We start from the raw sequence: 288,358 nt of genomic DNA, 5'->3' as shown, positions 1-288,358 counted from the left end.
AACATGATGGACACTTCACAGGTGCAAGTTAAATTGCACACTAGTGGTGCGCATAGGGCACTGTTCTCACTCGTATGCGCATGGTATCCAGCCAGCAACCTATTATCACGCCCTTACTATTAGGTTAGGCGGGTTACCCGAACACTACTCACTGCAGCACACAAGGGACAGAGACTCCACTATGCACGGCCGTATTAAGAGGCCCGGCTGCACCCCGTGTTAAAAAAAGGTGCAAAAAATATATTTCAAATATATATGAGGTATTAGTTAGTAAATTGGCCAATGTACATAAGCCCACAATCCTCATCATGGATCCTCATGCTTGTGGGTCCCTACACTAATAAATATCAAAAAAATAGCAACAGAAAGAGGAGATAAAAACTCCTCCAAAAATTTAATATACTCACAGCAAAAAAGAGGGCAACCAGTCCAGTTAGCCCAGGCCAACACATCTAATGCACCAACAGGACGCAGACAAACCTCTCAACATGATGGACACTTCACAGGTGCAAGGTAACCTCTTAATACGGCCGTGCATAGTGGAGTCTCTGTCCCTTGTGTGCTGCAGTAAGTAGTGTCCGGGTAACCCGCCTAACCTAATAGTAAGGGCGTGATAATAGGTTGCTGGCTGGATACCATGCGCATACGAGTGAGAACAGTGCCCTATGCGCGCCACTAGTGTGCAATTTACCTTGCACCTGTGAAGTGTCCATCATGTTGAGAGGTTTGTCTGCATCCTGTTGGTGCATTAGATGTGTTGGCCTGGACTAACTGGACTGGTTGCCCTCTTTTTTGCTGTGAGTATATTAAATTTTTGGAGGAGTTTTTATCTCCTCTTTCTGTTGCTATTTTTTGATATTTATTAGTGTAGGGACCCACAAGCATGAGGATCCGTGATGAGGATTGTGGGCTTATGTACATTGGCCAATTTACTAACTAATACCTCATATATATTTGAAATATATTTTTTGCACCTTTTTTTAACACGGGGTGCAGCCGGGCCTCTTAATATGGCCGAGCATAGTGGAGTCTCTGTCCCTTGTGTGCTGCAGTGAGTAGTGTCCGGGTAACCCGCCTAACCTAATAGTAAGGGCGTGATAATAGGTTGCTGGCTGGATACCATGCGCATACGAGTGAGAACAGTGTCCTATGCGCGCCACTAGTGTGCAATTTACCTTGCACCTGTGAAGTATCCATCATGTTGAGAGGTTTGTCTGCATCCTGTTGGTGCATTAGATGTGTTGGCCTGGGCTAACTGGACTGGTTGCCCTCTTTTTGCTGTGAGTCGCAGGAAATGGCCTTTTATTTGTCCACATCTGAGGGACAGAGATCTGGCTGCTGTGTGTAGACGGTGTTGAGTAGGGTGTCTCTGGAAAATGCAGGTTTGTGAGGAAAGTGCAGTCGGAGACATGATGTTGCCTTCATCCAACGTTGGTGCTATCGATGTCTGAGAGAGCTGTACACACGCACTTGTTTCCCCTTCCAAACCAACTGACGACCTACCAAGCAAACTGCCTGTTGCGGTTACAGTGGTGGAAGTTGTGCGTGGAAAACCAGATGTGACAGCTGTCCCCACAGTCCTAGAAGATGAAGAGCACGTGGATGCACTGGAAGGGGCAGGCCGTGAATGGTTCGCTCCGCTAGGCCGCATTGCAGCACGGTGAGCTTCCAACTGGGACCTATGATATTTATTCATGTGACGATTCATGGAAGAAGTTGTCAAACTGCTGAGGTTTTGATGTCTACTAACAGAATCTCGACAAATTTTACACATCACATAATTTGGGCGATCTTTTTCTATGTCAAAAAAGGACCAGGCTAGGCAAGGCTTAGAGGGCATGCGACCTGCTGAGCCCCCCGACTAGTGCTCAGAGGCAGAATGGTGGCTGATGATGCAGTTGTAGACGTGCTACCAGTGCTCCGACTCTGTCCAGGAAGGTGCAAGGTAACTTCGTAGTCGGTTGCATCCTCCTCCACCGCCTCTGTTGACCTCCTTGAGTGCCTGACTGTGGGTTGACAGTAGGTGGGATCTAGAACTTCCTCATCAATTGTTGTGTTTGCACTCCCCTCACCCTCAGACCGAGCCTCTTCTTGCCCTGACCGAATATTTAAGTTGTCATCACAATCTGGTATCTGCATCTCATCGATATTAGTATGTTCCTCATTGTCTATAACCAAAGGTGTTACAGTTTGTGACAAAGGGTCAACATTATGCTCAGAAACTTGGTCCTCACGGCCTGAATCAGAGTCACAAAGGTTCTGGGCATCACTGCAGACCATTTCCTGGTTTGTACTCACTGTAGCTTGGGAGCAGACCTCTGATTCCCAGGCTATAGTGTGACTGAACAGCTCTGCAGACTCAGCCATCTCAGTTCCACCATACTGTGCAGGGCGGATGGAGACTTCAGAGCTGGGAGAAAGCAAGTTTGATTGGGATGACAACTCAGAGGACTGGTGTTTTTTGGATGCGGTAGTTGAGGTGGCTGAGAGGGCACTTGTTGGACCACTTGAGATCCATTCAAGCATTTTCCTTTTTTTGGCCATCATCTACCTTTGTTCCTGTTGTTCGTGTCCGTAAAAAAGGGAGCACATCGGATTGTCCACGGTAAGTAGTAGACATCTTACTTTTGCTGGTAGATGGTCTATCTTCAGCAGATGTTAATGGAGCTTTGCCACCTTCCCCACGGACAAACCCGTTTTTTCCTTTTCCAACACGCCTCTTCCCCTTTCCACCAGCATCTGTCATTTTGCCACTCATGTTGATTGCAACAAGATTGTGCACTTAAAATGTGGTAGTAAAGATTGAGAGGTGGTGTAGATTGCAGAGGTGGTCTAGCTTTATTAACAGCAGAATAATAAAGAATAATTATCCCTGACAATGCAACTACGGCCCTTAAACTGGCAGCATAAATTGCTAGTATAATGGCTTAGTAACAATGAGTTTTAGTGTGCAATGCAGGCAGACGTGCTGCAAATATCTTTGCACTAGTGAAACTATACAGAAGTCCAATAGCCACGTTTAGGATGCCACTAAGTTCACTCAGTGTTTGCTAGTATAATGGCTTAGTAACAATGAGTTTGAGTGTGCAATGCAGGCAGAGGTGCTGCAAATATCTTTGCACTTGTGGGACGATACAGAAGTCCAACAGCCACGTTTAGGATGCCACTAAGTTCACTCAGTGTTTGCTAGTATAATGGCTTAATAACAATGAGTTTTAGTGTGCAATGCAGGCAGACGTGCTGCAAATATCTTTGCACTACTGGGGCAATACAGCAGTCCAACAGCCACGTTTAGGATGCCACTAAGTTCACTCAGTGTTTGCTAGTATAATGGCTTAGTAACAATGAGTTTGAGTTTGCAATGCAGGCAGAGGTGCTGCAAATATCTTTGCACTTGTGGGACGATACAGAAGTCCAACAGCCACGTTTAGGATGCCACTAAGTTCACTCAGTGTTTGCTAGTTTAATGGCTTAGTAACAATGAGTTTGAGTGTGCAATGCAGGCAGAGGTGCTGCAAATATCTTTGCACTTGTGGGACGATACAGAAGTCCAACAGCCACGTTTAGGATGCCACTTAGTTCACTCAGTGTTTGCTAGTATAATGGCTTAGTAACAATGAGTTTGAGTGTGCAATGCAGGCAGAGGTGCTGCAAATATCTTTGCACTTGTGGGACGATACAGAAGTCCAACAGCCACGTTTAGGATGCCACTAAGTTCACTCAGTGTTTGCTAGTATAATGGCTTAGTAACAATGAGTTTGAGTGTGCAATGCAGGCAGAGGTGCTGCAAATATCTTTGCACTTGTGGGACGATACAGAAGTCCAACAGCCACGTTTAGGATGCCACTTAGTTCACTCAGTGTTTGCTAGTATAATGGCTTAGTAACAATGCGTTTGAGTGTGCAATGCAGGCAGAGGTGCTGCAAATATCTTTGCACTTGTGGGACGATACAGAAGTCCAACAGCAACGTTTAGGATTAGAGATGAGCGAACCGGTCGCGGTTCGGCACGAGGTTGGTTCACCGAACGGAGCTCCCGTTCGAGTTCGGTTCGTCGAACGTTCGACGAACCGAACTCGAACTGCATAGGAAACAATGGCAGGCAATCACAAACACATAAAAACACCTAGAAAACACCCTCAAAGGTGTCCAAAAGGTGATAAACAACTCACAACACAACACAAACACATGGGAAAGTGACAAGGACATATACTCATGCGAAAACAAAATAGCTGGACAAGGAAAAAGAGGAGGAGACACAGATATATGAGTATATGCAAGGAAACATCGATGCCATTACTGTGCAACTTGAGCCCTGCTCATTTTAGGCTTCCAATCTGGATAAATTGCCTGAGCTCGCCACGTATGCCTTGGGGATCTTGTCGTGTCCTGCAGCCAGCGTTCTCTCGGAACCTGTCTTCAGTGCTGCTGGGGGTCTGCTGGCAGATAAGCACACGTGTCTGTCCACTGACAATGTGGACATGGCTCTCAGAGGACTTTTCTTCCCCTGGGTCAGCCAGGGGAGGCGAAAGGCATGCGTATTTTTGAGAGAGCTTCATGCAAAGCATATTTTTCTTTTTCAAAAGGGGGGTCAACTGATACCAGTCAAGTGGGGTGTGTGTGGCCCAATTAGTGGCAACGAGGGAGACTGTGGTTGAAGTCCCCTCGCTGTGTTTCTAAAAGAACCAAGATTAACAAGTCATGGCTCTCAGAGGACTTTTCTTCCCCTGGGTCAGCCAGGGGACGGGAAAGGCACGCGTATTTTTGAGAGTGCTTCATGCAAAGCATCTTTTTCTTTTTCAAAAGGGGGGGTCAACTGATACCAGTCAAGTGGGGTGTGTGTGGCCCAATTAGTGGCAACGAGGGAGACTGTGGTTGGAGTCCCCTCGCTGAGTTTCTAAAAGAACCAAGATGAACAAGTCATGGCTCTCAGAAGACTTTTCTTCCCCTGGGTCAGCCAAGGGACGGGAAAGGCACGCGTATTTTTGAGAGTGCTTCATGCAAAGCATCTTTTTCTTTTTCAAAAGGGGGGTCAACTGATGCCAGTCAAGTGGGGTGTGTGTGGCCCAATTAGTGGCAACGAGGGAGACTGTGGTTGGAGTCCCCTCGCTGTGTGTTACATGATTTTCGAAGGGCATGACATGCCTAAGAGGTTGAGTTTCATCATCTGCAACTTGTTGGCAACAGAAAGGCTGCCTTTACACCCTTTTGAGATCGAGGATTTTCGAGACCTTATGCCCATTGCAGTGCCCCAAGAGCCGATGGCCAGTCGTCACTCCTTCTCCAAGAAAGGCGTGCCTGCGCTACCACAGCAGTTCGCACACAACCTCACCGATTCCTTGAGAAGCTCTGTGTGTGACAGGGTGCATTTCACCACAGATACTTGGACCAGTAAGCATGGACAGGAGAGTTACATGTTGCTGACTGGGCACTGGGTAACTATGGTGAGAGATGGAGAAGGGTATGCTGTACAAGTCTTGCTGTCCACACGACTTGTGTGTCAATCCTTCATCTGTGTGTACAAGCTCCTCCACTGCTTCTGCCTCCTCAACCTCATGTGGGTCCTCCACCTCGGCCCAAACCCTGTGTGGTCAGGCCACCCACGTTGTAACTGCGCCAAAGGAATCCCACAAACCTCCTTACTATGCTGGCAGCAGGGCTCAAGGCCATCAGGCGGTCAAATGTTTACTTTGAAATGTAGGGGAAATGTGAGACACCGCTGAGGAAATGTGGACGGTTAGCTCTGGAGAGTGAGACCGAGTTTCATCAATGATTGTCTCCACTCAACCAGCAGTCAGGGGAGGTCGGGTGCGACAATGATGCAAACCAGTCTTCGACCCTTCTTCAGGGCAATGTGACACATGTGCCTTGTATGGCTCACGTGTTGAACCTGGTTGTCCAGCAATTTTTAAAACACTATCCCAGCCTACATGGCCTTCTGCAGAGGGCACGGTGTAAAGCGTGCCTGGATCGACACACTCAGATGGGCTGTAAAGGATAGGCTAGAGGCAAGCCACTCACCAAGCTGGACACCCAGAACCCTGAAACCCTTTAACCCCTATACAGTGATTTTGAATTACACAGGGCCTAAGTTGATCAATACCTGTGGTAGGCTGCAGTTCCAGAGAATAGTAGTCATGCAGGGTCAAAAACATTAATTCAGGAAGAGGAACAGAATGGGATGGCCAGGGCTTAATCAGAAAACAAGCAGAGGTGAAATGCGGATCGGCCAACGAGGTACATAAACAGCAAGCAGGAAACGTAGTCAGGTAACAAGCACACAAACTCATAAAACTGAACTGGGGGTAACAGTAACAAGAGGTTCATAGCTTTGTCTGGCAGTGGTCTGCAGACAGGAGGGGCCTAAAAAAGGGTGTGGTGTCTTCCCATTGGTTGTAGCTGAATGATGGTACTTCATCTGTGAGATACCCACCACCTACATTCAGCCTGTGGTTCTGTATCTGTCAAGGTAACGCAACCCAGTGGGTGACCATAACCTGCGTCCACCTGCGCCGCAGGCATCGAATCCTTTCCCATCATCAGCACTATGCACGAAAGGAACACGTTGTCACCTGGCGACCGGAGTACAAATTGATTGAGTGGACTACGTTGGTGACTTAACAGCCGTGTGCGGCAATGATGCAAACCTGTCTGCGGCCCTTCGTCAGGGCAATGTGACACACGTGCCTTGTATGTCTCACGTGTTGAATCTGATTCTCCAGCAATTTTTAAAATACCATCCCGGCCTACATGGCCTTGTGCAGCGGGCACGCTGCTATGTGCTCACTTTCATCCTTCGCACCCAGCAGCTCAACAACTTTCATCGCTCCTGAAGTCTTAGGGTCTGGCGGTTAAACGCCGGAAATGCGATGTTCCAACATGCAGGAATTGGAATCTGCACATGTTGCAGCATCTGTGGCAGCACCGCAGAGCCCTGCTGAAATACGGTATGATGTATACCCTGGGCTAACTTGATCCAGAGGTGGTGCAGATCACACTGCTGGAGTGGTGTCAGATCAAGGACCTATGCACCATTCTACACAATTTACAAATGTCGATGAAGATGTTTAGAACTAGCGATGCCATTCTCAGCGTGACAATTCTGGTCATCTACAAGATGGAGCACACTGTAAGCATTATTCGGAGTCAGGTGTTGGTCCAAGAGGAAGGGGAGGAAGTACAGGAGGAGTCATATGCAGAAGGGATAATAAGATGTACAAGGTCCATACGTTGAGCGGCACCTAGGCGGCAGTCATGGTGGGGGATGGGGATTAACAAGGGCGCATAGTATCAGCAAAAATTGTTGAGGAAGATGCAGGAGCCCATGAAGAAATGGAGGACGAACTTGCGATGGGCATGGAAGACTCAGCAGATGAGTGAGAGCTTGCTCACATTTCGGTTGTGCGAGGTTGGGGGGAGAGGGCAGAGGAAGGAGGCACGATTCTCACCTCTCTGCCACCAACAAACCAAGGACTTGGTCCTCCTGGATGCACAAGACATATCAGCGCCTTCTTGCTGCACTACGTACAACATGACCCTCGGATTGTATGAATTCAAAGTAATCCTGACTACTGGGTTGCCACACTGTTAGATCCCCGGTACAAGACAAAATTTGGCGAAATAATTCCAGCCATAGAAAGGGACGCACGTATACAGGAGTATCTGCAGAAGGTGGTACGGATTCTTAGATCTGCTTTTCCAGTAAACACCAGTGCTGCACAGAGTGAATCTCAACGCTTTGCCATGGATAGGAGAAAATGGTCTTTTTCTTGTCCACATCTGAGGGACCGAGGGCTGGCTGCTGGGCTGAGATGGCATTGAGTACGGTGTCCCTGCAGAGTTGCACTTTTGGTCATATACCAAATGAGTTGAAAAAGGACAGATGCTGGTGGAAAGGGGAACAGGTGTGTTGGAAAGGGGAAAAAAGTTTTTGTCCGTGGGTTTGGTGGTTAAGCAAAAGTAACATTTGATGAAGAAACACCTGTTACGGTGGGACTGGCAGATTTGGATAAGGTGGTATATACTATGTTACCGGTATAAAATGAAAATTAATAAGAAAAGAAAGAGAAAGGTATATATCCCCATCAGCAGTCAATGTCCACCGTGCTCCCAGATGGAAAAGGAGAGGTTGGCAAGTGGAAGGTTAGGTGGAGGATACAGAGCTGTGTGGCTATGAAACTAATAATAGCCTGAACCGAATTAGACGCCACTCGGATTTGGAGGCTGGGAGCCCTGTTACCGTCACAGGGTCCACACGCCAACCCAGCCCAGGAACTCCATGTTAACACCACAGGGGCCATTGAGTACGCTGACCGTGTGCACTGGGGCCACACCTGTGGACAGCAGGCGCATCAGCAGCAGCAGGCCTGTTAATGCCACTGGGCAGCACAAGCAGGACTTGTAGGACAGGAGCTGGTCTTAACCGTTCTGCATTACCAACTGTGGTGGCGGCCTGCATCGACGCCCTATCCCTGCCTACCTCTGGCCTAAAGCCGCAATGGGTTCAACACATGGAGGTGTGCTCTTTTGGAGCATAATAGAAGACTGCGCACCTCCTTGTTGGCTCCAGCCCGTTTTATAACCTGGGTCCGCCCTAAACCAGGGTGGACCACAATGCACCTCCTGGAGACAAAAGCAGAGTGACACGTCATGAGTGGCATAACTAGCGTCCTATTTGGAACCGCAACTTCAATAATGACCTCATGGCTGCCACGACACAAACACCTCACCAGTCATCGTCTGACCATCAATAATGAGGTGACAAGTCATAGGGGCGGGCCTCTGCAAGCTATTTGGGAGTGGCCTGGCCACATCGTCAGGACACCTGATGCCCTGTGGTGTATATGGGCCCCCACATCAGGGGCAGGGCCAAAGAGTTCATTACCGGACCTAGTCTCTGATGCAGTAAGTGCCTGAGCATGGTCAGTTGCATGAAATAGAGTCTCTGAAAAAAGACTATCAGCTTTAGCATGGTGTCTTGGCACAAAACAGGACTTAAACCCGGCACGGAATGCAAGTACCTGTGCAAAGAGGCTTTTCACACTAAGTGTGGGAGCATGCGCTGTATCCCGAAATGAAGACTTAGCGTCAGGAATGGCACAGTCAGGCTGAGCATACTCACTAGGCGAAACACTGTAGTTAGGCTGCAGCTGGGGTAAATCGGCACACGCATGCGCACTAGCTGCCTCTCCACACTTACACGTGGAGGAGAAATTGCTCTTCGGGTGTGGACTTGGAGATGCTGTCTATGAACAGAAGGAAAAGCTAAAGGAAGCCTCACTTTCTATCCCTCCGAATTATCAAATGCAGCAATGAATTCCCTGAGTTTGCTATAACATTAGCGTAGCAAAATGTGCATGAGGGTGTCCTGCAGAGGTGCTGCAAATAGCTTGGCACCAGTGGGGCACTAATGGAGTACAACAGCCAGTTCTATGATGCCACTAAATGGCAGTATTTTTTGCTATCATTATAGCTTATTAAAAACAGAGCAGGAGGGTGTCCTGCACAGGTGCTGCACATAGATTTGCACCAGTGGGGCACTAATGGAGTACAACAGCCACTTCTTGTATGCCACTAAGTTTGCTCGATTTTTGGTATTATAATGTCTTAGTAAGTAACAATGAGTTTGAGTGTGCAATGCAGGCAGACGTGCTGCAAACATCTGTGCACTAGTGGGACTATACAGAAGTCCAATAGCCACGTTTAGGATGCCACTAGGTTCACTCAGTGTTTGCTAGTATAATGGCTTAGTAACAATGAGTTGGAGTGTGCAAAGTGCAGGAGGGTACAGTGGCAGGGTTGTGGGTCTGGGTAGAGGAAAGGAAGCCTGCCTTTCTATCCCTCCTAATGGGGAAATGCAGCCAGGAAATCCCTGACCTTAGCTACACAGACGCTGTCATCTTGTGTAGCTGTTAAACTCTGTTTTCAGGACCTGTCACCTATGGCTCTGACCCTGCCGGTATGAGCCCTTAAAAGGACTGATAGAAAGTGCTATCCCTATTCTGTACAGCTGTATCGGCGATAGGAACTGCGCCAGTGATGTCTGACACCAAGGACGCAGAAGAGAAAATGGCGTCCTGGAGGAAAATGTCCGGTTTTATAATGCAGGGACATGTGACATGGACATCCTATCACACATGCCGTTGCTTCTCTGGCTAAAAGTCCACTTAGCTGTGTGTGTGTCTGGGATTGGCTGACATGCTGGCCCTCCCCACTACACGCGTTCACTTAGGGAAGGAAGACAAGGAAAAAAAAAAAAAATGGCGATCGCCATTATCCATACAGCAGTGATCTGAATGCGCTGTTCCCGCACACTATACACTGAAATGTCATAATAGTGTGAGTCACAGAGTGACTTACACTATTACAGCGGAAAGCCAGCTAGGAATTAGCTGGGTTTTTTGCGGCTATAACCGTTCTTGAACGTATCTAGAACTATCGAGCTTTTGCAAAAAAGCTCGAGTTCTAGTTCGATCTAGAACAGCCCCCAAAATCACTCGAGCCGCGAACTGGAGAACCGCGAACCGCGAACCGCGCTCAACTCTATTTAGGATGCCACTAAGTTCACTCAGTGTTTGCTAGTATAATGGCTTAGTAACAATGAGTTTGAGTGTGCAAAGGGCAGGAGGGTACAGTGGCAGGGTTGTGGGTCTCTGGGTAGAGGAAAGGAAGCCTGCCTTTCTATCCCTCCTAATGGGGAAATGCAGCGAGGAAATCCCTGACCTTAGCTACACAGACGCTGTCATCTTGTGTAGCTGTTAAACTCTGTTTTAAACTCTGTCACCTATGGCTCTGACCCTGCCGGTATGAGCCCTTAAAAGGACTGATAGAAAGTGCTATCCCTAAGCTGTCCAGCGCTGTGTATGGAGCGTATACAGCAGTATCGGCGATAGGAGCTGCGCCAGTGATGTCTGACACCAAGGACGCAGAAGGCAGATAATGGCGTGCTGGAGTAAAATGTCCGTTTTTATAATGCAGGGACATGTGACATGGACATCCTATCACACATGCCATTGCTTCTCTGGCTAAAAGTCCACTTAGCTGTGTGTGTGTCTGGGATTGGCTGACATGCTGGCCCGCCCCACTACACGCGCGCGCTTAGGGAAGGAAGACAAGGAAAAAAAAAAAAATGGCGATCGCCATTATCCAAATAGGAGTGATCTGAAGGCGCTGTTCCCGCACACTATACACTGAAATGTCATAATAGTGTGAGTCACAGAGTGACTTACACTATTACAGCGGAAAGCCAGCTAGGAATTAGCTGGTCTTTTTGCTGCTAGAACCGTTCTCGAACATATCTAGAACTATCGAGCTTTAGCAAAAAAGCTCGAGTTCTAGTTCGATCTAGAACAGCCCCAAAATCACTCGAGCCGCGAACTGGAGAACCTCGAACCGCGCTCAACTCTAGTTACTACGGCAAGGTAATCTCTTTATACCAAAAACCTAATTTACAAAAGGGGAGTGAACAATGCCTGGTTATAGGGCAAAGTGCTCAATCAGAAAAAGATGGCACTACAAATATATAAAAAAAACTGACCTGCACATCCAACAGGTGTGAACAGGTGCTAGCTGAAAACACATTACAACACATAACTTTCTGATTGAGCACACTACAAGGCTGTGTTCTCTCCCTTTTATAGCTGAAATCAAGCTTCCCAGACATGGAGGTTTTAACCCACATAGTGGCACTCCAGTTAGCTTTTTAGTCTAGCTGCCCAGACATGGAGGTTTTTAACCTAGACAGTGGCATTTCAAGTTAGATTCCAGATATACAGAGATTACCTTGCCGTGTTGACCGGGCTCACATGCATTGGTCAATACATAAGCTAAATATCTCTTTTTTTAAAATATTCCTATAGCAGTAATGCAATACCAGAGTTCCCTTATTCATTATTAGCATTTTAGTGTTCAGCTGTGTATTTTTTGTAGTTATAATGTGTCAGCTAGCACCTGTTCACACCTGTTGTATGTGTGGGTCAGTCTTTTTATATATTTAAGGTTTTCCACAAAGCAGGTGATGATAATGAGGGATTCAAATATATAGGATTCTTGTCTAATAGGTCACCACTTCACATCAATAAAAATCTCCTTTCTCACGTTGTTTAATTCTATTTTTTGAGCGCCAAAGTATACACATTTTCTACTTGGATTTTATTTTAATTCTAGAAAACCATCATTTTTGGCCAGTTGAGGCAGGTTCAACTTTATATCTCAGCCATAGGTTGACAGACACTTCCGGGTTAGGAAATACTGGCCCATTATGACAAGGTGCTCATATGCTCCTTAAGAACACTCCCAGGAGGTCTGTGTGGTGTGCACTGACCCAGGGAAGTGGCGGCAGGGACTGGGGAAGGAGCAGCCACTGCTTAGTAGCCTGGAAGATGAAAGTGCATCTTTACCAAGAAAATGGAACAGGACAGAGCACTGTTAAGAGTGTTACAATATTCAAGGTTTCCTTTTGTTCTAATATTTTCTTATCTCATATTCAATGTTCTGAAAGTCTGAAAACTTTGAATTATAGTTAGGAAACTGCTAAAGGAATTCTAAATTAAAGTTATCATTGTATTTTTTAAAAAGGGGGGTACGGTGCTGGATTACATTTGGTTGTAAATGGTATAAGAAATCTGTGCACAGAAAAATAAACAGATTTTGCTCACATCAAGAATGCATTTCCTTTCTCAGAGTGCTCATTATTAGAGTTGAGCGATGTTCGATTCAAACGGTTCGCCAATTTTAAATTCGAGTAATTTTGGTCGGTGTTCGAGTCATTCAACGAATTCGAATTCGAACAATTTGCTTCAAGTTTGGCAGTTCGAGTTACGTTCGATAACCGTTCGATCACAAAAAAGCGTAGCTATTTACTAGCTGGCTTTTCACTGTAATACTGTGAGTCACTGTGAATCATGATATTATCAAAATTCAACATATAGTGTGCGGGGGGGGGGGGGGGGCAGGGTTTAGATCAGTGCTGCTGCTGAGTGCTGAAGCAATGGCCATTTTTTTTTTCCCCCTTACTGCACGTACAGTGTGGCGCATCGGGCTGTCAGCCAGTCACAGACAAAACACACAGTAAAGTGGATTTTTGGAAAACAAGCAAGGGCATGTGTCATTGGCTGTGCATGTCACATGTCTTTACCCTATAAGACCCAGCCATTTTCCCCGTCGCCGCCATTATCTCTCTGCTGCGGGTGGGTGACAGTCACCGCTCCCGCTCCCGCTGCTGCTGTGTGCGCTATAGACATACAGTGCAATCTACACAGTGCTTTAGGGATTAGGGACTTCTTGTAATTTCAGCCCTTTTCAGGGCTACATTACAGCCGTTCATAGCCATTTTTGCTAGGCAGCTCTGTGCCAGCGCTGGGCAGGGGTTTGTATCACAGCGTCTGGCTAAATCAGCTCGAGCAATTCCTTGGGGCATTGTTTCATTGGCAGGGATAGAAAGTGAGGCTTTCTCTGCTGACAAGCTAGCTACAGCACCTGTGCATTCTACACACCTCTCCATTTTTGCTTTGCAATTTTAATTGCAAAAAGTGCTGCCACTTTTAGGGGCATACTAAAATTGTTTTGGATACTAACTTAGGGTTCCTCTGCTGTCAAGCAAGGTACACCAACTGTGCATTCTACACACCTGTCAATTTTTGCTACACAATTTTAATTGCAAAAAGTGCTGCCACTTTTAGGGGCATACTAAAATTGTCTGGGATACTAACTTAGGGTTCCTTTGCCGTCAAGCAAGGTACACCAACTGTGCATTCTACACACCTGTCCATTTTTGCTACGACATTTTAAGTGTCCAATTTGGTCACAAACAAAATGAGTGGCAAAAGGACAGATGCTGGTGGAAAGGGGAACAGGCGTGTTGGAAAGGGAAAAAAAGTTTGTCCGTGGGGTAGGTGGTAAAGCTACAGTATTGTCTGATGAACAAAGGCCATCTTCCAGCAAAAGTAAGATGTGTAATACTTTCTATGGACAATCTGATATGATCCCTTTTCTACGGAACCGAACAACTCTAACAAAGTTAGATGATGCACAAAAAAAGCACATGTTTGAATGGATCTCAAGTGCTCCATCAAGTGACATCTAATCCACCTCAACTTCAACATCCAAAAAACTCCAGTCCTCTGAGTTGTCACCCTAATCTCACTTGCTTTCTACCAGCTATCAAGTCTCCACCCACCCTGCAGAGTATGGGGTAACAGAGATGGCTGAGTCTGCAGAGCTGTTTAGTCACACTATAGCCTGGGAATCAGAGGTCTTCTCCAAAGCTACAGTGAGTCCAGACCAGGAAATGATCTGCAGTGATGCCTAGAAGCTTTGTGAGTCAGATTCAGGCCCTTTGAAGAAGTTTATGAGCCCAATGTAGACCCTCATTCCCAAACTGTAACTCCTCTTGGTGGAAACAATGAGGAACATACTGATGACGATGAAACTCAGATACCTGACTGGATTGACAACTTATCTGTTCTGTCAGGGCTGGAAGAGGTTAGGTCTGAGGACGAGGGGAGTGCAGCAAACATACAGGTTGATGATGAGGTTGTAGATCTCACTTACTGTCAACCCACAGTCAGGTACCCAAGGAGGTCAGTAGAGACAGTGGAGGATGCCACTGACGACGAGGTTAGCTTGCGCCTTCCTGGACAGAACTAGAGTACTGGAAGCACATCATAAACTGCATCCTCAGCCACAACTCTGCCTCTGAGCACAAGTCGTGGTGGCTCTGCAGGTCGCATGGGCTCTAAGCCTTGCCTAGCCTTGTCCTTTTTTGACATCGCAAAGGATCTCCCAACTCATGTCATCTGTAAGATTTGTCTCCAATCTAAAAGTAGAGGCAAAAACTTTCTAGTTTGACTACTTCGTCCGTGAACCGTCACATGGATAACAAGCATAAGTCCCAGTGGGAAGCTCACTGTGCTACAATACGGCCTAGCAGAGTGGGCCAACCCCCGTCTGCTCCTTCAAGTGCATTTGCGCGCTCTTCATCCTCTATGACTGTGGGGACAGCTGTCACACATGCTTTGCGACGCAGACCTTCCACCTCTAAAACTGCAACAGGCAGTGTGATTGGCAGGTTGTCAGTTGTTTTGGAAGGGAAAACAGCTGCTGGTGTAGAGCTCTCTCAGACATTGAGAGCACCACCTTTGGATGAAGGCAACATTATGTCGCCGCCTGCACTTTCCTCACAGACGATCAGTTTTCCAAGGACACCTCACTCAACGCCATCTCAGCACAGCAGCCAGCCCTCAGTTCCTCAGATGTGAACAAATAAAAGGCCATTTCCTCCTAGCCATGACAAAGCTAAGAGGTTGACTTTCATCCTCTGCAAGCTGTTTTCTGCAGAAATGCTGCCTTTCCGCCTGGTGGACAGATTATTTTCAAGACCTTATGTCCATCGCAGTGCCCCAGTACCAGATGTCCAGTCACCACTACTTCTCCAAGAAAAGTGTGCCTGCGCTACACCAGCATGTCGCACACAACATCACCGCTTCCTTGAGAAACTCTGTATGTGACAGGGTGCATTTCACCACAGATACTTGGACCAGCAAGCATGGACAGGGGCATTACATGTCGCTGACTGGGTACTGGGTAACTATGCTGATAGATGGAGAAGGGTCTGCTGTACAAGTCTTGCCGTCCCCACGAGTTGTGCGTCAATCCTCTGTATGTAGAAGTTCCTCCACTGCTTTTGCCTCCTCAACCTCGTCTGGGTCCTACACCTCCGCCCAATGCTTGTCTGGTTAGGCCACCCGCGTTGGAACTGCGCACAAGGAATCCCAAACACCTCCTTATATTGTTGGCAGCAGAGCTCAATGGCTTTAGGCGGGCTTTACTTAGAAATGTCTGGGAAATAAGAGTCACACAGCTGAGGAGTTGTGGTCAGCTCTGGAGACCAAGTTTCGTAAATGGTTGTCTCCACTCAACCTGCAGCCAGGGAAGGCCGTGTGCAACAATGCTGCAAACATGGGTGCGGCCTTTCGCCGGGTCAAGGTGACACACGTGCCTTGTATGGCTGACGTGTTGAACCTTGTTTCCAGCAATTTTTAACCCCCTATCCCGGCCTAGATGGGCTTCTGCACAGGTCACGGTCACTATCTGCTCACTTCCGCCGTTCAAACGGCGCAGCTAACCGACCTGCATCACTACAGAAGTCTTTCGGCCTGCCGGTTCGCCGCCTGAAATGCGATTTGGTGACATGCAGGAATTCGACTCTCCACATGTTGCAGCAACTGTGCCAGCTCCGCAGAGCCCTTGTGCAATACGTTATGATGTACAGCCTGGGCCAATGAGATGCAGAGGTGGGGAAGATCACGCTGATGGAGTGGTCTCAGATCAAGGACCTATGCACCCTTCTGCACAGTTTCGAGATGGTGAAGAATATGTTTAGCGCTGACAATGCCATTATCTACATGACAATTCCTTTTATTTACATGCTGGAGCACACTCTAAACAGTATTCGGAGTCAGGTAGTTGGACAAGAGGAAGGGGAGGAAGTACAGGAGGATTTATATGCGGAAGGGATACCGAGATCTATAAGGTCCAGCATCACCAGCAGTTCAGCATCACCAAGGCGGCAGGTATGTAACGGAGGGGAGAGGGATTAATAAGGGCACATGGTAGAAGCCAAACTGTTGAGGAAGGTGCAGGAGCCCAGGAAGAAATGGAGATTGAACTGGCGATGGGCATGGAAGACTCAGCAGATGAGGGAGACCGTGGTCAAATTTTGATTGTTCGAGGTTGGGGAGAGATGTCACAGAAAGGAAGAACGGTTATCACCTCGCCGACACAAACACAGCAAGGACTTGGTCCGTATGGATGCGCAAGACACATGAGCGCCTTCTTGCTGCACTACCTATAACATGACCCTCGGATTGTCCGAATTAGAAGTAATTCTGACTACTGGGTTGCCACACTCTTAGATCCCCGGTACAAGTCAAAATTTGCCGAAATAATTCCAGCCATTGAAAGGGACGCACGTAAACAGGAGTATCTGCAGAAGTTGTTATGCAATATTAGCTCGGCTATTCCATTAAACACCAGTGGGGCACAGAGTGAATCTCACAGTTGTAACTTGACAACCATGGGACTGTCGAGTCATCATGAGTCAAACCGTACCAGCAACACCGTATGTTTTGGTATCAAAAATTTTATGGAATTGTTTCATGATTTTTTTAGACCATCCATTGCAAGGCCACCAGAGACAAGAAGTCTGACACATAGTCAACGGCTGGAGAGGATGATACAGGAGTATCTCCAAGTGAATATAGATGCCATGACTCTGCAACTGGAGCTTTGCTCATTTTGGGCATCCAATCTGGAAAAATGGCCTGACCTCGCCACTTACGCCTTGGAGATCTTGTTGTGTCCCGCAGCCAGCGTTCTCTCGGAATGTGTCTTCAGTGCTGCTGAGTGTGTGCTGACAGATGAGCGCACGCGTCTGTCCAGTGACAATGTGGACAGACTAATGTTCATCAAGATGAAAAAGTCATGGATCCGCAAGGACTTTTCTACTCCTGTGTCATCCTGGGGAGAGTATAGGCTGGCGTATTTTTGAATGTGCTTGATGCAAATCAACATGCCAAGTTTGAAACTGGGGGACAAGTGATGCCACTTAAGTGGTGTCTGTGGCCCAATTTTTGGAAAAAAGGGAGGCTTTGCTTGGAGTCCCCTTGCTGTTTTTTTTTTAAAATGTTCCAAGAGGAACAAGTCATGGTTCAGCAAGGACTTTGCTACCCCTGTGTCATCATGGGGACAGTAGAGCCTGGCGTATTTTTTAATGTGCTTGATGCAAATCAACATGTCAAGTTTGTAACAGGGGGACAAGTGATGCCACTGAAGTGGTGTCTGTGGCCCAATTTTTGGAAAAAGGGAGATTGCTTGTAGTCCCCTTGATGTGTTTTATATGATTTTAGAAGGGCATGTCATGCCTATATCTGTGTCTCCTCATCCTTTTACTCATCCATCTCTTTTGTTTTCACATGACTATATGTACTTGTCACTTTTACATGTGTTTGTGGTGACTTGTGAGTTGTTTGTCACCTTTTGGACACCTTAGAAGGTGTTTTCCATGTGTTTGTATGTGTTTGTGTTTGCCTGCCATTGTTTTCAATAGGGTTCGAAGGTGTTCGTCGAACATTAGACGAACACACCTGCCGTTCGACGAACCAAACCGTACTCAAACATTGGGGAGGTGGCTCAACACTACTCATTATCTCAAAGACCTATTTCAATTTCTACCTTACTGGTCATCCCTTAAGTAGTTTTTACTGGTTCCATTTGTAAATTTATACAACATTTGGAATGCTATTTATTTTATTGTCATTGGTGTTAATGCTCTTCTGCTCTGACCCAAAGGTCAGATAAAAGGCTTTCCCACAGCTCAATGAAAAATAAAAAATTGAAAAGCGCCAGAATTGTGGAGTTTTTTTTTGTCCCTTTACATGATAAATTGAATGGTGTCGTTCAACGCTACACGTCCTCTTGTTAAGGACAATTCAGGATAAAGCCAAAAGAAAATGATAAAGTCAATAGAAAATTGAATAACTATGACTCTTGGAAGAAGAGTAAAGAAAATGTGAAAGCAGAAATGACAATTGCAATTAAAGTGTTAATTTTCCTGTTTATCAATGGGCCAATATATTGGCGAAAAAATCCTGGCATATTTCTGCCGGCACATTGATTTCTGTTGAAATTGTAAAGTAAATTTAATACCAAGAGAATAATATCATTTTAGTAAAGTCTTTAAATCTCAAGACGCCTTTCCATTCCGTGTAATCCCAGTTGGTTGAGACCTTTTTGTTTTTGCATCTTTTTCTCGTGAATAAAAAAGTCTGCATTGTGCTTAAATCTCAGTGGAGATATGACCGCCGTAGATATAAAGCTCCGGTCTTGTCCCTGGATTTACTGCTAAATAAGTCTCTGTGGTTCAGTCCTGTGACACAATGAAAGCAATGACAGTGTAAAGATTCTGTCTATCATTCTAAGTTACAATTTTTGGGAAATGTTCCGAATGCTGGCTTTGTTTGTGAACTTCTACATTTCTGAGACCCAAGATCCTGCAGCTCAATGTCATCTTGAAATGAAGAATTATACTTTTGAGTACAAATATTCTCAGGACGGAGATTTCATCCTAGGAGGGATCTTCACTGTACATTCCTGGGTGTCACGATGGACCGTGAAAGGAAGCAATGTCAACAACCAGATGTGTTCAGGGTGAGTGCACAGGATAGTATTGTTTTCCTGGAACAGCCAGGATGCGGCCTTATTAATATAGTAAGACTGCAGTTATATGTTGTGTGCAGCTGTATTAGACCACCCATAGAGGCTCTTTGATGGTGCACATAGAGAAATACATGAGCTGCAAGTCATCTGCTGGAGTACAAAGTTTCCTTTTGGCCTCCGCAAGGCTAATATATGTTAGTGATGAGAGATCATTTTTTGGACTGCTCAATACTCAATAGAATATCTGGGTGTTTGAGATGCACAATTCTCCGGCCGGCAAACTCTTTCTCTTATGTATCCTGAAGCCAATATCTGGAGGGTAGCATCAGAGAGCGAGTGAGAGCTCTCATCCCTGCCCATGCTGTTAGGGTCTTCTGGAACAATGCTTGCTTTTCTCCTTGACTTCCATTATGCTCATTATCCGAATAAAGTCCATCCAAGCATCTGACCTGCTCGATTCCAGTACTGAGCATCCGAGCATTTTAGTACTCACTCATCACTAGTCAGTATACTTTTTCACTTTCTTCACTGTAAAAAAAGACAACTGACTTTTATTTAGTAGAGAATGCTGATAAACGTGTTTTCATAACTCGGTGAATACTCTTAAAGATACTTTATTACAGAACTGTTTTCATTGCCTTTTCTGTTGCTTTCTATGCTGAAGAAAAACAATGGAAAAGATTTATACTTTTGTTAAAGGGTTTGTCCCATCTTCTGTCTTTTGTTGTAGAAATGAAAGGGAAAGAAAAAAAGGAGCCCTGATATTTAAAATGTCTGAGAAATACAAGTTACGGCCCTAAAAGGACCTTACTCACCAGATATGATTGTGTAACCCTGAAAAATCAACTTGCTAGTAGCCGGCTGGCAGCTCAGTGGAGAAGCTGGGACATGCACTCCTGTTTGGCCAGACAGCTTGCAAGTATGCCGGAAGAAGGGAGGGAGAAAAGGAGCATTGCTGATTAAAACAATTCCAGGCACACTGTGAGGCCCTGTGCGGACTATACTCACCAAATAGGGTTGTGCACCCCCGCAGAACTCCAGTGTAAAACCTGAGGTTTAGTCCTCAAGGCTCCCCTGTAGTAGCTTCCAGAGGACTGTTTCCTATTACTGCACTTCATGTACTGGTGAACAAACCCGTCACACCTGATTCTTTGTGCAGGTAAAAATGAGCTCACAATGGTGACTGCTGCACCTACCACAAACTAGTCATAGACAAGGACTGAACTTTGAAAATGATAAAAGAAAAAATGAGGTACTGTCGGGCGCTGAAAGCAGAGAGTGTAGAGTAAAAATGCTATCATTTATTTTTTCACACAATGCGTTTCTGAGGCTGCTGCCTTCTTCATCAGGTGCTCCAGGTGCATCAGATGCTCCTGATGAAGGAGGCAGCATTCTCAGAAATGGGTTGTCTGAAAAAAATGATCCCATTTTTACTCTAGACTCTCTGCTTTCAGTGCCGAACATTACCACATTTTTTTTATTTCATCGTTTTCAATCTTCTGTCTTCTGGAGTTTCCTGTTGTCCACCACTCCGGCTTTCTGATTGTTAGGTTGTTAACATTTTAAATCACTAGAGTTTTGAGAATGGAGAGGATTTTTAATTTGAGGTTAATTATAAATTTGCTTATTTTTACAAGAAATTAGCAATTTTACCTTTGTATAAAAGTTAAACAACCCATTTATTAGAATTTGAGTTTACTTAAAACATTTTTGTGACCCATCCCAAAAATCAACTGTTTATGTATTCCTTCATCATTTTTCCTTTTCTTTCTATCATATATGTAATGAATGGCTAGATGTAATGATTGCAGTGCCTGGTGATATTAGTTCTAGAAAAGTAAATGAACATTATAAAAACTATTGTCAGTATTTTTCTAGTTATTACCAGGCTTAAAGGTAATACAATTGTTTTCTGTGCCTTTTTTTATATTATAAAGGCGATTTTACCATAATTTCTCTCTTCCTAAGCCAACTTCCTTTGCCTTACTCTATCTGCATCAAAAGCAGACAATGAATGGTCAGAAGTAGGTTCATCTGTTGAAGCTTTTTCTCCACCCTAAATTTGTTAGTTTATCTTGGTGGTTGAGTCCATTTCAGTAATAGTCCTAGCAAAGGAAAAATGTATTTTTCCAGACTAATGAACTGCTGAGCGTGTCATATGTGCTCCACTGACATGTTTTTGTGGCTGATTCCATTATTTTTGCTAGATGTTTATATACCAAGATGACAACTTAAATCCATATGTATTATTTGAGGCAAAACTTAAAGATCTTGAGGCCTAATGTAAGTATCACAATCCCATTCATGAAACTATTCAATGGACTTATTTGGGCAGAGAAAATCTCTGAAACAAAGCAGGAGGTCAAAATCACTTCCAATCCCAAGTAGAATTCTTTTAGCGAGTCAAAAACACATGAAGTATGACAATGCCAAAGTAGGGTAAATTCAAAGAGTATTTAATTAATTAACCAGTATAGGGGGCCATGGCAATGACAACTATTACATGGGGTATATATGACACAAGGGCCTTAGGGATACTCGGAACCAGGCCGGACTAGTCCGGGGATGTCAGCGGTGGCGGGGGTCTGGCTCCGTGACCCTGGCGGTGTCTTTTAATTATGAAGGGGAGATAATGTTGGGAGTTGTAGTTAATGTTTAGTAAAATTTGCGACGCCACCTGTGGTATTTTGTGGCTATGAGGCCACGGCTGCGCTTCAGGTTCCCCGGGACAGTTGGTGATGGCGCAGCTGAGGTGATTTCTTGCTCCCCACAGGTGGAGTGGGACCCCGGGGCATAGTATCAAAGTCTATTTTGGGAGTCTGGTGGACCTCAGGATGCGGGGTCGGGATACGGAGAATAATAACAGACCAACACAGCAGTTTCTTTACCTTCTTCCTTTTACTCGGCAACACCCGGTGAAGTCCTGGGAGACCGGTACAGATGGTGGTAGCGATCTGGTTTGCCTGGAAGCACTTGGGGGTATCTCCCTGGCCAGGTGAGTATTGAGGCCTTCTCCCTACGCTTTCTTCTCTTTTACAGGACCCCGCTGCGTTGGTTTGATGGTGGCCCTCTCTGCTGGGACTTCTCGTACTTCCCGTTCCCATATGGTAGGCTGCACAGGCCTTCACTGCTGCCACTCTGCTGGAGACAACATCGGGCCTCTAAAGTGCGGCTGTACCTTCAGGTTGTTTTGGGGCTAGGAGACCTGCAGTCCTCCTGCCCTTCGGATTCAGTTACCGGTACTCAAGCACCCTGGCAACCATGGACTCCGATGTCCGATTTTTAGCGTTTTCTTCTGAGGCGAGACGGTTCAGCTCCGCTCTCCCCAGAATATTCCTCCTGTGCCTCTCTGCAGACCATGCTTTTCTGGGCTGAGCTATCTTAGCCCCAGACCCCAGCTCGCATGTCCACACTACTCCAGTTCCTCTCTCCTCAGCCGTCTGCTTTAAACTCCTAACCAGACTGGACCCCTGTCAACTGTCAACTGTCAATTTTCTCTCTGACTGGAAAACTCACTCAGACCAGACCTATATATAAATATAAACAGTATATATACAGTCATAGCCAAAATTGTTGGAACCCTTAAAAGTGTTACAGAAAATGAAATGTTTCTCCCTGAACATTATTACATTATTACAATTACACATGTGTATGTCCTTTGTGTTGTGAATGTTAGTTATGTCTTGGCTGCTGGGAGGCTCCCTCTGGTGGCCAGGAAGGGTTTGGACAGAGACCAGGTGTGTTATGCAGTGGGTGTTTCCTTTCCTAACTCTCTGCTTATTTAAGTCCTGGTCTGATTGCAGGCTGTTGCCGGATGTCAGTTGTTCTTTGTGTCTCTAGCCTGCTTAATCCTGCTCTACACCACATCCACTCCAGATAAGTTCTTGCTCTTTATTTATTGTCTGGTTCTTTTGCTTATCTGGGTTTGTCATTTGTTGTGGTTGGTTTCAGTTTATTTCCTTCCAGGGATTTTCCTCCTCAGTGGATTGTTGAGGAACTCCCTGCAGTTCTGTGTGGAGTATAGCTCCTTTGGGTCCATGTGTTTATGGCTTGTTGAATTTGTTATAATTCTTGTTTTCTGTTCATTGGTATGACAAGGGCACCTGGTATAGGACGGAGTTCAGATCGAGCGATCTGAGGGCCTTTTTGTACTATCAGGAAGTTGGTATTTTGCAGGGTTTTTCTCTGGCTACCATCAGTCCCTTTCCTGTCCTTTCCTATTTTAGTCAGCGGGGGCCTCACCTTTTGCTAATCCTGTCATCTACCTGTGTATTGTGTTTTTCCTACATCACCGCAGTCTTTGAATGTGGGGGACTTGCTATTCTTGTCTATTTTCTGAGGCAGAGAGTTATTCATCTTTCCTACCTTTAGGATAGTTAGTTCTCCGGCTGGGTTCGCGGTGCACAGGATGTTAGTTCACCCCTCGGCTACTTCTAGTTGTGTTGGTTAGTAAGGGGATGGCGGCCAGATTAGTTGCCAATGCTCTTGTCACCTTTTTGCCAATGATTTGTGGTGGTCTTCCATGGTTCCGGATCATAACAGTACATCCGGCCATAGAAATTTAAAGGGTACTCTTAAAAAGGGAAAAAAAAAGGAAAAAAAAAAAAAAAAGCTGCTGAGAACATTTTTTTTTTTTTTTGGTGTTTTTCCTCTTCTTCTTTAGGTTCTGTGGAAGATTTCTTTTGTCTAGCATGGATGAATTGGGTGAGCGTGTTGCTCATCTTGATGCTAAGGTTCGTCGTATAGAGTCTTATCTTGCACAGACTCCCCTTGCAGAGCCTAAAATTCCCGTTCCTGAATTTTTTTCGGGAGATAGGTCGAGATTTTTGAGCTTCAAAAATAATTGTAAATTATTTTTTGACCTGCGCCCTAAGTCCTCAGGGAATCTCGTACAGGAGGTTAAGATTGTCATCTCCTTGCTGCATGGTGACCCTCAGGACTGGGCCTTCTCTTTAGCGTCTGTTGATCCGATTCTCAATGATGTGGACTCCTTTTTTCAGGCCTTGGGATTATTATATGATGAACCCAATATTGTGGACCAAGCAGAAAAGGTCTTGTTGTCCTTAACTCAGGGTTTGGATTCTGCAGAAACGTTTTGTCAGAAATTTCGAAAGTGGGCGGTCCTTACCAAATGGAATGATGATGTGCTTGTGTCTCTTTTTCGCAAGGGTATTGCGGATGCTGTGAAGGATGTAATGGTAGGATTTCCCGTCCCTTCTGGTCTTGATGCCTCTATGACCTTGGCCATTCAGATTGATAGGCATTTACGTGAGCGCAGGAAGATACCTGCTGGTTTTGTGCCTGTGGAACAGCCTTTGGAGCCTATGGAGTGTGATAGGGTCCTTTCTAATGCTAGTCGACAGGGGTTCAGATGGAAAAATAGACTGTGCTTCTATTGTGGAGACGCTTCTCATAAAATCTCTATCTGCCCTAAACGTGAAAGGAGATTGGCTACTTCTGTTACTGTGGGTTCTTTGCAACCAAAGTTTCTTTTGTCTGTCACATTGATTTGCTCATTGTCTTCCTTTTCTGCATTTGCTTTTGTGGACTCAGGGGCAGCGCTCAATTTGATGGATTTTGGGTTTGCTAGGGATTGTGGTTTTCCCATGGTTCCTTTGAAAACTCCTATTCCTTTAAGGGGCATTGATGCTACCCCTTTGGTAGAACATAAACCCCAATTTTGGACCCAGGTGCCTATGAGAGTTGCACCAGCGCATCAGGAAACTTGTACACTTTTAGTATTGCATAATCTACAGGATACCTTGGTACTGGGATTTCCGTGGTTGCAGACCCATAATCCAGTTCTTGACTGGAGATCCTTGTCGGTAGCTAGTTGGGTTTGTCAAGGTTTGCATCAGGACCTTTCTGTGTCGTCCACGTCTGCTCAGGCAGTTGATGTTCCGGCTTTCTTGTCTGATTTCCGTGATGTATTTAATGACCAGGAATATGATTCTCTGCCCCCACACCGGGACTGTGACTGTGCCATTGAGTTGGTGCCCGGTTGTAAATTCCCCAAGGGGCGGATTTTCAACTTGTCTGTGCACGAACATGATGCCATGTGGTCATACATCAGAGAATCATTGGAGAAGGGGCACATTCGGCCGTCATCTTCTCCTTTGGGTGCCGGCTTCTTCTTTGTTGCTAAGAAAGATGGTTTATTGAGGCCTTGTATTGATTACCGTCTTCTTAATAAAATTACGGTTAAATATCAGTACCCTTTGCCTCTGATGTCTGATCTGTTCTCTAGAGTGCAGAGTGCCAAATGGTTTACGAAACTGGATCTCAAGGGTGCGTATAATCTCATCCGTATTAAGGAGGGTGATGAATGGAAGATGGCTTTTAATACTCCTGAGGGGCATTTTGAGTACCTAGTGATGCCTTTTGGGCTCACTAATGCACCCTCCGTATTCCAGGCCTTCATGAATGACATTTTTCGGGACCTTATTGGTAAATTTTTGATTGTGTATTTGGATGACATCTTGATTTTTTCTGATGATTGGGACTCTCATGTGGGGCAAGTATGGGATGTTTTTCAGATACTTAAGGATAATTCACTGTACGTTAAGGGGTCAAAGTGCCGCTTTGGGGTGCAAAGTATTTGCTTTTTGGGCTTCATCCTGTCTCCCTCCGCTATTGAAATGGACCCAGTTAAGGTTCAGGCTATTTGCGACTGGGTGCAACCGACTTCTCTAAAATCCCTGCAGCGGTTTTTGGGGTTTGCTAATTTTTACCGTAAATTTATAGCCAATTTTTCTGCCATTGTCAAACCTCTGACAGATTTGACAAAGAAGGGAGCTGATGCTGAGCATTGGACCCCTGAGGCTATTGTGGCCTTCCAGGAGCTTAAAAAGCGATTCACTTCTGCCCCAGTTCTGCAGCAACCTGATGTGTCTCGCCCATTTCAAGTTGAGATCGATGCCTCAGAGATCGGAGCAGGTGCTGTTCTGTCTCAATGAGACGCTACTTTGGGTAAACTTAAGCCCTGTGCCTTTTTCTCTCGGAAGTTTGCTCCTTCTGAATGGAATTATGATGTGGGGAACCGGGAATTATTGGCTATGAAGTGGGCATTTGAAGAGTGGAGGCATTGGTTGGAGGGGGCTAGGCATCAAGTTGTGGTGCTTACGGACCACAAGAATCTCATCTATCTGGAATCGGCCAAGAAGTTGAATCCTCGGCAGGCCAGGTGGGCTTTGTTTTTTACCCGGTTTAATTTTGTGGTCTCTTTTTTGCCGGGCACCAAGAATGTTAAGGCCGATGCCCTTTCCAGGAGTTTCTGCGCTGACTCTTTGGAGGTTGTCGAACCGTCTACTATCTTGAATGATGGTGTAGTTTTCTCGGCTATTTCGCCTGATCTGCGGTTGGCACTGGCGGAATTTCAGGGGGATAAACCTGAGAGATGTCCTACAGGGAAACTGTTTTTCCCAGACCAATGGAGAGACCGAGTTGTCTCTGAGGTTCATTGCTCTGTTTTGGCGAGTCATCCTGGCATTTTTGGTACTTGGGATCTTGTGAGACTCTCTTTTTGGTGGCCTTCCCTGTCCCGAGATGTCAGTTTGTGCAGTCGTGTGGAGTTTGTTCTAGGTCCAAGCCCTGTTGTTCACGTTCTAGTGGGCTATTATTGCCTTTGCCTGTACCTAAGAAACCTTGGACGCACATCTCTATGGATTTTATTTCAGAGCTTCCCGTCTCTCAGAAAATGACTGTGATTTGGGTGATCTGTGACAGATTCTCCAAGATGGTCCACTTGGTTCCCCTATCTAAGTTGCCGTCTTCATCAGAGTTGGTGCCTTTGTTTTTGCAACATGTTGTCTGTTTGCATGGTATTCCCGAAAACATTGTTTCTGACAGAGGGGTGCAGTTTGTATGCAGGTTTTGGAGGATTTTTTGCTCCAAATTGGGTGTTCAGCTGTCTTTCTCCTCGGCGCTTCATCCTCAGACCAACGGTCAGACTGAAAGGGCTAATCAGACCCTGGAGACCTATTTACGGTGTTTTGTTTCTGCGGATCAGGATGACTGGGTTTCGTTTTTGCCTTTGGCTGAATTTGTCCTTAACAATAGAGCTAGCTCCACCACGTTGGTGTCCCCCTTTTTCTGCAATTTTGGGTATCACCCCAGGTTCCTCTCAGGGCAGCTTGAGGCGTCTGACTGTCGGGGGGTGGATTCGGTGGTCAACAGAATGCAGCAGATTTGGGGGCAGGTAGTGGATAAATTGTTTCAGTCCCAAGAAACTGCCCAAACGTTTGCCAACCGGCGTCGGACTGTTGGTCCCCGGTTTAAAGTAGGGGACATGGTGTGGTTGTCCTCTAAAAATATTCCTATGAGAGTTCCATCTCCTAAATTTAAGCTCAGATTTATTGGACCTTATAAGATTTTGGAGATTATTAATCTTGTATCTTTCCGTTTGACTCTGCCTGCGTCATTTAAGATTCACAATGTCTTCCAGAAGTCCTTGTTGAAGAAACATGTGGAGCCGGCAGTTCCTGCAGCAACGCCTCCTGACCCTGTTTTGGTACAAGGGGATCTGGAGTATGAGGTTGAAAAAATTCTGGATTCCCGTCGCAGTAGGCGTCAGCTTCAGTACCTTGTGAAATGGAAGGGTTATGGGCAGGAGGATAACTCTTGGGTTGTGGCTTCTGACATTCATGCGGACAGGTTGGTTCGCGCCTTCCATCATGCTCATCCCGAGCGACCCGGTGGCGTGGGTGAGGGTTCGGTGATCCCTCCTCAAGGGGGGGTACTGTTGTGAATGGTAGTTATGTCTTGGCTGCTGGGAGGCTCCCTCTGGTGGCCAGGAAGGGTTTGGACAGAGACCAGGTGTGTTGTGCAGTGGGTGTTTCCTTTCCTAACTCTCTGCTTATTTAAATCCTGGTCTGATTGCAGGCTGTTGCCGGATGTCAGTTGTTCTTTGTGTCTCTAGCCTGCTTAATCCTGCTCTACACCACATCCACTCCAGATAAGTTCTTGCTCTTTATTTATTGTCTGGTTCTTTTGCTTATCTGGGTTTGTCATTTGTTGTGGTTGGTTTCAGTTTATTTCCTTCCAGGGATTTCCCCCCTCAGTGGATTGTTGAGGAACTCCCTGCAGTTCTGTGTGGGGTATAGCTCCTTTGGGTCCATGTGTTTATGGCTTGTTTTATTTGTTATAATTCTTGTTTTCTGTTCATTGGTATGACAAGAGCACCTGGTATAGGACGGAGTTCAGATTGAGCTATCTGAGGGCCTTTTTGTACTATCAGGAAGTTGGCATTTTGCAGGGTTTTTCTCTGGCTACCATCAGTCCCTTTCCTGTCCTTTCCTATTTTAGTCAGCGGGGGCCTCACCTTTTGCTAATCCTGTCATCTACCTGTGTATTGTGTTTTTCCTACATCACCGCAGTCTTTGAATGTGGGGGGCTTGCTATTCTTGTCTATTTTCTGAGGCAGAGAGTTATTCATCTTTCCTACCTTTAGGGTAGTTAGTTCTCCGGCTGGGTTCGCGGTGCACAGGATGTTAGTTCACCCCTCGGCTACTTCTAGTTGTGTTGGTTAGTAAGGGGATGGCGGCCAGATTAGTTACCAATGCTCTTGTCACCTTTTTGCCAATGATTTGTGGTGGTCTTCTATGGTTCCGGATCATAACACCTTTGTGTGTATTGGGGAAAAAAAGCAAATTGGATATGTTTCTACAGAAAAAAACAAAAAACAAAAATAGGCCATGCAAAATTAAGGTCTCTTTTGCAAAATTGTGGGTAAACACCTTTGTTTCAAACATATGATGCTCATTCAAACTCACCAAGGCAAATAACAGTTGTGGGTAATATGAAGATCACACCTGAAACCAGATAAAAATGGGAGAAGTTGACTCAATCTTGCATTGTATGTCTGTATGTGCCAAACTAAGCACAGAGAACAGACAGAGGAGAAGAGAGCTATCTGAGAACTTGAGAGCCAAAATTTTGAAAAATATCAACAATCTCAAGGTTATAAGTCCTTCTTCAGACAGCTTGAAGATCCTTTGTCCACATTGCACAAAATAATCAAGAAATTTTCAACTCATGACACAGTAACTAATCTGCCTGGACGTGGACGGCAGAGAAAAATGGATGATCAGTACAAATCAGGATAGTCAGGATGGCGCATAAGCCCCAATCAAGTTCTAAAATTCCAGCTGTCTTGCAACAGTGTCAATGCAAAGTATCCGTCCACATGTGAATGGAATTGAATGCTATGGCAGGACACCCAGAAAGACCCCACTACTGACACAAAGACAAAGAAAAGCTACACTTAAGTTTGCCAAAATGTACATGAGTAATCAAAATCCTTCTGGGAAAGAATCTTGTAGGCCAATTAGACCAAGATACAGCTTTTTGGTAAAGACATCATTCTACTGTTTACTGAAAAGAGAATAAGACCTACAAAGAAAGAAAAATTACCTATAGTAAAATAGAGGATCTGTGTGTAAAACATCATGAAATCTAAAGATTTCTGAAGGATTTTGGTCAGCAATGTAATGCCCAGTATCAGAAAGCTGGAATTGTGTTCCAGGTCATCGGTCTTCCAGCAGGACATTGACTCCAAACATAAAGGCTACTTTACACACTGCGATATCGGTCCCGATATCGCTAGTGTGGGCACCCGCCCCCATCTGTTGCGCGACACGGGCAAACCGGACCGGCGAACCGCCTCCTTTCTAAAGGGGCGGTCCGTGCGGCGTCACAGCGATGTCACTGAAGCGTCACTGAACCGCCGCCCAATAGTAGCGGAGGGGCGGAGATGAGCGGGACGTAACATCCTGCCCACCTCCTTCCTTCTGCATAGCAGCCGGGAGGCAGGTAAGGGGAGCTTCCTCGTTCCTGCGGCGTCACACGGAGCGATGTGTGCTGCCGCAGGAACGAGGAACAACTTTGTTACTGCTGCAGTAACGATTTTTAAAAATGGACCCCCATGTAGCCGATTAGCGATTTTGCACGTTTTTGCAATGATGCAAAATCGCTTATCGATGTCACACGCAATGGCATCGCTAATGCGGCCGGATGTGCGTCACGAATTCCGTGACCCCAACGACTCCGCATTAGCGATGTCGCAGCGTGTAAAGCCCCCTTAAGTTAAAGAATCCCCTAGACATGGATTGAAGCAAAGCACTGGAGAGTTCTGAAGTGGCAGCAATTAGTCCGGATATAAATCAAATTGACACTTGTGGAGAGATTTTAAAATTGCTGTTAGGAGAAGAGAAGATGCCTTCAAATATGAGAGACCTGGAGCAGTTTGCAAATGAAGTATCCAAATTTCAGGTGAGAAGAGTGTGAAGGTTGTTGATGGTTATAGGAAGTGATTGAATACAGTTACTTATTCCAAATTTTGTGCAACCAAATATTAAGTTGAGTGTGCAAACAATTTTGTCCGGACCATTTTTTTCGTAAACTTAAGTCCAATTTCCTTTTTCTTTAAATTTTTTTGGGTTTTTCCATAACACATAAAAGAACAAAATGTGTATAACAGAACACGTAGTTGCTATCATTTTCTGGAAGTAATGCTTCATTTTTTGGAACAATTTCAAGGGTGCTAATTCTTTCGGCCATGTTTGATAGTCATCCTATATCTTTGCTACATATTCTGCTCAATTAATTAAGTCCAACTTGGACTTTCCCTAGTTTGGTATTGCTATTATACATGTGTTTAGTAGAGTTGAGCGATGTTCAAGGTTCGAGGTTTGCCAATTTCATGTTCGAGTGATTTTGGGGGGTGCTCGAACTCGAACTTGAGCTTTTTGCTAAAAGCTCGACATTTCGAGTTAGGTTCGAGAACGGTTTGATCACCATAAACGTGGCTTTTCAGAGTAAGGCTATGCTCACATGTTGCTATCTGCATGCGTCCTGCGTCCCCGGCACAATCCCTCTCTCTTTCCTACTCACCGATCACGGGCGCCTTGCTCCACGTCTGTCACAAATCTGCGGTGTCTTTTCCTCTTTAGAAAATGGCTAACGCTTCATTAGTCAATTAGTTATTCCGTGCTTTCCCCGCCCACCGGTGTCCATGATTGGTTGCAGTCAGACACGTCCCCTAGCTGAGTGACAGCTGTCTCACTGCAACCAATCACAGCCGCCAGCGGGTGGGTCTATGTCGTGCAGTAAAATAAATAAATAATAAAAAAAAAATGCGGTTCCCCCCATATTTGATACCAGCCAGGATAAAGCCACATGGCTGGAGGCTTGTATTGTCAGGATGGAGAGCGTCACGGTACGGGGAGCCACAACCTTAACAATATCACCCAGCAGCTGGCCCGGAACTGCCGCATGCATTAGATGTGACAGTCCCGGGGCACTCTACCCAGCTTATCTTGAATTGCCCTGGTGCGGTGGCAATCGGGGTAATAATAAGTTTATTCATGACAGGCGTCTCCCCGAGATACCGTCCATGATTAAACTGAAAGTGAAAGTAAATAAACACACACAGCGAAAAATTCTTTATTTGGAATAAAAGACAAAAAACCACCCTGTTTCACCCCTTTATTATTCCCTAAATACCCCTCCAGGTCCGACGTAATCCCCAAAACACTGTCAGCTCTGCTCCCTGAAGATGCAGCAGCAGCACCGTCGATCACCATTGCACTGTATCAGCTCCACGTAGCAATGAAGTGAATTGCACAGTCAGCAGAGACTTCAGACTTCAGACTTCTATTATCAATAGAGTAAGCAGCTTAGTGGATAGAGCGCTCGCCTCGGAAGCATTAGGTCGTGAGTTCTAATCCTGGTAAAGAATTTAATTTTTTTTTTTAATTTTAATTTATAATTATTAGATATTTATAATTATAATTTAATTATGCACTGAGGGGAGGAGCCAGACATCAGCTGTGAGCCGCGGGACACACCTCTAAAATCAGAGCAGTTCATGGAATGAGGCTGCATTGTTCTCTTCACTCTCTCTTCTCTCCTCTCTCTCTCTCTCTCCTCTTTCCCTCTCTCCTCTCTCTCTCTCTTCTCTTTCTCTCTTCTTTCTCTCTCTCTCCTCTCTCTCTTATCTCTCTCCTCTCTCTCTCTCTCTGCCTCTCTCTCTCCTCTCTCTCTTCTCTCTTTTTCTCAGTCTCTTTTTTTCTCTTTTTACCTCTATCTCTCTTCTCTCTCTCTCCTCTCTCTCTTCTCTCTCTTCTCTCTCTTCTCTCTCTCCTCTCTCTCTCTTCTCTCTTCTCTCTCCTCCCTCTCTCTTCTCTCTCTCTCCTCTCTCGCTCTTCTCTCTTCTTCTCTCCTCTTCTCTCTCTTCTCTCTCCTCCCTCTCCTCTCTCTCTTCTCTCCTCTCTCTCTTTTCTCTCTCTCTTTCTCTCTCTTTTCTCTCTCTCTCTTTTTCTCTCTTTCTCTCTCTCCTGCTCCTTCCTCTCTCTCTCCTCTCTCTTTTTTATCTGTCTAATATTGGCATGACACCATGAAATTTGGGTTTAGAGCCAGTTGATAGTATACAGCTAGCCCCAATCCCATTATTACCCAGTGAGCCACCCATCACCAGGGCAGCTGGAAGAGTTGGATACAGAGCCAGAAGATGACGCTTCTATGTAAGCGGCATTTTCTGGGGAGGCTGCTGACTGCAATTCACACAGGGGTGCCCAGAAAGCTTGGGCACCCTGAGCTGTGGATTCCAATCCCCAGCTGCCTAGTTGTACCTGGCTGAACAGAAAAATTGGGCGAAGCCCACGTCGTTTTTTTTTAATTATTTCATGAAATTCATGAAATAATTAAAAAAAGGGTTTCCCTATATTTTTGGTTCCCAGCTGGGTGCAAATAGGCAGCTGGGGGTAGGGGGCAGCCCGTAGCTGCATGCTGCACCTGGCTAGCATACAAAAACATGGCGAAGCCCACATAATTTTTGGGGAGCAAAAAACTCCTGCATACGGTCCTGGAAGGAGTATGCTGAGCCTTGTAGTTCTGCAGCTGCTGTCTGTCTGTATTGAGGAGAGCAGACAGCAGCTGCCGAATGACAAGGCTCAGCATGCTCCATTCACTAGTGTACACAGGAGAGCAGACAGCAGCTGCAGAACTACAAGGCTCAGCATACTCCATTCAGGACTGTATGCAGGAGTTTTTTGCCCACCCAAAAAATGACGTGGGCTTCGCCATATTTTTGTATGCTAGCCAGGTACAACAGGCAGGTACGGCTGCCCCCAACCCCCAGCTGCCTATTTGTTCCCGGCTGTGAACAAAAAAAAATAGGGAAGCCCTTTTTTTAATTATTTCATAAATTTCATGAAATAATTAAAAAAAAAATCGACATGAGCTTCGCCAAATTTTTGTGTCCAGCCAGGTACAACTAGGCGGCTGGGGATTGAAATCCGCAGCACAGGTTGACCTAAGCTTTCTGGGCCCCTCTGCTGCGAATTGCAGTCCGCAGCCACCCCAGAAAATGGCACTTTCATAGAAGCGTCTTCATCTGGCGCTGTATCCAACAGCTGCCCTGGTGACGGGTGGCTTGCTGGGTAATAATAAATTAATACTAGCTTTGTTTTACTAGCTAGTATTTAGCCGAAGATTCCTAATGTCAGGCAAGTTTGACCCGGCCATTAAGAATCTGCAATAAAGGGTTAAAAAAAAAGACATCACACTGAGAAAAAATACTTTAATAGAAATATATACACAGACACACTTAGAGACTCCATGTTTATTATTCCCTCTTATCCCTCCACGATCCATAGTCTTCTGTCTTCTTTCTCCTTCAACCCATTCAGCTCTGCTACATTAGCAGCATTGCATGGGAGGAAGACGCTGCTGCTTCCCATGCAGTCTTTTCACTCCGTGAGTGAGCTGAGAATGCTGGCTGTAAGTGGTGACATCACCGCTGAAAGGCGCATTGCTATAGCAACGGTGATCTCCGTTATTGACCGGCTGTGGCAGCCGGTGAATAACGGAATGGGGAAGCAGAACGGGGAGCCGACCATGTGCCAGAGCATATCGCCGGTACACGGGGATGCACAAACGAGCATGCGTGCTGGAGATATGTACTGACAGGACCTAGCAATGACGTCTAGCCATATGACCAGTCTGTAGCCAATGAGATAATAGACACGTCATATGGATATTTTGACGTCACAATAGGACCTAGGCTGGTGCTGGTTACCGGGAGGACGCAGCAATTATCGGAAGGAAAAGCGGCGGGAGACAGAGTGCAGGACGAGTCGCGGGGACCTGTAAGTGTTAAGTCAATGTTTATTAACTGTATGTGTACAATTATAATGTGTTTTTATGTGTTTGTGATTGCCTCCCATTGTTTTCTATGGGGTTCGAGAGGTTCGTTGAACGGCTTGCCGAACCGAACTCGAACGCGGTCTCCGTTCGACGAACCGAACTCTAGCCTCTAGAGGCTCGCTCATCTCTAGTGTTTAGTGTCGCTACTGGGACCTGTTCCTAGGGATAGCCACAAGTGAGTGGTTGTAGGGGACCATAATTGTAGGATGCCAACTACCACGGTTAGGCAAATGAATGTTAGGACTTTATATGCTCAACTTACTATATATACAACGCCTTGAGAAAGTATTTGGCCCCCTTGAATTTTTCAACCTTTTCCCACATTTCAGGCTTCAAACATAAAGATAAAAATTTGAATGTTATGGTGAAGTATCAACAACAAGTGGGACACAATTGTAAAGTTGAGCAAAATGTATTGCTTATTTTAAACTTATAAAAAATAATTATCTGAAAAGTAGGGCGTGCAACAGCAGTTTTCAGCTCTTTCCACAGATTCTCGATTGGATTCAGGTCTGGACTGTGAATTGGCCATTCTAACACCTGGATATGTTTATTTGTGAACCATTCAATTGTAGATTTTGCTTTATGTTTGAGATTGTCTTGTTAGAAGACAAATCTCTGTCGCAGACTCAGGTCTTTTGCAGACTCCAACAGATTTTCTTCAAAAATGGTCCTGTATTTGGCTCCATTCATCTTCCCATAAATTTTAATAATCTTCCCTGTCCCTGCTGAAGAAAAGCAGGCCCAAACCATGATGCTGCAACCACCATGTTTTACAGTGGGGATGGTGTGTTCCAGGTGATAAGCTGTGTTGCTTTTACGCCAAACATATTGTTTGGCATTGTGCCCAAATAGTTTGATTTTGGTTTCATCTGACCAGAGCACCTTCTTCCACATGTTTGATGTGTCTCACTGGTGGCTTGTGTCAAACTTTAAACAACACTTTTTATGTATATCTTTGAGAAATAGCTTTCTTCTTGCCACTCTTCTTGTTGTCCTATGGACAGACTCTCCCACCTCAGTTGTAAATCTCTGCAGTTCATCCAGAATGATCATGGGTCTCTTGGCTGCATCTTTGATCAGCCTTTTCCTTGTTTGAGATGATATTTTTAAGGGACGGCCGGGTCTTGTTAAATTTGCAGTGGTATGATACTCCTTCCATTTCAATATGATCGCTTGCACAGTGCTTCTTGGGATGTTTAAAGTTGTGGAAATCTTTTTGTAACATAATCTGGCTTTAAACGTCTCCACAACAGTATTATGGACCTTCCTGTTGTGTGACTTGGTCTTTGTGATGCTATCTGTGCTTTAAACAGAACACTGAGACTATCACAGAGCAGGAGCATTTATACAGAGACTTGGTTACACACAGGGGGATTAAATTTATTATCATCAGTCATTTAGGACAACATTGGATCACTCAGAGATCCTCAATGAACTTTTGGAGTGAGTTTGCTGCACTGAAAGTAAAGGGGATGAATAATACTGCACGCCCCAATTTTTTTTTATTTATTTTTTATAAAAGTTTAAATTAAGTAATAAATTTCGTTCAACTTCACAATTGTTTCCCAATTCTTGCTGATTCTTCACCATAACATTAAACTTTTTATCTTTGTGTTTGAAGCCTGAAATGTGGGAAAAGGTTGAAAAATTCAAGGGGTTGAATACTTTCGCAAGGCACTGTGTATATATATATATATATATATATATATATATATATATATATATATATATATATATAAAAGTTTGGGCACCCCTATTAATGTTAACCTTTTTTCTTTATAACAATTTGGGTTTTTGCAACAGCTATTTCAGTTTCATATATCTAATAACTGATGGACTCAGTAATATTTCTGGATTGAAATGAGGTTTATTGTACTAACAGAAAATGTGCAATCTGCATTTAAACAAAATTTGACCGGTGCAAAAGTATGGGCACCTCAACATAAAAGTGACATTAATATTTTGTAGATCCTCCTTTTGCAAAAATAACAGCCTCTAGTCGCTTCCTGTAGCTTTTAATGAGTTCCTGGCTCCTGGATGAAGGTATATTTGACCGGCGTCTGTTAGCAGCTCCTCCTCTGGGTACGGACGGTCCCGTGATCATGGATGCGGTGATTCACCAGCCTCTGGTGTTAGCTTCAGATGGATAGCACGATCCTGATTCTGGCAGCAGCAGCCTCGTGAGCTCCCAAAGGGAGATGTAGATGCAGGGAATAAAGGAAAAAATCACTTTATGGCTGCGCGGCTCAAAGAAGGTAGTGATGAGGTTATTGGAATATATATTCCAATAACCTCATCACTACCTTCTCTGAGCAGCGCAGCCGTACCGTGATTTTTTCCTTTATTCCCTGGATCCTGGATGAAGGTATATTTTACCATTCCTGTTTACAAAACAATTCCAGTTCAGGTAAGTTTGATGGTCGCCGAGCATGGACAGCCGCTTCAAATCATCCTAAAGATGTTCAATAATATTCAGGTCTGGGGACTGGGATGGCCATTCCAGAACATTGTAATTGTTCCTCTGCATGAATGCCTGAGTAGATTTGGAGCGGTGTTTTGGATCATTGTCTTGCTGAAATATCCATCCCCTGCGTAACTTCAACTTCGTCACTGATTCTTGCACATTATTGTCAAGAATCTGCTGATACTGAGTTGAATCCATGCGACCCTCAACTTTAACAAGATTCCCGGTGCCGGCATTGGCCCCACAGCCCCAAAGCATGATGGAACCTCCACCAAATTTTACTGTGGGTAGTAAGTGCTTTTCTTGCAATGCCGTGTTTTTTTGCCTCCATGCATAACGCCTTTTTGTATGACCAAACAACTCAATCTTTGTTTCATCAGTCCACAGGACCTTCTTCCAAAATGTAACTGGCTTGTCCAAATGTGCTTTTGCATACCTCAGGCGACTCTGTTTGTGGTGTGCTTGCAGAAACGGCTTATTTTGCATCACTCTCCCATACAGCTTCTCCTTGTGCAACGTGCGCTGTATTTTTGACCGATGCACATTGACACCATCTGCAGCAAGATGATGCTGCAGGTCTTTAGAGGTGGTCTTTGGATTGTACTTGACTGTTGTCACCATTCTTCTTCTCTGCCTTTCTGATATTTTTCTTGGCCTGTCACTTCTGGGCTTAACAAGAACTGTACCTGTGTTCTTCCTTTTCCTTACTATGTTCCTCACAATGGAAACTGACAGTTTAAATCTCTGAGACAACATTTTGTATCCTTCCTCTGAACAACTATGTTGAATAATCTTTGTTTTCAGATCATTTGAGAGTTGTTTTGAGGAGCCCATGATGCCACTCTTCATAGGAGATTCAAATAGGAGAACAACTTGCAAGTGGCCACCTTAACACTAGAACTGCTGGACTCGTGACACCTATATAGAAATACATAGTGCAAAGTAGTCAAAATGACTACCTCAGTAGTTCTAGTGTTAAATACCTTTTCTCATGATTGGATACACCTGCCTATGAAGTTCAAAGCTCAATGAGGTTAAAAAACCAATTTAGTGCTTTAGTAAGTCAGTAAAAAGTAGTTAGGAGTGTTCAAATCAAGGAGTTGATAAGGGTACCCATACGTTTGCACCGGTCAAATTTTGTTTAAATGTGGATTGCACATTTTCTGTTAGTACAATAAACCTCATTTCAATCCAGAAATATTACTCAGTCCATCAGTTATTAGATATATGAAACTGAAATAGCAAAAACCCAAATTGTTATAAAGAAAAAAGGTTAACATTAATAGGGGTGCCCAAACTTTTTCATATGACTGTATATATATGTACTGATCAAAAAAATAAAGGGAACACTTAAACAACAAAATGGTATGTTAGTGTTCCCTTTATTTTATTTGAGCAGTAAAAAAAAAAAAATTACCTTCTTATCCCCTTTGGGTGGTTATTTGTCTTTCCTCATTCCCGGGTCCTGGGAGTTAGAGAGTTCTGCGCAGGATCTTAGTTGTTCCCAGAACTGCACTTTTCTGGACAGATAGCCCAGATGTTGCTCCTGGAATCTGCTCCAAGTGCTTCTATCACCACAGGAGTCACTGTTACCTTCATCTTCCACATCTTCTCCAGTTGTTCTTTAAGGCCCTGGTATTTCTCCAGCTTCTTATATTCTTTCTTTCTGATGTTACTGTCATTAGGCACTGCTACATCTATTATTATTGCTGTCTTCTGATCCTTGTCTACTATCACCATATCTGGTTGGTTAGCTACCACTTGCTTATCTGTCTGGATTTTGAAGTAACACAGGATTTTTGCCCTTTCATGCTCCACCACTTTTTCTAGAGTCTCCCACCTGGATGTAGGGGGACTTAGCCCATACAGATATTCCTTTATACAATTCCTGCTACTTGATTGTGGCGTTTGGTGTATGTTGTTCCTGCTTGCATTTTGCATCCTGCCACTATATGTTGGATTGTTTCCGTGGTTTCTTTACATAGTCTACACCTTGGGTCTTGTCTTGTGTGGTAGATTCCTGCTTCTATGGATCTGGTACTTCGCGCCTGCTCTTGTGCTGCTATGATTACTGCCTCTGTGCTGTCCTGGAGTCCAGCTTTCTCCAGCCATTGGTAGGGTTTCTTCATGTCAGCCACCTCCATTATCTCTCTATGGTACATCCCATGCAGCGGCTTGTCTTATTATGGCACTTCATGTTCTTGTTCTTCCTTCCTGTACTGTTGATGTTTCTGTCTTAGACTGTCTCTTAGCTACTCATCTTTTGGTGCAATTTTTCTGATTTATTCCTGGATACTTCTTGTTTCATCCATGATGGCTGCTTGGACACCTTTCAAGCCTCGACCACCCTCCTTCGTGTTGGTATACAATCTTTGGGTGTTAGACTTGGGGTGGAGACCACCATGCATTGTAAGGAGCTTCCGGGCCTTTACATCTGTAGCTTTAATTTCTTCTTTTGGCCAGAACACTATGCCAGCAGGGTATCTGATAACTGGTAGAGTGTATGTATTGATGGCGTGGATCTTATTATTCCCATTGAGCTGGCTCTTTAGGACCTGTCTTACCCTTTGACGGTATTTGGATGTTGCTGCTTTCCTTGCCTCCTCATCATGGTTACCGTATCCCTATGGGATGCCAAGGTACTTGTAGCAGGTTTGTACATCTGCTATGTGCCCTGCCGGTATGCATCAGTCTTTACTACCTTGCCTCTCTTTATGAGCAGCTGGCCACAGTTCTCAAGTCCGAAGGACATCCCGATGTCTTCGCTGTATATCCTGGTCAGGTGGATCAGTGAACTGATGTCTCGTTCATTTTTTGCATACAGATTGATGTCATCCATGTAGAGCAGGTGGCTGATGATGCTTCCACTCTTGAACTTGTATCCATAGCCAGAATCTGTCATTATCTGACTGAGGGGGTTCAAGCTTATGCAGAACAGCAATGAGGATAGTGCATCACCTTGGTATATGCCACATTTGATGAACACTTGTGCTAATTGCCTTGAGATGACTTCAAGTGTTGTCCTCCATAGCCCCATTGAGTTGCTGAGGAATATTTTTAATATCCTGTTGACACTGTAGAGAGCCAAGCATTCACAGATCCATGTGTGTGGCATTGAGTCATAGGCTTTCTTATAGTCAATCCAGGCTGTGCTGAGATTTGTCTCTCTGGATCTTGAGTCTTGAGCGACTGCTCTATCCACTAGCAGCTGGTGCTTAGAGCCTCTGGTGTTGTTCCTAATGCCTTTCTGAGCTGGATTCATGTACCGATTCATATGGTTCTGTAGCTTGGTAGCTATGATACCTGACAGGATTTTCCATGTCGTTGTAAGGCCCTGTGCGCACTTGCCAGTTTTTGCCGCGGATTTCCTGCAGATTTGCTGCATGTTTCGCTGCGGAAAATGTTCATAACATCTCTGCAGTGATTCACCAGCAAACCTATGGGAAAAAAAATGCTTTGCGCACTATGTGGATTTTGACAGCTGCATGTTTTGCTGCGGGATTCCCGCAGCAAAAACAATTGCATGTCAATTCTTTTCCGCACGTCGCTGCGGGATTTCACTCCATTGACTGCAATGTAATCGTGAAATCCCACAGGGAATAACGCAGGCAGCAAATTCTGTGCACTTCATTGCTTTTTCCTGCGTTATTCCCTCCGGTATTTCGCGGTTTACCTGCGGTAATGTACATTGCTGCCTGCGGTTTGCAGGGAAGTGATGTCATTATGACAGGAAGAGGAAGCGGAGCAGAGAGTAAACACACACAGATCACGTACACAGACAGACATCACAGACATGGAACACAGACATATAGAATACACATAGAAAGCAAACGTAAATATAGAAAAAAAACCACGCGGGCTCCGCTGTATTTTTACCTTCCAGCCGAGGTAAGCACACAGCGACGGCCCAGTATTCTCAGGCTGGGGAGGGCGAGGGGCAGGGTTAATGTCCCCCGCCTCCCTCCCCCTCCCGCAGCTGAGCATAGAGTGCCTACAAGTAGTATTCAACCCCCTGCAGATTTAGCTGGTTTGAAAAGATGCAAATAAGTTAGAGCCTGCAAACTTCAAACACGAGCAGGATTTATTAACAGATGCATAAATCTTACAAACCAACAAGTTATGTTGCTCAGTTAAATTTTAATAAATTTTCAACATAAAAGTGTGGGTCAATTATTATTCAGCCCCTAGGTTTAATATTTTGTTTAATAACCCTTGTTTGCAATTATAGCTACTAATCGTCTTTCATAAGACCTGATCAGGCCGGCACAGGTCTCTGGAGTTATCTTGGCCCACTCCTCCATGCAGATCTTCTCAAAGTTATCTAGGTTCTTTGGGTGTCTCATGTGGACTTTAATCTTGAGCTCCTTCCACAAGTTTTCAATTGGGTTAAGGTCAGGAGACTGACTAGGCCACTGCAACACCTTGATTTCCCTCTTGAACCAGGCCTTGGTTTTCTTGGCTGTGTGCTTTGGGTCGTTGTCTTGTTGGAAGATGAAATGACGACCCATCTTAAGATCCTTGATGGAGGAGCGGAGGTTCTTGGCCAAAATATCCAGGTAGGCCATGCTATCCATCTTCCCATGGATGCGGACCAGATGGCCAGGCCCCTTGGCTGATAAACAGCCCCACAGCATGATGCTGCCACCACCATGCTTGACTGTAGGGATGGTATTCTTGGGGTCGTATGCAGTGCCATCCAGTCTCCAAACGTCACGTGTATGGTTGGCACCAAAGATCTCGATCTTGGTCCCATCAGACCAGAGAACCTTGAACCAGTCTGTCTCAGAGTCCTCCAAGTGATCATGAGCAAACTGTAGACGAGCCTTGACATGACGCTTTGAAAGTAAAGGTACCTTACGGGCTCGTCTGGAACGGAGACCATTGCGGTGGAGTACGTTACTTATGGTATTGACTGAAACCAATGTCCCCACTGCCATGAGATCTTCCCGGAGCTCCTTCCTTGTTGTCCTTGGGTTAGCCTTGACTCTTCGGACAAGCCTGGCCTCGGCACGGGTGGAAACTTTCAAAGGCTGTCCAGGCCGTGGAAGGCTAACAGTAGTTCCATGAGCCTTCCACTTCCGGATGATGCTCCCAACAGTGGAGACAGGTAGGCCCAACTCCTTGGAAAGGGTTTTGTACCCCTTGCCAGCCTTGTGACCCTCCACGATCTTGTCTCTGATGGCCTTGGAATGCTCCTTTGTCTTTCCCATGTTGACCAAGTATGAGTGCTGTTCACAAGTTTGGGGAGGGTCTTAATTAGTCAGAAAAAGGCTGGAAAAAGAGATAATTAATCCAAACATGTGAAGCTCATTGTTCTTTGTGCCTGAAATACTTCTTAATACTTTAGGGAAACCAAACAGAATTCTTGTGGTTTGAAGGGTTGAATAATAAATGACCCTCTGAATAAACTTTTCACAATTTAAAAAAAAAATAAAAAAAGAAATAACATTCTTTTTTGCTGCAGTGCATTTCACACTTCCAGGCTGATCTATAGTCCAAATGTCACAATGCCAAGTTAATTCCAAATGTGTAAACCTGCTAAATCTGCAGGGGGTTGAATAATACTTGTAGGCACTGTATCAGCCGCAGCTGCCCCGGGACTGTCGCATCCATTATGCGGCAGTACCAGAGTGTCCCCAGCTCTTCTAGATGCCGTGATGCAGTGGCGATCCAGGTAATAAGGAGTTAATGTCGGCGGATCGCGGCCATTAAGTTCAGGCTTGTTCATGGCACCGTCTATGAGACAGCTGACATGATCAACCCGTAAGTAAAGTGAAAAAACACACACACCGAAAAATCCTTTATTTTAAATAAAACACAAATAAGCCTCGTTCACCTGTTTATTAACCCCCCCGAAATAAAGCTCCGACGTAATCCACATCCTGCGATGCTTGCATCCAGCCGCGACTGACACTGCTGAATGCAGACAGAAGAGGTAACTGTACGGCATTTCCCACGGCCGGTAGTGTGAACTCACTACCAACCGTGAGAAATGCAGCGATCTATCTATCTATCCCTCTCTCTATTCTTCTATCTGTCTATTTATTTATCTATCTACTATCTATCTCAGAAGGATTTTTTTTTTTCAATGTGCTTTGTTGCATTGAATGCAATAAAACACATGTACCAACCCGCACGCGGCAAAACCGCCGCAATACCGCAAACAATACCGCGGTAAAACCGCAGCAACCCGCGGCAAACCGCATGCGATTTTCGGGTGCGGTTTTCTGCGTTTTTTACCACGGGTGCGGTAATCTTTCAATGCCTGCAGAATTTTCTTGAGAAAATTCCATTTCCCAGTGCGCACTGGGCCTAAGGCAGGTTAATGGGCGGTAAATGGATAGAATTGTTCCTTTAGGAGGGTTCTTCATGATCAGCACTGTTCTTCCTTGTGTTAGCCAAGCTGGGTGGTGGCCTGCTTCTAGCAGCTGGTTCCTGTGTTTTGCCAGCCGTTCCTGTACTGCTGTTAATTTCTTCAGCCAGTAGGTGTGGATCATGTCTGGGTCAGGTGCTGTCCAGCTCTTCATGTTCTTGACGCGCTCTTGGATGTCTCCTTCTGTGATGGTCACTGGTTCTTGTTCTGGGTGGTTATTTTGTTATTGCACATATTAGTAATGAGCAAATACTAAAATTCTAAATAAAGGCTATACTTAAGGACTGAGCATAAGGCAGTCAATGCTGAACTTGAACATTTTTCGAGACGACTCTAACAGGAACACTGGGGGCGGGAAGATTGGTGAAATGGATGAAAACAGCATGGGAAAGACGCCTGAACTCCGAGGTTGCTGTGAAGTAATTAAATACATATTCAATTAACTTAAAAAAAATTTCAGTTGAGCCCCAACCATTTCAGAGATATATGTATAGGTCTACACTGTGTGATAGTTGTCCTATGTCTTAGCTCTCCATATTGATTAATTAATGAAATCCTGTTTTGATTTTCCATACTGTACCATTGTTATTATACATGTCTTTTTCATTTAATAAATCAAGTCCTCTGTGGATAGGAGGAGATTTTGACCTCCTGCCTTGTTTGTTTTAACATGGAATAATTTAAAATGTAATAATAAAGATTTAGATATTTTAATAGAAGGGTTTCATTTTGCTACTATTAAACCCATGTTCAGTATATCACACAAGTGAGTACACCCCTCCTATTTTTGTAAATATTTTAATATATTAAATGGAACAACACTGAAGATATGAACCCTTGATATAATGTAAGAAAGTCAGTGTACAGCTTGGATAACAATGTAAATATGGTGTGACCTCTAAGTAACTCAACACACAGCCATAAATGTGTGAACTTCTGGCAACAAAATTGAGTATACCCCTAAGTGAAAATAGCCAAATTGTGTCAAAAGTAGCAAAATTTGCTACTGAAACAAAAATCATCAAAGGCATTAAAATAAATTTCAAAAATGTTCAGAAATACATTAATGCCAAAAGGGAAATAAACGATGGTATCGGCCCTTAACATATAATAACAAGTTAATTATAGACGACAAAGCAAAGACTGAGATATTAAACAGTCACTTCTCATCAGTATTTTGTGTGTCCACCTATTTTTTCAAGCACCGCCTTAAACTCTCTTATGTATGGAGTGTACAACGGCTTCTCAGGGACCACTGGATCCTCTTCCATCCTCCATCACAACATCACAGAGCTGGTGGATGTTAGAGATCTTGTGATCCTCGACCTACTATTTGAGAAAGCCCCACAGATGCTCAATAAGGATTAGCTCTGGATAAATGGTTGGCTAGTCCAAAAACTTTTATGCTAAGATTTTTTTAGACAGGTAGTGACGTTTTGGAGGTGTGCTAAGCTTTTTTAAGGCCGCTTTACACGCTGCGACATCGCTCAAGCGATCTCGTTGGGGTCACGGAATTTGTGATGCACATCCGGTCGCTTTACCGATGTCTTTGCGTGTGACACCTATAATCGATTTTGAATTGTCGCAAAAATTGTCAAAATCAATCATCGGTGACATGCCCCCCTATTCTCGAATATCGCTGCTGCTCGGTGTACGAAGTAGTTCGTCGCTCCTGTGGCAGCACACATCACTATGTGTGACACAGCAGAGAGAGGAACCTCACCTTACCAGCGGCTGCCCGCAATGAGGAACGAAGAAGGTGGGCGGGATGTTACATCCTGCTCATCTCCGCCCCTCTGCTTCTATTGAGCTGCGGTTCGGTGACACTGCTGTGACGTCGCTTTGACGCTGAACGAACCGCCCCCTTAGAAAGGAGGCGGTTCACCGGTCACAGTGACGTTGCTAGGCAAGTAAGTAGTGTTACGGGTCAGTGCGATGTTCTGCGCCACAGGCAGCAATTTGCCCATGTCGCAGAACTGATGGGGGCGGGTACGCACGCTAGCTATATCAGTCACGATATCGCAGCATGTAAAGCGGCCTTTAGACTGTTGGAATACTACACTGAGGCACAGTTTCTGAAGGAGGGGATCATGCTTAAACTAGGATCTGGGGGGAGGGAGGGTAGTGGAGCAAATAAGGGGATAGATGTAGCAGATATAAAGAGTGAGACAGTAGGGTTCAAAAAAGGTTTAGGGACCTGAGGTATGCAAGACAAGTAGGGAGATGAGGAGTAAAGAATGTATTAATACTCTTGAATGTTTCCTGGCAAATGCAAAAAGACTTGCAAACAAAATGAATGACTCTTATGTCAACCATGGACTATGATGTGGTGGGCATTATGGAAACCTGAATGGTTGAGAACCATGACTGGCTAACAAATGTAGAGGGTTACATTCAGAAAGGACAGTAAAGACAAAAAAGGTGGAGGAGTGTGTTTATTTGTTAAATCTGACTTAAAACCTGTACTTAATGACATCGTAGGGGGAGTTGTGACAATGTAGAGTCAGTGTGGGTAAATGTATATGAGGAGGGGTATAACGCAAAGCTCCTAATTGAAGTTTGCTATCAGCCTCCTAAAATACCTGAACAGGTAGAGGGTGAAATGTTGCAACTACAGTAATTGAAAAGGCAGCAAATAATAATAATCATGTCCTTATTATGGGGATTTAAATTATCCAGACAATCAGTGGGACATAGTATCTTCTTTTTGCGCTTAAAGCTGTAAATTCTTATCTACAATTCAAGACAATTACCTCTCTCAGACAGTAGATGAACCAACCAGGGAAAGATAATTTGCTAGAGCTGGTCTTGTCAAATAGAATGATACTATTTCAGATCTACAGATCCGGGAGCACTTAGGCACCAGCGATCATATTATTGTAAGCTTCAAAGTAATATTCAATAGAATATTTGAAAGGAAAAATGCTTAAACCTGAAATTTTTGGAACGTTGATTTAAAAAAAATAAGGAAAAATCTTAATTTTGTAAATTGGGGCAATGTCATGGTAAATGGGGATACCAAACATAGATAAGGTTAGTTTAAGGATATACTACTAAACGCTCTGGTAATAAAATATCTAGGAATAAAAAGAAACCACTATGAATAAATACAAAGTATAATAAAATAAAAATTTGTCAAGGCTGAGAATATAGAAATAGCATTTCAGGAAATGAAAAAAAATCAGAGTAGCAAAATTAGCTACTGAAACAAAAATCATCAAAGGCATTAAAATAAATTTCAAAAATGTTCAGAAATACATTAATGCCAAAAGGAAAATAAACTATGGTATCGGCCCTTAAAATATAATAACAAGTTAATTATAGATGACAAAGAAAAGACTGAGATATTAAACAGTAACTTCATATCAGTGTTCACCAAGGAACTGTCTGTTCCAGGGATCATTCAACAAGTCAAAAATCAAAGTTCTCCACCTGATACAATTAATTTAACACATCCTTGTGGATGGGATTAATAGTAAAGTGTTAGTCTTTGCTGATGACACCAAACTATTTAGGATATTAAAAACTGACCTTGATAGTACAATATTACAAAACGATTTGGATAAGATGTCGAAATGGGCAAACACTTGGCAAATTATATTTAATGTTGATAAATGTAAAGTAATAAACCTAGGACAGAGTAATCCCATAGCTATATATGCATTAAATAGAAGTAAACTTGGGACTACAGAGCATGAGAAGGACTTGGGTATTCTGGGTACGAGTAAACTGAGCAGCAACATTCAATGTCAGGCAGCAGCTGCAAAAGCAAACAAGATTTTATGGTATAAAAAATAGAGATTAGATTTCATGATTCCAACATATTGCTACCCCTCTATAAATCACTTGTGAGGCCACATCTGGAATATAAGATCCAGTTATGAGCTTCATGTTTTAAAAATGACATTCAGAAGTTAGAGTCAGTTCAAAGGTGGGTAACTAGACTACTACAAGGAATGGAGGCTGCCCATATGATGAGAGGTTGAAAAAGTTTAATTTGTTTAGCTTAGAAAAAAGGTGTCTCAGAGGAGATCTCATTTATATGTATAAATACATTTGTAGTCAATACAAAGGACTGGCATATGACTGTTTCCTTACAGAGACTATAGAAGGACAAGATTCGCTGTGAGTTGAAGAAAGGCAATTCCGGAAGTTAAAGAGGAAAGGCTTCTTTACAGTTAGAGCAGTCAGACTGTGGATGCCCTATCGCAAGAGGTAATAATGGCAGACACTGTAACAGCTTTTAAAAAAGAGCTGTATAATTTGCTCAGTACACAACATTTTCTGTTATAAATGACAAAATGTATAATTGGTGGCTGAAGGTTGAACTAGATGGATCAGGTCATTTTTTCGACCAATGTAACTAAGCTCTGGTTCAGTATGTCACAGTACCTGTTGACATTCATAGTTCCTTCAATGAACTGTAGCTCCCCTAAGCTGTCAGCACTCATGTAGCCCAAAACCATGACACGCTCACCACCATGCTTGACTGTAGGTAGGACACACTTTTCTTTGTAGTTGTCATCTGGTTGCCGCAACATAAATTTGACACCATCTGAATCAAATAGATTTTTCTTAGTTTTATCAGACTTCCAGGTTGCAGAAATCCATGCTCTTAGTCTGCTTGTCTTCAACAAATCTTTTGGGGGCTTTCTTAAGCATCACCTGTAGAAGACGCTTTCTTTTGTGACAACAGCCATGCATAGCAATCTAATGCAGTGTGTGATGTATTGTCTAAGCAATGACAGGCTGACCCATCACCAGTTTAACCTCTTAAGCAATGCTGGTGGCATCCATATATCTATTTTAAAAAGACAACCTCTGGATACAACGCTGAGCATGTGCAATCAACTTCTTTGTTTAACCATGGTGACGCCTGTTTTTTTTTAACCTGTCTTGTTAAACCGTTGTATGGTCCTTGCTACCATGCTGCAGCGCAGTTTTAAGGTGGGACAATCTTCTTATATCCCTTGCCTTCTATAAGTAGAGCAATAATTCTTTTTTTCAGATCCTCATAGAATTCTTTACCATGAGATGCCATATTGAACTTCCGGTGACCAGTATGAGAGAGTGTGTGAACGATGCAAACTTTACCACAGCTTCTCCCCATTCACACCTGAGACCTTGTAACTAGGGTTGAGCGAGTAGTGAAATACTAGGACTCGCTGTACTCATAATGAGTAGGTTCTAATAGGTTCTAAGAAGTGAGTCCAATGCAAGTGAATGGGTGGGAAATGCGAGTAATTGTCTGCTGGACCCTACAAAGCAGGCTGGTGACTGAGTAAAAGGCTGAAATGGATGCATGATTGTTTAACAGCCGGGCGGGAAAAAGTGCTAGCACAGCTTGCCGTGCTCTGTCAGTGGTGACTCTCTCATGACAGCGGTTATCCCATGGGCAGTGGATCTGGGGCACACAGCACTGTGTACAGGGCTGTGCTCCCTGCTCCCTGCTCTTCCTGGTGGTGTATGCGAGAGCTGTACATAGATCCACTGACTGCACGGACTAGGAGGCTGTAGAAACATTCAAAGAGTTAGGAGTATCCAGCAGCTACGTCCATAGGGATTCATAAAAGCACAAAAGTTCTCAGCTCACCCACCGGACAATACAGCAATCCTCCAGCAGCCAGGATGACAGGAACGGGCCATCCAGAACAGACCACGGAAACAAAGAGTCCAGCGCTCAGAGAATCACAGGAGACCGCTGTCTCCCTATGAAGTATATGTGAGACAACATGCTGTACCCATAACATATATGAATTCTAACTGGAATTCTTACCTGGCAGTCTCCTGTGATTCTCGGAGCTCTGGACTCTTTGTTTCCATAAGGATTCATAGGAGAATTTCCGTTTCTTTAAAAATCCTTATTTATTAGGGTCACATTAAAAAGTTCATTGTTAAAATCAACCAGCGTTGTGTGATGTAACGCATTTCGGACCAGTCAGGTCCTTTTTTACTGTAGTGAATAAGGACCTGACTGCACAAGCACAGGGCAGCGAGCAGTGCAGCACCAGAGAGCGAGGACCCGGGCGGGGAGCGTGCATTAGCTGATTGTTTAAAAAAGCTGGCGACTTTTTACCGTCCGGCTTTTAAACAATCATGCATCCATTTCCGCCTTTTACTCAGCCCCCACAGCGCTTTTTAGGGTCTAGCAGACAATTACTCACATTTAACATTGACTTATATTGGACTCACTACTCCTAACGAGTAATTACAAGGATACTCGCGGAGTAACAAGTAGCGCGAATACCGTACTTTTTGGCGAGTACCGAGTAGTAACGAGTATACTCGCTCATCTCTACTTGTAACTAATGAGACACATGATACCGGGGAGGTAAAATGGCTAATTGGGAACATTTTTTTCCCATTTTGACTTAGGGGTGTACTCACTTTTGTTGCCAGCAGCTTAGATATTATTGGCCTTGTTTTGAGTTACTTAGAGGACACAAAATTTACGTTGTTGCACAAGCTGCACACTGACACTGTACATTGTATCACTGGGTCAGATCTTCTGTGATGTCGCATGAAAATCTATAAAAAAAATCTATTTCCAAACATTTGAGGGGAGTACTCACTTTTGTGATATACTATAGTTACAACCATTATTCTAATCACTAAATTGAACACATAATGAAAAGAACTATGCTTATATCAAATCTAATGTCTTAGTTAAAATGTCTTAATATCTTACTGTTATTGATAATGATAGAAGACAGACAAAAATCCTTTACATTTTTACTAGGGCTCATGGCAGAAAATATGTACATCTGTTAACTTTTCTCTATGCTATTGAAGAAATAAATAATCGTTCTGATATCCTGCCGAATATGACTTTGGGATATCACATGTATGACTCTTGTGGAAACACGAATAAAGTTATTAAAGATTTTCTGCAGATATTATCTGGGCACTCAGTAACAGCACCAAACTATTCATGTATGGAGAATGATGGAGTCGTTGGGTTCATTGGAGATTTACGGTCAGTTGCGACTCCTGCAATGGTCTATCTTTTAGGCTTATATGGCTATCCACAGGTAAATTAAGATTATGCAAATGTTCCTATTATATTTGATTCATGATATAATGATTATGTAATTGAAGGTGAATTATTTTTCACCTGGCAGATGACATTAATACATTGAACTGCTTCAGGGAACATCAAAAAATGATTTGAGTTTACTGAAATTCATGGTTTCACATGAATTCAAGAACTTGCTATGAAATATAGTGTTTTTTCATACCTTGCAAACTTGAGGTCAGTACATCAGAACTCAGCTGTTCCCAGTGGAGCACAGTTTGTATGGTAGAGTTATTTTCCATCTCTATGGTCTGAGCAAGTCTCTCACTCGTGTAGAGGTCTTTGGGGTCTTCAATGTCCTGCAGAGTTTAAGCTCATATAATCAACATGGTTCTCTTTTACTTTCCGAAGTGGCTTGTAAGCTCTTATGGTAAGTAAGTGGGGTCCACTCTCTCCTGTAGAGTGTAAGCTTTTATGGTCAGTAAGTTCCCCCCTCTCTCTCTCTCTCTCTCCTGTAGAGTGCAAGCTGTTATGGCCAGCAAGGCCAGATCTCTCTCTCTCCTGTAGAGTGTAAGCTGGGTTCAGTCTCTCTCCTCTAGATTATAGTGATAAGATTAGAAAAAGAAGCGCTGATAGGGTATTACCAGATTAACAGGGGTGATATATAAAAATATACACTCACCCAATGTGGTTGTCAAAATGCTGTGGAGAGAAAAGCGCACATAGGGTCTTATCTGGCAAACAATGCAGGCTTAGAAAATGAAAACAGGTGCTCACCTATGGAAGTTGTGACAGGCACAACTCCTATGTATGCAGAAAATGGTCAAGCAGCAGCCCCGATGATGCAACAGGGAATCATGAATGGATAAGAAAGTCGGGTTTAACACTGCGCTAAAACCATGAAGCCAAACGATGTGATGAATTCTTTGCTAATTTGCTTTCCAATGTGGTTGTGAAAGTCACAACCACTGCCAAGCATGAGATAATGGCATCTGCCGCAGCCCCACGTGGATGAGTATTCAATCAGGAGAAGAGAAGGGGTCAACGCCGCTCATCAGCCAAATGAAGATGGCTACATTAACCTATAGGTTGATATTATGGTCCTGAGGAAGAGGTTTCAACCTCGAAAAGCGTAGACCTATGAAATAAAAAAAGATATTAATTTATCAACAACTCTACATCTTCATTTGGCTGATGTGCGCCGTTTACCCCTTCTCTTCTCCTGTTTGAATACTCTAGATTATAAGCATTTATAGTCAGCAAGGTCCTCTCTATCTTTGTCCTGTAGAATGTAAACTCTTATGGTTAATGAAGTCCTCTCTCTTTCTCTCTTTTTCTTCTGTGGTATGTAAGTTCATATGGTCAGTGGGGAACTCTCCTTGTCCTGTAGAGTGTAATCTTTTATAGTCAGCAGGGTCCTCTCTGTACTGTAGAGTGTAATCTCTTAGAGTCATCAGGATCATCTCTCTCTTCTCTCTCTTCTCTCTCTTCTCTCTCTTCTCTCTCTTCTCTCTCTGTCTCTCTGTCTCTCTGTCTGTCTCTCTCTGTCTCTCTTCTCTCTCTCTTCTCACTCTCTCTGTCTCTCCCTCCCTTTCTCTCTCCCTCTCTCTCTCCCTCTTTCTCTCTGTCCCTCCCTCTCTCCCTCACAAAAAAAGTAAAGTCAAATATTTCGGATGTACAATGGGTGAAATAAAGTATCAACACATTACCAATTTTCTAAGTAAATATATATCTAAAGGGGCTATTGACATGAGTTTCCCACCAGATGTTGGTACCAATCAATCCAATCCACAGGCAAAAAAAATAAATAAACCATAAATCTCAAGCGATGTCCATAAATTTAGTAATGTATAGTAATGAGAAATTACACAGAGAAAAATTATTGAACAAATGAAGAAAGAGAGGTGTAAAAAGCCAAAGAAAGTCATGACCAGAGCCGAAATCTACGAAACATATACAGCTGCACACTGAAATGCTAATAATGAATAAATGAATTCTGGCATTGTATTACTGCTATTGGAATATTTGAAAAAAAATGATGTTTAGCTTATATATTGGCCAATACATGTGAGCCTGATAACCAACGGCAAGGTAATCTCTGTATATCGGGAACCTAACCTGAAATGCCACTTTCAGGGTAAAAAAAACCCCTCCGTGTCTGATCATAATGCCTCTAGCTGGGTTAAAACCTCCATGTCTGGGCAGCCTGGTTATAGCGAGGAGTGCTCAATCAGAAAGAGATGTACAACATATATACAAAAATACTGACTCACACATGCAATAGGTGTGAACAGATGCTAGCTGAAAAAAAACATTGTAACTACGAAACATATAGAGCTGCACACTGAAATGCTAACAATGAATAAATGAATTCTGGCATTGCATTACTGCTATAGGAATATTACATAAGCTAAACATCTCTTTTTTCAAATATTCCTATAGCAGTAATGCAATGCCAGAATTAATTTATTCATTGTTAGCATTTCAGTGTGCAGCTGCGTATGTTTCGTAGTTAAAATTAGAGATGAGCGAATCGGTCGCGGTTCGGCTCGAGGTCGGTTCGCCGAACGGAGGTCTCGTTCGAGTTCGGTTCGTCGAACGTTCGACGAACCGAACTCGAACCAATAGGCTATAATGGGAGGCAATCACAAACACATAAAAATGCATGATAAATGTACACAAACAGTTAATAAACATTGCCATAACACTTACCGGTCCCCGCAATCCCTCCTGCACTCTGTCTCCTGCAGCTATTCCATCCGATGATCGCTGAATCCTCCTGGTGACCTGCACTGCCAGCAGAGATGCAGGAACTATCGTGACGTCAAAATAGCCATGTGACCAATCACGTGGCTATTATCTCATTGGCTACAGACTGGTCACATGACTATGACGCGTCATGTAGGACCTGCGAGTGCATCTCTCCGGTACACGGTGCACATATGTGTATCGCCGTGTACCGGCGACATGCTCTAGCACACGGTCGACTCCCCATTCCGTTAGGGACCAGCTGACACAGCCAGTCATTAACGGAGATCACCGTTGCCATAGCAACGCAGTTAGCGGTGACGTCACCGCTAACCGCGGCTCCGAGAGCACCGTTGCTATGGTAACGCGTCTGTCAGCGTTACTGCTGTTACCGCTGACAGCCAGCAGCACTGATCTCTCACGGAGTGAAGGCTGCACGCTGCTTCCCTATTGTAGTGAGGATTGTAGTGAGGATGAGGTGCCCCAGCCCCAAGTGATGAAGAGCTGGGGCACCTCATCCTCACTACAATCCTCACTACAATCCTGAAGTGCAGTTTCTTCAAATTCATTTAAAGGCACTTGGAACGCTGAAATTGCTGCTTATAATTTAAGCCTCTATTAAAAACCTTTTTGCTTATGGATTGAAAAAAACTCTCCAGGTATCTGAAAAATCATATTGCAGTGATAGTTTCAATTGGCATTAAATATCATATGCCTTGAAGCATCACTTAATATACTATACTAGATTTAATAATTGCTCTACTACCGGCTGGGGTACTGCAACCAGACACCTGGTAGATGTTTGCTGCACTATCAATTACTTATTCTTTATTTTTACTTTTATTTTTATTTCTACCATATGTGGTTTATTCTTCTTTCTTTTTCCTTGTTCTATTGTGTGAATTGTTTTGAATATATTTGTGTCTAAAACAAGGATAGCAATAAAAAGTATAAAATATTAATAAAAAAACCTCTTATCAGCGCTGGTTTATTGGGGATTTATTGGGCTGACAGGGGGTAATAAAGATTGGAGTCTCTAATGTGTCTGTGTATTTATTTCTATTAAAGTATTTTTTCTCTGTGTGGTGTCTTTTTTTTTAACCCTTTATTGGAGATTCTTAATGGCCGGGTCAAACGTGCCTGACATTAAAAATCTCTGGCTTAATACTGGCTAGTAAAACAAAGCCAGTATTAACTCATGATTGCCCAACAAGCCACCCGGCTCCAGGGCTGTTGGAAGAGTTGGATACAGCACCAGATGATGGCGCTTCTATGAGAGCGCCATTTTCTGGGATGGCTGCGGACTGAAATTCGCAGCAGAGGCACCCAGAAACCTCGGGCTAACCTGTGCTGCGGATTCCAATCCCCAGCTGCCTTGTTGTACCTGGCTGGACACAAAAATGGGGCAAAGCCCACGTCATTTGTTTTTTAATTATTTCATGAAATAAGTGAAATATTTAAAAAAAACGGGCTTCCCTATATTTTTGGTTCCCAGCCGGGTACAAATAGGCAACTGGGGGTTGGAGGCAGCCCGTGGCTGCCTGCTGTACCTGGCTAGCATACAAAAATATGGCGAAGCCCACGTCATTTTTTTGGTGGGCAAAAAACTTCTGCATACAGTCCTGGATGGAGTATGCTGAGCCTTGTAGTTCTGCAGCTGCTGTCTGCTCTTCTCCATACAGACAGACAGCAGCTGCAGAACTACAAGGCTCAGCATACTCCATCCAGGACTGTATGCAGAAGTTTTTTGCCCCTTGAAAAAATTATGTGGGCTTTGCCATATTTGTGTATGCTAGCCAGGTACAGCAGGCAGGTACGGCTGCCCCCAACCCCCAGTTGCCTATTTGTACCCGGCTGGGAACCAAAAATAAAGGGAAGCCCTTTTTTTATTATTTCATGAATTTCATGAAATAATTAGAAAACAAATGACGTAGGCTTCGCCCCATTTTTGTGTCCAGCCAGGTACAACTAGGCAGCTGGGGATTGGAATCCTCAGCACAGGTTGGCCTGAGCTTTCTGGGCCCCACTGCTGCGAATTGCAGTCTGCAGCCGCCTCAGAAAATGGCACTTTCATAGAAGCGCCATCTTCTGGCACTGTATCCAACTCAATTCTCAGCGCAGATAAAGCAGACAGCTATGGGTTGCCACCCACATCTGCCTGCCGTTACCTTGGTTGGCAATCAAAATACAGGGAAGCCCATTAATTTTTTCTATTTAAAAAATAGTTAAAAAAAAAAGGCCGTTGGGTCCCCCCATTTTTGATAGCCAGCTAGGGTAAAGCAGACGGCTGTAGCCTGAAAACCACAGCTGGCAGCTTTACCGTGGTTGGGGATCCAATGTGGAGGTCCCCCCAGGCTCTTTTTTTATAATTATTTTATAAATAATCAATACACAAAAAAAGTAGGGTCTCCCCCCAAATTGGATCACCAGCCAAGGTAAAGCGGACAGCTGTGGTCTGGTATTCTCAGGGTGGGAAGGTCCATAGTTATTGGGCCTTCACAGCCTAAAAATAGCAGGCCGCAGGCACCCCAGACGTGGCGCATCCACTAGATGCGCCAATCCTGGCGCTTCACCCCAGCTCATCCCGTGCCCTGGTGCAGTGGCAAACGGGGTAATAAACCGGGTTGATACTAGCTGTAAAGTCACCTGAGATCAAGCCCAGCAGTTCGTGATGTCATGGCGTCTATTAGATACCCAACATCATAAACTGTCAGTACTAACAAAAAAAAATCGACAAAAGAAATTTATTTGAAAAAACAGTCCCCAAAACATTTCCTCTTTCACCAATTTAATGTAAGAAAAAAAATAAAGGGGTTCCACGACGACTCTGGACCGTCTAGAATATGGGGGGGGGAGACACTCAGGGAACGTATCCCCCATTTTCTAGGAGTGCGGACCCTTCATGTGAGGAGTGTGGGTGCAATGAATCTGCATTCACTCTCCCCGGGTCCACAGCAGCAGAGTCCATGTCGTAATGGTTGCTACCAAAGCTGCAATGCCCTGCTCATGAGGTAAGGGCATGCCTAATCAGGAGAACTATTGTAGAGGAAGCTCTGCTCACTGGTATATAGGTGCTCAGAGGTAATAATAGATAAAATTAGTGAGTAACCTCAGCACTCTAAATCTCCCAGACTAAGTCAGTAAGTCACAATGGATAGTAATGCAAAATCACTCTTTATTGGTCCGTAATAAGAAAAAAAAATTTTTCATAAGCATATATGTTTTTGTCCAAAACAAGCTACAAATGACGTTTCGGCCTGAGCCTTCGTCAGATTGGACTTATCTGCATGTAATCATGAAAAATGACAATAATCAGTATCACATAAGAGTGAGAGAACAATAACATAAACTCGAACAATGTAGAGGTACAATTGGGATGCAGCAAAAAAATTGCAACACAGCAAGAAATGAAACACATGATACAAATGTCATAATACAGTACAAGGACAATATAGTAATGACAAATATGGGGTCAGAGTAGACTTAGACAGCTCTGGTACGAAAGAGATGTCAATCATAAAGTAACATGTGCAGTAGGTGTAGAGCTACACTATGCATGGCAGAGCTAATGGGTAGACCGACCATAGAAAAAGAACGGTGAAAAAGTGGAGAAAAAGTGGAGAAAAAGTGGAGAAAAAGTGGAGAAAAAATGGAGAAAAAGTGGAGAAAAAGTGGAGAAAAAGTGGAGAAAAAATGGAGAAAAAGTGGAGAAAAAGTGGAGAAAAAGTGGAGAAAAAATGGAGAAAAAGTGGAGAAAAAATGGAGAAAAAGTGGAGAAAAAGTGGAGAAAAAATGGAGAGAAAGTGGAGAAAAAGTGGAGAAAAAGTGGAGAAAAAGTGGAGAAAAAATGGAGAAAAAGTGGAGAAAAAACGGTGAAAAAGTGGAGAAAAAGTGGAGAAAAATGGAGAAAAAGTGGAGAAAAAATGGAGAAAAAGTGGAGAAAAAAAGTGGAGAAAAAGTGGAGAAAAAGTGGAGAAAAAATGGAGAAAAAGTGGAGAAAAAGTGGAGAAAAATGGAGAAAAAGTGGAGAAAAAGTGGAGAAAAAATGGAGAAAAAGTGGAGAAAAAGTGGAGAAAAAGTGGAGAAAAAGTGGAGAAAAAATGGAGAAAAAGTGGAAAAAAAGTGGAGAAAAAATGGAGAAAAAATGGAGAAAAAGTGGAGAAAAAATGGAGAAAAAGTGGAGAACAAGTGGAGAAAAAGTGGAGAAAAAGTGGAGAAAAAAAGGAGAAAAAGTGGAGAAAAAGTGGAGAAACAGTGGAGAAAAAATGGAGAAAAAGTAGAGAAAAAGTGGAGAAAAAGTGGAGAAAAAATGGAGAAAAAGTGGAGAAAAAATGGAGCAAAAGTGGAGAAAAAATGGAGAAAAAGTGGAGAAAAAGTGGAGAAAAAGTGGAGAAAAGGTGGAGAAGTGGAGAAGAAGTGGAGAAGAAGTGTTTGTTCATGCCAGATGGGAGATAAATTATTTTTTACCGGCGCTGTCATTTACTGTAATGTGATCATCGGTGTACGGTGTATACCTGTGATCACGTGAGCGGGGACCGGAAAAACCGTCCTGAATCATGATCTCCAGGGTCTCAGCTAGCCCTGAAACCCCGGAGATTTTCTGACGCCGGGGGGCGTTATTCACTTATTTCTGCCTGCTGTTTATAAACGGCAGATCAGAATAAGGCTACATTAACACGATCGATCCATTTTTGCGGTCTGCAAAAAACAGTCCGTTTTTTTTCACAGGTGCATCCGTGTGGCATCCGTTTCCGTTCCGTAGACGATCCGTATGTCATCTGTTTGTCATCCGTGTGCCTTCCGTTTTTTTTGTGTACTGCAAAAAAACTGAAGGAGGGAAAATACATAAATTTACCCAGGATCCATAGCTTCATCCTACATGAGGCGGTCACATGTCCACTCCAGTGCCATTTTCTACGGCTTTTCACAACGTAGAGCGCTCTGGTGATTTTTCTGTGCTTGTACACTTCATATCAGTCTTTTCTGTCATTATAATGGCAGAAAGACACATAATGTCCCACTCTCCTGCATTTTGTAATTTTGCACCCTTTGGTGCCTTTAATGTGGCACTAAGGGGTGCTAGGCTTTGTATTTAGCCAAAAAAATGAAAAAAAAAATGACGTAGGGTTTCCCTAGTTTTGTAGCCAGCTAGGGTAAAGCAGACGGCTGCAGCCTGCAGACCACAGCTGGCAACCTCACCTTGGCTGGTAATCCAAAACTGAGGGCACCCCACGCTGTTATTTTAAATTAAATAAATAATTTAAAAAAAAAAACACGTAGGGGGTCCCCCCAAAATTGGATCACCAGCCAAGGTAAAGCAGACAGCTGGGGTCTGATATTCTCAGACTAGGGAGGTCCATGGTTATTGGACTCTCCCCAGCCTAAAAATAGCAGGCCGCAGCCGCCCCAGACGTGGCGCATCCATTAGATGCGCCAATCCTGGTGCTTCGCCCCAGCTCATCCCGCGCCCTGGTGCGGTGGCAAACGGGGTAATATATGGGGTTAATACCAGATGTGTAATGTCACCTGGCATCAAGCTCTGGGGTTGGTGAGGTCAGGCGTCTATCAGATACCCGACATCACCAACCCAGTCAGTAATAAAAAAAAATACACGACAAACACATTTTTATATGAAAAAACACTCCCCAATACATTCCCTCTTTAACCAATTTATTAGAAAAAAAACCAAATCCAAGTCTGGTGTAATCCAAGGGGTTGCCATGACGATCCACACTGTCCCAGTCAATGAAGAGCAGGATGTTCCCCATTGGCTGGGAGAGCAGTGCAGTGACCTGAGCTAACATCAATGGGTCAGCCCAGGTCACTGCAGGGGATGACAAGTGCTGCTGTCAGCGAGGTACATTACCTGCGCTGATCTCCAGCACACTGACAGCACCTGTCACTGAGTTCAATGACCGCCGCCTTCACAGCCAAGTATCGCGAGAGGCCCGTGACGTCACCGCTAGTCAGTCTCGGGTCGGAAGCGAGAGAAGGTGATGTGACAAGCGGCAGCCATGGAGGACAGTGACAGCGCTGAGGTCGGGATGGCGGGACTTCATCACCGCAGGTAAGCCGAGCGGGGCCATGTGTGCAGAGTGTGTGTGTGTGTACGTGTGTACATGCCGCGGGCAGGAGGGGGCGGAGCGAGCTGAGCCGGGAAGTGTGGGCTTCCTGCACGTAACTAGGATAAACATCGGGTTACTAACCAATGCGCTTTGGTTGGATACCCGATGTTTATCTTGGTTACCAGCTTCTGGCAGGCTGCCAGCGATGGCTCCTGCACATTGTAGCTGTAAAAAGCCCTGCGTTTTGCTGCTAGAACCGTTCTCGAACGTATCTAGAACTATCGAGCTTTTGCAAAAAGCTCGAGTTCTAGTTCGATCTAGAACAGCCCCCAAAATCACTCGAACCTCGAACTGGAGAACCTCGAACCGCGAACCGCGCTCAACTCTAGTTAAAATGCTTTTTTGCAGCTAGCACCTGTTCACACCTATTGGATGTGTGGGTCAGTATTTTTGTATATTTGTAATGCATCTCTTTCTGATTGAGAACGCCACCCTATAACCAGGCTGTGTTCCCTCCGTTTATAGCTGGAATCTAGCTGCCCAGACATGGAGGTTTTAAGCCAGATAGAGGCAATGTACCCAGACATGGAGGGTTTCAGGTTGAGTTCCCGATATACAGAGATTACCTTGCCGTTGGTTATCGGGCTCACATGCATTGGCCAATACAGCTATACATCTCTTATTTAAAATATTCCTATAGCAGTAATGCAATGCCAGAATTTATTTTTTCCTTTTTAGCATTTCAGTGTACAGCTGTATATGTTTTGCAGTTACAATTAGAGATGAGTCACCCCCTAGTGTTCGAGTTCGGTTCAGTTCGTCGAACGGCGGGTGTGTTCGTTGAACGTTCGAAGAACGTTCGACGAACACCTTAGAGCCCCATTGAAAACAATGGCAGGCAAACACATACAAACACATAGAAAACACAAAAAATGGTTCAGCTTACCAGCGTAGAATCCACAGGACAAATCAGGAGGTGCACGGATCGATCCAGATGAGCCAGTTCTGTGTATGTATACACAGAGTAAACTCCTTCTACGGTGTCCAAATGTGAAACTACTCAGAAGTCCTTATAGGGCAAGGACATGTGACATACACAGCCAATGACACATGCCCTTGCTTGTGTGCAAAAAATGCACTTTGCTGTGTGTGTGATTGGCTGATTGCCTGCACTGCCCCATTGTACGCGCGGTTAGAAAAAAAAAAAGACATCGCCATTACAGGAACCCCTGTCCCCACCGCACACTATACACTGAATTTGGATATTATTATTAACATTGTGCACATTGCGTAGTCCCATGCGTATAATTCTACAGCGATTTGGCAGCACATGTGAATGTATTGTGACTGCAGAATTGATGCAGAATGTATGCGCGCTGGATGCTTGCTCTGCCATTCAGCTCGGCTCCATGCCTGCTGACAGCAGACACAGAGAGTCATGCGATGAGAATGAACTCGGATGAACTTCACCTGACTTCATTGTCATACTGCGGCTCTGTCTGTGTCACAGCCTGATTTGCAGTCACCGGTGAAGGACGCACCGGTGACCACAAATCCCCTTAGTGACTGACCTGAGCCGTGATCAGCGGTGCCGTCACTGCAGTTACCGGGCTCCATCATCCCCGCACAGACCGGCCTCCATCATCCCCACACACATCGGCCCCCATCATCCCCATACACAACGCTCCCGTCATCCCTGCACACACCGGCCTCCATCATCCCTGCACACAATGCCCCTGTCATCCCCGCAAACACTGGCCTATATCATCCCCGCACATACAGGCCCCTGTCATCCCCGCACACACCGGCCTCCATCATCCCCGCACACCCCGACCCCCATCATCCCGGCACACACCGGTCCATCATCCCCGCACACACCGGCCTCCATCATCCCCGCACACACAGGCACTACCTGAGTGAAGTCTCCAGTGACAGCGCGGCTCACTTCAGTTGCTGCGTGGAGCTGACAAAGAGCGGTCGTGTTCTATGGTGCTCCCCGTCAGCTTCATTTAGCAGAGTTGAAAGCGTTGTGGGGATTATTTCTGACCTGGATGGGTGTTTAGGGATTAATAAAGTGGTAAATGAGGGTTTTTTTTGTCTTTTCTTCCAAATAAAGGATTTTTCGTTGTGTGTTTATTTACTTTCACTACAGATTAATCATGCAAGGTATCTCGGGGAGACGCCTGCCATGATTACCTTGGACTTAGTGGCAGCTATAAGCTGCCATTTAACTCCTTATTACCCCGATTGCCATCGCACCAGGGCATTTCGGGATGAGCTGGGTAGAGTCCCGGGACTGTCGCATCTAATGGATGCGTCAATTTCGGGCGGCTGCTGGCTGATATTGTTAGGGTGGTGGGCTCCCCATAACGTGGCGCTCCTTATCCTGACATTGCCAGTCTCCAAACATGTGGTTTTATCTTGGCTGGTATCAAAATAGGGGGGGGGACGCAGGATTTTTTTTTTCATTTACTTATTTATTTATTTTACTGAACGATATAGACCCGCCCACTGGTGGCTGTGATTGGTTGCAGTGAGACAGCTGTCACTCAGCGCGGGGGTATGTCTGACTGCAACCAATCATGAGTGCCAGTGGGCGGGGAAAGCAGGGAATACCAGATTGAATAATGAGTGGCAGCCATTTTCAAAAGAGGAAAACCCACCGAAGCTTTGTGACAGCCGTGCAGCTGATTCATGAGTAGGAAAGAGAGAGGGATTGTGCTGGGGATGCAGGACGCAAGCAAATATGCAACATGCGCACATAGCCTTACTGTGAAAAGCCACACTTTTGGTGATCGAACCGTTATCGAACGTTAACTCGAACTGTCGAGCATGAAGCGAATCGTTCAAATTCGTCGAAAGACTCGAAGATCGCCCAAAACAACTCGAATTTGAAATTGACGAACGGTTCGATTCGAACACCGCTCATCTCTAGTTACAATGTTGTTTCAGCTAGCACCTCTTCACACTTATTGAATGTGTGGGTCAGTCTTTTTGTATATTTCAAGGGCCGAAATCTATCAGTAATTGGAAAGCAATCCTTTTACCTATTGAAAAATATTATATACTGGTTCGACTAATGGCCTATAAAAAGTATTCCATTACCAAGATGTCACACAAGAAAGAATTCATGATGGGTAAAACTAGTGAGCTGTATCAAGGACTTTTCAATCTCATTGTTGCAAAACATACTGCTAGCATTAGTTACAGAAGAGTTTTTAAACTGCTGAAGGTTCCAGGGAACAGTGTGGAGGTCAAAATTTGGAAGCCAGCTATGGCCAGGTGCTCCCCGCAAGATTTCAGATAGAGGAGTGAAAGTAATTAGCAGAAGGGTTTTCCAAGAGTCCAGGACCATTTTTGGAGAGCTACTGAAAGACCTGAAATCAATAAGAAAAGAATAATTGATGCACTCCCCCGGTATGGCGAGTGTGTACTCTCACCATACAAGACTCCATTGCTGTATAATAAAAGCATGTTCAAGCACCTTTAGGCTTTGCTCAACAAAATTTAGACAAGCCTGTTAAATACTAGGAGAATACAGATGTTACGCACATACCTACTCAAACATGGGTAAAGGTGCAAATAAAGACTACAAAAGTTCAACCATCCACACCCTCCTGAATACTGTAAAGGCAAAAATATCCCTAGCTGTACAACAAAATAATCACAGCTCAAACTTGGCTTAAAATCATTCGAGAAATAAAGCCTGCAAAGAAAGCTAGTGAAAGGTAAATATAATAAGCCCCACCCAAGCTGTGATAGGAAAGACCAACTAGGAAAGTTAGAAACACTTGACTAACAGCAAAACAAAGGAAGAAAAGCAAAAGTATAAGAATCAGCAGCAGTTGGACACAGACCAACCAGACTGTGGCTCAGCAGAGAAGGAGACCAGCCACATAGAAAAAGGTCAGCAGATTGAGTCTTGAAATAAAGGCATGACAATAGTCTGATCAGATGAGACCAAAATGTAACTTTTTGGATGTCATAATTCACACCATATTTGGAGTTAAAAACACTTTATCACTTATCACTAGAGATGAGCGAGGTTCGAGGTTCTCCAATTTCATGTTACAGATGTTACAGTGATTTTGGGGGGTGCTCGAGATCGAACTCGAACGCAAGCTTTATGCTAAAAGCTCGACAGCTCGAGTTACGTTCAATAACGGTTCGATCAGCAAAAAGCCTAGCTAGTTACTAGCTGGCCTTTCACTGTAATAGTGTGAGTCACTCTGTGATTCACACTATTATCAAATTTCAGCGTATAGTGTGCGGGGGGGACGTTTTTATATCTGTGATGCGGGGAGAATTGCGATCGCCATTTTTTAATTTTTTTTTTCCCTAAGCGCGCGTGCAGTGGGGCGGGCCAACATGTCAGCCAATTCCAGACACACACACACACACACACAGCTAAGTGTACTTTTTGCCAGACAAGCAAGGGCATGTGTCATAGGCTGTGAATGTCACATGTCCTTGCATTATAAATACGGCCATTTTCCCTCATGGCGCCATTATCTGCCTTCTGCGTGTGGGTGATAGTCACCGCTCACGCACCTCCTGTCACCGCTCTTGCTGTGTACGCTACACACACAGCGCTCTACAGATTAGGGACAGAAGTTTATTTCAGCCCTTTTCAGGGCTGATTTCCTGGGGCTCAGAGCCATAGCTGACAGGCAGGTCCGTGGAAACGCTGTATACAGCTTTAGATTGCGTCTGTGTACCTAAGCTCATGGAATTCCTTGCTGCATTTTATCATTAGGAGGGATATAAAGTGAGGCTTCCTTTCCTGTCCACTGACCCACAGAACCCGGCCACTGTATCCACCTGCCCACTTTTGCCACGCTATTTTTATAGCAAACAGTGCTGAAACTTAGTGGCATCCACAAAGTGTCTGCTATACTAATTTAGTGTCCCACTTGTGCCAAGCAAGTCACACCACCTCTGCATTCTACTCTCATGCACATTTTGCTACGCTATTTTAATAGCAAACAGTGCTGAAAGTTAGTGGCATCCAAAAAGTGGCTGCTATACTCCATTAATGTACCACTGGTGCAAAGCAAGTCCCACCACCTCTGCATTCTACCCTCATGCACATTTTGCAATGATATTTTTATAGCAAACAATGCTGAAAATTAGTGGCATCCACAAAGTGTCTGCTATACTAATTTAGTGTCCCACTTGTACCAAGCAAGTCCCACCACCTCTGCATTCTACCCTCATGCACATTTTGCTACTCTACTTTTATAGCAAAAGGTGCTGAATCTTAGTGGCATCCACAAAGTGTCTGCTATACTAATTTAGTGTTCCACTTGTGCAAAGCAAGTCCCACCACCTCTGCATTCTACCATCATGCACATTTTGCTACGCTATTTTTATAGCAAAAAGTGCTGAAACTTAGTGGCATCCACAAAGTGTCTGCTATACTAATTTAGTGTCCCACTTGTGCCAAGCAAGTCCCACCACCTCTGCATTCTACCCTCATGCACATTTTGCTACGCTATTTTTATAGCAAACAGTGCTGAAAATTAGTGGCATCCATAAAGTGTCTGCTATACTAATTTATTGTCCCACTGGTGCCACGCAAGTCCCACCACCTTTGCATTCTACACTCATGCACATTTTGCTACGCTATTTTTATAGCAAACAGTGCTGAAACTTAGTGGCATCCACAAAGTGTCTGCTATACTCCATTAGTGTACCACTGGTGCCAAGCAAGTTGCAGCACCTCTGCATTCTACCCTCTTGCTCATGTTTGCTACAGTATTTTAGAAGCAAACAGTGCTAAAACTTAGTGGCATCCACAATGTTTCTGCTATACTAATTTATTGTGCCAAGCAAGTCCCACCACCTCTGCATTCTACCCTCATTCACATTTTGCTATGCTATTTTTATAAAAAACAATGCTGAAACTTAGTGGCATCCAAACCGTGTCTGCTATACTAAATTAGTGTCCCACTGATGCCAAGCAAGTTCCACCACCTCTGCATTCTACCGTAATGCACATTTTGCTATGCTATTTTAATAGCAAACAGTGCTGCCAGTTTTAGGGCCATAGTTACATTGTCAGGGATAGTCAGTGTTGGTTCTTTAGCTGTCAATAAAGCTAGACCACCTCTGTAATCTACACCACCTCTCAATTTATGCTACCACATTTTAAGTGGCTAATCTTGTCACTGACAAAATGAGTGGCAAAAGGACAGATATTGGTGGAAAGGGGAACAGGCGTGTTGGAAAAGAAAGGAAAAAAAATTTGTGTCCGTGGGGAAGGTGGCAAAGCTACATTAACATCTGCTGAAGATAGGCCATCGTCCAGCAAAAGGAAGATGTCTACTACTTACCGTGGACAATCCGATGTGCTCCCTTTTTTACGGACCCGAAAAACTGTAAGAAAGGTAGATGATGCACGAAAAAAGCACATGCTTGAATGGATCTCAAGTGCTCTAACAAGTGCCCTCTCCTCCACCTCAGCTGCCACATAAAGAAAAGTCCTCTGAGTTGTCATCCCAATGACACTTGCTTTCTCCCAGCTCTGAAGTCTCCACCCGCCCTGCGCAGTATGGTGGAACTGAGATGGCTGATTCTGTAGAGCTGTTCAGTCACACTATAGCCTGGTAATCAGAGGTCTGCTCCCAAGCTACAGTGAGTACAGACCAGGAAATTGTCTGCATTGATGCCCAGAAGCTTTGTGACTCAGATTCAGGCCCTGATGACCAAGTTTCTGAGCATAATGTAGACCCTCATTCACAAACTCTAACACCTGTTGGTGGAGACAATGAGGAACATACTGATGATGATGAGACACAGATTCCAGATTGGGATGACAACTTAAATATTCGGTCAGGGCAGGAAGAGGCTAGGTCTGAGGGCAAGGGGAGTGCAAACACAATGCTTGATAATGAAGTTCTAGTTCCCACTTACTGTCAACCAACAGTCAGGCACTTGAGGAGGTCAACAGAGGTGGTGGAGGAAGATGCAACTGACGACGAAGTTACCTTGCACCTTCCTGGACAGAGTTGGAGTACTGGTAGCACGTCTACAACTGCATCCTAAGCCACCACTCTGCCTCTGAGCACAAGTCGGGGTGGCTCTGCAGGTCACATGTTCTCTAAGCCTTGCCTAGCCTGGTCCTTTTTTGACCTTACAAAGGATCTCCCAAATCATGTGATCTGTAAAATTTGTCGGGAATCTATAAGTGGAGGCAAAGGGCTTACCAGTTTGACAACTTCTTCCATGAATCGTCACATGAATACCAAGCATAATTCCCGGTGGGAAGCTCACTGTGGTACAATGCAGCCTAGCGCAGCAGGCCAACCACCGCCTGCCCCTTCCAGTGCATCCGCGCGCTCTTCATCTTCTATGACTGTGGGGACAGCTGCACACCTGGTTTTCCACGCACACCTTCCACCACTGTAATCGCAACAGGCAGTTTGCATGGTAGGTCATCAGTTGGTTTGGAAGGGGAAACAAGTGCGTGTGTACAGCTCTCTCAGACATCGATAGCACTAACTTTGGATGAAGGTAAGATCATGTCTCCGCCTGCACTTTCCTCACAATCCTGCATTTTTCCAGGGACACTACTCACCACTGTCTCCACACAGCAGCCAGATCTCGGTCCCTCAGATGTGGACAAATAAAAGGCCATTTCCTCTGACCCATGACAAAGCTAAGAGGTTGACTTTATCCCTTTGTAAGCTCTTGGCTACCAAAATGCTGCCTTTCCGCCTGGTAGACACACAGGATTTTCGAGATCTTATGTCTGTCGCTGTGCCCCAGTACAAGAAGCCAAGTCGCCACTACTTCTCTATGAAAGGAGTGCCTGCACTACACCAGCATGTCGCACACAACATCACTGCTTCCTTGAGAAGCTCTGTGTGTGAACGGGTGCATTTCACCACCGATACTTGGACCAGTAAGCATGGACAGGGGCGTTACATGTCGCTGACTGGGAACTGGGTAACTATGGTGATAGATGGAGAAGGGTCTGCTGAACAAGTCTTGTTGTCCCCATGACTTGTGCGTCAATCCTCTGTATGTAGAAGTTCCTCCAACGCTTCTGCTTCCTCAACCTCGTCTGGGTCCTCCACCTCCACCCCACGCCTACCTGGTCAGGCCACCAGCATAGTAACTGCGCACAAGGAATCACGCACGCCTCCTTACTATGCTGGCAGCAGAGCGCAATGGCATCAGGCGGTCTTTAGCTTGAAATGTCTTGGAAATAACAGTCACACAGCGTCTAAGTTGTGGGCAGCTCTGCGGTCCAAGTTTCGTAAATGGTTTTCTCCACTCAACCTGCAGCCAGGTAAGGCCGTGTGCGACAATGCTGCAAACCTGGGTGCGGCCCTTCTCCTGGGCAAGGTGACACACGTGCCTTGTATGGCTCACGTGTTGAATCTTGTTGTCCAGCAATTTTTAACACACTATCCCAGCCTAGATGGCCTTCTGCACAGGGCACGAAAACTGTCTGCTCACTTCCGCCATTCAAACGACGCAGCTGAGCGATTTGCATCGCTCCAGAAGTCTTTCATCCTGCCGCTTCATCGCCTGAAATGCGATGTGCCGACACGCTGAAATTAAACTCTCCACATGTTACAGCGACTGTGGCAGCACCGTCGAGCCCTGGTGCAATACGTCATGACGTATAGCCTGGTCCAATGAGATGCAGAGGTGGGGCAGATCACCCTGATGGAGTGGTCTCAGATCAAGGACCTATGCAGCCTTCTGCACAGTTTCGACATGGCGACGAATATGTTTAGCGCTGACAATGCCATTATCAGCATGACAATTCCAGTCATTTTCATGCTGGAGCACACGCTAAACACTATTCAGAGTCAGGGGGTGGGACAACAAGAAGGGGAGGAAGTACAGGAGGATTCATATGCGCAAGGGATAACAACATCACCAAGGTCTAGACATTCATCATCACCAAGGTGGCAGGCATGGGACGATGGGGGAGAGGGATTAACAAGGGCGCATGGTAGCAGGCAAAATATTGAGGAAGGTGAAGGAGAACATGAAGAAATGGAGGATGAACTGTCCATGGACATGGAAGACTCAGCAGATGAGGGAGACCTTGGTCAAATTTCAGTTGAAAGAGGTTGGGGGGAGATGTCAGAGGAAGAAAGAAAGGTTAGCACCTCTATGCCACAAACAAAGCAAGGACTTGGTCCGCATGGCTGCGCAAGACACATGAGCGCCTTTGTGCTGCACTCACTACCTACAACATGACCCTCGGATTGTCAAAATTAGAAGTGATGATGACCACTGAGTTGTCACACTATTAGATCCCCGGTACAAGTCCAAATTTTGTGAAATTATTTCAGCCATAGAAAGGAACGCACATATGCAGGAGTATCAGCAAAAGCTGTTACTCAATCCTAGCTCGGCTTTTTCACCAAAAACCAGTGGTGCACGGAGTGAATCTCCCAGTTCTAACTTGACAAACGTGGGACTGTCTCATCTTCAACAGTCTAACCATACCAGCAGCACCGTATCTGGTGCTGGTAACAGCAATTTTATTGAATCGTTTCATAATTTTTTTAGACCATCTTTTGCAAGGACAACTGAGACAAGAAGTCTGCAGAGGATGATACAGGAGTATCTCCAAATGAACATCAATGCCATGACTTTGCAACTGGAGCCTTGCTCATTTTGGGCTTCAAATCTTAAAAATTGGCCTGAGCTCTCCACTTACGCCATGGAGATCTTGTCGTGTCCAGCTGCCAACGTTGTCCCAGAACGTGTCTTCAGTGCTGCTAGGTGTGTGTTGACAGATAAGCGCACACGTCTGTCTAGTAACAATGTGGACAGACTAACGTTCATCAAGATAAACAAGTCATAGATCCGCAAGGACTTTACTACCCCTGTGTCATCCTGGGGAGAGTAAAGGCTTGTGGATTTGGGATGTGCTTGATGCAAATGTACCTGTCAAGTTTGCAACTGGGGCACAAGTGATGCCACTGAAGTGGTGTCTGTGGGGCCCAATTTTTGGAAAAAAGGGCGACTCTGCTTGCAGTCCCCCTGCTGTGTTTTTAAAAACAAGCCAAGATGAACAAGTCATGGTTCAGCAAAGACTTAGCTACCTACCCCGGTGTCATCCTGGGGACAGTTAAGGCTGGCGTATTTTGGAATGTGCTTGATGCAAATCAACCTTTGAAGTGTACCACAGGGGCACAAGTGCTGCCACTGAAGGGGTGTCTGTGTGGCCCAATTTTTGAAAAAAAATGGAGACTCCGCTTGGAGTAACCTTGCTGTGTTTTTAAAAATGATCCAAGATGAACAGATCTGAGATCAGCAAAGACTTTGCTACCTACCCTGGTGTCATTCCGGGGACAGTTAAGTATGGCGTATTTTGGAATGTGCTTGATGCAAATCTACCTGTCAAGTTTGCAAATTGGGCACAAGTGATGCTACTGAAGTGGTGTCTGTGGGGCCCAATTTTTGAAAATAAAGGAAACTGTGCTTGGAGTCCGCTTGCTTGCATTACTTTTATAAATGATCCAAGATGAACAGAGCTTGGATCAGCAAAAACTTTGTTACTTACCCCGGTGTCATCCTGGGGACAGTTAAGGCTGGCATATTTTGGAATGTGCTTGATGCAAATCTACCTGTGAAGTGTACAATAGGGGCACAAGTGATGCCACTGAAGTGGTGTCTGTGGGGCCCAATATTTGGAAAAAAGGGAGTCTCCGCTTGGAGTAACCCTTGCTTGCTGTGTTTTTAAAAACGAGCCAACATGAACAAGTCATGGTTCAGCAAAGACTTTGCTACCTACCCCGGTGTCATCCTGGGGACAGTTAAGGCTGGCGTATTTTTGAATGTGCTTGATGCAAATCAACCTGTGAAGTGTACCACAGAGGCACAAGTGATGCCACTGAAGTGGTGTCTGTGGGGTTCAATTTTTGGAATAAAATGGGAGACTCTGCTTGGAGTCCGTTTGCTGTGTTTTACATGATTTTAGAAGGGCATGCCATGCCTATATCTGTGCCTTGTCCCCTTTTTCCTCGTCCAGCTGTTTTGTTTTCGCAGGAGTATATGTCCTTGTCACTTTCCTATGTGTTTGTGTTGTGTTGTGAGTTGTTTGTCACCTTTTGGACACCTTTGAGGGTGTTTTCCAGGTGTTTTTAGGTGTTTGTGATTGCCTCCCATTGTTTCCTATGGGGTTCGAACAGTTCGTCGAACGGTTCGTCGAACGGTTTGTCGAACAGGGCACCGTTCGATGAACAGAACTCGAACTCTAGGGGGGGTGGCTCATCTCTACTTATCACTACAAAATCACCATACCAACATTGACCGTGTGGTAGGAAGTGAACATCTTGGTGTGTGGCTGTTTTTTCTGCACACAGCACTGGAAAAGTTCATATAATGGACGGAAGAATTAATTTAGAATTGTACTGAGACATTCTTGCAAAACTCAGCTACAGTTTTTCAGGATGATGAAGAAAAATTGAAGCTAGACATTTCAGCAAGACAATGAGCTCAAACACACAGCCAGGGAAACTCTCAACTTGTTTCAGAGAAAGAAAATAAAGCTGCTAGAATGGCTCAACTGATCACCAGAGCTGAATCCAATAGAAAATATATGGAAGTAACTAAAGCTCAGACTTCATAGAAGGAGCCCACAGGACCTTCAAGAGTTGAAGAGTGTTAGGGGGGCTTTACACGTTGCGACATCGCTACTGATATATCATCGGGGTCACATCGTTAGTGACGTACATGCGGCGCCGGTAGCGACATCACAATGTGTAAAGCCTAGGTGCGACGATGAACGAGCGCAAAAGTGACAAAAATCGCTGATTTGTGTCACGTCATTCATTTTCATAACGTCACTCCTGCTGCAGATACTATGTTGTGTGTCGTTCCTGCAGCACCACACATCGCTGTTTGTGAACCCACAGGAACGACAAACATCTCCTTACCTGCGTCCACCAGCTATGCGGAAGGAAGGAGGCGGGTGGGATGTTATGTCCCGCTCATCTCCGCCCCTCCACAGCTATTGGCCGGCCGTTTGGTGACATCGCAGTGATGCTGAACGCACCTGCCCCTTGAAAGAGGGATTGTTCGGCGGTCACAGCGACGTCGCCGACCAGGTACGTGTGTGTGAAGCTGCCATAGCTGAAATGTTCGCTACGGCAGCAAACACCATATATCGCATGTACGATGGGGGCGTGTGCTATCGTGCTGGACATTGCTAGCCAATGCTAGCGATGTTGCAGCATGTAAAGCCTGCCTTAGTGTTGACGAATGGGAAAAATTCCACCTGAGCAATGCAGGCAACTAGTTTCTTCATACATCTTAAAGATATTATCACCAACAAAGACTTTTTCACAAAGTATTAAATACATTTCAGTAAATGTGTTCAATACATTTTTCCTATGTTAATTCCCATAATTACACATAATTTAACTTATGGACATATAGGGTTTGATTTCTTTGCCTGTGTACATTGAATTGAACAACATCTGGTGAGAAATTCGCGCCTATAGCACCCATAGAAATATTTCCACTTCTTAAATTGAAGATGTGTGCAATACTTTTTTGTATCCTCTGTATGTGCTAAGTGGTGTCTATATTGTCAAACATTACTAGTGTCAGTGATAACTGAATAGAGGAAATTCATATTGAATTGTATGTCCCTTATCTGGAAAGTATAGATCATATAGCCATTCAAGAAGCATAGCGTGCAGTGGATTTTGTTTTCAATGGTTTTAATAATCTGCTTTCTTTCAATTGTATAACAATTAGTAAGAATTCTCTATCATTAAAGGTCATGATCCCCATTTTATTTAAATATCTGTTGCATTGATTACATTATTGTAGAGATTTTATGAATGAAGGATATTTGAAATAGATGAAGATTTACTTGTTTGTCATTTTGCTCATCCTAGATCAGTTATGGGGCATCAGAATCTTTTCTCAGTGAAAGAAGACTTCACCCAAACCTCTTTCGAGCACATCCCGATGATAATTTGCAATTTGCAGCTTTATTGAAGTTACTGGAAAGATTTCAGTGGAACTGGGTTGGGATTTTCACATCAGATGATGATAATGGACAGCGAGAGCTACAATACTTAACCGCACAACTCTTATATCATCAGATTTGTGTTGCATTTAATATTCTTGTATCCAACAAAAATTATAAGGTTATTCCCCCTGAATTTCTCAGTTCTCAAACCCATGTTATCATTATTAGTGGTACCTATAGTGTTACTTACCTTAAGTTTTTGTACAATGTAGCTCACGCTCTAAGTAACAAGACCCTTATATTTTCACTTTCATGGACGCTTGCTAAGGAAGACTTTATTTTTCAGTTAAGTGATGTTCCTACTAATTGCATCTTAGGTTTCTCAGTTCCTGAACACGATATTTCTGGCATGCAGGAGTATATATCTAAAGTACAACTTTCAGATCGACCATCTGATATGCTGTTAGAAGATATATGGATGATCCTGTTGAATTGCTTTTCAAGAAATGAACTTAAAAATAGGCTGTTTCCATTGATTTACCGCTTTCCTTTCAAAAACTGCTCATTAGATAAGAGATTTCATGATCGTTTTATTTTTGATCAAGACCCCACACCTTATCAAGTGTACATCGCTGTTTTAATCATGGCTCAGGCTTTACATGATATGAAGACAGTTCTCAATATAGATGGGAAATACAGTATTTCATCACACAATGACTATAGACACAGGGTAAGTTATGATAGTTAAAGGTGTGTTCTGGGATTCAAGTATTGATGGCCTATTATTATGAAAGGTCATCATTGTCACAGTGAAATAGTGAATAAAGCCAAAGAGCACTTCTCAATTCATCACTGAATGGAGATAGCATTGAATGAACCTGTAGAATTATCTATCTGGAAAAATATTAACAAAACTCAGAGATTTATCAAACTCACTAGGAAAGATTTAATCTTCAGTTTTATGATTTGACACTACCTTCTACACATATTTGTAACTGTGAGAGGGAGAGAAGTGTGAACAACCTGGTATGCACAATATATGGGAATATATTCTTGCACAAGATCCTAGTTTTAGCCATGTTCTCAAATATGCTGAAAAATTGAGGCATCCCTGATTTAAACTGAGAGTATGCCAGAACTGTAGAATACGACATGGACCGCAATCCAAAAATCACACACTAGGAAAAGAATTATACAACTCAACATGAGATTCTTAGTGTTACAGTCTAATCAGATTGTTGAGGTCAACTGCCAGGTCACGGCAAACCTCTCAGTGGGTCTGTAACTTTTAATAGTCTTAATGCTGTGGTGCAAAGTACCAACCACCTCTGCACAGACAGTGCACCAGCAGATTGGTAAGCTGGTGCCTCGCAACACCTATGCTCCAATGATTGACTAGTTTAGATCTCCACCCTCATACATGTAGCCATAAGCAGAGCATTTTCATGGGAAGGCGGGCTGTTTTTTTTCCCCCACAGCATGCAAACACATTAATTTTGTCACGCTGTACTAAGAGATGACCTGGAGCAGTACAGCGTATTCATTACTAGCTGGCAGCAAAGTAGTAAGTGAGCTAATGTCACGCTGTACAAAGAGATGACCTGGAGTAGTACTGAGTAGTCACCATTAGGTGGCAGCAGAGTAGTCAGTGAGTCAAGTCTGCAATGGGAAAAACAAGTCAATGTACGAAAGGTAAAAAACTCGACAGTCTTGCCATTGGAAATAGGTAAATCGGTGATAAAAATCCATGGACAAATGAGTCCAGGGTCTATCCAGAATTGGTAACGATACCAATTCTCCGGCCGGCCGGTTATGGGAGACCTTAGCACGTGCAAACATATCACAAGCAGACACAAACACGGTGACATTAGAGTACATGGAGGGCCACCAAAATATCCTGGCAATAACTCTTCAAGTGGCTGAGACACCTGGATGACCACTAAGCACAGAGTCATGGAATTGCTGGAGAACCCTTAGCCTACAATGAACAGGAACAAAGAGCTTGGTATTGGGTAATAAACGAAGAGCAAGTGAATGGGCACCACGAATCTCCGCCTCCAATTCAGAGGATAACCCAGCAACAACTTCCCCATGAGGAAGAATAGAGGAAGTAGGTTTGGTAGGTGACATCAGATCGAGGCTGCGAGACATGGCATCAGTCTTAACATTCTTGGAACCGGGTCTAGAAGTGATGGAAAAATCTAAACGTGAAAAAAACCGACCACCTAGCCTGTCTAGAAGTTAAACGTTTAGCAGACTCAATATCAGACAGGTTCTTATCATCCGTAATCACCGTGATCCTATGAACAGCCCCCTCAAAAAAAGTGCCTTCATTCTACAAAAGCCAATTTTATGGCTAACAACTCACGATTTCCCATATCATAATTCCTCTTTGCAGAGGAAAACTTTTTGGAGAAAAATGCACATGGTCTTAAATTGGATAACATAGTGGGTCCCTGGGATAACACCGCACCATCTCCCACCTCTGAAGCATCCACCTCCAAAATGAATGTTTCCGAGAGATTGGGCTGAACAAGCACCACAGCAGTCAAAAAACATTTTTTTAACCTAATGTAAATACGAGTCTCTAGCCTAACTGTCTTTATCTTAGCCTTAGACAACAGACTAGCATCAGTGACATTCATTGAGGATCCACAGTCCACAAAAGCAGAGACTGGAATGCAACAATCTGCAATACAAAGTTCCAGCTTCAACAGAATCTTTTGAAATAAGCAAAAAGGGTACCTGAGATTGTGGGTGACCTCCTGAACCATCACCCAGACTTAGGGGTTTACCGATGGCTTGGTGATTGGATGGCAAGTGGGCATAAAGAGGCCTCTTGCGGGGTCACTCCTCTCTCTCACCACCTCCGATCCATACGTATTGATTAGGTTATGGGCTCCTCCAAAGTACTGGGTGGAGGATGAAGGGCCAGAGTTTCCTTAAGATGATCAAACAGTCCTCTCCTAAACTGACATCTCAAAACAGAGTCAATCCAGGACACGTCAGAGGACCACTTCCTGAACTCCGAACAATAACATTCAGCAGTGTGACTACCCTGAGTGAGACCAATGATCATGTCCTCCACCACCATGACCCAGTTTGGTTCTTCATAAATCATTCCAAGGGCATCAAAAAACCTATCCCCAGATGCATGTTCAGGGGCTGTTGGGTTAATGAAAAGGCCCAAGTCTGAGGACCTTCCCTGAGTAAGGAGATTATTACCCCCACTCTTGTCCCCAGAGGATCAGGGTCTGAGGGACAATAATAATTTCCAACTCTCTCTCTAAATGTATAAAACTTCTTCTCCCCGGAAAATGTATCAGGAAGCCTTAATGTGGGTTCAGGAGAATGTGGAGATATATAATTTGATCAGGTTGTGTAATAGATGACTGTGCCATGGAACCCTGAAAGGCTTTAACTGCAGCCATAAGTTCCCCCTGGAGTTAATTGTGGGAAGTGGCTAGAGCCCTATGCTCAAAAAAAAATCCTGAATAATCTGGGTCAGATTTCACATCTGATTTGCAAGGGTGCGTAATGGGTCCATTGAGGGAGAAAAAGTATGGGCCAGTGATAATGTCACACTGTACTAAGAGATTACCTGGAGCAGTACAGCGTAGTCACCATTTGATGGCAGTGTGCTAATGTCACGCTGTGCTAAGGCATGACATGGAGTAGTACAGCATAGTCCCCACGAGGTGGCAGCAGAGTAGTCAGTGAGCCGAGTCAGCAATGGGAAAAACAAGTCAATATATGAGGGGTAAACAACTTCAGAGTCAGAATCAAGCCGAGGGTCAGGAGCTGAACGTTAAAGGAGAAAGCCAAAGGGAGAGACGAAAAAAGTCAGGGACAGGAGCGTAAGTCAAGTACCGGGAAGTCCAAATAATAAACAAGGGCATGACCAGTGAAACGGGTGCCGTGAATGGACAGACGGACACGGGTTAGGGGGAACAAGGTACATGGTAGGACAGATCGGGTTACTCACAAAAGCCAGCTACACACACACAGACATAGACTATCATTGGCACTGAACTGGTGCAATGCCAAGATATAGCGTCCATGAAACCGGAATGAGGCAAGGTGGAATAAACCCCTGACATGACTAGTCCAGAGGTGGGAGAAACCAAAGCTGCAGATACCGGCCTTGATCATGACAATTTTTACCTCCAGTGAGAGCAATTCAGAGGCTGAAAGTGGCTCTCATTGGGCCGATCACAGAGCGTACCAGAACACACTGATGCTGGATCGAGTGATTAGCATACAAACAACACCCAAGACCCAGACACTTGCCATTTGGAATATGCCCAGATCTTTACAGTTCTAGTTTGCTCATCTCTAAACCTGCCTTATAGAAATGTGTAAACCCAAACTGTAAAGTTCAGGGCTTATACAGAACAGCGGGTGTCCAAGTCTCAGATTTGAACAAGGACTTTTTAAAAAATGTCCATTTCCGAATTTTGGTGTTTGTTTGCTAACCACTCAACCTAGCATTGGGGTGCTCGAGTAAGCTCAGAGCTCGGCCGAGTGTGAGCCACTTACAGTCTCTGAATGACTCTCATTGGGGGTAAAAATATTGTGTTTGGATGCTATGTCTACAAAAACCCAGCCCATCCTCTCTAGGAAATGCTCTGTTTATGGCTGGATGTACAGTGTGTGGGCGGACAGCCAAACTGCCCAATCATTAACTTCCATTATACTTACTATTCAAGTTGAACCCGTTAGTTTTTATATATAAAATCAGGTCAAGTAAAGGTCCCAAACTGAACTTTGTAGTAAAGTTCATCTGAAACCTTTTACAATGGGGTCAGTTTACTAATGATAAGCAAATCAATTCTTAATTTAATTAATTATTTTAATATTTCAAAAAATTCTTGGTTTCTAGCTATATGTAATGTTTGTAAATTTATTCTGCGCAAATAAGAAAAACATAACGATCAGCTTGCTACCACGTGATGTGATATACATGGTCTATAAATTTGTCAAAAAACAGTAAATGTTACTCACCCAGCCTCTCTTCTGTCCGTGACACCGCAGCTTCACGCTAGCCCTCTATTGTCTTAGCCATGTTCTGCCTACTTTACTCCTTGAAACAATGTACAAAAAGTTAACAAGATCGGGCACTGCAGAGCAAAACTGTCAAACAGTGGAGCCGTACTCACGGTAGCGTGGAATCAATGTTCCTGGACTTCACTTGCCCCTGAACTTGAAGTGCCTGTTGGAGCGGTGCTCAGCAACCAAACAAGTCCATAACCACAAATCCAAGAAAAGAAAGCGGCAGCTCACTCCATCATGTGCATAAACAAATCCTTTATTCCGCGTTATTGCAGACAAAAATTCAGGAGCATGGGGAGAGAGGGATGCAGGGGACGGTGAGCGGACGACAGCCTGTTTCTCGCTAACACGCGCTTTGACGAGTACTAAAGAAACACAGCCAGCTGGTCGTCTTTAAGAGTCTTCCCAGCTGACGTGAGTGTTAATTTAAAAGCAGCATCAGCCGCTGACATATACACACAATATCAACAAACCGCAATGACATTGCAACAAAACAGCAAAACACTATGCGTGCATGACATCAACTAATGTTACAAGTATATCAGTGTACATTTTCATCAGATCGCAATCTCATTTTTTCATATAAGTCATGCATGCTTTTTCATAGATGTCTGTGCACATTAGCAGCTGGAGCGGAGCTAGAGAATTTCTTGATTATTCACGCTTTTTTTAAGACCATATGTTTACCGGCATATCTACAGCCGATAATACCATATGGAGGAAAAAAGAAAGAAACCCAGCATTGTAACAGGAACAGGGGGAAGCTAACATCAGTTATTTATTATAATCTATACTGATGTATATATCCATGTTTATATTTATTTTTATTTCTATTTTTATTTACTATTATTATCAAATTTATTTGAATTATTATTTTTAATTTTTGATTTTTAATTTTTAATTTTTAAATTTATTCCCCGAGGTTTTTTTTTATATATTTTTAATAGCATCTATCATATACCGAATATCTTTTTCTTCATATCATGAGATGGCAAAGTAGAATAATGATCACAGATCATGGACTCTTTACCTTATTTTAGTAAATGGAGAACACTTTTAAGCCCCATTGCTTCCATGGACAGTCAGGAGCAGCAGAAATCAAGAAAAAATCAAAAGGGAAGACGAAAAAAGCCGACAAAAGGCAAAAAAAAAAAAAAAAAAGGAAAAGGGAAACGATAGAAAAATAGAAAGATAGAGAAAATGGAAAAATAGAAAAATAGAGAGACCTATAATCATGATGAAGGCCCACTTATATTAATTACCACGTAACAGATGATGATAGAAAAGCCCGTGTAAATAGTTACACTTTGGCACCAACTTATGTAAAGTGTCATCTCACTACCAATTTTTTAATAGTTTACCGATTTTATTTTAACTTTTATGACTTATTCTATTACCACATGGTTGTCCCATCACAGAAAAAGAGCCATATCGTTACGATCATTGAGACCCAAAGGGCCCATTGCCCTTGTTCTCATGATCAATCGCGATTCTTTCTGCAACAGTGTCTTATGGGTGTCCCCCCCAGTGTCGGACGGAGACACCCTCAAAACACCGGCAAATCTCAGGGACTCAGGGTTTCCCGCATGGCATTCCCTTATGTGCTGGATGAGCCTTGGTGACCCCTTACCAGTGGTAATAGAATTGAAGTGCTCACGAAAATGCACATATAAACATTGGATGGTTTTACCGATGTAATATCGTGAACATGGGCAGTAGATGACATATACCACGTTTTTTGTTTTACACGAGATGAAATCTGTTACATTAGAGGTGACATCACCCATACGCAAAGTATTTTCTGTTAGGTGGAAAGGACAGAACTTACAATTTCCACACTTGAAATTCCCCTTCATGGGGGTTTTTTCAAGCCATGTGCTATTTTGGTCCCTCCATCTATTATGCACGAGGACGTCTCCTAAATTCCTACTCCTCTTGTAGGTGATCAAGGGGCCAGGTGCCACTCTATTTTTCAGAACAGGATCGTTTTCTAAGACGTGCCAGTGTTTCCTTATGCTGGCCTTTATTTGATGGTCCATAGGGCCAAATTTAAAAGTGAAGGGAAATTTTTTATCATATACATCCCTTCTGCCTCTACCCTTGCCTGTGACATCCCCATTGGTTCTTTCGTTACTACTATCACCTCCCTCTGTTGTTTGGAGCGTGCGAATTTTTGCCGTCTCAATGACAGAGGACGGATATCCTCTCTCCCTGAGGCGGCTAGTAAGCTCCAGGAATTGTTCGTCTCGAATTCCTCTATCGTTATTAATCCTGTTAGTGCACAAAAATTGACCAAACGGTAGTGATTTTTTTACATGCGGGGGGTGAAAACTACCGTAGTGTAATATTGTGTTTTTAGCCGTGGACTTTCTGAAGACCTCTCGGGTGAGGGAACCGTGATTCAAGGTTAATTTTACGTCCAAAAACTCCAGATTTTTATCCCCAAACACGTGGGTGAATTTCATGTTGTAAACGTTGACCCTATTCAAGTATTCTACAAATTTTTCGAATTCCTCCTGCGACCCGTCCCATATGATGAAAATATCATCGACATATCTGAGATATGTTTTAATATGTCTCAAAAAAGGATTTTGCATACCATAAATCAATTCAGTTTCTATAGCAGCCAAAAATAGATTGGCGAAAACACATGCAACGGGGGTACCCATCGCGGTACCCCCGCATTGCTTATACCACTGAGCTCCAAATTTGAAGGAGTTATTTTTAAGCACCAATTTTAGTGCCTCCTCAATGAAATCGATGGTTTTTTTCTCAACATGTACTTTTAGCAGTAAATCCCTTATTGTTTCTATCCCCAGATCTTGCGGGATTCTTGTGTATAAACTTTCTATGTCTATAGATGTTAAGTGGAAGTTATCTTGCCATTCGATAGTATCTATTACCTCTATGAACATTTTAGTGTCCCTTATGAAGGCTGGAATTTTTTCCAATAAGGGATTTAACAGCCAGTCCAAGTACTGCGAGAGTGGTTCAAAAATCGAATTGATGCCTGACACTATTGGTCGCCCAGGCGGCATATTTTTGTTTTTATGAATTTTTGGTATGCAATACCAATGTGGCGAGGACGGGTGCAGGGGGAATAATTTTTCTGCTCTACCTTTTGAGATGAATCCTTCTGCAACCTTGCGGTTCAAAAAACTGCGTAGTTTTTCTTTATACTGACTTGTAGGGTCAAACAATTGCCTGGAATACGTGGACGCATCATCTAGTTGTTTCTTGGCTTCAGCCAAATACATAGTTTTTGGCCAAATCACGGTTCCCCCGCCTTTATCAGGCCTCCTGAAAACCACATCATCCCAGTCAGATAGCTCCTTCAGGGCTTTCTTCTCGCCTGATGATAGGTTGTGCGGCGCCTCTGGATATATGAGAGCCTCAATATCTCGTTTGACAAGATCTTGGAAGAGATCTATAGTGTTACCTGGAGTGGTTGGGGGATGAAACTTAGATTTTAACCCCCCCATAAAAGGGGTGGATAGATCCGCTATTTCCTCCCTATTACACCGCTCACTGTCCCCTGCATCCCTCTCTCCCCATGCTCCTGAATTTTTGTCTGCAATAACGCGGAATAAAGGATTTGTTTATGCACATGATGGAGTGAGCTGCCGCTTTCTTTTCTTGGATTTGTGGTTATCTACTTTACTCCTTGCCTTTGCTTCTGGTGCCAGCTAGGCATCACTGTAGATTATGATGTTTTTTGTTACCATGAAGTTTACCCACTGTACATGACCTGGCTGTCATTAGAAAGAAAAAACAGAAATATTTATTTTTATATCATTTTCCTATTTTTTACAGTTAACTAATTTCATTGAAAGAGTATACTTCCAAAATACTCTGGATATATCAGTCAATAAGAAAGGGGAATTGCTCACACCTCTATATATTACGAACTGGATACGCGGAAGAGAAGGATCATATGAAACGCTACAGAGCACACGTGTCGGAATATTTGATTCTTTACTTCCAGTTCAGCTGAATGTTACACCATCGAAGATAAAATGGAGACTCAACTCGGTAGGTCAGAGTTTAAAGTGGGATGTATTAGTGAAAAAAAATGAAGTGGAAAAAAAACTAATGACTGCCTCTATGATAGTTTGTAGTTAGAAATATATAACTGTTTATCACATTGTATCACATATTGAGTACATTTTAAGTGAGAAAATGAGGCAATGCTCACACAGTCGTAGATTATCTCATTGAAAACAATTGGGACAAATATGGTTTTGAACAGTAGGCACAAATTCAGATCAGAGCATGAGCCGAGTGTCACTTAGGCCGCTGTCACACTTGCGAGTGCCTCGTGTGTATCTCGCGTGAGTCTCGTGTTGCATCACCCGGCACAGACTCACACTCTCCTCACATGAATGGTTCGGGTGCATGCATCTCTATGCAGCTGAGACGCTCCTGTCCGGAGAGTGTGTGGCCGTGACGGGTGATGCACCGCGAAACTCGCGCGAGATACACTCGAAGCACTCGCAAGTGTGACACGGCCTTACTGTGATCTATTTCTCTGGTATGAGAAAATAAGAGCGCAGGTGTAGAGAAGAGGTAGAAATTGATTTCTTCATTTTTTCCATTTTCTCTGCCTACATAAATCGGAGTTAGGTCCAATGACTTTCACACATCCATAGACTTGAATAGCAGCATCCAATATACGCTGCAAATTGTATAGCTCAAAGGGCAGTGCTCAATAAAATTGGTCTGCGCACTATCTGATAAAACATTGGATAGCCCATGCCCGTGTTATAACCTTCTGTGAATGAACCTTTAATAACAACATTCATTATATTCTTAATAATAACAGACATTCAGTCATCAATCTTTTGTGCTCTGGGTTTGTTTTTTATTATGAATAAAATTAAAATAATTACCGTTAACTTTTTTCTAAGGATTGGTAATGAACACTCCAATACTGAACAAATACATGTTTACTGTACATATTAATGCACTTGAAAGTTAAAAATATGTTTTATGAAAAAAGTAACTTATGTGCAGTGTTTCAGTGTTTATTTGTTTCCTTAACAGTCCTTAAGACTAGAGATGAGCCACCATCTAAAGGCACGAGTTCGGTTCGGTTCGTCGAACGGAGGCCGCGTTCGAGTTTGGTTTGACAAACCGTTCGACAAACCTCTTGAGCCCCATTGAAAACAATGGGAGGCAAACAAAAACACATAAAAACACATAGAAAACATCTTTAAAGGTGTCCGAAAGGTGACAAACAACTCCCAAGACACCACAAACACATGGGAAAGTGACGAAGACATATACTAATGCGAAAACAAAACATCTGGACGAGGAAAAAGAGGATGAGACACAGATATAGGCATGTCATGCCCTTCTAAAATCATATAAAACACAGCAAGGGGACTCCAAGCAGAGTCTCCCTTTTTTCCAAAAATTGGGCCCCACAGACACCACTTCAGTGGCATCACTTGTGCCCCAGTTGCAAACTTGACAGGTAGATTTGCATAAAGCACAGTCAAAAATACACCAGCCTTAACTGTCCTCAGGATGACACAGGGGTAGTAAAGTCCTCGCTGATCCATGACTTGTTCATCATGATGAACGTTAGTCTGTCCACATTGTCACTGGACAGACGCGTGCGCTTATCTGTCAGCACACACCCAGCAGCACTGAAGACACGTTCAGAGACAACGCTGGCTGCGGGACACGACAAGATCTCCATGGCGTAAGTGGCGAGCTCAGGCCATTTTTCAATAATTTTGAAGCACAAAATGAGCAAGGCTCCAGTTGCAAAGTCATGACATCGATGTTCATTTGGAGATACTCCTTTATCATCCTCTCCAGCCGTTGACTATGTGTCAGACTTCTTGTCTCTTGTGGCCTTGCATTGGATGGTCTAAAAAAAATTATGAAACAATTCCATAAAATTGATGTTAACACCATCAGATACAGTGTTGCTGGTACGGTTTGACTGATAATGACGAGACAGTCCCATGCTTGCCAAGATACAACTGGGAGACTCACTCCGTGAACCACTGGTGTTTGGTGGAAAAGCCGAGCTAAGATTGAGTAACAGCTTCTACTGATACTCCTGCATACATGCATCCTTCCTATGGCTGGAATTAATTTGCCAAATTTGGACTTGTACCGGGTATCTAATAGTGTGGCAACGCAGTAGTCATCTGCACTTCTAATTCGGACAATCTGAGGGTCATGTTGTAGGTAGTGCAGCAAGAAGGCGCTCATGTGTCTTGCGCATCCATGCGGACAAAGTCCTCGCTGTGTTTGTGGCGGCGAGGTGAGAACCGTGCTATCTTCCTCTGACATCTCCCCCCAACCTCGTTCAACCAAAATTTGACGAAGGCCTACCTCATCTGCTTAGTCTTCCATGGCCATCGAGAGTTCATCCTCCATTTCTTCCTGGTCTCCTGCACCTTCCTCAACATTTTGGCTGCTACCATGCACCCTTGTTAATCCCTCTCCCCCACCGTCCCATGCCTGCCGCCTTGGTGATGCTGAACGTCTGGACCTTGTAGATGTTGGTATCCCTTGCGCATATGAATCCTCCTGTACTACCTCCCCTTCCTCTTGTCCCACCCCTGACTCCGATTAGTGTTTAGCGTGTGCTCCAGCATGTAAATGATTGGAATTGTTTTGCTGATAATGGCATTGTCAGCGCTAAACATATTCATCGCCATGTCGAAGCTCTGCATAAGGGTGCATAGGTCCTTGAACTGAGACCACTCCAGCAGCGTGATCTTCCCCACCTCTGCATCTCGTTGGCCCAGGCTATACGTCATAACGTATTGCACCAGGGCTTGGCGGTGCTGCCACATTCGCTGCAACATGTGGGGAGTTGAATTCCAGCGTGTCGCCACATCGCATTTCAGGAGGTGAACCAGCAGGCTGAAAGACTTCTGGAGTAATGCAAGTTGGTCAGCTGCGCCAGTTGAACGGCGGAAGTGAGCAGAGAGTGACTGTACCCTGTGCAGAAGCCCATCTAGGCCGGGATAGTGGTTTAAAAATTGCTGGACAACAAAGTTCAACACGTGAGCCATACAAGGCACGTGTGTCACCTTGCCCAGGCGAAGGGCCGCACCCAGGTTTGAAGCATTGTCGCACGCGACCTTCCCTGGCTGCAGGTTGTATGGAGACAACCATTTACGAAAATCGGACCGCAGAGCTGACCACAACTCGTCAGCTGTGTGACTCTTATTTCCCAGACATTTCAATGTAAAGACCGCCTGATGCTGTTTAGCTCTGCTGCCAGCATAGTAAGGAGGTGTTCGGGATTCCTTGTGCGCATTTACAACGCGGGTGGCCTGACCAGGCATGCTTGGGGTGTAGGTGGAGCACCCAGATGAGGTTGAGGAGGCAAATGCAGTGGAGGAACTTCTACATAAAGAGGATAGACGCACAAGTCGTTAGGACGGCAAGACTTGTTAAGCAGACCCTTCTCCATCTCTCACCATAGTTAACCAGTGCCCAGTCAGCAACATGTAATGCCCCTGTCCATGCTTACTGGTCCAAGTATCGGTGGTGAAATGCACCCGTTCACACACAGAATTTTCAAGGAAGCGGTGATGTTGTGTGCGATATGCTGATGTAGCGCAGGCGCACCTTTCTTGGAGAAGTAGTGGCGACTGTGCATCTGGTACTGGGGCCCTGCGACGGACATAAGGTCTCAAACATTCTCTGTGTCCACCAGGCAGAAAGGTAGCATTTCGGTAGCCAAGAGCTTACAGAGATTGAAAGTCAACCTCTTACCTTTGTCATGGCTCGGAGGGAATGGCCTTTTATTTGTCCACATCTGAGGGACCGAGATCTGTCTTCTGTGTAGAGACGGTGTTGAGTAGGGTGTCCCTGGAAAACTGCAGGTCTGTGAGGAAAGTGCACAAGGAGACATGATGTTGCCTTCATCCAAAGTTGGTGCTCTTGATGGCTGAGAGAGCTCTACACCGACACTTGTTTCCCCTTACAAAACAATTGACGACCTGCCAAGAAACTGCCTGTTGCAGTTAAAGAGGTGGAAGGTTTGCGTGGAAAAACATGTCTGACAGCTGCCCCCACAGTCATAGAGGAAGAAGAGCATGTGGATGCACTTGAAGGGGCAGACAGTGGTTGGCCCGCTCCGCTAGGCTGCATTGTAACACAGTGAGATTCCCACTGGGACTTATGCTTGTTATTTATGTGACAATTCATGAAAGAAGTTGTCAAACTAGTGAGCTTTTGGCCTCTACTTATAAATTGGCGACAAATCTTACATATCACATGATTTGGGAGATCCTTTGCGAGGTCAAAAAAGGACCAGGCTAGGCAAGGCTTAGAGCCCATGCAACCTGCAGAGCCACCCCGACTTGTGCTCAAAGGCAGAGTTGTGGCTGAGGATGCAGTTGTTGACGTGCTTCCAGTACTCCAACTCTGTCCAGGAAGGCACAAGGTAACTTCGTCGTCAGTCGCATCCTCCTCCACCACCTCTGCTGACCTCGAGTACGTGAATGTGGGTTGACAGTAAGTGCATCTAGAACTTCATCATCAAGCGTTGTGTTTGCACTCTTCTCACCCTCAGACCTAACCTTTTCCTGCCCTGACTGAATAGTTAGGTTGTCATCCCAATCAGGTATCTGTATCTCATCGTCATCAGTAGGTTCCTCATTGTCTCCACCAACAGGTGTTACAGTTTGGGAATGAGGGTCTACATTATGCTCTGAAACTTGGTCATCAGGGCCTGAATCAGACTCACAAAGCTTCTGGTCATCACTGTAGACCATTTCCTGGCCTGTACTCACTGTAGCCTGGCAGTAGACCTCTCATTCCCAGGGTATAGTGTGACTGAACAGCTCTGCAGACTCAGCCATCTATGTTACACCATACTCTGCATGGCAGGTGGAGACTTGATAGCTGGGAGAAAGCAAGTGCGATTAGGGTGACAACTCAGAGGACTGTTGTTTTTTGGATGTTGAAGTTGAGGTGGAGGAGAGGTCACTTGTTGGAACACTTGCGATCCATTCAAGCATGTTCTTTTTTTGGTGCATCATCTACCTTTTTTAGAGTTGCTTGGTTCCGTAAAAAAGGGAGCACATAAGATTGGCCATGGAAAGTAGTAGACATTTAACTTTTGCTGGAAGATGGCCTTTCTTCAGCAGATGTTAATTTAGCTTTCCCACCTACCCCACGGACACAAATGTTTTTTTCCTTTTCCAACACGCCTGTTCCCCCTTTCCACCAGCATCTGTCCTTTTGCCACTCATTTTGTTAGCAACAAGATTGGACACTTAAAATGCGGTAGCAAAAATGGAGAGGTGCTGTAGATTGCAGGGGTGGTCTAGCTTTATTGACAGTTGAAGAACCAGCACTGAGTATCCCAGACAATTTTAGTATGCCCCTAACAGTGGCAGCACAGTTTGCAATTACACTTGCATAGCAAAAATGGACAGGTGTGTACAATGCAGAGGTGGTCTAGATGTTCTGACAGCTGAAGAACCAACACAGAGTATCCCAGACAATTTTAGTATGCCCCTAACAGTGGCAGCACAGTTTGCAATCAGAATTGCATTACAAAAATGGCAGGTGTGTAGTATGCACAGGTGCTGTGGCTCAGTGGACAGCAAAGGAAAACTAACTTAGTATTTCAGACACTTTTAGGATGCCACAAAAAGTGTCAACACTTTGGGGAAATAAAATAACGTGGAAAAAAATGGCCAGGTGGGTAGAATGCACAAGTTCTGTGGCTCAATGGACAACAAAGGAACACTAACTTAGTTTTCCAGACACTTTTAGGATGCCACAAAAAGTGTCAGCTCTTTGGGGTAATAAAATAGCGTGGCAAAAAATGGCCAGGTGGGTAGAATGCACGGGTGCTGTGGGTCAGTGGACAGCAAAGGAACACTAGCTTAGTATTCCAGAAACTTTTAGGATGCCACAAAAGTGTCAGCTCTTTGGGGTAATAAAATAGCCAGGCAAAAAATGGCCAGGTGGTTAGAATGCACGGATGCTGTAGGTAGCAGGACAGCAAAGCCCAGCACAGCATTTGCACGGACCTGCCTAGCAGCTTCAGCTATGAATGCCTGTAAATCAGCTCTGAAAAGGGCTGAAATAACCAGTAGTCCCTAATCCCTAAAGCGCTGTGTAGATTGCACTGTATCTCTATAGCGAACATAGAGGCAGTAGCAGCGGGAGCGGGAGCAGTGACTGTCACCCACACGCAGCAGACAGATAATGGCGGCGATGGGGAAAATGGCTGGATCTTATAGAGCAAAGACATGTGACATGCAGAGCCTATGACACAAGCCCTTGCTTGTCTGGCAAAAATCCACTGTGCAGTGTGTGTCTCTGTGATTTGCTGACAGCCTGGCCCGCCCCACTGTACATGCGGTTAGGGGGAAAAAAAAAATGGCGATCGGCGTTTTATCAGCACTCAGCAGCAGCACTGATCTAAACCCCATTCCCCTCGCACACTATACGCTGAATTTTGATAATAGCGTGATTCACACAGTAACTCACACTATTAGGCCCGTTTAACACGTTAGTGAAAAACACTGACGTTTTTCATTGGCGTGTAAAACACGCACATGTCCCTCCGTGTGCCGTGAATCACGGCACACGTGGGTTATCTAAGTGCAATCCGGGCTCCGTTCTCCGTTGCCCGTGATTGCACTTAGAGATTAACTCACCTGTGCGCGCTCCCGCTCTCCATGGTGCTGATTGCTCCCGCGGTGCAGCATCCGGCCGGCGCTGACCCCCGCAGCAGCTGCTTTCGGGTCGGCTGTGTCGTGCATCATGAATATGCGCGACAGTAATGAGCAGGTTTAGAAGCAGCAGGCTGCATGGGCTGCAGAGGACATCGCTGGAGCCGGGTGAGTAAAAATTATTTTTATTTTAAAAGCACGTTTTTTTCTGGCACGTGTCTCACGGATCACATCACTGTGTGGTCCGTGGGACATCAGTGATGCCAGAAAAAAATGGACATGTCTCCGTGCGGCAATCACGGACACGCTTAAACGCTGCACGGAGACACGTGCAGTGAAAAATCACTGATGTGTGAGCAGACCCATTGATTACAATGGATCTGCGTGTGTCAGTGATTCTGGTACGTTTAAAAAAAAGCACAAACGTACCAGAATCACTGACGTGTGAAACAGGCATTACAGTGAAAAGCCAGCTGGTAACTAGCTTGGCTTTTTGGTGCTCGCACCGTTCTTGAACGTAACTCGAACTGTCAAGCTTTTAGCAAAAAGCTCGAGTTTGACGAGCCTCTCGAACACCCCCCAAAATCACTCGAACATGAAATTGGCGAACCTCGAACATCGAACATCGCTGACAGGAGCGGCGGTGTCTGCTGCAGCTTCTGTCACCTTCATGTTGCAGAGCTGGATGCGATGCTGGACCTCCGTGGATTAGGCCGGACATGGAGGGGTTTTTCGGGCTTAATAAAGTGGTGAACGAGGGTACTTGTTAGTGTCTTTTATTGCAAATAAAGGATTTTTTCAGGTGTGTGTGTTTATTTACTGTAACTTACAGATTATTCATGGAAGGTATCTCGGGGAGATGCCTGACATGATTAATCTAGGATTTAGTGGCAGCTATGGGCTGCCATTAACTCCTTATTACCCTGATTGCCAATGCACCAGGGCAAATCGGGAAGAGCCGGGTACAGTCCCAGAACTGTCGCATATAATTAATCCACAACCACCTATTATACTTCATGCCACTACTCAACAGATTAGAACAACTCAGAAACTGGTCCCCCCAAGTTAGGAAACACACCAGTGGTTCATGTTAAAAGATTTATATTTTATTACATTCAATTAAAAAAACATGTTAAAAAACAGAGATATCCTGTAAGGGACCAATTTAAACCCAGATAAAACACTGTCACTTATATAGGGAAGCTCAAAATGGATAACCCAGTACAACAAAAATCACGATTGCTATTCAAAACAGAAATACCTGGACAGGTGCTGCTGGAAAAATACCTATACAGACACCATAAGAACCAAATCTGATTAAACTGAAATTATACCATCAACTCCAAATGGCTGGGTATTATCACGCTGTTAAATGATCAGCAACATGGATATAAGTGAACATCAGACAGTAAATACCTGATAGCACTGTAACTAATCCAGGATCTGGGTGAACGGTCCCTCCACCCCAACGCCGTTTCGCCCTAACTTCTTCCGGGGGCGTGTCTAACTTGGGGGAAGGCTGTCTTTATATAGTCACGTTGGAACAAGATGAATGAATACACCTGTTCATCATCTTTATGCTCGTTGCATGGGGTAGGTCTTGGCTGCAGGAACGGATCATCAGCCCCTCCTACCGGAACTTACCAGGACGCGTGTGTGGGACGCAAGCTTGAACCGCAAACTGCGTCCCCATGTGCGCGCGACCGGATGTTCGGAGGTCCATGATTCGCGCATGCGCACAACCGCTTGAAAAGAACATAAACGATATTACACCTCATATGGAAGTTTGCCAGCTGATCCAAACTTATATATAGATTTATTCAAAGACATCAAGCCATATTACATAATATAGGTTCTTGCTACATATCTTAATCACCGCAGGGATCCCTTAACAAAAATGTATTGTACAGGATAAAAACCGCTGGCTATAAATATATAATATTCATTTTAAAGAAGAAAACAAGTGCATACTATATTAAAAATATTATGGAGACTCATTTATACTATATTATATACATAATGGATTGCAGATATTTATATCGCCAATTAAATGGATACATCAATAAGAAATATACATATAATTCATCAAAAATAAACATATAATATTAAATTCTATTACATTATAAATACACACCCATGCACATGTATATACATATATATCTAAACCGGTGTTAATATATAAAACAAAAATATTATAAAAAACATTTTTTTTATAAAAAATGTGTTTTTTTAGTGTCATAAATAAGTGACTAGATAATATAAAAATATAAAAAATATATAGTCCTATATAGACCCCTAATCATCACACATATCTATAATCACATGCATAGTGAGGGATACAGTCCCCATGTATACATGCGATTGTGCTATCACCATAAACCAACCCTTATAAACACATACATATACATAAAAATATCAAAGTTTTTAATAATATTGACATTAATTCATTCCAATCGTTCTTCAAGATCCAGAGATGATCACATACTGGCGAATCTTGCATTTCTCCAAAATGTGCCTCACAAAAATACATGTCCAACGTGAAAGACTAAGGATAAGAATAAAAATCAATTAAAATCAACTTAAAAACCATATATCAAGACAGACAAACTCACCCTTAAAAGAGACCTTATAATAAATACCATAACCCAGAAATGCCTACAAAAAAGAGCCAAAACCCAAATTTTCATTTAGACCTTGAGGTGAAAGGGTGCCTAATCTAAAAATCCACCGGCTCTCTGTTTGCGCTAGATTTTTAGCTAAGTCTCCTCCTCTGGGGCCTAAAGACACATGATCAACGTGATTTCACCTTTAAACGTGATTTCATTTGATTTGCATGCGTGATAAATCTTAAAGTGCCTAGCCAATGTTTTTAGTAATGAAATATCCTCAACCTCTCTGGCACTCTCGATATCTTGAATGTGCTCACGTACCCGTACTTTCAATTCGCGTGTGGTCAATCCTATATATACTTTATATACTTTATTACAAGTACATTGGGCATGATAAATCACGCCCTTTGACGTGCAATTTAGTAATTTCCGGATCTCAAAATTCCTAGATCCATCATAGTTACAGAAGGTCTTGGCTTTCTTCATGTTTCTACAGGCTTTACACATGCCACATGGAAAAAAGCCCTGGATTGAACCAATAGTGCGATTAGTGGTTAGAGATGGAGGTTCATAATGGCTCCTAACCAAGAGATCACGTAAATTTCTGGATCTCCGTGCAACCATGAGAGGATGAGATGGCAAAACTTTCTTTAGTATAGGGTCCATCATGAGAACGTTCCAGTGTTTGTGTAAGATGGATCTGACTTCACCCCCATTGTGAATTAAAGGTGGTAATAAACCTAATCTGATTATCACGTTTTGGAACTGACTTAGCACCAAACAATAAATCATTCCTGTTTGCTTTCGCCGCCTTATGAAAACCTTTCTTGATGTTACGGCGGCTATAGCCTCTCTCCTCAAACCTCTCTGCCAAATCTCTGGATTGATTGACAAAAGCATTCTCTTCAGAGCAAATTCTCTTAGCTCTCAAGAACTGGCCAACTGGTATACCTCTTATAGTGGATGCTGGGTGAGACGAAGACGCATGGAGGAAGGTATTTGTGGATGTAGGTTTTCGATACATATTGGTTATTATTTCGCCTTCATTAGAAACATCAATCATAATATCCAAAAATTCTACACTACGACCGTACTTATATGTAAGTTTACTATTCAGGTCGTTATGATTGAGCTTCCCAATGAATGTATCTAGATGATCTACTGATCCCTCCCAGATAAACCATACATCATCAATAAACCTCATCAATTCCTTTACCTGCATTATCTCCGGTATTGTCTCATTCATAAAAAATGTCTCGCTCCCAAGCACCCAAGAACAAGTTGGCGTACGATGGGGCACATGATGACCCCATCGCAGTTCCTTGAGCTTGTAAAAAGTATTTGCCCTTGAAGAGAAACACATTATGTGTCAATACAAACTCCAGTAAGGTGAGGAGTAATTTAATCAGGGATTTGTCCAGAGTGCTCATGTTCAAGAATAAAGCTGTAGCTCTTAGACCATCTTCATGTCTGATTGATCTGTATAGGGACTCCACATCCGCTGTGACCATAACCATGTCATCACCAAGGCTGACATGGTTTAGTCTTTGTAAAGCGGATGTTGTGTCCCTTAAATAAGATGGCAAAGAGGACACTAGAGGCTTCAAGTGGAAGTCTATCATGGCAACAACCTGTTCACAAAGACCCCCATTATCCGATATAATCGGTCGACCAGGTGGGTCGAGTGGGACTTTATGAATTTTTGGGATGAGATACAATGTAGGAGTGCATGGATGTAAATTAATAACAAAATCAAGACATTTCTTTGGAATAAGGTCTTCCTCAAAGGCTCTTTCCAGAATTCTTATCAAGTCCTCTTTAAAAGATGGAATGGGGTTGGTCCATAATTTCTTATATCATTTGGAGTCATTGAGTAATTTAAATGCCTGCTTCTCATATATTTCGGAAGGCCAAACTACCAAATTGCCTCCCTTAGTTTAAGGGAGGCAGTTTGGTAGTTTGGCCTTCCGAAATCTCATCTCAAAAATTCATAAAGACCCACTCGACCCACCTGGTCGACCGATTATATCGGGTAATGGGGGTCTTTGTGAAAAGGTTGGAGCCATGATAGACTTCTACTTGAAGCCTCTAGTGTCCTCTTTGCCATCCTATTTAAGGGACACCACATCCGCTTTACAAAGACTAAACCATGTCAGCCTTGGTGATGACATGGTTATGGTCACAGCGGATGTGGAGTCCCTATATACATCAATCAGACATGAAGATGGTCTAAGAGCTACAGCTTTATTCTTGAACATGAGCACTCTGGACAAATCCCTGATTAAATTACTCCTCACCTTACTGGAGTTTGTATTGACACATAATGTGTTTCTCTTCAAGGGCAAATACTTTTTACAAGCTCAAGGAACTGCGATGGGGGCATCATGTGCCCCATCGTATGCCAACTTGTTCTTGGGTGTTTGGGAGCAAGACATTTTTATGAATGAGACAATACCGGAGATAATGCAGGTAAAGGAATTGATGAGGTTTATTGATGATGTATGGTTTATCTGGGAGGGATCAGTAGATCATCTAGATACATTCATTGGGAAGCTCAATCATAATGACCTGAATAGTAAACTTACATATAAGTATGGTCGTAGTGTAGAATTTTTGGATATTATGATTGATGTTTCTAATGAAGGCGAAATAATAACCAATATGTATCGAAAACCTACATCCACAAATACCTTCCTCCATGCGTCTTCGTCTCACCCAGCATCCACTATAAGAGGTATACCAGTTGGCCAGTTCTTGAGAGCTAAGAGAATTTTTCTTGATATATGGTTTTTAAGTTGATTTTAATTGATTTTATACTTATCCTTTGTCTTTCACGTTGGACATGTATTTTTGTGAGGCATATTTTGGAGAAATGCAAGATTCGCCAGTATGTGATCATCTCTGGATCTTGAAGAAAGATTGGAATGAATTAATGTCAATATTATTGATAACTTTGATATTTTTATGTATATGTATGTGTTTATAAGGGTTGGTTTATGGTGATAGCACAATCGCATGTATACATGGGGACTTTATCCCTCACTATGCATGTGATTATAGATATGTGTGATGATTAGGGATCTATATAGGACTATATATTTTTATATTATCTAGTCACTTATTTATGACACTAAAAAAACACATATTTTTTATAATAACATTTTTTTATAATATTTTTGTTTTATATATTAACACCGGTTTAGATAAATATGTATATACATGCGCACGGGTGTGTATTTATAATGTAATAGAATTTAATATTGTATGTTTATTTTTGATGAATTATATGTATATTTCTTATTGATGTATCCATTTATTGGTGATATAAATATCTGCAATCCATTATGTATATAATATAGTATAAATGAGTCTCCATAATATTTTTAATATAGTATACACCTGTTTTGTTCTTTAAAATGAATATTATATATTTATAGCCAGCGGTTTTTATACTGTACAATACGTTTTTGTTAAGGAATCCCTGCGGTGATTAAGATATGTAGCAAGAACCTATATTATGTAATATGGCTTGATGTCTTTGAATAAATCTATATATAAGTTTGGATCAGCTGGCAAACTTCCATATGAGGTGTAATATCGTTTATGTTCTTTGCAAGCGGTTGTGCGCATGTGCGAATCACGGACCTCCGAACTTCCAGTCGCGCGTACATGGGGACGCAGTTTGCGGTTCAAGCTTGCGTTCCACACGCGCGTCCTGGTAAGTTCCGGTAGGAGGAGCTGATGATCCGTTCCTGCAGCCAAGACCTACCCCTTGCAACGAGCATAGAGATGATGAACAGGTGCATTCATTCATCTTGTTCCAACGTGACTATATAAAGACAGCCTTCCCACAAGTTAGACACGCCCCCAGAAGAAGCTAGGGCGAAACGGCGTTGGGGTGGAGGGACCGTTCACCCAGATCCTGGATTAGTTACAGTGCTATCAGGTATTTACTGTCTGATGTTCACTTATATCCATGTTGCTGATCATTTAACAGCGTGATAATACCCAGCCATTTGGAGTTTATGGTATAATTGCAGTTTAATCAGAATTGGTTCTTATGGTGTCTGTATAGGTATTTTTCCAGCAGCACCTGTCCAGTTATTTCTGTTTTGAATAGCAATAGTGATTTTTGTTATACTGGGTGATCCATTTTGAGCTTTCCTATATAAGTGACAGTGTTTTATCTGGGTTTAAATTGGTCCCTTACAGGATATCTCTGTTTTTTACCATGTTTTTTTAATTGAATGTAATAAAATGTAAATCTTTTGACATGAACCACTGGTGTGTTTCCTAACTTGGGGGGACCAGTTTCTGAGTCGTTTTAATCTGTCGCATATAATGTATGCGGCAATTTTGGGCAAGTGCTGACTGACATTGTTAAGCTGGGGGGCTCCCCATAACATGGGGCTCCCCATCCTGAGAATACCAGCCTTCAGACATATGGCTTTATCTGGCTGGTATTAAAATGGGGGGAGACCGCACGCCGTTTTTTTTAATTATTTATTTTACTGCACAGTATAGACACGCCCACCGACAGCTGTGATTGGGTGCAGTGAGACAGCTGTCACTCAGTGTGGGGGGCGTGTCTGACTGCAACCAATCACAGGCACCTGTGGGCGTGGGAAGCAGGGAATATGAGATTGATTAATGAGCGGCCGGCATTTTCAAAATAGTAAAAGCCACCGGAGTTTTTATAACAGCCATGCAGCACCGCGCCGGAGATCAGGGAACGGTAAGTATGAGAGAGGGCTGCTCACTTCAGTTACTCAGAGGATTATCGGTCGACGGTGAATCCTTCACGGGTGACCGCTAATCAGTACGCGGCCCACAAACAGAGCCACGGCATGACAATGAAGTCGGGTGAAGTTCACCCGAGTTCATTCTCATCGCGCAACTCTGTCTGCTGTCAGCCGACATGTATAAACGACATTTTACATCACACACACGGACATTACACACGGACATTCCACGTACACATACACGGGCATTTTACACGCACACACGGACATTTTACACGCAAACACGGATAGCATACGCCATCACACGGATGCCATACATACCGGAGAAACGCCCCAAAAAAAACGGATCACGGACCCGAAAAACGGACCGTGTCACACGTACGTTTTTTATACGGAAGTGTGTTTTCGGCCTAAGAGCAGTATGTGAGCTGGCAGACGTGACCTCAGATGACCTTAGTGACTGCGCTACCACCATGACATACAGTCAGACAGTCCAGTCCTGAGATTCCTTCTGCCAGCTCCCACGCTGCTATTAGTGTGTCCCAGATGTCGCAGTGAGTGTTCAACATGTTCTAATGTCACCGTTCATCGTGGCCTCCGGATGTAGTAGAGCCGGGATCCTCATGCGACATTATCTGGAATATGTCAGGCCTGTAGAGGTGTTTTGTTGTTAATAAATTGGTGTACTTTTATTCAAATTTAAAATACAGGATTTTTGAGTGTTTGTGTTTTGCTTCTTTTTACTTACAGGGTTGGCAATGGAGGGTTTCATAGATATCTCTCCATTACCAATGAAGGGCTTGATGGCAGCTATGATTTTTAACAAATTACTGTTGACATTAACCCCATATATTGCACCGGAGCAATCAGGATGAACTGGGTAAAGCACCACAATTAGCGTATTTAATGGATGCACCAATTGTATGACAGCTGAGGGCTGCTATTTTCAGGCTGGAGAAGGCCCAATAACCATGGATATTCTTCCAAGCCTGAGAATACCAGATCCCACCTACCCATGTTGTTGTTTTTTTGTTTTTTTTTTTATAATTTTCTATAAAAAACAGCATCTATTTTTTTATAACCAACCAAGACAAAGCACACAGCTGGGGGCTGCAGCCCTCAGCTGTGTAGCTTGCTTGAGTTGGTTATAACAAATAGGAGGCACTATGCCATTACTGTTATTAGCAGGAAATCCCAGCATGTTGAGTGTCTTAAAATCAGGCGCAATATATGTGGGTAAATGACTTAAAACTCATGAGTCAAATATCAAAATACTCAATGACTAAAGAATATTCCATAGAGGTTTTATAAGATAAACTAGAAATTGATCAGATAAAAAACATTACATTGAACTTGTTGGATTTATCCCCTAATAAAATAATTTCACACTCATGAATTACACTTGGTTTAAAAAAGATAAAACATATATTTGATGATTTAAAATTTGTTCCCTTTATCACTTTGTTCCCTTTATTTATTCTCATGGTTACTTTGTTAGGAAATATTAATAATAACAGTATCTGGAAACAGAAGAATATACAGTATATGATTTTTTTAATGATTATCTTTCTTTTACAAAGATAATTGGGAAAGGGATTTAAATAAACATTTTTCAGACGAACAATGGTCTAAAGCGATGTCTTGAACGTACGCTTCAAATATTTGTGTGACTGCACGAATCCTATTTCAAAATTGTCACCAGATGGTATTTTACCCCTTCCAAAATGGCTAAAATTTTCACAAACCAGCCACCATTATGTTGGAGAGGTCGTTTGTTGAGAGGCAATCTTTTCCATGTTTCTTGGCAGTATCCAAAGATTAAAGATTTATAGATATGTATTTTTAAATTGATAAATCATATTACACAATACAAAAACAGGATGTCCCCACAACTTGCTCTGTTATCCATGGATACAGATAGCTGATCCCAAACTATAGAGCAATCACAATACAGACTTTCTTAGTAAATATAAATGAGATAGCAGCTTGTAGGAAGTCAACTAAAACTACTATTTATGACATAATAGAAAAAATATCTTTATGTAATACTTACAAAAAAAGACATGCCATGATCAATAAGGAATGGACAAAGAAACATAAAAGTGGGAACGTTGGACTGTTAACATAAATACCTTTGTAGATAACTGGGGATTAATGTAGGTTTAGTGTTCCGCATTGTGTATCTTTTGTTCCTGACATGAAGTATTACTGCTGTTTTATATAATGCTATAGTTTTCTGATACTTCTATATAGAGAGTTACTTATTTTATTGTACAGGGTGGGCCATTTATATGGATACACCTAACTAAAATGGGAATGGTTGGAGATATCAACTTCCTGTTTGTTGTTCATTAGCATATGAGAGAGGGGAAACTTTTCAAGATGGGTGTTGACCATGGTGGCCATTTTGAAGTTGGCCATTTTGGATCCAACTTTATTTTTTCCAAAGGGAAGAGGGTCATGTAACACATCAAACTTAATGAGAATTTCACAACAAAAACAATGGTGTACTTGGTTTTAACATAAGTTTATTCATTCATTACTTATTTATAATTTTATTACCACTTATAAAATTTGTTCAAAATGCTGCCCATCATGTTGGATTGTCAATGCAACTCTCTTCTCCCACTCTTGACACACTGATAGCAACACCGCAGCATAAATGCTAGCACAGGCTTCCAGTATCCATTGTTTCAGATGCTGCACATCTTGTATCTTCACAGCATAGACAATAGACAATAGCAGATGACCCCAAAGATAAAAGTCTTAGGGGGTCATGCTGAATGAAGCTAGGACAGCCACTGATGTTTCTTCATTAGTGACAGTTTTCTTGTCTGAACATTTTGGCAAATCCAACACTGAACCTGTTTCACAAAATTTAACAAGCAGTTTACTAACTGTAGCTTGTGAAATAGGTGGTCTTGTAGGATGTCTTGCATTGACATCTGCTGTAATGACTTGGGTACTGCATTCACCAGACATCAATACAATTTCTATCCGCTCCTCATGTGTTAACCTCTGCGACATGTCAATGGCTGTAAACAAAGAGAAACTTGTAAACAACTAATGAATGAATAAAGTTACGTTAAAACCAAGCGCACCATTGTTTTTCTTCTGACATTCTCAATAAGTTTCATGGGTTACATGACCCTCTTACCATTGAAAAAAATAAAGTTGTATCCAAAATGGCCGACTTCAAAATGGCCACCATGGTCACCACCCTTCTTGAAAAGTTTCCCCCCTTCCATATACTAATGAGCCACAAACAGGAAGTTGATATCACTAACTATTCCCGTTTTATTTTGGTATATCCTTATAAATGGCCCACCCTGTACATTTAAATATACGTACTCCATAATGATGTTTTCTTTGATATTTTTCCCTTGATTTTCCACATGAAATGTCATTACTATGTAACTGATTGTTTTCAAAATGGTATTCTATGTTATTACATCGTTGTTATTGTTGTTTAAAAATAGAGATGAGCCACCCCACTAGTGTTCGAGTTCGGTTCGTCGAACGGCGGGTGTGTTCGTCGAACTTTCGATGAACGTTTAACGAACACCTTCGAACCCCATTGAAAACAATGGCAGGCAAATGCAAACACATACATACACCTAGAAAACACCTTTTAAGGTGTCCAAAAGTTGACAAACAACTCAGAAGACACCACAAACACATGGAAAAGTGACAAGTACATATACTCATGCTGAAACAAAAGAGCTGGACGAGTAAAAAGAGGAGAAGACACAGATATAGGCATGTCATGCCCTTCTAAAATCATGTAAAACACAGCAAGGGGACTCCAACAACAGTCTCCATTTTTTCCAAAAATTGAGCTACAGACACCACTTAAGTGGCATCAATTGTCCCACAGTTGGAAACTTAACATGTTGATTTGCATGAAGCACAATCAAAAATCCACAAGCCCATCGCCAGTTCACCCTATATTTCTTCCTGGGCTCCTGCACCTTCCTTATCAGTTTTGCTACTACCATGCATGCGCCCTTGTTAATCCCTCTCCCCCACTGTCCCATGCCTGCCACCTTGGTGCTGCTGACCGTCTGGACCTTGTAGATCTTGGTATCCCTTCCGCATATGAATCTTGTACTTCCTCCCCTTCCTCTTGTCCCAGCACCTGACTCCGAATACTGTTTAGAGTGTGCTCCAGCATGTAAATGACTGGAATTGTCATGTTGATAATGGCATTGTCAGTGCTAAACATTAGAGATGAGCAATGTTTGTCTCTAACCGTTGGCCAATTTCAAATTCGAGTGATTTTGGGGAGTGTTTGAGTCGTTCGACGAACTCGAACAATTTGCTTAATGTTCGACCGTTCGAGTTACCAATCGATAACGGTTCGATCACCAAAAGCGTGGCTTTTCACAGTAAGGCTATGTGCGTACGATGCGTATCTGCATGCATCCTGCGTCCCCAGCACAATCCCTCTCTCTTTCCTACTCACCGATCACTGGCGTGGCGCTGCAAAGCTACGGCGGCTTTTCCTCTTTTGAAAATAGCTGCCGCTCTTTATTCAATTTGGTATTTCCTGCTTTCCCCACCCACCGATGCCCATGATTGGTTGCAGTCAGACACGCCGCCACGATGAGTGACAGCTGTCTCACTGCAACCAGTCAAGATTACCAAATCTTCCTATGCTTGTCATTGCAGGCAGTGGCTCAATGGGTAGAGCTGCCGCCTCAGGAGATAATGAGAATTAGTTCACGAGTTTGAGTCCCGGCCATCCCGGTAAAGAATTTAATTTATTTATAATTTTAATTTATAGTTTTATTTATAATTATTATTTATTTATAATTATAATTTAATTTAATTATGCACTGAGGGGAGGAGCCGGACATCAGCAATAAACAGTGGGAAACAACTCTAAAATCAGAGCAGTTAACGGAAAGAGGCTGCTTTCTTTCTCTTTTTCTCTCTCTTTCTCTCTTTTTCTCTCTTTTTCTCTTTCTTTCTCTCTCTTTCTTTCTCTCTCTTTTTCTCTCTTTCTCTCTTTTTCTCTTTTTTTCTCTCTTTCTCTCTCTCTCTCTTTCTCTTTCTTTCTTTCGCTCTCTTTCATTGTTTCTCTATCTTTTTTTCTCTTTTTCTCTCTCTTTTCTCTATCTTTTCTCTCTCATTTCTCTTTCTCAGACTTGGCGATGATCAGCTGATGCGGTCACCTGACGGCATCAGCTGACACTATAGGTCGAGCGGTGAGGCCGGCTTTTTACTGCCCGGCCGTCTAAACTATCAGCTGTTGCTGTCAAACAGGAGTCAGCTGTTGTGAATGTCAGTTATGCTTTTGCTGCTGTGAGGCTTCCTCTCGTGGCCAGGAATGGTTTGGACAGAGACCAGGTGTATTAAGCAATGGGTATTGCTAACACTCTGCCTATTTAAACCCTGGTCTGCTGGCAGGCTATGCCGGACGTCAGTTGTTCTTTGTTCACCAGCCTGCTTCATCCTGCTCCAGACCACATCTACCCCAGACAAGTGCTTGGCTCTTTATTTGTTGTTTGGTTCTTTTTGCTCTTATCTGAGTTTGTCATTTGCTGTGGTTATTGTCAGTTTATTTGCATGCAGGGATCTTCCCTCTCAGTTGCTTAGCTGGGAAGCTCCCTGCAGCTTTGTTTGGAGTATTGCTCCTATAAGTCCATGTGTTTGTTGCTTCTTGAATTTGTAATGGTTACTGCTTTCTGTTCATTGTTATGACAAGAGCGCCTGGTATAGGATTGAGTTCAGATCTAGTGATCTGAGGGCTTTTTCTACTATAAGGTTTTTGGATTTTTGTAGGGTTTTTCTCTGGCCACCATCAGTCCCTTTCCTATCCTGTCCTATCTAGTCAGTAGGGTCTCACTTTTTTCTAATTCTATCATCTATCTGTGTATTGTGTTTTCCTATATCACCGCAGTCTTTGAATGTGGGTGGCTTGCTATACCTTTACGGTCTATTTCTCAGGCAGAGAGTTATTCATCTTTTCTTCCTTTAGGATAGCTAGTTCTCTGGCTGGGTTTGCGGTGCACAGGATGCTAGTTCACCCCTCGACTACTTCTAGTGTTAATGGTTAGTAAGGGGATGGCGGCCAGATTAGTTGCCAATGCTCTTGTCACCTTTTACCAATGATTTATGGTAGTCTTCCATGGTTCCGGATTATAACAGTACATCCGGCCAACAAATTTAAAAGGTACTCTTAGGAAGGGAAAAAAAAAAGTCTGCTGAAAGATTTTTTTTTGTTTTTTTTCCTCCTTTTCTTTGGGTACCGTGGAAGATTTCTTTTTCCTTGCATGGATGAATTGGGTGAGCATGTTGCTCATCTTGATGCTAAGGTTCGTCATATTTAGTCTTATCTTGCACAGACTCCCCTTGCATAGCCCAAGATTCCCGTTCCTGAATTTTTTTCGGGAGATAGGTCGAGTTTTTTGAGCTTCAAAAATAATTGTAAATTATTTTTTGACCTGCGCCCTAAGTTTTCAGGGAATCCCATACAGCAGGTCAAGATTGTCATCTCCCTATTGCGTGGTGACCCTCAGGACTGGGGCTTCTCTTTGGCATCTGATGATCCGATTCACAGTGATGTGGATTCCTTTTTTCAGGCCTTGGGATTATTATATGACGAACCCAATATTGTGGACCAAGCAGAAAAGGCCTTGTTGTCCTTAACCCAGGGTCCGGATTCTGCAGAAACTTTTTGTCAGAAATTTCGAAAGTGGGCGGTCCTTACCAAATGGAATGATGACGCGCTTGCGGCTCTTTTTCGGAAGGGTATTGCTGATACTGTGAAGGATGTAATGGTGGGATTCCCCGTCCCTTCTGGTCTTGATGCCTCTATGACCTTAGCCATTCAGATTGCTAGGTGGTTACGTGAGCGCAGGAAGATACCTGCTGGTTTTGTGCCTGTAGAACAGCCTTTGGAGCCTATGGAGTGTGATAGGGTCCTTTCTAATGCTAGTCGGCAGGTGTTCAGATGGAAGAATAGACTGTGCTTCTATTATGGAAACGCTTCTCATAATATCTCTGTCTGCCCTAAACGTGAAAGGAGATTGGCTGGTTCTGTTACTGTGGGTTCTTTGCAACCAAAGTTTCTTTTGTCTGTCACATTGATTTGCTCATTGTCTTCATTTTCTGCACTGGCCTTTGTGGACTCAGGGGCAGCACTCAATTTGATGAATTTTGGGTTTGCTAGGGATTGTGGTTTCCCCATGGTTCCTTTGCAAACTCCTATTCCTTTAAGGGGCATTGATGCTAACCCTTTGGCAGAAAATAAACCCCAATTTTGGACCCAGGTGCCTATGAGCGTTGCACCAGCGCATCAGGAAACTTGTACATTTTTAGTATAGCATAATCTACAGGATACCTTGGTACTAGGTTTTCCGTGGTTGCAGACCCATAATCCAGTTCTTGACTGGAGATCCTTGTCGGTAGCTAGTTGGGGTTGTCAAGGTGTGCATCAGGACCTTTCCGTGTCATCCACGTCTGCTCAGGCAGTTGATGTTCCGGCCTTCTTGTCTGATTTCCGTGATGTATTTAATGACCAGGAATCTGATTCTCTGCCCCCACACCGGGACTATGACTGTGCAATTGAACTGGTGCCCGGTTGTAAATTTCCCAAGGGGTGGATTTTCAACTTGTCTGTGCCCGAACATGATGCCATGCGGTCATACATCAGGGAATCATTGGAGAAGGGGCACATTCGGCCCTTTTCTTCTCCTTTGGGTGCTGGCTTTTTCTGTGTTGCTAAGAAAGATGGGTCGTTGAGACCTTGTATTGATTACCGTCTTCTTAATAAAATTAAGATCAAATATCAGTACCCTTTGCCTCTGATGTCTGATCTGTTCTCTAGAGTGAAGAGTGCCAAATGGTTTACGAAACTGGATCTTAAGGGTGCGTATAATCTCATCAGTATTAAGGAGGGCGATGAATGGAAGATGGCTTTTAATACTCCTGAGGGGAATTTTGAGTACCTAGTGATGCCTTTTGGGCTCACTAATGCCCCCTGCATCTTCCAGGCCTTCATGAATGATATTTTTCGGGACCTTATTGGTAAATTTTTGATTGTCTATTTGGAGGACATCTTGATTTTTTCTGATGATTGGGACTCTCATGTTGGGCAAGTACGGGCTGTTTTTCAGATACTTAAGGATAATGCACTGTACGTTAAGGGGTCAAAGTGCCTCTTTGGGGTGCAAAGGATTTCCTTTTTTGGCTTCATCTTGTCTCCCTCCGCTATCGAAATGGATCCGGTTAAGGTTCAGGCTATTTACGACTGGGTGCAACCGACTTCTCTAAAATCCCTGCAGCAGTTTTTGGGTTTTGCTAATTTTTACAGTAAATTTATAGCCAATTTTTCTGCCGTTGTCAAACCTCTGACAGATTTGACCAAGAAGGGAGCTGATGCTGAGCATTGGACCCCAGAGGCAATTGTGGCCTTCCAGGAGCTTAAAAGGTGATTAACTTCTGCCCCAGTCCTGCAGCAACCTGATGTGTCTCGCCCATTTCAGGTTAAGATCGATGCCTCAGAGATCGGAGCAGGAGCTGTTCTGTCTCAAAGAGACGCTACTTCGGGTAAAATTAAGCTCTGTGCCTTTTTCTCTCGGAAGTTTGCTCCTTCTGAACGGAATTATGATGTGGGGAACTGGGAATTATTGGCTATGAAGTGGGCATTTGAAGAGTGAAGACATTGGTTGGAGGGGGCTAGACATCAAGTTGTGGTGCTTATGGACCACAAGAATCTTACCTATCTGGAATCTGACAAGAGGTTGAATCCTCGGCAGGCCAGGCGGGCTTTGTTTTTTACCTGATTTAATCTTGTGGTCTCTTTTTTGCCTGGCACCAAGAATGTTAAGGCCGATGCCCTTTCCAGGAGTTTCTATGCTGACTCTTTGGAGGTTGTCGAGCCGTCTACTATCCTGAGTGATGGTGTAGTTCTCTCTACCATTTCGCCTGATCTGCAGCTGGCACTGGCGGAATTTCAGGGGATAAACCTTAGAGATGTCCTACGGGGAAACTGTTTGTCCCGGACCAATGGAGAGACCGAGTTGTTTCTGAGGTCCATTGCTCTGTTTTGGCGGGTCATCCTGGCATTTTTGGCACTTGGAATCTTGTGAGCCACTCTTTTTGGTGGCCTTCCCTGTCCCGGGATGTCCGTAGTTTTGTGCAGTCGTGTGGAGTTTGTTCTAGGTCCAAGCCCTGTTGTTCAAGTTCAAGTTGGCTATTATTGCCTTTGCCGGTACCCAAGAGACCTTAGATGCACATCTCTATGGATTTTATATCAAAGCTTCCCGCCTCTCAGAAAATGACTGTGATTTGGGTGATCTTGTTAAGGATGTTGGGATGCAAATTATCCTTTTCGATCTGACCGTTGTTCCAAATTAAAAATATCGTGTGTGCACGACGAAAAAGAATAATAATTAATTGGAATGAATTATAACTCTTCCTCTCACGACCAAGGCTGAGGCAAAACTGAAATCTTTATTCTTGGACAGCTAGACCACGAAGTAAAAGGGGTGTAAACAAAAGTTTTAGTCCAATCAACTATTATAGGTAGGGGGCTTCATGACGTATAGAATCTGCATATCCTCTTTTTGATTGGACAGTCCAGACTCCAGGAATTTCTTTTGTCCATCTGTCTCGGGTGCAAACAGGAAATGGCAGCCATCTTCAAGCTATACATATATATATATATATATATATATATATATATATATATATATATATATATATATATATATATCCTATTATATACTGAGTCTAAGGAAAATACACTGAATATGCAATATACCTATATAAACGTATTAGTAAAAGAATAAAAGAGAACAAAGACATGCATAGATATGTGTGTTAGTTTACATCTTACTAAACTATATACCTGAGTCTATGAAATGGCTGAATTAAGTATTTTTGTATACTCAGTTCTCATCCCCAACAGTTCCCCCTAAAGACTTATTTCTGCCATTTCGGAATTCTAAGGATACTATGTTCCCTTAGGAAGAGAGGTAGAAAGACCTATCGGAAAACCTGCCTAACTGAACGTTGAGGCATGGGCGGAAAGGGGAAGTGGTTTTTTTCACCGGTTTGAGACCAAGGACTCCTAGGCGAGTTCTCGCCCTTTGTAGTTGGACTTTCCCGTGTCCCAAGGTTCTCTAAGTCCTCTTTTCTAACATTTTATTCTAGCAGAATCGTTTTGTAACTGGGGGAGAGGGTCGTGTTGGTCTTTATGGGCATTTCATCTGTCATACCTAGGTCTTCTGTTTCGAGTAAAGGAAAGGTCCCTCCTAATGTGACTTCAGCTGTTTTGGAAAATATTTTCTTCAAACACGAAATTACACAAACCAGAATGGCTAATAATATTCAGTTAAGTCCAGAAATATTTGGACAGTGACACAATTTTCACGAGTTGGGCTCTGCATGCCACCACATTGGATTTGAAATGAAACCTCTACAACAGAATTCAAGTGCAGATTGTAACGTTTAATTTGAAGGTTTGAACAAAAATATCTGATAGAAATTGTAGGAATTGTACACATTTCTTTACAAACACTCCACATTTTAGGAGGTCAAAAGTAATTGGACAAATAAACCAAACCCAAAAAAAAAATTTTATTTTCAATATTTTGTTGCGAATCCTTTGGAGGCAATCACTGCCTTAAGTCTGGAACCCATGGACATCACCAAACGCTGGGTTTCCTCCTTCTTAATGCTTTGCCAGGCCTTTACAGCCGCAGCCTTCAGGTCTTGCTTGTTTGTGGGTCTTTCCGTCTTAAGTCTGGATTTGAGCAAGTGAAATGCATGCTCAATTGGGTTAAGATCTGGTGATTGACTTGGCCATTGCAGAATGTTCCACTTTTTTGCACTCATGAACTCCTGGGTAGCTTTGGCTGTATGCTTGGGGTCATTGTCCATCTGTACTATGAAGCGCCGTCCGATCAACTTTGCAGCATTTGGCTGAATCTGGGCTGAAAGTATATCCCGGTACACTTCAGAATTCATCCGGCTACTCTTGTCTGCTGTTATGTCATCAATAAACACAAGTGACCCAGTGTCATTGAAAGCCATGCATTCCCATGCCATCACGTTGCCTCCACCATGTTTTACAGAGGATGTGGTGTGCCTTGGATCATGTGCCGTTCCCTTTCTTCTCCAAACTTTTTTCTTCCAATCATTCTGGTACAGGTTGATCTTTGTCTCATCTGTCCATAGAATACTTTTCCAGAACTGAACTGGCTTCATGAGGTGTTTATCAGCAAATTTAACTCTGTCCTGTCTTTTTTTGGAATTGATGAATGGTCTGCATCTAGATGTGAACCCATTGTATTTACTTTCATGGAGTCTTCTCTTTACTGTTGACTTAGAGACAGATACACCTACTTCACTGAGAGTGTTCTGTACTTCAGTTTATGTTGTGAACGGGTTCTTCTTCACCAATGAAAGTATGTGGCGATCATCCACCACTGTTGTCATCCGTGGACGCCCAGGCCTTTTTGAGTTCCCAAGCTCACCAGTCAATTCCTTTTTTCTCAGAATGTACCCGACTGTTGAGTTTGCTACTCCAAGCATGTCTGCTATCTCTCTGATGGATTTTTTCTTTTTTTTCAGCCTCAGGATGTTCTGCTTCACCTCAATTGAGAGTTCCTTAAGGCCCCGTCACACTAAGCAACATCGCTAGCAACATCGCTGCTAAAGAACAACTTTTGTGACGTAGCAGCGATGTTGCTAGTGAAGTTGCTTAGTGTGACATCCAGCAACAACCTGGCCCCTGCTGTGAGGTCGCTGGTTGTTGCTGAATGTCCTGGGCCATTTTTTAGTTGTTGCTCTCCCGCTGTGAAGCACAGATCGCTGTGTGTGATAGCGAGACAGCAACAACTAATTGTGCAGGCAGCAGGAGCCGGCTTCTGCAGACACTGGTAACCACGGTAAACATCGGGTAACCAAGAAGCCCTGTCCTTGGTTACCCGATATTTACCTTTGTTACCAGCCTCCGCCGCTCTCACTGTCAGTGCCGGCTCCTGCTCTGTGCACATGTAGCTGCAGTACACATCAGGTAATTAACCCCATGTGTACTGTAGCTAGGGGAGCAGGGAGCCAGCGCTAAGCGGTGTGCGCTGCTCCCTGCTCTGTGCACATGTAGCTACAGCACACATCGGGTAATTAACCCGATGTGTGCTGTAACTAGGAGAGCAGGGAGCCAGCGCTAAGCAGTGTGCGCTGCTCCCTGCTCTCTGCACGTGTAGCTCCGTGCGCTGGTAACCAAGGTAAATATTGGGTTGGTTACCCGATATTTACCTTAGTTACCAAGCGCAGCATCTTCCACGCGGCGCTGGGGGCTGGTCACTGGTTGCTGGTGAGCTCACCAGCAACTCGTGTAGCCACGCTCCAGCGATCCCTGCCAGGTCAGGTTGCTGGTGGGATCGCTGGAGCGTCGCAGTGTGAAATCTCACCAGCAACCTCCTAGCAACTTACCAGCGATCCCTATCAGGTTGGATCGTTGTTGGGATCGCTGGTAAGTTGTTTAGTGTGACTGGGCCTTTAGACCGCATGTTGTCTGGTCACAGCAACAGCTTCCAAATGCAAAACCACACACGTAATCAACCCCAGACCTTTTAACTACTTCATTGATTACAGGTTAAGGAGGGAGACGCCTTCAGAGTTAATTGCAGCCCTTAGAGTCCCTTGTCCAATTACTTTTTGTCCCTTGAAAAAGAGGAGGCTATGCATTACAGAGCTATGATTCCTAAACCCTTTCTCCGATTTGGATGTGAAAACTCTCATATTGCAGCTGGGAGTGTGCACTTTCAGCCCATATTATATATATAATTGTATTTCTGAACATGTTTTTGTAAACAGCTAAAATAACAAAACTGGTGTCACTGTCCAAATATTTCTGGACATAACTGTAACTAATACTATACTGAAGGCGGTCCCTATCTGGGTCAACCAGCCTTTAAAAGAACTCGTCCATCCAAAATAGTCTCCCCAAGGGTCGGTCACTCCTGAATTTTTCTTTAATTCTTCAGACAGTGTAGTAAGTTTCTTTATAGCTAAGGTGACCTTCCCATCCACCCCAGTGTTATCTGGTATATACAGTGCCTACAAGTAGTATTCAACCCCCTGCAGATTTAGCAGGTTTGATAAGATGCAAATAAGTTAGAGCCTGCAAACTTCAAACAAGAGCAGGATTTATTAACAGATGCATAAATCTTACAAACCAACAAGTTATGTTGCTCAGTTAAATTTTAATACATTTTCAACATAAAAGTGTGGGTCAATTATTATTCAACCCCTAGGTTTAATATTTTGTGGAATAACCCTTGTTTGCAATTACAGCTAATAATCGTCTTTTATAAGACCTGATCAGGCCGGCACAGGTCTCTGGAGTTATCTTGGCCCACTCCTCCATGCAGATCTTCTCCAAGTTATCTAGGTTCTTTGGGTGTCTCATGTGGACTTTAATCTTGAGCTCCTTCCACAAGTTTTCGATTAGGTTAAGGTCAGGAGACTGACTAGGCCACTGCAACACCTTGATTTTTTCCCTCTTGAACCAGGCCTTGGTTTTCTTGGCTGTGTGCTTTGGGTCATTGTCTTGTTGGAAGATGAAATGACAACCCATCTTAAGATCCTTGATGGAGGAGCGGAGGTTCTTGGCCAAAATCTCCAGGTAGGCCGTGCTATCCATCTTCCCATGGATGCGGACCAGATGGCCAGGCCCCTTGGCTGAGAAACAGCTCCACAGCATGATGCTGCCACCACCATGCTTGACTGTAGGGATGGTATTTTTGGGGTCGTATGCAGTGCCATCCAGTCTCCAAACGTCACGTGTGTAGTTGGCACCAAAGATCTCGATCTTGGTCTCATCAGACCAGAGAACCTTGAACCAGTCTGTCTCAGAGTCCTCCAAGTGATCATGAGCAAACTGTAGACGAGCCTTGACATGACGCTCTGAAAGTAAAGGTACCTTACGGGCTCGTCTGGAACGGAGACCATTGCGGTGGAGTACGTTACTTATGGTATTGACTGAAACCAATGTCCCCACTGCCATGAGATCTTCCCGGAGCTCCTTCCTTGTTGTCCTTGGGTTAGCCTTGACTCTTCGGACAAGCCTGGCCTCGGCACGGGTGGAAACTTTCAAAGGCTGTCCAGGCCGTGGAAGGCTAACAGTAGTTCTATAAGCCTTCCACTTCCGGATGATGCTCCCAACAGTGGAGACAGGTAGGCCCAACTCCTTGGAAAGGGTTTTGTACCCCTTGCCAGCCTTGTCACCCTCCACGATCTTGTCTCTGATGGCCTTGGAATGCTCCTTTGTCTTTCCCATGTTGACCAAGTATGAGTGCTGTTCACAAGTTTGGGGAGGGTCTTAATTAGTCAGAAAAGGCTGGAAAAAGAGATAATTAATCCAAACATGTGAAGCTCATTGTTCTTTGTGCCTGAAATACTTCTTAATACTTTAGGGGAACCAAACAGAATTCTGGTGGATTGAGGGGTTGAATAATAAATGACCCTCTGAATAAACTTATCACAATTTAAAAAAAAAAAAAAAAAAAAAAAGAATTAACATTCTTTTTTGCTGCAGTGCATTTCACACTTCCAGGCTGATCTACTGTCCAAATGTCACAATGCCAACTTAATTCCGAATGTGTAAACCTGCTAAATCTGCAGGGTGTTGAATATTACTTGTAGGCACTGTATGTGCAACAAACATCCCCCACCATTTTACAGACTCCACCTTTCTCTGCGAGGATCATATCTAAAGCCATTCTGTTTTGATAAGCCATGATGGAAGTCGGATCTAGTTGTTCTGCCAGTCCCTGTAAGGCGTCACGTGTATAATTAACGAAACGTTGCTGATTATAATAGATATAGTTAATCCAGTCTACATTTTTATTTACAGTAATTATGGGGATAATGGATTCCAACCCTGCCCTGACTTGGTCTCTAGCTTTATATTCGTCAGGGACCCCCCTGGGCACTCCAATAGCATCAATATAAACATGTGGGTCAAAAGAGCCTTTAGGTGTATTTTTACCGGTACGGTCATTATCTGCACTCCGTCGAGTCCGTAAGTTGATTTTAATGTGCGCTATAAAGTCATTTTCTTTGACAGTGTGGTCAGCGGGGGCTATGTGTATAGGCATAAGTGCCTTAGCTAAAGTACATTCTCCCGTCCAATTTCCTTCTACTTGTGATCGAATTTTCATATCCCCACAAATCCAAAACACATCTGCCACGGACTGTACCTGGTTAATTAAGTGATCATGGGTGAGATTGCTAAAGGATCCACAGAACCCATCTCGAAATCTACCCATATCTCTCCCTTGACCACTCACATTATAACAGGTATAGTTGCCAGGGTATATAGTAATGCCTTTCCCAGGGGAGAAGGCCTTAGCTATTATCGGGTATCTCTTTTTCCATTTTTCACATGCATTTCCCTCAGTCATATTTGTAAACAGACTAACAAGACATAATTCAGCTTCGTAATCTAAATTCAGTGGGACAGTTCCTAAATGAGGTCTGGCTCCTGCACATACATAACAGTCTGACCTGTTGGCTTGGTTTACTGTATATTTCATCCATTGTAACCACAGGTTGGTGTCTGTATAACCCTGTTCAACTGCATATACATCTTCCATAGTGGCATTAGCTATGGCTACCATACTATGAAAGGTCTGAATATGTGTAAGCATTCGAAATACTGGTAGAACTTTTGTCATCTGTGATAACCTAAATTTTCCCAACTGCGTACAACCATTGTGCCCACCCTTTATATGTGTACCCAGAAGGTATATACCTTCATCCTGTGGTTGGGGGTGTTCTATGTTGAGAACTAAAGGGTTACACTGGTTATTTGTAGTACATGTTCTAGTGGCTGGTGCACAGGAGAGTGTCATCCTGGTAAGTAAAGGTCTGCCCTTCTCATCCCGTTTATTTAAGGCTACACTTGGTTTGTATCCCCAATTTTCACCAGTATTCCACCCAACAGCCTTCCATGAGCTACATGTATCTCCATATCCACCTCCTGTAACACATATGTACTGTTGTCCCTGTCTCAAGTATGCCTGACATCCCATTTGGGGGACCCGTCCTAGTTCACATTTCACGATATCACAGTAATCAAATGTAAAAGTGACAACTTGTGTCGAACTATTGTACCAAAACGTAACCACATCATTTGTTTTAGTAACAGTGGCCTGAGACCACACAGATTTTGTAAAAAGGATAAGTATGAGCAGGACACTCAGTGCAGCTCTGGTGGATCGACCCTTCTGCAATGCGAGATGTGGATCCATGTTGTCCTGCCTTCAAGTTTCACGGAGGTGGAAGTCACCAGGATTATCTGGAACGGGCCTTCGTATCTGGGCTCCAGACAATTCTTCCTGACGTGTTTTTTAACCACCACCCACTCTCCTGGTTTCAATGTGTGGGTGGCTAGATCTGTGTCAGGATCTGGAAGAGGAGAGAAAACTGCTGCATGTGTTTTAGTTAACTCTCGACTTAGTTCAATAACAAACTGCACAACTGAGTCATGGTGGTCAGACAAATTTTGAGGGAAATAGGACCCTAATCTGGGGACTGAACCAAAAAGTATTTCAAAGGGGGTTAGGCCATGTTTTGCAACAGGGGTGTTTCTGACATGGTACAGGACTATAGGGAGAAGTTCTGTCCAGGGCAGTGCACTGTCTTGTGAGGCCTTGAGCAGTTTGGTTTTCAGAGTTGAGTTCATCCTTTCCACTTTCCCACTGCTCTGGGGATGATAAGGAGTATGCAGTCCGAGACTTGCTCCAAGCATATTCCACAGTTCTTGGTAAATGTTAGCTGTGAAGGCTGGTCCTTGATCGCTTTCGATGACTTCTGGCATTCCAAATCTGCACACGGTTTGCGTGATGAGTCGTTTAGCTGTGACTCTAGCAGTCATGTTGACTACCGGGTAGGCCTCGGGCCAACTGGAAAAGATGTCGACAACTACCAAAACATACTCATACTTCCCCACTTTGGGTAGTTGGATGTGGTCCACTTGTATCCTTTGGAATGGATAAAGGGGCTTCGCCAGATATTTTTGTGGTGTCTTCTCTGTTCATGCAGGATTACATGTTATGCAAGTCTGGCAGCTTCTAGTGTACGCGGATATTGCTGAGGAAATTCCTGGTGCGTAGTAGAACCTCTGGATGATTGCCAACATTTGATTCTTCCCTCTGTGCGTACAACCATGGGCCCATGCTACTACTGCAGGGAACATTCTTCTTGGTAGACAGACTCGACCCTCGAGCTTCCAAAGTTTCCAATCCACTTTGGCTCCCATCCTCTTCCATTCTTGTCTTTCATCATATGGAGCATGGATCTGTTCCGATATGAGTTTATCATATGGAGTCCTCCCCACTTTGTTGCCTGGGTCTTCTGGCTGTGTAGTTTTCCCCGTCCTGGTTATTACCATAAGTAGAATATCCGCCAATTCTTCCGGTTTCTCTCGTGCTGCCGTCTTCGCTATTTCATCAGCATAATGATTGCCAAGTGCTTCTAGGCTGTCCAGCCGTCCATGTGCTCTAACCTTCATGACAGCTATCTCTCTGGGCAACTGAACTGCCTGCAACAGTCTCTGGACAAGTACTGCATTCTTCACTTGAGTTCCAGTTGTGTTAATGAGTCCTCTGTGCAACCATAGCAGTCCAAAATCGTGTACAACCCCAAAAGCATACCTGCTGTCAGTATAGATGTTGACTCTTTTCCCTTCTGCCGCTTCACATGCCTTGATGAGAGCTACCAATTCTGCTTCTTGTGCTGACATGTGGGATGGTATGGCTCCCGATGTAATTGGCTGATCCAGAGTGGTCACAGCAAATCCCGTATAGAACTTGCCGCCATCCCCGTACCGAGAACCATCTGTCCACAAAGTAAGGTCTGCATCTGGCAAAGGTGTTTCAGATACTTGACAAGGTGTAGTAGTTTCCTTTTCCATCTCCTTTAAGCAATCATGGCTGCAAACAGGGACGTCAACCATGTCGCAGGAGCTGCAGCGTTCATGGGCTTCATGCTGACATATGGGGTAGTCCCCCCTAGAAAGCGGAAGAAAAGTGGCGGGATTAAAGGTGGTACATCGCTGTAGAGTAACGTTGTCAGGAAGTAGTAGGGAGCACTGAAGACGAAGGTGGCGTTGGGCGGACAGGTGTCTTGGTTGAGTCTGGTCAAGCCTTCACCTTCAAATCATGGGGTGCTTGAACCACCGTGGGGTGGCCAAGGGTAATGTCAGCCATTTTGTCAAGAAGAAGATGTGCAGCATGGACCGCACGAAGACAGGTGGGCAAGGCCCTTGCCACAGGGTCTACTCTGCAAGAGTAGTATCCAACTGGGCGTTTTCTGGAGCCATGGTCTTGTGTTAACACTCCAGAGGCATGGCCATCGATCTCATGAAGAAAAAGAGTGAATGGCAAAGCATAGTTCGGAAGGCCCAATGCTGGGGCTGTTAAGATGGTGTCTTTGAGTTTCTCGAAAGCCCAATATCGTTTGTCATAATCCTCAGGAGAGTCGTTGTATGTGATATGATTGATCTTGACAGCATCGTACAACGGCTGCATGATCCTGGAAGCGTCTGGTATCTATTGTCTGCAATAAGTGATGAGTAGAGATGAGCGAACCGGTCCCGGTTCGGCTCGAGGTCGGTTCGCCGAACGGAGGTCCCGTTCGAGTTCGGTTCGTCGAACGTTCGACGAACCGAACTCGAACTGCATAGGAAACAATGGCAGGCAATCACAAACACAGAAAAACACCTAGAAAACACCCTCAAAGGTGTCCAAAAGGTGACAAACAACTCACAACACATGGGAAAGTGACAAGGACATATACTCATGTGAAAACAAAAGAGCAGGACAAGGAAAAAGAGGAGGACACACAGATATATGAGTATATGCAAGGAAACATCGATTCCATTATTGTGCAACTTGAGCCCTGCTCATTTTAGGCTTCCAATCTTGATAAATTGCCTGAGCTCGCCACGTACGCCTTGGGGATCTTGTCGTGTCCTGCAGCCAGCGTTCTCTCGGAACCTGTCTTCAGTGCTGCTGGGGGTCTGCTGGCAGATAAGCACACATGTCTGTCCACTGACAATGTGGACATGGCTCTCAGAGGACTTTTCTTCCCCTGGGTCAGCCAGGGGACGGGAAAGGCACGCGTATTTTTGAGAGTGCTTCATGCAAAGCATCTTTTTCATTTTGAAAAGGGGGATTATTATTATTATTATTATTATTATTTATTTATAGAGCACCATTAATTCCATGGTGCTGTACATGAGAAGGGGGTTACATACAAAATACATATACAAGTTACAGTAGACAGACTAGTACAGAGGGAAGAGGGCCCTACCCTTGCGGGCTTACATTCTATAGGGGATCAACTGATGCCAGTCAAGTGGGGTGTGTGTGGCCCAATTAAAGGAAACGAGGGAGACTGTGGTTGGAGTCCCCTCGCTGTGTCTCTAAAAGAACCAAGATGAACAAGTCATGGCTCTCAGAGGACTTTTCTTCCCCTGGGTCAGCCAGGGGACGGGAAAGGCACGCGTATTTTTGAGAGTGCTTCATGCAAAGCATCTTTTTCATTTTGAAAAGGGGGATTATTATTATTATTATTATTATTTATTTATAGAGCACCATTAATTCCATGGTGCTGTACATGAGAAGGGGGTTACATACAAAATACATATACAAGTTACAGTAGACAGACTAGTACAGAGGGAAGAGGGCCCTACCCTTGCGGGCTTACATTCTATAGGGGATCAACTGATGCCAGTCAAGTGGGGTGTGTGTGGCCCAATTAGTGGAAACGAGGGAAACTGTGATTGGAGTCCCCTCGCTGTGTCTCTAAAAGAACCAAGATGAACAAGTCATGGCTCTCAGAGGACTTTTCTTCCCCTGGGTCAGCCAGGGGACGGGAAAGGCACGCGTATTTTTGAGAGTGCTTCATGCAAAGCATCTTTTTCTTTTTCAAAAGGGGGCTCAACCGATGCCAGTCAAGTGGGGTGTGTGTGGCCCAGTTAGTGGAAACGAGGGAGACTGTGGTTGGAGTCCCCTCGCTGTGTTTCTAAAAGAACCAAGATGAACAAGTCATGGCTCTCAGAGGACTTTTCTTCCCCTGGGTCAGCCAGGGGACGGGAAAGGCACGCGTATTTTTGAGAGTGCTTCATGCAAAGCATCTTTTTCATCTTGAAAATTGGGTCAACTGATGCCAGTCAAGTGGGGTGTGTGTGGCCCAGTTAGTGGAAACGAGGGAGACTGTGGTTGGAGTCCCCTCGCTGTGTCTCTAAAAGAACCAAGATGAACAAGTCATGGCTCTCAGAGGACTTTTCTTCCCCTGGGTCAGCCAGGGGACGGGAAAGGCACGCGTATTTTTGAGAGTGCTTCATGCAAAGCATCTTTTTCTTTTTCAAAAGGGGGGGTCAACCGATGCCAGTCAAGTGGGGTATGTGTGGCCCAGTTAGTGGAAACGAGGGAGACTGTGGTTGGAGTCCCCTTGCTGTGTCTCTAAAAGAACCAAGATGAACAAGTCATGGCTCTCAGAGGACTTTTCTTCCCCTGGGTCAGCCAGGGGACGGGAAAGGCATGCGTATTTTTGAGAGTGCTTCATGCAAAGCATCTTTTTCTTTTTCAAAAGGGGGGGGTCAACCGATGCCAGTCAAGTGGGGTGTGTGTGGCCCAGTTAGTGGAAACGAGGGAGACTGTGGTTGGAGTCCCCTCGCTGTGTCTCTAAAAGAACCAAGATGAACAAGTCATGGCTCTCAGAGGACTTTTCTTCCCCTGGGTCAGCCAGGGGACGGGAAAGGCACGCGTATTTTTGAGAGTGCTTCATGCAAAGCTTCTTTTTCTTTTTCAAAAGGGGGGGTCAACCGATGCCAGTCAAGTGGGGTGTGTGTGGCCCAGTTAGTGGAAACGAGGGAGACTGTGGTTGGAGTCCCCTCGCTGTGTCTCTAAAAGAACCAAGATGAACAAGTCATGGCTCTCAGAGGACTTTTCTTCCCCTGGGTCAGCCAGGGGACGGGAAAGGCACGCGTATTTTTGAGAGTGCTTCATGCAAAGCATCTTTTTCTTTTTCAAAAGGGGGGGTCAACCGATGCCAGTCAAGTGGGGTGTGTGTGGCCCAGTTAGTGGAAACGAGGGAGACTGTGGTTGGAGTCCCCTTGCTGTGTCTCTAAAAGAACCAAGATGAACAAGTCATGGCTCTCAGAGGACTTTTCTTCCCCTGGGTCAGCCAGGGGACGGGAAAGGCACGCGTATTTTTGAGAGTGCTTCATGCAAAGCATCTTTTTCTTTTTCAAAAGGGGGCTCAACCGATGCCAGTCAAGTGGGGTGTGTGTGGCCCAGTTAGTGGAAACGAGGGAGACTGTGGTTGGAGTCCCCTCGCTGTGTTTCTAAAAGAACCAAGATGAACAAGTCATGGCTCTCAGAGGACTTTTCTTCCCCTGGGTCAGCCAGGGGACGGGAAAGGCACGCGTATTTTTGAGAGTGCTTCATGCAAAGCATCTTTTTCATCTTGAAAATTGGGTCAACTGATGCCAGTCAAGTGGGGTGTGTGTGGCCCAGTTAGTGGAAACGAGGGAGACTGTGGTTGGAGTCCCCTCGCTGTGTTTCTAAAAGAACCAAGATGAACAAGTCATGGCTCTCAGAGGACTATTCTTCCCCTGGGTCAGCCAGGGGACGGCAAAGGCACGTGTATTTTTGAGAGTGCTTCATGCAAAGCATCTTTTTCTTTTTCAAAAGGGGGGGTAAACCGATGCCAGTCAAGTGGGGTATGTGTGGCCCAGTTAGTGGAAACGAGGGAGACTGTGGTTGGAGTCCCCTTGCTGTGTCTCTAAAAGAACCAAGATGAACAAGTCATGGCTCTCAGAGGACTTTTCTTCCCCTGGGTCAGCCAGGGGACGGGAAAGGCATGCGTATTTTTGAGAGTGCTTCATGCAAAGCATCTTTTTCTTTTTCAAAAGGGGGGGTCAACCGATGCCAGTCAAGTGGGGTGTGTGTGGCCCAGTTAGTGGAAACGAGGGAGACTGTGGTTGGAGTCCCCTCGCTGTGTCTCTAAAAGAACCAAGATGAACAAGTCATGGCTCTCAGAGGACTTTTCTACCCCTGGGTCAGCCAGGGGACGGGAAAGGCACGCGTATTTTTGAGAGTGCTTCATGCAAAGCATCTTTTTCTTTTTCAAAAGGGGGGGTCAACCGATGCCAGTCAAGTGGGGTGTGTGTGGCCCAGTTAGTGGAAACGAGGGAGACTGTGGTTGGAGTCCCCTCGCTGTGTCTCTAAAAGAACCAAGATGAACAAGTCATGGCTCTCAGAGGACTTTTCTTCCCCTGGGTCAGCCAGGGGACGGGAAAGGCACGCGTATTTTTGAGAGTGCTTCATGCAAAGCATCTTTTTCTTTTTCAAAAGGGGGGGTCAACCGATGCCAGTCAAGTGGGGTGTGTGTGGCCCAGTTAGTGGAAACGAGGAAGACTGTGGTTGGAGTCCCCTTGCTGTGTTTCTAAAAGAACCAAGATGAACAAGTCATGGCTCTCAGAGGACTTTTCTTCCCCTGGGTCAGCCAGGGGACGGGAAAGGCACGCGTATTTTTGAGAGTGCTTCATGCAAAGCATCTTTTTCTTTTTCAAAAGGGGGGGTCAACCGATGCCAGTCAAGTGGGGTGTGTGTGGCCCAGTTAGTGGAAACGAGGGAGACTGTGGTTGGAGTCCCCTCGCTGTGTCTCTAAAAGAACCAAGATGAACAAGTCATGGCTCTCAGAGGACTTTTCTTCCCCTGGGTCAGCCAGGGGACGGGAAAGGCACGCGTATTTTTGAGAGTGCTTCATGCAAAGCATCTTTTTCTTTTTCAAAAGGGGGCTCAACCGATGCCAGTCAAGTGGGGTGTGTGTGGCCCAGTTAGTGGAAACGAGGGAGACTGTGGTTGGAGTCCCCTCACTGTGTTTTACATGCTTTTAGAAGGTCATGACATGGCTTGGAGGTTGACTTTCATCATCTGCAAACTGTTGGCTACCAAAATGCTGCCTTTCCAACAACTGTGGTTATAGACAATGAGGAACATACTGATGAAGATGAGACGCAGATACCCGATTGGGATGACAACTTAAATATTCGGTCAGGGCAAGAAGATGCTCGGTCTGAGGGGGAGGGGAGTGCAAACACAACAATTGATGATGAAGTTCTAGATCCCACCTACTGTCAACCCACAGTCAGACACTCGAGGAGGTCAACAGAGGCGGTGGAGGAGGATGCAACCGACGTCGAAGTAACCTTGCGCCTTCCTGGACACAGTCGGAGCACTGGTAGCACGTCTACAACTGCATCCTAAGCCACCACTCTGCCTCTGAGCATTATTCGGGGTGGATCAACAGGTCGCATGGCCTCTAAGCCTTGCCTAGCCTGGTCCTTTTTTGACATAAAAAAAGATCGCCCAAATTATGTGATCTGTAACATTTGGCATGGTTATCTTACTAGAGGTCAAAACCTCAGCAGTTTGACAACTTCTTCCATAAATCGTCACATGAATAAATATCATATGGCCTGGTGGGAAGCTCACCGTGCTGCAATGCGGCCTAGCGGAGCCAACCATCCACCGCCTGCCCCTTCCAGTGCATCCGCGCGCTCGTCATCTTCTAGGACTGTGGGGACAGCTGTCACACCTGTTTTTCCACCCACAACTTCCACCACTGTAACCGCAACAGGCAGTTTGCTTGGTAGATCGTCAGTTGGTTTGGAAGGGGAAACAAGTGATTGTGTACAGTTCTCTCAAACATCGATAGCACCAACGTTGGATGAAGGCAACATCATGTCTCCGCCTGCACTTTCCTCACAAACCTGCATTTTTCCAGGGACACCCTACTCAACACCGTCTACACACAGCAGCCAGATCTCTGTCCCTCAGATGTGGTCAAATAAAAGGCCACTTCCTGCGACCCATGACAAAGCTAAGAGGTTGACTCTATCCCTCTGTAAGCTGTTGGCTAACGAAATGCTGTTTTCCGCCTAGTGGACACACAGGATTTTAGAGACCTTATGTCTGTCGCTGTGCCCCAGTACCAGATGCCTAGTCGCCACTACTTCTCTAAGAAAGCTGTGCCCGCGCTACACCAGCATGTCGCACACAACATCACCGCTTCCTTGAGAAACTCTGTGTGTGAACGGGTGCATTTCACCACCGATACTTGGACCAGTAAGCATGGACAGGGACGTTACATGTCGCTGACTGGGCACTGGGTAACTATGGTGATAGATGGTGAAGGGTCTGCTGCACAAGTCTTGCCGTCCCCACGACTTGTGTGTCAATCCTCTGTCTGTCCAAGTTCCGCCACTGCTTCTGCATCCTCCACCTCATCTGGGTCCTCCACCTCCGCCCCAAGCCTGCCTGGTCAGGCCACCAGCGTTCTCACTGCGCAGAAGGAATCACGCACCCCTCATTACTATGCTGGCAGCAGAGCGCAATGGCATCAGGCGGTCTTTAGCTTGACATATCTTGGGAATAAGAGTCACACAGCTGAGGAGTTGTGGTCAGCTCTGCGGTCCGAGTTTAATAAATGGTTGTCTCCACTCAACCTGCAGCCTGGTAAGGCCGTGTGCGACAATGCTGCAAACCTGGGTGCGGCCCTTCGCCTGGGCAAGGTGACACACGTACCTTGTATGGCTCACGTGTTGAACCTTGTCGTCCAGCAATTTTTAACACACTATCCCGGCCTAGATGGCCTTCTGAACAGGGCACGAAAACTGTCTGCTCACTTCCGCCGTTCAAGCACCGCAGCTGAGCGACTTGCATCGCTCCAGAAGTCTTTCGGCCTGCCGGTTCATCGCCTGAAATGCGATGTGGCGACACGCTGGAATTCAACTCTCCACATGTTACAGCGACTGTGGCAGCACCGCAGAGCCCTGGTGCAATACGTCATGACGTATAGCCTGGGCCAACGAGATGCAGAGGTGGGGCAGATCACCCTGATGGAGTGGTCTCAGATCAAGGACCTATGCACCCTTCTGCACAGTTTCGACATGGCGACGAATATGTTTAGCGCTGACAATGCCATTATCAGCATGACGATTCCAGTCATTTACATGCTGGAGCACACGCTAAACACTATTCGGAGTCAGGGGGTGGGACAACAGGAAGGGGAGGAACTACAGGAGGATTCATATGCGCAAGACACAACAACATCACCAAGGTCCAGACGTTCATCATCACCAACGCGGCAGGTATGGGACCATGGGGGACAGGGATCAACAAGGGCGCATGGTAGCAGGCGAGATGTTGAGGAAGGTGCAGGAGGACATGAAGATATGGAGGACGAACTGTCCATGGACATGGAAGACTCAGCAGATGAGGGAGACCTTGGTCAAATTTCAGTTGAAAGAGGTTGGGGGGAGATGTCAGAGGAAGAAAGAACGGGTAGCACCTCTATGCCACAAACACAGCGTGGACTTGGTCCGCATGGCTGCGCAAGAAACATGAGTGCCTTCTTGTTGCACTACCTCCAACATGACCCTCGTATTGTCAAAATTAGAAGTGATGATGACTACTGGCTTGCCACACTATTAGATCCCCGGTACAAGTCCAAATTTTGTGACATAATTCCAGCCATAGAAAGGTACGCACTTATGCAGGAGTATCAGCAGAAGCTGTTACTCGATCTTAGATCGGCTTTTCCCCCAAACAACCGTGCAGGTGCAGGGAGGGAATCTCCCAGTTGTAACTTGACAAACATGGGACGGTCTCGTCAGCTTCAACAGTCTACACGTACCAGTAGGACCGTATCTGGTGCTGGTAACAGCAATTTAATGGAATCTTTTCAGAATTTTTTTAGACCCTCCTTTGCAAGGCCACCAGAGACAACAAGTCTGACACATAGTCAACGGCTGGAGAGGATGATACAGGAGTATCTACAAATGAACATCGATGCCATGACTTTGCAAATAGAGCCTTGCTCATTTTGGGCTTCAAATCTAGAAAAATGGCCAGAGCTATCCAGTTACGCCTTGGAGATTTTGTCGTGTACAGCTGCCAGCGTTGTCTCTGAACGTGTCTTCAGTGCTGCTGGGTGTGTGCTGACAGATAAGCGCACGCGTCTGTCCAGTGACAATGTGGACAGACTGACGTTCATCCAAATTAACAAGTCATGGATCCAGAAGGAATTTACAACCCCTGTGTCATCCTGGGGAGAGTAAATGCTTGTGGATTTGGAATGTGCTTGATGCAAATCTAGCTGTGAAGTGTACAACTATGGCACAACTGCTGCCACTGAATGGGTGGGTGTGTGTGGGGCACAATTTTTGGAAAAAAGGGAGGCTCCGCTTTGAGTAACCCTTGCTTACATTGTTTTTAAAAGGAGCCAAGATGACCAAGTCATGGTTCAGCAAAGACTTTATCTACCTACCCCGGTGTCATGCTGGGGATGGTTAATTATGGCGTATTTTTGAATGTGCTTGATGCAAATCAAAACATCCTGTTTGCAACTAGGGCACAAGTGCTGCCACTGATGGGGTGTCTGTGTGCCCAATTTTTGGAAAAAAGGTAGACTCCGCTTGGAGTAACCCTTGCTTGCTGTGTTTTTTAAAAATGATACAAGATGAACAGATCTGAAGGCAAGATGAAGGCAACATCATGTCTCCGCCTGCACTTTCCTCACAAACCTGCATTTTTCCAGGGACACCCTACTCAACACCGTCTACAGACAGCAGCCAGATCTCTGTCCCTCAGATGTGGTCAAATAAAAGGCCACTTACTGCGACCCATGACAAAGCTAAGTGGTTGACTCTATCCCTCTGTAAGCTGTTGGCTACCGAAATGCTGCCTTTACGCCTAGTGGACACACAGGATTTTACAGACCTTATGTCTGTCGCTGTGCCCCAGTACCGAATGCCCAATCACCACTGCTTCTCCAAGAAAAGCATGCCCGCGCTACACCAGCATGTCGCACACAACATCACCACTTCCTTGAGAAACTCTGTGTGCGACAGGGTGCATTTCAACACAGATACTTGGACCAGTAAGCATAGACAGGGTCATTACATGTCCCTGACTGGGCACTGGCAAACTTTGGTGAGAGATGGAGAAGGGTCTGCTGTACAAGTCTTGCCGTCCCCACGAGTTGTTTCAATCCTTCTTCTGTATGTAGAAGTTAATACACTGCTTCAGCCTCTTCAACCTCGTGTGGGTCCTCCACCTTGGCGCAAACCCTGTGTGGTCAGGCCACCCTTCCTTGCAACTGCGCACAAGGACTACCACACACCTCCTTACTATGCTGGCAGCAGAGCTCAATGCCATCAGGCGGTCAAAGTTTTACTTTGAAATGTATGGGAAATGTGAGTCACACCGCTATTCCAGAGAATAGTAGTCAGGCAGGGTCAAAACATTAATTGAGGAACAGGAACACAATGGGACGGCCAGGACTTAATCAGAAAACAAGCAGAGGTGAAATGCGGATCGGCCAACAAGGTACATAAACAGCAAGCAGGAAAAGTAGTCAGGTAACAAGCACACAAAATCCTAAAACTGAACTGGGGGTAAAATTAACCAGAGGTTCATAGCTATGTCTGGCAGTGGTCTGCAGACAGGATGGGCATAAAAAAGGGTGTGGTGTCTTCCCATTGGTTGTAGCTGAATGATGGTATTTCATCTGTGAGATACCCACCAGCTACATTCAGCCAGAGATTCTGCATCTGTCAAGGTAATGCAGCCCAGTGGGTGAGCATAACCTGCGTCCACCTGCGCCGCTGGCATCGACTCCTCTCCCATCATCAGCACTATTCATGAAAGGAACACGTTGTTACCTGGCGACCGGAGTACAAATTGACGGAGCGGACTCCGTTGGTGACTTAACAGCCGTGTGCGGCAATGATGCAAACCTGGCTGCGGGCCATCCTCAGGGCAATGTGACACACGTGCCTTGTATGGCTCACGTGTTGAACCGAATTCTCCAGCAATTTTTAAAACACCATCACGGCCTACATGGCCTTGTGCAGCGGGCACGCTCGCTATGTGCTTACTTCCATCGTGCGCACACAGCAGCTCAACAACTTTCATCACTCCGGAAGTCTTAGGGTCTGGCAGTTAAACGCCGGAAATGCGATGTTCCGACACGCAGGAATTGGAATCTGCACATGTTGCAGCGTGTGTGGCAGCACCGCAGAGCCCTGCTGAAATACGGTATGACATATATCCTGGGATAACTTGATCAAGAGGTGGTGCAGATCACGCTGCTGGAGTGGTGTCAGATCAAGGACCTATGCACCCTGCTACACAGTTCACAAATGTCGACGAAGATGTTTTGCACTGGCAATGTCATTCTCAGCGTGACAATTCTGGTCATCTACATGATGGAACACACTGTAATTATTATTCGGAGTCAGGTGTTGGGACAAGAGGAAGGGGAGGAAGTACAGGAGGAGTCATATGCGGAAGGGATAACAAGATCTACGAGGTACAGATGGTCAGCGGCACCTATGCGGCAGTCATGGTGAGGGAGAGGGATTAACAAGGGCGCATAGTATCAGCAAAAAGTGTTGATGAAAGTGCAGGAGCCCATGAAGAAATGGAGGACGAACTGGCGATGGGCATGGAAGACTCAGCAGATGAGTGAGAGCTTGCTCACATTTCGGTTGTGCGAGGTTGTGGGGAGAGGGCAGAGGAAGGATGCACGATTCTCACCTCTCTGCCACCAACACACTAAGGACTTGGTCCTCCTGGATGCACAAGACACATGAGCGCCTTCTTGCTGCACTACCTACATGACCCTCGGATTGTATGAATTTGAAGTAATCCTGAATACTGGGTTGCCACACTGTTAGATCCCCGGTACAAGACAAAATTTGGCGAACTAATTCCTGCCATAGAAATGGACGCACGTATACAGGAGTATCTGCAGAATGTGGTACGCAATCTTAGATCTACTTTTCCACTAAACATCAGTGCTGCACAGAGTGAATCTCAACGCTTTGTCATGGATAGGAGGAAATGGTCTTTTACTTGTCCACATCGGAGGGACCGAGGGATGGCTGCTGTGCTGAGATGGCGTTGAGTACGGTGTCCCTGCACAGTTGCACTTTTGGTCATATCCCAAAATGAGTTTAAAAAGGACAGATGCTGTTGGAAAGGGGAACAGGTGTGTTGGAAAGGGGAAAAATGTTTTGGTCCGTGGATTTGGTGGTTAAGCAACTGTAACATTTGCTGAAGAAACACCATCTGTTACAGTGGGACTGGCAGATTTGGATAAAGTGGTATATAATCTGTGACCGCTATATAACGAAAATTAATAAGAAAAGAAAGAGAAAGGTATATATCCCCATCAGCAGTCAGTGTCCACCGTGCTCCCAGTTGGAAAAGGAGAGGTTGGCAACTGGAAGGTTTGGTGGAGGATACAGAGCTGTGTGGCTATGAAACTAATAGTAGCCTGAAACGAGTTAGACGCCATTCGGATCTGGAGACTGTGAGCCCTGTTAGCGTTACAGGGTCCACATGCCCACCCAGCCCAGGAACTCCCTGTTAACAACACAGGGGCCATTGAGTACGCTGACCGTGTGCGTAGGGGCCACACCTGTGGACAGCAGGCACATCAGCAGCAGCAGGCCTGTTAATGCCACTGGGCTGCACAAGCAGGACTGGTAGGACAGGAGCTGGTCTTAACCGTTCTGCGTTACCAACTGTGGTGGTGGCCTGCATCCACCACCCTATCCCTGCCTACCTCTGGCCTAAAGCCGCAATGGGTTCAACACATGGAGGTGTGCTCTTTCGGAGCATAATAGAAGACTGCGCACCTCCTTGTTGGCTCCAGCCCCTTTTATAACCTGGGTCCGCCCCAAACCAGGGTGAACCACAATGCACCTCCTGGGGACAAAAGTAGAGTGACACGTCATGAGTGGCATAACTAGCGTCCTATTTGGAAACGCAACTTCAATGATGACCTCATGGCTGCCACGACTTAAACACCTCACCAGTCATCGTCTGACCATCAATAATGCGGTGACAAGTCATAGGTGTGGGCCTCTGCAAGCCATTTGGGAGGACACCTGATGCCCTGTGGTCTATATGGGACCCCCACATCAGGGCCAGGGCCAAAGAGTTCATTACCGGACCTAGTCTCTGATGCAGGAAGTGCCTGAGCATGCTCAGTAGCATGAAATACAGTCTCTGAAAAAAGACTATCAGCTTTAGCATGGTGTCTAGGCACAAAACAGGACTTAGACCCGGCACGGAATGCAAGCCCCTGTGCAAAGAGGCTTTTCACACTTAGTGTGGGAGCATGCGCTGTATCCCGAAAAGAAGACTTAGCGTCAGGAATAACACAGTCAGGCTGAGCATACTCACTACGCAAAACACTGTAATTATGCTGCAGCTGGGGTACATCGGCACACGCATGCGCACTAGCTGCCTCTCCACACTTAGACGTGGAGGGGAAATTTGTCTTGGAGATGCTGTCTATGAACAGAAGGAAAAGCTAAAGGAAGCCTGACTTTCTATCCCTCCGAATTATGAAATGCAGCAATGAATTCCATGAGTTTGCTATAACATTAGCGTAGCAAAATGTGCATGAGGGTGTGATGTAGAGGTGCTAGAAATAGCTTGTCACCAGTGGGGCACTAATGGAATACAACATCCAGTTCTATGATGCCACAAAATGGCAGTATTTTGTGCTATCATTATAGCTTATTAAAAACAGAGCAGGAGGGTGTCATGCAGAGGTGCTGCACATAGATTTGCACCAGTGGGGCACTAATGGAATACAACAGCCAGTTCTATGATGCCACTAAATGGCAGTATTTTGTGCTATCATTATAGCTTATTAAAAACAGAGCAGGAGGTTGTCATGCAGAGGTGCTGCACATAGATTTGCAGTAGTGTGAATAGACAAAAGTCCAATAGCCACGTTTAGGATGCCAGTAGGTACACTGAGTGTTTGCTAGTATAATGGCTGAGTTTAAAAAAGTTTGAGTGTGCAATGCAGGCAGACGTGCTGCAAATATCGTTCCAATAGTGTGAATAGACAAAAGTACAATAGCCACGTTTAGGATGCCAGTAGGTACACTGAGTGTTTGCTAGTATAATGGCTGAGTTTAAAAAAGTTTGAGTGTGCAATGCAGGCAGACATGCTGCAAATATCGTTCCAATAGTGTGAATAGACAAAAGTACAATAGCCACGTTTAGGATGCCACTAGGTACACTGAGTGTTTGCTAGTATAATGGCTGAATTTAAAAAAGTTTGAGTGTGCAATGCAGGCAGACGTGCTGCAAATATAGTTCCAATAGTGTGAATAGACAAAAGTACAATAGCCACGTATAGGATGCCACTAGGTACACTGAGTGTTTGCTAGTATAATGGCTGAATTTAAAAAAGTTTGAGTGTGCAATGCAGGCAGACGTGCTGCAAATATCGTTCCAATAGTGTGAATAGACAAAAGTACAATAGCCACGTTTAGGATGCCACTAGGTACACTGAGTGTTTGCTAGTATAATGGCTTAGTTAAAAAGAGTTGGAGTCTGCAATGCAGGCAGACGTGCTCTGCAAATGTCTTTGCACTAGTGGGACTATAGCAAAGTCCAATAGCCACGTTTAGGATGCCACTAGGTACACTGAGTGTTTGCTAGTATAATGGCTTAGTTTAAAAAAGTTGGAGTGTGCAATGCAGGCAGACGTGCTCTGCTAATGTCTTTGCACTAGTGGGACTATAGCAAAGTCCAATAGCCACGTTTAGGATGCCACTAGGTACACTGAGTGTTTGCTAGTATAATGGCTTAGTTATAATGAGTTGGAGTGTGCAGAGGACAGGAGGGTACAGTGGCAGGATTGTGGTGCTCTGAGTAGAGGAATGGAAGCCTGCCTTTCTATTCCCTCCTAATGGTGAAATGCAGGGAGGAAATCCCTGACCTTAGCTACACAGACGCTGGCGCTGTTTTCGGGACCTGTCACCTATGGCTCTCTGACCCTGCCGGTTTGAGCCCTTAAAAGGACTGTTATAAAGTGCTCTCCCTAAGCTGTCTAACGCTGTGTATGCAGCGCATACAGCTGTATCGGCGATAGGACTCAGGAGGACGGAGCTGCGACAGTGATGTCTGACACCAAAGACGCAGAAGGCAGATAATGGCGTCCTGGAAGAAAATGTCCGGTTTTATAATGCAGGGACATGTGACATGGACATCCTATCACACATGCCGTTGCTTCTCTGGCTCAAAGTCCACTTAGCTGTGTGTGTGTCTGGGATTGGCTGACATGCTGGCCCGCCCCACAAGACGCGCGCGCTTAGGGAAGGAAGACAAGAAAAAAAAAAAAAAATGGCGATCGCCATTATAGAAACAGCAGTGATCTGAAGGCGTTGTTCACGCACACTATACACTGAAATGTCATAATAGTGTGATTCACAGAGTGACTTACACTATTACAGCAGAAACCAAGCTAGGATTTAGCTGTTTTTTTGCTGCTAGAACCGTTCTCGAACGTTTCTAGAACTATCGAGCTTTTGCAAAAAGCTCGAGTTCTAGTTCGATCTAGAACAGGCCCCAAAATCACTCGAGCCTAGAACTGGAGAACCACGAACCACGAACCGCGCTCAACTCTAGTGATGAGGCCTAAGAAGGCTTGCAATTGTTTGATATTCCTGGGAAAAGATAAAGCATCAATGGCCGCTTTCCTGTCCTCCGTGAGATGTTTACAGCCTGGTGAAATACAATGACCAAGGAATATGACTTTGGGTTGGCACCACTGAATCTTTGCTTTAGAGACCTTATAGTTTTGGGCTGCAAGGAACTGGAGCAAAGATACGGAGAAGTCGTAGCAGTCCTGTTCACTTCCTGCACAGAGGAGCAGATCGTCCACATACTGTAAAAGAGCCACTTCTGGATGCTCTTGCTGCCATGGTGAGAAACTGATAGACATTGCTTGAGTGAACTGATTGGGACTGTTTTTTGCTCCTTGTGGCATGACTGTCCATGTATACTGGCCTCCTTGGAAGGTAAAAGCGAACAGATATTGACAGTCCGGATGTAGAAGTACACTGAAGAAAGCGTTGGCGAGATCAATGACAGTGAAAACGGTCTCGGAGGGTGGGATCTGTCCAAGAAGAGTATGTGGATTAGGTACCACTGGGGTTTCCAACAGAGTAGCAGCATTGACGGCCCTCAAATCTTGCACTAACCGAAACTTAGGAGCTTCTCCTTTAGACGTCTTCTTTTTGACAGGAAACAACGGCGTATTGCATGGCGAAACACAGCGAATGAGGGCCCCGTTTTCAAGGAGAGCTGATATTTGCAGTTTGAGTGATTCTTCCTGGATGGATTTCAGAGGATATTGCGGCACTCGAGGTAGCTGGGCACCAGTTTTAAGACGCACCATAACGGGAGGTACTTGCAGACGACCAACATCTTCGGGACCCGTTGACCATAGAGACTGTGGTATAAGAGCTATAACAGTGTCAGGTATTCCATACAAGGGATCGTCTCGATAAAAGAGCATCATAGGCAGTGCTTAAACAATACACACGTCTTCAATTCCCTCCGGTGTATTGGGATTCATAGGAGAAACAAGAATTGGAGCTTTCAAAGGCAGTTTCATAAAACATCCAAAGGCTTTATTGTATATAACTTTAAAATTGGGTTTCAAATTTTTACAAGTAGTATAAAGGTGCTAATAACAGACAAGGTGAAAAACCACATAAAAGTGGGGAGCACAGGTGACCGTCCCAAATCGGGAAGTAATATAAGCAGGGACAAGAAGTAATGAACAGTCATTAATGGCAGGCTAACAGATATAATGCCTCTGTTCTGACATGGTATAGAAAAGTGTATGGCCAAGTCGGCATCAAACCATTTAGCAGGGCAGAGGCATAAGAGCACAGCCAATCACATAAAACAGATCCAATAACAGTCCCGTAACTTACACATAGCAAACAAAGGGGGGGTTGATCACCAGAGCGTCCCACACCAGTGAGAGGAGCCTTCCTTCCTACACGTGTTTCGCAACACGGATGGTGTCTGGCTTCATCAGGGAAGGTGTATTGGGATTGTAGAAAGTTACCGTCATGCCATCGGAGTGTCGAAATTGATGTTGGCTCAGAAACGGTGTAAGAGGTCGGCACCCAGAAGATTAATGGGACAGGAAGGCGACACCAGGACTCTGGTCAAAACTTCAGGTAAAGGACCGATTGGGACCGGCACTGTAATTTGGTTTTTAGTTGGTGTGCCATCTACACCAACACAAGTAAAAGTGTCTGAAGTAAGAGGAACTGACAATGGTAAGTCTTGTTGTCTAATAACAGTTTTGGCCGCACCTGTGTCCACCATGAATTTGATTGGGTTCTCATCTACCAGTAGGGTGACTGCAGAGCAAGGGGAAAAGGCACTTGTGGTAGAAGCCATGGTAGGTTCAGGCGTGCCTGACCATCATTGTGGCTGTTGTTGGTCCTGGTTCTGGACAACTTGTTGAGGTTCCAGATATTGTCTCCTTAGTTGTTTTCTATCACCGTTCCGAGAGTAACACCTGTTAGGTGGCAATCAACAATCACGTTTGATATGTCCTTCTCTTCCGCACCAGAAGCAAGGGCCTCTGACTCCTCTCTGGTCAGGGTAGTTTTGAAATTGTGATGAAGGTTCGGCTGTAGTCTGATGGATGGCAGGGGGGTATACTTGCGTAGGAAATGGTGATACATTAGACATGACGTATTGAGGGTCCTCAGAGTCCTCTTCCGTCAGAACAACCATCGCCTTCTTGGAGGGCTTCATATTCTTCTGGAAGCTCTTTGCAATAATAATAGCATCTGTCATGGTGGCATTTTCAATTTCAGGGCGAGTCTTCATTATATTGTTCCTAAGCTCCTCCCTCAGGCCAGCGACAAAAGCTTGTGACAAAAGCTGAGCCTGTAGTTTAATCTGTTGTGAGAATCCGAGGTCTGCGAACATCTGGGTGAGTCTGGAAGCGTATTTTCAACTGACTCTGCTTGATCTTGAGTCACATCCTTAAGGCTGGTAGCTTGATCAGATAAACGATCTTGTGCCCAGGATTTCAACTGTTCACAAAAGGTGACACTGGATTGCCAGGTTTCTTCAGAAGACAGGCGAGAATCATTCAGGGCCCCTTCCATGACTGGCCAATAAGAGTCTCCTGCTTTGATTTGGGTCAATGACATTAAATCTTGCCATGTAGCTGCATACATCTTCTGGATTTGTACTATACGGCGGTAAAATGGCATAGGTTGGGTCTCTGGGTCTGGCAGTGTGGAGACTAAGGTAGCTGCCTGTCCAGGAGTAAACTTTATGTACATCAAGGGTTCTGGGTCGTCCTTGTCAAGTATGGCTTTCTGTGTCCAGACTGGTACTTGATCATCACTTGCATCTTCAACCATAATAGGTAGTTTCCTGGAGATGATAGTGGGTTTGGATGGGCGAACATATCCTTGGAGGGCATCCTGGAGTGCCTGAACAGTCGCTTCCAAACTTCCGACTAGACGAATTTCTTGCAAATTCAACATCTGGCCATGGATTGGGGGCATTATGGTTTTAACAATCTCGTTTGCACAAGCTCAGATAGGGAATCCGAAAACTCCAGCCGAAATGGCGGGCAAGGCTATTGACCGTAAAGGCATCTGGGTCTGAGAGGCCTGGGAAGCGTGTAGAATGGCTGCTTCGACTGCCTCTCGGAGGATCCGGCAACTGGTGTCATGTTGATTGGAATCATAGAGTGGGCCAACTGCATGAATGACTAGATTGCAGGGCAGGTTGCCAGGGCTTGTAATAGCAATACGTCCTGGTTGGACAGGGCCTTGTGTACGTACTAGGGCTTCTGAGTCACGTTGAATAGATTCGCCCCCAGCCTTGACTATACGAGCAGCTAGGCCACCTCTTTGGCGCAGGTGACCGTTGGCAGGATTAACCACGGCTCCTACAGACATGGTAGTGATGTCTCCTTTTCCAACTGAGAGGAGGAGGGTGCCATTGGCACAGGCATAATAACGCTGAAAGACAGGGTCCCACTCCTCGGATACCGTAGAAAATGAATCCTGTGATCCTCCATCCGTATAGGGGTTATCATAAGCCACACCGTCCTGTGCATAAGTAACACCCTCCTGTCCGGGTGGATCCAGATCAATAAGCTCATGTGACAGTACAGAACGGGTAGTATGTGGTAGGGGCCTATGAGGTTGCAAAACTGGAGGTGCCACTGAGGATGCTGAAAGATTGGGACAAAGCAAACCGGGTTCAGGCACCGGGCTATAATAGGTGCCGGCTGGGGTGATGACTGGACAAAGTAATTGTGGTTTATGAGGTGTAGCAAGATGGCCACCACAGGAAGTTCCAGGCATCTGACTTCCGGGAGTATTGCCATGTTGGGACACTATGGGTGTACTGGGAGGGGCAGAAGCTACGGGCGGTGCCACAGGCGTTACCTTTAAGGGCTCTTAACTAGTTTGCATTACAGCATGCAAAGGAGGGGTTTGGTTAATACCAAATACAGTAACTCCTAGAGAAGGAGAACAATGGGTCACAGTTGGAGGAAGACATTTAGTGACGTCAGAAACAGCAACAGGCAAAGGGGGGATAAAGGGGGGGACTGTAAGCTATAGCAGGCAGTGAATGAGGTCTTTGTCCTCCACAATTATAACAAACACCACAAAAATTAGGATTTTGGCAATCACAAACAGGGCATATCCACCCAACTGGACCAACCCCTGGATCGGCCGCGGAACTATTGTAAGACGGCGGCAATGAGGTTTGTGAATCTATCACTTGAACCTTTGATTTTTCACTTAAAATATAACCATACAGTTTAACATCTCCTTGGTCCACTTCAATCTCCTGCCAGCCCTCTTTCTGTAACACCGCAGCTGTCCGAAACCAAGCTCTTGCTGTATCTAACAGATTATTATCTTCAAGTATCCCCTTATTGGAGGTCAATATAGACGTCCATACACTGGGCTGCAGCCTGCCACCTGGTGGTAATCCAACTATTTTACACAATTTCTTACAATTTTTCGTATATTTTTTCCCTTCTCGTTTTCCAACTAGGATACTAGCACTCTCAGCATTCTCCGGAAGAACCGTTTTCCTTCTGAACAGAGTATACATAGTGCTTAATTGGACCGGCCGTTCTAACCGAACCCTCTTCCCACTTCCCTACTATGCAATAAGGAAACACTTAGACGTCCAACGTGTGAATACAAAACCGTTCCTTCACGCGTCCCTATTTCCGGCGTCTCACATAGCAGTGCATGAGTTAATACTCAGGGGAATAGCTGGTTCAAAACACTTATTTTCCAACACCGGAATCCCTCCCCCTCTTTCCTGTGTAGAGGACGCACTTTTCAGCGTCCAACACGTGGATACTAATACCGTTCTCCACGTGTTCCTATCCGGCTATAGACACAGAAATCGATTATGTTAAACACTGGGGGATACGCCAATTCCCTTATCTCTCTGTTCCAAAAACAAACCAACAATTACAGAATACTGAAAAAAACGCATAAGCCAGCTAGATTCTATTCCAATCCAAACCAAAATAGCACTTGTCTTTCTTTAAAATCACTACAACTCCTTTGCTTGGTTTTGCTACACAGGCTGCAACCACCTCCTGTATATTAGCCCACTGACCCCTCCTTTCTCCTCACTCCAAAGAGCTGCGCTGTTTTGACCCCTGGTTTCTGCCTCTTCACTCCTTGACCCCCCCTTGCTTCTCATCTAAAAAACGGCAGAGACGTAGCTGTGTAATTTGATCTCCGCTCTGTCTCAAGCAGCCAGTGGACATATGGCTAACACACACTGACCCCCCTTCTCCTCCACAGAACAAAGACAGCAGCTGCGTCTGTGTGGGCTCTATCAGCCCCCCTTCTTTGTTTGTGCACAGCGAAGAAGAAAAAACTGCAGGCAATTAACTCTTTGAAAAGTAAATCAGAGCGTAGAATCTACACCTTCCCTATGAAGACCTCCACTTACAATTCAGCAATAAAAACAGACGGTCAGATCGTATGACCCACGGACCCTATGACGCTATGGGGTCTGGGTCCGTCCCTTTGTTCTTAAACTAGGCCCGCTAAGGGTCAATAGCGTCAACCCCTTCCTCAGTTCAGGAATCATACCCCTCGCCACAAACCGCCGAAATCACAGGTAGTACTCATATACATTATATATGACACCTACCTGTGATTTTGAGTGATCAGCTCCTGTTTCGGCGTCCTGTGGGTACTAGGAAACGATCCCCTGGATCCGAGATAGACGTTCGGCCAATCTTTCTTACGGTTTATCTCAGCAGTGCCTCCAATTTGTTAAGGATGTTGGGATGCAAATTATCCCTTTCGATCTGACCGTTGTTCCAAATTAAAAATATCGTGTGTGCACGACGAAAAAGAATAATAATTAATTGGAATTAATTATAACTCTTCCTCTCACGACCAAGGCTGAGGCAAAACTGAAATCTTTTTTCTTGGACAGCTAGACCACGAAGTAAAAGGGGTGTAAACAAAAGTTTTAGTCCAATCAAGTATCGTAGGTAGGGGGCTTCATGACGTATAGGATCTGCATATCCTCTTTTTGATTGGACAGTCCAGACTCCAGGAATTTCTTTTGTCCATCTGTCTCGGGTGCAAACAGGAAATGGCAGCCATCTTCAAGCTATACATATATATGTATATATATATATATATATATATATATATATATATATATATATATATATATATATATATATATATATATCCTAGTATACACTGAGTCTAAGGAAAATACACTGAATATGCAATATACCTATATAAACGTATTAGTAAAAGAATAAAAGAGAACAAAGACATGCATAGATATGTGTGTTAGTCTACATCTTACTAAACTATATACCTGAGTCTATGAAATGGCTGAATTAAGTATTTTTGTATACTCAGTTCTCATCCCCAACAATCTGTGATAGGTTCTCCAAGATGGTCCACTTGGTTCCCCAAGTAGTTAGAGTTAAAGTTGGTGCCTTTGTTTTTGCAACATATTGTTCGTTTGCATGGTATTCCCGAAAACATTGTTTCTGACAGAGAAGTGCAGTTTGTGTACAGATTTTGGAGGATTTTTTTGTTCCAAATTGGGTGTTCAGCTGTCTTTCTCCTCTGTATTTGATCCTCAGACCAACGGTCAGACTGAAAGGGCTAACCAGACCCTGGAGACCTATTTACAGTGTTTTGTTTCTGTGGATCAGGATGACTGGGTTTTGTTTTTGCCTTTGGCTGAATTTGCCCTTAACAATAGAGCTAGCTCTACCACATTGGTGTCCCCATTTTTCTGCAATTTTGGGTATCATTACAGGTTCCTCTTGGGGCAGCTTGAGGTGTCTGACTGTCCAGGGGTGGATTCGGTGTAAACAGAATGCAGCAGATTTGGGGGCAGGTAGTGGATAAATTGTTTCAATCCCAAGAGTCTGCCCAGAAATTTGCCAACCGGCATCGGACTGTTGGTCCCCGGTTTAAAGTGGGGGACATGGTGTGGTTGTACTCAAAAAATATTCCTATGAGAGTTCCATCTCCTAAATTTAAGGCGAGATTTATTGGACCTTATAAGATTTCGAAGATTATCAACCCTGTATCTTTCCGTTTGACTCTGCCTGTGTCATTTAAGATTCAAAATGTCTTCCATAAGTCCTTGTTGAAGAGACATGTGGAGCCAACAGTTCCTGCAGCAGCGCCTAATGACCCTGTTTTGGTACAAGGGGATATGGAGTATGAGGTTGAAAAAATTCTGGATTCCCGTCGCAGTGGGCGACAGCTTCAGTACCTTGTGAAATGGAAGGGATATGGACAGGAGGATAACTCTTGGGTTATGGCTTCTGACATTCATGCGGACAGGTTGGTTTGCACCTTCCATCATGATCATCCTGAGCGACCCAGTGGCGTTGGTGAGGGTTCGGTGACCCCTCCTCAAGGGAGGGGGGGTACTGTTGTGAATGCCAGTTATGCTTTTGCTGCTGTGAGGCTCCCTCTTGTGGCCAGGAATGGTTTGGACAGAGACCAGGTGTATTGAGCAATGGGCGTTTCCATTTCTAACACTCTGCCTATTTAAACCCTGGTCTGCTGGCAAGCTATGTTGGATGTCAGTTGTTCTTTGTTAACCAGCCTGCTTCATCCTGCTCCAGACCACATCTACCCCAGATAAGTGCTTGGCTCTTTATTTGTTGTTTGGTTCTTTTTGCTCTTATCTGAGTTTGTCATTTGCTGTGGTTATTGTCAGTTTATTTGCATGCAGGGATCTTTCCTCTCAGTTGCTTAGCTGGGAAGCTCCATGCAGCTTTGTTTGGAGTATTGCTCCTATAAGTCCATGTGTTTGTTGCTTCTTGAATTTGTAATGGTTTCTGCTTTCTGTTCATTGGTATGACAAGAGCGCCTGGTATAGGACGGAGTTCAGATCTAGTGATCTGAGGGCTTTTTGTACTATCAGGTTTTTGGATTTTTGTAGGGTTTTTTCTCTGGCCACCATCAGTCCCTTTCCTATCCTGTACTAGTCAGTAGGGCCTCACCTTTTGCAAATCCTATCATCTATCTGTGTATTGTGTTTTCCTATATCAATGCAGTCTTTGAATGTGGGTGGCTTCTTATACCTTTATGGTCTATTTCTGAGGCAGAGAGTTATTCATCTTTCCTTCCTTTAGAATAGCTAATTCTCTGGCTGGGTTCGCGGTGCACAGGATGTTAGTTCACCCCTCGACTACTTCTAGTGTTGATGGTTAGTAAGGGGATGGCGGCCAGATTAGTTGCCAATGCTCTTGTCACCTTTTACCAATGATTTATGGTGGTCTTCAATCGTTCCGGATCATAACAGCCTGCACAGAAGTGTGTAGTTTTTTTTTGTGTGCACTGATGCATCAGCTGATTATATAAAAGTCGTTTATACAATCAGCTGCTGTTTAATGTCATGTGATTCAGACCCTTGAACCTGACACATCATCTGATCGCTTTGCCTTCCAGCAAACTGATCAGATGATATTGGATCCGGATTGGACGGCGCGGGACCCTTGATTCAGGATTACTGCGGAGGTGGGTTCTTTATTTTAATAAAGATGGAGTCACTAATTGTGTTGTGTTTTATTTCTAATAAAAATATTTTTCCTTGTGTTGTTTTTTTTTATCTGTACTAGAAATTCATGGTGGTCATGTCTAATATTGGCGTAACATCGTGAATTTCAGGCTTAGGGCCAGCTGATAATATACAGCTAGCCCTAACCCCAATATTACCCAGCGAGCCACCCATCTCCAGGGCAGTGTTACGTCACCAATGGAGTCCGCTCCAGCGACTTCTGCGCCGATCGCCAGGCGACTCCGTTTTCCTGCCGTGGATGGTGCTGGTGATGGGAGAGGAGTCGATACTAGCGGCATCGGTGGGTGCAGGCTCCGATCATCCACTGGGCTGGGTTATCTTGGGATCTGCAGTACCACTGGCTGACTGTGGGTGGCGTGTGTCTTCCAGCTGAAGTTGCCAGCGTTCAGCTGCAGCCAATGGGAAGATACCACACCCTTCTTAGTTCCCCTCCTGTCAGCTGACCTCTCCCAGAGATAGTTCAGATTTCCTGGCTCGTGGTCCGCCCTATTCTGTTTTGTGATTCCTGTGTGCTGACTTCTCGTGTTTTCTGACTACCCTCCTGCCTGCTGTTTTTGTACCTTGCTGCCCGATCGGATTTGACCTCTGTTAAGTTTTCTGATTATGTCCTTGCCTGACGATTCTGTCCCTGTTCTGCTATTCCTGGTTTGACCCTGCCTGACGACTACTCTCATCGGACTTCAGCCTTCCACGGGTAATGATCTCCAGGGCCCTGTGTAATTCCAAATCCCTGTGTAGGGGTTAAAGGGTTTCAGGGTTCTGGGGGTCCTGTTTGGTGAGTGGCTTCCCTCTTGTCTGTCAATTACATCCCACCTTAGTCTGTTGATCCAGGCAGGTGTTACGGGCAGCAGTAAATGTTGGGTACAGCGCCAGAAGATGGCGCTTCTATGAAAGTGCCATTTTATGGTGCGGTTGCGGACTGGAATTCGCAGCGCAAGGGTGCCCAGAAAGCTTGGGGACCCTGCGTGGAGGATTCCAACCCCCAGCTGCCTAGTTTTACCTGGCTGGACACAAAAATTGGACAAAGCCAAAACATGGCGAAGACAACGTCACTTGTTTTTTAATTATTTCATGAAATTCATGAAATAATTAATAAAAAAGGGCTTCCCTATATGTTTGGTTCCCAGCCGAGTACAAATAGGCAGCTGGGGGTTGGGGGAAGCCCGTAGGTGCCTGCTATACCTGGCTAGCATACAAAAATATGGCGAAGCCCACGTCATTTTTTTTAATTATTTCATGAAATTCATGAAATAATTAAAAAAAAAAAATGGCTTCCCTATATTTTTGATTCCAAGCCGGGTACTAATAGGCAGCTGGGGGTTGCGGGTAGCCCGTAGCTGCCTGCTGTACCTGGCTAGCATACAAAAACATGGCGAAGCCCACGTAATTTTTTTGGGGGGGCAAAAAACTCCTGCATACAGTCCTGGATGGAGTATGCTGAGCCTTGTAGTCCTGCAGCTGCTGTCTGTCTGTATGGAGGAGAGCAGACAGCAGCTGCAGAACTACAAGGCTCATCATCCTTTATCCAGGACTGTATGCTGAAGGGAGAGGCAGGGGGAGAAGAACTGCAAGGCTCAGCTTACTTGGGCCACTAGTGTATGCAAGGAGAGCAGACAGCAGCTGAAGAACTTCAAGACTCAGCATGCTGCATCCAGGACTGTATGCTGGAGTGAGAGCCAGGGGGAGCAGAACTGCAAGGCTCAGCATGCTCTATTCACTAGTGTATGCAGGAGAGCAGACAGCAGCTGCAGAACTACAAGGCTCAGCATGCTCCATTCACTAGTGTATGCAGGAGAGCAGACAGCAGCTGAATAACTACAAGGCTCAGTATACTCCATCCAGGACTGTATGCAGGAGTTGTTTTCCCACCAAAAAAATGACGTGGGCTCCGCCATATTTTTGTATACTGCACAGGTACAGCAGGCAGGTACGACTGCCCCCAACCCCCAGCTGCCTATTTGTACCCGGCTGGGAACTAAAAATATAGGGAAGCCCTTTTTTTATTTATTTCATGACTTTCATGAAATAATAATAAAAAAAAAAACAACATAGGATTCGCCCCATTTTTTGTCCACCAAGGTACAACTAGGCAGATGGGGATTGGAATCCGCAGCACAGGTTGGCCCAAGCTTTCAGGGCCCCTCTTCTACGAAATGCAGTCCGCAGCTGTCCCAAAAAATGGTTCTTTCATAGAAGCGTCATCAACTGGCGCTGTATCCAACTCCTCCAGCTGCCCTGGTGATGGGTGACTCGCTGGGTAATAATGGGTTAATACTAGCTTTGTTTTACTAGCTAGTTTTAAGCCAGAGATTCTTAATGTCCGGCAAGTTTTACCCAGCCATTAAGAATCTCCAATAAAGGGTTAAAAAAAACACACCACACAGAAAAAAAATACTTTAATAGAAATAAATACACAGACACACTTAAAGACTCCATGTTAATTACTCCCTCTCACCCCTCCACAATCCTGGTCTTCTGTCTTGTTTCTCTTTTAACCCATGCAGATCTGCTACATCAGACAGCACTGCATGGTAGGAAGATGCTGCTGCTCCCTTGCAGTCTAATCCCTCAGTGAGTGAGCAGAGGCTGTGGGTTGTAAGCGGTGACATCACCGATGCCACCATTGAAATACTAATCTGACAGGTGGGTTACTGTTACGAGGGGGACCCGGGGAAGCGTGCCAAGATGGGAAATCGACAGCTTCCGCCGGTCAAGGTCCACTGTGCGGTGTAAGGGACCGCTGCTATGGTCAGGAAAGAGTGAGCGGGTTGCTGCTAGTGATCGTCTGGAACGTCACAGACGATCTATGTACACCGGTCCGCCCTTACCCGTGAGGGTTGTATGGCTCTGGGCTTCTCGTACGGTGTACCTGTTGCACGGGGACGCACAGAGGTGCCTACACACGTGTGCCAGCGGGAGTCACAGGAATATGGTACGGGGGTAGCACAGAGGTGCCCACGCACGTGTGCTTCAGAAACCAAGTGAGTCCGACAGAGACTCGAGGAGCTCACCTGGGACAGAAGAACAGCCTGCTAAACGGGATACTGCCGGAGCAGCAAGGCAGGGGCAAGACCTGCAAACTAGGTGCTGCCTGAGCAGCAAGGGCAAAGCCCACAAAAGACAATAATGCCTAAGCAGTGGCGTGGCAGCACGCTGCCAGACATCCAAACATAGAAGGACGGTCGCGCGCCGCCATGATGGCAGGGGGAGCTTCTAAGGAGGTGTAGCTCCACCCAAGGGCGGGCGCGAGACGGGCGTGACCCAATCAGGATTCGTGACGTCCTGGCCCAGCCAGTCAGGATTCAGCACATCACCAGCCTCGTCATCGGGCCGTGTGATATCAGTGAGCGAATCAGAAGACGTCACGTGGAGCACATGCTCATCTTCCTGCCTCTGGGTCATAAAGGCGGGATCCCCGGTTTCACAATGTGCAGAGACATGGGAAGTCTTGCTGCTTCCCTGAGCATCTATTCTTTGCAAACTGCGCAACCTCCCAGAGCCTCCGTGATGCTGAGCAGGAGAGCTTGTGGCAGGCAAGGCATGGGAGACCGCTCCATTCCTTGCAAGGGGAGAACCACTAGGTGTCACCCTTCTGCTGTGTCTCTGAGAAGGCAACTCCTGCAGACTGCGCAGTCTCCCAGACCTTTGGCGCTGCTGAGCAGGAGGGCTCGTGGCAGACAAGGAATGGGGGACCACCTCATTCCTTGCAATAAGAGAGCCACGACGTGTAACATTACCCCCCCGTCTAGGGCCCCCCCCTCGCCTGCGCCTGAAGGCCGCCACCAAACCTGGGGCGTGGACATGCTCCTCCAATTCCCAGGACCTATGCTCCGGGCCACGACCGACCCACTCCACGAGGAAGTACCTCTTGCCCTGTACAATTTTTGTTCTTACTAGCTTTGCTACTTCAGGGTCGTCGGACGAGAAGCCAACCTGGGACAGCAGAGACCCCGTGGTTTTAGGTCGTACGGGCTTCAGAAGAGATACATGAAAAGTATTAGAAATAGCCCAGCATGGAGGAAGTTGGAGTCGATATACCGCCGGGGTTACCCGCTCTATTACTGTAAACGGGCCCAGGTACCTAGGAGCGAACTCGGCTGTCTGTACCGGAAGGTAGATATGTTTAGAAGACAGCCACACTAGGTCACCAGGTGCGAAAGATGGCGCAGAGTGAAGAAGACCCGCAGGTCTCTGCCTGAACGGTTTATTATACGCATACGACGTACAGACTCGCATATTCTCCTGTACATCCTGGGCTACCTCCGGCCCCCAATAATGCCTGACCGCAGGGTCTCTGGTCCCGTTGACCCTAAAGTGACCCCTGCCTTTGGAGGCACGATCCCATGACAGCACATCATTCCGTGGGTCAGGGGAAATTAGGGTCTTACCAGGTGGCACCTGGTCTAGGGAAACGGAAGTGACCCTCCTCACGCTGACTGGAGGTGGAACAAGACACTGTGTTTCTTCCGATGGTTTCGAACATCGGGTGTCTACATGTCCCCTCTGTCCACAGGTAAAGCAATCGACCGACGGCCGAGAACCTGTGGTAGAGGAGACCACTGTGGAGATTTCCATTGGCTCCACAGAATCGTCAATAGAGCTGGCTGGGAGACCGGTCTGGTGGGGAAGGGGAGTCAGAGGCTCTGTAGACGTGGGTGCCGAAGAGACCTCGAGCCTCCGCTCCGCGTGGCGGATGTCTATGCGAGAGGCAAGCCGAATCAAGGACTCTAAGGTGGTCGGCACATCACGCGTGGCCAGCGCGTCTTTGACGAACCCTGCCAGACCCTCCCAGAACACAGGGACCAGGACTTTATCTGGCCAGTCCAGCTCTGCGGCGAGTGTCCTGAATTGTACTGCAAAGTCCCCGACTGAAGTGGACCTTTGCCGAAGGCGTAGGAGCCGCAGCGCGGAGTCGTGGGTGACTTGAGGCCCGAGGAACACCTTTCTCATGGCCTCAAGATAAACTGGAAGGTGATTCACCACCCGATCTCCGCGCTCCCACAACCGCGTGGACCACTTTAGCGCTTTCCCTGGGAGCAGGGACTGGACGAAGGCTACCTTCGCCTTCTCAGTAGCGTAATCAGTCGCGGACAACTCCAAGTAGGTGGTAACCTGGTTTATGAAACCACGGCACTCAGAGCTGTCCCCGCTGAAGCGCTCTGGGAGCGCAAGGCGAGGCGACCTTCCGCACAATTCCACAGCCTGAGTAGCCGCCTGGGTGGCGACTGTTGCTAGAGCAGCCTTATTTCCAACACGCCTGTTCCTCTTTCCACCAGCATCTGTCATTTTGCCACTCATTTTGTTCGTGAACAAATTGGACACTGTTTGTTGCAGTTAAAAATTGCATAGCAGAAATGAAGAGTTGGTGTAGAGTGCATAGGTGGTGTAGCTTTCTTGTCAGCAGAGGAATGTCACTGAGTATCCCAGACAATGATAATATGCCCCAAAGAATTGTCTGCACTTTTTGCAGTTACAATTTCATAGCAGAAATGGAGAGGTGGTGTAGAATGCAGAGATGGTGTAGCTTTCTTGTCAGCAGAGGAATGTCACTGAGTATCCCAGACAATGATAATATGCCCCAAAGAATTGCCTGCACTTTTTGCAGTTACAATTTCATAGCAGAAATGGAGAGGTGGTGTAGAATGCAGAGATGTTGTAGCTTTCTTGTCAGCAGAGGAATGTCACTGACTTTCCCAGACAATGATACTATGCCCCAAACAATTGCCTGCACTTTTTGCAGTTAAAATTGCGCAGTAGAAATGTAGAGGTGGTGTAGAATGCAGAGGTGGTGTAGCTTTCTTCGCAGCAGAGGAATGTCATTCACTATCCTAGACAATGATATTATGCCCCAAGGAATTGCCTGAGCTGATTTAGACAGACGCTGTGAAAAACCCTTGTACAGCGCTGGCACAGACCTGCCAAGCAAAAATTGCTATGAACTACTCTAATCTAGCCCTAAAAAGGGCTGAAATTAAAACTAGTCCCTACTCCCTAAACCGATGTCTTGATTGCACTTTATAGCACCCACACCAGCAGCAGCAGCGGGAGCGGTGGCTGACACAAACCCGCAGCCCTGAGATAATGGTGGTGATGGGGAAAATGGCCGAGTCTTATAGGTCAAGGACATGGGACATGCACAGCCAATGAAACATGCCCTTGCTTGTCTGGCAAAAATCCACTTTGCTGTGTGTGTCTGTGATTGGCTGAAAGCCTGGCCCGCCCCACTGTACGCCCGGTTAGAGAAAAAAATGGCGATCGCCATTCTTTCAGCACTTAGCAGCACTGATCTAAACTTCGTCCCCCCACACACTATATGCTGAATTTTTAAAATTTAATTAGTAACAGTGACTGGCAGTATTACAGTGAAAAGCCAGCTAGTAACTAGCTACGCTTTTGGTGATCGAACCGTTATCGAACGGTAACTCGAACGCTCGAACGTGAAGCAAATCGCTCGAGTTCGTCGAACGACTCGAACACCGCCCAAAATAACTCAAATTTGAAATTGGCAAATGGTTCGCTTCGAACACCGCTCCTCTCTATTTAAAAATTCAATAAAATTTTATTGAAGCATAAAGAATATCCCAAATACCATAATACTCTTGTGAATAGCACAGAATATATTTACTGTCACTGATCACAAACAGTGTTTTTAACCATTGAAATACATTTTCCAAAAAAATAAAAAATACAATTTTTCCGAATCAAAGTAATTTATTCTAATTAAATAAAAATTGAAAACAAAAATACATATCTGCTATCTCCATGTGAGTAACAACCAGTACAATAAAATATATCATGTTTTATTGTACATTGTGTACGCTACAAACAAAATAATACAAAATAAACAATACCAGAACTACCAATCAATCCTCAAAAAATAAGATATACAGCAAAGGCTATAAAAAAAATAAAAAAATTGTTCCTCAAGGAAAGTGACAATGAAAATCACAAAGAATATGTGGATATTAAGGCTAAATTAGGGGTAAAACTTCAGTGATTAAATTATAACTGCCTGATAATTCTCACCCCAACATCATCTGTCAATTGAGAGTTGTCAGGTCCTCATACACATTAAATGGAGTGCTAGACCCACTAAAATTTTCTGGTTTGGCCAACATAAATTTAATGTGTAAGAATGATGGCATTCATAGCCTTCTGGTACAGTAGCATTTGAGTAACATGAAGAATCTCATTCTACGTTTTGGTCTCATGGGATTCTAACTACCAACACACAAGATTTTGGAGGTATAAACTATAAAGATTCATGAGACAAATCTAGAGCATTTTTTTAATTACTTAAATGTTGATTTTTTTTAACAATTATGGAATGTGGTAAACGCCTGTCGTGGTTTACGTTACTAGATTCCAGAAGGACGATGCAATAAACGATGTCTACCCGGAACCAGTATGATAAAAAGAGAAGGATTTCATATCTGCTGCTATGACTGCACCCCATGTTCAGAAACAGAGATTGCAAATAGTACAGGTAAAATGTTATTGGTTAATAAATTTATCGTTAACAGGTTTAACTCTATTGTATATTAATTGTAAAATTATTACAGTTATTTTGGAATTCATGGGAGTCATGTTTTTCATTACCTAAATGTTGATTTTTTTTTTTTAACAATTATGGAATGTGGTAAACGCTTATCGTGGTTCGGCATTCGGCGTCACAGCGATGTCACTGCGGCGTCACTAAGCAGCCGGCCATTAGAAGCAGAGGGGCGGAGGTGAGCAGAACGTAACATCCCGCCCACCAGATGTTCGTCGCTTCTGCGGTGTCACACACAGCGATGTGTGCTGCCGCAGGAACGAGGAACAACATCGCTACGTACGAGACAACGATTTTTGGTGTTTGGAGATGACCTCTCTAAAACCAACGAACACCGTGACCCCGACAATAAATCGTTAGCGATATCGCAGCGTGTAAAGCCCCCTTATGTCACCGGAAATGGTTTTCACTTTACAGGTGTGCCCTGTCAGGTTTAATAAGTGGGATTTTTTGCCTTATAAATGGGGTTGGGAAAATCAGTTGTGTTGTGCAGAAGTCTAGTGGATACACAGCTGATAGTCCTACCGAATAGACTGTTAGAATTTATATTATGGCAAAAAAAAAAGCAGCTACATAAAGAAAAACGAGTGGCCATCGTTACTTTAAGAAATGAAGGTCAGTCAGTCTGAAAAATTGGGAAAACTTTGAAAGTGTTCCCAAGTCCAGTGGCAAAAGCCATCAAACGCTACAAGGAAACTGTCTCACATGAGGACCACCCAAGGAAAGGAAGACCAAGAGTCACCTCTGCTGCGGATGATTAATTTATCCGAGTCACCAGCCTCAAAAATCGCAGGTTAATAGCAGCACAGATTAGAGACCAGGTAAATGCCACACAGAATTCTAGCAGCAAACACATCTCTAGAACAACTGTTAAGAGGAGACTTTGTGCAGCAGGCCTTCATGATAAAATAGCTGCTAGGAAACCACTGCTAAAGACAGGCAACAAGCAGAAGAGACTTTTTTGGGTTGAAGAACACAAGGAATGGACATTAGACCAGTGGAAATCTGTGCTTTGTTCTGATGAGTCCAAATTTGAGATCTTTGGATCCAACTACAGTGTGTTTGTGAGACGCAGAAAAGGTAAACTTGTGGACTCTACATGCCTGGTTCCCACCGTGAAGCATGGAGGAGGAGGTGGGATGGTGTGGGGGTGCTTTGCTGGTGACACTGTTGGGGATTTATTCAAAATTGAAGGCATACTGAACCAGCATGGCTACCACAGCATCTTGCAGCGGCATGCTATTCCATCCGGTTTCAAACAGGTCATAGACAAAAAGGGGAAAATATAGTATTTCAATTTCATCATAATGAATGCAATCACAATCCCCTGTATGGATAGTATAATGGAATATACTCCCAGACAAGTGAATACTTCATGCAGAACACACGTAAGGAGACTTATTCAAATGTAAAATCTAAATTTTTATTGAAAAACAGACATACAATAATAAAATTGTGCATTTGCCATATAGTCAATATATGAGGTAGGTGGATTCAATCACACCCACCCACCTGGGAAACCTGCCACATTTAACTCATCATTACTCCATAAAGTTAAATAGTAAATTGTTAATCTAATAGACCATATAATGGAGATACACAACAGGATCAATCGATCACAGTATAGAATAAGGCATTTCAAACTTACCCATAGTGTAAAGATAGAGGGTCTACAGCTGGCAGTCCCAGAGTGGGTGAGTGAGCAACCTTTTCCCGGACGCGCGTTTTTGCAAATGCTTCATCAGCGGGGTGCAGGCGAATGGCGTTTAGTTTGACCATCATTTATTTTTCAACAGGACAATGACCCCAAACACACTTCCAGGCTGTGTAAGGGCTATTTGACTAAGAAGGAAAGTGATGGGGTGCTACCCCAGATGACCTGGCCTCCACAGTCACCAGACCTTAACCTAATCAAGATGCTTTGGGGTGAGCTGGACCGTAGAGTAAAGGCAATAGGGCCAACAAGTGCTAAGCATCTCTGGGAACTCCTTCAAGACTGTTGGAAAACCATTTCCGGTGACTGCCTCTTGAAGCTCATCAAGAGAATGCCAACAGTGTGAAAGCAGTAATAAAAGCAAAAGTTGGCAACTTTGAAGAACCTAGAATATAAGACATATTTTCAGTTGTTTCACACTTCTTTTGTTATTTAATTCCACATGTGTTAATTCATAGTTTTGATGTTGTCAATGGGAATCTACAATTTTTCAATATTTAGAGTCATGAAAATAAAGAAAACTCTTTGAATGAGAAGGTGTGTCCAAACCTTTGGTCTGTACTGTATATGTATATATATATATATATATATATATATATATATATATATATATATATATATGTACTGTATATATATATCCACAACTTGTTAAATGTCCCATCCTGGTCCCCTATTTTTCAGCTATTGTGCCATTCCACACACGTACAAATACACACAAACACACACAAACATGCATGCACACGCACATATTATGCTCATCTTATCTCCGGTTCCATCGCCGGCCTCCTCAGTCTTGTAGTTCGCCGCGATGATACCTCCCTCGTCTTGATGTACCGGCGGACGACAAGAACCATGAGGCTGACGATGGAACGGAAGGTAAGGTGAGCATAATACTGTATGTGTGTGCGTGTGTGCTTGTTTGCTTTTGTGTGTTTTTGCATGCTTGTGTGAGTTTGTGTGGACTGCAAGAGCGGATCAGAGCGCGGTGGATGTACAGAACCGGAAGTGTGTGCGGTAAGTATTTTGCTCGTACAGCAAATCTTTCTCGTAAACTGAGTTACAAATTTACAGAAAGCTTTGCTTGTTAAGCGAAATTCTCGTTAAGTGAGTTACTTGTTAAACGAGGTTCCACTGTATATATATATATATATATATATATATATATATATATATATATATATATGTAGAGAGAGAAGAGAGAGAGAGAGAGAGATAGTCAGATGGATAGATCTCTACACATAGACATATTTACACAGCTGTATATACACACCCATGTGTCTATACTGCATACCACTACTGCGCATATATATATATATATATATATATATATATATATATATATATATAGGTTGCCAGCATTCATAGGAGGTCTTGATTTCTGCTATACAGGACATTGCTAATACACTGCTATAAATTACAGGTTCAAATCCACCATTAGGGAACTAATAAATACAGTAAAAAGTAAAAGAAATTGGAGAAACAACAATGTAATAAATAAATACACATATTTGGTATTGCTGCATTAACAAAAGTTGGATGTATCAAAATATAAAATGAATTAATCTGATCCATTGACTGCGTAGAGGAAAAAATTAAAACTCCAGAATTGTGATTTATTGGCTATAACAATGGTTTCAGTAAACATGTCAGCTCAGGGAAAAAATAAGCACTCACAGCTCAATCTAAAAAAAAAATTAAAACATTATGGCTCTTGAAAAATGGTGACACAAGCAATTTTTGTTTTAGAAATTTATTTTTTTATCCTTAAAAAAATTCATACTTATTTGGTTTTGGCATACTAATACTGCCTGGAGAATTATATTGTCAGATCAGTATAACCATATAGTGAACATAGTAATTAAAAAACTCTAAAAACAATCGTGGAATTCCACTTTTTTTAAAATTTCAACACAATTGGAAATTCTTTTCCGTTTCCAGTTCACTATGGGGTGTTATGAATGGTGTAAAGCCTGCTTTACACGGTTCGATCTACCGTGCAATTTCACGATCGATCCCCCCCTTCTTCGTTTGTGCGTCACGGGCAATTAGTTGCACGTGGCGCACAAAGTCGTTAACCCCCGTCACACGCACTTACCTGCTGTGTGATGTCGCTGTGGGCGGCGAACATCCTCTTCCTGAAGGGGGAGGGACATTCGCGTCACTGCGACGTCACACAGCGGCCGACAAATAGAAGCAGAGGGGCGAAGATGAGCGGGACGTAAACATCCCACCCACCTCATTCCTTCCGCATAGCCGGCAGGTGCAGCGGGATGGAGGTAAGCTGCTGTTCATTGTTCCCGGGGTGTCACACGGAGCGGCGTGTGCTACCCCGGGAACGATGAGCAACCGGCGCCATTTTTATATAACGAGATTATGAAATGGAGCGATGAGTACACGACTCACGAATTGTGAGCGATACTGCGTCACTCGGAGGTGTCACACAACCCGACGTCGCAAGCGGTGCCGAATGTGCGTCACAAAAACCGTAACCTCAACGATCTATCGCACGATAGATTGTCTCGTGTAAAGCACCCTTTATTCAAGAGAACAACTCGTCTCACAAAAACAAGCTCTAAGGCCTAAAACACACTTCCGCAAAAAAAACGTCCGTATTAGACAGTCTGTTTTCGGGTCCGTGTTCCGTATTTTAGGGGCGTTTCTCCGGTACGTATGGCATCCGTGTGATGGCGTATGCGAGCCGTGTGTACGTGTGGAATGTCCGTATTGACATAAAATACGTACATGTGCAGTCCGTGTGCCGTCCGTTTTTTCAGATACGTATTTTCACACAAATAACCTTGTTAGCCCATCCAAATGTGCTCCTGGTGTGTTAAATTGGTCAATTAACTACCCAATTTGGTTAGTTTGCTTAAAAAACCTTAAAAAACATGGCTTTAGAGCTCATTCTCACATTAGACACACTCAAAAATGTCTCTCTCCAATGAAGCAACCATGTATTTGCTCTGGTTGATATCTAGGAGATTTGGGGTTAGGCGACATATGATTGAAGAAGAGCCACCACTGGAGAGAAGGATGTGGATTCACCCCCTTGTGAAGCTCAGGAAAACACATGGGCATTTTAATATTTTATATGGCGAAATGCGGAAATTTCCACCAAAATTCCAAGCCTACTGCCATCTCACCATGAATTCATTTGACAACATCCTTGGCCTTGTGTACCATCGTTTGAAGCATCAGGACACCTCTATGTGCCTCAGCATCTCCCCTGAGGAACGACTGTTGGTGACTTTACGGTAGGTGTTGTCATGTATACTCATGCTTTATCTGTTATATTGAAACACATGTTAAGTCACTAATAGAGTTGAGCGCGGTTCGCGGTTCAAGGTTTTTCAGTTCGCGGCTCGAGTGATTTTGGGGGCTGTTCTAGATCGAACTAGAACTCGAGCTTTCTGCTAAAGCTCGATAGTTCTAGATACGTTCGAGAACGGTTCTAGCAGCAAAAAGACCAGATAATTCCTATCTGGCTTTCCGCTGTAATAGTGTAAGTCACTCTGTGACTCACACTATTATGAAATTTCAGTGTATAGTGTGCGGGAACAGCGCATTCATATCACTGCTGTATGGATAATGGCGATCGCCATTTTTTTCCTTGTCTTCCTTCCCTAAGCGCGCGCGTGTAGTGGGGCGGGCCAGCATGTCAGCCAATCCCAGACACACACACAGCTAAGTGGACTTTTAGCCAGAGAAGCAACGGCATGTGTGATAGGATGTCCATGTCACATGTCCCTGCATTATAAAAACGGACATTTTCCTCCAGCACGCCATTATCTGCCTTCTGCGTCCTTGGTGTCAGTCACCGCTGGTGCAGCGCCTATCTCCGATACTGCTGTGTAAGCTCAATACACAGCACTGTACAGAATAGGGATAGAACTTTCTATCAGTCCTTTTAAGGGCTAATACTGGCAGGGTCAGAGCCATAGGTGACAGGTCCGTGAAAAGAGAGTTTAACAGCTACACAACATTACAGCGTCTGTGTAGCTAAGGCCAGGGATTTCCTCGCTGCATTTCCCCATTAGGAGGGATAGAAAGGCAGGCTTCCTTTCCTCTACCCAGAGACCCACAAACCTGCCACTGTACCCTCCTGTCCTCTGCACACTCCAACTCATTGTTACTAAGCCATTATACTAACAAAAACTGAGTGAACTTAGTGGCATCCTAAACGTGGCTGTTGGACTTCTGTATTGTCCCACTAGTGCAAAGATATTTGCAGCACGTCTGCCTGCATTGCACACTCAAACTCATTGTTACTAAGCCATTATACTAGCAAACACTGAGTGAACTTAGTGGCATCCTAAACGTGAATGTTGGACTTCTGTATTGTCCCACTAGTGCAAAGATATTTGCAGCATGTCTGCCTGCATTGCACACTCAAACTCATTGCTACTAAGCCATTATACTAGCAAACACTGAGTGAACTTAGTGGCATCCTAAACGTGGCTGTTGGACTTCTGTATTGTCCCACTAGTGCAAAGATATTTGCAGCACGTCTGCCTGCATTGCACACTCAAACTCATTGTTACTAAGCATTATACTAGCAAACACTGAGTGAACTTAGTGGCATCCTAAACATGGCTGTTGGACTTCTGTATTGTCCCACTAGTGCAAAGATATTTGCAGCACGTCTGCCTGCATTGCACACTCAAACTCATTGTTACTAAGCCATTATACTAGCAAACACTGAGTGAACTTAGTGGCATCATAAAAGTGGCTGTTGGACTTCTGTATTGTCCCACTAGTGCAAAGATATTTGCAGCACGTCTGCCTGCATTGCACACTCAAACTCATTGTTACTAAGCCATTATACTAGCAAACACTGAGTGAACTTAGTGGCATCCTTAAAGTGGCGGTTGGACTTCCATTAGTGTCCCACTGGTGCCAAGCTATTTCTAGCACCTGTGCAGGACACCCTCCTGCTCTGTTTTTAATAAGCTATAATGATAGCAAAAAATGCTGCCATTTAGTGGCATACAAGAACTGGCTGTTGTATTTCATTATTGTCCCACTGGTGAAAAGCTATTTCTAGCACCTCTGCAGGACACCCTCCTGCTCTGTTTTTGATAAGCTATAATGATAGCAAAAAATGCTGCCATTTAGTGGCATACAAGAAGTGACTGTTGAACTTCCATTAGTGTCCCACTGGTGCAAATCTATTTGCAGCATCTCTGCATGACACCCTCATGCACATTTTTCTACGCTAATTTTATAGCAAACTCAGGGAATTCCTTGCTGCATTTGATCATTCGGAGGGATAGAAAGTGAGGCTTTCTTTAGCTTTTCCTTCTGTTCATAGATAGAATCTCCAAGTCCACACCCGAAGAGCAATTTCTCCTCCACATGTAAGTGTGGAGAGGCAGCTAGTGCGCATGCATGTGCCGATTTACCCCAGCCGCAGCCTAACTACAGTGTTTCGCCTAGTGAGTATGCTCAGCCTGACTGTGCCATTCCTGAGGCTAAGTCTTCATTTCAGGATACAGCGCATGCTCCCACACTTAGTGTGAAAAGCCTCTTTGCACAGGTACTTGCATTCCGTGCCGGGTCTAAGTCCTGTTTTGTGCCTAGACACCATTCTAAAGCTGATAGTCTTTTTTCAGAGACTGTATTTCATGCTACTGAGCATGCTCAGGCACTTACTGCATCAGAGACTAGGTCCGGTAATGAACGCTTTGGCCCTGCCCCTGATGTGGGGGGCCCATATAGACCACAGGGCATCAGGTGTCCTGACAATGTGGCCAGGCCACTCCCAAATGGCTTGCAGAGGCCCGCCCCTATGACTTGTCACCTCGTTATTGATGGTCAGACGATGACTGGTGAGGTGTTTGTGTCGTGGCAGCCATGAGGTCATTATTGAAGTTGCGGTTCTAAATAGGACGCTAGTTATGCCACTCATGACGTGTCACTCTGCTTTCGTCTCCAGGAGGTGCATTGTGGTCCACCCTGGTTTGGGGCGGACCCAGGTTATAAAACGGGCTGGAGCCAACAAGGAGGTGCGCAGTCTTCTATTATGCTCCGAAAGAGCACACCTCCATGTGTTGAACCCATTGTGGCTTTAGGCCAGAGGTAGGCAGGGATAGGGCGTCGATGCAGGCCGCCACCACAATTGGTAACGCAGAACGGTTAAGACCAGCTCCTGTCCTACAAGTCCTGCTTGTGCAGCCCAGTGGCATTAACAGGCCTGCTGCTGCTGATGCGCCTGCTGTCCACAGGAGTGGCCCCAATGCACACGGTCAGCGTACTCAATGGCCCCTGTGATGTTAACAGGGAGTTCCTGGGCTGGGTGGGCATGTGGACTCTGTGATGCTAACAGGGCTCCCAGTCTCAAGATCCGAGTGGCGTCTAACTCGTTTCAGGCAACTATTAGTTTCATAGCCACACAGATCTGTATCCTCCACCTAACCTTCCAGTTGCCAACCTCTCCTTTTCCATCTGGGAGCACGGTGGACATTGACTGATGATGGGGATATATACCAAATCTGCCAGTCCCACCATAACAGATGGTGTTTCTTCATCAAATGTTACTTTTGCTTAACCATCAAACCCACGGACAAAAACTTTTTTCCCCTTTCCAACACAACTGTTCCCCTTTCCACCAGCATCTGTCCTTTTTCAACTCATTTGGTATATGACCAAAAGTGCAACTCTGCAGGGACACCGTACTCAATGCCATCTCAGCACAGCAGCCAGCCCTCGGTCCCTCAGATGTGGACAAGTAAAAGACCATTTCCTCCTATCCATGACAAAGCGTTGCGATTCACTCTGTGCAGCACTGGTGTTTACTGGAAAAGCAGATCTAAGAATCCGTACCACCTACTGCAGATACTCCTGTATACGTGCGTCCATTTCTATGGCAGTAATTATTTCGCCAAATTTTGTCTTGTACCAGGGATCTAACAGTGTGGCAACCCAGTAGTTAGCATTACTTCGAATTCGTACAATCCGAGGGTCATGTTGTAGGTAGTGCAGCAAGAAGGCGCTGATGTGTCTTGTGCATCCAGGAGGACCAAGTCCTTGGTGTGTTGGTGGCAGAGAGGTGAGAATCGTGCCTCCTTCCTCAGCCCTCTCCCCCCAACCTCGCACAACCGAAATGTGAGTAAGCTCTCACTCATCTGCTGAGTCTTCCATGCCCATCGCCAGTTCGTCCTCCATTTCTTCATGGGCTCCTGCACCTTCCTCAACAATTTTTGCTGATATTATGCGCCCTTGTTAATCCCTCTCCCCCACAATGACTGCCGCCTAGGTGCCGCTCACCGTCTGGACCTTGTAAATCTTATTATCCCTTCTGCATATGACTCCTCCTGTACTTCCTCCCCTTCCTCTTGGACCAACACCTGACTCCGAATAATGCTTACAGTGTGCTCCATCTTGTAGATGACCAGAATCGTCACGCTGAGAATGGCATCGCCAGTGCTAAACATCTTCGTCGACATTTGTAAACTGTGTAGAAGGGTGCATAGGTCCTTGATCTGACACCACTCCAGCAGCGTGATCTGCACCACCTCTGGATCAAGTTAGCCCAGGGTATACGTCATACCGTATTTCAGCAGGGCTCTGCGGTGCTGCCACAGACGCTGCAACATGTGCAGATTCCAATTCCTGCATGTCAGAACATCGCATTTCCGGCGTTTAACCGCCAGACCCTAAGACTTCAGGAGCGATGAAAGTTGTTGAGCTGCTGGGTGCGAAGGATGAAAGTGAGCACATAGCAGCGTGCCCGCTGCACAAGGACATGTAGGCCGGGATGGTATTTTAAAAATTGCTGGAGAATCAGATTTAACACGTGAGCCATACAAGGCACGTGTGTCATTTTGCCCTGACGAAGGGCCGCAGACAGGTTTTCATCATTGCCGCACACGGCTGTTAAGTCACCAACGTAGTCCACTCAATCAATTTGTACTCCGGTCGCCAGGTGACAACGTGTTCCTTTCGTGCATAGTGCTGATGATGGGAAAGGAGTCGATGCCAGCGGCGCAGGTGGACGCAGGTTATGGTCACCCACTGGGTTGCGTTACCTTGACAGATACAGATCCACAGGCTGAATGTAGGTGGTGGGTATCTCACAGATGAAGTACCATCATTCAGCTACAACCAATGGGAAGACACCTCACCCTTTTTTAGGCCCCTCCTGTTTGCAGACCACTGCCAGACAAATCTATGAACCTCTTGTTACTGTTACCCCCAGTTCAGTTTTATGATTTTGTGTGCTTGCTACATGACTACTTTTCCTGCTTGCTGTTTATGTACCTCGTTGGCCGATCCGCATTTCACCTCTGCTTGTTTTCTGATTAAGTCCTGGCCATCCCATTCTGTTCCTCTTCCTCAATTAATGTTTTTGACCCTGCATGACTACTATTCTCTGGAACTGCAGCCTTCCACAGGTATTGATCAACTTGGGCCCTGTGTAATTCCAAATCACTGTATAGGGGTTAAAGGGTTTCAGGGTTCTGGGTGTCCAGCTTGGTGAGTGGCTTGCCTCTAGCCTATCCTTTACAGCCCATCTGAGTGTGTCGATCCAGGCAGGCGTTACACCGTGCCCTCTGCAGAAGGCCATGTAGGCCGGGATAGTGTTTTAAAAATTGCTGGACAACCAGGTTCAACACGGGAGCCATACAAGGCACATGTGTCACATTGCCCTGAAGAAGGGTCGCAGAAATGATGGTTTGCATCATTGTCGCACCCGACCTTCCCTGGCTGCTGGTTGAGTGGAGACAACCATTGATGAAACTCGGTCTCACTCTCCAGAGCTTACCGTCCACAACTCCTCAGCGGTGTGACTCACATTTCCCAGACATTTCTAAGTAAAGAGTCGACCGCATCATGCTGTTGAGCTGTGCTGCCAGCATAGTAAGGAGGTGTGTGGGATTCCTTGGGCGCAGTTACAAGGAAGGGTGGCCTGACCACACAGGGTTTGGGCCGAGGTGGAGGACCCACACGAGGTTGAGGAGGCAGAAGCAGTGGAGGAACTTGTACATAAAGAGGAAGGATTGACACACAAGTCGTGGGGACGGCAAGACTTGTACAGCAAACCCTTCTCCATCTCTCACCATAGTTACCCAGTGCCCAGTCAGCAACATGTAACTCCCCTGTCCATGCTTACTGGTCCAAGTATCTGTGGTGAAATGCACCCTGTCACACACAGAGTTTCTCATGGAATCGGTGAGGTTGTGTGCGACCTGCTGTGGTAGCGCGGGCATGCCTTTCTTGGAGAAGGAGTGACGACTGGCCATCGGCTATTGGGGCACTGCAATGGGCATAAGGTCTCGAAAATCCTCGGTCTCAAAAGGGTGTAAAGGCAGCCTTTCTGTTGCCAACAAGTTGCAGATGATGAAACTCAACCTCTTAGGCATGTCATGCCCTTCGAAAATCATGTAAAACACAGCGAGGGGACTCCAACCACAGTCTCTCTCGTTTCCACTAATTGGGCCACACACACCCCACTTGACTGGCATCAGTTGACCCCCCTTTGAAAAAGAAAAAGATGCTTTGCATGAAGCACTCTCAAAAATATGCATGCCTTTCACCTCCCCTGGATGACCCAGGGGAAGAAAAGTCCTCTGAGAGCCATGACTTGTTCATCTTGGTTCTTTTACAAACACAGCGAGGGGACTCCAACCACAGTCTCCCTCGTTTCCACTAATTGGGCCACACACACCCCACTTGACTGGCATCAGTTGACCCCCCTTTTGAAAAAGAAAAAGATGCTTTGCATGAAGCACTCTCAAAAATACGCGTGCCTTTGGCCTCCCCTGGCTGACCCAGGGGAAGAAAAGTCCTCTGAGAGCCATGACTTGTTCACCTTGCATCTTTTAGAAACACAGCGAGGGGACTGCAACCACAGTCTCCCTCGTTGACACTAATTGGGCCACACACACCCCACTTGACTGGCATCAGTTGACCCCCCTTTTGAAAAAGAAAAAGATGCTTTGCATGAAGCACTCTCAAAAATACGCGTGCCTTTCACCTCCCCTGGATGACTCAGGCCCAGGGGAAGAAAAGTCCTCTGAGAGCCATGACTTGATCATCTTGGTTCTTTTAGAAACACAGCGAGGGGACTCCAACCACAGTCTCCCTCGTTTCCACTAATTGGGCCACACACCACCCACTTGACTGGCATCAGTTGACCCCCCTTTTCAAAATGAAAAAGATGCTTTGCATGAAGCACTCTCAAAAATACGCGTGCCTTTCGCCTCCCCTGGCTGACCCAGGGGAAGAAAAGTCCTCTGAGAGCCATGTCCACATTGTCAGTGGACAGACACGTGTGCTTATCTGCCAGCAGACCCCCAGCAGCACTGAAGACAGGTTCCGAGAGAACGCTGGCTGCAGGACACGACAAGATGCCCAAGGCGTACGTGTTGAGCTCAGGCAATTTATCCAGATTGGAAGCCTAAAATGAGCAGGGCTCAAGTAGCACAGTAATGGCATCAACGTTTCCTTGCATATACTCATATATCTGTGTGTCCTCCTCTTTTTCCTTGTCCAGTTCTTTTGTTTTCGCATGAGTATATGTCCTTGTCACTTTTTCTTGTGTTTGTGTTGTGTTGTGAGTTGTTTGTCACCTATTGGACACCTTTGAGGGTGTTTTCTAGGTGTTTTTATGTGTTTGTGATTGCCTGCCATTGTTTCCTATGCAGTTCGAGTTCGGTTCGTCGAACGTTCGACGAACCGAACTCGAACGAGACCTCCGTTTGGCGAACCGAACTCGAGCCGAACCGGGACCGGTTCGCTCATCTCTAGTCGCTAAGGCATCATTTTGTTGAAATTATGTAATTTAAAATTATGGTCTTTATAGAAAACTTATATTGATCACTTCTCCACAGTGCAATTTAAAAATAAGATCTGAGAAGTCACATCTACCATTCTATCTCTACAAAATTTAAAGAAACAAGAGGCTTAACTCAAACAAGCTTGTTTATTAAACACAAAATTAAATATTTTTCCAATATGGAAAGTAAAGATCACATATGTTTTCCCAACCAAAGAAATTATAAAAAAAACATACACAGTATCTCGCCAGTCATTGGAGGATACAAATATTTGGTGTGAAATACAAATTACATGAATAGTCAACGTAATGTCATGTTTTTATTCTATTTCAGTTACCTAGCAACTGGGGAATCCATCAGCAGTCTACATTTCAAATTCTTATTGGGAAGGTCCACAATTGGCAAGATTATCCTGAATACCTGCACTGTGCTTTGGGAGGCCATTAGGCATCATGTCATGCAGCTGCCTTCAACACAGGAATGGATGCACATTTCAGATGAATTTTTGGAGAAAACAGCTTTCCCAAATTGTATTGGTGCCATTGACGGAAAACACATTAGAGTGAAGAAACCACCTAACTCTGCATCAAGATATTTTAATTATCATAAGTTTTTTTCTGTAGTTATTTTGGCCATGGTAGATACAAACTACTGCTTTTTATTTGCTGATATTGGGGCCTATGGCAGTGCCTCAGATGCACGCATTTTCAGAAGTTCACGTTTAGCAAGACGATTAATGTCTGATAGTTTAAGTTTGCCTGCACCAAGACCATTGCCTTGTACTAATGGCCCTATTGTCCCTTTTGTAATGGTTTCAGATCAGGGGTTTGCATTGTCTAGGCATTTGATGCTTCCATATCCCAGAAGGGGGCTGGACAGATCAAAAGCCCTATTTAATAGCAAATTGGCCAGAGCACGTTGCTATGTTGAACGTGCTCTTGGCATTTTGGCCTTAAGATGGCGCATTTATCAAACCACCATCCAACTCCAACCAACCACCGTCAAGGCTGTCATTAAAGCTACAGTAGTGTTACATAATTACTGTAGATTACATGAAAGCAATGATGAAGACATTGAGGAGTTGCCAGCTTTAAATGCACCATTTGTAGAGAATGGTAGTGTTAGAAACACTGTGTCCACTTCTGGTCTACAAGTGAGGAATCAGTTAAAAGATTATTTTAGTTTAAATCGCCATAGTCATGTATAATTTTGACATTGTTATAGTTTTTTATCATTTGGTTACATAAGCACAAACACATATGTATTACAAAAGAGAAAATGACCATACATAGGTATAATTTGTGTTTTTTTTGTTGGTTGGTTGTGTTTGTGGTCCCCATAAGCTATTGTGATATAACTATATTGTTATAACATCAGGAATTTTTGTTATTCTAAAAACAGTACTACTGAATGTACAAGACTAATAAAATTATGGCAAATTTGATTTGAAAAAGTTAGTCCAGAATTATTATTTTACCTATGTATGTATGTTATCTTTTGCAAGACACCATGTATTTTTGCTTTTTTTTAAATACAATTTTGTCAGGGACATTAGCCCATACAAAACATCATACTTTATTATGCAATAATGTCACGCAAACATAATTTGTTTGACACTATTGGAATACAAGTATGGGACCAGACCATATGCAGATACTGCATAGTGGCTGGATTTTTAATAATAAAGGTGTCTGAATGTTAGTGTAGTAGTTTATGTGCATGCATTGTTTTCCCTAAACCCAGTTTATTCTAATGGATGTTCCAAAAAACATGTTCAGAGCAAGGCATCATTCTAACAGGCAGGTATTGTTCTTGAAGTGATAGAGTAATTGCTATTGAATTTTTGTAAAGGAAAACAAAAATATGACCACATGCATATAGAGTAAGTAATGTGTTACATTTTGATATGTTTCTCCACCAGCAATACCATAGAAAACATACCAAAATGTAAAATTAATACATACAATATCACATTATGATTCAACCAAATCCTCTAGGCTAGTGATGTTTTCCTGTGTAGGCTCCATTGCATTGACATCTACAGAATATGTTTGCTGCACAACAGTAGATGTTGTAGTGAGTGACTGATCAGTGTTTCCACTAGTAACAGTTGTTGTACATGGAACAAATAATGAGGCAGTTGTTTGAGCAGATGGAAGACCAAGTCTAGGTGGTACATATTGATGTGTTGGAAGAGGCTGAGTATGTGTGTATGTGAAGTTAGTTGGGTAAGTCTGTTGTTGAAAGTACTGTTGCTGTGGATTATTAGGAACATGGTATGCTGTTGGTTGTTGAAACATTTGAGATAGTCTATGAACATTATTAACAATACTAGGATAGTTAAAAGAGGTTTGCATTGGTGTTTGTTGGGGTATCTGTGGGACAAATGTTGGCTGTTGAGATGGCCTTTGTGTCATTAATGTACCTGTTTGGTGTGGGACAACTGTTGGCCTAATGTGTACATCAGTTACCATAGAAGAAGATGGACACTGTATATGTGTTTGTTGCACTACAGGATTAAGTTGAAAATTAGAGAAATGTTCTTCTGTTTGGGTTTCCACAGTTTGTTGAGTAGTGTTTGTGTGTGGGACACGTGGATTGGCTCTCCATTGTTCTATCACTTCAAAACAATAAATGGGTTCTGGCTCACGTTGGGTAGCAGATATTAGTGTTATTAAGGACGCCCTCAATCTGTCCTGCCTATCAGGTGCAACCAATGCAAGAGAGGGAGAAAGGGAGCGGCAAAATCTCTCTCCATCACTCTCTGGTATCAGTGAATTCATCATGTGTATAATTCTGGTATCAATGATATCTGGCAGGGAACGTAAATCTTCATAACGCCTATGTCTGTGACCACGGATAGATTTTGCTACTGTGCGCATGGTATTAGTTGTTATTCTTGGCTGTGTGCCTGCATGTTGCTGTGGACTACTCTCCGCAATAACTGGTGAAGGGCCACTTTGTTGCCCTGTAGACTGGCCTGCAATTACATTAGTGGATTGACTTGTTCCCAAACCCAAATCAGAGGACATTTCTTCTGCGTCTGGCTGGCTGGTGTTGGGGATTGGTGGAGGTTGATATGAGGTCGGCTCCATCTCAGAAGCAGAGGTCGCTGTTAATACTGCTGACTGGGTTCCTCACTATCTTCCAGGTTATCCTCTGTACTTTGATGAAAAAAAAAAACAAAAAAACATTAATGTGTGCCTTTTAAATAAAACCACCATGTGATGTAATAGTTGAAACTTACTTTGGTACTTCCATAATGGGCATAAGGAAGCTCAGTTTTTCATAATGGACATATTTTTTCTTTTTTGCAGCGGCAGCTGAGGTGGCCACTGGGTTATACTCTCTGCAGAACTGGTCACGTGCTGAGCGCCATCGCCGTTTGACAAGATCCACTGTTTAAAAAATAAAAAAATGTAAAATAAGGTCACAAATTCTAACAATTGTAGATTTAAAAAAAAATTAGACATTAGTCTTGTATTGCAGCAATAGTAAAAAATAGGAACAGACATCCATGTGTATGAAAACAACAACCCATAACAATCATATAGTGACATACTAACACAATAAGCATGGGAAAGAAAACAAGTTTACCATTAAAAATCTTAAACCACTGAATAATCATTTATCTCCTTTTAAATGTTAAAAAAAAAAAAAATCCTACAGAAAGCCATGAGAATGAAAATGACTACTAACCCATGAAGTGCCATATGTTTCACATAGATTTTCCATTATACACTACACATTACTGTTACCATTCCAGACATGGTGACACCAAGGAACATGCATAATAAACCAAACATAGAAATACAACTCAAAAAGGTATAGACATTTCACAGCACATTTGCAATAGAAAAAGCACAGACATGCAAACCAAAAAAAATCCCAAACATGTTTAATAGTGGCTTAACCACCCTGAAATGCCTTTTGTACATGCATAAAATGCTTTGCAGGCCACATATACACATGCTGACATTACTAGTAAACTGCAATGAATACTTCAAAAGGACAAACAAATACACTATCCTGTTTGTGAGTCTCCAGTGTATCTCAAAAAGAGTCAGGCCCATTAATACATGCCAAAAAAACTATAAAAATATGTTTCTAATCTTCCTACAGAATGTGCACACGTAGGTATGATAGCCATCAACACGTGTGTCCCACAGCTCTGGATGCCTCTCTACTTCTCCAATCAGCCTCTCTGTATCGATTCTGGGCGCCATGCTCAGTACCTGTGTTGTTCTCTGTGCTCAAAGTTCCAATGCAGTGAGAGGACAGGTGCCCAGCTGCTGTCTGGCGTGCAAATGAGACAGGAAATGTATGTTTGGCACCAGAATTAATGGCCTACAATTGACCTGATAGATTGGTAACAAGTCTTTGAGATTTTGTGATGCAAAACGGACACGGACGATACGTGCTGAACACGGACATACTCCGTGTGCGGTCCGTGCAGGCACGGACGCATAGACTAAAGCGAGTCCATGCCTGCGTGTTGCCGGCAAAAAACGGACATGTCGTCCATGTAGAAAAGCGCACACACGTACTTACGACACGGACACACGTCCCGTGGGATTTTACGTGCGTGTGCCATCTACCATTGAATAACATGGGTCTCCGTGTGTACGTGTCTCCGGTACGTGCAAATACGTACCGCACACGTACAAAAAAAACGGATGTGTGTTGCGGGTCTAATAAAGCTAGGCAGATGGAAAAATGAGAAAAGTTATGGCTCTTGGAAGAAAAGGAAAAAAAACAAATGGAAACCTGCCCAGTCATGAAGGAGGTAAGGTAGTAAAGTTGCAGAAGTGTATTTGGCTGGGTACATTATCTCAATCAAGTTTTTCAAGACTAAAAAGATAGCAATTTCAGGCATGAATAAGGTGCTGCTGCCCACAGTCTGGAGAAACTCATCAGACCGACAGCTACCAATTAATTAGTATATGGAAGGAAACATTTATAAAATGGCATTTCTTAGGCAATTTTGGAGATGGTTGTGGATTCATTTACAAATGCACTCCAGAAGTTCTAATAATGATGGAATGTAAGTGGTGGACAAAGTTATATATAAATATGTTTCCTTTAAGGCCTGAAACACACTTCCGCATAAAAAACGTACATGTCTCACGTTCCATTTTTCGGGTCCGTGTTCCGTTTTTTATGGGCGTTTCTCCGGTACGTGTGACATCCGTGTGATGGCGTATGCTAGCCGTGTGTGCGTGTGATATGTACGTCTAATGTCCGTGTGAAATGATCCGTGTGTGATGCACAATGTCATTGATACATACCCGCTGACAGCAGACAGACAGGGTTGCGCGATGAGAATGAACTCGGGTGAACTTCACCCGACTTCATTGTCATACCGCGGCTCTGTCTGTGTGTCGCGTACTGATTAGCGGTCACCCATGAAGAACTCACCGGTGACCGCTAATCCCCTGAGTGACTGAAGTGAGCAGCGCGATTAGTGCTGCCGTCACTCAGATTACCCGCGGCCAGCTGGAGTCCTCCACCCGAGACTGCATCTCACCTGTGACTTCATCGCTGATCGCGCGGCTCACTTCAGTCACTTGGGCGACTTGCTGTCACAGTTAGAGGATCCAGCGGTGGCGGCGAGTAACCTGAGTGACATCATCGCTGATCGCGCTACTCACTTCAGTTACTGCTTGGAGGTGACAGGAGTAGAGATGAGCAAACCGGCCGCGGTTCAGCTCGAGTTCGGTTCGCCGAACGGAGGTCTCGTTAGAGTTCGGTTCGGCGAACCACTTGAGCCGCATAGGAAACAATGGGAGGCAATCACAAACACATAAAAACAGCTAGAAAACACCCTCAAAGGTGTTCAAAAGGTGACAAAAAACTCACAACACAACACAAACACATGGGAAAGTGACAAGAACAAATTCTCATGCGAAAACAAAACAGCGTTACAAGGAAAAGAGGCTGAGACACAGACATAGGCATGGCATGCCCTTCTAAAATCATGTAAAACACCGCAAGGTTACTCCAAGCGGAGTCTCCCTTTTTTTCCAAAAATTGGGCCACACACACACCCACCCCTTTAGTGGCAGCACTTGACAGCAGTTGTACACTTCACAGGTAGATTTGCATCAAGCACATTCAAAAATGCGCCATACTTAACTGTCCCAAGGATGACACCGGGGTAGGTAGCTAAGTCTTTGCTAAACCATGACTTGTTCATCTTGGCTCCTTTTAAAAAACACTGTAAGCAAGGGTTACTCCAAGCGGAGTTTCCCTTTTTTCCAAAACTTGGGCCACACACACCCATCCCTTCAGTGGCAGCACTTGTGCCCCAGTTGTACACTTCACAGGTAGATTTGCATCAAGCACATTCCAAATCCACAAGCATTTACTCTCCCCAGGATTACACAGGGGTAGTTAATTCCTTGTGGATCCATGACCTGTTCATTTTGATGAACGTTAGTCTGTCCACATTGTCACTGGACAGATGCGTAGACTTATCTGTCACACACCCAGCAGCACTGAAGACACGTTCTGAGACAATGCTGGCAGCTGGACACGACAAAATCTCCAATGCGTAAGTGGAGAGCTCTGGCCATTTTTCAAGATTTGAAGCCCAAAATGAGAAAGGCTCCATTTGCAAAGTCATGGCATCGATGTTCATTTGGAGATACTCCTGCATCATCCTCTCCAGCCATTGACTATGTGTCAGACTTGTTGTCTTTGGTGGCCTTGCAAAGGATGGTCTAAAAAAATTATGAAAAGATTCAATAAAATTGCTGTTACCAGCACCAGATACGGTGCTGCTGGTACAGGTAGACTGTTGAAGATGACGAGACCGTCCCATGTTTGTCAAGTTACAACTGGGAGATTCACTCCCTGCACCACGGTTGTTTGGTGGAAAAGCCAAGCTTAGATCGAGTAACAGCTTTTGCTGATACTCCTGTATACGTGCATCCCTTTCATGGCTGGAATTATGTCACAAAATTTGGACTTGTACCGGGGATCTAATAGTGTGGCAAGCCAGTAGTCATCATCACTTCTAATTTTGACAATACGAGGGTCATGTTGGAGGTAGTGCAGCAATCAGGCGCTCATGTGTCTTGCGCAGAAATGCGGACCAAGTCCACACTGTGTTTGTGGCATAGAGGTGCAAACCATTCTTTCTTCCTCTGACATCTCCCCCCAACTTCTTTCAACTGAAATTTGACCAAGGTCTCCCTCATCCGCTGAGTCTTCCATGTCCATGGACAGTTCGTCCTCCATTTCTTCATGTTCTCCTGAACCTTCCTCAACATTTTGCCTGCTACCATGCGCCCTTGTTGATCCCTGTCCCCCATGGTCCCATGCCTGCCAGGTTGGTGATGATGAACGTCTGGACCTTGGTGATGTTGTTGTCTCTTGCGCATATGAATCCTCCTGTAGTTCCCCTCCTTCCTGTTGTCCCACCCCCTGACTCTGAATAATGTTTAGCGTGTGCTCCAGCATGTAAATGACTGGAACTGTCATGCTGAAAATGGCATTGTCAGCGCTAAACATATTCGTCGCCATGTCGAAACTGTGCAGAAGGGTGCATAGGTCCTTGATCTGAGACCACTCCATCAGGGTGATCTGCCCCACCTCTGCATCTCGTTGGCCCAAGCTATACGTCATGACATATTGCACCAGGGCTCGACGGTGCTGCCACAGTCACTGTAACATGTGGAGAGTCGAATTCCAGCGTGTCGGCACATCGCATTTCATGCGATGAACCGGCAGGCCGAAAGACTTTTGGAGCGATGGAAGTCGCTCAGCAGCGGTGGTTGAACGGTGGAAGTGAGCAGACAGTTTTCGTGCCCTGTTCAGAAGGCCATCTACGCCGAGATAGTGTGTTAAAAATTGCTGCACAACAAGGTTCAACACGTGAGCCATACAAGGCACGTGTGTCACCTTGCCCAGGCGAAGGGCCGCCCCCAGGTTTGCAGCATTGTCGCACACGGCCTTTCCAGGCTGCAGGTTAAGTGGAGACAACCATTTACCAAACTCAGTCTCCAGAGCTGCCCACAACTCAGCCGCTGTGTGACTCTTATTTCCAAGACATTTTAAGCTAAAGACCGCCTGATGCCGTTGCGCTCTGCTGCCAGCATAGTAATGAGGGGTGCGTGATTCCTTCTGCGCAGTTAGAACACTGGTGGCCTGATCAGGCAGGCTTGGGGCGGAGGTGGAGGACCCATACGAGGTGGAGGAGGCAGAAGCAGTGGCGGAACATGGACAGACAGAGGATTGACACACAAGTCGTGGGGATGGCAAGACTTGTGCAGCAGACCCTTCACCATCTATCACCATAGTTACCCAGTGCCCAGTCAGCGACATGTAACGTCCGTGTCCATGCTTACTGGTCAAAGTATCGGTGGTGAAATGCACCCGTTCACACACAGAGTTTCTCAAGGAAGCGGTGATGTTGTGTGCGACATGCTGGTGTAGCGCAGGCACACCTTTCTTAGAGAAGTAGTGGCGACTGGGCATCTGGTACTGAGGCACAGCGACAGACATAAGGTCTCTAAAATCCTGTGTGTCCACCAGGCGGAAAGGCATCATTTTGGTAGCCAAGAGCTTACAGAGGGATAAAGTCAACCTCTTAGCTTTGTCATGGGTCGCAGGAAATGGCCTTTTATTTGTCCACATCTGAGGAACAGAGATCTGGCTGCTGTGTGTAGACGGTATTAAGTAGGGTGTCCCTGGAAAAATGCAGGTTTGTGAGGAAAGTGCAGGCGTAGACATGATGTTGCCTTCATCCAACATTGGTGTTATCGATGTCTGAGAGAGCTGTACACACGCACTTGTTTCCCCTTCCAAACCAACTAACGACTAGAGATGAGCGAACCGGTCCCGGTTCGGCTCGAGGCGGTTCGCCGAACGGGGGGTCTGGCTCGAGTTCGGCTCGTCGAACGTTCGACGAACCGAACTCGAGCCCATAGGAAACAATGGCAGGCAATCACAAACACAGTAAAACACCTAGAAAACACCCTCAAAGGTGTCCAAAAGGTGACAAACAACTCACAACACAACACAAACACATGGGAAAGTGACAAGGACATGTACTCATGCGAAAACAAAACAGCTGGACAAGGAAAAAGAGGAGGACACACAGATATAGGCATGGCACGCCCTTCTAAAGTCATGTAAAACACCGCAAGGTGACTCCAAGCGGAGTCTCCCTTTTTTCCAAAAATTGGGCCCCACACACCCACCCCTTCAGTGGCAGCAGTTGTGCCCCAGTTGTACACTTCACAGCTAGATTTGCATCAAGCACATTCAAAAATACGCCATTCTTATCCGTCCCCAGGATGACACCGGGGTAGGTAGCAAAGTCTTTCCTGATCCCAGCTCTGTTCATCTTGGCTTCTTTTAAAAACACAGCAAGCAAGGGTTACTCCAAGCGGAGTCTCCCTTTTTTCCAAAAATTGGGCCCCACACACACCCACCCCTTCAGTGGCAGCAGTTGTGCCCCAGTTGTACACTTCACAGCTAGATTTGCATCAAGCACATTCAAAAATACGCTATTCTTAACCGTCCCCAGGATGACACCGGGGTAGGTAGCAAAGTCTTTCCTGATCCCAGCTCTGTTCATCTTGGCTTCTTTTAAAAACACAGCAAGCAAGGGTTACTCCAAGCGGAGTCTCCCTTTTTTCCAAAAATTGGGCCACACAGACACCCACCACATCAGTGGCAGCACTTGGGCCCTAGTTGCAAACAGGATGTTTTGATTTGCATCAAGCACATTCAAAAATACGCTATTCTTAGCCGTCCCCAGGATGACACCGGGGTAGGTAGCAAAGTCTTTGCTGACCCATGACTTGTTCATCTTGGCTTCTTTTAAAAACAATGTAAGCAAGGGTTACTCCAAGCGGAGTCTCCCTTTTTTCCAAAAATTGGGCCCCACACACACCCACCCATTCAGTGGCAGCAGTTGTGCCCCAGTTGTACACTTCACAGCTAGATTTGCATCAAGCACATTCAAAAATACGCCATTCTTATCCGTCCCCAGGATGACACCGGGGTAGGTAGCAAAGTCTTTCCTGATCCCAGCTCTGTTCATCTTGGCTTCTTTTAAAAACACAGCAAGCAAGGGTTACTCCAAGCGGAGTCTCCCTTTTTTCCAAAAATTGGGCCACACAGACACCCACCACATCAGTGGCAGCACTTGGGCCCTAGTTGCAAACAGGATGTTTTGATTTGCATCAAGCACATTCAAAAATACGCTATTCTTAGCCGTCCCCAGGATGACACCGGGGTAGGTAGCAAAGTCTTTCCTGATCCCAGCTCTGTTCATCTTGGCTTCTTTTAAAAACACAGCAAGCAAGGGTTACTCCAAGCGGAGTCTCCCTTTTTTCCAAAAATTGGGCCCCACACACACCCACCCATTCAGTGGCAGCAGTTGTGCCCCAGTTGTACACTTCACAGCTAGATTTGCATCAAGCACATTCAAAAATACGCCATTCTTATCCGTCCCCAGGATGACACCGGGGTAGGTAGCAAAGTCTTTCCTGATCCCAGCTCTGTTCATCTTGGCTTCTTTTAAAAACACAGCAAGCAAGGGTTACTCCAAGCGGAGTCTCCCTTTTTTCCAAAAATTGGGCCACACAGACACCCACCCCATCAGTGGCAGCACTTGGGCCCTAGTTGCAAACAGGATGTTTTGATTTGCATCAAGCACATTCAAAAATACGCTATTCTTAGCCGTCCCCAGGATGACACTGGGGTAGGTAGCAAAGTCTTTGCTGACCCATGACTTGTTCATCTTGGCTTCTTTTAAAAACACAGCAAGCAAGGGTTACTCCAAGCGGAGTCTCCCTTTTTTCCAAAAATTGGGCCACACAGACACCCACCCCATCAGTGGCAGCACTTGGGCCCTAGTTGCAAACAGGATGTTTTGATTTGCATCAAGCACATTCAAAAATACGCTATTCTTAGCCGTCCACAGGATGACACCGGGGTAGGTAGCAAAGTCTTTCCTGATCCCAGCTCTGTTCATCTTGGCTTCTTTTAAAAACACAGCAAGCAAGGGTTACTCCAAGCGGAGTCTCCCTTTTTTCCAAAAATTGGGCCACACAGACACCCACCCCATCAGTGGCAGCACTTGGGCCCTAGTTGCAAACAGGATGTTTTGATTTGCATCAAGCACATTCAAAAATACGCTATTCTTAGCCGTCCACAGGATGACACCGGGGTAGGTAGCAAAGTCTTTCCTGATCCCAGCTCTGTTCATCTTGGCTTCTTTTAAAAACACAGCAAGCAAGGGTTACTCCAAGCGGAGTCTCCCTTTTTTCCAAAAATTGGGCCACACAGACACCCACCCCATCAGTGGCAGCACTTGGGCCCTAGTTGCAAACAGGATGTTTTGATTTGCATCAAGCACATTCAAAAATACGCCATTCTTATCCGTCCCCAGGATGACACCGGGGTAGGTAGCAAAGTCTTTCCTGATCCCAGCTCTGTTCATCTTGGCTTCTTTTAAAAACACAGCAAGCAAGGGTTACTCCAAGCGGAGTCTCCCTTTTTTCCAAAAATTGGGCCACACAGACACCCACCCCATCAGTGGCAGCACTTGGGCCCTAGTTGCAAACAGGATGTTTTGATTTGCATCAAGCACATTCCAAATCCACAAGCATTTACTCTCCCCAGGATGACACAGGGGTAGTAAATTCCTTCTGGATCCATGACTTGTTCATTTTGATGAACGTCAGTCTGTCCACATTGTCACTGGACAGACGCGTGCGCTTATCTGTCAGCACACACCCAGCAGCACTGAATACACGTTCAGAGACAACGCTGGCAGCTGGACACGACAAAATCTCCAAGGCGTAAGTTGCGAGCTCTGGCCATTTTTGTAGGTTTGAAGCCCAAAAGGAGCAAGGCTCCAGTTGCACAGTCATGGCATCGATGTTCATTTGGAGATACTCCTGTATCATCCTCTCCAGCCGTTGACTATGTGTCAGACTTGTTGTCTCTGGTGGCCTTGCAAAAGAGGGTCTAAAAAAATTATGAAAAGATTCCATAAAATTGCTGTTACCGGCACCAGAAAAGGTCCTACTGGTACGGGTAGACTGTTGAAGATGACGAGACCGTCCCATGTTTGTCAAGTTACAACTGGGAGATTCACTCCCTGCACCTGCACGGTTGTTTGGTGGAAAAGCCGAGCTAAGATCTAGTAACAGCTTCTGCTGATACTCCTGCATACGTGCGTCCCTTTCTATGGCTGGAATTATGTCACAAAATTTGGACTTGTACCGGGGATCTAATAGTGTGGCAATCCAGTAGTCATCATCACTTCTAATTTTGACAATACGACTGTCATGTTGGAGGTAGTGCAACAAAAAGGCACTCATGTGTCTTGCGCAGCCATGCGGACCAAGTCCATGCTGTGTTTGTGGCATAGAGGTGCTACCCGTTCTTTCTTCCTCTGACATCTGACCCCAACCTCTTTCAACTGAAATTTGACCAAGGTCTCCCTCATCCGCTGAGTCTTCCATGTCCATGGACAGTTCGTCCTCCATTTCTTCATGTTCTCCTGCACCTTGCTCAACATTTCGCCTGCTACTATGCGCCCTTGTCGATCCCTGTCCCCCATGGTCCCATGCCTGCTGCGTTGGTGATGATGAACGTCTGGACCTTCGTGATGTTGTTGTCCCTTGCGCATATGAATCCTCCTGTAGTTCCTCCCCTTCATGTTGTCCCACCCCCTGACTCCGAATAGTGTTTAGCGTGTGCTCCAGCATGTAAATGACTGGAATCGTCATGCTGATAATGGCATTGTCAGAGCTAAACATATTCGTCGCCATGTCGAAACTGTGCAGAAGGGTGCATAGGTCCTTGATCTGAGACCACTCCATCAGGGTGATCTGCCCCACCTCTGCATCTCGTTGGCCCAGGCTATACGTCATGACGTATTGCACCAGGGCTCTGCGGTGCTGCCACAGTCGCTGTAACATGTGGAGAGTTGAATTCCAGCGTGTCGCCACATCGCATTTCAGGCGATGAACCGGCAGGCCGAAAGACTTCTGGAGCGATGCAAGTCGCTCTGCTGCGGCGCTTGAACGGCGGAAGTGAGCTGACAGTTTTCGTGCCCTGTTCAGAAGGCCATCTAGGCCGGGATAGTGTGTTAAAAATTGCTGCACGACAAGGTTCAACACGTGAGCCATACAAGGTACGTGTGTCACCTTGCCCAGGCGAAGTGCCGCACCCAGGTTTGCAGCATTGTCGCACACGGCCTTACCAGGCTGCAGTTTGAGTGGAGACAACCATTTATTAAACTCGGACCGCAAAGCTGACCACAACTCCTCAGCTGTGTGACTCTTATTACCAAGACATGTCAAGCTAAAGACCGCCTGATGCCGTTGCGCTCTGCTGCCAGCATAGTAATGAGGGGTGCGTGATTCCTTCTGCGCAGTGAGAACGCTGGTGGCCTGACCAGGCAGGCTTGGGGCGGAGGTGGAGGACCCAGATGAGGTGGAGGATGCAGAAGCAGTGGCGGAACTTGGACAGACAGAGGATTGACACACAAGTCGTGGGGACGGCAAGACTTGTGCAGCAGACCCTTCACCATCTATCACCATAGTTACCCAGTGCCCAGTCAGCGACATGTAACGTCCCTGTCCATGCTTACTGGTCCAAGTATCGGTGGTGAAATGCACCCGTTCACACACAGAGTTTCTCAAGGAAGCGGTGATGTTGTGTGCGACATGCTGGTGTAGCGCGGGCACACCTTTCTTAGAGAAGTAGTGGCGACTAGGCATCTGGTACTGGGGCACAGCGACAGACATAAGGTCTCTAAAATCCTGTGTGTCCACTAGGCGGAAAGGCAGCATTTCGGTAGCCAACAGCTTACAGAGGGATAGAGTCAACCTCTTAGCTTTGTCATGGGTCGGAGGAAGTGGCCTTTTATTTGACCACATCTGAGGGACAGAGATCTGGCTGCTGTGTGTAGACGGTGTTGAGTAGGGTGTCCCTGGAAAAATGCAGGTTTGTGAGGAAAGTGCAGGCGGAGACATGATGTTGCCTTCATCCAACGTTGGTGCTATCGATGTCTGAGAGAGCTGTACACACTCACTTGTTTCCCCTTCCAAACCAACTGACGACCTTACAAGCAAACTGCCTGTTGCGGTTACAGTGGTGGAAGTTTTGCGTGGAAAAACAGGTGTGGCAGCTGTCCCCACAGTCCTAGAAGATGAAGAGCGCGCGGATGCAGTGGAAGGGGCGGGCGGTGGATGGTTCGCTCCGCTAGGCCGCATTGCAGCACGGTGAGCTTCCCACCGGGACTTATGATATTTATTCATGTGACGATTCATGGAAGAAGTTGTCAAACTGCTGAGCTTTTGACCTCTACTAAGAGAATCATGACAAATGTTACATATCACATGAGTTGGGCGATCTTTTTCGATGTGAAAAAAGGACCAGGCTAGGCAAGGCTTAGAGGCCATGCGACCTGTTGATCCACCCCGAATAATGCTCATAGGCAGAGTGGTGGCTGAGGATGCAGTTGTAGACGTGCTACCAGTGCTCCGACTCTGTCCAGGAAGGCGCAATGTAACTTCGTCGTCGGTTGCATCCTCCTCCACCGCCTCTGTTGACCTCCTCGAGTGCCTGACTGGGGGTTGACAGTAGGTGGGATCTAGAACGTCATCATCAATTGTTGTGTTTGCACTCCCCTCCCCCTCAGACCGAGCCTCTTCTTGCCCTGACGGAATATTTAAGTTGTCATCCCAATCGGGTATCTGCGTCTCATCTTCATCAGTATGTTCCTCATTGTCTATAACCACAGGTGTTACAGTTTGTGACAAAGGGTCAACATTATGCTCAGAAACTTGGTCCTCACGGCCTGAATCTGAGTCACAAAGGTTCTGGGCATCACTGCAGACCATTTCCTGTTCTGTACTCACTGTAGCTTGGGAGCAGACCTCTGATTCCCAGGCTATAGTGTGACTGAACAGCTCTGCAGACTCAGCCATCTCAGTTCCACCATACTGTGCAGGGCTGATGGAGACTTCAGAGCTGGGAGAAAGCAAGTTTGATTGGGATGACAACTCAGAGGACTGGTGTTTTTTGGATGCGGTACTTGAAGTGGCAGAGAGGGCACTTGTTGGACCACTTGAGATCCATTCAAGCATTTTCCTTTTTTGCCCATCATCTACCTTTGTTCCTGTTGTTCGTGTCCGTAACAAAGGGAGCACATCGGATTGTCCACGGTAAGTAGTAGACATCTTACTTTTGCTGGTAGATGGTCTATCTTCAGCAGATGATAATGGAGCTTTGCCACCTTCCCCACGGACAAAACCTTTTTTGCCTTTTCCACCACGCCTCTTCCCCTTTCCACCAGCATCTGTCATTTTGCCACTCATGTTGATTGCGACAAGATTGTGGACTGAAAATGTGGTAGTAAAAATTGAGAGGTGGTGAAGATTGCAGTGGTGGTCTAGCTTTATTAACAGCAGAATAATAAAGAATAAATATCCCTGACAATGCAACTTAGTTATAATTAGTTGGAGTGTGCAACGCAGGCAGACGTGCTGCAAATGTCTTTGCACTAGTGGGACTATAGCAAAGTCCAATAGCCACGTATAGGATGCCACTAGGTACACTGAGTGTTTGCTAGTATAATGGCTTGGTTAGAATGAGTTGTAGTGTGCAACGCAGGCAGACGCGCTCTGCAAATGTCTTTGCACTAGTGGGACTATAGCAAAGTCCAATAGCCACGTATAGGATGCCACTAGGTACACTGAGTGTTTGCTAGTATAATGGCTTGGTTAGAATGAGTTGTAGTGTGCAACGCAGGCAGACGCGCTCTGCAAATGTCTTTGCACTAGTGGGACTATAGCAAAGTCCAATAGCCACGTATAGGATGCCACTAGGTACACTGAGTGTTTGCTAGTATAATGGCTTGGTTAGAATGAGTTGTAGTGTGCAACGCAGGCAGACGCGCTCTGCAAATGTCTTTGCACTAGTGGGACTATAGCAAAGTCCAATAGCCACGTATAGGATGCCACTAGGTACACTGAGTGTTTGCTAGTATAATGGCTTGGTTAGAATGAGTTGTAGTGTGCAACGCAGGCAGACGTGCTCTGCAAATATCTTTGCACTAGTGGGACTATAGCAAAGTCCAATAGCCACGTATAGGATGCCACTAGGTACACTGAGTGTTTGCTAGTATAATGGCTTGGTTAGAATGAGTTGTAGTGTGCAACGCAGGCAGACGCGCTCTGCAAATGTCTTTGCACTAGTGGGACTATAGCAAAGTCCAATAGCCACGTATAGGATGCCACTAGGTACACTGAGTGTTTGCTAGTATAATGGCTTGGTTAGAATGAGTTGTAGTGTGCAACGCAGGCAGACGCGCTCTGCAAATGTCTTTGCACTAGTGGGACTATAGCAAAGTCCAATAGCCACGTATAGGATGCCACTAGGTACACTGAGTGTTTGCTAGTATAATGGCTTGGTTAGAATGAGTTGTAGTGTGCAACGCAGGCAGACGCGCTCTGCAAATGTCTTTGCACTAGTGGGACTATAGCAAAGTCCAATAGCCACGTATAGGATGCCACTAGGTACACTGAGTGTTTGCTAGTATAATGGCTTGGTTAGAATGAGTTGTAGTGTGCAACGCAGGCAGACGCGCTCTGCAAATGTCTTTGCACTAGTGGGACTATAGCAAAGTCCAATAGCCACGTATAGGATGCCACTAGGTACACTGAGTGTTTGCTAGTATAATGGCTTGGTTAGAATGAGTTGTAGTGTGCAACGCAGGCAGACGCGCTCTGCAAATGTCTTTGCACTAGTGGGACTATAGCAAAGTCCAATAGCCACGTATAGGATGCCACTAGGTACACTGAGTGTTTGCTAGTATAATGGCTTGGTTAGAATGAGTTGTAGTGTGCAACGCAGGCAGACGCGCTCTGCAAATGTCTTTGCACTAGTGGGACTATAGCAAAGTCCAATAGCCACGTATAGGATGCCACTAGGTACACTGAGTGTTTGCTAGTATAATGGCTTGGTTAGAATGAGTTGTAGTGTGCAACGCAGGCAGACGCGCTCTGCAAATGTCTTTGCACTAGTGGGACTATAGCAAAGTCCAATAGCCACGTATAGGATGCCACTAGGTACACTGAGTGTTTGCTAGTATAATGGCTTGGTTAGAATGAGTTGTAGTGTGCAACGCAGGCAGACGCGCTCTGCAAATGTCTTTGCACTAGTGGGACTATAGCAAAGTCCAATAGCCACGTATAGGATGCCACTAGGTACACTGAGTGTTTGCTAGTATAATGGCTTGGTTAGAATGAGTTGTAGTGTGCAACGCAGGCAGACGCGCTCTGCAAATGTCTTTGCACTAGTGGGACTATAGCAAAGTCCAATAGCCACGTATAGGATGCCACTAGGTACACTGAGTGTTTGCTAGTATAATGGCTTGGTTAGAATGAGTTGTAGTGTGCAACGCAGGCAGACGCGCTCTGCAAATGTCTTTGCACTAGTGGGACTATAGCAAAGTCCAATAGCCACGTATAGGATGCCACTAGGTACACTGAGTGTTTGCTAGTATAATGGCTTGGTTAGAATGAGTTGTAGTGTGCAACGCAGGCAGACGCGCTCTGCAAATGTCTTTGCACTAGTGGGACTATAGCAAAGTCCAATAGCCACGTATAGGATGCCACTAGGTACACTGAGTGTTTGCTAGTATAATGGCTTAGTTAAAATGAGTTTGAGTGTGCAATGCAGGCAGACGCGCTATGCAAATGTCTTTGCACTAGTGGGACTATAGCAAAGTCCAATAGCCACGTATAGGATGCCACTAGGTACACTGAGTGTTTGCTAGTATAATGGCTTGGTTTTAATGAGTTGGAGTGTGCAATGCAGGCAGACGCGCTCTGCAAATGTCTTTGCACTAGTGGGACTATAGCAAAGTCCAATAGCCACGTATAGGATGCCACTAGGTACACTGAGTGTTTGCTAGTATAATGGCTTGGTTAGAATGAGTTGTAGTGTGCAATGCAGGCAGATGTGCTCTGCTAATGTCTTTGCACTAGTGGGACTATAGCAAAGTCCAATAGCCACGTATAGGATGCCACTAGGTACACTGAGTGTTTGCTAGTATAATGGCTTAGTTAAAATGAGTTTGAGTGTGCAATGCAGGCAGACGCGCTATGCAAATGTCTTTGCACTAGTGGGACTATAGCAAAGTCCAATAGCCACGTATAGGATGCCACTAGGTACACTGAGTGTTTGCTAGTATAATGGCTTGGTTAGAATGAGTTGTAGTGTGCAATGCAGGCAGATGTGCTCTGCTAATGTCTTTGCACTAGTGGGACTATAGCAAAGTCCAATAGCCACGTATAGGATGCCACTAGGTACACTGAGTGTTTGCTAGTATAATGGCTTAGTTAAAATGAGTTTGAGTGTGCAATGCCGGCAGACGCGCTATGCAAATGTCTTTGCACTAGTGGGACTATAGCAAAGTCCAATAGCCACGTATAGGATGCCACTAGGTACACTGAGTGTTTGCTAGTATAATGGCTTGGTTTTAATGAGTTGGAGTGTGCAATGCAGGCAGACGCGCTCTGCAAATGTCTTTGCACTAGTGGGACTATAGCAAAGTCCAATAGCCACGTATAGGATGCCACTAGGTACACTGAGTGTTTGCTAGTATAATGGCTTGGTTAGAATGAGTTGTAGTGTGCAATGCAGGCAGACGCGCTCTGCAAATGTCTTTGCACTAGTGGGACTATAGCAAAGTCCAATAGCCACGTATAGGATGCCACTAGGTACACTGAGTGTTTGCTAGTATAATGGCTTGGTTAGAATGAGTTGTAGTGTGCAATGCAGGCAGACGCGCTCTGCAAATGTCTTTGCACTAGTGGGACTATAGCAAAGTCCAATAGCCACGTATAGGATGCCACTAGGTACACTGAGTGTTTGCTAGTATAATGGCTTAGTTATCAGTTGGAGTGTGCAGAGGACAAGAGGGTACAGTGGCAGGATTGTGGTGCTCTGGGTAGAGGAATGGAAGCCTGCCTTTCTATTCCCTCCTAATGGTGAAATGCAGGTAGGAAATCCCTGACCTGGGCTACACAGACGCTGTTGCTGTTTGCAGGACCTGTCACCTATGGCTCTCTGACCCTGCCGGTTGGAGCCCTTAAAAGGACTGCTATAAAGTGCTCTCCCTAAGCTGTCTAACGCTGTGTATGCAGCGCATACAGCTGTATCGGCTATAGGACTCAGGAAGACGGAGCTGCGACAGTGATGTCTGACACCAAAGACGCAGAAGGCAGATAATGGCGTCCGTGAAGAAAATGTCCGGTTTTATAATGCAGGGACATGTGACATGCAGATCCTATCACACATGCCGTTGCTTCTCTGGCTCAAAGTCCACTTAGCTGTGTGTGTGTCTGGGATTGGCTGACATGCTGGCCCGCCCCACAAGACGCGCGCGCTTAGGGAAGGAAGACAAGAAAAAAAAAAAAAAAAAATGGCGATCGCCATTATAGAAACAGCAGTGATCTGAAGGCGCTGTTCACGCACACTATACACTGAAATGTGATAATAGTTTGATTCACAGAGTGACTTACACTATTACAGCAGAAACCAAGCTATGATTTAGCTGTTTTTTGGCTGCTAGAACCGTTCTCGAACGTTTCTAGAACTACCGAGCTTTTGCAAAAAGCTCGAGTTCTAGTTCGATCTAGAACATGCCCCAAAATCACTCGAGCCGCGAACTGGAGAACCACGAACCACGAACCGCGCTCAACTCTACTAACGACCTACCAAGTAAACTGCCTGTTGCAGTTACAGTGGTGGAAGTTGTGCATGGAAAACCAGGTGTAACAGCTGTCCCCACAGTCCTAGAAGATGAAGAGCGCACAGATGCACTGGAAGGGGCAGGCGGTGGATGGTTTGCTCCGCTAGGCCGCATTGCAGCACGGTGAGCTTCCCACTGGGACATATGATATTTATTCATGTGACGATTCATGGAAGAAGTTGTCAAACTGCTGAGGTTTTGCCCTCCACTAACAGAATCACGACAAATTATACATATCCCATGATTTGGGCGATCTTTTGCTATGTCAAAAATAGGTCCAGGCTCGGCAAGGCTTAGAGGCATGCGACCTGCTGATCCACCCCGACTAGTGCTCAGAGGCAGAGTGGTGGCTGAGGATGCAGTTGTAGACGTGCTACCAGTACTCCGACTCTGTCCAGGAAGGTGCAAGGTAACTTCGTCATCAGTTTCATCCTACTTCTCCGCCTCAGTTGACCTCCTCGAGTGCCTGACTGTGGGTTGACAGTAGGTGGGATCTAGAACTTCTTCATCAATTGTTTTGTTTGTACTCCCCTCACCCTCAGACCGAGCCTCTTCTTGCCCTGACCGAATATTTAAGTTGTCATCCCAATCTGGTATCTGCGTCTCATCATCATCAGTATGTTCCTTATTGTCTATTACAAGAGGTGTTTCAGTTTGTGAATAAGGGTCAACATTATGCTCAGAAACTTGTTCATCACGGCCTGAATCTGAGTCACAAAGGTTCTGGACATCACTGCAGACCATTTTCTGTTCTGTACTCACTGTAGCTTGGGAGCAGACCTCTGATTCCCAGGCTATAGTGTGACTGAACAGCTCTGCAGACTCAGCCATCTCAGTTCCACCATACTGTGCAGGGCGGATGGAGACTTCAGAGCTTGGAGAAAGCAAGTGTGATTGGGATGACAACTCAGATGACTGCTGTTTTTTGGATGTGGTAGTTGAGGTGGAGGAGAGGGCACATGTTGGACCACTTGAGATACATTCAAGCATTTTCTTTTTTTGGCCATCATCTACCTTTGTTCCAGTTGTTCGTGTCCGTAAAAAAGGGAGCACATCGGATTGTCCACGGTAAGTAGTAGACATCTTACTTTTGCTGGAAGATGGTCTATCTTCAGCAGATGTTAATGGGGCTTTGCCACCTTCCCCACGGACAAACCCTTTTTTTCCTTTCCCAACACACCTCTTAACCTTTCCACCAGCATCTGTCATTTTGCCACTCATTTTGATTGCGACAAGATTGTGCACTTGAAATATGGTAGTAAAAATTGAGAGGTGTTGTAGATTGCAGCGGTGGTCTAGCTTTATTAACAGCAGAATAAACAACAATAACTATCCCTGACAATGCAACTACAGCCCTTAAACTGGCAGCATAGTTTGCTATTAGAATGGCTAAGTAATAGTGATAAGCGAGTACCAAAAAGCTCGGGTGCTCGAGGCTCGGGCCGAGCATCCCAAGATACTCGTGTACTCGGCCCGAGCACCGAGTCCAATGTTATCCTATGGGAGACCCGAGTATTTTTATGAAATGACCCCCCGGCAGCATGTAGAAACCGTGTGGAATGTCCGTGTGTGTGATGCACAATGTCATTTATAAATGTCGGCTGACAGCAGACAGAGTTGCGCTGTGAGAATGAACTCGGGTGAACTTCACCGACTTCATCCTCATACCGCGGTTCTGTCTGTGTCAAGTACTGATTAGCGGTCACCTGTGAAGGATTCACCGGTGACCACTAATCCTCCGAGTGACTGCTACTCACGCTACTCACCTCAGTTGCCGTGTGGAGCTGTCAGGAGCGGCGGTGTCTGTTGCTGCTCCAGTCACCTTCATGCAGCAGAGCTGGAAGCGACACTGGACCATCCTGGATTACGCCGGACATGGAGGGCTTTTTGGGGCTGATTAAATTGGTGAACCAGGGAATGTGTTTGTGTTTTTTATTTCTAATAAAGGATTTGTTCAGGTGTGTGTGTGTTTATTTACTGAAACTTACAGATTAAAAATGGAAGGTATCTCGGGGAGACGCCTGACATGATTAATCTAGGATTTAGTGGCAGCTATGGGCTGCCATTAACTCCTTATTACCCCGATTTGCCAACGCACCAGGGCAAATCGGGAAGAGCCGGGTACAGTCCCAGAACAGTCGCATCTAATGGATGCGGCCATTCTGGGCGGCTGCTGACTGATTTTGTTAGGCTGGGGGGCTCCCCATAACGTGGAGCTCCCCATCCTGAGAATACCAGCCTTCAGCCGTATGGCTTTATCTGGCTGGTATTAAAATTGGGAGGGACCGCACGCCGTTTTTTTTAATTATTTATTTATTTCAATGCACAGTATAGACACGCCCACCGGCTGCTGTGATTGGGTGCAGTGAGACACCTGTCACTCAGAGAGGGGGCGTGTCTCACTGCAACCAATCATAGCTGCCGGTGGGCGGGGAAAGCAGTGAATACGAGATTGATTAATGAGCGGCCGGCTTTTTCAAAATAGTAAAAGCCGCCGGAGCAGTGTGAACGTCGTGCAGCGCCGCGCCGGTGATCGGTGAGTATGAGAGAGGGAGGGAAACTTCAGGGACCGCATGCTGTTTTTTTTAATAATTTATTTATTTATTTCAACAGTCCTGAGAAGGACTTCTGGTCACACTGTTTGCAGCCCTGCTCCGGAACTAACTATAAAGGGCCACAAACCTTTCCCTGAAGCAGCAACACTCTCCCTGCACTGACTGTCTGGATGGCTGTGTGCAGACCACAGCGCGCCCGCCGGTATAAAGGCTCGGTCACGCTGTGCGGGCCGGCCAATCACTGCAAATTCACAACTAACAGGGCTGTGGCATTGCAGTGGTCTGCCAGCCAATCCCTGCATGAGGGCTGGCTCTCAAAAGAGCGCCAACATGCAGGGATGAAGACCACGAGTACAGCACGAGTTTTGCGAGATTACTCGGTACCCACCGAGTGGCCCGAGTACAGTGATACTCGTGCGAGTACCGAGTAGTGACAAGCGTACTCGCTCATCACTACTTAGTAACAATGAGTTTCAGTGTGCAATGCAGTGGTGCTGCAAATATCTTTGCACCAGTGGGACAATAATGAAGTCCAACAGCCACTTTTAGGATGCCACTAAGTTTACTCAGTGTTTGCTAATATAATAGCTTAGTAAAAATGAGTTTGAGTGTGCAATGCAGTGGTGCTGCAAATATCTTTGCACCAGTGGGACAATAATGAAGTCCAACAGCTACTTTTAGGATGCCACTAAGTTTCCTCAGTGCTTGCTAGTATAATAGCTTAGTAAAAATGAGTTTGAGTGTGCAATGCAGTGGTGCTGCAAATAGCTTTGCACCAGTGGGACAATAATGAAGTCCAACAGCCACTTTTAGGATGCCACTAAGTTTCCTCAGTGTTTGCTAGTATAATAGCTTAGTAAAAAGGAGTTTGAGTGTGCAATGCGGTGGTGCCGCAAATAGCTTTGCAACAGTGGGACAATAATGAAGTCCAAGAGCCACTTTTAGGATGCCACTAAGTTTCCTCAGTGTTTGCTAGTATAATGGCTTAGTATAAATGAGTTTGAGTGTGCAATGCAAAGGTGCTGCAAATATCTTTGCATCAGTGGGACAATAATGAAGTCCAACAGCCACTTTTAGGATTCCACTAAGTTTCCTCAGTGTTTGCTAGTATAATAGCTTAGTAAAAATGAGTTTGAGTGTGCAATGCGGTGGTGCTGCAAATAGCTTTGCAACAATGGGACAATAATGAAGTCCAAGAGCCACTTTTAGGATGCCACTAAGTTTCCTCAGTGTTTGCTAGTATAATGGCTTAGTAACAATGAGCTTGAGTGTGCAATGCAGAGGTGCTGCAAATAGATTTGCACTAGTGGGACACTAATGGATGTCCAACAGCCACTTTTAGGATGCCAGTAAGTTTCCTCAGTGTTTGCTAGTATAATGGCTTAGTAACAATGAGCTTGAGTGTGCAAAGGGCAGGAGGGTACAGTGGCTGGGTTGTGGGTAAGTCTAGAGGAAAGGAAGCCTCACTTTCTATCCTTACTAATGGTGAAATGCAGCAAGGAACTCCCTGACCTTAGCTACACAGACTCTCTTATCTGTAGCTGTTAAAACCTCTTTCCACGGACCTGACTGTCACCTATGGCTCTGAGCCTGCTGTTATTAGCCCTTACAAGGGCTGAAAGAAACTTCTATCCCTATTCTGTATAGCACTGTGTGTAGAGCGTACACAGCAGTATTGGAGACAGGAGCTGCACCTGCGGTGACTGACACCCAGATGCAGAAGGCAGATAATGGCGTCCAGACGGGCAGATGCCCGTATTTATAATGCAGGGACATGTGACAATGACATTCTATCATACATGCCGTTGCTTCTCTGGCTAAAAGTCCACTTAGCTTTGTGTGTGTCTGGGATTGGCTGACATGCTGACCCGCCCCACTACACACGTGCTTAGGGAAGGAAGACAAGGAAAAAAAAAAAAAATGGCGATCGCCATTATCCCAGCAGCAGTGATCTGAATGCGCAGTCCCCGCACACAATGCGCTGAAATTTCATAACAGTGTGAGTCACAGAGTGAGTTACACTATTACAGCGGAAAGCTAGCTAGTAATTAGCTTGGCTTTTTGCTGCTAGAACCGTTCTCGAACGTAACTAGAACTATCAAGCTTTTAGCAAAACACTCGAGTTGTAGTTCAATCTAGAACAGCCCCCAAAAAATCACTCGAACCGCGAACTGGAGAACCACGAACCGCGCTTAACTCTAGTCACCACCCATCTTGAAAAGTTTCCCCCCTCCCATATTCTACCACAAAAAGGAAGTTGATATCACCAACCAATCCCATTTTATTTTGGTGTATCCAAATAAATGGCCCACTCTGTATTTTTTGGATGGATGTACAAATGAGTTTTGTTATATAAAGTTATTGTTACACATACAAATTATAATATTAATTTTCATTATTTTTTTTACAGATAGTGAAAGTTGCCAGAAATGTCCTGATCATAAATGGCCAAATAAAGAGAAAAATAAATGTATCATAAGAGATTATGAGTTTGTGTCATATGATACTGATGTTCTTGCGTTAGTCTTTTCCATCACCTCCATATCACTCTCTCTCATGACTGCGTTGGTGATTGGAATATACATTTTCTTCTGGAAATCTCCCATTGTCAGAGCCAATAACCGGAACCTAAGCTTCGTAATTCTGATTTCTCTCGTTTTCAGCTTACTCTGCGTGTTTCTGTTCATTGGTCGCCCAGTGGATATTACCTGTATGCTGCGCCAAGTCTTCTTTGGGATTTCCTTCACAGTAGCCATATCTTCAATTTTGGCCAAGACCATCATAGTCTGCATAGCATTCAAGGCTACCAGACCTGACAGCCCCTGGAGAAAGTGTATGGGAGTTAAGCTTCCATATTCAGTAGTGGTGGTCTGTTCCTCTATTCAGATTGGGAATGGAGGAATCTGGTTGTCAGTTTCTCCTCCATATCAAGAGTTTAACTTAGACTATCCTGGAAAGATCATCATCCAGTGTAATGAAGGATCTGTCCTGGCCTTTTCCTTTTTGTTGAGTTATATGGGGCTTCTGGCAACCATGAGTTTTTTTCTGGCCTTCATGGTTAAGACATTACCTGATATCTACAATGAAGCCAAGTACATCACCTTCAGCATGCTGGTGTTCTGCAGTGTGTGGATCTGTGCCATCCCGGCCTATCTGAGCAGTACCGGGAAACACGTGGTCACTGTGGAGATATTTGCTATATTGGCTTCAGGGGGAGGAATATTGAGCTGCATGTTTTTACCTAAATGTTATAATATCCTGATGGTGGATGAGAAAGGCAGAAAGAGAAACCAGACTTAGAAATAATCTCACCACAAGTAAATATTTATTATTGCTAATCATTACAAAAGGGATTAATTAGAATTACTATGTTATGGCTTTTTATTATTCAAATTTGTTGCATTATTATCAATTGAGAAATCCTATAAGAAGTAATAAAATACAGAAACAAAAAATAATACATGACGATGTGCTACAAATGATGTTGTCTGATAATTTTTTTTGTATCCATGTTTGTAGAATTTTTTTATCTTTATTATGAGAGAAGTACTGTATTTTTCAGATTATAAGACGCACTTTTCCTCCCAAAACGTTGAGAGGAATATGAGGGGTGCATCTTAAAATCAAAATGTAGCCTACCGGGGGGTTGTGCAGAGGGGTCAAAGGAGGCAGAAGATGCTCCGAGCAGTGCAGTCTGCTGACGGCGCTGCTGATCTGTGCGCTGCTGTTCTGGATCGGGCCGCGCCGCTCTGTTCTGTTTGGATCCGCTCCGTTCTGCTCTGTGCACAGCTGCTCCACCCTGCTCGTCTGCTCCGTCCTGCTCGGCTGCTCTGTGCACGGCTGCTCCATCCTGCTCGGCTGCTCTGTGCATGGCTGCTCCATCCTGCTCGGCTGCTCTGTGCATAGCTGCTCTGTCCTGCTCGGCTGCGCTATGCATGGCTGCTCCATGCTGCTCAGCTGCGCTGTGCATGACTGCTCTGTCCTGCTTGGCTGCTCTGTGCACGGCTGCTCCGTCCTGCTCGGCTGCTCTGTGCACGGCTGCTCCGTCCTGCTCGGCTGCTCTGTGCATAGCTGCTCTGTCCTGCTCGGCTGCGCTATTCATGGCTGCTCCATCCTGCTCAGCTGCGCTGTGCATGACTGCTCTGTCCTGCTTGGCTGCTCTGTGCACGGCTGCTCCGTCCTGCTCGGCTGCTCTGTGCACGGCTGCTCCGTCTTGCTCAGCTGTTCTGTGCACGGCTGCTCCGTCCTGCTCGGTTGCTCTGTACACAGCTGCTCCGTCCTGCTCGGCTGCTCTGTACATGGCTGCTCCATTCTGCTCGGCGCTTGGCTGCTCTATCAGTAGCCCTGCACAGAGCAGAGCGGCATCACCGGCCACGCACAGAGCAGAGCGACACCGTACCTGCACAGAGCAGAGCGGCGTCACTGGCCCCGCACAGAGCAGAGCGGCGTTGCCGGGCCCGCACAGAGCAGAGCAACATCGGCCCCACACAGAGCAGAGTGGCACAAGCCCCGCACCGAACAGCACCCTCAGTGAGTATCTGGGCCCCTCTCTATACTATTGGCAGTACTCCAGTACCGCCCCTGCCTCCTGTGACCCCCTCTCCTCTGCAGGCCCCCCTCCTTGGTAAGACACCACCAGATTATAAACGCACCCCATATTTTTTTTTTACCTTTTTTTCCCTCTAAATTTGGGGTGCGTCTTATAATCCGATGCATCTTTTAAAACGAAAAATACGATATATATTTAGAGGACACCACCTACTGGGGATCTCTGATAGCACAGTGTTAGATAGATGCAAAATTGTAAAGAAAGGATGAGAAATATACAGGTTCACGACAAGGAATACTTATATCATAAATATGTAAATCTTTAGTGTATTCCAAAAGACAAAACCACAACAATAGTAAAACCATTTAAAAGTATTCAGCAATTGAATGACAATCATGAGAAAAATCTATTAGGTAGAAATGGATAAGGATGCCATGTATAGGTACACAGAGTATAGACAATATGAAATATTGCCAAAGCTCCAGGACAAAATAGTGTCCACAGGTATAGGAGCACAATAGAAACTCAGTACTGAATAGTGATCCAACAGGTAAGCACAATATACAGAGCTTAGGCTACTTTCACACATCCGGTTTTTGCTCTGCGGCACAATACGGCGTTCTGCAGAAAAACCGGTTTTTTTTACGCCGGTTGCGGGTTTTTTTGCATAGACTTACATTAGTGCCGTATTGTGCCGCAGGGGCTTGCGTTCGGTCCGGTTTTTGCCGCATGTGGCAGATTTAGCTGATGCCGCGGCTGGATAGAACGTTGCCTGCAACGTTTTTTGCTCCGGCAAAAAAAACGCATCGCGCCGCATCCAGCCGCTGCAGCGCATTTTCAATGCATGCCTATGGACGCCGGATGTGGCGCGATGCGGAAAAAAATGCATCCGGCCGCCGCATGCGGTTTCTTCCACTACGCATGCTCAGTAGCGTGCCGCAACCGGAAAAAAATAGACCGGCCGCATGTAAAAACGTATGCAAAGGATGCGGTGTTTTCGCCGCATCCGTTGCATAGGTTTCACAGCCGGATTGAGCCGCACGGCTCAAACCAGATGTGTGAAAGTAGTCTTATGAATAACACACAGCTGGAATGGAAGAAATAAAAAGAAGCTCTTGAACAATAAAGAAAAGGATCTAACCAAAATATCAAAACTTTAAAAAATTAAATAAACACAGGGTTCAACTAATAGAACATAAAATGATCAGACCTTAAATTGCTGATGTCCCCATGGAACAAAGAAGATGGGACCACCAAATAGGATTGAAGCCAGTTTAGAGCAAGTAATCTAGATCAAAATTAAAAAAGAAGACTCCTGTCCTACCGCTATATAATAATTAAGGTTGCATGGCAAAACGAGAGGAACGTGGCTTCCTTAATTAAGCCAATATTGCCAGATTTCCCCCAACAGAGCAAGAAGTTTAACAAGTTTGCCCTATGTAGCCTGTATTCCTAGTTCCCTACAGAGCCAAGATTGATAGAACTCCACCACAGACCTCTGGATTATAAATAGGCCCCTAAAAATCTTCTTTACCAGGTTACCTCTCACAACCAAGACTGCCCAAGACCCACCACACTGCACTCAATGTTTAAGAAGGCCGTTAAACAGCCTGTTTACCCACTTGTCAAAGATCTCGTTGCCCGACATATACCATATAGCACCCACTTAAAACAGAGATGGGCTATGGAACCCCATCCAACAGAGTGCTCAAAAAACCATAGGTGACAGGTGCCTGACTTTTTTAAGTCCCCACTGCTTTGCTCTTTTTCAAGAGGGTAACGTTGACAAAAGATGCCCATGCTTCTAACGAACCAAATCTGTGCTTTCACCAGGGCACCCATTCTAAAGGGTGCTTTACACGCTGCGACATCGCTAACAATATATCGTTGGGGTCACGTCGTTAATGACGCACATCCGGTGCCGTTAGCGACATCGCAGCGTGTGACACCAAGGAGCGACGATCAACGAGCGCAAAACCATGAAAAATTGTTGCTCGTTGACACGTCGATCCTTTCCCAAATATCATTGCTGCTGCAGATACAATGTTGCTCGTCGTTCCTGCAGCAGCACACATCGCTATGTGTGACACCGCAGGAACGACGAACATCTCCTTACCTGCATCCACCGGCAATGAGGAAGGAGGTGGGCGGAAAGTTCCGGCCGCTAATCTCCGCCCCTCCTCTGCTATTGGACGGCTGCCGTGTAACGTCGCTGTGACGCCGCACAAACTGGGCCCTTAGAAAGGAGGCGGTTTGCCGGCCAGAGCAACGTCGCAGGGAAGGTAAGTCTGTGTCACGGGTGTTAGCGATGTTGTGCGCCACGGGCAGCGATTTGTCCATGATGCACAACCCATGGGGGCGGGTACACTGCCTGTTTTGGCAGTTCCCGCTCAGAAGGTAATTTTCTGCTCCAGTGGTGGACAGTCTAGTTGCAGGCTTTGAAAAAAGCTTGTAATTGGATTTGGGATCGAGCCATAGCTGCTTCCGCCAGACTTGCTACTGCTTGTCCCAAACATTTAGACTTGAAACAGTGTATTGAAAACCTATGGTGGTGATGAGATGGAGACCTAGAGTGAACCCACTGAACCACAGGGGACCTAGGCTTAAATTTTAGTTTTAGGAGCTTAGCCAAATGCCTGCCATGAGGCACACACCAGAAACCACTCGCATTGCAGTGACCGTGATTGTGTCAGCTGACTCCTAAGACAGAAGACAGACTCAGGAACAGACACAGATGCCAACAGGTACAGACAGGGTGGCTGAGACAGACAGAAAAGGTAGGTATGGACAACTATGGTTGGCATAGCAGGGACAGATAGGTATTGGGAAGTGAACTCAGAAATAGGTAATGGGCCAGGAGCACTGGACCTGACAACTAGCTTGCAGACTGCCAGACTAACTAGCTAAAGCATTGTTCAGGCATCATCCCCAATGGGAGGATGCCTTAAATACGTAGTGCCTCCTAGCCAAAGGATAAGAGGCATTTTTAGTTACTGTCATGCCAGCCCTTTAAGAGGAGAGCGGTGTGGCATTCCCTAAGCACAAACTCTCATGACCTGTGTGCTTGCACAGGCCCTGGAATGTGCATGAGTACAAATGGATGGTCAAAGGACAGCAAGGGAGGATGGAACCAAGCAAGGGCAGTGATTAAGTTGGCATCCCTGTGGGTGGTTCAGGGTCAAAGGCCCTACAGTACCCCCTTATGCCTCCTCTTCCCCAGACTTAATGGAGGTCTCTTCTCTGGCAACTTGTCTTCAGAGATAGTAGGTTAAGAAATGGCCAGTGGAAGGGACAGACTGGATGGCTGTTGATTGAGGGGATTTTTACTGGACACAAAAAGGAAGATGACACCAGCCTCCAGAGTAGACATTACTTTTGTCCTTCAACATTGGATCTGACAGAATAGAGGCAACAGTGCAAAAATGTGGAAGGGAGAAGGTGGACGGGATGTTATGTCTCGCTCATCTCCGCCCCTCCGCTTCTATTGGCCGGCCGCTTAGTGACGTTGCAGTGACGTCACTGTGACACCAAACGCACCTCCCCCTTGAAGGAGGGATTGTTCGGTGGTCACCGTGACGTCGCCAACAAAGTATGTGTGTGTGAAGCTGCCGTAGCGATAATGTTCGCTACGGCAACAATCACCACATATCGCATGTGTGACGGGGGCGGGTACTATCGTGCTTTGCACCGCTAGCCGATGCTAGCGATGTCACAGAATGTAAAGTACCCCTAAGAGAGGATACAGTAGATATACAAACACCTCATGATTGCTCTGATGCAACAAGAAATGGTAGGGTTTGAACATATCTTGGATGAGTCCATTTCTAATGCAGATTTTGAGTTTTTTCATAGATGGATACTGAGATTAAACAATATGACTTAATTAAAGGCACACCACTCCCTCTTCTATTGGTATAGGAGGCATGGATGAAGATTTTCAATAACTGTAGAGTGTAGAGTGGTAAAGGGTAAGATGGTCAAATGTGTATATAGGCAGCAGATCTTTCCTTATAACACGTGAGAAACCTATAAACCTATAAAGACTGCAGAGTGCATATGAGCCCAAGTGAAGGCTTTCTTGTTACCAAATGAGCCTGTCATAGTGAAGATAAAGCTGATCCCTGAGCTGACACTGATGGAGCTAGAATACATGCTTGTACAGAAGTAGCCAACAAAGAAAAAGCAAATGGGCCTAGAGTTGAGTCTTTTACCAATGAAGACCAGCACCTCAGTGGCACCTGTCACTTCCATGGCATCTGCTACACTTGATGCTCTTAAATCCCTACAGGAACATGGGGTTCAACAAGAAAGAGAGTGTGAGACACAGGGAGTCAGAAGACTGAGAAAAGTCTTTGGCTAAAAGGCGGTAAGCGTTCTCAGCCATGAGCTCTCTACTCAATGATGGCCCAGGCAACCAATGGACTAACACATCTGACAAAGACATTTATAAGTTTGCTTTGATGGATAAGGTATGGGTAGCACAAGGGTTCATCCCCCAGGTGGCCAGACACACCCAGTCCTGTAAGATGTGTGCCTAATACAATGTAGAATTAACTGTAAAGGCGTTGCAGTAACACACCCCTCGTCCTCTGTACCATTCCAGAGATTGCAAATGGAACATATACATCCACCATGGTTATGTTTATACGAGTTTGTGCGTGTTGTGTGAATTGATTTCCAGAATTGAGTTGAGGCATATCCAGTGCAGAAAACCACGTTACTGCTGAAAAACCAATGATGAAGGTGGTATGTAAAAAAAAAATGGATTTTCTGAAATGGTAAAAATTCATATTGTATATAGAAGAGGTCATTAAAGAGATCTTATAGCATCTGGGAATTAGCAGGCTTTCCACACTCTTTACCATCCCCATAGCAGTGGGAAGGTGGAAAGACTGAATGGGATATTAAAATCTAACAATCCAGAATATAATGGTCGGTACTGGCAAATCATGGAACTAATGTTTTTCTTTTCTTAATAAGTAGGTCTGCACATAAGATATTTTTTTTTTTTAGCGCCTAGAACATGATTATATTTCCCACAGATGCTGTATGGTATCTTGACCATTGATGTCCAAGCCTGATATAACTACCTAAATGGTCTGATAAACAGGTGTAATTTACAATTCCAGATTCCAAATCACTGCCAGCAGCACATGGTCTCAAGGGAGGATACTGGGTGATCCTAAAAAGACAAGTGACAAAGAGCCGTGAGCCAAGATTATATGGACCTATCCAGCTTCTCCTAACCACAGAAACGTCCGTGAAGTTTGAGAGAAAACCCATCTGTATGCACAGCAGCCACTGTAAAGAGTTATCATACCAGTAGAATGAGGGTCACAACACACATAGTGCTGGACTGTCTACATAGGACCTTAAAGGAAATCTCCTGATTGGGGCTGTTAAATGGGAAATAGCCAAAATAAGGGAGTCATGGTTAAAGGAACAAGACACAAACAAGGACTAATTGAGGGAAAAACATTTTCTTTCCTGAACCTATTAATTAATTCAAATGACTTTCAAGGATAAGACGCACCTCTATGTATTTGGTATTGTCTAATTTTTTTGTATAAGTAGCAGTAAAAGTTCTACTCTGTGTTATGTGACGCCATGGCAAAACCAGGTTGTCACAGAGACTGCAAAGATCTTCCTGGTGCAGGACTCCATACTCCTTGGTATACCAACACAAACCCACACATAGGTACATAACACCAGCCAGCAAAGCCTAGTCACCCCCCATGACAAAAGGGACACAGCAGTGGCCGTGACCAGGCGGATGGGAGCGCCAACCTAAGGGTCCTGAGGTGTCAGGGGAGGGAACACAAGAGAACGGTACTGACAGTTGAAGAGAGATGAGTGTGGAGTGACAGTGGAGTCAGGGGTTGGGGCCCCTGTACTACAGGACTATTGACTAGGAGGCAGACGGCAGACAGGGCCACAGGCGACAGAGATCCGGTCGCAGGAGACCTTAAGTGGACCGGGGCAGTGTTGTTGCCCGCCGGTGCCGACAGCGGGAATCCGGTCCGGAGGCCATGCACAGTCGGGGTGCCTGGACCCTAGGGCGAGGAAGGTTTCAAGCCCCATGTCAATTAGCCAGCCGGGGACAAGATTCAATGTCTTGTCCCACCAGCAAGCCCAGAGAGAGCGAAACGGAAGCCCAACGCGGGGGATAGGGTGTCCACCAGAACCCACAGAGATTCCACAGGTCAGATTTCGCGGGCCAAATCTCCCAATATACAAAGTTACCAGGAGTGGTCTTCCCCGTTTAAAGCGGAGTTGTCCTGTTGAAGACACAAACACTGAATGCAGTAGGAAGGGACCCCTGTTTGCTGTACCAGGGTGTGGGACCCAAATACACCCGCCGGAGGTTACCGGTCACTGGCAATTTGGTTTACTACTGGACTCTGTGTGAAATCCTCTGGAACTGTTAGTACACCATTCTGGCTCAGTCCAGCCTTGCATGACACTCTCCGCAGCATCCTTTCCCATACACCTGAGCTCCAGGATAACACCTCCCCTACTCGTGGAGGGGAAACCATCCTGCTGCCCCACTCCATCAGCCCCGGGCAACCCATAGCCAGGCAGCGGCGGTGCTAAGAACTCTCACCGCAACCCACGGGTGGCATCACTGACAAACTTTCCCCCTGTAAATTCCCCCTTTCAACTGTTGTGAGGACAGACGGTCGCACGAGCCCGGGTCCGGCTAACACTCGAGCCACAGTAACAAACCCGGATTTGAGCAGCCCCTTCAGTGGTCTTGCCCCCATTTGCAATAACCCGAAATTGGTGACATGAACAGGATACTTACCCCATCCACTAACCAGGGTGAAGTGTAGAGATGAGCGAACCGGTCCCGGTTCGGCTCGAGGCGGTTCGCCGAACGGGGGGTCTGGCTCGAGTTCGGCTCGTCGAACGTTCGACGAACCGAACTCGAGCCCATAGGAAACAATGGCAGGCAATCACAAACACAGTAAAACACCTAGAAAACACCCTGAAAGGTGTCCAAAAGGTGACAAACAACTCACAACATAACACAAACACATGGGAAAGTGACAAGGACATATACTCATGTGAAAACAAAACAGCTGGACAAGGAAAAAGAGGGAGACACACAGATATATGAGTATATGCAAAGAAACATCGATTCCATTATTGTGCAACTTGAGCCCTGCTCATTTTAGGCTTCCAATCTGGATAAATTGCCTGAGCTCGCCACGTACGCCTTGAGGATCTTGTCGTGTCCTGCAGCCAGCGTTCTCTCGGAACCTGTCTTCAGTGCTGCTGGGGGTCTGCTGGCAGATAAGCACACGTGTCTGTCCACTGACAATGTGGACCTGGCTCTCAGAGGACTTTTCTTCCCCTGGGTCAGCCAGGGGAGGCGAAAGGCACGCGTATTTTTGAGAGTGCTTCATGCAAAGCATCTTTTTCTTTGTCAAAAGGGGGGCTCAACCGATGCCAGTCAAGTGGGGTGTGTGTGGCCCAGTTAGTGGCAACGAGGGAGACTGTGGTTGGAGTCCCCTCGCTGTGTCTCTAAAAGAACCAAGATGAACAAGTCATGGCTCTCAGAGGACTTTTCTTCCCCTGGGTCAGCCAGGGGACGGGAAAGGCACGCGTATTTTTGAGAGTGCTTCATGCAAAGCATCTTTTTCTTTTTCAAAAGGGGGCTCAACCGATGCCAGTCAAGTGGGGTGTGTGTGGCCCAGTTAGTGGCAACGAGGGAGACTGTGGTTGGAGTCCCCTCGCTGTGTCTCTAAAAGAACCAAGATGAACAAGTCATGGCTCTCAGAGGACTTTTCTTCCCCTGGGTCAGCCAGGGGACGGGAAAGGCACGCGTATTTTTGAGAGTGCTTCATGCAAAGCATCTTTTTCTTTTTCAAAAGGGGGCTCAACCGATGCCAGTCAAGTGGGGTGTGTGTGGCCCAGTTAGTGGCAACGAGGGAGACTGTGGTTGGAGTCCCCTCGCTGTGTCTCTAAAAGAACCAAGATGAACAAGTCATGGCTCTCAGAGGACTTTTCTTCCCCTGGGTCAGCCAGGGGACGGGAAAGGCACGCGTATTTTTGAGAGTGCTTCATGCAAAGCATCTTTTTCTTTGTCAAAAGGGGGGGTCAACCGATGCCAGTCAAGTGGGGTGTGTGTGGCCCAGTTAGTGGCAACGAGGGAGACTGTGGTTGGAGTCCCCTCGCTGTGTCTCTAAAAGAACCAAGATGAACAAGTCATGGCTCTCAGAGGACTTTTCTTCCCCTGGGTCAGCCAGGGGACGGGAAAGGCACGCGTATTTTTGAGAGTGCTTCATGCAAAGCATCTTTTTCTTTGTCAAAAGGGGGGGTCAACCGATGCCAGTCAAGTGGGGTGTGTGTGGCCCAGTTAGTGGCAACGAGGGAGACTCTGGTTGGAGTCCCCTCGCTGTGTCTCTAAAAGAACCAAGATGAACAAGTCATGGCTCTCAGAGGACTTTTCTTCCCCTGGGTCAGCCAGGGGACGGGAAAGGCACGCGTATTTTTGAGAGTGCTTCATGCAAAGCATCTTTTTCTTTTTCAAAAGGGGGCTCAACCGATGCCAGTCAAGTGGGGTGTGTGTGGCCCAGTTAGTGGCAACGAGGGAGACTGTGGTTGGAGTCCCCTCGCTGTGTCTCTAAAAGAACCAAGATGAACAAGTCATGGCTCTCAGAGGACTTTTCTTCCCCTGGGTCAGCCAGGGGACGGGAAAGGCACGCGTATTTTTGAGAGTGCTTCATGCAAAGCATCTTTTTCTTTGTCAAAAGGGGGGGTCAACCGATGCCAGTCAAGTGGGGTGTGTGTGGCCCAGTTAGTGGCAACGAGGGAGACTGTGGTTGGAGTCCCCTCGCTGTGTCTCTAAAAGAACCAAGATGAACAAGTCATGGCTCTCAGAGGACTTTTCTTCCCCTGGGTCAGCCAGGGGACGGGAAAGGCACGCGTATTTTTGAGAGTGCTTCATGCAAAGCATCTTTTTCTTTGTCAAAAGGGGGGGTCAACCGATGCCAGTCAAGTGGGGTGTGTGTGGCCCAGTTAGTGGCAACGAGGGAGACTGTGGTTGGAGTCCCCTCGCTGTGTCTCTAAAAGAACCAAGATGAACAAGTCATGGCTCTCAGAGGACTTTTCTTCCCCTGGGTCAGCCAGGGGACGGGAAAGGCACGCGTATTTTTGAGAGTGCTTCATGCAAAGCATCTTTTTCTTTTTCAAAAGGGGGCTCAACCGATGCCAGTCAAGTGGGGTGTGTGTGGCCCAGTTAGTGGCAACGAGGGAGACTGTGGTTGGAGTCCCCTCGCTGTGTCTCTAAAAGAACCAAGATGAACAAGTCATGGCTCTCAGAGGACTTTTCTTCCCCTGGGTCAGCCAGGGGACGGGAAAGGCACGCGTATTTTTGAGAGTGCTTCATGCAAAGCATCTTTTTCTTTGTCAAAAGGGGGGGTCAACCGATGCCAGTCAAGTGGGGTGTGTGTGGCCCAGTTAGTGGCAACGAGGGAGACTGTGGTTGGAGTCCCCTCGCTGTGTCTCTAAAAGAACCAAGATGAACAAGTCATGGCTCTCAGAGGACTTTTCTTCCCCTGGGTCAGCCAGGGGACGGGAAAGGCACGCGTATTTTTGAGAGTGCTTCATGCAAAGCATCTTTTTCTTTGTCAAAAGGGGGGGTCAACCGATGCCAGTCAAGTGGGGTGTGTGTGGCCCAGTTAGTGGCAACGAGGGAGACTGTGGTTGGAGTCCCCTCGCTGTGTCTCTAAAAGAACCAAGATGAACAAGTCATGGCTCTCAGAGGACTTTTCTTCCCCTGGGTCAGCCAGGGGACGGGAAAGGCACGCGTATTTTTGAGAGTGCTTCATGCAAAGCATCTTTTTCTTTGTCAAAAGGGGGGGTCAACCGATGCCAGTCAAGTGGGGTGTGTGTGGCCCAGTTAGTGTCAACGAGGGAGACTGTGGTTGGAGTCCCCTCGCTGTGTCTCTAAAAGAACCAAGATGAACAAGTCATGGCTCTCAGAGGACTTTTCTTCCCCTGGGTCAGCCAGGGGACGGGAAAGGCACGCGTATTTTTGAGAGTGCTTCATGCAAAGCATCTTTTTCTTTTTCAAAAGGGGGCTCAACCGATGCCAGTCAAGTGGGGTGTGTGTGGCCCAGTTAGTGGCAACGAGGGAGACTGTGGTTGGAGTCCCCTCGCTGTGTCTCTAAAAGAACCAAGATGAACAAGTCATGGCTCTCAGAGGACTTTTCTTCCCCTGGGTCAGCCAGGGGACGGGAAAGGCACGCGTATTTTTGAGAGTGCTTCATGCAAAGCATCTTTTTCTTTTTCAAAAGGGGGCTCAACCGATGCCAGTCAAGTGGGGTGTGTGTGGCCCAGTTAGTGGCAACGAGGGAGACTGTGGTTGGAGTCCCCTCGCTGTGTCTCTAAAAGAACCAAGATGAACAAGTCATGGCTCTCAGAGGACTTTTCTTCCCCTGGGTCAGCCAGGGGACGGGAAAGGCACGCGTATTTTTGAGAGTGCTTCATGCAAAGCATCTTTTTCTTTGTCAAAAGGGGGGGTCAACCGATGCCAGTCAAGTGTGGTGTGTGTGGCCCAGTTAGTGGCAACGAGGGAGACTGTGGTTGGAGTCCCCTCGCTGTGTCTCTAAAAGAACCAAGATGAACAAGTCATGGCTCTCAGAGGACTTTTCTTCCCCTGGGTCAGCCAGGGGACGGGAAAGGCACGCGTATTTTTGAGAGTGCTTCATGCAAAGCATCTTTTTCTTTTTCAAAAGGGGGCTCAACCGATGCCAGTCAAGTGGGGTGTGTGTGGCCCAGTTAGTGGCAACGAGGGAGACTGTGGTTGGAGTCCCCTCGCTGTGTCTCTAAAAGAACCAAGATGAACAAGTCATGGCTCTCAGAGGACTTTTCTTCCCCTGGGTCAGCCAGGGGACGGGAAAGGCACGCGTATTTTTGAGAGTGCTTCATGCAAAGCATCTTTTTCTTTTTCAAAAGGGGGCTCAACCGATGCCAGTCAAGTGGGGTGTGTGTGGCCCAGTTAGTGGCAACGAGGGAGACTGTGGTTGGAGTCCCCTCGCTGTGTTTTACATGCTTTTAGAAGGGCATGAAATGGCTTGGAGGTTGACTTTCATCATATGCAAACTGTTGGCTACCAAAATGCTGCCTTTCCAACAACTGTGGTTATAGGCAATGAGGAACATACTGATGAAGATGAGACGCAGATACCCGATTGGGATGACAACTTAAATATTCGGTCAGGGCAAGAAGAAACTCGGTCTGAGGGGTAGGGGAGTGCAAACACAACAATTGATGATTAAGTTCTAGATCACACCTACTGTCAACCCACAGTCAGACACTCGAGGAGGTCAACAGAGGCGGTGGAGGAGGATGCAACCGACGTCGAAGTAACCTGGCGCCTTCCTGGACACAGTCGGAGCACTGGTAGCACGTCTACAACTGCATCCTCAGCCACCACTCTGCCTCTGAGCATTATTCGGGGTGGATCAACAGGTCGCATGGCCTCTAAGCCTTGCCTAGCCAGGTCCTTTTTTGACATAGAAAAAGATCGCCCAAATTATGTGATCTGTAAAATTTGTCATGGTTCTCTTAGTAGAGGTCAAAACCTCAGCAGTTTGACAACTTCTTCCATGAATCGTCACATGAATAAATATCATATGGCCCGATGGGAAGCTCACCGTGCTGCAATGCGGCCTAGCGGAGCGAACCATCCACCGCCTGCCCCTTCCAGTGCATCCGCGCGCTCGTCATCTTCTAGGACTGTGGGGACAGCTGTCACACCTGTTTTTCCACCCACAACTTCCACCACTGTAACCGCAACAGGCAGTTTGCTTGGTAGGTCGTCAGTTGGTTTGGAAGGGGAAACAAGTGAGTGTGTACAGCTCTCTCAGACATCGATAGCACCAACTTTGGATGAAGGCAACATCATGTCTCCGCCTGCACTTTCCTCACAAAGCTGCATTTTTCCAGGGACACCCGACTCAACACCGTCTACACACAGCAGCCAGATCTCTGTCCCTCAGATGTGGTCAAATAAAAGGCCACTTCCTGCGACCCATGACAAAGCGAAGAGGTTGACTCTATCCCTCTGTAAGCTGTTGACTACAGAAATGCTGCCTTTCCGCCTAGTGGACACACAGGATTTTAGAGACCTTATGTCTGTCGCTGTGCCCCAGTACCAGATGCCTAGTCGCCACTACTTCTCTAAGAAAGGTGTGCCCGCGCTACACCAGCATGTCGCACACAACATCACCGCTTCCTTGAGAAACTCTGTGTGTGAACGGGTGCATTTCACCACCGATACTTGGACCAGTAAGCATGGACAGGGACGTTACATGTCGCTGACTGGCCACTGGGTAACTATGGTGATAGATGGTGAAGGGTCTGCTGCACAAGTCTTGCCGTCCCCACGACTTGTGTGTCAATCCTCTGTCTGTCCAAGTTCCGCCACTGCTTCTGCATCCTCCACCTCATCTGGGTCCTCCACCTCCGCCCCAAGCCTGCCTGGTCAGGCCACCAGCGTTCTCACTGCGCAGAAGGAATCACGCACCCCTCATTACTATGCTGGTAGCAGAGCGCAACGGCATCAGGCGGTCTTTAGCTTGACATGTCTTTGAAATAGGAGTCACACAGCGACTGAGTTGTGGGCAGCTCTGGAGACTGATTTTGATAAATGGTTGTCTCCACTCAACCTGCAGCCTGGTAAGGCCGTGTGCGACAATGCTGCAAACCTGGGTGCGGCCCTTCGCCTGGGCAAGGTGACACACGTGCCTTGTATGGCTCACGTGTTTAACCTTGTTGTCCAGCAATTTTTAACACACTATCCCGGCCTAGATGGCCTTCTGACCAGGGCACGGAAACTGTCTGCAGTGCTCACTTCCGCCGTTCAACCGCCGCACCTGAGCGACTTGCATCGCTCCAGAAGTCTTTCGGCCTGCCGGTTCATCGCCTGAAATGCGATGTGGCGACACGCTGGAATTCAACTCTCCACATGTTACAGCGACTGTGGCAGCACCGGCGAGCCCTGGTGCAATACGTCATGATGTATAGCCTGGGCCAACGAGATGCAGAAGTGGGGCAGATCACCCTGATGGAGTGATCTCAGATCAAGGACCTATGCACCCTTCTGCACAGTTTCGACATGGCGACGAATATGTTTAGCGCTGACAATGCCATTATCAGCATGACGATTACAGTCATTTACATGCTGGAGCACACGCTAAACACTATTCGTAGTCAGGGGGTGGGACAACAGGAAGGGGAGGAACTACAGGAGGATTCATATGCGCAAGACACAACAACATCACCAAGGTCCAGACGTTCATCATCACCAACGCGGCAGGCATGGGACCATGGGGGACAGGGATCAACAAGGGCGCATGGTAGCAGGTGAGATGTTGAGGAAGGTGCAGGAGGACATGAAGATATGGAGGACGAACTGTCCATGGACATGGAAGACTCAGCAGATGAGGGGGACCTTGGTCAAATTTCAGTTGAAAGAGGTTGGGGGGAGATGACAGAGGAAGAAAGAACGGTTAGCACCTCTATGCCACAAACACAGCGTGGACTTGGTGCGCATGGCTGCGCAAGACACATGAGTGCCTTCTTGTTGCACTACCTCCAACATGACCCTCGTATTGTCAAAATTAGAAGTGATGATGACTACTGGCTTGCCACACTATTAGATCCCCGGGACAAGTCCAAATTTTGTGACATAATTCCACCCATAGAAAGGGACGCACGTATGCAGGAGTATCAGCAGAAGCTGTTACTCGATCTTAGCTCGGCTTTTCCACCAAACAACCGTGCAGGTGAAGGGAGTGATTCTCCCAGTTGTAACTTGACAAACATGGGACGGCCTCGTCATCTTCAACAGTCTACCCGTACCAGTAGGACCGTATCTGGTGCTGGTAACAGCAATTTTATGGAATCTTTTCATAATTTTTTTAGACCCTCCTTTGCAAGGCCACCAGAGACAACAAGTCTGACACATAGTCAACGGATGGAGAGGATGATACAGGAGTATCTCCAAATGAACATCGATGCAATGACTTTGCAAATGGAGCCTTGCTCCTTTTGTGCTTCAAATCTAGAAAAATGTCAAGAGCTCTCCAGTTACGCCTCGAAGATTTTGTCGTGTCCAGCTGCCAGCGTTGTCTCTGAACGTGTCTTCAGTGCTGCTGGGTGTGTGCTGACAGATAAGCGCACGCGTCTGTCCAGTGACAATGTGGACAGACTGACGTTCATCAAAATGAACAAGTCATGGATCCAGAAGGAATTTACTACCCCTGTGTCATCCTGGGGAGAGTAAATGCTTGTGGATTTGGAATGTGCTTGATGCAAATCAAAACATCCTGTTTGCAACTAGGGCACAAGTGCTGCCACTGATAAGGTGTCTGTGTGGGGCCCAATTTTTGGAAAAAAAGGGAGACTCCGCTTGGAGTAACCCTTGCTTGCTGTGTTTTTTAAAAATGATACAAGATGAACAGATCTGAAGGCAAGATGAAGCCAACATCATGTCTCCGCCTGCACTTTTCTCACAAACCTGCATTTTTCCAGGGACACCCTACTCAACACCGTCTACAGACAGCAGCCAGATCTCTGTCCCTCAGATGTGGTCAAATAAAAGGCCACTTACTGCGACCCATGACAAAGCTAAGTGGTTGACTCTATCCCTCTGTAAGCTGTTGGCTACCGAAATGCTGCCTTTACGCGTAGTGGACACACAGGATTTTACAGACCTTATGTCTGTCGCTGTGCCCCAGTACCAGATGCCCAATCACCACTGCTTCTCCAAGAAAAGCATGCCCGCGCTACACCAGCATGTCGCACACAACATCACCACTTCCTTGAGAAAATCTGTGTGCGACAGGGTGCATTTCAACACAGATACTTGGACCAGTAAGCATAGACAGGGTCATTACATGTCACTGACTGGGCACTGGCAAACTATGGTGAGAGATGGAGAAGGGTCTGCTGTACAAGTCTTGCCGTCCCCACGAGTTGTTTCAATCCTTGTTCTGTATGTAGAAGTTAATACACTGCTTCTGCCTCTTCAACCTCGTGTGGGTCCTCTACCTTTGCGCAAACCCTGTGTGGTCAGGCCACCCTTCCTTGCAACTGCGCACAAGGACTACCACACACCTCCTTACTATGCTGGCAGCAGAGCTCAATGCCATCAGGCGGTCAAAGTTTTACTTTGAAATGTATGGGAAATGTGAGTCACACCGCTATTACAGAGAATAGTAGTCAGGCAGGGTCAAAACATTAATTGAGGAACAGGAACAGAATGGGACGGCCAGGACTTAATCAGAAAACAAGCAGAGGTGAAATGCGTATCGGCCAACAAGGTACATAAACAGCAAGCAGGAAAAGTAGTCAGGTAACAAGCACACAAAATCATAAAACTGAACTGGGGGTAAAATTAACCAGAGGTTCATAGCTATGTCTGGCAGTGGTCTGCAGACAGGATGGGCATAAAAAAGGGTGTGGTGTCTTCCCATTGGTTGTAGCTGAATGATGGTATTTCATCTGTGAGATACCCACCAGCTACATTCAGCCAGAGATTCTGCATCTGTCAAGGTAATGCAGCCCAGTGGGTGAGCATAACCTGCGTCCACCTGCGCCGCTGGCATCGACTACTCTCCCATCATCAGCACTATTCATGAAAGGAACACGTTGTCACCTGGCGACCGGAGTACAAATTGACGGAGCGGACTCCGTTGGTGACTTAACAGCCGTGTGCGGCAATGATGCAAACCTGGCTGCGGGCCATCCTCAGGGCAATGTGACACACGTGCCTTTTATGGCTCACGTGTTGATCCGAATTCTCCAGCAATTTTTAAAACACCATCACGGCCTACATGGCCTTGTGCAGCGGGCACGCTCGCTATGTGCTCACTTCCATCGTGCGCACACAGCAGCTCAACAACTTTCATCACTCCGGAAGTCTTAGGGTCTGGCAGTTAAACGCCGGAAATGCGATGTTCCGACACGCAGGAATTGGAATCTGCACATGTTGCAGCGTGTGTGGCAGCACCGCAGAGCCCTGCTGAAATACGGTAAGACATATAGCCTGGGATAAGTTGATCCAGAGGTGGTGCAGATCACGCTGCTGGAGTGGTGTCAGATCAAGGACCTATGCACCCTGCTACACAGTTTTGAAATGTCGACGAAGATGTTTAGCACTGGCAATGTCATTCTCAGCGTGACAATTCTGGTCATCTACATGATGGAGCACACTGTAATTATTATTCGGAGTCAGGTGTTGGGACAAGAGGAAGGGGAGGAAGTACAGGAGGAGTCATATGCGGAAGGGATAACAAGATCTACGAGGTCCAGATGGTCAGCGGCACCTATGCGGCAGTCATGGTGAGGGAGAGGGATTAACAAGGGCGCATAGTATCAGCAAAAAGTGTTGATGAAAGTGCAGGAGCCCATGAAGAAATGGAGGACGAACTGGCGATGGGCATGGAAGACTCAGCAGATGAGTGAGAGCTTGCTCACATTTCGGTTGTGCGAGGTTGTGGGTAGAGGGCAGAGGAAGGATGCACGATTCTCACCTCTCTGCCACCAACACACCAAGGACTTGGTCCTCCTGGATGCACAAGACACATGAGCGCCTTCTTGCTGCACTACCTACATGACCCTCGGATTGTATGAATTTGAAGTAATCCTGAATACTGGGTTGCCACACTGTTAGATCCCCGGTACAAGACAAAATTTGGCGAACTAATTCCTGCCATAGAAATAGACGCACGTATACAGGAGTATCTGCAGAATGTGGTACGCAATCTTAGATCTACTTTTCCACTAAACACCAGTGCTGCACAGAGTGAATCTCAACACTTTGTCATGGATAGGAGGAAATGGTCTTTTACTTGTCCACATCGGAGGGACCGAGGGATGGCTGCTGTGCTGAGATGGCGTTGAGTACGGTGTCCCTGCACAGTTGCACTTTTGGTCATATCCCAAAATGAGTTGAAAAAGGACAGATGCTGTTGGAAAGGGGAACAGGTGTGTTGGAAAGGGGAAAAAAATTTTGGTCCGTGGATTTGGTGGTTAAACAACTGTAACATTTGCTGAAGAAACAACATCTGTTACAGTGGGACTGGCAGATTTGGATAAAGTGGTATATAATCTGTGACCGCTATATAACAAAAATTAATAAGAAAAGAAAGAGAAAGGTATATATCACCTTCAGCAGTCAGTGTCCACCGTGCTCCCAGTTGGAAAAGGAGAGGTTGGCAACTTGAAGGTTTGGTGGAGGATACAGAGCTGTGTGGCTATGAAACTAATAGTAGCCTGAACCGAGTTAGACGCCATTCGGATCTGGAGACTGTGAGCCCTGTTAGCGTCACAGGGTCCACATGCCCACCCAGCCCAGGAACTCCCTGTTAACAACACAGGGGCCATTGAGTACGCTGACCGTGTGCGTAGGGGCCACACCTGTGGACAGCAGGCGCATCAGCAGCAGCAGGCCTGTTAATGCCACTGGGCTGCACAAGCAGGACTGTTAGGACAGGAGCTGGTCTTAACCGTTCTGCGTTACCAACTGTGGTGGTGGCCTGCATCCACCACCCTATCCCTGCCTACCTCTGGCCTAAAGCCGCAATGGGTTCAAAACATGGAGGTGTGCTCTTTCGGAGCATAATAGAAGACTGCGCACCTCCTTGTTGGCTCCAGCCCCTTTTATAACCTGGGTCCGCCCCAAACCAGGGTGAACCACAATGCACCTCCTGGAGACAAAAGCAGAGTGACACGTCATGAGTGGCATAACTAGCGTCCTATTTGGAAACGCAACTTCAATGATGACCTCATGGCTGCCATGACCCAAACACCTCACCAGTCATCGTCTGACCATCAATAATGCGGTGACAAGTCATAGGTGTGGGCCTCTGCAAGCCATTTGGGAGGACACCTGATGCCCTGTGGTCTATATGGGACCCCCACATCAGGGCCAGGGCCAAAGAGTTCATTACCGGACCTAGTCTCTGATGCAGGAAGTGCCTGAGCATGCTCAGTAGCATGAAATACAGTCTCTGAAAAAAGACTATCAGCTTTAGCATGGTGTCTAGGCACAAAACAGGACTTAGACCCGGCACAGAATGCAAGCACCTGTGCAAAGAGGCTTTTCACACTTAGTGTGGGAGCATGCGCTGTATCCCGAAATGAAGACTTAGCGTCAGGAATGGCACAGTCAGGCTGAGCATACTCACTAGGCGAAACACTGTAATTATGCTGCAGCTGGGGTACATCGGCACACGCATGCGCACTAGCTGCCTCTCCACACTTAGACGTGGAGGGGAAATTTGTCTTGGAGATGCTGTCTATGAACAGAAGGAAAAGCTAAAGGAAGCCTGACTTTCTATCCCTCCGAATTATGAAATGCAGCAATGAATTCCATGAGTTTGCTATAACATTAGCGTAGCTAAATGTGCATGAGGGTGTGATGTAGAGGTGCTAGAAATAGCTTGTCACCAGTGGGGCACTAATGGAATACAACAGCCAGTTCTATGATGCCACAAAATGGCAGTATTTTGTGCTATCATTATAGCTTATTAAAAACAGAGCACGAGGTTGTCATGCAGAGGTGCTGCACATAGATTTGCAGTAGTGTGAATAGACAAAAGTACAATAGCCACGTTTAGGATACAACTAGGTACAGTGAGTGTTTGCTAGTATAATGGCTGAGTTTAAAAAAGTTTGAGTGTGCAATGCAGGCAGACGTGCTGCAAATAACGTTCCAATACTGTGAATTGACAAAAGTACAATAGCCACGTTTAGGATACAACTAGGTACAGTGAGTGTTTGCTAGTATAATGGCTGAGTTTAAAAAAGTTTGAGTGTGCAATGCAGGCAGACGTGCTGCAAATAACGTTCCAATACTGTGAATAGACAAAAGTAAAATAGCCACGTTTAGGATACAACTAGGTACAGTGAGTGTTTGCTAGTATAATGGCTGAGTTTAAAAAAGTTAGAGTGTGCAATGCAGGCAGACGTGCTGCAAATAACGTTCCAATACTGTGAATAGACAAAAGTACAATAGCCACGTTTAGGATACAACTAGGTACACTGAGTGTTTGCTACTATAAATGGCTGAGTTTAAAAAAGTTTGAGTGTGCAATGCAGGCAGACGTGCTGCTAATAACGTTCCAATACTGTGAATTGACAAAAGTACAATAGCCACGTTTAGGATACAACTAGGTACACTGAGTGTTTGCTACTATAAATGGCTGAGTTTAAAAAAGTTTGAGTGTGCAATGCAGGCAGACGTGCTGCAAATAACGTTCCAATACTGTGAATTGACAAAAGTACAATAGCCACGTTTAGGATACAACTAGGTACACTGAGTGTTTGCTACTATAAATGGCTGAGTTTAAAAAAGTTTGAGTGTGCAATGCAGGCAGACGTGCTGCAAATAACGTTCCAATACTGTGAATTGACAAAAGTACAATAGCCACGTTTAGGATACAACTAGGTACACTGAGTGTTTGCTAGTATAATGGCTGAGTTTAAAAAAGTTAGAGTGTGCAATGCAGGCAGACGTGCTGCAAATAACGTTCCAATACTGTGAATAGACAAAAGTACAATAGCCACGTTTAGGATACAACTAGGTACACTGAGTGTTTGCTACTATAAATGGCTGAGTTTAAAAAAGTTAGAGTGTGCAATGCAGGCAGACGTGCTGCAAATATCGTTCCAATACTGTGAATAGACAAAAGTACAATAGCCACGTTTAGGATACAACTAGGTACACTGAGTGTTTGCTACTATAAATGGCTGAGTTTAAAAAAGTTTGAGTGTGCAATGCAGGCAGACGTGCTGCAAATAACGTTCCAATACTGTGAATTGACAAAAGTACAATAGCCACGTTTAGGATACAACTAGGTACACTGAGTGTTTGCTACTATAAATGGCTGAGTTTAAAAAAGTTTGAGTGTGCAATGCAGGCAGACGTGCTGCAAATAACGTTCCAATACTGTGAATTGACAAAAGTACAATAGCCACGTTTAGGATACAACTAGGTACACTGAGTGTTTGCTAGTATAATGGCTGAGTTTAAAAAAGTTAGAGTGTGCAATGCAGGCAGACGTGCTGCAAATATCGTTCCAATACTGTGAATAGACAAAAGTACAATAGCCACGTTTAGGATACAACTAGGTACACTGAGTGTTTGCTACTATAAATGGCTGAGTTTAAAAAAGTTAGAGTGTGCAATGCAGGCAGACGTGCTGCAAATATCGTTCCAATACTGTGAATAGACAAAAGTACAATAGCCACGTTTAGGATACAACTAGGTACACTGAGTGTTTGCTACTATAAATGGCTGAGTTTAAAAAAGTTAGAGTGTGCAATGCAGGCAGACGTGCTGCAAATATCGTTCCAATACTGTGAATAGACAAAAGTACAATAGCCACGTTTAGGATACAACTAGGTACACTGAGTGTTTGCTACTATAAATGGCTGAGTTTAAAAAAGTTTGAGTGTGCAATGCAGGCAGACGTGCTGCAAATAACGTTCCAATACTGTGAATTGACAAAAGTACAATAGCCACGTTTAGGATACAACTAGGTACACTGAGTGTTTGCTACTATAAATGGCTGAGTTTAAAAAAGTTTGAGTGTGCAATGCAGGCAGACGTGCTGCAAATAACGTTCCAATACTGTGAATTGACAAAAGTACAATAGCCACGTTTAGGATACAACTAGGTACACTGAGTGTTTGCTAGTATAATGGCTGAGTTTAAAAAAGTTAGAGTGTGCAATGCAGGCAGACGTGCTGCAAATATCGTTCCAATACTGTGAATAGACAAAAGTACAATAGCCACGTTTAGGATACAACTAGGTACACTGAGTGTTTGCTACTATAAATGGCTGAGTTTAAAAAAGTTTGAGTGTGCAATGCAGGCAGACGTGCTGCAAATAACGTTCCAATACTGTGAATTGACAAAAGTACAATAGCCACGTTTAGGATACAACTAGGTACACTGAGTGTTTGCTAGTATAATGGCTGAGTTTAAAAAAGTTAGAGTGTGCAATGCAGGCAGACGTGCTGCAAATAACGTTCCAATACTGTGAATAGACAAAAGTACAATAGCCACGTTTAGGATACAACTAGGTACACTGAGTGTTTGCTACTATAAATGGCTGAGTTTAAAAAAGTTTGAGTGTGCAATGCAGGCAGACGTGCTGCAAATAACGTTCCAATACTGTGAATTGACAAAAGTACAATAGCCACGTTTAGGATACAACTAGGTACAGTGAGTGTTTGCTAGTATAATGGCTGAGTTTAAAAAAGTTAGAGTGTGCAATGCAGGCAGACGTGCTGCAAATATCGTTCCAATACTGTGAATAGACAAAAGTAAAATAGCCACGTTTAGGATACAACTAGGTACACTGAGTGTTTGCTAGTATAATGGCTGAGTTTAAAAAAGTTAGAGTGTGCAATGCAGGCAGACGTGCTGCAAATAACGTTCCAATACTGTGAATAGACAAAAGTACAATAGCCACGTTTAGGATACAACTAGGTACACTGAGTGTTTGCTACTATAAATGGCTGAGTTTAAAAAAGTTTGAGTGTGCAATGCAGGCAGACGTGCTGCAAATAACGTTCCAATACTGTGAATTGACAAAAGTACAATAGCCACGTTTAGGATACAACTAGGTACACTGAGTGTTTGCTACTATAAATGGCTGAGTTTAAAAAAGTTTGAGTGTGCAATGCAGGCAGACGTGCTGCAAATAACGTTCCAATACTGTGAATTGACAAAAGTACAATAGCCACGTTTAGGATACAACTAGGTACACTGAGTGTTTGCTAGTATAATGGCTTAGTAACAATGAGTTGTAGTGTGCAATGCAGGCAGACGTGCTCTGCAAATGTCTTTGCACTAGTGGGACTATAGCAAAGTCCAATAGCCACGTTTAGGATGCCACTAGGTACACTGAGTGTTTGCTAGTAAAATTGCTTAGTTTAAAAAAGTTGGAGTGTGCAATGCAGGCAGATGTGCTCTGCTAATATCTTTGCACTAGTGGGACTATAGCAAAGTCCAATAGCCACGTATAGGATGCCACTAGGTACACTGAGTGTTTGCTAGTATAATGGCTTAGTTAAAATGAGTTTGAGTGTGCAATGCAGGCAGACGCGCTATGCAAATGTCTTTGCACTAGTGGGACTATAGCAAAGTCCAATAGCCACGTATAGGATGCCACTAGGTACACTGAGTGTTTGCTAGTATAATGGCTTGGTTTTAATGAGTTGGAGTGTGCAATGCAGGCAGACGCGCTCTGCAAATGTCTTTGCACTAGTGGGACTATAGCAAAGTCCAATAGCCACGTATAGGATGCCACTAGGTACACTGAGTGTTTGCTAGTATAATGGCTTGGTTAGAATGAGTTGTAGTGTGCAATGCAGGCAGATGTGCTCTGCTAATGTCTTTGCACTAGTGGGACTATAGCAAAGTCCAATAGCCACGTATAGGATGCCACTAGGTACACTGAGTGTTTGCTAGTATAATGGCTTAGTTAAAATGAGTTTGAGTGTGCAATGCAGGCAGACGCGCTATGCAAATGTCTTTGCACTAGTGGGACTATAGCAAAGTCCAATAGCCACGTATAGGATGCCACTAGGTACACTGAGTGTTTGCTAGTATAATGGCTTGGTTAGAATGAGTTGTAGTGTGCAATGCAGGCAGATGTGCTCTGCTAATGTCTTTGCACTAGTGGGACTATAGCAAAGTCCAATAGCCACGTATAGGATGCCACTAGGTACACTGAGTGTTTGCTAGTATAATGGCTTAGTTAAAATGAGTTTGAGTGTGCAATGCCGGCAGACGCGCTATGCAAATGTCTTTGCACTAGTGGGACTATAGCAAAGTCCAATAGCCACGTATAGGATGCCACTAGGTACACTGAGTGTTTGCTAGTATAATGGCTTGGTTTTAATGAGTTGGAGTGTGCAATGCAGGCAGACGCGCTCTGCAAATGTCTTTGCACTAGTGGGACTATAGCAAAGTCCAATAGCCACGTATAGGATGCCACTAGGTACACTGAGTGTTTGCTAGTATAATGGCTTGGTTAGAATGAGTTGTAGTGTGCAATGCAGGCAGACGCGCTCTGCAAATGTCTTTGCACTAGTGGGACTATAGCAAAGTCCAATAGCCACGTATAGGATGCCACTAGGTACACTGAGTGTTTGCTAGTATAATGGCTTAGTTATCAGTTGGAGTGTGCAGAGGACAAGAGGGTACAGTGGCAGGATTGTGGTGCTCTGGGTAGAGGAATGGAAGCCTGCCTTTCTATTCCCTCCTAATGGTGAAATGCAGGTAGGAAATCCCTGACCTGGGCTACACAGACGCTGTTGCTGTTTGCAGGACCTGTCACCTATGGCTCTCTGACCCTGCCGGTTGGAGCCCTTAAAAGGACTGCTATAAAGTGCTCTCCCTAAGCTGTCTAACGCTGTGTATGCAGCGCATACAGCTGTATCGGCTATAGGACTCAGGAAGACGGAGCTGCGACAGTGATGTCTGACACCAAAGACGCAGAAGGCAGATAATGGCGTCCGTGAAGAAAATGTCCGGTTTTATAATGCAGGGACATGTGACATGCAGATCCTATCACACATGCCGTTGCTTCTCTGGCTCAAAGTCCACTTAGCTGTGTGTGTGTCTGGGATTGGCTGACATGCTGGCCCGCCCCACAAGACGCGCGCGCTTAGGGAAGGAAGACAAGAAAAAAAAAAAAAAAAAATGGCGATCGCCATTATAGAAACAGCAGTGATCTGAAGGCGCTGTTCACGCACACTATACACTGAAATGTGATAATAGTTTGATTCACAGAGTGACTTACACTATTACAGCAGAAACCAAGCTATGATTTAGCTGTTTTTTGGCTGCTAGAACCGTTCTCGAACGTTTCTAGAACTACCGAGCTTTTGCAAAAAGCTCGAGTTCTAGTTCGATCTAGAACATGCCCCAAAATCACTCGAGCCGCGAACTGGAGAACCACGAACCACGAACCGCGCTCAACTCTAGTGAAGTGTGCCTTTCTTGGACTGTTAATCCGTGAAACGCTGAAGCTTTTGGACTGCTGTCATCTTGCCCACCATTCTTGGTGCCAAAAACAACAGCTTTGCTTCTTCTTCACTGAAAAGAGCACGAAGTCTGAGGCCCCGCCCCCTAAGAACGCGGGCAGAACCCGGTGACCCGCAGAGCAGGAAGTTGAAAAGGACAGTGGGTCTTGCAAGATTGCTGTCGAAAACCAAGGGGGAAGCGGTGTAGGAAGATGGAGAAGAGGTGGGTCCCGCTCCGGTCACAAGAGCGGTGGACCCTGCTGTCCCGGCGGTCACGCAAGTTATGCCGATCACTTTACCTTACGTGCCCAGTGCCACCTGGCTGCCCCAGTATGATGGCTAACCCGATACCCTGCAGGTATTTAAAAAGAAGATATGCATTGTCCTCGATATGTGTGCAATGACTGGCAAGCAGCGCACATCCATGGTGCTCGGGCAGCTGACAGGTGCAGCCGAGCAGGAGGTGGAGACCTGGACCGATGAGGATCAGGCCTCGGTGGCTGTCATATCTGATAAGCTGCATGTGGCCTTTGAGACCTGCACGGAGGCGGAGCTAAGGATGCGATTTTAAAACTGCCGGCAGCATCCACAGGACAGCATTAGAGACTATGCCCTGAGGTTACAAACCGCTCTGTGCACTCTAAGGCAAGTAGACCTTTTCAATGAGCCAGAGAGCAACAAAATGCTTGTGGAGCAGTTCCTGCAGGGGCTGGGGTCAGCAGAGGATCGCAAGCAGCTGTGGCTGTCGGCCCTGGAGCATCCGGACTTAAACTTTGCAGTCCTAAAGGACCGGGCCATAAAGTCTTTACAAACCTCTGAGGCTAGTGACTCTGTACCATCATCCTGGCCAGTTGATACCTCCCACCTGCTAGTGAAACCTCCTCTATTGGCCTTACCAGCACTTGCAGTGCCAACAGCACCCCCTGGAGCTCCCGGTGACCTGTCATCCCAAGTTCAACAGCTCAGCAAGGACGTCAGCAGGATCCTTGAGGCCATGCAGCTCCAGCCAATGACTAAGCCGGCGGAGAAGATCTAGCTTGCCGACAGCCCTGAGGACGTCCTCGGGATGCAGAGAAGGAGCAACAACCGGTATGGACAACCCGTTTGTTACAGGTGCAACAAGACCGGCCACTACTCCCGTCAGTGTCCTTTAAACAAGCAACCCCTGAGGCCAAGGGCCAATCCTCAGATCAACAAGGCCCAGCTGATTGGCATGAGAGGTATGTCGGAAGCCGCCCCATCATCTAGACGGGATCTCGACGTTTGCACTTCTGGACACTGTCTCGCAGGTAACAACTATACCCTATGTATTGTATAGCGATACTGGTCAGATGATGAACTCACCCCGCCAGATTCTGGCCTTACCGTTATTGCAGCCAATGGGCTCCCAATGACCCAAGTGGGGGTTACGGAAGTGACTCTTAAGGTGGGGCGAGTGGAATTAGAGCATCAAGGACTCATAGTGGTGCAGAATGACCCTAGTGACCGTAACCTGAAAATGGTCCTAGGAACCAATGTTATTGAAAATTGTATGGGGGAAGTATTGCACTTACTTCAGCAGCTGTCTGCCACGGCAGGAGTGGGCCGGCAGAGGACCTGGCAATGTTAAATTCAAGCCCTCCTGCAACGGCAACAGGTGAACTTGTCTGGTGGATAGATTAGTGGTGTGCGAGTGATGGATACAGCACCCCTGGTAGTGCCTCCGCGAAGAGAGATGATGATTTGGTGTAGGGCAACAGTAGGTACCCGTGGTCAAGATTATCAGGCAGTTGTGGAGCCCCTGCCTTCGGAACACTGGCCCACAGTTTTGACAGCCAGAGGAGTGATTGATGTCCGGAAGGGGAGAGTGCTCATGAGATTGATGAATTGCGGAGAGGAAGAGGTTAAGCTACCCAGATATGCCACCATTGCTAAGCTATTCACAGTAGATACACATACCATCCAAGCAGCAGCATCCACCATCACTGCACTTCAACCAGTCAAAGATAGTTCACCAAGTCAGACAGAGGAGTGGTGTCAAGAACTACACATAGACACTGACTCCTCACCTTCACACCACAAGGAGGGGGTCTATAGGGTAGTACAGGAGTATGAGCAGGTCTTCAGTAAACAACAGCTACACTTTGGGAGGATCAAGGGGGTCTAACACTACATTCCCACAGGCACACACCCACCCATCAAAGAAAGGTATAGGCCCATACCACCTGCACCAGTGTGCCAAAGACATGTTCAGGAACATGAAGGAGGCGGGGGTTATCCGTGACAGTTGTAGCCCCTGGGCAGCCCCGTTGGTCCTCGTAAAGAAGAAGGACGGCACCATGAGGATTTGTGTGGACTACCGGAAGATGCATATCCACTTCCCTATTTTTTTGGTTCCCAGCCGGGTACAAATAGGCAGCTGGTGGTTGGGGGAAGCTCGTAGCTGCCTGCTGTACTTGGCTAGTGTACAAAAACATGGCGAAGCCAACGTCATTTTTTGGGGGGGGGGGGGCAAAAAACTCCTGCATACAGTCCTGAATGGAGTATGCTGAGCCTTGTAGTTCTGCAGCTGCTGTCTACTGTCTGTATGGAGGAGAGGAGACATCAGCTGCAGAACTACAAGGCTCAGCATGCTCCATTCACTAGTGTATGCAGGAGAGCAGACAGCAGCTGCAGAACTGCAAGGCTCAGCATACTCCATCCAGACTGAATGCAGCAGTTTTTTGCCCCCCCAAAAAATGACGTGGGCTTCGCCATATTTTTGTATGCTAGCAAGGGACAGCAGGCAGGTACGGCTGCCCCCAACCCCCAGCTGCCTATTTGTACCCGGCTGGGAGCTAAAAAAAATAGGGAAGCCCTTTTTATAATTATTTCATGAATTGCAAGAAATAATTAAAAAAAATAATCGACATGGGCTTTGCCCCATTTTTGTGTCCAGCCAGGTACAACTAGGCAACTGGGGATTGTAATCCGCAGCACAGGTTGGCCCGAGCTTTCTGGGCCCCTCTGCTGCGAATTGCAGTCCGCAGCTGCCCCAGAAAATGGCGCTTTCATAGAAGCGCCATCATCTGGCGCTGTATCCAACTCTTCCAGCAGCCCCGAAGCCGGGTTGCTTGCTGGGTAAAAATAGGTTCATACTAGCATTATTTTACTAGCTAGTATTAAGTAGAGATGAGCGAACCGGTCGCGGTTCGGCTCGAGGTTGGTTCGCCGAACGGACCTCCCGTTCGAGTTCGGTTCGTCGAACGTTCGACGAACCGAACTTGAACTGCATAGGAAACAATGGCAGGCAATCACAAACACAGAAAAACACCTAGAAAACACCCTCAAAGGTGTCCTAAAGGTGACAAACAACTCAAACACATTGGAAAGTGACAAGGACATATACTCATGCGAAAACAAAACAGCTGGACAAGGAAAAAGAGGAGGGCACACAGATATAGGCATGGCACGCCCTTCTAAAATCATGTAAAACACCGCAAGGTGACTCCAAGCGGAGTCTCCCTTTTTTCCAAAAATTGGGCCACACACACACCCACCCCTTCAGTGGCAGCAGTTGTGCCCCAGTTGTACACTTCACAGCTACATTTGCATCAAGCACATTCAAAAATACGCCATTCTTATCCATCCCCAGGATGACACCGGGGTAGGTAGCAAAGTCTTTGCTGACCCATGACTTGTTCATCTTGGCTTCTTTTAAAAACAATGTAAGCAAGGGTTACTCCAAGCGGAGTCTCCCTTTTTTCCAAAAATTGGGCCACACAGACACCCACCCCATCAGTGGCAGCACTTGGGCCCTAGTTGCAAACAGGATGTTTTGATTTGCATCAAGCACATTCAAAAATACGCCATTCTTATCCGTCCACAGGATGACACCGGGGTAAATAGCAAAGTATTTCCTGATCCCAGCTCTGTTCATCTTGGCTTCTTTTAAAAACACAGCAAGCAAGGGTTACTCCAAGCGGAGTCTCCCTTTTTTTCCCAAAATTGGGCCCCACACACCCACCCATTCAGTGGCAGCAGTTGTGCCCCAGTTGTACACTTCACAGCTACATTTGCATCAAGCACATTCAAAAATACGCCATTCTTATCCGTTCCCAAAATGACACCGGGGTAGGTAGCAAAGTCTTTCCTGATACCAGCTCTGTTCATCTTGGCTTCTTTTAAAAACACATCAAGCAAGGGTTACTCCAAGCGGAGTCTCCCTTTTTTCCAAAAATTGGGCCACACAGACACCCACCCCATCAGTGGCAGCACTTGGGCCCTAGTTGAAAACAGGATGTTTTGATTTGCATCAAGCACATTCCAAAATACGCCATTCTTATCCGTCCCCAGGATGACACCGGGGTAGGTAGCAAAGTATTTCCTGATCCCAGCTCTGTTCATCTTGTCTTCTTTTAAAAACAATGTAAGCAAGGGTTACTCCAAGCGGAGTCTCCCTTTTTTCCAAAAATTGGGCCACACAGACACCCACCCCATCAGTGGCAGCACTTGGGCCCTAGTTGCAAACAGGATGTTTTGATTTGCATCAAGCACATTCAAAAATACGCCATTCTTATCCGTCCCCAGGATGACACCGGGGTAGGTAGCAAAGTCTTTCCTGATCCCAGCTCTGTTCATCTTGGCTTCTTTTAAAAACACATCAAGCAAGGGTTACTCCAAGCGGAGTCTCCCTTTTTTCCAAAAATTGGGCAACACAGACACCCACCCCATCAGTGGCAGCACTTGGGCCCTAGTTGCAAACAGGATGTTTTGATTTGCATCAAGCACATTCAAAAATACGCCATTCTTATCCGTCCCCAGGATGACACCGGGGTAGGTAGCAAAGTCTTTCCTGATCCCAGCTCTGTTCATTTTGGCTTCTTTTAAAAACATAGCAAGCAAGGGTTACTCCAAGCGGAGTCTCCCTTTTTTTCCAAAAATTGGGCCACACAGACACCCACCCCATCAGTGGCAGCACTTGGGCTCTAGTTGAAAACAGGATGTTTTGATTTGCATCAAGCACATTCAAAAATACGCCATTCTTATCCGTCCCCAGGATGACACCGGGGTAGGTAGCAAAGTATTTCCTGATCCCAGCTCTGTTCATCTTGGCTTCTTTTAAAAACACATCAAGCAAGGGTTACTCCAAGCGGAGTCTCCCTTTTTTTTCCAAAAATTGGGCCCCACACACCCACCCATTCAGTGGCAGCAGTTGTGCCCCAGTTGTACACTTCACAGCTAGATTTGCATCAAGCACATTCCAAAATACGCCATTCTTATCCGTCCCCAGGATGACACCGGGGTAGGTAGATAAAGTCTTTCCTGATCCCAGCTCTGTTCATCTTGGCTTCTTTTAAAAACACAGCAAGCAAGGGTTACTCCAAGCGGAGTCTCCCTTTTTTTCCAAAAATTGGGCCACACAGACACCCACCCCATCAGTGGCAGCACTTGGGCCCTAGTTGCAAACAGGATGTTTTGATTTGCATCAAGCACATTCAAAAATACGCCATTCTTATCCGTCCCCATGATGACACCGGGGTAGGTAGCAAAGTATTTCCTGATCCCAGCTCTGTTCATCTTGTCTTCTTTTAAAAACAATGTAAGCAAGGGTTACTCCAAGCGGAGTCTCCCTTTTTTCAAAAAATTGGGCCACACAGACACCCACCCCATCAGTGGCAGCACTTGGGCCCTAGTTGAAAACAGGATGTTTTGATTTGCATCAAGCACATTCCAAAATACGCCATTCTTATCCGTCCCCAGGATGACACCGGGGTAGGTAGCAAAGTATTTCCTGATCCCAGCTCTGTTCATCTTGGCTTCTTTTAAAAACACAGCAAGCAAGGGTTACTCCAAGCGGAGTCTCCCTTTTTTCCAAAAATTGGGCCACACAGACACCCACCCCATCAGTGGCAGCACTTGGGCCCTAGTTGCAAACAGGATGTTTTGATTTGCATCAAGCACATTCAAAAATACGCCATTCTTATCCGTCCCCAGGATGACACCGGGGTAGGTAGCAAAGTCTTTCCTGATCCCAGCTCTGTTCATCTTGGCTTCTTTTAAAAACACAGCAAGCAAGGGTTACTCCAAGCGGAGTCTCCCTTTTTTTCCAAAAATTGGGCCACACAGACACCCACCCCATCAGTGGCAGCACTTGGGCCCTAGTTGCAAACAGGATGTTTTGATTTGCATCAAGCACATTCAAAAATACGCCATTCTTATCCGTCCCCATGATGACACCGGGGTAGGTAGCAAAGTATTTCCTGATCCCAGCTCTGTTCATCTTGTCTTCTTTTAAAAACAATGTAAGCAAGGGTTACTCCAAGCGGAGTCTCCCTTTTTTCCAAAAATTGGGCCACACAGACACCCACCCCATCAGTGGCAGCACTTGGGCCCTAGTTGCAAACAGGATGTTTTGATTTGCATCAAGCACATTCCAAAATACGCCATTCTTATCCGTCCCCAGGATGACACCGGGGTAGGTAGCAAAGTATTTCCTGATCCCAGCTCTGTTCATCTTGGCTTTTTTTTAAAAACACAGCAAGCAAGGGTTACTCCAAGCGGAGTCTCCCTTTTTTCCAAAAATTGGGCCACACAGACACCCACCCCATCAGTGGCAGCACTTGGGCCCTAGTTGCAAACAGGATGTTTTGATTTGCATCAAGCACATTCAAAAATACGCCATTCTTATCCGTCCCCAGGATGACACCGGGGTAGGTAGCAAAGTCTTTCCTGATCCCAGCTCTGTTCATCTTGGCTTCTTTTAAAAACACAGCAAGCAAGGGTTACTCCAAGCGGAGTCTCCCTTTTTTTCCAAAAATTGGGCCACACAGACACCCACCCCATCAGTGGCAGCACTTGGGCCCTAGTTGAAAACAGGATGTTTTGATTTGCATCAAGCATATTCAAAAATACGCCATTCTTATCCGTCCCCAGGATGACACCGGGGTAGGTAGCAAAGTATTTCCTGATCCCAGCTCTGTTCATCTTGGCTTCTTTTAAAAACACATCAAGCAAGGGTTACTCCAAGCGGAGTCTCCCTTTTTTTCCCAAAATTGGGCCCCACACACCCACCCATTCAGTGGCAGCAGTTGTGCCCCAGTTGTACACTTCACAGCTAGATTTGCATCAAGCACATTCCAAAATACGCCATTCTTATCCGTCCCCAGGATGACACCGGGGTAGGTAGATAAAGTCTTTCCTGATCCCAGCTATGTTCATCTTGGCTTCTTTTAAAAACACATCAAGCAAGGGTTACTCCAAGCGGAGTCTCCCTTTTTTTCCAAAAATTGGGCCCCACACACCCACCCATTCAGTGGCAGCAGTTGTGCCCCAGTTGTACACTTCACAGCTAGATTTGCATCAAGCACATTCCAAAATACGCCATTCTTATCCGTCCCCAGGATGACACCGGGGTAGGTAGATAAAGTCTTTCCTGATCCCAGCTATGTTCATCTTGGCTTCTTTTAAAAACACATCAAGCAAGGGTTACTCCAAGCGGAGTCTCCCTTTTTTTCCAAAAATTGGGCCCCACACACCCACCCATTCAGTGGCAGCAGTTGTGCCCCAGTTGTACACTTCACAGCTACATTTGCATCAAGCACATTCAAAAATACGCCATTCTTATCCGTTCCCAAAATGACACCGGGGTAGGTAGCAAAGTCTTTCCTGATACCAGCTCTGTTCATCTTGGCTTCTTTTAAAAACAATGTAAGCAAGGGTTACTCCAAGCGGAGTCTCCCTTTTTTCCAAAAATTGGGCCACACAGACACCCACCCCATCAGTGGCAGCACTTGGGCCCTAGTTGAAAACAGGATGTTTTGATTTGCATCAAGCACATTCAAAAATACGCCATTCTTATCCGTCCCCAGGATGACACCGGGGTAGGTAGCAAAGTATTTCCTGATCCCAGCTCTGTTCATCTTGTCTTCTTTTAAAAACAATGTAAGCAAGGGTTACTCCAAGCGGAGTCTCCCTTTTTTCCAAAAATTGGGCCACACAGACACCCACCCCATCAGTGGCAGCACTTGGGCCCTAGTTGCAAACAGGATGTTTTGATTTGCATCAAGCACATTCCAAATCCACAAGCATTTACTCTCCCCAGGATGACACAGGGGTAGTAAATTCCTTCTGGATCCATGACTTGTTCATTTTGATGAACGTCAGTCTGTCCACATTGTCACTGGACAGACGCGTGCGCTTATCTGTCAGCACACACCCAGCAGCACTGAATACACGTTCAGAGACAACGCTGGCAGCTGGACACGACAAAATCTCCAAGGCGTAACTGGAGAGCTCTGGCCATTTTTCTATGTTTGAAGCCCAAAAGGAGCAAGGCTCCAGTTGCACAGTCATGGCATCGATGTTCATTTGGAGATACTCCTGTATGATCCTCTCCAGCCGTTGAGTATGTGTCAGACTTGTTGTCTCTGGTGGCCTTGCAAAAGAGGGTCTAAAAAAATTATGAAAAGATTCCATAAAATTGCTGTTACCGGCACCAGATACGGTCCTACTGGTACGGGTAGACTGGTGAAGATGACGAGACCGTCCCATGTTTGTCAAGTTACAACTGGGAGATTCCCTCCCTGCACCTGCACGGTTGTTTGGTGGAAAAGCCGAGCTAAGATCGAGTAACAGCTTCTGCTGATACTCCTGCATACGTGCGTCCCTTTCTATGGCTGGAATTATGTCACAAAATTTGGACTTGTACCGGGGATCTAATAGTGTGGCAATCCAGTAGTCATCATCACTTCTAATTTTGACAATACGACTGTCATGTTGGAGGTAGTGCAACAAGAAGGCACTCATGTGTCTTGCGCAGCCATGCGGACCAAGTCCACGCTGTGTTTGTGGCATAGAGGTGCTACCCGTTCTTTCTTCCTCTGACATCTCCCCCCAACCTCTTTCAACTGAAATTTGACCAAGGTCTCCCTCATCCGCTGAGTCTTCCATGTCCATGGACAGTTCGTCCTCCATTTCTTCATGTTCTCCTGCACCTTGCTCAACATTTCGCCTGCTACTATGCGCCCTTGTCGATCCCTGTTCCCCATGGTCCCATGCCTGCTGCGTTGGTGATGATGAACGTCTGGACCTTGGTGATGTTGTTGTCCCTTGCGCATATGAATCCTCCTGTAGTTCCTCCCCTTCATGTTGTCCCACCCCCTGACTCCGAATAGTGTTTAGCGTGTGCTCCAGCATGTAAATGACTGGAATCGTCATGCTGATAATGGCATTGTCAGAGCTAAACATATTCGTCGCCATGTCGAAACTGTGCAGAAGGGTGCATAGGTCCTTGATCTGAGACCACTCCATCAGGGTGATCTGCCCCACCTCTGCATCTCGTTGGCCCAGGCTATATGTCATGACGTATTGCACCAGGGCTCTGCGGTGCTGCCACAGTCGCTGTAACATGTGGAGAGTTGAATTCCAGCGTGTCGCCACATCGCATTTCAGGCGATGAACCGGCAGGCCGAAAGACTTCTGGAGCGATGCAAGTCGCTCAGCTGCGGCGCTTGAACGCCGGAAGTGAGCAGACAGTTTTCGTGCCCTGTTCAGAAGGCCATCTAGGCCGGGATAGTGTGTTAAAAATTGCTGCACGACAAGGTTCAACACGTGAGCCATACAAGGTACGTGTGTCACCTTGCCCAGGCGAAGGGCCGCACCCAGGTTTGCAGCATTGTCGCACACGGCCTTACCAGGCTGCAGGTTGAGTGGAGACAACCATTTATTAAACTCGGACCGCAGAGCTGACCACAACTCCTCAGCTGTGTTACTCTTATTACCAAGACATGTCAAGCTAAAGACCGCCTGATGCCGTTGCGCTCGGCTGCCAGCATAGTAATGAGGCGTGCGTGATTCCTTCTGCGCAGTGAGAACGCTGGTGGCCTGACCAGGCAGGCTTGGGGCGGAGGTGGAGGAACCAGATGAGGTGGAGGATGCAGAAGCTGTGGCGGAACTTGGACAGACAGAGGATTGACACACAAGTCGTGGGGACGGCAAGACTTGTGCAGCAGACCCTTCACCATCTATCACCATAGTTACCCAGTGCCCAGTCAGCGACATGTAACGTCCCTGTCCATGCTTACTGGTCCAAGTATCGGTGGTGAAATGCACCCGTTGACACACAGAGTTTCTCAAGGAAGCGGTGATGTTGTGTGCGACATGCTGGTGTAGCGCGGGCACACCTTTCTTAGAGAAGTAGTGGCGACTAGGCATCTGGTACTGGGGCACAGCGACAGACATAAGCTCTCTAAAATCATGTGTGTCCACTAGGCGGAAAGGCAGCATTTCGGTAGCCAACAGCTTACAGAGGGATAGAGTCAACCTCTTAGCTTTGTCATGGGTCGGAGGAAGTGGCCTTTTATTTGACCACATCTGAGGGACAGAGATCTGGCTGCTGTGTGTAGACGGTGTTGAGTAGGGTGTCCCTGGAAAAATGCAGGTTTGTGAGGAAAGTTCAGGCGGAGACATGATGTTGCCTTCATCCAACGTTGGTGCTATCGATGTCTGAGAGAGCTGTACACACTCACTTGTTTCCCCTTCCAAACCAACTGATGACCTTACAAGCAAACTGCCTGTTGCGGTTACAGTGGTGGAAGTTTTGCGTGGAAAAACAGGTGTGACAGCTGTCCACACAGTCCTAGAAGATGAAGAGCGCGCGGATGCACTGGAAGGGGCAGGCGGTGGATGGTTCGCTCCGCTAGGCCGCATTGCAGCACGGTGAGCGTCCCACTGGGACATATGATATTTATTCATGTGACGATTCATGGAAGAAGTTGTCAAACTGCTGAGGTTTTGCCCTCTACTAACAGAATCATGACAAATGTTACATATCACATGAGTTGGGCGATCTTTTTCGATGTGAAAAAAGGCCCAGGCTAGGCAAGGCTTAGAGGCCATGCGACCTGTTGATCCACCCCGAATAATGCTCATAGGCAGAGTGGTGGCTGAGGATGCAGTTGTAGACGTGCTACCAGTGCTCCGACTCTGTCCAGGAAGGCGCAAGGTAACTTCGTCGTCGGTTGCATCCTCCTCCACCGCCTCTGTTGACCTCCTCGAGTGCCTGACTGGGGGTTGACAGTAGGTGGGATCTAGAACGTCATCATCAATTGTTGTGTTTGCACTCCCCTCCCCCTCAGACCGAGCCTCTTCTTGCCCTGACCGAATATTTAAGTTGTCATCCCAATCGGGTATCTGAGTCTCATCTTCATCAGTATGTTCCTCATTGTCTATAACCACAGGTGTTACAGTTTGTGACAAAGGGTCAACATTATGCTCAGAAACTTGGTCCTCACGGCCTGAATCTGAGTCACAAAGGTTCTGGGCATCACTGCAGACCATTTCCTGTTCTGTACTCACTGTAGCTTGGGAGCAGACCTCTGATTCCCAGGCTATAGTGTGACTGAACAGCTCTGCAGACTCAGCCATCTCAGTTCCACCATACTGTGCAGGGCTGATGGAGACTTCAGAGCTGGGAGAAATCAAGTGTGATTGGGATGACAACTCAGAGGAATGGTGTTTTTTGGATGCGGTACTTGAAGTGGCTGAGAGGGCACTTGTTGGACCACTTGAGATCCATTCAAGCATTTTCCTTTTTTGCCCATCATCTACCTTTGTTCCTCTTGTTCGTGTCCGTAATAAAGGGAGCACATCGGATTGTCCACAATAAGTAGTAGACATCTTACTTTTGCTAGTAGATGGTCTATCTTCAGCAGATGATAATGGAGCTTTGCCACCTTCCCCACTGACAAAACCTTTTTTGCCTTTTCCACCACGCCTCTTCCCCTTTCCACCAGCATCTGTCATTTTGCCACTCATGTTGATTGCGACAAGATTGTGGACTGAAAATGTGGTAGTAAAAATTGAGAGGTGGTGAAGATTGCAGTGGTGGTCTAGCTTTATTAACAGCAGAATAATAAAGAATAAATATCCCTGACAATGTAACTTAGTTATAATGAGTTGGAGTGTGCAACGCAGGCAGACGTGCTGCAAATGTCTTTGCACTAGTGGGACTATAGCAAAGTCCAATAGCCACGTATAGGATGCCACTAGGTACACTGAGTGTGTGCTAGTATAATGGCTTAGTTATAATTAGTTGGAGTGTGCAACGCAGGCAGATGCGCTCTGCAAATGTCTTGGCACTAGTGGGACTATAGCAAAGTCCAATAGCCACGTATAGGATGCCACTAGGTACACTGAGTGTGTGCTAGTATAATGGCTTAGTTATAATTAGTTGGAGTGTGCAACGCAGGCAGACGTGCTGCAAATGTCTTGGCACTAGTGGGACTATAGCAAAGTCCAATAGCCACGTATAGGATGCCACTAGGTACACTGAGTGTGTGCTAGTATAATGGCTTAGTTATAATTAGTTGGAGTGTGCAACGCAGGCAGATGCGCTCTGCAAATGTCTTGGCACTAGTGGGACTATAGCAAAGTCCAATAGCCACGTATAGGATGCCACTAGGTACACTGAGTGTGTGCTAGTATAATGGCTTAGTTATAATTAGTTGGAGTGTGCAACGCAGGCAGATGCGTTCTGCAAATGTCTTGGCACTAGTGGGACTAAAGCAAAGTCCAATAGCCACGTATAGGATGCCACTAGGTACACTGAGTGTGTGCTAGTATAATGGCTTAGTTATAATTAGTTGGAGTGTGCAACGCAGGCAGACGTGCTGCAAATGTCTTTGCACTAGTGGGACTATAGCAAAGTCCAATAGCCACGTATAGGATGCCACTAGGTACACTGAGTGTGTGCTAGTATAATGGCTTAGTTATAATTAGTTGGAGTGTGCAACGCAGGCAGATGCGCTCTGCAAATGTCTTGGCACTAGTGGTACTATAGCAAAGTCCAATAGCCACGTATAGGATGCCACTAGGTACACTGAGTGTGTGCTAGTATAATGGCTTAGTTATAATTAGTTGGAGTGTGCAACGCAGGCAGACGTGCTGCAAATGTCTTGGCACTAGTGGGACTATAGCAAAGTCCAATAGCCACGTATAGGATGCCACTAGGTACACTGAGTGTTTGCTAGTATAATGGCTTAGTTATAATTAGTTGGAGTGTGCAACGCAGGCAGACGTGCTGCAAATGTCTTGGCACTAGTGGGACTATAGCAAAGTCCAATAGCCACGTATAGGATGCCACTAGGTACACTGAGTGTTTGCTAGTATAATGGCTTAGTTATAATTAGTTGGAGTGTGCAACGCAGGCAGACGTGCTGCAAATGTCTTTGCACTAGTGGGACTATAGCAAAGTCCAATAGCCACGTATAGGATGCCACTAGGTACACTGAGTGTGTGCTAGTATAATGGCTTAGTTATAATTAGTTGGAGTGTGCAACGCAGGCAGATGCGCTCTGCAAATGTCTTGGCACTAGTGGGACTATAGCAAAGTCCAATAGCCACGTATAGGATGCCACTAGGTACACTGAGTGTGTGCTAGTATAATGGCTTAGTTATAATTAGTTGGAGTGTGCAACGCAGGCAGATGCGCTCTGCAAATGTCTTGGCACTAGTGGGACTATAGCAAAGTCCAATAGCCACGTATAGGATGCCACTAGGTACACTGAGTGTGTGCTAGTATAATGGCTTAGTTATAATTAGTTGGAGTGTGCAACGCAGGCAGACGTGCTGCAAATGTCTTGGCACTAGTGGGACTATAGCAAAGTCCAATAGCCACGTATAGGATGCCACTAGGTACACTGAGTGTTTGCTAGTATAATGGCTTAGTTATAATTAGTTGGAGTGTGCAACGCAGGCAGACGTGCTGCAAATGTCTTTGCACTAGTGGGACTATAGCAAAGTCCAATAGCCACGTATAGGATGCCACTAGGTACACTGAGTGTGTGCTAGTATAATGGCTTAGTTATAATTAGTTGGAGTGTGCAACGCAGGCAGATGCGCTCTGCAAATGTCTTGGCACTAGTGGGACTATAGCAAAGTCCAATAGCCACGTATAGGATGCCACTAGGTACACTGAGTGTGTGCTAGTATAATGGCTTAGTTATAATTAGTTGGAGTGTGCAACGCAGGCAGACGTGCTGCAAATGTCTTGGCACTAGTGGGACTATAGCAAAGTCCAATAGCCACGTATAGGATGCCACTAGGTACACTGAGTGTTTGCTAGTATAATGGCTTAGTTATAATTAGTTGGAGTGTGCAACGCAGGCAGACGTGCTGCAAATGTCTTGGCACTAGTGGGACTATAGCAAAGTCCAATAGCCACGTATAGGATGCCACTAGGTACACTGAGTGTGTGCTAGTATAATGGCTTAGTTATAATTAGTTGGAGTGTGCAACGCAGGCAGACGTGCTGCAAATGTCTTGGCACTAGTGGGACTATAGCAAAGTCCAATAGCCACGTATAGGATGCCACTAGGTACACTGAGTGTGTGCTAGTATAATGGCTTAGTTATAATTAGTTGGAGTGTGCAACGCAGGCAGATGCGTTCTGCAAATGTCTTGGCACTAGTGGGACTAAAGCAAAGTCCAATAGCCACGTATAGGATGCCACTAGGTACACTGAGTGTGTGCTAGTATAATGGCTTAGTTATAATTAGTTGGAGTGTGCAACGCAGGCAGACGTGCTGCAAATGTCTTTGCACTAGTGGGACTATAGCAAAGTCCAATAGCCACGTATAGGATGCCACTAGGTACACTGAGTGTGTGCTAGTATAATGGCTTAGTTATAATTAGTTGGAGTGTGCAACGCAGGCAGATGCGCTCTGCAAATGTCTTGGCACTAGTGGGACTATAGCAAAGTCCAATAGCCACGTATAGGATGCCACTAGGTACACTGAGTGTGTGCTAGTATAATGGCTTAGTTATAATTAGTTGGAGTGTGCAACGCAGGCAGACGTGCTGCAAATGTCTTGGCACTAGTGGGACTATAGCAAAGTCCAATAGCCACGTATAGGATGCCACTAGGTACACTGAGTGTTTGCTAGTATAATGGCTTAGTTATAATTAGTTGGAGTGTGCAACGCAGGCAGACGTGCTGCAAATGTCTTGGCACTAGTGGGACTATAGCAAAGTCCAATAGCCACGTATAGGATGCCACTAGGTACACTGAGTGTGTGCTAGTATAATGGCTTAGTTATAATTAGTTGGAGTGTGCAACGCAGGCAGACGTGCTGCAAATGTCTTGGCACTAGTGGGACTATAGCAAAGTCCAATAGCCACGTATAGGATGCCACTAGGTACACTGAGTGTGTGCTAGTATAATGGCTTAGTTATAATTAGTTGGAGTGTGCAACGCAGGCAGACGTGCTGCAAATGTCTTTGCACTAGTGGGACTATAGCAAAGTCCAATAGCCACGTATAGGATGCCACTAGGTACACTGAGTGTTTGCTAGTATAATGGCTTAGTTATAATTAGTTGGAGTGTGCAACGCAGGCAGACGTGCTGCAAATGTCTTGGCACTAGTGGGACTATAGCAAAGTCCAATAGCCACGTATAGGATGCCACTAGGTACACTGAGTGTGTGCTAGTATAATGGCTTAGTTATAATTAGTTGGAGTGTGCAACGCAGGCAGACGTGCTGCAAATGTCTTGGCACTAGTGGGACTATAGCAAAGTCCAATAGCCACGTATAGGATGCCACTAGGTACACTGAGTGTGTGCTAGTATAATGGCTTAGTTATAATTAGTTGGAGTGTGCAACGCAGGCAGATGCGTTCTGCAAATGTCTTGGCACTAGTGGGACTAAAGCAAAGTCCAATAGCCACGTATAGGATGCCACTAGGTACACTGAGTGTGTGCTAGTATAATGGCTTAGTTATAATTAGTTGGAGTGTGCAACGCAGGCAGACGTGCTGCAAATGTCTTTGCACTAGTGGGACTATAGCAAAGTCCAATAGCCACGTATAGGATGCCACTAGGTACACTGAGTGTGTGCTAGTATAATGGCTTAGTTATAATTAGTTGGAGTGTGCAACGCAGGCAGATGCGCTCTGCAAATGTCTTGGCACTAGTGGGACTATAGCAAAGTCCAATAGCCACGTATAGGATGCCACTAGGTACACTGAGTGTGTGCTAGTATAATGGCTTAGTTATAATTAGTTGGAGTGTGCAACGCAGGCAGACGTGCTGCAAATGTCTTGGCACTAGTGGGACTATAGCAAAGTCCAATAGCCACGTATAGGATGCCACTAGGTACACTGAGTGTGTGCTAGTATAATGGCTTAGTTATAATTAGTTGGAGTGTGCAACGCAGGCAGACGTGCTGCAAATGTCTTGGCACTAGTGGGACTATAGCAAAGTCCAATAGCCACGTATAGGATGCCACTAGGTACACTGAGTGTTTGCTAGTATAATGGCTTAGTTATAATTAGTTGGAGTGTGCAACGCAGGCAGACGTGCTGCAAATGTCTTGGCACTAGTGGGACTATAGCAAAGTCCAATAGCCACGTATAGGATGCCACTAGGTACACTGAGTGTGTGCTAGTATAATGGCTTAGTTATAATTAGTTGGAGTGTGCAACGCAGGCAGACGTGCTGCAAATGTCTTGGCACTAGTGGGACTATAGCAAAGTCCAATAGCCACGTATAGGATGCCACTAGGTACACTGAGTGTGTGCTAGTATAATGGCTTAGTTATAATTAGTTGGAGTGTGCAACGCAGGCAGACGTGCTGCAAATGTCTTTGCACTAGTGGGACTATAGCAAAGTCCAATAGCCACGTATAGGATGCCACTAGGTACACTGAGTGTTTGCTAGTATAATGGCTTAGTTATAATTAGTTGGAGTGTGCAACGCAGGCAGACGTGCTGCAAATGTCTTGGCACTAGTGGGACTATAGCAAAGTCCAATAGCCACGTATAGGATGCCACTAGGTACACTGAGTGTGTGCTAGTATAATGGCTTAGTTATAATTAGTTGGAGTGTGCAACGCAGGCAGACGTGCTGCAAATGTCTTGGCACTAGTGGGACTATAGCAAAGTCCAATAGCCACGTATAGGATGCCACTAGGTACACTGAGTGTGTGCTAGTATAATGGCTTAGTTATAATTAGTTGGAGTGTGCAACGCAGGCAGATGCGTTCTGCAAATGTCTTGGCACTAGTGGGACTAAAGCAAAGTCCAATAGCCACGTATAGGATGCCACTAGGTACACTGAGTGTGTGCTAGTATAATGGCTTAGTTATAATTAGTTGGAGTGTGCAACGCAGGCAGACGTGCTGCAAATGTCTTTGCACTAGTGGGACTATAGCAAAGTCCAATAGCCACGTATAGGATGCCACTAGGTACACTGAGTGTGTGCTAGTATAATGGCTTAGTTATAATTAGTTGGAGTGTGCAACGCAGGCAGATGCGCTCTGCAAATGTCTTGGCACTAGTGGGACTATAGCAAAGTCCAATAGCCACGTATAGGATGCCACTAGGTACACTGAGTGTGTGCTAGTATAATGGCTTAGTTATAATTAGTTGGAGTGTGCAACGCAGGCAGACGTGCTGCAAATGTCTTGGCACTAGTGGGACTATAGCAAAGTCCAATAGCCACGTATAGGATGCCACTAGGTACACTGAGTGTTTGCTAGTATAATGGCTTAGTTATAATTAGTTGGAGTGTGCAACGCAGGCAGACGTGCTGCAAATGTCTTGGCACTAGTGGGACTATAGCAAAGTCCAATAGCCACGTATAGGATGCCACTAGGTACACTGAGTGTGTGCTAGTATAATGGCTTAGTTATAATTAGTTGGAGTGTGCAACGCAGGCAGACGTGCTGCAAATGTCTTGGCACTAGTGGGACTATAGCAAAGTCCAATAGCCACGTATAGGATGCCACTAGGTACACTGAGTGTGTGCTAGTATAATGGCTTAGTTATAATTAGTTGGAGTGTGCAACGCAGGCAGACGTGCTGCAAATGTCTTTGCACTAGTGGGACTATAGCAAAGTCCAATAGCCACGTTTAGGATGCCACTAGGTACACTGAGTGTTTGCTAGTAAAATGGCTTACTTAGAATGAGTTGGAGTGTGCAGAGGACAAGAGGGTACAGTGGCAGGATTGTGGTGCTCTGGGTAGAGGAATGGAAGCCTGCCTTTCTATTCCCTCCTAATGGTGAAATGCAGGGAGGAAATCCCTGACCTGGGCTACACAGACGCTGTTGCTGTTTGCAGGACCTGTCACTTATGGCTCTCTGACCCTGCCGCTTTGAGCCCTTAAAAGGACTGCTAGAATGTGCTCTCCCTAAGCTGTCTAACGCTGTGTATGCAGCGCATACAGCTGTATCGGCTATAGGACTCAGGAGGACGGAGCTGCGACAGTGATGTCTGACACCAAAGACGCAGAAGGCAGATAATGGCGTTCGTGAAGAAAATGTCCGGTTTTATAATGCAGGGACATGTGACATGCAGATCCTATCACACATGCCGTTGCTTCTCTGGCTCAAAGTCCACTTAGGTGTGTGTGTGTCTGTGATTGGCTGACATGCTGGCCCGCCCCACAAGACGCGCGCGCTTAGAGAAGGAAGACAAGAAAAAAAAAAAAAAAAAATGGCGATCGCCATTATAGAAACAGCAGTGATCTGAAGGCGCTGTTCACGCACACTATACACTGAAATGTGATAATAGTTTGATTCACAGAGTGACTTACACTATTACAGCAGAAACCAAGCTAGGATTTAGCTGTTTTTTGGCTGCTAGAACCGTTCTCGAACGTTTCTAGAACTATCGAGCTTTTGCAAAAAGCTCGAGTTCTAGTTCGATCTAGAACATGCCCCAAAATCACTCGAGCCGCGAACTGGAGAACCACGAACCACGAACCGCGCTCAACTCTAGTATTAAGCCAGAGATTCTTAATGTCAGGCAAGTTTGACCCGGTCATTAAGAATCTCCAATAAAGGGTTAAAAAAAGACACCACACAGAGAAAAATACTTTCATAGAAATAAATACACAGACACACTTAGAGACTCCATTTTTATTACTCCCTCTCATCCCTCCACGATCCTGTTCTTCTGTCTTCTTTCTCCTTCAACCCATGCAGCTCTGCTACATCAGACAGTACTGCATGGGAGGAAGACGCTGCTGCTCCTCGTACAGGCTAAGCAATCAGTGAGTGAGCAGAGGCTGCGGGCTGTAAGCGGTGACGTCACCGCTGCCACCGTTGCTAAAGTCATCTGACAGGCGGTTACTATAGCAACGGTGCTCCGATTACGTGATTCCTGATGCCACAATTTACCGGTTGTGGCAGCCAGTCCTTGCATGTGAGCTGACTCTGTAAAGAGCGCCCACATGCAGGAACGGGGAAGACGACCATGTGCCAGAGCATCTCGCTGGTACACTGGGATGCACAAACGAGCACCGCGTACCGGAGATATGCACTGACAGGACCTAGCATGACATCTAGCCATGTGACCAGTCTGTAGCCAATGAGATAATACACATGTGACTGGTCACATGCTTTTTTGACATCACGGAAAGTCCTATCATCAGTTCTGGTTACCGGGATGAGGCAGCGATTATCGGAAGGAAAAGTGGCGGGAGTCACAGTGCGGGATGCGTCGCGGGGACCTGTAAGTGTAATGCCATTGTTTATTAACTGTATGTGTACATGTATAATGTGTTTTTATGTGTTTGTGTTTGCCTGCCATTGTTTTCAATGGGGTTCGAATTGGTTCGGCGGACGTTCGTCGAACATTTGTCGAACGGGGCCTCCGTTCGACGAACCGAACTCGAACTCTAGGGGGGTGGCTCATCTCTACTGAAGAGAAAAAGAAGACTGCATAAATTGGACGACCAGTGGGAAAAGGTCCCCTATGTTATATAACCCTCTGACTCTGGTAATCAGAAGACCTATCTTGTTAGTAGAGACCAAGGAAAAACTACCTCTACCGTTTCTAGGGACCACTTGAAATGGTGTCCAGAACCTTTAAAGGTCTTGGAAGAAGTTCCCACTCCAACCCCGGGTGTCGAGAAGCGGAAGCAGGTGATCCACACTGTCCTAGGTGACTTCCCAGCAGATTGGCCTATGCAAAATGGAGCAGTGATTGTTCTCGTTCTAACATTCCCACAACCTGTTGAGGAACCAGAACCAGAGAGGCCTGCTGATACTACACCAATATATACACCTAGAGTTGCACCCGTGCCCATGCCGCGCACCTGTCTGTCTCTACCCACCTTACCCATCACGAGGAGTGAGGAACTCGTAGATGATTCTACATTACAGGGCCTAGGAGAGAACTTAGGGTTGAGGAGGTCTACACGCCCTAACCTAGGTCAGCCACCACTCAGATACAGGGAGTGAGTGATGCCTGTATGCCCGTCTATATAGTAATGTATATATATATATATATATATATATATATATATATATATATATATATATATACATATGCAAATTGTAAATGCTAATTAACTGTGTACTTCACCTAATTTTTATGAGCAAAAAGAATAAGTAGGTAGCAGATCCCAGCTACCCCCTTTTCCAGGTTAAAAAAAAAACCAAAACCCAGCTTTCCCCTCTTTATTTTTGATGGACCAAGGCCTCTGGACTGGTAGAGGCCACCCAAAAACTCTCTTGGGTCTCTGTATATACCCCCCATCTACCTTCTTGTTATCCCACCACCAGAACTGCAGCACTCGCTGGAGAGGACTGGTTGGAGGAAAGACGTGCTGTAGAGTCGGCCGAGGCCCAGTCACCAGCAAACTGGTGGATAACCTCCAGGCCAAGAGGTTCCGGAACTTTGGGACTCTTTGGGGTGGACTAGTGGGCAAGGAACTTTGGCCTGGTCATCAAGGACACCAACAGGAACACGGAGCGGTGTGATACCAGTGTTAGCAGTCGCACCGGGGTTCCAGGTATTTTGGGTGGTGGGTTAAAGGGAGAATGAGATGTTGTTTGCAACGTTTAAGAAGTGTGCCTCCCTATAAGGGATGAAATGTTCATGTTTTATTATGTGTTTTACCGTTTTTTACATTTTGCAGATGCAGTTAAAAATAAACGTCAGTGGCCTGACAGCCCGAGGACGGGCTGTATTCCACCAAGGGAGGGTATGACGCCCTGGCAAAACCAGGTTGTCACAGAGACAGAGCAGATCTTCCTAGTGAAGGACTCCATCCTCCTTGGCATGCCAACACAAACCCACACCCAGGTACATAACACCAGCCAGCAAAGCCTAGTCACCCCCCATGACAATAAGGCCACACCAGTGGGCGGGACCAGGCAGATGGGAGAGCCCACCTAGGGGTCCTGAGGTGTCAGGGGAGGGAACACAAGAGAACGGTACTGTCAGTTGAAGAGAGAGGAGTGTGGAGTGACAGCGGAGTCAGGGGTTGGGGCCCCAGGACTACTGACTAGGTGGCAGACCGTCAGACAGGGCCAGAGGTGATGGAGATCCGGTCGCGGGAGACCTTAAGTGGACCGGGGCAGGGTTGTAGCCCGCCGGTGCCGACAGCAGGAATCCTGTCCGGAGGCCGTGCACAGTTGGGGTGCCTGGACCCTAAGGCGAGGAAGGTTTCAAGCCCCTTGTCAATTAGCCAGCCAGGGACAAGATTCCACATCTTGTCCCACCAGCAAGCCCAGAGAGAGTGAAATAGAATCCCAATGTGGGGGATAGGATGTCCGCCAGATCCCACAGAGATTCAACGGGTCAGATTTTGCAGGCCACAGCTCCCAACATACAAAGTTATCGGGAGTGGACTTACCCATTTCAAGTGGAGTTGTCCTGCTGAAGACACAAACACTGAGTGCAGGAGGAAGGGACCCCTGTTTGCTGTACCAGGGTGTAGGACCCGAATACACCCTACGGAGGTTACGGTCACTGGCAATTTGGTTTATCACTGGACTCTGTGTGAAATCCTTTGTAACTGTTAGTATCATAGTATCATAGTATCATAGTTTTTAAGGTTGAAGGGAGACTCTAAGTCCATCTAGTTCAACCCGTAGCCTAACATGTTGATCCAGAGGAAGGCAAAAAAAACCCCAATGTGGCAAACAAGTTCCAATGGGGAAAAAATTTCCTTCCTGACTCCACATCCGGCAATCAGACTAGTTCCCTGGATCAATACCCTGTCATAAAATCTAATATAAATAAATGGTAATATTAAATTTTTCAAGAAAGGCATCCAGGCTCTGCTTAAATGTTAGTAGTGAATCACTCATTACAACATCATGCGGCAGAGAGTTCCATAGTCTCACTGCTCGTACAGTAAAGAATCCTCGTCTGTGATTATGATTAAACCTTCTTTCCTCAAGACGTAGCGGATGCCCCCGTGTTCCAGTTGCAGGCCTAGGTGTAAAAAGATCTTTGGAAAGGTCTCTGTACTGTCCCCTCATATATTTATACATTGTGATTAGATCCCCCCTAAGCCTTCATTTTTCCAAACTAAATAACCCCAAGTTTAATAACCTGTCTTGGTATTGCAGCCCACCCATTCCTCTAATAATCTTGGTCGCTCTTCTCTGCACCCTCTCCAGTTCAGCTATGTCCTTCTTATATATCGGTGACCAGAATTGTACACAGTATTCTAAGTGCGGTCGCACTAGTGACTTGTACAGAGGTAGAACTATATTTTTTTCATGAACACTTATACCTCTTTTAATACATCCCATTATTTTATTAGCCCTGGCAGCAGCTGCCTGACACTGTCCACTAAAGTGAAGTTTACCATCCACCCATACACCCAAGTCTTTTTCTGTGTCTGTTTTACCCAGTGTTCTACAATTAAGTACATAATCATAAATGTTATTTCCTCTACCCAAGTGCATGACCTTACATTTATCTACATTAAACTTCAATTGCCACTTCTCAGCCCAATCCTCCAATTTACATAAATCTCCCTGTAATATAAAATTATCCTCCTCTGTATTGATTACCCTGCAGAGTTTAGTATCATCTGCAAATATTGAAATTCTACTCCGCATGCCCCCAACAAGGTCATTTATAAATATGTTGAAAAGAAGCGGGCCCAATACTGACCCCTGTGGTACCCCACTATGAACTGAGACCCAGTCCGAGTACGTACCATTAATAACCACCCTTTGTTTCCTATCACTGAGCCAGTTTTTAACCCAGTTACACATATTTTCCCCTATCCCCATTATTCTCATTTTATGTACCAGCCTTTTGTGTGGCACCGTATCAAAAGCTTTTGAAAAGTCCATATACACAACATCCACTGCATTTCCCTGGTCCAGACTTGAACTTACCTCTTCATAGAAGCTGATCAAATTAGTTTGACAGGATCGATCCCTCATAAACCCATGTTGATACTCTGTCATAAGGTTATTTTTCTTGAGATACTCCAGTATAGCATCTCTCAAGAAACCCTCAAGGATTTTACCAACCGTAGAGGTTAAACTTACCGGCCTATAATTTCCCGGCTCAGTTTTGTCCCCTTTTTGAATATTGGCACCACATTTGCTATGCGCCAGTCCTGCAGTACCGACCCTGTTATTAAGGAATCTGAGAAGATTAAAAATAATGGTCTATCTATCACAGAACTCAATTCCTGTAGTACTCTGGGGTGTATGCCATCCGGGCCCGGAGATTTTTCAACCTTAGTGATTTCGAGGCGGCGGCGTACTTCCTGCTGGGTTAAGCAGGTAATATTCAAGGGTCAATTTATGGTATCACTGGTCATGTCATCTGCCATGGCATTTTCTTGTATAAAAACCGTACACCATTCTGGCTCGGTCCAGCCTTTTATGACACTCTCCGCAGCATCCTTTCCCATACACCTGAGCCCCGGGAAAACACCTCCCCTACCCGTGGAGGGGATACCATCCTGCTGCCCCACTCCATCAGCCCCGGGCGTCCCATAGCCAGGCAGCGGCGGTGCTCCCAACTCTCACCGCAACCCACGGTTGGCGTCACTGACAAACTTTCCTCCTGTATATTCCTCATTTTCTACAGTTGTGAGGACGGACGGTCGCACGAGCGTGGGTCCGGCTACCACTCGAGCCACAGTAACGAACCCGGATCCGAGCAGCCCTACAGTGGCCTGGCCCCCGTCCACAACAGTTACTGAAGGTAATCAGATTCATGTGTAAAGGAAATCCTGTGAAAGATATCATAGTTGTATATTACAGACCCGAGACACGAAGAGATCTATTAGTGTTGTGATACAATTATGTGTATACAGCTACGGAGCTGAGGTGAAGCAGGTAGGAAAGTCTCAAGTCTTTAATCTTCCAATCCTCCATGTTTCCTTTCCTTTTCAAATTCTCCTTACTTTTTGTCCCAGGATCAGGGGTCTTCCTGACAAACAATACCCCCGTTACCTCAACTATGGCATATATAATAATAGATAACTGATGCTTTTTGTGTGGTAAGTGAGATTCTCACCATATTTCTCTCCTATTTCTCTCCATTTTCTCCATCTGATATTACTTCTTTTCTTCTGCCCCTATTTCTTCTCTTATCCTTTCCTTCTCCATTTTTAGCCACCATACTAGTTCCAGTAGTCTCACCATTCCTATGGACCACAACCAGCTCCTAGGTTCACTTTACCCAATATACTATCTAATCTACTGTATTTTATGCACTTAAAGTCTACCTTTGGTTTGATTAAAATCTTGCAGACATATGTAGATTAATGATGGGTTACACTTGGACCCTTATTGATCCTCTGTGTATATATTTTTTCTATACAATTTTTTTTTCATATGTACTGTATACGAAATGTATCAATTTAATTATGTAAACTTTATTGATCTCTGTATTATTTGTATTTAGATAATAGTCCGTCTGACGAAGGCCCAAAGGCCGAAACGTCGATTGATTGTTTGGACAAACACATGTACCACCTATTCAAAAAACATTTTTGATCAATAAAAAAATTTGAACAAGCAACTTGTTTGTTTCTTAAGGGAGTAAACAGCGTGCCTGAGTACTCCTTTGAATTTTGATACTATTTTCACCTGAGCACCTGTGTTTTAGTGACGCAGAGTCTTATCCTCATATTTTGTACATTTTTTTCTCTAGCTCCTGATCCCCCGACATAGACATAATCATTTGACCAATGCCACAATCCAATTTCTCCACTTTTTCTTACAACGATGAAAAAACCTACACTATTGTGGAGGTTGCATGGCAACAACATCAAACAATTTTTGTCTATACCACCTGAAGAACTCCGAGGAAGAGATTACGAATAAAAACTGTAGAGGCAAACAGCACTCGAACTTCACTTGGTGACCTTGGCTGAGTATCACCGCAAAAAAAAAAAATACAACGTGGCCTGAGAGTTTCTCTCAGGCCCATGCTTTTTTCCGACAATGCTCTCTTTTTTGACAAATTCGAGGTGATAATAAATAAGTGTTCTATGGACATAATCACTTTGACAATTGAATTTTTGCAAAAAGAGATACAACAGGTTTTACATAACATCAAGTCTGCAGAAGAGCAACTTAAACAAACCCTAACCGCTTCTCACCTTAATCGGCTCAAGAAGACCAAGACCAACGACTTTATTGCTAATTTTCGCAGAAACCTTGAAACAAAAAAGAGGTACATATTCTTCTGTGATGAGGAAGATTACTCCAAAGGTATAGTGTACCGATGGCGTTCTGGAGATACTCCCAATTTTCCATGTTCTTTCAGGCACAACTACTATGCGTCCCCAAGCGATTCAGACAGCGACATCTCGCCAGTCACCCTGTTTTTTAACTCAACGCAGACCACCCATATGAAGACAAGGCGAGGGAAGAGACAGATATCAATCCAACAGGGAAGGACGAATATGGACCCGATCTCAGGTAATACCAACCTCGTCTTTAACATATCCTCCTACAACCTATCGCCCGCTGAACATCAAATGCTACAGAAAGGACTGACGTTCTGCTCAACCTCCTGTTATGATACCTTTTTAATTGAACAGTAACTTAATCATTTTTTTAGATCCTTAAGATTGAAGGTTCATTTTGATGCTGTTGATACATTGTCAGGCTCTCCACCTGTGATATTACCTGGTTTATTTAGGTTTAAAGCAACCTAGTACATATATGTCACCAAGACACTATCATCCCGTGGAGACTTTTGTATCTCTTTTAACCAATGATAGCCAATTTCCTTATTAACCCACATCCAATGACCCCCGTATTCTATATGCTTCCAAAAATTCATAAACATCTTACTCACCCACCTGGGAGACCTATAGTTGCGTCCACGGACTTTGTCCTATCTCCCTTAGCAAGAACTGTGGAAAAAATACTTTCCTCCTTTATATCACTGACTTCATCTTTTGTCAAAGATACATCCCATTTTTTGGAAATAATTAAAGACTTACATCAGATCCCGGTTGATTCACTATTAGTGACTTTAGATGTAAACAGCCTATATACTAGCATCTCACATGAGGAAGGCATTAGGGCAGTACACTGGTTCTTGAATGATTACACTAGTTTGTCAGAGAATAAGAAGGAGTTCTGTATTGACCTCCTGAAAATTGTATTGGAGAAAAACTTGTTTATGTTCCAGGATCAGTTTGTTTTACAGCGGAGGGGAACCGTCATGGTATCCAACATAGTGCCCCCTATGCAAATATCTTTGTGGCCTCAGTTTAAGAAAAATTAATTTATTCCCACCCCCTTATCATTAAACATGCATTGATCTGGCGAAGATATATAGATGATATATTCACGGTTTGGGATGGTCATCTTGACTCCCTACTCAATTTTTTCACAGATCTTAATCAGTTTGTACCAGGTTTAACCTTCACCATTCATCATGACGCCAAAAAGATCAATTTTCTAGACTGTCTAGTGACCAAAGAGGACGATGGTCTACTTGTCACAGATATATATATATATATATATATATATATATATATATACATATATAAATACAGTGCCTACAAGTAGTATTCAACCCCCTGCAGATTTAGCAGGTTTACACATTCGTAATTAACTTGGCATTGTGACATTTGGACTGTAGATCAGCCTGGAAGTGTGAAATGCACTGAAGCAAAAAAGAATGTTATTTCTTTTTTTATTTTTTTTTTTTAAATTGTGAAAAGTTTATTCAGAGGGTCATTTATTATTCAACCCCTCAAACCACAAGAATTCTGTTTGGTTCCCCTAAAGTATTAAAAAGTATTTCAGGCACAAAGAACAATGAGCTTCACATGTTTGAATTAATTATCTCTTTTCCCAGCCTTTTCTGACTAATTAAGACCCTCCCCAAACTTGTGAACAGCACTCATACTTGGTCAACATGGGAAAGACAAAGGAGCATTCCAAGGCCATCAGAGACAAGATCGTGGAGGGTCACAAGGCTGGCAAGGGGTACAAAACCCTTTCCAAGGAGTTGGGCCTACCTGTCTCCACTGTTGGGAGCATCATCCGGAAGTGGAAGACTTATGGAACTACTGTTAGTCTTCCACGGGCTGGACAGCCTTTGAAAGTTTCCACCCGTGCCAAAGCCAGGCTTGTCCGAAGAGTCAAGGCTAACCCAAGGACAACAAGGAAGGAGCTCCGGGAAGATCTCATGGCAGTGGGGACATTGGTTTCAGTCAATACCATAAGTAACGTACTCCACCGCAATGGTCTCCGTTCCAGATGAGCCCATAAGGTACCTTTACTTTCAAACGTCATGTCAAGGCTCGTCTACAGTTTGCTCATGATCACTTGGAGGACTCTGAGACAGACTGGTTCAAGGTTCTCTGGTCTGATGAGACCAAGATCGAGATCTTTGGTGCCAACCACACACGTGACGTTTGGAGACTGGATGGCACTGCATACGACCCAAAGAATACCAACCCTACAGTCAAGCATGGTGGTGGCAGCATCATGCTGTGGGGCTGTTTCTCAGCCAAGGGGCCTGGCCATCTGGTCCGCATCCATGGGAAGATGGATAGCATGGCCTACCTGGAGATTTTGGCCAAGAACCTCCGCTCCTCCATCAAGGATCTTAAGATGGGTCATCATTTCATCTTCCAACAAGACAACGACCCAAAGCACACAGCCAAGAAAACCAAGGCCTGGTTCAAGAGGGAAAAAATCAAGGTGTTGCAGTGGCCTAGTCAGTCTCCTGACCTTAACCCAATTGAAAACTTGTGGAAGGAGCTCAAGATTAAAGTCCATATGAGACACCCAAAGAACCTAGATAATGTGGAGAAGATCTGCATGGAGGAGTGGGCCAAGATAACTCCAGAGACCTGTGCCGGCCTGATCAGGTCTTATAAATGACGATTATTAGCTGTAATTGCAAACAAGGGTTATTCCACAAAATATTAAACCTAGGGGTTGAATAATAATTGACCCACACTTTTATGTTAAAAATTTATTAAAATTTAACTGAGCAACATAACTTGTTGGTTTGTAAGGTTTATGCATCTGTTAATAAATCCTGCTCTTGTTTGAAGTTTGCAGGCTCTAACTTATTTGCATCTTATCAAACCTGCTAAATCTGCAGGGGGTTGAATACTACTTGTAGGCACTGTATATATATGTTAAGCCTACGGACAGAAATAGTCTTTTACATTACTCCAGCTGCCATCCTACAAACGTAAAAAAGCCCTCCCTATCTCCCAACATACACGTGTTGAAAGATTGGTCATGCAACCAGATATCAGAGATATCAGACATAATGAAATGAGCATTAAATTTCAGCTGGGGGGATACCCTCGACACATTGTGGACACGAAACAGTCCCCTACATATTCAAGAAAAACCTCCCATGATCGTATGCCTTGCATCACGACCTATTACCCGCTTCAGCCATTATTGAAACAAGTAATTAATAAACATTGTCCCCTCCTTCATTCAGCGTATCCACATGTGGGGGCTTTTCACAGTCCACCACTGTTTTGTTGTAAGAGGTGCCTTAACCTCCAAAAACAGTTGATTCGGGCTGATATTGGATCAGCCATAACAGTCCCATGCTAAGTCTTCTTAGACACACAACAAAAGGGTACCTTTCCATGTTTGGGCTGCTCACAGTGTGCTAATGTAACCAAGAACAGCCCATTTACACATCCCAGGACAATTTAAGCCTTTCAAATTAAGGGCTTTTACACTTGTTATAGCACATTTGTAGTTTATTACGTTTAAGGCCCCATTACACGCTCCGATTTATCTGACGATATGTCGTCGAGGTCACGGTTTTTGTGACGCACTTCTGTCGTTGCTAGCGACATCGTTGCATGTGCCATATACGAGCGACTCTGAACGATCCAAAAAATAGCAAAAATCTTTGATCGTTGATGTGGAGACACAAAGCTCAGTGGGTGCTCTCGTCCACTAAAACCTGCCACCGTCAGAAAGACAGCGTGGCTTAGGGCTCATCCCAACTGAACGCCGGCCTCCTTAACCGTGGGCGTAACACTACTCAGACAACACAGGGTGAGGAAATCACAATAATTAGACTTTATTGGATCCCCAAACAATTAACGGCACATAACCAGCAAAACACAAATGTAACAGGCAACAGAGTCTCACCCTTCCGCTGGCTCACCAGGGATTTACAATGTCCATGCCTCAGAGGTCCCAGGGCTATTTACTCCAATCCAGCAGCACCCCGCTTTTGGTGGGCACCCACCAAGAAAGGAATAATGCCAAATTTAGGGAGCTGTGTGAGGTCTGCAAAGTCTGTAGCAGGTGACTGAACTGTCCCAACCTGAGTGTCCTCCTTAGGTAGTCCTGGTATGATGATATAATCCTGGCAGCCGGAGTCGAAATCCCTAGACTGTGGAAATGGTCTCCAATCAGAACCGGAGTCCCTAGATTGAAGCGACACGGTATCCTGATCCTCTAGTCAGCTCCTAAGAGCTTAGACTGGATCCATCAGCATCCATCAGCATCCATCAACAACCTGGTGGCTTAAAGAAATCCCTTTTATAGCCACAGCCTTCCACTTGAATACACTGCGTCTTCATCGATTGGTTGGACAAGATCGCCTCTCCCATTGGATGAATCTCAAGCTGCATGAACAATGTTCACCCAAATGATGTCTACAGAAAGACTGAGGGTATACATGTAGTCTGGAATGCACAGACTAGACAATGACTACTAAGGTAATTACATTAGCAATACACAACTACAAAACAATAATTACTGGAAGGGTCTGGAGAAACAATAGCTAAGCAAACATGACTTAGCACACATAAGAACAATAAGTCTGGCTGAATGTTAAGAAACTTCAACCCATGAGAGGCATTGGGTGTCCATGTCGTCACAGTTGACACGTTGTTCAGTTTCAAAATATTGTTCGTCATTTTGAATGCAGCAGACATATTGATACGTTTGACACCCTGCCAACGGCGAACATCATTAGTGCGTCCGTCATCAGCGACGCGGGTGTGACGTTATGAGCACTGCTCCACGCCTCCTCCTCTCTGATTGGTGGTCCCAACTGCGTTCTGATTTGGCATCCATGGTTGATAAGGCGGACACAAAGTTTCATTGATGTCCTTTGTGGCTGTCCACGGTCCTGTGTGCGTTTCATTATAGAACTCTGCTGTGATGTGTGTGTGTTATTTCATTTTCGGCTTTTTTTTATGCCAGTGGTGGTGCGCCGTGCTGGACCAGAGGGTTTTGGTGTACTCACGATTAAATGATTGCACTCAAGTCCACTGGTAAACCAAGGTGTCTGTGGCCAGCTGCCGCTTCCGGGTGTATACAGTTCCCACACCCAGCTGGTGTACCAATGTCCCTTCCTCCGGCACTATGTACTTTTCACCTCTTTTAGACAACCTTATGTGGAATGGGGAAGTCCTCTCCCAGTATTGTTTTTGTTGGGAGATGTGCCCGCGAAAACTGACCCTTGGGATCTCAGTGGGTTGTTGTGGTTACCCTATCCCCCGCGATGGGCTGCTGTTTCGCTCTGTCTGGGCTAACACACTGGAACAACGTCTGGAACCTTGTTCCCGGCGTTGTTAATTAGAGAAGGGGCTTGCAACCATCTTCTAACTAGGGTCCAGGTATCCTGCCTGTGCATGTCGGTACTGGTGGGCTCCAACTCTGCCCCGGTCCGCTTTGGATTTCCCGCGACCTGACCCTTTCGCCTTTGGACACTGTCCACTGCTTGCCACTTAGCCAGTAGACCAGGGCCTCTACCCTGGCTACCCCTCACTAGGCTCAGACTTGACTCCACTCTAACTTGCACTTCCACTTCAATTGAACTCTAACTTCCCCTAACTGGTTCCCTCACCCGGATCCTCAAGACCCCTAGGTGGGCACTCCCATTTGCCTGGTCCCGGCCACTGGTGTGTCCTTTCTACATTGAGGGGGGTGGCTAGGGCTTTGTGGCAGATGGTACCTTATGTGGGATGGTGTTGTGTGGGGTGTACTGTTTCTCTGTGACCACGTGGCATCACATATGTAAGCAGCAGATTTAAATATTAACACTAGTGATGAGCCACCCCCCTAGTGTTCAAGTTCGGTTCGGTTTGTCGAACGGCGGGCGTGTTCGTCGAATGTTCGACGAACGTTCTACGAACACCTTCGAACCCTATTGAAAATAATGGCAGGTAAACACAAACAAATAAAAACACATTATACATATCAGAGTAGCAAGCCGGGGTACAAGAATTTAAAACTTAACTTTTAATATATTTTTCCTTAAAAGGAAGCAGGAGATTCTTACTTCAATAAAAAGTTATCTCAAAAATGCCATACATCACACATTCCCCTTAGTATGTATAGGGGTTCAGATGGCAAGAAAAGGGTTTTCTGAAAGCTAACGTATGTATAGTATGCTGACCGGTGCGAACGGCAGGCAAGGACAGCTATCAACAGGATTTGGACTAAAAGTACCACAAGGTCCAGAAATAACTCATATAAGCAGGAAAATGGAATGGTCTCACCCATCAAAATGCAGTCCATCCACCTTCACTTTAAAGGATCCACATAGTAGCCTGGGCGTCCTAATGGTCCTTTAATGGACTAATCATATGGTCCCCTTGTTTTGAAATGAGATCCTTATGTCCCTTTTCTCCCAACGCCGGCAGCAGCGGGCCTTCTAAAACACTGTGCACCGCTAAGCTAACCCGCCATCTTTAAATAGTTATTCAGCTGCGTGTGACGCAGCATTTGTACCGCCCCTCCCCATTTCCGGGTCGCACGGTGGAATGCTCGCTTAAGACGCACACGTCACAAAGTGTGACGTTGTAGCGCATGCGCAGAAGCTCACTGACACAGGAAAGGCAGTGAGTAATGCAAATCGTCACGCCTCCTCATACAATGCAGGAGGACTTTAGCCCATTAACGCCAGGCCTATTACAGTGCTCAATATTACAGTATAACACATGCAGATAGCGCTGCAACACAGCTCCAGTGACTTAGAGCCAGTAAAAGAATAGTGACAAAACGAATTGCCACATGCATAACATACCAGAAATATAGCGATTCACCAAAGCCCAGAGACTTACTGGGATTCATAACATGCTAGTAAAGGGGTTACACCTAAATACCAGAATCACCAGAGGACTGACCACTAGAGGGGATTAGGAGAAGACTACCGGAGAAGTCTGGACCTATAAATAGACATGGAGGATTAGACATGGAGGATAGGAAAATGGGAAAGTAGGGGAAAAACAAGGCCCTATTTACTCCTCCACCACCAATACTGGCTGGATGGAAACTGACCCCTACCTAACCGCAGAGGGTGGACCCTAGAACAGACGGTGAATGCTGCCCCATGCTCGTTCGACGCCTATCCCTTCTAACTACCACTATCCTAAACTCACAAAAAGGGTGCGAAAGATAGAGTTTCATTTAAACCTCAGGGGCTAAACGTTCTCCACCTAAAAATCCATTCAGTCTCCTGCTGAAAGATCTTTCTGTTCCAATCGCCACCTCGTCTAAGGGGAGGAATTACATCAATGCCCTGGAAGGAAACCCAATCCGAATCATCACCATGTATGGCATTGACGTGCCGTGCCAACGGGGTTTCATTTTTGAGCCTAAAGTCTCTTAGGTGCTCACTGACCCTCCTCCTTAGTTCTCTTTTGGTCTTTCCAATGTATTCGAGACCACAACGACACATAGCTTTATATATGACACCTTTTGTGCGACAGTCAATAAACCAGCAGATGTGATATTCTCTCCCTGTAACATTACTTAGGAATTTTTAACCCATTTTTAATGCCTTACAGGCAACACAGCCACTAAAACGGAAGCATCCTTTGATGTTACTCTTAAGCCACCCGCTATCGGTCTCTCTGTTGTCCACAAAATGACTGTGGACCAGCCGATCTTGTAAAGATCTGGCTTTCCTAAAAGTAATGCTTGGTCAGCATTGGCTGAAATAATTCCTCCAATGTCTCCATCCATCTTAAGAATTGGCCAGTACTTCTTCAGTATCCTCCTCACCGCCCCAGCCCCATTATTAAAGGTGGTAATGAAACAAATAGTCTCACTCGCCTCATCCCTCTCTTTTGGTGGAGGATACAGTAGGGTAGATCTCTCAACTTGATCCGTCATCTTGAGAGCCTCTCTGATAACTCTACGTGGGTAAGCTATCTCATGAAAGCGATTCTCCAAGTCATTGGACTGTGCGACACACTTCTCTTCACTTGAGCAATTCCTTCTGATCCTAGAAAATTGGCCCCGAGGGATGCCCTTTTTCAAAGTCAGAGGATGTCCACTCTCCCATCTCAGCAATGAATTTGTTGCTGTTAGTTTCCGATAGGTACTAGTGGCAATACCACCCCCTGCAGTTATTTCAACAAGGACATCTAAACAAGGCAAACTAGAAGGATTGACCTCAAAAGTAAAGCGTAGACAAAGATTTTTATTATTGAGTTCAGCTACAAAAATGGATAGCTTAGATTCTGAGCCTCTCCACAAAAGAAACATGTTGTCAATGTATCTGCACCACATTAAGAGCTTATCAATGGGCAGAACAGACTCATCTCCAAAAATCACTGTCTCCTCCCACCAGCCCAGGAGCAAATTAGCATATGATGGCGCACAAGGGCTGCCCATTGCAGTGCCCCTGAGCTGGTGGTAGTTGGTCTCCAAATAGGAAGATGTTACGTGTAAGACAGAACTCAATCTAACTCAATCAGAATCTTCAGTAAGAATGAATTATGCTCTTCCTACTGTCTACCTTTACTGTTGAGAAAGTGTCCCACAGCCTTTAGACCACTTTCATGCTTAATAGAGGAGTATAGAGACTCCACATTAATGCTCGCAAGTATGACGTCATCCTCAACTGAAATTCCCTCGAGTTTTTTAAGAAGATCGGTGGTATCTCTTAAATAGGAATTCAAAGACACTACAAATGGCCTTAAGAGTTTATCCAAATACAGTATATCCCCAGATTCCAAGTCAAACTTCCAACCCCTGACACAATGGGTCTGCCTTTAAGCGGATTTGTGTCTTTGTGCACCTTCGGTAGACAATAGAAGGTGGAGGTGACTGGGAACCTGGGGAGAAGAAAATCAAACTCTTTTTTGTCAATCAGGCCATTATCCCTAGCGGTCAACAAAACATCCTTAAGTTCCTGGATAAAGGACTCAATGGGGTTATGCACAAGTTTACCATAACTCTCTCCATCATTTAAATTATCAAGACACATTTTTTTGTAACCCTCGACATCCATAACAACTACATTTCCAAATTTGTCTGATTTTTTAATCACCAAATCAGGAGATTTTTCCAAAGATGTCAGACTTAACATCTCCTGTCTGGTAAAATTAAAGTTGCATGGGTGCACCAGGTTTAGATGTTCAAAGTCTCTAGTGACCAGTAGAGATGAGCGAACTGGCCGCAGTTCGGCTCGAGTTCGGTTCGCCGAACGGAGGTCTTGTTCGAGTTCGGTTCGGCGAACCACTCGAACCGCATAGGAAACAATGGGAGGCAATCACAAACACATAAAAACACCTAAAAACACCCTCAAAGGTGTCCAAAAGGTGACAAACAACTCACAACACAACACAAACACATGGGAAAGTGACAAGGACATATACTCATGCGAAAACAAAAGAGCAGGACAAGGAAAAAGAGGAGGAGACACAGATAAAGGCATGGCACGCCCTTCTAAAATCATGTAAAACACCGCAAGGTGACTCCAAGCGGAGTCTCCCTTTTTTCCAAAAATTGGGCCACACATACACCCACCCCTTCAGTGGCAGCACTTGTGCCCCAGTTGTACACTTCACAGCTAGATTTGCATCAAGCACATTCAAAAATACGCCATACTTAACAGTCCCCAGGATGACAACGGGGTAGGTAGCAAAGTCTTTGCTGAACTATGATTTGTTCATCTTGGCTCCTTTTAAAAAACACAGCAAGCAAGGGTTACTCCAAGCGGAGTCTCCCTTTTTTTCCAAAAATTGGGCCCCACACACACCCACCCCTTCAGTGGCAGCACTTGTGCCCCAGTTGTAAACTTCACAGCTAGATTTGCATCAAGCACATTCAAAAATACGCCATACTTAACCGTCCTAAGGGATGACACCGGGGTAGGTAGCAAAGTCTTTCCTGATCCCAGCTCTGTGCATCTTGGATCATTTTTAAAAACAATGTAAGCAAAGGTTACTCCAAGCGGAGTCTCCCTTTTTTTCAAAAAATTGGGCCACACACACACCTACCCCTTCAGTGGCAGCACTTGTGCCCCAGTTGTACACTTCACAGCTAGATTTGCATCAAGCACATTCAAAAATACGCCATACTTAACCGTCCCCAGGATGACACCGGGGTAGGTAGCAAAGTCTTTCCTGATCCCAGCTCTGTGCATCTTGGATCATTTTTAAAAACAATGTAAGCAAGGGTTACTCCAAGCGGAGTCTCCCTTTTTTTCAAAAAATTGGGCCACACACACACCCACCCCTTCAGTGGCAGCACTTGTGCCCCAGTTGTACACTTCACAGCTAGATTTGCATCAAGCACATTCAAAAATACGCTATCCTTAACCGTCCCAAGGATGACACCGGGGTAGGTAGCAAAGTCTTTGCTGAACCATGACTTGTTCATCTTGGCTCCTTTTAAAAAACACAGCAAGCAACGGTTACTCCAAGCGGAGTCTCCCTTTTTTCCAAAAATTGGGCCCCACACACACCCACCCCTTCAGTGGCAGCACTTGTGCCCTAGTTGTAAACTTCACAGCTAGATTTGCATCAAGCACATTCAAAAATACGCCATACTTAACCGTCCCCAGGATGACACCAGGGTAGGTAGCAAAGTCTTCACTGATCCCAACTCTGTGTATTTTGGATCATTTTTAAAAACAATGTAAGCAAGGGTTACTCCAAGCGGAGTCTCCCTTTTTTCAAAAAATTGGGCCACACACACACCCACCCCTTCAGTGGCAGCACTTGTGCCCCAGTTGTACACTTCACAGCTAGATTTGCATCAAGCACATTCAAAAATACGCCATATTTAACAGTCCCCAGGATGACACCGGGGTAGGTAGCAAAGTCTTTGCTGAACCATGATTTGTTCATCTTGGCTCCTTTTAAAAAACACAGCAAGCAAGGGTTACTCCAAGTGGAGTCTCCCTTTTTTCCTAAAATTGGGCCCCACACACACCCACCCCTTTAGTGGCAGCACTTGTGCCCCAGTTGTACACTTCACAGCTAGATTTGCATCAAGCACATTCAAAAATACGCCATACTTAACCGTCCCCAGGATGACACCGGGGTAGGTAGCAAAGTCTTTCCTGATCCCAGAGCTGTGCATCTTGGATCATTTTTAAAAACACAGCAAGGGTTACTCCAAAAAGAGTCTCCCTTTTTTCCAAAAATTGGGCCACACAGAGACCCCATCAGTGGCATCTCTTGTGCCCTAGTTGCACACTTCACAGCTAGGTTTGCATCAAGCACATTCAAAATACACAAGCATTTATTCTCCCCAGGATGACACAGGGGTAGTAAATTCCTTGTGGATCCATGACTTGTTCATTTTGATGAACGTTAGTCTGTCCACATTGTCACTGGACAGACACATTCTCTTATCTGTCAGCACACACCCAGCAGCACTGAAGACACGTTCAGAGACAACGCTGGCAGATGGACACGACAAAATCTCCAAGGTGTAAGTTGAGAGCTCTGGCCATTTTTCAAGATTTGAAGCCCAAAATGAGCAAGGCTCCATTTGCAAAGTCATGGCATCGATGTTCATTTGGAGATACTCCTGTATCATCCTCTCCAGCCGTTGACTATGTGTCAGACTTGTTGTCTCTGGTGGCCTTGCAAAGGAGGGTCTAAAAAAATTATAAAAAGATTCAATAAAATTGCTGTTACCAGCACCAGATACGGTGCTACTGGTACGGGTAGACTGTTGAAGATGACGAGACCGTCCCATGTTTGTCAAGTTACAACTGGGAGATTCACTCCCTGCACCTGCATGGTTGTTTGGTGGAAAAGCCGAGCTAAGATCGAGTAACAGTTTCTGCTGATACTCCTGCATATGTGCGTCCCTTTCTATGGCTGGAATTATGTCAGAAAATGTGGACTTGTAGCGGGGATCTAATAGTGTGGCAAGCCAGTAGTCATCATCACTTCTAATTTTGACAATACGAGGGTCATGTTGGAGGTAGTGCAGCAAGAAGGCACTCATGTGTCTTGCGCAGCCATGCGGACCAAGTCCATGCTGTGTTTGTGGCATAGAGGTGCTAACCGTTCTTTCTTCCTCTGACATCTCCCCCCAACCTCTTTCAACTGAAATTTGACCAAGGTCTCCCTCATCCGCTGAGTTTTCCATGTCCATGGACAGTTCGTCCTCCTATTCTTCATGTTCTCCTGCACCTTCCTCAACATTTCGCCAGCTACCATGCTCCCTTGTTGATCCCTGTCCCCCTTGGTCCCATGCCTGCCGCGTTGGTGATGATGAACGTCTGGACCTTGGTGATGTTGTTGTGTCTTGCGCATATGAATCCTCCTGTAATTCCTCCCCTTCCTGTTGTCCCACCCCCTGACTCCGAATAGTGTTTAGCGTGTGCTCCAGCATGTAAATGACTGGAATTTTCATGCTGATAATGCCATTGTCAGCGCTAAACATATTCGTCGCCATGTCGAAACTGTGCAGAAGGATGCATAGGTCCTTGATCTGAGACCACTCCATCAGGGTGATCTGCCCCACCTCTGCATCTTGTTGGCCCAGGCTATACATCATGACGTATTGCACCAGGGCTCGGCGGTGCTGCCACAGTCGCTGTAACATGTGGAGAGTCGAATTCCAGCGTGTCGGCACATCGCATTTCAGGCGATGAGCCGGCAGGCCGAAAGACTTCTGGAGCGATGCAAGTCGCTCAGCAGCGGTGGTTGAACGGCGGAAATGAGCAGACAGTTTTCGTGCCCTGTTCAGAAGGCCATCTAGGCCGGGATAGTGTGTTTAAAATTGCTAGACACCAAGGTTCAATACATGAGCCATACAAGGCACGCGTGTCACCTTGCCCAGGCGAAGGGCCGCACCCAGGTTTGCAGCATTGTCGCACACGGCCTTACCAGGCTGCAGGTTGAGTGGAGACAACCATTTATTAAACTCAGTCTCAAGAGCTGCGCACAACTCAGCCGCTGTGTGACTCTTATTTCCAAGATATTTCAAGCTAAAGACCGCCTGATGCCGTTGCGCTCTGCTGCCAGCATAATAATGAGGGGTGCGTGATTCCTTCTGCGCAGTGAGAACACTGGTGGCCTGTCCAGGCAGGCTTGGGGTGGGGGTGGAGGTCCCAGATGAGGTGGAGGAGGCAGAAGCAGTGGCGGAACTTGGACAGACAGAGAATTGACACACAAGTCGTGGGGACGGCAAGACTTGTGCATCAGACCCTTCACCATCTATCACCATAGTTACCCAGTGCCCAGTCAGCGACATGCAACGTCCCTGTCCATGCTTACTGGTCCAAGTATCTGTGGTGAAATGCACCCGTTCACACACAGAGTTTCTCAAGGAAGCGGTGATGTTGTGTGCGACATGCTGGTGTAGCACGGGCACTCCTTTCTTAGAGAAGTAGTGGCGACTGGGCATCTGGTACTGGGGCACAGCGACAGACATAAGGTCTCTAAAACCCTGTGTGTCCACCAGGCGTTAAGGCAGCATTTCGGTAGCCAAGAGCTTACAGAGGGATAAAGTCAACCTCTTAGCTTTGTCATGGGTCGCAGGAAATAGCCTTTTATTTGTCCACATCTGAGGGACAGAGATCTGGCTGCTGTGTGTATACGGTGTTGAGTAGGGTGTCCCTGGAAAAATGCAGGTTTGTGAGGAAAGTGCAGGCGTAGACATGATGTTGACTTCATCCAACGTTGGTGCTATCGATGTCTGAGAGAGCTTTACACACGCACTTGTTTCCCCTTCCAAACCAACTGACGACCTACCAAGCAAACTGCCTGTTGCGGTTACAGTGGTGGAAGTTGTGAGTGGAAAACCAGGTGTGACAGCTGTCCCCACACACCTAGAAGATGAAAAGCGTGCGGATGCACTGGAAGGGGCAGGCGGTGGATGGTTCACTCCGCTAGGCCGCATTGCAGCACGGTGAGCTTCCCACTGGGACATATGATATTTATTCATGTGACGATTCATGGAAGAAGTTGTCAAACTGCTGAGGTTTTGCTCTCTACTAACAGAATCACGACAAATTTTACAGATCACATAATTTGGGCGATCTTTTGCTATGTCAAAAAAGGACCAGGCTAGGCAAGGCTTAGAGGGCATGCGACCTGCTGATCCACCCCGACTAGTGCTCAGAGGCATAGTGCTGGCTGAGGATGCAGTTGTAGACGTGCTACCAGTACTCCGACTCTGTCCAGGAAGGCGCAAGGTAACTTCGTCGTCAGTTGCATCCTCCTCCACCGTCTCTGTTGACCTCCTCGAGGGTCTGACTGTGGGTTGACAGTAGGTGGGATCTAGAACTTACTCATCAATTGTTGTGTTTGCACTCCCCTCACCCTCAGACCGAGCCTCTTCTTGCCCTGACCGAATATTTAAGTTGTCATCCCAATCTGGTATCTGCGTCTCATCGTCATCAGTATGTTCCTCATTGTCTATTACAACAGGTGTTTCAGTTTGTGAATAAGGGTCAACATTATGCTCAGAAACTTGTTCATCACGGCCTGATTTTGAGTCACAAAGGTTCTGGGCATCACTGCAGACCATTACCTGGTCTGTACTCACTGTAGCTTGGAAGCAGACCTCTGATTCCTAGGCTATAGTGTGACTGAACAGCTCTGCAGACTCAGCCATCTCAGTTCCACCATACTGTGCAGGGCGGATGGAGACTTCAGAGCTGGGAGAATGCAAGTGTGATTGGATTGACAACTCAGAGGACTGGTGTTTTTTGGATGCGGTAGTTGAGGTGGAGGAGAGAGCACTTGTTGGACCACTTGAGATTCATTCAAGCATTTTCTTTTTTTGGCCATCATCTACCTTTGTTCCAGTTTTTTGTGTCCGTAAAAAAGGGAGCACATCAGATTCTCCCTGGTAAGTAGTAGACATCTTACTTTTGCTGGAAGATGGTCTATCTTCAGCAGATGTTAATGGAGCTTTGTCACCTTCCCCATGGACAAACCCTTTTTTTCCTTTTCCAACACGCCTCTTCCCCTTTGCACCAGCATCTGTCATTTTGCCACTCATTTTGATTGCGACAAGATTGTGCACTTAAAATGTGGTAGTAAAAATTGAGAGGTGGTGTAGATTGCAGCGGTGGTCTATCTTTATTAACAGCAGAATAAACAACAATAACTATCCCTGACAATGCAACTACGGCCCTTAAACTGGCAGCATAGTTTGCTAGTATAATGGCTTAGTAACAATGAGTTTGAGTGTGCAATGCAGTGGGGCTGCAAATAGCTTTGCACCAGTGGGACACTAATGGAAGTCCAACAGCCACTTTTAGGATGCCACTAAGTTTACTCAGTGTTTGCTAGTATAATGGCTTAGTAACAATGAGCTTTAGTGTGCAAAGGGCAGGAGGGTACAGTGGCAGGGTTGTGGGTCTGGGTAGAGGAAACGAAGCCTCACTTTCTATCCCTCCTAATAGGGAAATGCAGCTAGGAAATCCCTGACCTTAGCTACACAAACTCTATCATCTTTTGTAGCTGTTAAAATCTGTTTTCACGGACCTGACTGTCACCTATGGCTCTGACCCTGCTGGTATTAGCCCTTACAAGGACTAATAGAAACTTCTATCCCTATTCTGTATAGCGCTGTGTGTAGAGCGTACACAGCAGTATCGGAGACATGAGCTACGCCAGCAGTGACTGACACCCAGACGCAGAAGGCAGATAATGGCGTCCAGACGGGCAGATACCCATTTTTATAATGCAGGGACATGTGACATGGACATCCTATCACACATGCCGTTGCTTCTCTGGCTAAAAGTCCACTTAGCTGTGTGTGTGTCTGTGATTGGCTGACATGCTGGCCCGCCGCACTACACGCGCGTGCTTAGGGAAGGAAGACAAGGAAAAAAAAAAAAAAATGACGATCGCCATTATCCAAACAGCAGTGATCTGAATGCGCTGTTCCCGCACAATATACGCTGAAATTTCATAATAGTGTGAGTCACAGAGTGACTTACACTATGACAGCGGAAAGCCAGCTAGTAATTAGCTTGTCTTTTTGCTGCTGGAACCGTTCTCGAACGTAACTAGAACTATCGAGCTTTAGCATAAAGCTTGAGTTCTAGTTCGATCTAGAACAGCCCCCAAAATCACTCGAACCGCGAACTGGAGAACCACGAACCGCGAACCGCGCTCAACTCTAGTGACCAGGTTACAGAAAATGTCAATGGAGCCAATATCATTAACCACCGGGGGCATGTTATCATTTTTCATCTTGAGGTCAGTGAAAGGTCACAGACCACTCAAGTTTGGATCTATCTCACCAATACTGTAAAGCAACCTCACATCTTCCAAAATGTCCTCTGAAATGCCCAGTTTCATACTCTGTCTCTCTTATCCTCCCCGATAAAATGCTTCTTCCATTTTAATTTGTGGATAAAAAGGTTAGGGTCTTTAACACCCTCAAAACAACTGAAGTATGACGGTGGTACAAAGGTAAGACCCTTGGTTAAAAAAGACATCTCACTGGCTGATAGATCACGCTTAGAAAGATTAATTACCTGGGTAAGGCCAAGGGAAGGGGGGTGTTCCCGGGTTTCTGTTTGTTTCTTATAAAATAACCTGCTTTCTCTAAAAAACGGTTGTTACCCCTACCTTTTTTTTACTTTCCCTCTAGAGGCCCCAGCTGCAGAACTACAAGGCTCAGCATACTTCATCCAGGACTGTATGCAGGAGTTTTTTGCCCCCTCAAAAAATTACTTGGGCTTCGCCATATTTTTGTATGCTAGCCAGGTACAGAAGGCAGATACAGCTGCCCCCACGCCCCAGCTGCCTATTTGTACCTGGCTGGGAACTAAAAATATAGGAAAGCCCTGTTTTTTAATTATTTCACGAATTTCATGAAATAATTAAAAAAAATTACGTGGGCTGCGTCCAATTTTTGTGTCCAGCCAGGTATAACAAGGCAGCTGGGGATTGGAATCCGCAGCTCAGGGTACCCAAGCTTTCTGGGCACCCCCGCTGCGAATTGTAGTCCGCAGCTGCTCCAGAAAATGATGCTCTCATTGAAGCGCCATCTTCTGGCGCTGTATCCAACTCCTCCCGCTGCCCTGGTGACAAGTTTGCTGGGTAATAATAGGGTTATTGCTAGCTGTATATTATCAACTGGCCCTAAGCCTGAAATTCATGGTGTCAAGCCAATATTGGACATGGCAACCATGAATTTCTAGTACAGATAAAAAAAAACACAACACACAGAAAAATATTTTTATTAGAAATAAAACACAACACAATTAGTGACTCCATCTTTATTGAAATAAAGAACCACATTCCACAGTAATCCTGGGTCAAGGGTTCCGCCCTGTCCAATCCAGATCCAATATCATCTGATTGGTTTGCCGGAAGGCAAAGCGATCAAATGATGTGTCAGGTTCAAGGGCCTGAATAACATGACACAGCAGCTGTTTGTATAAACGGCTTTTATACAATCAGCTGATGCATCAGTGCAAAAAAAAAAAAATACACACTTCTAGGCAGACTCCTGTCCGACAGCATAAGCTGATAGTTTAGCCGGCCGGGTGGTAAAAAGCCGGCCTCACCGCTCGACTTATAGTGTCAGCTGATTCCGTAAGGTGACCGCATCAGCTGATCATCGCCAGGTCTGAGAGAGAGGGAAGAGAGAGAGAAGAGAGAGAAGAGAGAGATAGAGAGAGAGGAGCTTAGGGAGAGAGAGAAAGAAGCGAGAGAGAAGAGAGAGTTGAGAGGGACAGGAGAGAGAAAAGAGAGAGAAGAGAGAGAAGTGAGATAGGAGAGAGAGGGGAGAGAGAGAGAGAAAAGGGAGAGAGAAGAGATAGAGAAGATAGAAGAGAGGGAGGAGAGAGAAGAGAGAGAGGAGAGAGAGAGAGGAGAAAGTGAAGAGAAAGATAGAGGAGAAAGAGAGGAGAGAGAGAAGAGAGAGCGAGAGAAGAGAGAGGAGAGAAACGAGAGTGAGAAGAGAGAGAGGAGAGAGAGTAGAGAGAGGAGAGAGAGAAGAAAAAGAGAGGAGAGAAGAGAGAGAAGAGAGAGAGAGAAGAGAGAGGGAGAAGAAAGAGAAGAGAGAGGAGAGAGAAAGAGGAGAGAGAGAGAAGAGAGAAGAGAGAAAGAAGAGAAAGGAGAGAGGAGAAAAGAGAGAGAAGAGAGGAGAGAGAAGAGAGAGGAGAGAGGGAGAAGAGAGAGAGAAAAGAGAAGAAAGAGAGGAGATAAAGGAGAGAGACGAGAGGAGAGGAGAGAGAGAAGAAAGAGAGAAGAGAGAAAAGAGAGAGAGAGAAGATAGAAGAGAGAGGAGAGAGAAGAGAGAGAGGAGAAAGAGAGAGGAGAAAGTGAAGAGAGAGGAGAAAAAGAGGAGAGAGAGAAAAGAGAGAGAAAAGAGAGAGAGGAGAGAGAAGAGAGAGAGAGAAGAGAAAGAGGAGAGAGAGTAGAGAGAAGAGAAAGAGAGGAGAGAGAGTAGAGAGAGAAGAAAAAGAAGAGAGGAGAGAAGAGAGAGAGAGAGAGAGAGAGGAGCTTAGGGAGAGAGAGAAAGAAGCGAGAGAGAAGAGAGAGTTGAGAGGGACAGGAGAGAGAAAAGAGAGAGAAGAGAGAGAAGTGAGATAGGAGAGAGAGGGGAGAGAAAGAGAGAAAAGGGAGAGAGAAGAGATAGAGAAGATAGAAGAGAGGGAGGAGAGAGAAGAGAGAGAGGAGAGAGAGAGAGGAGAAAGTGAAGAGAAAGATAGAGGAGAAAGAGAGGAGAGAGAGAAGAGAGAGCGAGAGAAGAGAGAGGAGAGAAACGAGAGTGAGAAGAGAGAGGAGAGAGAGTAGAGAGAGGAGAGAGAGAAGAAAAAGAGAGGAGAGAAGAGAGAGAAGAGAGAGAGAAGAGAGAGGGAGAAGAAAGAGAAGAGAGAGGAGAGAGAAAGAGGAGAGAGAGAGAAGAGAGAGGAGAGAAAGAAGAGAAAGGAGAGAGGAGAAAAGAGAGAGAAGAGAGGAGAGAGAAGAGAGAGGAGAGAGGGAGAAGAGAGAGAGAAAAGAGAAGAAAGAGAGGAGATAAAGGAGAGAGACGAGAGGAGAGGAGAGAGAGAAGAAAGAGAGAAGAGAGAAAAGAGAGAGAGAGAAGATATAAGAGAGAGGAGAGAGAAGAGAGAGAGGAGAAAGAGAGAGGAGAAAGTGAAGAGAGAGAGGAGAAAAAGAGGAGAGAGAGAAAAGAGAGAGAAAAGAGAGAGAGGAGAGAGAAGAGAGAGAGAAGAGAAAGAGGAGAGAGAGTAGGGAGAAGAGAAAGAGAGGAGAGAGAGTAGAGAGAGAAGAAAAAGAAGAGAGGAGAGAAGAGAGAGAAGAGAGGAGAGAGAAGAGAGAGAGAGAGAAGAGAGAGAAGAGAAAAGAGTGAGAGAAGAGAGAGAGAGAAGAAAGGAGAGAAGAGAGAAAAGAGAGAGAGAAGAGAAGTGAGAGAGAAGAGAGAGAGAGAGGAGAGAGAGAGAAGAGAGAAGAGAAAGAGGAGAGATTATATAATGGAGTCATTATATAATGACTAAACTGAGGGACATGGAGGAGACAATCAAGGACTTTCAAAATCCTCTGGACATACCAATCAGTGTGCTGGAAATAAAAGACAGAATCAAAGTGCTAAAATGTAAGAAGGCCGCGGGCAGTGATGGCATCCTGCCAGAGATGATCAAATACAGTTCCCCAGAAATACATGCAGCACTGGCAAAACTATTCACCCACGTCCTGAGTGCCAGCTACTTCCCTCAAAGCTGGAATCAAGGTCTCATAACGCCCATCTACAAGAATGGAGACCGGTATGACCCAGCAAACTACAGAGGGATCTGTGTCAACAGCCTTCTGGGAAAACTGTTTAACAGCATCATTAATAAAAGGATTATCGCCTTCCTCACCCAGGGTGACATCCTCAGCAGAAGCCAAGCTGGGTTCATGCCAAACCACCACACCACGGACCACATTTACACCCTGCAAAGCCTCATCAAGACCCACGTCCACGGCAAAAAACAGGGGAAAATATTCGCATGCTTCGTGGACTTCAAAAAGGCATTTGACTCAGTTTGGCATCCAGGCCTGTTCCTGAAACTTCTGGAGAGCGGAATAGGTGGCAGAACCTACGACGTGATCAAGAGCTCATACACTGAGAACCAGTGCAGCGTGAAGGTGAACGGAAAGAGGACGGCTTTCTTCCGACAGGGCCGTGGGGTCAGACAAACTGCAGCCTGAGTCCAACTCTATTCAACATCTATATAAATGGACTAGCAACAGCTCTAGAGTCCTCCCCCACTCCAGGCCTCAGTCTGCATGACCGAGAGGTGAAGATCCTGCTGTACGCAGACGACCTCCTGCTACTCTCCCCAACCGAGAAAGGCCTCCAAGATAGCCTGGCAGTACTGGAAACATTCAGCACCACATGGGCGCTTCCCATCAACCAAAAGAAGACCAAAGTCATAGTGTTTCAGAAGAGGAACCAGAACAAAATAAACACTCCCTCCTTCACATTAAATGGCTCCACGCTGGAGAAAACCAGCAGCTATACCTACCTCGGTCTGGAGCTAAGCAATAACGGGAGCCTCAAGCAAGCGGCAGAAGCCCTGAAAGGAAAAGCGTGCAGAACCTTCTACGCCATCAGAAGACAACTGTACCACCTCAAACCACCTGTGAGAGTCTGGCTCAAGATATTTGACAGCGTCATCACCCCTATACTGCTATATGGCAGCGAGGTATGGGGCCCAGTGACCTACCCAGACCACACAAAGTGGGATTCCAGCCCTACCGAAGTCTTCCACATGGAGTTCTGTAAATATCTCCTCCAAGTCCATCGCAGCACCTCAAACATAGCCTGTCGGGCAGAGCTGGGCCGATTCCCCTTGTGGTTCACTATACACAAGAGGGCGCTATCACACCAGGCGCACATACAGAACAGCAACCCCAGCTCCTACCATCATAAAACCCTGCTGAGCCGGAGCCGAGAGCAAGCCAAGAACTTCGGCAGCCAAAGTCAGCAACACACCCTGACAAAAGCTCAAATAAAAGAGATCTCTGAGAGCTGCAAGATGCAATACATAGAGGACTGGAAGAGTGAATTAGAGAACTCCCAGAAACTCACCATCTACCGGTCACTGCAAAGGGACTACACTCTGGCCCCATATCTGGAAAGGCTACGCCACCCCAAAGACAGGCAGACCCTGAGCCTGTACAGACTGAGTGCCCACAGCCTAGAGGTGGAAACAGGGCGGCACCGACAGACATACAAGCCGCGGGAGAACAGACTGTTCCAGCACTGCCAGCAGGGGGCTCTGGAGGATGAGACGCATTTCCTACTGCACGGTGGCAAATACTCAGCAGTGAGGGCCTCCCACTTCCAGAAATTTACCACCCATACCCCGGGCTTTCCATCCATGGACGACGACATGAAACTACGCTTCCTACTGGGGGAAGAGGAATCAATGGTGGCGATCGCCGCCCAATATGTCACCACATGTCATAAGCTGAGGGGAACCTAAGACTAGAGATGAGCGAACTGGTCCCGGTTCGGCTCGAGGTCGGTTCGCCGAACGGAGGTCCCGTTCGAGTTCGGTTCGTCGAACGTTCGACGAACCGAACTCGAACCAATAGGCTATAATGGGAGGCAATCACAAACACATAAAAATGCATGATAAATGTACACAAACAGTTAATAAACATTGCCATAACACTTACCGGTCCCCGCGATCCCTTCTGCACTCTGTCTCCTGCCGCTATTCCATCCGATGATCGCTGAATCCTCCCGGCGACCGGCACTGCCAGCAGAGATGCAGGACCTATCGTGACGTCAAAATAGCCATGTGACCAGTCACGTGGCTATTATCTCATTGGCTACAGACTGGTCACATGACTATGACGCGTCATGTAGGACCTGCGAGTGCATCTCTCCGGTACACGGTGCACATATGTGTATCGCCGTGTACCGGCGACATGCTCTAGCACACGGTCGACTCCCCGTTCCGTTAGGGACTGGCTGACACAGCCGGTCATTAACGGAGATCACCGTTGCCATAGCAACGCAGTTAGCGGTGACGTCACCGCTAACCGCGGCTCCGAGAGCACCATTGCTATGGTAACGCGTCTGTCAGCGTTACCGCTGTTACCGCTGACAGCCAGCACTGATCACTCACGGAGTGAAGGCTGCACGATTGTAGTGAGCATTGTAGTGAGGATGAGGTTCCCCAGCCCCAAGTGATGAGCTGGTGAACCTCATCCTTCCTCAGTACAATCGTCACTACTACTACACTAGAAAGAAGACAGAAGAGCAGGATCGTGGAGGGCTGACAGGGGGTAATAAAGATGGAGTCTCTAATGTGTCTGTGTATTTATTTCTATTAAAGTATTTTTTCTCTGTGTGGTGTTTTTTTTTAACTCTTTATTGGAGATTCTTAATGGCCGGGTCAAATGTGCCTGACATTAAGAATCTCTGGCTTAATACTGGCTAGTAAAACAAAGCCAGTATTAACTCATGATTACCCAACAAGCCACCCGGCTCCAGGGCTGTTGGAAGAGTTGGATACAGAGCCAGATGATGGCGCTTCTATGAGAGCGCCATTTTCTGGGACGGCTGCGGACTGTAATCCGCAGCAGAGGCGCCCAGAATCCTCGGGCTAACCTGTGCTGCGGATTCCAATCCCCAGCTGCCTAGTTGTACCCGGCTGGACACAAAAATGGGGCGAAGCCCACGTCATTTGTTTTTTAATTATTTCATGAAATAAGTGAAATAATTAAAAAAAAACGGGCTTCCCTATATTTTTGGTTCCCAGCCGGGTACAAATAGGAAACTGGGGGTTGGAGGCAGCCCGTGGCTGCCTGCTGTACCTGGCTAGCATACAAAAATATGGCGAAGCCCACGTCATTTTTTTGGTGGGCAAAAAAATTCTGCATACAGTCCTGGATGGAGTATGCTGAGCCTTGTAGTTCTGCAGCTGCTGTCTGCTCTATTCCATACAGACAGACAGCAGCTGCAGAACTACAAGGCTCAGCATACTCCATCCAGGACTGTATGCAGAAGTTTTTTGCCCCCTGAAAAAATTATGTGGGCTTCGCCATATTTTTGTATGCTAGCCAGGTACAGCAGGCAGGTACGGCTGCCCCTAACCCCCAGTTGCCTATTTGTACCCGGCTGGGAACCAAAAATAAAGGGAAGGCCTTTTTTTATTATTTCCTGAATTTCATGAAACAATTGGAAAACAAATGACGTAGGCTTTGCCCCATTTTTGTGTCCAGCCAGGTACAACAAGGCAGCTGGGGATTGGAATCCGCAGCACAGGTTGGCCGGAGCTTTCTGGGCCCCACTGCTGCGAATTGCAGTCTGCAGCCGCCTCAGAAAATGGCATTTTCATAGAAGCGCCATCTTCTGGCGCTGTATCCAACTCTTCCAGCACCTGCCTGCTATACCTGGCTAGCATACAAAAATATGGCGAAGCTCACGTCCTTTTTTTGTAGTTTTTTGACAAAAAAAATAAAAAATTAAAAAATGCTTCCCTGGATTTTCCATTGCCAGTGAAGGTAACACCAAGCAGTGGGGGTTAGCAGCCAGTAGCTGCTTGGATTACCCTTAGCTAGCAATACAAAAAATGCAGCGGGAGCCCGTATATATTTTTTTAATTATTTCTTTAAATAACTAAAAACAAAATGGGCTTCCCTGTATTTTGATTGCTGGACATCACAGTTCTGTAAAAATAAATCTTTAAAAAAAATGACGTAGCGCTCCGCGGTATTTTTGATTCTCAGCGCAGATAAAGCAGAGAGCTATGGGTTGCCACCCCCATCTGCCTGCCGTTACCTTGGTTAGCAATCAAAATACAGGGAAGCCCATTAATTTTTTCTATTTAAAAAATAGTTAAAAAAAAAATGACGTTGGGTCCCCCCATTTTTGATAGCCAGCTAGGGTAAAGTAGACAGCTGTAGCCTGAAAACCACAGCTGGCAGCTTTACCGTGGTTGGGGATCCAATGTGGAGGTCCTCCCAGGCTCTTTTTTTATAATTATTTTATAAATATTAATAATTACACAAAAAAAGTAGGGTCCCCCTCAAATTGGATCACCAACCAAGGTAAAGCGGACAGCTGTGGTCTGGTATTCTCAGGGTGGGAAGGTCCATAGTTATTGGGCCTTCACAGCCTAAAAATAGCAGGCCGCAGGCACCCCAGACGTGGCGCATCCACTAGATGCGCCAATCCTGGCGCTTCACCCCAGCTCATCCCGTGCCCTGGTGCAGTGGCAAATGGGGTAATAAATCGGGTTGATACTAGCTGTAAGGTCACCTGACATAAAGCCTAGCAGTTTGTGATGTCATGGCGTCTATTAGATACCCAACATCATAAACTGTCAGTACTAACAAAAAAAAATCGACAAAAGAAATTTATTTGAAAAAACAGTCCCCAAAACATTTCCTCTTTCACCAATTTCTTGTAAGAAAAAAAATAAAGGGGTCCCACGACGACTCTGGACCATCTAGAATATGGCGGGGAGACACTCAGGGAACGTATCCCCCATTTTCTAGGAGTGCAGACCCTTCATGTGAGGAGTGTGGATGCAATGAATCTGCACTCACTCTCCCCGGGTCCACAGCAGCAGAGTCCATGTCGTAATGGTTGCTACCAAAACTGCAATGCCCTGCTCATGAGGTAAGGGCATGCCTAATCAGGAGAACTATTCTACATTTCCAAATATTGGTATTTGCTGATATTATTGCTATTCCACCTACTATATATTGGGGATAGGATCTTGGAGATGGAATACCCCTTTAAGTCCAGTTATCCAGCTGAATGAATACTTAACAACAGAGCTCGCTATTTAGATGTGTTTTCATGTGGCGTATAACGGACTCTCATGTTTGGTAGTCGTTCAGCAGGGAAATTATAAAAGCAAATCCCTCCATTTGGAAATGTAGTATATATCTCTCCTGATCAATTATGTTCCTTACCTCATGAGCAGGGCATTGCAGTAATAATAATAATTTATTCATTTATATAGCGTTATTAATTCCATAGCGCTGTATGTCTTTGGAGTGTGGGAGGAAACCGGAGTACCCGGAGGAAACCCACGCAAACACGGGGAGAACATACAAACTCCTTGCAGATGGTGTCCTTGGTGAGAATTGAACCCAGGACCTCAGCGCTGCAAGACTGCAGTGCTAACCACTGAGCCACCGTGCCACCCATTTAGCTTACAGATGCATAATCACCACTCACTGTGTCTGAACACAGGAAGCTGAGCTGACAGCCGCTCTGTGCATGCGGCAGCGTCTATTGTGAAGGAGAGGGCCGTGGGGGGATCAACGCTGCACAGGTACCGTGGGACACCGGGGAACACCGGTGGGGTTATAGGCGGTGACCTGGCAGGGCCTGGGGAGGAGTTTTCTGTCGCATGTGTCATGGCACATGCGACAGAAATCAAAGGAGTAGGGTGAATGCGGCCGGTGCGCTGCTGTGCGCGCGGCCATCTTGGATTTCTGGGAGGGCATCAGGGGGGGCACTTTGGCGACACCGGGGGACTGGAGGGGACCGGGGAGGAGATTTATCATGTTTGTTCATGCCAGATGGGAGATAAATAACTTTTTACCGGCGCTGTCATTTACTGTAACGTGATCATTGGTGCATGGTGTATACCTGTGATCACGTGAGCGGGGACCGGAAAAACCATCCTGAATCATGATCTCCAGGGTCTCAGCTAGCCCTGAAACCCCGGAGATTTTCTGATGCTGGGGGGCGTTATTCACTTATTTCTGCCTGCTGTTTATAAACGGCAGATCAGGATAAGGCAACATTAACATGACCGATCCATTTTTGCGGTCTGCAAAAAATAGTCCGTTTTTTTTCACGGGTGCATCCGTGTGGCATCCGTTTCCGTTCCGTAGACGGTCCGTATGTCATCTGTTTGTCATCCGTGTGCCTTCCGTTTTTTTTGTGTACTGCAAAAAAACTGAAGGAGGGTAAATGCATAAATTTACCCAGGATCCATAGCTTCATCCTACATGAGGCGGACACATGTTCACTCCAGTGCCATTTTCTACTGCTTTTCACAGCGTAGAGCGCTCTGGTGATTTTCTTGTGCTTGTGCACTTCATATCAGTCTTTTCTGTCATTATAATGGCAGAAAGACACAATGTCCCACTCTCCTGCATTTTGTAATTTTACACCCTTTGGTGCCTTTCATGTGGCACTAAGGGGTGCTTAGCTTTGTATTTAGCCAACAAAATGAAAAAAAAAAAAATGACATAGGGTTCCCCCTAGTTTTGTAGCCAGCTAGGGTAAAGCAGATGGCTGCAGCCTGCAGACCACAGCTGGCAACCTCACCTTAGCTGGTAATCCAAAACTGAGGGCACCCCATGCTGTTATTTTAAATTAAATAAATAATTAAAAAAACACGTAGGGGTCCCCCCAAAATTGGATCACCAGCCAAGATAAAGCAGACAGCTGGGGTCTGATATTCTTAGACTAGGGAGGTCCATGGTTATTGGACTCTCCCCAGCCTAAAAATAGCAGGCCGCAGCCGCCCGAGAAGTGGCGCATCCATTAGATGTGCCAATCCTGGTGCTTCGCCCCAGCTCATCCCGCGCCCTGGTGCGGTGGCAAACGGGGTAATATATGGGGTTAATACCAGATGTGTAATGTCACCTGGCATCAAGCCCTGGGGTTGGTGAGGTCAGGCGTCTATCAGATACCCGACATCACAAACCCAGTCAGTAATAAAAAAAATAGACGACAAACACATTTTTATTTGAAAAAATACTCCCCAATACATTCCCTCTTTAACCAATTTAATAGAAAGACAAACAAATCCAGGTCTGGTGTAATCCAAGGGGTTGCCATGACGATCCACACTGTCCCAGTCAATGAAGAGCAGGATGTTCCCCATTGGCTGGGAGAGCAGTGCAGTGACCTGAGCTAACATCAATGGGTAAGCCCAGGTCACTGCAGGGGATGACAAGTGCTGCTGTCAGCGAGGTACATTACCTGCGCTGATCTCCTGCACTGCCGACAGCACCTGTCACTGAGTTCAATGACCGCCGCCTTCACAGCCAAGTATCGCGAGAGGCCTGTGACGTCACCGCTAGTCAGTCTCGGGTCCAAAGCGAGAGAAGGTGATGTGACAAGCGGCGGCCATGGAGGACAGTGACAGCGCTGAGGTCGGGACTTCATCACCGCAGGTAAGCCGAGCGGGACCATGTGTGCAGAGTGCCAGGAGGACGTCAGTGTCTTGGACTGCATGGCTGGGGACGTGTGTGTGTGTGTTTGTGTGTATGTATGTGTACGTGCAGGAGGGGGCGGAGCGAGCTGAGCGAGCTGAGCGAGGAAGTGTGGACTTCCTGCACATAACTAGGATAAACATCGGGTTACTAACAAAAGCGTTTTGCTTGGATACCCGATGTTTATCTTGGTTACCAGCTTCTGGTAGGCTGCCAGCGATGGCTCCTGCACACTGTAGCTGTAAAAAGCCCTGCTTTTTGCTGCTAGAACCGTTCTCGAACGTATCTAGAACTATCGAGCTTTAGCTAAAAGCTCGAGTGCTAGTTCTATCTAGAACAGCCCCCAAAATCACTCGAACCGCGAACTGGAGAACCTCGAACCGCGAACCGCGCTCAACTCTAGTACTAAGGTCACCACAGGAGGATGCATGTATCAAGACATCTAGAAATTCCACTGTCCGGCCGAATTTGTAGGTCAGATAGATGTTTTTATTGTTATGATTAAGGCGATCCATGAAGCTCTCCAGTTCCTGTATATTACCTTCCCAGACGAACCAGATGTCGTCTATGTACCTGATCCATTTTTGGACCAGGCACACAGACTCATCTGGCTCAGTCTGAAATATGCATCTCTCCCATGCCCTCAAAATAAATTCGCATATGAGGGGGCACAGGAAGCCCCCATGGCTGTTCCCTGTACTTGCAAACAAATTTCGTTTTTGAACATGAAACAGTTGTGGGAAAGAATAAAATTCAGTAAAGTGAGAATGAGTTGAATCAATTGTGAATCCATATTACTGGATTCCAAAAAGAACTTAGTTGCTTCAATACCGTCATGGTGTCTGATTGAAGAGTACAAGGCCTCAACATCGGTCGTCACCATGAGGGCACTATCCCCAATATTCAAATTATCCAACCTCTGCAGAGCAGAGGTGGTATCTTTGATATGGGACGGAAGCGTTAGAACTAGGGGTTGTAGATAAAACTCAATTAAATCACACACCTTTTCACAGAGCCCCCCATTGCCTGATACAATGGGGCGGCCTGGAGGATCAATTTCGTTCTTATGTAATTTAGGTATGAGATAAAATGTAGGCATTCTAGGATTAGATATTAATAGTGCCTCCATCACCTTTTTGGGGATATTCCCTTTCTGTACTGCTTGATCCAAAATCATAAATAACTCTGCTTGGTATTTTTGTAAAGGATTGTAAAATAATTTTGTATAGCTTTTGGAATTTTTCAATAATTTGTAAGCTTGAGTCTCATATTGTTGATTAGGCCAAATAACCAGGTTCCCGCCTTTATCGGCGGGTTTTATAGTGACATCTGGTAATGCTTGCAGTTCTTTCAAGGCCTTTCTTTCAGAGTATGAGAGGTTCGAGGGTGGATGGCTGTTATAATCCAGTTCCTCGATCTCCTTCGATACAAGTTTAACAAAAATGTCCACTGCAGGACACGACGTGAGCGGTGGAAATTTTTTTGATTTCGGATACAGGTATGATGGAATTGTTAGCTGTCCTCCCCAGCCCCTAAATCACTGTCATCATCCATTTCCTCCCCATCCAGTTGGCTTACCATATCAGATGTGTCTCCCTCTATTGCCAGAGATTTCAAAGTTAATAATGCCTCTTGTTCCTCTTTTGAAAGGCTGCTCTCTCCTGTTTTGGATTGATGGAAAAACTTTTTTAGTAAAATTTTACGCGCAAAGAGGTGCACATCTTTGACTAGGGTAAACTTATCAATATTAATAGATGGAGAAAAGGATAAACCCCTTTCCAACACTCTAATTTGATGATCAGTTAGGGTGTGGGAGGACAGGTTAATTACCTTGAGTCGATCATCTCTGGTAAATCCATCAAGTTGGTATATCTTTGATTGATTTTGATTTTTGCTATTTTCCCCGTTTCTACTTCTCAGAATCTTTTTGTCCCAAGTTTCAGTTTCACTAGCGGTGGTCTCCCCATCGCTCGTTGAGGCAGCAGATGATATTGACATACTCCTAGATGGATTTTTTATGTTGACTTTTGGATTTTGCCACCTAAAGATATTTCCGGACTCATAATCGGCCAAATCTCTGTGATATTTTTTACCTTTTATTAGGCTTATTTCCATTTCCCATTTCTCTATATCTTTGTCCAAATCGGTAAGGAAATTCTTGAAACTCCCTTCCTCAATCTCCTGCCATTTCCCATTTCTCTATATCTTTGTCCAAATCGGTAAGGAAATTCTTGAAACTCCCTTCCTCAATCTCCTGCCATTTCCCATTTCTCTATATCTTTGTCCAAATCGGTAAGGAAATTCTTGAAACTCCCTTCCTCAATCTCCTGCATTTCCCATTTCTCTATATCTTTGTCCAAATCGGTAAGGAAATTCTTGAAACTCCCTTCCTCAATCTCCTGCGTATATCTTTGTCCAAATCGGTAAGGAAATTCTTGAAACTCCCTTCCTTAGTCTCCTGCTATATCTTTGTCCAAATCGGTAAGGAAATTCTTGAAACTCCCTTCCTCAATCTCCTGCCCTTTGTCCAAATCGGTAAGGAAATTCTTGAAACTCCCTTCCTCAATCTCCTGCATAATTTACCAGCCTGTAGTTCACGCTGTCTCCACGTGGGTTTGGCAGAGACTGGGAATGCTCTGAACATCATAGGGAGCCCCAACTGCAGGCTGGTATATTATGCAGAGTTTTAAGACTCTTTGGACTGGACATATCAATTTTATCCTGTAGGGATCTTAGTCTATCCATTTGCATTGTCAGAGAAAGGAAAAATGCTTTTTAAAGGGGAATTATGAATGGACATGTCATTAATAGGTGACACCATCATTCACCCAGAACCTACAGCTTGGTCCCAAATGAAATGACAACATCTGAAAAAAATTTACACCTTGTAGTATCTACATTAATACTTTTACGAAACTCTGCATTGCCTGGCAATTTTGGAGTCTAAGTATACTATATAACCGGAGGAGATTATCATAGTCAATGTACATTCAATGTATAATCTGAATATTATCTGTATGATGTACTTTGTTTTGGGAGATTACAAAAACTATGTCTGTACCCACTTTATGATTGGAGGATAATGTATAAAGTATTTGTATTATTTCTCTATACTATTTTTTGATGACCCCTGAGGAACCTTCTGTTGGAAGGAGAAACGCGTCGGGTTGATTAGGGGTAGAGGGTTGACCACCTTCTCACTAATATAGGAAGTGGTAGTATATACAGAACTATATCTCAATGCAGAAACCAACTAACTTAAGGGTAAAGTGCTGCCTTTAGGGATCTTCACTGTAGGACCCTTGACTACTGGACTGTTCAGGGATATACTTCCTTACTATACCTTACTGACAATTGTTCTTGCTCCTAAATAGGGGAAACACATAGGATTTCAATAAAAAGGGGATATATGTTTTGTATTGTTGTATGGCATTATATGGATATTTATAGACAATGTGGAAGTGTTTTTTAATTGCTTCTGTTAATAAAATGTTTATTTTATAAATTGAGGAGTTTTCAGTCTGTGAACTAGTATAATGGCTTAGTAACAATGAGCTTGAGTGTGCAAAGGGCAGGAGGGTACAGTGGCCGGGTTGTGGGTCAGTATAGAGGAAAGGAAGCCTCACTTTCTATCCCTCCTAATGGTGAAATGCAGCAAGGAAGTACCTGAGCTTAGCTACACAGACGCTGTTATCTGTAGCTGTTAAAAACTGTTTCCACGGACCTGACTGTCACCTATGGCTCTAAGCCTGCTGTAATTAGCCCTTACAAGGGCTGAAAGAAACTTCTATCCCTATTCTGTATAGCGCTGTGTGTAGAGCGTACACAGCAGTATCGGCGACAGGAGCTGCGCCAGCGGTGACTGACACCCAGATGTAGAAGGCAGATAATGGCGTCCAGACGGGCAGATACCCGTTGTTATAATGCAGGGACATGTGCATGGACAGCCTATGATACATGCCCTTGCGTGTCTGGCAAAAAGTCCACTTAGCTGTGTGTGTGTCTGGGATTGGCTGACATGATGGCCCGCCCCACTACACACGTGCTTAGGGAAGGAAGACAAGAAAAAAAAAAAGGCGATTATCCCTGCAGCAGTGATCTGAACGCGCAGTCTCCGCACAGTATACGCTGAAATTTCGTAACAGTGTGAGTCACAAAGTGACTTACACTATTACAGCGAAAAGCAAGCTACTAATTAGCCTGGCTTTTTGCTGCTAGAACCGTTCTCGAACGTAACTCGAGCTATCAGCAAAAAGCTCGAGTTCTAGTTCGATCTAGAACACCCCCCAAAATCACTCGAACCGCGAACTGGAGAACCACGAACCACGAACCGCGCTCAACTCTACTCCTGACATCAGTAGGGGTAAGTCATTTACAAATTTTGTTTTAAGTTAACTAACACAATACAAAGATATATATTTACCTAACTCTATTCTATTTTATGATATAATATTACTGGACTTCTAAAATACCAATTGATTTTATGTGAATAGATACCTCTTATTATTTATCAATTCAGTAAAAGTTTCACTTAGTTATCTTTGACTTGCATGTATTGGATAGCTGAGTAAGCAAATATACTATTTAAATGTCTTATGTATATACCAGGAAAAACCTCCCACCGGGGATGGGTTGAAAACTTTGGCCAAAGACCCATTAAAGGGGCCTGGCTAAACTGGGTGTATTGCCATCAGTGGGTGTAGCAAGATGGCCGCCACAGGAAGTTCCAGACACCTGACTTCCGGGTGTATGTCCATATTAGGACTCCATGGGTGTAATGGGAGTGGCTGTAACTACGGACGGAGCCAGGGGTGTTACTGTTAATGGCTGTAAACCAGTTTGCATTCCAGTAAAGAAAGGAGAGGTTTGTTTAGTACCAGATATAATGACTTCTAAAGGAGAACAATGAGGCACCAGCTAGAGAAAAACATTTAGTAATTCTAGAAACAGCAACAGACAGTAAATGGGGTCTTTGTCCTCCAGTATACCCTCACTGGAGATCAATATGGGTTGCAGCCTGCCATCTGGTGGTCGTCCAACTACTTTACACAATTCTTTACAATCTTTTGTATATTTACCCACTCTTTTTTTTTTTTCTTTCCAGTCTCTTTCTCCTCCGGAGAGCTGTCTAGCCCCACCTTTACAGATATGCGGGCAGCATACATTGCAGCTTGAGAAGGGAGGGGGCGTGCTGCTCATATTTTCCCCATCTTTCCTTTTGAAAAGGATCCTGTTAGGAGAGGGTCTTTGAAACTGAACTAAAGAGTGATAACTTCTCAATCTCATCATAGATTCTTTGTACAACCAATGTCTATCATAACCCACCAATTTATACAACCTCTTGCAATTCTCAGCTCCTACTAAAAAAACACATTTCTTTTCTTTTTTGAACAGAGAGTGTATAGTGCTCTAGTTGGATTGGCCACATCCAACTGGAATTCTTTCCGACCTCATTTGCATATCCAACGCAAACAGTGGCACACATCTATTACTAGGACACAGGGGAATACGCTAATTCCGACACTTTCTTGAATTCTTTCCCGCCTCGTTATGAAGACCTTCCCTCTCATAACAGTGGCTCACGTTTATTACTAAAACACAGGGGATACGCTAATTCCAACATTTTTAACTTACCTAAACTGGAATCCTTTCCCGTCTCGTCTGCTACGCAGACAGTGACTCGCGTCTAAAACGCAGGGGAATACGCTAATTCCACTTTAAGTTACCTGAACCCTTCCCTCCTCGCCTATTATCTATTTAACATTTAATATTTAATATTTAACAAGCAGTGGCTGTGTTATTTGCAACACAGGGGAATCGCTAGTTCTCATACATCTGTTCAAAAAGGAAACAAACCCAATCGGAAATACTGAAAAACGCATAAGCCAACTAGTTTCTGTTCTAAACTCCAGACAAAAAACACTCTGTCTTTCTTACAAATCAATACAGCTCCTTCGTTTGCTTTTGCTACATAAAAACTGCGGCTACGTGGGTAAGTGACCCCCCCTTCTTCACAGAACAAAGACAGCAGCTGAGTCCTTGGGCTGTCTTGACCCCCCCTCCTTCTTGCTTCTCCCTTAGTGAAAGAAAAACTGCAGGCACGCAGCTGCGTCTGTGGGCTTCTGCTCCCCCCTCCCCCTGCCTCTTCGCTCCAAGCAGCATTGGGTAATTCACTAACCCCCATTTCTTCTGCCCGCTCTCAACAGCTGCGTAATTTGACCCCCCGCTCTCAGTGTCCAGCACCAGACAATTAACTCTTTGAAAACTAAGTCAGGAGAATTTACAGGCTTTCTACGGAGCTGAAAGCCCCAGTTTACAACTCATAAATAAAGATAGTCAGATCCTTTAAAACCTACGCCCAGCACCTATGGGGGCTGGGTCCTTCTCTAGGTCACTGGCTAGTGACAGTCACACCGTTAGGTCTCCGGTGCACTACCATTCTCCGGACTAGTGACCACCCCCTTTCGCCAGGTGTCTCTCGAACAATAGGTAAAACAGCACACACAATGTATATGATGCTTACCGCGGAACGGAAGGTGATCAAGTCCTCGATATCGAGCGACACCTGGATACTTGTGGAGTAGCCCCCAGACATCTGGAAAGTGGAAGATCTGACTCACACTTTTCGGTGGCTCCACGCTTGGCGCACCAACTGTCAGCGTTAAAATGACAATGATGATGAGACTCAAAGGGACTCTCGGGATCTGACTGCTGTTTTAAATTAAAATGTCATGTGTGCACACGAGACTAAAAAATAACGGACAATGAGTCAGTTATATCTATCTCCATGACAGACCCTGAGGCAACTGGTCTTTATTCTTAAACTAAACCTCTAGACCAAGAAGTAAAGGGGTGTAAACAAAAGTTTTAGTCCAATTAAGTATCGTAGGGAGGGGCTTTAAGTCGCATGGAAATTAGCATATCCTCTTCTTGATTGGCTCAGTTCTGGCTTTTAGGAATTCCTTTGTCCATCGTCCCATGTGCAAACAGGAAGCGGCAGCCATATTCAAGTTACATATACTAGTATATACTGTGTCCAAGGAATATCACTAAATATGCAATATACCTTTATATACGTGTTAGTAAAAGAGAACAAAGACATTAATAGATATGTGTGCCAGTTTACATCCACCAAACTATATACCTGAGTCTATGAAATGGCTGAATTAAGTATTTCTTGTTACTTAATTCTCATCCTCAACAACTTGTGTGACCGCCGGTACCGCAGGGTCCACCGCTCTTGCGACCGGAGCGGGGCCTGCTGCTTCTCCGTCATCCTGTCCCACCGCGGGAGCCGCAGCTCCGTCATCACCATCAGGCGCCGACATCTTTTCAGCGTTTCCCCCTTGGTTTTCAACAACATTCTCGTGGGACCCACTGTTCTTTGCGGCTTCCTGCTCTGGTGGTCACCAGGTTCCGCCCGCATTCTTAGGGGGCGGGGCTTAAGATTTGCGCTCTTTTCGGGGATGAAGATGGTGAGGTTGTTGTTTTTGGTGCCAAAAATGGCGGGCAAGATGGCGGTGGTCCAGAAAATTTCAGCATTTCACGAGTTAACAGTCCAGGAAAGGCACACTTCACCCAGGTTAGTGGATGGGGTAAGTGTCCTGTTCGTACCGCCAAGATAAGTCACGAGCGGGGACACGGACCACGGCAGGGGGGCTACCAGAGATGCTCGGATCCAGGATCGTGGCTGTGGCTCGAGTGGCAGCCCGCCGCCCACAACTGTATAAGGAGGATATTTACAGGGGAGAGTTTGTCTGTGATGCCACCCATGGGTTGCGGTGGTTGCTGGTGACACCGCCGCTGCTTTGGTATGGGGTGCCTGGGGCTGATGGAGTGTGGCAGCTGGATGGTATCCCCTCCATGTGTAGGGGAGGTGTCGTCTTAGGGCACAGGTGCAGGTAGAGTGGAGGTGCTAGGGCGCAGTTTGCATGGATGGACCGGGTGATACCAATGTACTCACTCTTTGAATAAAGGGGGCTTTACACGCAACAATATCGCTAACGAGATGTAGTTGGGGTCACGGAATTCGTCATGCACATCCGGCCTCGTTAGCGATGTTGTTGCGTGTGAAACTTACGAACGACCGTTAACGATCAACATTACTTACCTTATCGTTGACGCGTCGTTCTATTCCCAATTATCGTTGCTGTTGCAGAACGCAGAATGTTCGTCGTTCCTGCGGCAGCACACATCGCTATGTGTGACACCGCAGGAACGATGAACATCACCGTACCTGCGGCCGCCGGAAATGAGGAAGGAAGGAGGTGGGCGGGATTTTTCACCCGCTCATCTCTGCCCCTCCGCTTCTATTGGGCGGCTGCTTAGTGACGTCGCTGTGATGCCGCACAAACCTCCACTTTAGAAAGGAGGCGGTTCGCCGGCTACAGCGTCGTCACTAGGCAGGTAAGTACGTGTGACCGTTCTTAGCGATGTTGTGCACCATGGGCAGCGATTTGCCTGTGACGCACATCCGACGGGGGCAGGTGCTTTCACCAGCGACATTGCTAGTGATTTCACTGTGTGTAAAGTGCCCTTAAGGTCACACAGAGTCCAAGTAGTAAACCAAGTGCCGGATATCGGTAACCTCTGGAGGGGTGTGCTCGGGTCCCGCACACCAGTAGACAGAACAGGGGCCCTTCCTCCTGCACTTCTGTGTTGTTGTCTTGTGTGTTGACAAGTCCCCATGAAACGGGGGAAGTCAACTCCCAGAGTCTTTGCTGTGGGAGCTGTCGCCGGCAAGGTCTGACCCTTGGGATTTTGCAGGCACATGCAGACGCCCTATCCCCCGCATTGGGCTTCTGTCTCGCTCTATCTGGGTTGCTAGTGGGACAAGACTTGGAATCTTGTCCCCTGCTGGTTGATTGGAAAGGTGCTTGAGGCTGTCCTCGCCCTAGGGTCCAAGTACCCCGACTGTGCACGGCCTACAGACCGGATTCCCGCTGTCGGCACCGGCCGGCTACAACCCTTCCCCGTTCCACTTAAGGTCTCCCGCAACCAGATCTCCATCGCCTGTGGCCCTGCTTTGCCGTATGCCACCTAGGCAGCACAGGTAGTTCGGTAATCCGGGAGCTACAACCCCAACTACCACTTCACTCCTCTCACTTCCTCTGTCCAGACTTATCTGTCCTCCTCGACGCCCTAAACTCAGACTCTGTGTTCCCTCCCCTTGACACCTCAGAACCCCCAGGTGGGCATCACCATCTGCCTGGTCCTGCCCACTGGTATGTCCCTATTGTTCTGGGGGTGTGACTAGGCCTTTGTGGCTGGTGTATCTACCTGTGTGGGGTTGTGTTGGAAAACAAGGAGGAGAGAAAGTCCTGCATCTGGAAGATGGATGCAGTCTTCTGTGACCACCTGGTTTTGTCAGGGCATCACATATACATTAAATGAAGTAAACTAGGGACTACAGAACAGGGGAAGCCTTGGGTATTCTGGTTACAAGTATTCTGGTACATTCTTTTGGTTGTTTCACACTTTTTTGTTAAGTATTTTATTCCACATGTGTTAATTCATAGTTTTGATGCCTTCATTTTGAATCTACAATTTTCAGAGTCATGAAAATTAAAAAAGCTCTTTGACTGAGAAGGTGTGTTCAAACTTTTGGTCAGTACTGTAAGTGACAGACCCCAAAAATGTACCATTCCCTGTAGGGGCATATGTAGAATTCATAGCAGAAGATCTAATTGGGATTAGAGATGAGCGAACCGGTCGCGGTTCGGCTCGAGGGCGGTTCGCCGAACGGAGCTCCCGTTCGAGTTCGGTTCGTCGAACGTTCGACGAACCGAACTCGAACCAATAGGCTATAATGGGAGGCAATCAAAAACACATAAAAATGCATTATAAATGTACACATACAGTAAATAAACATTGCCATAACACTTACCAGTCCCCGCGATCCCTCCTGCACTCTGTCTCCTGCCGCTATTCCATCCGATGATCGCTGAATCCTCCCGGTGACCGGCACTGCCAGCAGAGAAGCAGGACCTATCGTGACGTCAAAATAGCCATGTGACCAGTCACGTGGCTATTATCTCATTGGCTACAGACTGGTCACATGACTATGACACGTCATGTAGGACCTGCGAGTGCATCTCTCCGGTACACGGTGCACATATGTGTATCGCCGTGTACCGGCGACATGCTCTACCACACGGTCGACTCCCCGTTCCGTTAGGGACCGGCTGACACAGCCGGTCATTAACGGAGATCACCGTTGCCATAGCAACGCAGTTAGCGGTGCACCGTTGCTATGGTAACGTGTCTGTCAGCGTTACCGCTGTTACCGCTAGCAGCACTGATCACTCACGGAGTGAAGGCTGCACGCTGCTTCCCGATTGTAATGAGGATTGTAGTGAGGATGAGGTGCCCCAGCCCATCAAGTGATGGGCTGGGACACCTCATCCTCACTACAATCGTCACTACTACTACACTAGTGAAGATTGTAGTGAGGATGAAGTGCCCCAGCCCATCAAGTGATGGGCTGGGGCACCTCATCCACACTACAATCGTCACTACTACTACACTAGTGAGGATTGTAGTGAGGATGAGGTGCCCCAGCTCATCAAGTGATGGGCTGGGGCACCTCATCCTCACTACAATCATCACTACAATCCTGAAGTGCAGTTTCTTCAAATTCATTTAAAGGCACTTGGAACGCTGAAATTGCTGCTTATAATTTAAGCCTCTATTAAAAACCTCTTATCAGCGCTGGTTTATTGGGGATTTATTGGGCTGACAGGGGGTAATAAAGATGGAGTCTCTAATGTGTCTGTGTATTTATTTCTATTAAAGTATTTTTTCTCTGTGTGGTGTCTTTTTTTTAACCCTTTATTGGAGATTCTTAATGGCCGGGTCAAACGTGCCTAACATTAAGAATCTCTGGCTTAATACTGGCTAGTAAAACAAAGCCAGTATTAACTCATGATTACCCAACAAGCCACCCGGCTCCAGGGCTGTTGGAAGAGTTGGATACAGCGCCAGATGATGGCGCTTCTATGAGAGCGCCATTTTCTGGGACGGCTGCGGACTGAAATTCGCAGCAGAGGCGCCCAGAAACCTCGGGCTAACCTGTGCTGCGGATTCCAATCCCCAGCTGCCTAGTTGTACCTGGCTGGACACAAAAATGGGGCGAAGCCCACGTCATTTGTTTTTTAATTATTTCATGAAATAAGTGAAATAATTAAAAAAAACGGGCTTCCCTATATTTTTTGTTCCTAGCCGGGTACAAATAGGCAACTGGGGGTTGGAGGCAGCCCGTGGCTGCCTGCTGTACCTGGCTAGCATACAAAAATATGGCGAAGCCCACGTCACTTTTTTGGTGGGCAAAAAACGTCTGCATACAGTCCTGGATGGAGTATGCTGAGCCTTGTAGTTCTGCAGCTGCTGTCTGCTCTTCTCCATACAGACAGACAGCAGCTACAGAACTACTTTGGGGTCAGAGTAGGCTTAGACAGCTCTGGTACGAAAGAGATGTCAATCATAAAGTAACATGTGCAGTAGGTGTAGAGCTACACTATGCATGGCAGAGCTAATGGGTAGACCGACCATAGAAAAAGAACGGAGAAAAAGTGGAGAAAGTGTGGAGAAAAAATGGAGAAAAAGTTGAGAAAAAGTGGAGAAAAAGTGGAGAAAAAATGGAGAAAAAGTGGAGAAAAAAATGTAGAAAAAGTGGAGAAAAAGTGGAGAAAAAATGTAGAAAAATTGGAGAAAAAGTGGAGAAGAAGTGGAGAAGAAGTGGAGAAAAAATGGAGACAAAGTGGAGAAAAAATGGAGAAAAAGTGGAGAAAAAATAGAGAAAAAGTGGAGAAAAAGTGGAGAAAAAATGGAGAAGAAGTGGAGAAAAAGTGGAGAAAAAGTGGAGAACAAGTGGAGAAAAAATAGAGAAAAAGTGGAGAAGAAGTGGAGAAAAAGTGGGGAAAAAGTGGAGAAAAATTGGAGAAAAAGTGGAGAAAAAATGGAGAAAAAGTGGAGAAAAAGTGGAGAAAAAATGTAGAAAAAGTGGAGAAAAAATAAAGAAAAAGTGGAGAAGAAGTGGAGAAGAAGTGGAGAAGAAGTGGAGAAAAAGTGGAGAAAAAGTGGAGAAAAAGTGGAGAAAAAATGTAGAAAAAGTGGAGAAAAAGTAGAGAAGAAGTGGAGAAAAAGTGGAGAAAAGTGGAGAAAAAGTGGAGAAAAAGTGGAGAAAAAGTGGAGAAAAAATGGAGACAAAGTGGAGAAAAAGTGGAGAAAAAGTGGAGAAAAAGTGGAGAAAAAATGGAGACAAAGTGGAGAAAAAGTGGAGAAAAAGTGGAGAAAAAGTGGAGAAAAAAATGGAGAAAAAGTGGAGAAAAAGTGGAGAAAAAGTGGAGAAAAAAATGTAGAAAAAGTGGAGAAAAAATGGAGAAAAAGTAGAGAAGAAGTGGAGAAAAAGTGGAGAAAAGTGGAGAAAAAGTGGAGAAAAAGTGGAGAAAAAGTGGAGAAAAAGTGGAGAAAAAATGGAGAAAAAATGGAGAAAAAGTGGAGAAAAAATGGAGAAAAAGTGGAGAAAAAAATGGAGAAAAAGTGGAGAAAAAATGGAGAAAAAGTGGAGAAAAAAATGGAGAAAAAGTGGAGAAAAAATGGAGAAAAAGTGGAGAAAAAGTGGAGAAAAAATGGAGAAAAAATGGAGAAAAAGTGGAGAAAAAGTGGAGAAAAAATGGAGAAAAAATGGAGAAAAAGTGGAGAAAAAATGGAGAAGAAGTGGAGAAAAAGTGGAGAAAAAGTGGAGAAAAAGTGGAGAACAAGTGGAGAAAAAGTGTAGAAAAAGTGGAGAAAAAGTGGAGAAAAAGTGGAGAAAAAATGGAGAAAAAGTGGAGAAAAAGTGGAGAAAAAATGGAGAAAAAGTGGAGAAAAAGTGGAGAAGTGGAGAAAAAGTGGAGAAAAAGTGGAGAAAAAGTGGAGAAAAAGTGGAGAACAAGTGGAGAAAAAGTGGAGAACAAGTGGAGAACAAGTGGAGAACAAGTGGAGAAAAAGTGGAGAAAAAATGGAAAAAAAGTGGAGAAAAAGTGGAGAAAAAGTGGAGAAAAAGTGGAGAAAAAGTGGAGAAAAAATGGAGAAAAAGTGAAGAAAAAGTGGAGAAAAAGTGGAGAAAAAGTGGACAAAAAAAGGAGAAAAAATGGAGAAAAAGTAGAGAAAAAGTGGAGAAAAAATGGAGAAAAAGTGGAGAAAAAGTGGAGAAAAAATGGAGAAGAAGTGGAGAAAAGTGGAGAAAAAGTGGAGAACAAGTGGAGAAAAAATAGAGAAAAAGTGGAGAAGAAGTGGAGAAAAAGTGGGGAAAAAGTGGAGAAAAATTGGAGAAAAAGTGTAGAAAAAATGGAGAAAAAGTGGAGAAAAAGTGGAGAAAAAATGTAGAAAAAGTGGAGAAAAAATAAAGAAAAAGTGGAGAAGAAGTGGAGAAGAAGTGGAGAAGAAGTGGAGAAAAAGTGGAGAAAAAGTGGAGAAAAAATGTAGAAAAAATGGAGAAAAAGTAGAGAAGAAGTGGAGAAAAAGTGGAGAAAAGTGGAGAAAAAGTGGAGAAAAAATGGAGAAAAAGTGGAGAAAAAGTGGAGAAAAAGTGGAGAAAAAATGGAGAAAAAATGGAGAAAAAGTGGAGAAAAAGTGGAGAACAAGTGGAGAACAAGTGGAGAAAAAGTGGAGAAAAAGTGGAGAAAAAATGGAGACAAAGTGGAGAAAAAGTGGAGAAAAAGTGGAGAAAAAGTGGAATAAAAATGGAGACAAAGTGGAGAAAAAGTGGAGAAAAAGTGGAGAAAAAGTGGAGAAAAAAATGGAGAAAAAGTGGAGAAAAAGTGGAGAAAAAGTGGAGAAAAAATGTAGAAAAAGTGGAGAAAAAATGGAGAAAAAGTAGAGAAGAAGTGGAGAAAAAGTGTAGAAAAGTGGAGAAAAAGTGGAGAAAAAGTGGAGAAAAAGTGAAGAAAAAGTGGAGAAAAAGTGGAGAAAAAGTGGAGAAAAAGTGGAGAAAAAAATGGAGAAAAAGTGGAGAAAAAGTGGAGAAAAAGTGTAGAAAAAAATGTAGAAAAAGTGGAAAAAAATGGAGAAAAAGTGGAGAAAAAAATGGAGAAAAAGTGGAGAAAAAATGGAGAAAAAGTGGAGAAAAAGTGGAGAAAAAATGGAGAAAAAATGGAGAAAAAGTGGAGAAAAAGTGGAGAAAAAATGGAGAAAAAATGGAGAAAAAGTGGAGAAAAAGTGGAGAAAAAATGGAGAAAAAATGGAGAAAAAGTGGAGAAAAAGTGGAGAACAAGTGGAGAACAAGTGGAGAAAAAGTGGAGAAAAAGTGGAGAAAAAGTGGAGAAAAAAATGGAGAAAAAGTGGAGAAAAAGTGGAGAAAAAGTGGAGAAAAAGTGGAGAAAAAGTGAAGAAAAAGTGGAGAAAAAGTGGAGAAAAAGTGGAGAAAAAGTGGAGAAAAAAATGGAGAAAAAGTGGAGAAAAAGTGGAGAAAAAGTGGAGAAAAAAATGTAGAAAAAGTGGAAAAAAATGGAGAAAAAGTGGAGAAAAAAATGGAGAAAAAGTGGAGAAAAAATGGAGAAAAAGTGGAGAAAAAGTGGAGAAAAAATGGAGAAAAAATGGAGAAAAAGTGGAGAAAAAGTGGAGAAAAAATGGAGAAAAAATGGAGAAAAAGTGGAGAAAAAGTGGAGAAAAAATGGAGAAAAAATGGAGAAAAAGTGGTGAAAAAGTGGAGAACAAGTGGAGAACAAGTGGAGAACAAGTGGAGAAAAAGTGGAGAAAAAGTGGAGAAAAAGTGGAGAAAAAAATGGAGAAAAAGTGGAGAAAAAGTGGAGAAAAAGTGGAGAAAAAAATGTAGAAAAAGTGGAGAAAAAATGGAGAAAAAGTAGAGAAGAAGTGGAGAAAAAGTGGAGAAAAGTGGAGAAAAAGTGGAGAAAAAGTGGAGAAAAAGTGAAGAAAAAGTGGAGAAAAAGTGGAGAAAAAGTGGAGAAAAAAATGGAGAAAAAGTGGAGAAAAAGTGGAGAAAAAGTGGAGAAAAAAATGTAGAAAAAGTGGAGAAAAAATGGAGAAAAAGTGGAGAAAAAAATGGAGAAAAAGTGGAGAAAAAATGGAGAAAAAGTGGAGAAAAAGTGGAGAAAAAATGGAGAAAAAATGGAGAAAAAGTGGAGAAAAAGTGGAGAAAAAATGGAGAAAAAATGGAGAAAAAATGGAGAAAAAGTGGAGAAAAAATGGAGAAGAAGTGGAGAAAAAGTGGAGAAAAAGTGGAGAAAAAGTGGAGAAAAAGTGGAGAACAAGTGGAGAAAAAGTGTAGAAAAAGTGGAGAAAAAGTGGAGAAAAAATGGAAAAAAAGTGGAGAAAAAGTGGAGAAAAAGTGGAGAAAAAATGGAGAAAAAGTGGAGAAAAAGTGGAGAAAAAATGGAGAAAAAGTGGAGAAAAAGTGGAGAAGAAGTGGAGAAAAAGTGGAGAAAAAGTGGAGAAAAAGAGGAGAACAAGTGGAGAAAAAGTGGAGAACAAGTGGAGAACAAGTGGAGAAAAAGTGGAGAAAAAGTGGAGAAAAAATGGAAAAAAAGTGGAGAAAAAGTGGAGAAAAAGTGGAGAAAAAGTGGAGAAAAAGTGGAGAAAAAATGGAGAAAAAGTGAAGAAAAAGTGGAGAAAAAGTGGAGAAAAAGTGGACAAAAAAAGGAGAAAAAATGGAGAAAAAGTAGAGAAAAAGTGGAGAAAAAATGGAGAAAAAGTGGAGAAAAAGTGGAGAAGTGGAGAAGAAGTGTTTGTTCATGCCAGATGGGAGATAAATAATTTTTTACTGGCGCTGTCATTTACTGTAACGTGATCATCGGTGTACGGTGTATACCTGTGATCACGTGAGCGGGGACCGGAAAAACTGTCCTGAATTATGATCTCCAGGGTCTCAGCTAGCCCTTAAACCCCGGAGATTTTCTGACGCCGGGGGGGCGTTATTCACTTATTTCTGCTTGCTGTTTATAAACGGCAGATCAGAATAAGGCTACATTAAAGGGGTGGTTCACCCATATTTTTTATTGTCTAGATAGATATTATATTGAGAAACAATGTTTCTCTCAAATACCTTGTGTTATCAATAGTGCCTGTGAGAGGCGCTATTGCAGACCGCTGCTCCCCGTCCAGTGACGTACCCGTCCAATGCTGCCACGTCACATCCGTGCGGCCGGCTACAGTCTTCCAGACTCTGAGCTGTGAGCGGTGCTTCACTGCTGTCACAGCCCATTTGCTCCCCCCTCCTCCTCCCTCCTCGCACAGCACAGCACGGCACGTCTCCTGCTCCTTCTCCCTCCTCCCTCCTCCCTCCTCGCATAACGCTGCAAGCAAGAGACGCGCTGTGAGGGAGGAGGCAGGAGGAGCAGGGAGCAGATGGGCTCAGAACGCAGCCGGCCGCACGGATGTGACGTGGCAGCATTGGACGGGTACGTCACTGGACGGGGAGCAGCGGTCTGCAATAGCGCCTCTCACAGGCACTATTGCCAACATAAGGTATTTGAGAGAAACATTGTTTCTCAATATAATATCGATCTAGACAATAAAAAATATGGGTGAACCACCCCTTTAACACGACCGATCCATTTTTGCGGTCTGCAAAAAACAGTCCGTTTTTTTTCACGGGTGCATCCGTGTGGCATCCGTTTCCGTTCCGTAGACGGTCCGTATGTCATCTGTTTGTCATCCGTGTGCCTTCCGGGTTTTTTGTGTACTGCAAAAAAACTGAAGGAGGGTAAATGCATAAATTTACCCAGGATCCATAGCTTCATCCTACATGAGGCGGTCACATGTTCACTCCAGTGCCATTTTCTACTGCTTTTCACAGCGTAGAGCGCTCTGGTGATTTTCTTGTGCTTGTACACTTCATATCTGTCTTTCCTGTCATTATAATGGCAGAAAGACACATAATGTCCCACTCTCCTGCATTTTGTAATTTTGCACCCTTTGGTGCCTTTCATGTGGCACTAAGGGGTGCTTAGCTTTGTATTTAGCCAAAAAAATGAAAAAAAAATGACGCAGGGTTCCCCCTAGTTTTGTAGCCAGCTAGGGTAAAGCAGACGGCTGCAGCCTGCAGACCACAGCTGGCAACCTCACCTTGGCTGGTAATCCAAAACTGAGGGCACCCCACGCTGTTATTTTAAATTAAATAAATAATTAAAAAAAAAAAAAACACGTAGGGGTCCCCCCAAAATTGGATCACCAGCCAAGGTAAAGCAGACAGCTGGGGTCTGATATTCTCAGACTAGGGAGGTCCATGGTTATTGGACTCTCCCCAGCCTAAAAATAGCAGGCCGCAGCCGCCCGAGAAGTGGCGCATCCATTAGATGTGCCAATCCTGGTGCTTCGCCCCAGCTCATCCCGCGCCCTGGTGCGGTGGCAAACGGGGTAATATATGGGGTTAATACCAGATGTGTAATGTCACCTGGCATCAAGCCCTGGGGTTGGTGAGGTCAGGCGTCTATCAGATACCCGACATCACCAACCCAGTCAGTAATAAAAAAAATAGACGACAAACACATTTTTATTTGAAAAAACACTCCCAAAACATTCCCTCTTTAACCAATTTATTAGAAAGAAAAACAAATCCAGGTCTGGTGTAATCTAAGGGGTTGCCATGACGATCCACACTGTCCCAGTCAATGAAGAGCAGAATGTTCCCCATTGGCTGGGAGAGCAATGCAGTGACCTGAGCTAACATCAATGGGTCAGCCCAGGTCACTGCAGGGGATGACAAGTGCAGCTGTCAGCGAGGTACATTACCTGCGCTGATCTCCAGCACACTGACAGCACTTGTCACTGAGTTCAATGACCGCCGCCTTCACAGCCAAGCATCGCGAGAGGCCCGTGACATCACCGCTAGTCAGTCTCTGGTCGGAAGCGAGAGAATGTGATGTGACAAGCGGCGGCCATGGAGGACAGTGACAGCGCTGAGGTCAGGATGGCGGGACTTCATCACCGCAGGTAAGCCGAGCGGGACCATGTGTGCAGAGTGCAGTGTGTGTGTGTGTGTGTGTGTGTACGTGTGTACATGCCGCGGGCAGGAGGGGGCGGAGCGAGCTGAGCGGGGAAGTGTGGGCTTCCTGCACGTAACTAGGATAAACATCGGGTTACTAACCAAAGCGCTTTGGTTGGATACCCGATGTTTATCTTGGTTACCAGCTTGTAGCAGGCTGCCAGCGATGGCTCCTGCACACTGTAGCTGTAAAAAGCCCTGCTTTTTGCTGCTAGAACCATTCTCGAACGTATCTAGAACTATCGAGCTTTTGCAAAAAGCTCGAGTTCTAGTTCGATCTAGAACAGCCCCCAAAATCACTCGAGCCTCGAACTGGAGAACCTCGAACCGCGAACCGCGCTCAACTCTAATTGGGATCCCTCAAAAAATAAATAAATAAATAAAATAAAACATAATATTCATGTTGGTAACATACAACCATATCTCACAACTTTGCAGCCCTTCCAAAGTAATTTTCTCCTATCGATGACCCTAGATTACCCTTTCATTGACCCAATAAAATATGATGCCCTACAGTTAATTCCTTTACATTACCCTCCAAATGCACTGTACAGTGACACTAATGGCCCCAAAAAACAGCCCTCAAATAGCCCTCCATAAAATATAAAAGCTCTATCATAGCCTTCCAAATATTATTATGGCCTGGAGATTGCCCACCAAATAGTAAAATACCTCCACATATCTCGATTATTATTATTATTATTATGCCCCCATGTAGCCTTCCATATAATATAATTGGCCCAACATTACCTTTTATATATTATAATGCACCTCTATGTATTATAATGAAGCCCGTTGTCCTCCATATAGCATAATGCACTTCCATAGTCCACAAAATTGTATAATGCACCCCATAGTCCTCCATATATTGTAATACAGCCCCATAGTCTCCCAAATATTTAATGCCCCCCATAGTCCTCCAAATGGTATAATGCTCCCCCTATAGTCCTCCACCCGTATACTCACCTCTCCGCTTTCTTTTGCAGCTTCAGTCTCCTGAATGCGTGTCCTGCTGGTCTGTGTACATCTTGGTACAGCGGGTATGCAATAGTGACTTCATTTTGCCCCCTGTGCTGAGATGCACAAACATATTGGGGTAAAGATGGAGGCGGGAGTCTTTCATCATTGTTTTTAACCGTATCTGCATCCGTGATGTTGATACAGTTGAAGGTGCGATGCCTGGTGGGGACAAGACAATGCTGGCGCTGGCACTGGGCTCCTCCCACTCATGTGCCCCTGAGTGGCCACGTGGTCTGCCTCCATAGGCGGTATGCCACTGATTGCTTGCTTTAGCTACATGCAAAGTGTATTAAGCACATGAACCACCTTCACCTTCCAGAGCAGACATACAGAAAATGAGGTTTTTTTAGAAAGGTAATTTTAATCATAAAATAATAATAATAATAATAATAATAATAATAATAATTTCCACAATTTGATGTGTATAAAAAACATGTTCATGGCCTATGATATCCTTATATATGTGTCCTTGCTATGTACTTTGTAATGGTGGTGTCTGACAGTACATGGACAAGGTCAGATTATACCAAATCTCCTGGGCTGGAGAGGAAGCAAAAAGTATAGAGAAAGGACAGCATGGGATTGCAAATAATTCTGTGAGGTAAAACATTGCTTAAAAACATGCATGGAGATCCTATGCCTTACAAAACAATTAGCTCCTATCACATGCTTTAATGCCTGTATACTTTATTTTACTTTTTTAATGTAATGACAATTGAATTATTGTTTGGGATGCCTTGGGCCCTCATATCCCTTTTAATGTGCTGTTCCACCATTTTTCTATAGATACATAGATATGTAGATAGATAGATAGATAGATAGATAGATACATAAAGGATGCTTTTAACATGTAATATGTTGTGAAATATTTCCACAGACAGTGATAATTGCATTAAATGCCAACGTGATGAATGGCCAAATGAGAAGAAAGACCGATGTCTACCCAAATAAATAGAATTTATCTCTTACCAGAGTGACACTATGGCATCTATCTTTTCTGGTGTCTCGTTCTTCGGATGTCTTGTGACTGGCATTATATTTAGGATATTTATTTCCTACCAGGACACCTCCATTGTTACATTGTTAAAGCCAATAACCGGAACCTGAGTTACCTTCTCCTGGTCTCCATATTCCTCAGCTTTCTCTCCATCTTCTTGTTTCTTGGTTGTCCTAATGATGTTACTTGTAGACTACGTGAAACAAGTTTTGGAATTTTCTTTTCTGCGGCCATCTCTTCACTTCTCGCCAACACTGTCATGGTTTGTGTTGTTTTTAACACTAGGAATACTGGACTCGTGACACCTACTAGAACTACTGAATGTAGTCATTTTGACTACTGACGTGTTTTCGTTTATTTTTAGAGTTTCATTTGTGGTTATTTATTAATGATTATATTTTTTTTTTATGTATTATTATTGTGAGATCCAACAGTAATGCTTTGGAATGTTTTTTTTCTGATTTTTTTTCTGATTTTTTTACAGGAAATAACAAAAGTAAACTAAGTAAAACAATAATAATAGACGTTTAAAAATAATTTATTATTAAAGTGCACACATATAAACAACAACTCAAGAACAACAAGCATAGAAAATGTAAGTGAAGGAGAAGAAAAATGAAAATATGGCGCAGAATCTCAATAAAACTGACCAACCGTTATTATGAAGTACAACCGGTAACTTTCTAAACATTTGTTGATTTGCATTTCAGGCATCTTCTTTCAATTACAGCGGTACATTGCCCACACAAAGACTTATGGCAAGTCATACAATTTCCAACAGATCGATTATCTTTGCATTTTGCTTTTATCTGGCAAAAATTTTTTTGAGACATCACATCTGAAGATGTAGCAACTTGGGACATGCCACCCTTTCCCCTAGATACAACATACAGATCACTCAACTCTGTGACAAGCTTTTGCAAAAATGCCTTGCGTGACATTTGTCCGGTGGTCATCTCCTTGTATAATATCCAAGCATTTATACCCGCTAAGTCTAAGGTATTTTCAAATGCGTGAACGGGCCATCTTCTAGTACCTGTTCTTGTGCTGTATTTGCGTGCCATCTGATCTACTACATCTACTCCATATTTTGTTTCATTATAAAACTTTACAGTTTCTGGAGGTTTTTTGGAGATTCAGAAGCAACAAGAACATCGAGATGGACGGAACTCAGAATTATCACATTTTTGGTTGGCTTACCTTGATACACGTTAAGTGTAAAATTATCTTCATTTTTATAGACTTTAGTGCTGTACAACTTTTCTTTCATTGATTTTATTTCTTTAGGCACTTCTTGTCTTATCTTATTTAGCGTTCCCACGATAATCGTTCCCTGGCTTTTTAGCTGTTTTCAAAAACGGCTGCAATAGTTTCATGACTACGTGGTCAGCTAAACGGTCATCAGCACGGCGTGAATCATCTTTACCCAGATAAGGGAAGCCATTTACAGCATATTTACTATCCTTATCTACAGCTAGCCAAAATTGATGGCCACATTTATCTGGCTTGGAAGGTATATACTGTGTGAAAGGACACCTAGTTTTGCTTGGGAAAAGTTGTTCATCAACCGTAATGTATTGGCCAGGTTTGTAACAAGCAATGCAATTGGCAATAAACCTGTCCTACACAATAGAAAAGAGAGCAAATATGTCGGTTTGCAGTCTCTGCGATCGATTGTACTTCTCATCAAATCTGAGGTAATGCATAATTTCTACAAAACGGTCCCTAGACATTATCGCTTTGTATAACTGTATCCCCCTGTCATTTGACCATATAGTTGCAATAAAGTGATGGCTCATGCCCGATAGTCCACGGACATAAAATATTGCTAGAAATGCATCTAGCTCCTCATCAGAAAGAGTAAACTGTTCATTATTGTTCCATCGTGCTTCTGCAATAGTGCAGTTCTTTATGTGAGTCAAGATAAATTAATCAAAAAATAATCTCCATGTACTCAAAGGACTATCACTAATTATATTTCTTCTGGCGTATCCTGTAGGGCTGGATGCTTCTCTAAGAATGTTTTGTTTTTCCCGCCTACCAGGTAAGTTTTCTCCAATCTGAAGAGGTTTCCATTGAATACCATCAGCTGAAACTAGTATTCCTGGAGATTCGCCTTCTGTGGTGTTGGTTGCATCGCCTTCACTGCTATTGTCTTTTGTTGTGGATACATATCTGGGACGTTTTGCAGATTTTTTCTGTCCACGACCGGGAGGATGGTCGCGAGGCAACATCAATGCATGAGCCTGATCCCCAGTTAATGAGCTTGCAACGTCTGGCAAAAAAGTTGATGAATATTTAAAATTTTTGTTTAGTAACTCAGTGTGTGGAAGAACAAATAAATACACATAACTACTTACCTTCCAGATTTGTTTCTTCTGAGTCTTCAGATTCACTCGAAATGTTTTGAGGATTGAAATCTTCATCACTGTCCGTATCAATTTGAGTATCCTGACATTCAGTTTCCGATTCATCCTCTGGTATGGATTGCAAAACAGCCAGAATATCTTCAGGCTTTATCACACGTCTTCTAGCCATATTAGTAAATTGGAAAAATTCCACTTGAGAGTTCACTGGTTCACTGCTGAAAAATAGAAATGAAATGAAAACTATAAGAAATAATACATGTTCTGCCACCTTCAAACGTAGGTGGGTTGAATCAGTTGACAGACAGCTAAAGTCTTTCCTAAAATAATCGAATAATATGACAATAAAATGTTATATATACCTGTAACAGTTTTCAGAGCTCTTATGTCTGCATCTGTTGTCTTTGTCTCTCCAAGTGAAATGAAAGTAATTTAGTATCCAGACTTACTGTCTACTGCTAGGAACAGAGAAAAACACCTCCCTTTGTTAGCATAAGATAAGATAAGAGCCTACAGTTTTACAAAAAAGCTCTATTCAGATCAGCATTACACAGTAAGGGGTGCTTCACACACAGCGAGCTCGCTGCCGAGATCGCTGCTGAGTCACGCTTTTTGTGACGCAGCAGTGACCTCATTAGCGATCTCGCTGTGTGTGACACTGAGCAGCGATCTGGCCCCTGCTGCGAGATCGCTGCTCGTTACACACAGCCCTGGTTCGTTTTCTTCAAAGCCGCTCTCCTGCTGTGACACACAGATCGCTGTGTGTGACAGCAAGAGAGCGACAAATGAAGCAAGCAGGGAGCAGGAGCCGGCGTCTGACAGCTGAGGTAAGCTGTATCCAAGATAAACATCGGGTAACCAAGGTGGTTACCCGATATTTACCTTAGTTACCAGCCTCTGCAGCTCTCACGCTGCCTGTGCTGCCGGCTCCGGCTCTCTGCACATGTAGCTGCTGTACACATCGGGTTAATTAACCCGATGTGTACAGCAGCTAGGAGAGCAAGGAGCCAGCGCTAAGCAGTGTGCGCGGCTCCCTGCTCTCTGCACATGTAGCTGCATTACACATCGGGTTAATTAACCCGATGTGTACTGTAGCTAGGAGAGCAAGGAGCCAGCGCTCAGTGTGCGCGGCTCCCTGCTCCCTGCTCACACTGGTAACTAATGTAAACATCGGGTAACCATACCCGATGTTTACCTTAGTTACCAGTCTCCGCAGCTTCCAGACGGCGGCTCCGTGCAAGCGCAGCGTCGCTTGCACGTCGCTGCTGGCTGGGGGCTGTTCACTGGTCGCTGGTGAGATCTGCCTGTTTGACAGCTCACCAGCGACCATGTAGCGATGCAGCAGCGATCCTGACCAGGTCAGATCGCTGGTCGGATCGCTGCTGCATCGCTAAGTGTGAAGGTACCCTAATACAACCAGGTAACACAATGAAAATGTGAAAAGTTGACATCTGAATTGAACTACATCTATATGAACATCAGGGTAAATAAGATACAGCGAAAAAATTATGCACAAAACTTTACAGCAACTTTTAGTGACAAAAGGACAGCAAAATATAGCAGGTAGTCAAAATGACTACCTTTAGTAGTTATAGGTGAATGTTGAAATAAATGCGCAATTTTTGCACCTAAATTATTTATTGCCACAAAATCTTTTTTAACATCCTATTTGAGGAAATGTCACCGAGTCTCAAGCCGGAATTCCAAAAAATGTAGTCACAGAGGAGAAATACATAGTGTGAAGTAGTCAAAATGACTACCTCAGTAGTTCTAGTGTTAAAAATGCAGAATTGGTAAAACGGTTAATGGAGACACTAATGTTACCAGTCCAGGTTGGCATCATTAAGGTGAAGGCACACACAAAAGGTGACTCACTGCAGGTAGAGGGCAATAGAAGGGCGGATGCGGCTGCAAAAGCAGCGGCAAAGAGGCCTAGGGATCAGAGGATAGTGGCAGGGAGCCAGCAAGTCCCAGCCACAGTGAGTCTGGATGTCCAGAAATCCCTCCAGCATCAGGCTGCCCAAACAGAAAAGGAACACTGAGAGAAAATGGGAGCTGGGCTGAACTCAAATGGAGTATGGGAAAGTAAGGATAGGTTGTGTTTACAAAGGTCCCTGTTCCCTATGATGGCACAAGCAACACATGGCCCCACTCACGCCTCAAAAAGTCACATGTGTAATTAGGTGAATGCCTTCTGGATCGCTCCTGGCTTCAGTTACATAGCCTTCAAACACGTACAATCCTGCATTATCTGCGCACAACACAACCCAGGTAAAACAGTAAAAGTCCCTAAGAAAGCAACACCCAGACCGCTCTACCCATTTCAACGACTGCAAATAGACTGCATACAACTACCCAAGGTAGGAGTGTATGAATACGTCCTGGTATGTGTAGATCTCTTCCCAGGATGGGTTGAGGCCTTTCCAGTAAAAGTGCAAATGCTAAAACAACTGCAGATAAACTGATGAAGGAACTAGTCTGTCGGAATGGCATCCCAGAAGCCATAGAAAGTGACAGGGGTACACACTTCACTGGAGAAATAATGAGGGAAATTATGCAGGCCCTGGGGATAGAGCAGTCATTCCATACTCCTTATCATCCACAGAGCAGTGGAAAAGTAGAGAGATTAAACGGGACACTTAAACTAAACATTCAAAAGGCCATGGCAGAAACAGGAAAGAATTGGGTAGAGTGATTATTACTGGCACTCTTTTCAGTCAGACACACTCCAAATAGAAAGACAGGCTTGTCTCCTTTTAAAGTCCTGTTTGGTAGTGCCCCAAAAACAGGTCTGTACTTTCCACAAGTGTTACAGATGCAACATGGCACTATGACAGCCTATGTCCAGGCCTTACAGGAAAGACTTAATGTGGTGCACAAACATGTCTTTTCATCCATTCCAGATCCAAATGCAAGTGCAGATGTGCATCAGCTGAATCCAGGTGATTGGGTGGTCGTGCGCAGACACGTGAGAAGGAGCCTAGATCCACGCTTTGATGGCCCATTCCAAGTCCAGCTGACCACATCCACCTCAGTGAAACTTGAGGGAAAGCCCACCTGGATCCACGCCAGTCACTGTAAAAAGGTCACTCCACCGGCAGAATGACAGTTTTGCTAATTATCCTGCTAGGTGTAGCAGGGTTGCTGCACCCAATAAAGACGCTGAGTGAACTTTTAAATACGGACTGGGATAACAAACTCATTCGCCACCATATTTCTCTTACTGAGGACAGTCATATTTACTAGATTACTATGAAGCATATCTGCTAACTGATGTAGGAAAATCTTGTCTTATATGTTATATATTTATTTATTTATTTATTTAATATTTTCAATCATGTTAAGTATAGATGACCACTAATTTTATCATGGTCAGAGTTAAAGATATAAGAATGATCTAATGCATATTTTTAGTTTCTGTTTTCAAAGATGGAACAAGATGTGGCCGATTCTACACTGAATATGCAACAGTTTACACAGCATGAGGTAATCAAAATTTGAACAACTCTCTCCCCTCCTATCTGTACAGGAGTCAGTGATGTATGGATGCTCTCTCTGGATGGGTAGACCAAAAGTGGGTAAGATGGTTAAATGTGTATGTAGCTTGTAGATCTTTCCTGTTGTCAAATGAGCCAGGTATACTATAGTTTAGACCTGAGCTGGCTGTGATGCAGACAGTGGAAATCCTTGCACAGGTGCAGCTGACAAGGAAGCAGTGAACGGGCCTAAAGTTGAGAGTCTTTTACCAATATGGACCTCCTCAACTTTGTTGGCACCTGTCACGTCGTCCATGACACCTGTCACTCCTTGTATTCTTAAATCCTTACAGGAACAAGCAATTCAACAAAGAATGGAGTGTGAGACGCAAGGAGCTAGCTGACTGAGGAAGGTCTGTGAATAAAGGGTGGTATGTTTTCTATGCTATGAAATCTCTTCTTATTGATGGCCCAGGTAACCTATGGACTAACATCTGTGAAAGACAGTTTTCAGTGTGTGCTTTGGTGACACATTGGTCGATAGACTTACCCAGTCTTGTAAGACACGTGCCTAAAACAATGTGAGAAAAACTGTAAAGGGTCTGCAGTAGAGTTGAGCGCGGTTCGCGGTTCATGGTTCTCCAGTTCGAGGCTCGAGTGATTTTTGGGGGTGTTCTAGATCGAACTAGAACTCGAGTTTTTTTGCAAAAGCTCGATAGTTCTAGAAACGTTCGAGAACGGTTCTAGCAGCAAAAAGCAGGGCTTTTTACAGCTACAGTGTGCAGGAGCCATCGCTGGCAGCCTGCCACAAGCTGGTAACCAAGATAAACATCGGGTATCCAACCAAAGCGCTTTGGTTAGTAACCCAATGTTTATCCTAGTTACGCAGGAAGCCCACACTTCCCCGCTCAGCTCGCTCCGCCCCCTCCTGCCTGCGGCATGTATTGTACACATACATACATACACACACACACACACACACACACTCTGCACACATGGTCCCGCTCGGCTTACCTGCGGTGATGAAGTCCCGCCATCCCGACCTCAGCGCTGTCACTGTCCTCCATGGCCGCCGCTTGTCACACCACCTCTCGCTTCTGACCCGAGACTGACTAGCGGTGACGTCACGGGCCTCTCGCGAGACTTGGTGTGAAGGCTCCGGTCATTGAACTCAGTGACAGGGGCTGTCAGTGTGCTGGAGATCAGCGCAGGTAATGTACCTCGCTGACAGAAGCACTTGTCATGCCCTGCAGTGACCTGGGCTGACCTATTGATGTTAGCTCAGGTCACTGCACTGCTCTCCCAGCCAATGGGGAACATCCTGCTCTTCATTGACTGGGACAGTGTGGATCGTCATGGCAACCCCTTGGATTACACCAGACCTGGATTTGTTTTTTTTTCTAATAAATTGGTTAAAGAGGGAATGTTTTGGGGAGTGTTTTTTCAAATAAAAATGTGTTTGTCGTCTATTTTTTTTTATTACTGACTGGGTTGGTGATGTCGGGTATCTGATAGACGCCTGACCTCACCAACCCCAGGGCTTGATGCCAGGTGACTTACACATCTGGTATTAACCCCATATATTACCCCGTTTGCCACCGCACCAGGGCGCGGGATGAGCTGGGGCGAAGCACCAGGATTGGCGCATCTAATGGATGCGCCACTTCTGGGGTGGCTGCGGCCTGCTATTTTTAGGCTGGGGAGAGTCCAATAACCATGGACCTCCCTAGTCTGAGAATATTAGGCCCCAGCTGTCTGCTTTACCTTGGCTGGTGATCCAATTTTGGGGGGACCCCTACGTGTTTTTTTTTAAAATTATTTATTTAATATAAAATAACAGCGTGGGGTGCCCTCAGTTTTGGATTACCAGCCAAGGTGAGGTTGCCAGCTGTGGTCTGCAGGCTGCAGCCGTCTGCTTTACCCTAGCTGGCTACAAAACTAGGGGGAATCCTACGTCATTTTTTTTTTCGTTTTTTTTGGCTAAATACAAAGCTAAGCACCCCTTAGTGTCACATGAAAGGCACCAAAGGATGCTCCACTTTTTCTCCACTTTTTCTCCATTTTTTTCTCCACTTTTTCTCCACTTATTCTCCACTTATTCTCCATTTTTTCTCCATTTTTTTCACCATTTTTTCTCCACTTATTCTCCATTTTTTCTCCACTTATTCTCCACTTTTTCTCCACTTTTTCTCCACTTATTCTCCACTTATTCTCCACTTATTCTCCACTTATTCTCCACTTTTTCTCCATTTTTTTCTCCATTTTTTCTCCACTTTTTCTTAACTTTTTCTCCACTTTTTCTCCACTTTTTCTCCACTTTTTCTACATTTTTTCTCCACTTTTTCTCCACTTTTTCTACATTTTTACTCCACTTTTTCTCCACTTTTTCTCCACTTTTTCTCCACTTTTTCTCCATTTTTTTCTCCATTTTTTCTCCACTTCTTCTCCACTTTTTCTCCACTTTTTCTCCACTTTTTCTCCACTTATTCTCCACTTTTTCTCCACTTATTCTCCACTTTTTCTCCACTTATTCTCCACTTATTCTCCACTTTTTTCTCCACTTTTTCTCCACTTATTCTCCACTTTTTCTCCATTTTTTTTCTCCATTTTTTCTCCACTTCTTCTCCACTTTTTCTCCACTTTTTCTCCACTTTTTCTCCATTTTTTTCTCCATTTTTTCTCCACTTATTCTCCACTTTTTCTCCACTTTTTCTCCACTTTTTCTACATTTTTTCTCCACTTTTTCTACATTTTTACTCCACTTTTTCTCCACTTTTTCTCCACTTTTTCTCCACTT

Source organism: Anomaloglossus baeobatrachus, chromosome 1, assembly GCF_048569485.1.
Source record: "Anomaloglossus baeobatrachus isolate aAnoBae1 chromosome 1, aAnoBae1.hap1, whole genome shotgun sequence".
In the NCBI taxonomy this organism is placed as follows: Eukaryota; Metazoa; Chordata; class Amphibia; order Anura; family Aromobatidae; genus Anomaloglossus; species Anomaloglossus baeobatrachus.
The sequence above is the reverse complement of the archived record's forward strand: the minus strand, read 5'-3'. Positions refer to the sequence as shown.